The sequence below is a fragment of the Pelodiscus sinensis genome, chromosome 6 (assembly GCF_049634645.1).
Source record: "Pelodiscus sinensis isolate JC-2024 chromosome 6, ASM4963464v1, whole genome shotgun sequence".
Taxonomy (NCBI): domain Eukaryota; kingdom Metazoa; phylum Chordata; order Testudines; family Trionychidae; genus Pelodiscus; species Pelodiscus sinensis.
Genome location: NC_134716.1, coordinates 102,727,985 through 102,995,052, shown reverse-complemented (window position 1 = coordinate 102,995,052; position 267,068 = coordinate 102,727,985). Strand labels below are relative to the sequence as shown.

Below are 267,068 nucleotides of genomic sequence, written 5' to 3'. Positions count from 1 at the left end.
ACCAATTGTCTTTGAACAGACTGCAGTTTTCTAGACTTTGATATTTGCGATCTAGCTGAAAACCCCGTCTGTGGTTACTAATGCAACCATTGCTGTTACGAAGCTCTCTCACCCAGCACCCTGCAGCCCCTTCAGCAGGCACACTGAGGAGGACTGATGACGGAGTCTGCCCCCCTCTCATACCCTTACACAGGGTCAGCCATAATTTGGGCTATGATTTGTTTGAATCTTCAAGCATTGTAAGGATTTTTTTCCAAGTAATGACTAATTTTCAGTATAAAAATAAAAGTGTGTGTGTGAGGGGGGGAAGGGGAATCTAATTCTCCAAAAACTAATGACCCATTTCTGCAAGCATTGGGCCACAACCATGACTTGTGCATATTGGCAAAGTTCCATTGACTTTATCAGAGCAACATTGATTTACACTGAGGATATGGCTCCTCAGACACATCAACAACTTGTTTTACCTCCTCTTCTTGATGAATCCATTTTCTAGTAGGGCTGATGCCAGGCACCCATATTCAGGCTCAGCATCACACAGTTGTACTATTTGCTCCCAGTTAGACAAGATACACTATTAAAATAACAACACCTTTCATTCTTAAAGTGATAGGCCACTGGTTTACAGCCTCTTCCACTGCAATCTCACACTCTTTGTTTTAGCACATTGACATACATCCATATTAAGCTATGAAATACTAATTCTATTTAAAGGGAATACCCATGACCTTTTCAACCAATCCTGTTCTGATTCCCGCCTTGCTGCCATTTTGATGCTGTTTCCCTATTGTCACAATTTCTGAACTTAGAAATCAATGTATCTTGTGTGCTGCCTGATCTATTGATTAGGTGTTAATTCCCAGTTCACATGCTGTGATTTGGGATAGTTCTGCTCCCAGAAATATTGAAGTTATTATGAAGAACCCAATGTGCACAAAGGAGAGAATTACATTTAGGAAAGGTGTTCTGTCCTTGTAATATACTTATTAGCCCAATTACCAAAGTCACTAACACTCCAATCCAGAGAGGCTGCCCTTCTTACATAGCTTATTATCTTACACATCGATTAATTACCATGGTATTCTTGTGGCTAGATGTTGTTGCTGATGTTCCTAATTTAATAGGTCTAAAGCTGATAGATATTATCTTGTGGTTACATGATATCAGTTCACTCATGCTAGTTTACTACAGTATTCTATTTTGTGATTTCTTATGATCCTGGTTAGCTGCTTATGTGAAGGCATTTTAGGCCTCATGCCTTGATTAGTTTAGTTAAGGCAGCTATTGTCTTAAAGGCCTTGAGGCTTGTGGGCTCATTGAGCTACGGGCTTCACTTATACCTATGCCTTACCAAGCAAATACAAAAACTTTAGTAACAATGAATAGTCCTCAACTTAAACCCCTCCAACGCATTATCAACAATCTACAACCTATCCTGGAAAATGACCCCCACTCTCACAAGCCTTGGGGGACAGGCCAGTCCTCACCTATAGACAAACCTCCAGCCTCAAACAAATTCTTTCCAATAACCACGCAGCACACCTCCATCATACTTATCCAGGAACCCACACTTGCAATCAACCCTGATGCCAATTCTGTCCACACAGCTATATAAGCAATAGCATCACAGGACTTAACCAAGTAAACCACTACATCAAAGGATCATACAACTGCACATCCACTAATGTGATCTATGCCATCAAATGCCAGCAATGGGCATCAGCTTTGTATATTGGCCATACTGGGCAGTCTCTATGGCTGTGTCCAGACTCAGGGTTTTTTTCGAAAAAAGTAGCCTTTTTTCGAAAAAACTTCCCCTGCGTCCAGACTCAAGCCGCGTTCTTTCGAAATTAATTCAAAAGAACGCGGCTTTTCTTTCGATGGCGGTAAACCTCATTTCACGAGGAAGAACGCCTTCTTTCGAAAGTTCCTCTTTCAAAAGAAGGCGTTCTTCAATGTAAATCGGGCTTCTTCAAAAGAGAGCATCCAGACTCACTGGATGCTTTCTTTCGAAAAAGCAAGCCGCTTTTTTGAAATTTCTCCGTGCAGTCTAGACGCTCTCTTTCGAAAGAAGCCGGCAGTCTAGACATAGCCTATGAGAAAGAATAAATGGACACAAATCAGATATCCAAAAAGGCAACACACAAATGTTCTTGTTCAGGAACATTTAACTTGCTTGGGCACTCATTAATAGATCTCAAAGGCATCATAATATTTCAAACTAATTTCAAAAGCCAGCTACAGAACTTAATTTCATTTACAAATTTGAGTGCTACAATGGAAATCTAAACAAAGATGTTGGCTGGATGGCTCGACTACATTCCACATCTTAATGACATAAAAAAAACCAAACAATGGGTATTTAGAGTGGGTAGTAAGTATTCTTACCAGCTTCATTTAGCATGGGCACTCTAAGGGTATGTCTACACTACAGCGCTAATTCGAACTAACTTAGTTCGAATTAATTAATTCGAACTAAGCTAATTCGAACTAACGCATCCAGACTAAAAAACTAGTTTGAATTAGCATTTTGCTAATTTGAACTAGCATGTCCACATTAAGTGGACCCTGAACTGGGGTTAAGGATGGCCGGAAGCAGTGCCGGCAGGGCATCAGATGAGGACTTAGAGCGTGGAGCTGCTGTCTCAGGTTAGCCGAGGGCTGTGCTTAAAGGGACCTGACCCCCACCCCGGACAGACAGTTCTCAGGGGTGCCCCGCTTGCAAAGCAGTCCTGGCTTGGATTGCCCGGAGTACCCACACTGGGCACATCACAGCACTCGGCCATCAGACCGGCTGCACTTGCCGCAGGCTGCCATCTAGGGAGAGGGGGTAATCTGGGAGCTGCAGGAGAGCTTCCACCCCCAGAAGCCCACAGAGCCAGCCCAGTCCTCCCCATCGGGGGCTCGTACCCCATTCCTCCCTCACCTCCTTCCACTTACTCTTCCCTAGTCCCCCTTCCTGATGTACAAAATAAAAGACAATTGTGTTCAAAAATAGAATCTCTCTTTATTGAACAAAACTGGGGGAGACTGGGAAAAGGAGGTGGGAGAGGGGAAGAGAGAGGGTGGGAGAGGGGAGGGTAACTACAATGATGAGGGGTTTGGAACAGGTCCCATATGAAGAGAGGCTAAAGAGACTGGGACTTTTCAGCTTAGAAAAGAAGAGATGGAGGGGGGGATATGATAGAGGTCTATAAAAGCATGAGTGGGGTGGAGAGGGTGCATACAGAAAAGTTCTTCATTAGTTCCCATAATAGAAGGACTAGAGGACACCAAAGGAAAGGAATGGGTAGCAGGCTTCAAACTAGTAACAGAAAGTTCTTCTTCACAAAGCAAAGAGTCAACCTGTGGAACTCCTTGCTGCAGGAGGCTGTGAAGGCTAGAACTAGAACAGAGTTTAAAGAGAAGTGAGATCCAGTCATGGAGGTTGGGTCCATGGAATGGTATTAGCCAGGGGGTAGGAGTGGTGTCCCTGCCCAAAGTTTGTAGCAGGCTGGAGAGGGATGGCACGAGACAAATGGCTTGGTCACTGTCTTTAGTCCATCTCCTCCAGGGTCCCTAGGGTTGGCCGCTGTCGGCAGACAGGCTACTGGGATAGATGGACCTTTGGTCTGACCCAGGACGGCCATTGTAAGCTCAGGGCTCAGGGTCGGGGGTCTCAGTGGACCACCTTGATTTTCATGCACACCTGCTCCTGGGTGGCCAGGCTGGCATCTCTCCTGCCCTAGACGGCCACTTTCCTGTGCCTAGTGCAGAGGTTATGGACGAGGTCCATGATGTCCGCACTAGCCCAGGCGGGTGCCCGCCTCTTGCGGTCCCGGGCTAGCTCCCAGGAGCCGCCAGCCTGGTCCCGGGAAGAGGGGGAGGGCTGGGGGGCATCGGGTGGCTGGCTCAAGCCGTGCCAGGTGCAGGGTCTGCTAGCTGGGTGCTGGCAGGCTTGCACCTGGCACGGGCATCGTAGCCAGCCCGTGCCCCTTTAAGGGGGCTGGAGCCGGGAGGGGGGCATACGAGTTTCCCTGGTGTTGGCCAGAGTGGCCACCAGAGAAAGCTGGGGAGGGCTAGCCTCCCACTAGTTCGAATTAAGGGGCTACACACCCCTTAATTCGAACTAGTAAGTTCGAACTAGGCTTAGTCCTCGTAGAATGAGGTTTACCTAGTTCGAACTAAGCGCTCCGCTAGTTCAAATTAAGTTCAAACTAGCGGAGCGCTAGCGTAGCGCCTATCAAAGTTAATTCGAACTAACATCCGTTAGTTCGAATTAACTTTGTAGTGTAGACAAATCCTAATTAACATTCCCTCCCCTTTTTTTCTTCTTTTTCTTCCTTTTCCCCCCATCCTATCTCCTTGCTAATTATTTGAAAACTGGACCCCTTAAACTCCATTCATCTGAAGAAGTGGGTTGTGCCTACGAAAGCTCATGACACCTACATTTTTTGTTAATCTCTAAGGTGCTGCAAAACTATTTGTTGATTTTTACATTTTTCCAGTCACAGACTAACACAGCTACCCCCTGAAACTTTTTAACGACAGACATACAGGTGACCATTCATAGTCACCAGGGCTCAACAAACCGCTGATTCTACTTGCTCTGGGTGAGTAGATTTCAGCCGGTTGCTCCGTGTGCCCCATTCACCGGTGCTGCGCGCATGCGCAGTGCCGGTCTGGCGCATGTACAGAGCGGGGCTGGTGAGTAGCTCTCACCGCGGTTTGTCAAGCCCTGATAGTCACTAGTTCTCTAAATCCATTTTATTCTCTACTTACTTCTTTTTTAACATGCAGGTCACATTCTAAGCAAAGACCAAAGACTCTAAGCTGGTAGTTGATAAGACAAGCCTGCTACTTACATGCTTGAGAGTCCCACGCTGTGCACAGCTAGCCACATGAATTTTGTACATAGTAGGTGTCATTTTGTATCTGAAACATAAAAAGGTACTAGCACTATTATCAATTACAGTATATGTGCTGTGTTCACAGTGGGAGCCCAAGATTAAAAAGATACATGTTTTATAAACCAGCTTCATTTTTCATCAGTTTCTAAGGAGGAAAGAATAAGAAAGGGAGAGACAAAGAGAAATATAACAAGTCCTTGGTATACATAAGAGAGCAGTATGATTGCTCAGAGCTCCAGAGTAAAGCAGGAGAAAAGCCTGTTGAGAGTCTCTGGGTTAAGGTTAGAGGCGGGAGCAACAAGGATGATATCGTGGTCAGTATCTGCGATAGACCACCAGATCAGGTGGGTGAGATAGATGAGGCTTTCTTCAGACAATTAACAGAAGCTTCCAGATCACAGGCCCTGTTTCTTACGGGGGACTTTAATCACCCTGACCTCTGTTGGGAAACCAATACGGCAATACACAGACAATCCAAGAGGTTTTTTGAGAGTATAGGGGGCAACTTCCTGGTACAAGTGCTGAAGCAACCAATCAGGGGCCATGTGTAGCTTTACCTGCTGCTCACAAAAAGGGAGGAATTAGTAGGGGAAGTAGATGTGGGCGGCAACCTGGGAAGCAGCGATCATGAGATGGTCAGTTTCAGGATTCTGACAAAAGGAAAAAAGGAGAGCAGTAAAATACAGACCCTGGACTTCAGAAAAGCAGACTTTGTCTCCCTCAGAGAGCTGATGGGCAGAATCCCCATGGATGCTAACATGAAGGGGAAAGGAATCCAGGAGAGCTGGTAGCATTTTAAAGAAGCCTTATTGAAGGCACAGGAAGAAACCATCCTGATGTGCAGTAAGAAAAGCAAATATGGCGAGTGATCAGCTGTGCTTAACAGTGAAAAGGAAAACACAAAAGGAAACTTTCAAGAAGTGAAAACTTGGACAGATGACTAGGGGCGGGAGTATAAATATATTGCTCAAGCATGCAGGGCTGTCATCAGGAAGGCCAAAGAGCAATTGGAATTCAAGCTAGCAAGAGATGTGAAGGGTGAAAAGCAAGATTTCCACGGCATGTTAGCAATAAGAGGGTGGTCAGAAAAAGTGTGGGACCTTCACTGGAAAAAGAAGGTAACGTAGTGACAGATGACCTGGGAAAAGCTGAAGTGCTCAATGCTTTTTATGCCTGTCTTCACAGACAAGGACAGTTCTTTGGCTACTGCACTAGGCAACATAGTATAGGAAGGAGGTGAGTAGCCCTTGATGGAGAAAGAATAGGTTAAGAACCATTTAGAAAAGTTAGACATACACAAACCCATGGGGATGGATTTAATGTATCTGAGGGTACTGAGGGAGTTGGCTGATGTGATTGCAGAGCTATTGGCCATTATCTTTGAAAACTCATGGTGATTGGGGGTGGTCCCGGACAATTGGAAAAAAGCAAATGTACTGCTCATCTTTTAAAAAGGGAAGAAAGACAGTCCAGAGAACTACAGACCAGTCAGCCTCACCTTAGCCCCTAGAAAAATCATAGAGGGGCATCCTCAAAGAATCCATTTTGAAGCACTTGGAAGAATGGTAAGTGATCAGGAGTAGTCAATGTGAATTGGCATTAGTCATACTCTTATCTATTTTAGTATGTTAATTCACATGTCTATCACTACTTTTCCTAAAACCTTATTTAATAATGTTAACTTCCATAAAACGAATATTAATAAGCAAATAATGAATACAATTATACCCACCCCTAATCGCCATTTATATAATTTCTAATTGAATCAACACTTTTCTATACTACAAACTTTCTAACTTAACAGGTTACAGAGATTACAAGGAATTTAACTCCAAAGATGTGTTATACAGAGTCAAAGAGGATAAGCAAAAGACATAACAAAATAGAGAAACTCCATATTATCTGGTTTCCTAGGCTACAAGAGCAAAGAGAAAGAACATGTTTATACATCAGAAAGGAGAATACTGGTTTTGACCGGACTCTTAATCTATCTTCCCAAACTACAAAAACAAGGGAAAAAACATGTTTAAAGGGTAATGCTGTGGCTGACCCCTGAACCACTGATGTAGAGACATTTGAGATCTATTAATTTTTACATACCCCAACAACTATTGCACTAGGAGGGTGGTGAAGCACTGGAATGGGTTACCTAGGGAAGTGGCAGAATCTCCATTCCAAGAGGCTTTTAGCTTAACAAAGCCCTGACTGGGATGATTTAGTTGGGATGGGCAGGGAGTTGGACTTGATGAGCTCCTGAGGTCTCTTCCAACCCTAATCTTCTAGGATTTTATGTTTAGGTGATGGTACAGATTAATATTTAATCGATCGTTCATAAGTCTGGTTTTGCCAACACACGCTAATGATGTCCCACTCTAATTCTAATTTCTTTTTCATGAGAATTTATTTGTGTGTGTTTTAAATGCTTAGTGGGAGAATCTGAATTGTATTTGCCATCTAAATATTCTGATAAATGAAAAATGCTTTTTATCAGGAAGGTTATGGAAGCAACAATTGCTGAAGGCAAATAAGATTTTTATCACAGACCTCTGATGCTTTTAGGGTTGCCTACGCCAGAATGATTACTTCCCTGACTGTTACTGTATTTTTTCTAGAGGCCTATTATGTCTGAATACGTAAAAGCAATGGAGCAGTGCACACCACTCTCCCTCTGTCTAAGCTCCATTAACACAGGCTTTTTGATCATCTTGACCCATGTGTAATGGTCACAGTAGGGCCTTTTGCAAGATAAAGTACAATAACCTAATTTTGTCCACAGGTTTGAAGCAATCTAACCATAGAATATGAATATACATCATCCACTGTATTCAGATATTCAGAATCTGTTAAACATCTCAAATGCCCCCCAAATCACTTGAGACATGGTCAAATTAAAAACGTAAGCAAGTTTTTAACTTCATTTTTACTTGTTAACAGCTGCTGAAATTAAATACATAAGAACATAAGAATGGCCGTACTGGGTCAGACTGATGTGCATTCTTTCCTAGTCACCAAGTAAGGAAAGAGGGCCTGACAGAACAGGAAAGCATGATTTATTCATGGATGTGAGAACATGTATTTGATATGGGAATTGTGACAGTGCGAATAAAGTCATTTCTACAAGTCCAACATTTCTTATGGCCTCTTGGTCCAATTTGTAGCCCTTATCCATGGTGAGTAGTGTGACTGGGTGCCTGAGGTGGACCACACTCAGGATGCCGCACTGAAGGCAGACTGCAAGGCAGATCATCCCTCCTCCCCCAAAAAAACGATGGTTTATAATTAGACTCACCAAGACAGTATCAAAAGAGCTTCAGTAGCATCACACTGGTTAACAAAACACAGCCCCTTTTTAGGCATTCCAGCCCAAAGCTCCTATCTAGACAAACAAGTCTAATGGAGTGAGAGGTTACTGAAAACCCAATTCACCATATGTGAGGTCCTATTAATTCCAAAGGATCAGACATTTACCCCCAAGTCAATGCATATCTCAGATCTTATCCAAATATTACAGTCAGCCAATCCTCAGTAAACTAAAGATTTTATTTTTTTAAAAGAGTTACAGTTAATCATATGCAGACAAGCGATTTTCAGAATTTATGGGTCAGGCTCATAGTGGCAATGGAATAACTACCAGCTTGCAAAAGTCTCTTTGGTAAATTTCTAAAAGTTTGGAATGTCCTTGGTCCACTCTCACCCTGAGCAGCAAGGGAAAGGAGCTGAATCCCAGTAGGGGAGGGAACCAGCAGCACCTTGAACAGAGCAGTGCTGGGTAGGCAGCCTCAGGGAAGCATGAGAGATGCTCCACCCTGATATGTGCTAGTCTGTAGGCCTTGATGCAAAGGTCTCAGTGAAGTGGTCCAGTGAGGGTGAGCAATCGTGTGTGTGGGGGGGAGGGGGGGGGCAGGACATGGCTGCTTCCAGAGGGTCCCTGGGTCTGGACCCAGAGTAATGGTGGAGCCGAGATCTCTCCCATCCCTCTTGCACTTCACCTTGCTGCACTGGAACAAGGCCAGGAACTCAGGAGCCTTTGAGTTGGGGCTCCTAGCTCTGCACCAAGGAAACTAGAAGCTCTGAGAGCTCCCCAGGCTTTTCAGGTCGCTAGCTCTGAGGCAGGGAGCACTGAAGCCCTGGAGTCCCCAAATGATGAGCCTGCCTTCAAGATGCAGACCCTAGGAATGTGGAGCTTGCCAGCAGAGCAGCCTACCAAGTGAGCTAGAAAACCAGATGGTTACTGAGGGAAAACTGCTGGGAGCTTCTCAAAGCCGATACATGTTTCTCCAAAACACTTCGGCTTTGACAAATCAGCATAATTTATTAAATCCTTTTTTGCTGGAAAATTGATGCCCAGCAAACAAAGGCTAAATAAGATCCAGTTGTTGAAAGATCAAGTAGAAGAATTCAGACTAGAAACGATACACAGATTTGTAAGCAGAGAAGGTAACCATTGGAACAGCTTGTGTAGGGAGATGTGTAGTAGATATTCCATCACTTCTGATCTTTAAATCAAGATTTATTCCAAATTCATAGAATCATCGGGCTGGAAGAGACCTCAGGAGGTCCAGTCCCCTGCCCAAAGCAGGACCAACCCCAACTAAATCATCCCAGCCAGGGCTTTGTCAAGCTAGGACTTAAAAACTTCTACAGATGGAGATTCCACCACCTCTCTAGGTAACACAGTTCAGCACTTCACCACCCTCCTAGGGAAATAGTTTTTCCTAATATCCAACCTAGACCTCCTCTAGTATAACTTGAGACCATTGCTCCTTGTTCTGCCATCTGTCACCACTGAGAACAAATATATGCTCTAGCTCAATCAAAATTGTTGTAGAAGTTAACTGGGTGAAATTTTATCATCTGTGTGATGCCAGAGGTTAGATCAGCTGAACATAACAGTCCCCTGCTAGCCTTAAAACCTATGCATCTATTTATCCAACTACAAAATCAGCCTGGGAGGAAACTCAGACCATAAATCCCAGGGGTGTGTGGGTGTGGGTGTGTCTGTCTCTAGTTCTTTAAAGGACTACTTTTCTACTTCTAGGAGTCCTAACCTGAAGACTTCACTCCTGCATTTCGGTAACCGGGTTACCTTCCTTTCACACTGCATAGCTCCCATTGAAATCAGTGGGCATTTTGCATGAGTAAGGTCTGTAAATGCATCCCCTCTCACTAGTTTCAGTCCAACCTACATTGGATGACATGAAAAGTCAAACACCTAGAATCTGTAAAGTGGTTGTCATGGGCTCAAACTGCTTGTGGTGCCTCTTCCTGGCAGTCCTGGGGATTAGCTTTGGCTGGGCATTGCAGCCAGCCATTGCAGTATATAGTCTATGGTTCTCTCTGAAGACCCCTCTGGCTATAAGAATTGCAGCTTCGTCTTTGTGACTTAGCTCTATGACCACGTCCCTCCACGGTTCTGCTCTTTCTGCATAGGAAAGTATCTCTTTACAAATAGGCCTCAGCAGTCTTCCTGCTCACAGCCCTGCTGGTGCCTCTTCATCAGTGGCTGGTAGGAGGACATAGGCCCAAGCTCAGGGACCTACCCCAATAGCTTGCTGCTTTTTGAGTCTTGCCTATGCCTCCAGCTCTTCCTCTTCCTGAGGATTTCAAAGCCACACCCCCCAGTCATCTCAGGATGTAACTGTAGGCTTCTGTAACTCAGACCCCCCAGACATACCTCCCTTTGCCCAGGAAGTGACTGGTGACTCCTTCCCTCCAGCCCCTTCTGCTGCCACTTCCTTGCTTATTTAGACCTCTCCAACAGAGTCTGCTTCCAATCAATTCCCTGCTCCCAGGCTTCTCCTTCAGGTATATCCAGTGGAATTAACAGGCCTGCCTGGCCATATTAACCCCTTCCAGTCCTGTGTGGGGTGGACACACCGTCATAGTGGCCAGTATGAAATGATTTCCCAGTACTGAAGTTTGTGCACTGCACAAAGCTCAGTCATCAGCATCTCACCAGCACCTGAGTTATTTAGCAGTTCAAGCAGAAGTCATGAGCTGAAGGAGTCCAGAAATGGCTCTTGCAGGTTAGGTGGGCAAGGTGTGCATAAATTTGCACTAAGGTTTTCTCTGTTATACTTTATCCTGTGATTTCAGCTACAAGGGCTGGAAAACAGCTTGCACAGACACCATATAGACTACAAAATGTCATACGTTATATGAGAGGGTGTGAACACACAATGAGCTCTCTAGGCTGGGATTTTCAATAGAGACTAGACTGACTAAGGGATAGAAGTTGGGCATTTCACATCCTTAGGGATCATTATCCACCATATACACAATGCACATGAATGACCCCATTTACAAGAGGCAGACTTCACAAAGAGACCCTGAGAAGTCATGGAACATCAAGCCTACTCCACAATTTACAACAGATGGCTGGCTGCCAAGTAACTGGAATGCAGTTTCACAGACATTCATTTCCCAGAGCTGTGTAGACTCAGTTTGAAAACATACTTTCAATTCAAGAAATGTAACTGACCCTCTGATTACAGACTTTGTTTGTTTTAGTTAAGATTTAAGTGAACAAAACTATAGTTTTGTAACTTCCTTCCTCAATTTAATTCCATAAACAGTGTCAACAGTCAGCACTAAGTGAAATGCATTTTAAGCCCCTATTATCAAGACTACAAGCAGCACTGTGCTGGACAGGAATCTATAGAAAGGTATAAAGGCCATTCTAGCTGAACTGAAAGGTTTAAGGAATCACTCCAGTCTTGTAAATCTTAGCTTATCTGGAACTGCAGTGAGTTTAAATGCTATTGAACTTGTTTTAAAAAATGGAGATTCTTGAGCACAGCTTGCAGCTTTGGATTAGAAACTGGGTAGGCTTGAAAGGAATCAAGCTAGGACTATTGGCTAGTACAGCAACAGAATTATCATTCACCAGTAAAAAGCATCTGTCCATTATAGCTATAGCACAGGTTTATTGAACCCGCTGCACATTGAAACCGCACATCTGCACATATATTGTAGTTATGCAACCATTGGCCGCAATCCCTGTTGTCTTTGATATTCTTACATTGAAAACACCTACCTTCACTGTCCCATATGCAGTGGTGGAGATTAACAAGTCAGTATTCACAAAGCTACTACACAGTCTGAGGTTATCTATTTTAGCTCTAAGAGGAAAAAAAACACTAACCATGGCCATGATGTGGTGGCTTGTTGCCAAATGTGGATTTTGTAAAAAAAATGGCTACAACTGCATCCTCATTCTACCTTACAAGATATGAAATGATTGCGGGGGTGGAGGTGGTTGTGGGGGATATGTGTGGAGATTGCTTCCAGTAGCGGAACAAAAATAAACGTTCAATTCTTTCCTGTATCCTACTAGAGTAATATATTATTCATGTAGAACTCAGAAATGTGATGGATCTTGCCAATTTTCCAATGAATTCCTCTTGTTTTAAGCAATGAAGTTGTGATAAATGTATTCCATGTATTATCTGCATTGGCTTAATACAAATTTAGAAACAAACAAACATATTTTCTGCATTCATTACAGTCTCCTTACACTTAGTTTGGAAAATACTTTGTCTTACTTTCTTACCTTAACGATGCTCAGATAGGTGTTCTCTGTGCAATGTGAAGCTACAGTAGAGAGAAAGCTACTCTTCTGCAAATTTCTAAGTCTCAATTCATTGTCACCCCTTGTCCAGGTGTTCTTCTGTGTGTAACCCTTCTGCCAGATAGAGCCAGCAGCAACCTGGGCCAGGGTCAATATCTAGGGGTTCCTTTTAATCAATACAACATATAATTGGCTTGAGGCTCCCTGCAGTTACCTGAGAAAGTTACACACCATCTCTAGATGCCGCTGAAAGGCAATACTTCCACTCTCAGAAGTAGAGTTAGAGTGTAGGGGGGGAAAAACACTTTTCATAGAATCATAGAACTGGAAGAGGCCTCAGAAGGTCATCAAGTCCAGCCCCTGCTCTAGGCAGGACCAATTCCAACTAAATCAACCCGGCCAGGGCTTTGTCAAGCCGAGACTTAAACACCTCTAGGGATGGAGACTCTACTACTTCCCTAGGTAACCCATTCCAGTGCTTCACCACCCTCCTAGTGAAATAGTTTTTCCTAATATCCAACCTGGACCTCTCCCACCACAGCTTGAGACTATTGCTCCTTGTTCTGCCATCTGTCACTACTGAGAACAGCCTCTCTCCATCCTCTTTGGAACCTCCCTTCAGGAAGTTGAAGGCTGCTATAAAATCCCCCCTCACTCTTCGCTTCTGCAGACTAAACAGACCCAAGTCCCTCAGCCTCTCCTCATAAGTCATATGCTCCAGCCCCCTAATCATTTTGGTTGCCCTCCGCTGGACCCTCTCCAATGTGTCCACATCCTTTTTGTAGTGGGGGGCCCAGAACTGGACACAATACTCCAGATGCGGCCTCACCAAAGCCGAATAAAGGGGAATGATGACATCTCTGGATCTGCTGGCAATGCTCCTCTTAATGCAACCTAATATGCCATTAGCCTTCTTGGCTACAAGGGCACACTGTTGACTCATATCTAGCTTCTCATCCACTGTAACCCCCAGGTCCTTTTCTGCAGAACTACTACTTAACCAGTTGGTCCCCAGCTTGTAACAATGCTTGGGATTCTTCCGTCCCAAGTGCAGGACTCTACACTTGTCCTTGTTGAACCTCATCAGATTTCTTGTGGCCCAATCCCCCAATTTGTCTAAGTCATTCTGTACCCTATCTCTGCCCTTAAGCATATCTACCTCTCCTCCCAGCTTAGTGTCATCTGTAAACTTGCTGAGGGTGCAATCCATCCCCTCATCCAGATCATTAATAAAGATATTGAACAAAACTGGTCCTAGAACCGAACCTTGGGGCACTCCGCTAGAAACCGACTGCCATCCTGACATCGAGCCATTGATCACTACCCGCTGGGCCCGGCCTTCTAGCCATCTTTCTATCCATCTTACCGTCCATTTATCCAATCCACAATCCCTTAACTTGCTAGCAAGAATATTGTGGGAGACCGTATCAAAAGCCTTGCTAAAGTCAAGGTATATAACATCCACTGATTTCCCCATGTCCACCGAGCCAGTTACCTCATCATAGAAGCTAATCAGATTGGTCAGGCACGACTTGCCCTTTGTGAATCCATGCTGACTATTCCTAATCACTTTCCTCTCATCCAAGTGCCTCAATATGGATTCCTTAAGGATCCCTTCCATGATTTTTCCAGGAACCGAGGTAAGACTGACCGGCCTATAGTTCCCTGGATCATCCTTCTTCCCTTTTTTGAAGATGGGCACTACATTTGCCTTTTTCCAGTCATCCGGGATTTCTCCCAATCTCCACGACTTTTCAAAGATAATAGCCAAAGGCTCTACAATGACATTTGCCAACTCCCTCAGTACCCTCGGATGCACTAAGTCCGGACCCATGGATTTATGTATGTTTAGCTTTTCTAAATAGTTCCTAACCTGTTCTTTACCCACCACGGGCTGTCCATCTTCATCCCATCTTGTGTCACTTGGCGCAGAAGTCCAGGAGCCGACCTTGTCCGTGAATACAGAGGCAAAGAAAGCATTGAGTACTTCAGCTTTCCCCACATCATCTGTCACTAGGTTACCTCCTTTATCCATTAGGGGCCACACACCCTCTCTGATCACCTTCTTATTGTTAACATGCCTGTAGAAATCTTTCTTGTTATCCTTCACATCCTTAGCCAGTCGCAGTTCCATTTGCGCTTTCGCCTTCCTGATAACCTCCCAGCATTCTCGAGCTATACCTTTAAACTCCTCCCTGGTCATTTGTCCAAGTTTCCACTCTTTGTAAGCTTCCTTTTTGTGCTTAAGTTCACCAAGGATTTCCCCTGTAAGCCAGTCCGGTCTCCTACCATATTTGCCTCTCTTGCTACGCGTCAAGATGGTTTCTTTCTGTGCCTTCAATAAGGCTTCTTTAAAATACTGCCAGCTCTCCTGGACTCCTTTCCCCTTCATGTTAACATCCCAGGGGATTCTGCCCATCAGATCTCGGAGGGAGTCAAAATCTGCTTTTTTGAAGTCCAAGGTGTGTATTTTACTACTCTCTTTTCTTCCTTTGGTCAGGATCCTGAAATCTACCATCTCATGATCACTGCTTCCCAGGTTGTCACCCACCTCCACTTCCCCTATTAGTTCCTCCCTGTTTGTGAGCAGAAGGTCAAGCTGCGCACAACCCCTGGTTGGATCCTTCAGCACCTATGTCAAGAAGTTAACCCCAGCATTCTCCAAAAACTTCCTGGATTGCCTGTGTACTGCCGTATAGGTTTCCCAGCAGATGTCAGGGTGATTAAAGTCTCCCACGAGAACCAGGGCCTGCGATCTGGAAGCTTCACTCAGTTGTCCGAAGAAAGCCTCATCTACCTCATCCAACTGATTCGGTGGCCTGTAGCAAACACCAACCACAACATCAATGCTGTTGTTAGCTCCTTTAAACTTAACCCATAGACTCTCAACAGGTTTTTCTCCCTCTTTATACTGGAGTTCAGAGCAATCGTAGTGCTCTCTTACATATAGTGCAACTCCTCCTCCTTTTCTCCCCTGCCTGTTGTCCCTGAACAGTCTATACCCTTCCATGACTGCGCTCCAGTCATGCGAGTCATCCCACCAAGTCTCTGTTATCCTAATTAAATCATATTTCTTGGTCTGGGCCAGGGCCTCCAGTTCTTCCTGTTTGTTGCCCAGGCTTCTCGCATTAGTGTACAAACACTTCAGGTAACCAGTTGATCATCCTATCTTCTCCATTCGAAACATGGGTCCTCCTTTCTTGCCCCTTCCTCTCTGCATTTCTTCCCAGTATCCGACTTTCCCGCTCCCCTCAGGGTTTTGGTCACCGTCCTCCAACGAACCTAGTTTAAAGCCCTCCTCACTAGGTTTGCAAGCCTGCCCGCGAAGATGCTCCTTCCTCTCTTCGTTAGGTGGATCCCATCTCTTCCTAACAATCCTTGCGCCCGGAACAGAGTCCCATGGTTGAAGAAACCAAAGCCCTCTCTGCGACACCACCTGCGCAACCACGCATTTACGTCCTCAATTTTAATGGGAGTAGGGAAGTTATTCAACACTAATTAGGGAAAATGCTGCAAGCAATATTCATAATTATCAAACTGAACAGGACAGCCATCCCAGAGTGCACTGTTCTTAAACTTGAAAGGCAAATGTTCCTTTTCTATGCCCGTTCTGCTCCCTCGCCATACACCACTAACAGTAGTTATCCTTAGTCAGAAAAGCTCAGGGTTCAGAGGCACATCAGGGAAAAAGGCACCTTGTTTCCTCTGCCATCCTAACACTTGCTTTGGTTGGCTGCCCTGCCAGTTGCTGCTCTTCTGTCTTACCAACCACTCGTTCACCAATTGACTGATGAGGACTTGTGATGAAAGCACAGCATTGGAACTCAGTATGACCTGGGTAAAATCCTGACTTAATTGAAATCAGTAGCATAACCAGACTCAAAGCCAGGGTTTCACCACTGGATTCTGTTCGTAGCTCTTCCCCTGACTTCCTGAGTCTCTAGGCAAGGCACTTAACCTCTCTGTGCCTTAATGTTCTCATCAGTTAAATGGATTCAACAACCATTGCACAGATCTGAAGGAGAAGGTGAGGCTTAACTAACAAATGTTTGAAAAGCACTTCAAGATTCTGAGGCAGAAGGTGCTAGACAAGTGCACAACTAGCCGTATATGAGCCCCTAAGTATTTTAGAAACGCAAGAAAATAAACAAGATAAGTGAGCTGTTATCCCATAAAGTATGAAAAATCACAACCAGGAACATCAGCAGTAGAGCCAAACCCCTTAGTGAGAGTCCTTGAGTTAGGGGCAGCAGCCCCAATGGAGTCTGAAAGAGAACATAAGGTTCTTTAAAAAAAAATTAACTGTGTATGTGTTCACTATGAGAATCAGCCAGTCTTAGCAATAATAGGAAATCAGCAGAAAGCCTTGAGGCTATGGAGATACTCGGGACAAACTGGAAACTGACAAGCTCATGATACAAACGTATTTATTTTTAATTATGTTTATTACAATTTTAACACCACAACAAAATATTTTTGTCTATTTGACATAAGATTCCTCCCTTCCTTCCCCTGAAGTTCTAGATAGCCACTACTGGCTTAATGGTAGCTGAGGCTCTAGAGATCCCCTGCTGTAAGAGGCTAGTACTTCCTTGGATGAAAAACTGCCATGGCATGTTTAGCCTGTAGCCTTCTTGCAGAAAAGCTTATACAAATGAAGTGTGGCGTGGAATATTGCCGTGCTTCATTTGCATAATGAATTAGCAGCCGCTTTTGTGCAAGAGGTTTTTGCGCAAAAAGGAGCTGTGTAGAAGGCTCCTTTTTGTGAAAAAAGGCCGTCTTGCACAAGAGCCATTCTTCATTTTTTTCAGGAAGAACGGTTCTTGCGCAATAGGGTGGTTTTTTTTGCAAAAAGGAACTGTCTACACAGGTCCTGTTTGCGCAAAAGCGGCTGCTAATTTGCTCCTCTTCATTTGCATAAGCTTTTCTGCAAGAAGGCTACAGTGTAGCTGACCAGTGGCCACTAAAATATGCCTCTGTTCCCGAATAAGAGTACTACTGCATGACGCAACAGAGTTGCAATAAATGGTGAGAACTGGCAAAGTTAGTTAGTTTTCTGAAAGCTTCAGCTCATAAAGTCAGGTGATTATGCTAGAAACTCAGCTCTTCCTATTTTGAAAGTAGGTTTCTAGCTCTCACAAATGGAAAGAAAACTTGAGCCTGTGAAACTTAGAGGCTAAAACAAACAAACAAGCAAACTATCAAATTGCACACACAACTTTAGGAGGCAACTAAAGAGAACCCCATCTTAGTTGGCTACAAAAAAAGGTAGGGGAGCTTATTTCGGAATGACTGCAACTGGCAGTGCTGTATACTGCTCTGGCAGTGATTAAGGTCTTCAACAGTCTCTCTTTTTGACTGACCACCCAGTGCCCCCTTTCTGTCTAAGAATTCCAGTATGGAGCTCATCCAATAAGAAGAAAGGGGCATATGGTGGACAGGGACAGAGCAGGCAGTCCTCTACCATCAACAAATCCCCTCAGGATCAGGGAGAAAAGAGTCCTAAAGAGACAGCAGAGGATCAAAACAACATTACAGGAGTTAAGGGGCAGAATCCCTCTCCACATCACTTTATATAAAGCTACTAATAGTAAGAAAGACCCTCAGTCCCAAAGCACAAGGTAATTTTGAACAGATAAGACAATTGTCATCTCTCTCCCCAGGAGCCACACAAGAAACCCGCGTCTGCCTATTGGAATAATTCTCAGTCTTGGCAGCCCAACAGGGGTGCGTATGTGGAAGGTGGAGAGAGGGACAAAGGTCAAGTTAGGCAGAATAGAGTATAGAAGGCTCATTTACATGAGATCCTCAACACCCAATGAACTGGTCTGTAAACCCCAGCCACAAATCCCTGGGGCTTTCTGCTGTTTTGATTTATTTGGCTTTTGAAAGTCATCCAACCTTTCTTCAAAAGACACTGTCCTGTGTTTCATGGCCTGGAGCATAAGGCCAAGTACATTCTTGGCTGCATAAGGTCCAAATAGATTAGTTCAAACAGTTTTCCTGAGGCAGTACTTGTATGTTCATGCCGGTACATTTCATTGCCCCCAGTGCACAGAGACTGACCATCCTTTTCCTACTTGTGGATCCCACTTGGATGCAGTAAAGCTGGCTTTCAGGTTTTGGACACTCGTATGGAATCAAGCAGAAGCACCGTGACTCTGACTCTGTAAACAGACAGGTTTCAGTTTTAGCTGCAAATCCCAGCAAATACATGTGTCTATATACGTGTGTATTTTAAAAAGCTAGGCAATATTTAAAAACTAGAAAGGGACAGTGAAATTGCGGGTTGACAATGTGACCATTCCAGACAGCCTTGTGCACATAAAAGGATATTAATGGGAATAGCCACATCAGTAGTTTTAAGCAGGTATTTTCACAGCATTGGTTCATTTAAGGGCAACTGGGATCAAAAGTAAAATGTCAAAACTAGCTGATTCATTGGTTTGTCTGACCAGTTTTTTCTGCCCATGGATCTTTTGAACAAAGACACTATGTTAACTGTATGCTTCCACAATGAGGAATCCTGGGACATCTGATGAAGTGGGTTCCAGCCACAAAAGCTTATACCCAAATAAATCTGTTAGTCTTTAGGGTACCACAGGTTTTGCTGAAACAGACTAACACAGCTTGTGTGCTTCTGCTGTCTACTCATATTTCATTAATCCTCCTTTTATGTATTGTAGGCTCTCTGCTACTGGCATGTGGGTGACTGATTTCATTACTCATTTTTAACAGGAACATCTTCTAATTTCTGACATTCTATCCCAGAAATTTTCCTTCTAAGTAAATGTTTCTCCCTTTCCCTTTTATCTATTTGCATTTTATGTTTCCATATATTATTTTCAAAATTTCTGTGTCTGCAGTGACTCCCAACACTCAGCTTCAGGAGCTCTCCTTCAGTCCTAAGTCTATTTTGCATGAGTAACACTTACCAACATGAAGGTTAAGTTACAACTATTATTCAAATACTAGTGGAATGAAAGAGGTGCACTATCATGGAGGCCTAGCATATTCTTAGGGATTTCAATGAAAATATCTGTTTTAATGGCTCTGTGGCACCGACAAGCCAAACTGGTTTGAAAACATGGAGAACTAAGCTGTGTAGGAAATAGGTATAAAAGCTTTGAATATCAGAATATTTCCCTATCTCTGGAAAACATCTGGAAAACATGGAGGTTTTCTGCCTATGCACATCTATCCTATTACCCCAAATCAGATGGTCAGCCAAATCTATTCTGTATGAATTTATTATGAAGAAATGATGGGCTGTCATAGCTGAATAGGACTTTTCCATAGTTTGCTTCTATGATATTACTGAATATTCTCCTTTTGCCAACAAGCTGATCTCTCTGCTCTTTATGTGATACAAAATCTGAGGTTTTCTTCTTTGCTCCATCTTCCTCATATTTCATCCTTTTCTTCTCTCTACCCCCTCCCAGAACCCTTTCCTCTGCTCCCAGTATTCTCAGCCTTGCTTGGTGATCTTCCTCACTATACGAAGCACTTTTTTTGGCAGGCCCCACATTTCCAAGGTTCAGCTTCTCTCTGGGTAAGCTTGCACAGCCCATAGCACTGTATCCTCCTAACCTCTGTTTGCAGTGCAGATGTACCCATACAATGGATCGGACTCCAGTTTCTTTTTATAAGACTTTTTGTAAATGCAAAGTAGCTACATCACAATAATGAAATTACTCTAAATTTACATCAGTGGGATTGAGATTATGCTTTGGCCCAATAATTCTCAGTCCCCCTGATATTTCTGTTCCCTCACCCGACCCCAAACTCACCACTGCACTGTCACTTTTTGTGTTCAGATTGTAAAGGGCAGCTTCCACCCTGCCATGTGGGAAGAAGAGTTCACAGCTGATTTAAGAGCAGCTGAAGTCCTGTACCCAGAGACATGACTCTCCAGGGAAGACATATGAATGTGGTTTTACATTTGGAAAATCTAGAACTTTTGTAACAGTGAGGAAAGCCCAATTAGGCACTGTCTTGGATCCATGATTAAATGTGTTTCTTTTCCAGCCTTTTCCTCGATCTTTCAGGGTGCAAGGCTGTGCTGGACCTCAAAGGGCAGGTCTATTCTAGACCCAGAAGATCAGCTAAAGGTACATAACTCCAGCTATGTCAATATGTCATAGCTGGAGTCAACATACCTTGGTGCCATCTCCACAGCAGGGGGGGTTGACGGGAGCAAACACTCCTGCCGACTTCCCTTACTCCTGGAAAATTGAGGAGTGCCAGTGTGGACCGGAGCACTGTCAGCACCTTCAGAACCTTGAGTGAGTTCTTACCAGACTGGCTAAATCGAATGCCAGAAGATCGATCCCCTGTGCAATAATATAGATGTGGCCAAAGAGATGCAGCACATAGTTTATAGGCTAGGAATAAGGCATGCTATGGGGGCATTAACACACCTCTGTGCCCTTCTGGTCTCGGGCTACTCTGAGGAATGGAGAGATACCTGTAGTAACTTAGACAGTCATGGGGGGCTGTCTAAATTATAGCAGCTTCTCTGGGCCACCTCTGCAGAGCTTCATGCTACAGCCTCACCCTGACACACACAGTGTAGTACTTCCCCTATGCTGACGTTTGCAAGAGGGTGCTCAGAAGGCAGCCTCCCAGCTATCCCATCTCTCCCCATAGCAAATATAGGATTCTGGGGTCTCCATTCTGCCCTCACGTAATTTGACGCTTCATAAAGGGACTGGAGCACCTGGACTCTGAAAGTGAGTGGAGGAATAAATGTGGCTGCCACCCATCTCTTTCCTGGCAAGGCTGCTCTGTGTGTTGTGTCAGCCAACAAACATTTCACAAATTTACTGGAAAACCCACCACTTCTATCGCCCTGTTACTCAGTAAATAGCAGAGTTGCACAATAATGTTTGTACACTAATCCTCACAGGGATTTCACAACAAACTCTGTCTGAGTTCATTAGAGCTCTTAACAAACATGGATTTCACACAAGTTATTTTTAAATTATACCACTAAGAAGCAATTATGTGAAACAACAATACAAGCATGACTAAGAGAGACATTGCTGCCTAAACCTTTGCCACTCAGTAGTACAATGATTTAAATGTAGTCATTTTGAAAGACTATGTAATAATGCTTACATGCATAAACACAACACTAAATAGAGGTTATGCTGTCATCAGAACAAACGGGATCATATTGATGGCTTGATTTCCATGATTAAAGCTACAGGTCAAATTCCGGAGGTTATCTTGTACCCATGTTGCTGGAACAACTTTTATAGTGGGGGTGCTGAGAGCCGTTGAACCAAACTGAAGGACTGGTATATTATAAAAACCACTTCAAGCCAGGGGGTGCTGCAGCACCCCTAGATACAGCATCTTTGTTTGTACCCTGTTTGGTGTTCAATGAAAAATGAATTTAGTGAGCTTAGTTTGAGGTGCATGCATGCAAGTATGTGCACACGCACACCCTGTCCCTTCTCTCTGCCCCCATCAGCATGTATGACACTGGGCCAGAGTATGATCTTAGTTTGACATAAGTAAATCCAGAATAACTCTAGTGATTACTGGTTTCTTTCAGAGAGTGTGGCATAATCTCAGGCTATACTCTGTGGGGGGGGGGGGGGGTATGTAGATTGTAGTACCTCAAAAGCTTAGAATATGGCAAATGGAGCCAAGACAATTATTCTGGATTACACTGTAATAACAGAATGGGGCCCAATGTGTATGTACTGAAATATATCGATAAACATTACCGTCACTGTTTGTAACTGAAAATACATAGTACAGTAGTTAAAATGTTTTCATTAAGAAGAACAAGGGACAGAATTCCCTCTGACCTGCAACTTGTGCAGCCATTCACAATGCCAAATGAGTGCAAAATAAAGAGAATGGTAATGTTTTACTTCCACTCTGCATTGGTTTAAGTGACCACACAAATTGCAGAATTATGAGAGAATTATGCCTTAAATGTCTAGGTTATACAGCACCCTTCAATGTGTATCTGACCACAACCAGAAAGGAGTGAATTTGCTAACCTTTTATTGTTGAAGACCCAAGCTTATACTTAGTTTAGGAATGCAGGGAAATAAACATGGCCAAATGTAGCTGTATCTTCTGCTAGTGTTCTGATTCTTACCTCACTGATCCTTTGTGATGCTTGAATACAAGGTGCTGGGTAAATAATAAATACTTACACTTTCCAAACCATTCGACCTAGCTGTATTCAATGTTCAGAGCCTTGTAGTCTTTAATCACACAGGAACAGATCCTGTTCCTCCATCCTCTCCTTTGTTGTGGTAGCACAAAGGGGCTGGAAAACTGAGTCAGCTTGGGAGTCTCCTTGTATGGGTTGGGGGTTCCCAAATGGCATACAGATGATGTGGTCCCTGCAATTGTGGCAATTGCTGAGGAACAGACCTGAGGCTGCTCTAACTCATGTTATGCACAGAAAGTCACTGTGCCTCCCTCCTCTTCTCCCCTAGAAGTGGCTTAGATGCATCAGGATGCCTAATCTCACTCCCAGAGCAGTGAAGTACAAGAATTCAATGAAGCACAATCATACCTAAGCATTTTTCCCAGTCGTAGCATGTGTCATATCCACACAGCCCTTTCTTTGAGCTACTTGTTGAAAGCTTTGCCCTTTCAATGGCCCAGTTCAGGTTGGTGTCACCACGACAGGGGCCAGAGTGCAAGAAATGGAGCGGCTGCTCTTCAAGGCATTTTTCAGCTAAAAATTGACAGCTGGGCTTCGTAGAGGGACTTTCAGAAACAGCATCTAACACACAGACATCTTCAGAGTAGTGGCTGCCAAGAGACAAAAACCAAAAATGTTACAGGAGACTGGAGAAATCCTAGACATTCCAGCAGCACAGAATACATTGACATTACCACTGTGCTGTGAAGTCAAGACCATCATTATAAAAAACAGCTGCATGTCTATCTTAGGTCATTATACAGTCCCCTATGCCACAGTTTCTGAGCATATCGTAGTCTTTAATGCAGTTACTCCCACAGCACTTCTGCAAGGTAGGGAAGTGCTAGTCACCTCATTTTACAGATGGGAAACAGGCACTGAGACACTTGCCTAAGACCACACAAGATATCTATGGCTAAGTTGGAATTGCACCTATGTCTCCCATAGCAAGGGCTGGATTAAGACATGCCGAGGCCCTAAAATATGCCAAGTTTAAGAGGCTCCAAAAGCATATTATTTTAACAGAAAGGACAAAGAAAATAGAGATAATCAAGTTTTATATTTGCATACATAGGTTAGGATGCAACTAAAAACTAGTAACATTTTTGTATTTAAAGACCCCTCATAATCTGAGGCTCTTAGCTGTAGTTTACTGAGATTATGCGTAAATCTGGCACTGTCCATAGCCCTGCCTAGAACTCCAGCACTGGACAATCCTTCCTCTTTTAAGTGTCTCCATGCCAGTCCACCACACAGACATATATCTTGCAAATAATTAGATGATAAAAAATTCTTCAAGATAACAATTTGTTCCCATGGTGCCTCTGGGGCCTGAGCAGCTCATACTGTGTAAACAGTGTTTCTTTCTAAAAATAAATCAGACGTGTGCTTGGCTTACTGTAAGCCTGGTGCTCAATTCTATGCTTTTTGTGGTATGATATTGTTCCAAAAATTAAAGGTTAGGTCTAGAGTTCAGGGGAATCCATTTTTTTTCCATTTCATTTCTAAAGTGGCTCGTTGTCCCCACTTCCCCCAGCTTCTCCGCCCCCGAGTCAATGTCACACACAGTGGGTTAATGCAATTGCAGGATAGTTGCATGAGGGGCATTTGGTGGGGGCCAAACTAATCCCTATTGGTAGGAGGATGGTGGAAAAAGTCCTTAGAGAGGTGACTTTACTTCTGGTCATGTGTCCATCAGAGAAAACATTAAGAACATTCCCACTTCGTCATAACAGGTACAACAAAATATAATATAATATATTTAATGCACAATGGAATCCACAATGGGTTTGTTCCATATTCAAAAGAGTATTAATAACTTTGATATTCTAAGTTAAATAATTTTTTCTTACGATACTGATATTGTACAATACAGGCAGTCCCCGGGTTACGTACAAGATAGGGACTGTAGGTTTGTTCTTAAGTTGAATTTGTATGTAAGTCGGAACTGGTACATATTGTAGGGGAAACTCTAGCCAAACATTTCTCCAGAGCTCAGTTTTATTCTCCCACACCTCACTTCCCTCAGTCCTTTATTCTCAAGTGGAGGTGTCTGCTGAGAAAAGCCGCCCCGCGTCTCCCTGGTCTTCTGGGGGGGGGGGTCGCTAGCTTCGCGTCTCCCTGGTCTGCTGGGGGGAAGCAGCTAGTGTGGGGTTGCCTCACCCTGTTTGTAAGTAGGGATCCGATGTAAGTCGGATCCATGTAACCCGGGGACTGCCTGTATAGGGAAACTATTAAACGCTTACGGTGTTCAGTCCATTTTTACATTATTTAATAAAATATATATCGCTTACAGGGCAGGTGGGTGGGAGGGTACTAGACCCATTCTGGGCACCACCAAAAATTATACAAACCTGCCGCCCCTGTCTGCAGAAACATAACTGCTAGCTTATGGATTTTATAGGCTATGATAATGGCTGTATCTTGGACACAGTGTTGAGGCTGTTTTGTGTATATCTGGAACAGACAGCAAGAATGCTATGGTCATTCTCATTCTTATCTTTCCCTGCTGCTTCATCTACACCATGAACCCCTCCACCATAGAATGACTGTGGTTTTATAGTGAAGTGTATACCTTACCCACAATCTTCTACTGGAGACATGCAAATGCATTGAGAACCAACTTGTTTTTGGCCTGGGCTGCAGTTACCTCTAGCTTTTGTTTGCTCATCTGAAAGAGAAATTAGGCATTGTCAGAGCTACTCCCTGAAAGAACTGATAAAAGATGAACATAAACTAGAATTCTGCTGTCAAACCAGGAGTGGGTTTATTTTAATTTAGCCTAGCCTCCCATAACAAGGTGATGGGTATTGTTCTTCAGCTAGCAGGGACACTTAGGTCTAATTCCAATATTGTAGAACAATGAAAGTATGAATGGAAACCAGGACACAAAGGACAGACTTTTAAAACGAATAGCAAGGTCAAGTTGTAGAGTGGGTGGCAGCCAAAAGTGTATTCTTTCCTTGAGCTGAAATATTACTTAAATTGTGGTGTCATTTTTCCTGGCTGTTATCATCTATTGGCTTTTTTTTTTTAAAGTTATGGTTATTTTTGAATATATTTATTTACATTATTCTCATCATTATGGTATTTTTGCAGAACTACAGATGTTAACATGAATGATGGTTGCCAATAACTGGTACAAACTTAACTGTCTCTCACTATTGAGCTGACAAAGAAAGAAAAAGCTGGACTGAAAAAGCCTGTCTTGCACTCACACACAAAAATCCTCCAACTCAGAGTCTGATGGACTGTAAGATTCAGCAAATTTTGAAATGAATGAAAGACTGCCCTACTGATAATACCCTGTTGCCTATATCCCGGACATCCCTTCTGGAGAGGTACAAAGAAGTGCACTTCAATGGAACCCAGCTGGCATGAAAAATAGTAAAGGCAGTCTTCAAGATTGCTCTTCAGTAAAGCCCAAGGTAAAGAGCACAGTACAACAGTCTGGCGTGATGGTGTTATGAGCTCTGAGGATGGAGCTCACAACACAAGTTGATTCAATGTGAAGAAGGTTTTGAAGGCTTGCTTCACGAACTTGGTAATATATGAAATAGATTAGATAATACTAATGAAGTAGGTTAGAAAATATCAATGAAACTATCACGTGATACCAAGGACCCCAGTCTCTAATCTGCTTTTATGAGCAAGCTAATGGAAGAGGTAGCCAAAACCAGTGTCAACTGCCAGTAACCTGGACTCATCTCACTTGCAAGCCAGAGAATGCACTGCTCTGGTGGATGATTTCCTCTTTTCCACAGAAACACTTCACATATCTTTGTGACATTTGATGTGGGTGATCACCCACTGTACAGCCTCCAAAAAGTTGCAACAGTGAACCCCAAAATGGCACAAGTTCTTCCTCTCATCAAAAGCAGAGGGTCATAATGGAGAACTGTTCCTGCACTTCCTAAAACTGCATGTGTAGAGTCTGACAAGGGGGAATCAATCTATAGGAAGCTTCGGGCACAGCTGGTAAGATAACACAAGCTGAAGTTTCAGCAGCATGCAAGTGACACCCATGATCCCACCCTATGTTCTACAATAAAAATAGACTAGCCACAGTCAGGGCAGGAATTCTCACCTTTTTCACAGGTAAGTGATCTCAGTATAGGAGGTGTCCATGATACGTCACTCCCACAAGTGTACTGCTTTGCACCAGTGACAATGAAGCCAGCTGGGCAGTGCAGCTGGATGGTTTCCCCGACCTTGTATTCATTTTTAAATGGGGAGATTGTGACACTCTCAGATACTGATGGCTTGGAACACATTGACCCTATAAGAAAGAAAGAATTCAAATAAGTATGCCACATTATAACAACAACCCTGGTAATTAAAGTGGGTAAAATGAATCTATTTAATAAATTATGACATTTTCACAATAGTGAAATAATCTTTCATTTGATTTTCTAAAATTTGACTTTTTTTCCTTTATCCATTTTTGAGTTTTGAAAAATTTTGACCTGTTCTCATGGTAACATTCCATATACATTTGCCTATCAGTTACTGAAAAGGAATAATAAAATGTTTATAAAGTATACTGGTGGCAGTCAGTTAAAAGTATTCCTAATGGCTTATTAAAAGTTGTAGAATGCTGGTCAGCATGTTACAAAAACAGGGAAATAGAGATGCTTACCAAATTATTTACAATAGGCTACTGTTAAATAAATTATTAATGAAGTGACTAGTGGTATAAAGGTTGTAAATATATTCAATAAGAAATTCATTCTGAAATATACAACCTGAAGATTCAAATGCAAATGTCTTGGGTCCTTGCTGACTATCTGAATCTCTCTCATTGAGAGATTCAGAATAAGTTTTACCTGTATGTGTCAATTGGATTTTTAGTACATCAGAGCATGGACTTTTTGGCTGAGATTTCCAAAGAGGTTTCTAAAAGATTTACTTGTACCTTTCCCATTAATTTCTATGGAAGATATCTAAAGCCATTGGATTGCTTTGGAAATCTTACTCTCGGTAACTTGTGTGTCTGTTCAATGCTGAGAATGCTAGTTTGTTCAATCTGACTGTCATAAATTTACAGCTCACTTGGATAGGTCTGGAAGCGAAATGCAAATACCATTGCTGAAGACATTGCAAAACAGTCTAGAAAAGGAACTAGAAAATTTCTGTTGTCAGGTTTTCTATAGTTCCCGGCAGGATAGAATCCTATTGTTTATAGAATATATTGTAGGAATACTCCTGAATTGCAAGGGAACAAATATGATGACAAATATAGTCTTTGCCATCTCTTGCTTCTATCAATTATTAATTTCTTCTTAAGACATATATATGCAATAGAGTGGTTTTATAGCCTCCTCTAGAGTTTTGTTGTTGAGCCTAACTGTTCTTGGCTTTCTTACTTTGGCACTCAACATTCTGCTGTGCCCAGGTGTGATCTGGTAGACACCTGAGGAACTGATAGCCAATGAGATCATATCCCGTCATGCAGGCAATTTCAGCTTCTTCCCCAACGGCATAATGGTTTTTTTCATTCTACAATTAAACAAAATCCTTTGTAAGTGGAATAGTCACTGACATGAAACAGATGGCTCTGGACCTTACTACCACAATTGTCATAATTTTCTTTTCCTTCTCTGAAGAGAGAGCTATGCATCTTATATGTCTGTCCATCCAGCTACTAATATTGTCATGTATTCTCATCACTAGTATTAACACACAGATTACAAAACTAGTGTTCACAAATAATGCTGAGTGAAGTTGGACATATATCCTTCACTCATCCTTTGCTTTTGTTTTTGCTGAGATCTTTGACAGATCTGTAAGGGTCTACACGCGGCAGAGAAATGGGATTCCGATTTAAAGGCAGTATGATTACACACCAGGTTATGCAAGATAGAGTAGATTTATCTCTATGTTCATGTTCTGGCAAAAGGTCTACTCAAGACACTGTTCGACAACATAAAATATTGATTCCAGACATTTTAAAAAATGTAGTGCTGCATATGTATGATTTTGTACTACCAATTTGAGGCTCATACATGGGCATGTATAAGCATCTCAGCAACAGGACTACCTTTGTCTTTTAAATATGTCACAATTTTGTTCTATATAGTAGATTTGTTTATTCAATCTCTTCTGCTAAGCTTCAAAGATGGAGGAAATAGTAAGTTCTCACAAATTACTCCAACACGTGACTGACTGTATGTTGTTCCTTGTCCTATCGCATCCACATAGTCAAAATCCAAAAAAGTCCAAAGTGAAAATGAAATATAAATTCAGTGTTTGAGAGACAGACAAAAAGGATGTTAGGAGCAGAAAAGAAAACAACCAATGAAAATGATATGGAAAAAAACCCCAGAGGGAACCCCCGGCCCTCCAAATACAGAAGATTTGGGAGAGAGGGCAAAGGAGTAAAGTTGATAAAAAACAAAATTTAAATTTAAAAAATCCCTATTTAAAAGTGCACCCACTAACACCAGCCGAGCTTTTGTGATATTTTTCTACCCCCAACTATAGTACCTAAAAGTAGCTTCTAATCAGTTAGAAAAATGTGTTTATCAAATAAAGTGGACCCATGTTGTTCATGCTGGTGTCATACACCAATATTTGGATGCAATGAGAGGAAATAAAGTTTTGCAAAATGTGCATCAGTTTTTGTAACGCAACAAGGAGTCTGTGAGGCTTGTCAAACCTGGAGCTTCTTGCAGCTCTCCATCCCTGCACATCATGCCTTATCCTGGACCTTACAACCTTCTCACCCTGAGAAATCCGTTTTCTGGTGGGGATGGCTTGAGACAGCCAGACTCTGGTTCACCAATGAAAACGTCCACTTCCTTTCTTGCTTCATCATCATTTATACATGGAGCTCCTCTGAAAAATAGGAGTTTGTAGTTAAGGATGCAAACAAAGGAGTTGTTAAAATAGTTTGAAACATTATGGAAAGTTCTCACATGAGCCAAAGGGGTGGTGAGTGGCGGGGAAGAAGCTGACAGAAACAGGCGTACTGCTCCCTCAAACCAGAGAAGGCAAGGGGAAACAAGGCTTTCTTTTCCTCCCCCTAATGTAACTCACTGAAACAAAGGGAAAGAGTATCCTGTCCTGACAAGGGGCTCACCTAGACTACGCTAAAGTGTCGAAAGAGGATATGCAAATTCCTTTTTTGAAAAGCCACTTTTCCTCAAAAAAATGAGGTTTATCCGGCTTTTTGAAAAGGGGAGGGAGTTGCTGGAAAAAAAACAACAACCTGTGTCCAGACTACTTTCACTTTTGAGCTCTGCTTTAGAAAGTGAGATCGAAAGAAGATATGCAAATTTCTGCAGACACTTTAGTGTAGTCTAGATGAGCCCAAGGACCAGAGCAGCAGAAAGCAACACAGGGAACAGAGCAGCAGATATTGGGCTCCCTGAACTAGAAGGGAATTTTTCCCATTTTGTTTTCCTGAATTAAGAGAAACAATGCAAGGAGTACAGAAGACAGTGCAGTACCTCTAAGAAGTGACCATGAACTCACATAGACTGGTCAATGTTAGGGTTCATCATAGGTTGGTTGGGTCAAATGGAAGGCAATCGAAAGTCTATTCCCTGGTCAACCTGTTAGGCGAGGGCTTAAGGAGGCCCAAGTGTGTGGATATGAGTAGGTTTGGCAGAACTAGAATTTTTTTTTAATAAATTGGTGAATAACATCAATGTTTATTTTAAGCACTTTTTATTTTTACTGATAATTGTGAAAAACTAGGGGGAATGCTGCCTAGCTATGTAATGGCAGTCACTGAGGTTTAAAATTTAAAGCTTTATAACTGTTGAAACACAAACTGTCAGCATCACATTTCAATGTAAATATACTTCAATTAAATTCTAATAGGTTCTCAGGCAGAACTTTACTTTGTCTAAGTATACATTTTGATTGTCACTGATGGAAATTTTTATATCAGTTTGAATGTATACAGAGAAATCGACCTTTACTGACATTTATCAGTATCAGTCTAATCAATCCAAACCAAGATAGACGTAAGCACATGCTATGTTACCTTACTTAGTCATGGAGCTAAGCAACCAAGGAGAACCAGTGGGTCTGTGCACATCCAGTAGCCTTGGTAAAGGTGTTTCCATATAGTTATTAGTTATTACAATGGAGATAGTGCAACTCTCAATCCCGTCTTTGCAGCTGCCATTGGTTGCTACTATAATTGTGACTACCAGAGAGGATGCACCACTGGTGAACTCTGGTTATGAAGTTTGCTCTTCAAGAGTCAGTCTTGGATTGAGAAACTAAACCTAGGCTGGGTTTGGATTTATGATTTTACATTGAAACCTTGCAAAATGAATGTTTTGAGTTGTTTCAAAGCAGAGCCAGGAGGACCTTAGTAGTTCTGGTCAAATTTATCTTTAAGATTTGTAATTCAAAACTAAAACAAATCAGTCCAACAAAAAATAGAAGCTTGTGGAAAAAGGAGGAGATGGCAACATCCAAATTCATGTAGCTCAGAATATAGGACAGCATTTGCATGAAGATGCATGAAAAGAAATTGCTGTATTCTGTATGACTTCACAGTCATACAAAATATTTTAAAATAACTACATAATGATAATGATAATGGAATTCTCTTGGAAGAAATAACAAAACAAAATCAAATTCATATAAATTTTCAGACATTTTCTTCTAAGTGGCCCATTCATAGAAACGCAGGCAGGATATTCCTCTCCATTGTTCCTAGGGTGACAAAATAGCAAGTGTGAAAAATTGGGATGGGGGTGGAGGGTAAGAGGCATCTATATAAGAAAAAGCCCTGAATATTGGGACCATCCCTATAAAATGGAACATCTGATCACCGTAACTTTTCCCTATACTTATTAGGCACCAAACCATTTTGGAGGCATCTTCAGTTGCAACCCATTAGGAAGTAGAAATTCCAGTCTACCATCTTCTTACTTGTCCACAAACACAGAGATGTAACAGTCTTCCTCCTGCACATGTTCACCCTCGCATGGCTTTCCTCCATTTAGTGGTACAGGGTTGTTACACTCACGGGTCCTTCTTTTCTTGAAAGCACCATCACATGAGCTCCATGCAGACCAGCAACTCCAGTAACCATCTACTGCAACTATAACAGATGAAAGAAAATTCCAATCACTTGAGATATCCACTCTCCCTGCATTATTTCCCTTAGGCTATGTCTACTCTACAGTGTTATTTCTAAATATCTTATTTTAAATTAGTTAATTCAAAAAAACTTATTTTGAAATAACACGTCTACACACAAAATGCATTTTGAAATAGTGTTTTGCTATTTCGAAATAGCGCGTACACACTGAGTGGATGCTGAATTGCATTTAAGGCCGTCAGGTCAGGAGTTACTTTGTGTGGCTGCTCCCTGAGGCTATCTGAGGCCTGTGCTTAAAGGGACCCCCCCTGGGCAGCCAGTTCTCAGCTTTCCCTGCTTGCTTGCCTCCTCGTTGATGGACAGCAAAGCATTTTGTCTCTGTGTGCTCTGGTAGCCCTCACTTCGGACACCACAGCACTTTGCAACATGGAGCCAGAGCTGCCCCTGGGAACTCTGGTGCTTCTTGTGGATGCATTGCTGCAAGCCTGGCTGCACTTTCTGCAGGCTGCCATCTGGGAGGTCCATCAGGGGCTGTCAGTATCCAGGAGGCCCTGCGGGAGAGCTTCTGCCCTGAGGAGCACTAAGAGCCTCCCTGGTCTGCCCCACTAGGGGCTTGTGCCTCATTCCTCCCTCATGTCCTTCCACTTAACCCTCCCTAACCCCCCATCCTGATGTCAAATAAAATACATGTATTTTCATGAACACAAACTCTGCCAGTCTAGATGCAGCCCTACTCTCTGGCTCCTTTAGCTTCACTGAGAGAACCTGTTGATGCTGAAGATGTGATGACATCATGGATGTCTGGTAGCCTAGGGTTTGCCTTCCCAAACCACCATGCATGGCCCTGCCCACACTCCACCCACAGAACACCTATTGTAGAAGTTCTGGGGGCAGAGCATTGCTGCCCCCAGCACCTGCCCTCCCCGGTGCTCCAGGGGCCAGAGGCTGGGTAGTCTAAAGCCGCACAGCCTCCTCCTTCCCCAGGACTCTGGGGGCCAAGGAAGCTCAGGCCACAGAGACTGGGGAACATATTCGTCCCCTCCTTTCTCTTCTCCTTCCCATGTGGGGTAGGGGGCATGCGCACACAGTGCACTGCCCCGCCTCCTCCCCTCCCTGGGGAGGCGGGGCCTCAGCAGAGAGGGCAGAGCTGTAGATGAAGCTGGAGGTCTGCCTTCCCCACCCCTGCCCATGGATGACATCATTCTCTTGCCTGGCAGGGAAAAAAAACCCTTTTTTATATGTAGAGATTAAAATGTACTGCCACTGTCACCACTGCGGAGGTGGCAGAGGCCAGAGCCCAGGCTATTTCAATCACTGCTGGAGCACCGTGGCATACTCCAGGTGGCTTGCAAGTCTGGCTGGCAGGGGGAGTGTGGCATGCTCTGGGCGGTGTTGAGGGCTGGCTGCTTCCAGCCCCACCCCTTCCACCTAAGGCCTTGCTCCCTCTCCCTCCCCCCCCACTTTGCCCAGAGGCCAGAAAGTTTGTAGACCCTCCTGAGTGCCTGGCTTCCCAAGTGGATGACTAGCTGGACTGCACTGGCTGCTCACCCAGCTCCTGTGGACTCCCCATCTGGCTGGCATGTCACTGGCCGACTGACTTCCTTGCCTGATTTATTTTTATTTCAAAATTGATAATTGATATTCTAATTAGTTTAGTAATTGATAGTGTTACAGGTCATTTGTAATTGGTCTAGCAACTGGCAACTTCCTCTTATAATATGTTTAAAAATAAACAGTGTATTTTTGTTATTAGAAACAATAGAGTACATTCCAATACATTATGAAATACCAAGCCACTTACTGCACCAACACTTATTAATTAGATTACTCCTTACTAGATAAAGAATGCCAATTTATAATCAATTACCAATTTTCAAAATAAAATATGCATATAATTTAGTAATATAAAAGCTGAACTATTTCAACTATTCTGACATGGTTTGAAATGTATAACATGAAATTATAAAATGTCTCAGCTTCTGTAATATAATTTATAACATAAAAATCAAGCCAACAAAGTTCAAATTAAATTCACACTTGATTTCAATCTCATCAAAATGAAACTATTTCCACCCTATTGAAATGAAACATTTTATAAAGATCAAAACTAAATATCATTTTGATTTGTCTGAAATTAAATTGTGGAATTTTCCTCCGTGGGAAACATTAAAATTTCAATTTTTTATTCTGATGGAATTGAAATGCAGAAGTTAGAAATTTCATGGAATGGGAATTCCAAATTCCAATCAGTTTTGACTTTTAACATTAAGTTGTACAGCTATAAAGGAACATTATTGCATCATTATGGCATAATCATAAATACCTGATTTGTAATCTGGTGCACGTTTCTCACAGTTATCCCCATATGTTCCAGCCTGACATACACACAGACACTCTGTTCCAGATAACACAGGTCTGCCATTATTGGGACAGGGTGAACATTTACAAGGGTCAAACCTGTCCATATATTCAATAAGAGCTCTTCTCAGGTTGCGCCGTTTAGTCACTGCGCAAGGGAAATTCTTCACCAAATCCAGGATGGGGGCCAGCTAAGAGATAACCACACATCAAGGGGTCATGTAATAAACAATAAAGTACACATTTCTTTGTACTTAGCTGTGTTAACATTTTACTATGGGTAGTTGCAGGGCATCAACATATCCCAAACAGTTACAGATTATGTGTATAAGATACTGGGACTGTGGTGCATGGTGCAATTTCTTGCTATTTAACATGGCATGAAAACTCTATACATCTAGATCTCCCATATCTATATTTTCCTCTTTACTGAGGTGATGGCCTAATGGGCAAGTGACATAGAATTAGCAATATATATTTTAATATCACACCAGGTAAGATGGTGTAAATGAAAACAAGGAGAGCATACACAATGACAAGTGATGCAATAATAAACAACGATGAGAAATGTTATGAGACTGACATTATATTCACTGTGTAGTTACATTCCATGTTTTCTGAACTAGAAGTTGTTGTAGAGTTTGCACAAGGAGGAAGTTAGCTAGCTTCTTGCACACAACTAGTGCACTTCTTTCCTTCCTCCCCAAAACACCCAGACCCTCCCTACCGCCAAGTTCCAGGAGTCTCCTCTTTCCCAATGACTCTGAAAAGAGGCCCACTGACTTTCATTCCCTCTGACTGTTGTGGCAAGGTCCTTGCCCAGCTCCCCTGCGTTGGGACACCTTCTTGGGATACAAATCAACCAGAGACCCTTTCTGGTGCAATCACCCATGCCTTTTATTGTTTGTGTATTTCCCATCACCTTCTACTTACAGAGGTTTTGTTCACAGCAAACTTAGCCAGCCTCTCCTTCTGGCTTGGGAACACACTCCGCCATACCCTGGCTCCTGCCCTTTCACTTTCCCTCTGGCTGCCTTATATAGCCCTCTGGCTAATGAGGCCCACGGCTGCTTCCATTAGCCCTTCAGGCCTGGGCTTGCTCAACTGGCTGTAATTGGCCTTTTCAACCAGGCTGTAGTGGCAGAGCTGTGGCTTAGCCAGCAGTCTGTCACACTGTCCAATGCCCTTTAATTTGGATGCTCAGTACTAGCGAATGTTAGTTTTCCAGGTTGAGGGATACAAAAAGTGGTTCGAATAATTGTTAATAAAATTCTCTAAAATATTTTGTTTATGTGTAATAATCCCTAATCTCATTCCAGGAAAAAATGCTCCCTGAAACGATAATGGCCTTTATTTTCTCGCTAGTATTTTTCTTTCTTTTCTTACCTCAAAATCAACCACAATAGGATTGTCCTTTGTTGATTCTACCCAGTTTGTGAATATTGTATGCTCTGGGAAAGATCCCTTTTTCTCCCAGGCCAAAGCTGCAGCATATTCTGCCCTTCCACCTTTTACCAGTGAAATAGACTTTTCGGACGACTGCAAAAATGATCCTAAAATAAGATTAAAATCAAGGCTTTTCAAAATATCACTACTTTCCTATTGCATACAATGCAAATGCCAACAATTGGGTTTATTTAAGAAGAGCCAATACAATTAACTGAGGACACAGGGGCACCAAATTATAGGCCAGAGAGATTCTTCCCTCCTTCCCCCATCTGGCCAATGGCTGTGGTAGTCCAATTGTGATTTGTGTGACACTGGCAAGACTGACCAACAGATCCTTAGTAAATTTCTACTATTACTTGAAGGTATAAACACCTCAGAGCAGAGGAACTATTCAGCTGGGTCTGAGGAGTATAATAGGAGTAATGTTATGAAACTAAAAAGAAAAATGTAGTCTGGAAAGCAAGAAAAAATCCCAATGGTGAAATGTAGTTGATTGTGGAATAGTCTTATAAAAGAAGGCAATTAAAGCCTCATCTCTGGAGACATTTAGACCTAGATAGGACACAGTATAATGTGAATAGAAAATACATTGTATGGAACAATCCATCTGGCCAGGGAATGGGCTGGGATAGGAGTGTCAACTTTTCTTACTCATCTCAATAGTTTGGTTGCTTTTTGTATGGTAGTATTCACAAGGCATATTTGGCCTAGAATGATCAAATAGTTCTTTCCATTTTGTGCTGGATGCATGACTCCCTGATACTTTGGAAGAAAATAAACTGTTCTTTGAATATACCTACAGTACTTTAAAAGCATAAGATAGAGCCTCTGTTGCACCAAAGCATCGCTTGGGGCAGTAGAGAAGAGGGGAATACTGAACAGTTAGTTATATATTCCTGATTCTCTGCCTCATTCTGTGCTACCTTCAGGCTTGGAATAATTGAGAGCAGCTTGGGGGCTGCTCTATGCTCTGCCAGCTGATGAGTCCTCAAATGATCATCTTAGGCTCACCAAAGCACTTCTGACACATTGCCTTCCCACCTCCAGCATACCTTTGCACTGAAAATGTGGAGAGGTGGCCTAGGAGATGGCTACACTAGTTTTGTGGGATGGGATTCCTCAGCCAGGGTTCCAGGGTGGAACAGGAGAGAGCATCTGGGCCACAATGTATTTTTGTAGGAGACAGAAAGCTCATAATGCTGGACTTGGATAACAAGAAGTGAAAAACTGGCCCCACTGAAGTAGATGGGAGTTTTTCCACTAATGCCAACTAAGTCTGGGTTGTGCCCCAATAACTGTCAGATACTATTCCCCATGGTAAATAACAGCACATGGTGCTTGGTTCTCATCATAGTCACCTTCATGGCGTTCCGACAGTTTGTTTGTGGTACACGTTGTATGTACTTTCCTTTTCTTGAAGAAAAAGATACGCCTAACTGTTTCTGTCCGGACACATTCTGATGATTCTTCCCGAGTCAAACCTGAGAAATATTAAATAGCAACGATGAGATTAAGAACTAAATACTTAAACACAAAACAGCAGCCCTAGTTTCCACATGGCTCCCCTTTTGTCTGCTCAGGACTCTGCAGCCATCTGTTTCATGGCATACCTCACCAAGGATCCTTTACTAGTTTCCTCTCCCCCACATCATGCCCGAGGGACTCATCCCCACCAGTTACATCCTGAAAGCAATACTGGTGTTGTGGATTACGTACTTGAGCCCATTGTAGTTTCATTGGACACCACGCAATTCCCCCGTGAACCCACAGTGTTGGAGAGTCATATTTACCCATCCAAGAATATACTGATGCTGCTGGAATGTCCTGGACACACCCAACTACACTTTGTTTAATTAACGAGCAGTGCCCACACAAGTTAACGGTACTCAGGATCACAGCGTAACTGGAGAAGTTAGCTTTTGTAAAACGCACTCTCCATTTTAATCTTTGACTATCTTTCTAAGGAATTTACAGCCAACCATAACTGCTAATAATTTTAATAGATATTAGTTTTTAGGTTTAGAAGGAACCATTAGCTCATCTAGTCTGAACTCCTGTATAACACAAGCCAAAGACTGTCACTCTTTTCCCTTGCATTGAGAACAGTATGTTGGGTTTGACTAAAGCATTTATTATAGAAGACATCAAGAGAAGGAGATTCTATCACTTCTCCTGATAAAGTCTAGACCTACATAAGTGTGTGAGTTAGATATTATTTTGTTTCAGAGCATTACTGAATTGTATATGCTAAAACAAGATAACATGGGGCAATATTTTTCCTCACAGGCACACTAAGTGGAATAATAGTAACAAATATATTTTTCCAAAATAGATCATATGATTTTTCTCACCACCAAGCTGGCATACCTGAATTCTTCAGCTCTTCTGCACTGTATTGATAAAGAAGGTCATATGTGCCTCCCATTGATCCAGAAGTGTAATAATGAGTCCCAAAGTCATCAAAAATTCGGCTATATAAAGCATAGTTGTACTCCAAAGGCAGGTGGTTAAGGGCCTTTAGAAAGATATTTGAGAGCTGCAGATCTGACTCTTTCATTGTGAAGTTTGAAACTGAAATCACTTTATGGATCCTAATAAAGTTGGAATTCTGGAAAGAAAAAGAGAAAGACACACTTATTCTCTAATTCACAACAAAAGGCCAAGACTAAGACCATTTCCATTTTTATATTGTAAAAAGGGTCAACTATATTATATTTTATGATTCTTTAGTCTTGGGTAAACTAGCATAAATTAATCAAGGAATTAATCCACTGGATGCTACAAGTACTTGGCTACATTTTAGAGCAGGGGTGGCCGAACTTACTGCTGCTCCTCCTGGTTGCATACAATGATCTTCAGAAGTTTTAGAGCCGGGGCACAACTGTTAAACCTCAGGGCTTCAGCCCTGCAAGGAGGAGGGTTCTCAGAAATACAGTCCTGAGCCCCGGCAGGCATGACCCCATTGGACTGAAATCCCAAGACTCCTCTCCCCACGGGGCAGAAGCCAGAGGTAACACATGAGGGGCGATGTAGGTTACACTCACCCCCAATGCTTTTGCCATGGTTTGCTGGCCTTGCTTAGACACATGGTGCTGCCAGGCCCCCTTCCTGCACAGAAGCTGCTGTAGTCAGCAGCAAGGGGAAACGCAGTGGCAAACAACTGGGAGCTGCAGAAAGAGCCACTGTTTTTGCTGTTTCCACTTGTGGTGCCAAAGCAGCAGCTCCATCCTGCAGTCGCTCCATGAGGAGTTAACACCTGTGAGCTGCAGGAAGGGGAGAAGCGCTGGGAGTAAGGGTATGTCTACACTACAAAGTTAATTCGAACTAACTGGCGTTAGTTCGAATTAACTTTGATAGGCGCTACACATGCAAACTGCTAGTTCGAACTTAATTCAAACTAGCGGAGCACTTAATTCGAACTAGGTAAACCTCATTCTACGAGGACTAACGCCTAGTTCGAATTAAGTAGTTCGAATTAAGGGCTGTGTAGCCACTTAATTCGAACTAGTGGGAGGCTAGCCCTCCCCAGCTTGCCCTGGTGGCCACTCTGGGCACCACCAGAGAAACTCTTCTGCCCCCCTCCCGGCCCCGGAGCCCTTAAAAGGCCACGGGCTGGCTACGGTGCCCGTGCCAGGTGCAAGCCTGCCAGCACCCAGCCAGCAGACCCTGCACCTGGCATGGCACAGAGCCACCCACCCGATGTCCCCCAGCCCACCCCCTCTTCCCAGGACCAGGCTGGCGGCTCCCGGGAGCTTGCCCTGGACCGCAAGAGGCGGGCACCTTCCTGGGCTAGTGCGGACATCGTGGACCTCATCCACGACCTCTGCACTAGGCACAGGAAAGTGGCCGTCTAGGGCAGGATAGCTGCCAGCCTCGCCACCCAGGAGCAGGTTTGCATGAAAATCAAGGTGGTCCACTGAGACCCCCGACCCTGAGCCCTGAGCTTAGAATGGCCGTACTGGGTCAGACCAAAGGTCCACCTTGCCCAGTAGCCTGTCTGCTGACAGCAGCCAACCCTAGGTACCCTGGAGGGGATGGACCGAAGACAATGACCAAGCCATTTGTCTTGTGCCATCCATCTCCAGCCTTCCACAAACAGAGGCCAGAAACACCATTCCTACCCCCTGGCTAATACCACTCCATGGACCCAACCTCCATGACTGGATCTCACTTCTCTTTAAACTCTGTTCTAGTTCTAGCCTTCACAGCCTCCTGCAGCAAGGAGTTCCACAGGTTGACTCTTTGCTTTGTGAAGAAGAACTTTCTGTTATTAGTTTGAAGGCTGCTACCCATTAATTTCATTTGGTGTCCTCGAGTCCTTCTATGATGGGAACTAAAGAAGAACTTTTCTGTATGCACCTTCTCCAGACCACTCATGCTTTTAGAGACCTCTATCATATCCCCCCTCCGTCTCCTCTTTTCTAAGCTGAAAAGTCCCAGTCTCTTTAGCCTCTCTTCATATGGGACCTGTTCCAAACCCCTGATCTTTTTAGTTGCCCTTCCCTCTCCCACCCTCTCTCTTCCCCTCTCCCACCTCCTTTTCCCAGTCTCCCCGAGTTCTGTTCAATAAAGAGAGTTTCTATTTTTGAACACACGTGTCCCTTATTTTGTACATCAGGAAGGGGGGCTAGGGAGGGGTAAGTGGAAGGAGGTGAGGGAGGAATGGGGTACGAGCCCCCAATGGGGAGGACTGGGGTGGCTCTGAAGGCTGCTCGGGGTGGAAGCTCTCCTGCAGCCCCTCGATTGCTCCCCCTCCCCCGGCAAGTGCAGCCGGGCTGATGGCCGAGTGCTGTGATGTGCCGAATGTGGGCACTCAGGGCACTCCAAGCCAGGACTGCATTGCAAGCGGGGAACCCCTGAGAACTGTCTGTCCGGGGTGGGGGTCAGGTCCCTTTAAGCACAGCCCTCAGCTAGCCTGAGACAGGAGCTCCACGCTCTAAGTCCTATTCTGATGCCCTGCTGGCACTGCTTCCGGCCATCCTTAACCTCGGTTCAGAGTCCACTCTGTGTGGACGTGCTAGTTCGAATTAGCAAAATGCGAATTTGAACTAGTTTTTAAGTCTGGATGCGCTAATTCGAATTAGCTTAGTTCGAATTAACTAATTTGAACTAAGTTAGTTCGAATTAGCGCTGTAGTGTAGACGTACCCTAAGAGATTTACTTGCAGGGTGTGACTCAAGCTATTGGGTGTGGGCTGAACCTTTAAATTCAGTGCCCCTCTCGCTGAACAGGCAACAGTCATCCCCGGCAGAGACCCTTACCCCACCATCCCACACAAGGCTGAAACCCTGAGCTCTCCCCCACAGTCTGGAAGGCTCAGACAGGTAGGGACAGGGCATGGAGCGATCCACAAGCCACACTTTTAAGTATCAAAGAGCCGCAGTTTGACCACCCCTGTTCCAGAGGATGTCTCATTACATGATAAACAAATAATTAATACAAATATTTTTTGTCTATTACTTGTATGATATTAGTCTGTAGGAGCCACAACTGAGATCAGGACCCTTTCATTCATTCTGGACAAACAAGCACAGAGTAAGTGGCAGAGCCCACTCTGAGGAATGTTCAGCCAAAACAGACAAAGCAAAGAGAGTTGGGAAAAAGGAAGCAGAGTGACAGGTGCGACTGTTTGCATGTTTGGTCCAATATTTTGTTTTCTTAATTTTTTCAGGGTGTTGTTTGGAGGTAAGGGATTCGCAGTGTTGCGAAGTGATTTTCTCTTGACTCTCACAGTATTTGGTGTTTTTCAGAGAGCCACAGTTGGAATCAACACGTTGCATCAGAATCTCAGCTTTTCATTACAAATGCAAGTTTCTAGCCCAAAGGGTTGTAGGGAAAATCTTGAAACAACAAAACAAACACACCCAGAGGGATCAAAGACCAGAAGGGAAAGTAAAAGTAAAACAAAACCGTGTTTTGAAAATGTCATGATTCTGAAGCCAATCTCATGATTTCAGGATGTTTGACCCACAGTATCTGAATGCTTGGGATTTTGTTAGCTAAACAGAAAAACAAAAGGGAAGAAGAGGAAAGCAAGTGGATGAGACTTAAAAGGAGACTGAGGGATGTTGGAACAAACAACAAATCAGTAGACAGGAAAAAATGTCCAGAGCTAAAAAAACAAAACAAAACAAAACCAACAGAAAGTGCCATTGATGACATCATTAGAAGTTCCCAGCTTCAGCTGCTTCTCTCTGCTGCTGACTTTTGTCAGAGTAGTTTCTTTTGTCCCTGAGCTCACAAGGCTTGGGATGGGGGTTTTGGAGAATGGGGAAGTGTGGACCATGACGACTCCAGACTAACTCCAGTTTGGGTGTCTCCTGCCCAGACCAAGAGATGCTGGGAAAAGAAAGGTATCCCTGGCCTGTTCTCAGCTTCCCTTCTGTACTGCTGTCCAGACACAATTTTATTACCGAATTTTGCATGATTTAGCACATTAGGATTTAGGCAACAGTTTCATTTCCCTAGAATTTCTTAGGGCTTTTCTTAGACCTTTACTATGGCTTTGTACATATCTATCCATAACTGGCATAGGTACTTTTCACATGTTTCCACTGAATGTTTGAATCCTTGTTCTTATCTTCAGTTGGCTCAGAAAGCATATTTTTTCTAATTATGTCCAAATCAGCTATCTTCTGTATTGTACGTGTGTAACACATATCTTCATTTTCAATTGGTAAATGCTTTTGTGTCAAGCAATTTGTTGTAGAACAATTTCTCATAAATTTAAATGGTCAGATATTTTTGGTAGCATAAGATATTTAAACATTCTAGCAATTTGGAAATCTTAAAACCCCAATTATCTTTGGACAGATGTCCCCCTGTAAAACCGGAGATCTTCATGACAAAAACCTACTTTCTTATACCAGTAGTAAAAAATTAACTCTGAGTAAAGTGATACTAAATATTTTTGTAAATATTACAACAAATATTTGTCTTAGGCAGGGAAGACTATTTAATAAGATAGTGCTACATCCTGCTCAGTTACCTGAAAATAATTCCAATGACTTCATTTAATGTATACACAATCTACTTAATTCTTTGTGGCAAAACCACAGGCAATTACAACTGGCCAGAGTAAAACATAGCAGTTTGGATTGAGCAGGGGTTATAAAATTCATTCACGTGGATATTTTCTTTGAAGTCAAGCAGTACTGTTTCATTCCCGAGTTTTAAATAAGCACAAACTTTAAGTGAAGTCAGAACCACTGTGTTTCAACTGTTTGTCTGCAATCACGTGAATCTCATAAGTTCAACATACAGAGATTCCAGCTGGAGGGGAAGAAGTAACTGGAGGGACTGGGCAAAAATGGCCCCCAGTTGGCACCACCCCTACCTCGTTCACCCTTTTTGGACCACTAGGACCCAGGTTGTGCCTCTTTTCCCTCCCCCCCCCCCCAACCTTCCAGTGTGGGCATAGGAGAAAACTGCAGAGAGGAGCTGGCCAGAGGTTCCAGCTGGTAGGAGCAGAAGCAGCCAAAGAAGGAGTCTTCAGATATTCAGAGAACTTTCTACAGTTTTGACTGGGCTCTCTCTGTCTAGTATCTGTCTATTTGCTTCAGCCCTACAACCCATCTGCCCCCCAGCCCAGTCTATTCCCCAAGCTCCAATCCATACCTACCTCACTTATGCTATTCTCCTGTCATGTTACTCTTGTTACTTTCCTTTCCATTTAACTGCTCTGTTCTTCAGCAATCCTCCCCCATATCATGGAATAAACATGACATTTGCCACCCTCACATTGTTTACTTTGCCTGTGTGTTTTACCTCTTTCCTCACCACATGTCTGTCTTGCAACCATTTAAATCGTACTGTTTGTACTTAATAAAATTATTTTTATTTACTATCAACCTCGGTGTAATTCTTGTTACCTGGGGGAAACAATCAGTGTGTACATCCTCCTTTCATTGTTAAAGGGGTCATGCCTGAATGACTTACTTGGAGTTCTAGTCCCATTTGGGGGTTGTTTCCTGGATGCTGTACCTGAAACCTTCCTTGAGTGAGGAACTGTCTACTCTGTGCAATTTTTGACTGACCTGTTGGAACTACCATAATACACATATTACATTAAAAAAGGGTTCCATCACGAAACAAACTGGCTAGGATTGCTCAAACTGGGTTCAATTTTAAAACTTATATTTACACTTATAACTCTCATAACCCTTGTAATGGAACCAGAAAGTCATATAGATTTCTGGATGTATTGCATCATCATAGTCGCAACCCCACCCAGTTTGCAGATGATACCAAACTGGGTGGGGTTGCGACTTCTTTGGAGGATAGGGGCATAATTCAAAATGACCTTAGCAAGTTAGAGAAATGGTCAGAGGTAAACAGGATGAGGTTTAATAAAGAGAAATGCAAAGTGCTCCACTTAGGAAGGAACAATCAGTTCCATACATACAAGATGGGAAGCGACTGTCTAGGAAGGAGCATGGCAGAAAGGGATCTAGGGGTCATAGTGGACCACAAGTTGAATATGAGTCAACAGTGTGATGCTGTTGCCAAAAAAGCAAATATGATTCTAGGTTGTATCAACAGGTGTGTTGTAAGCAAAACTCGTGAAGTCATTCTGCCGCTCTACTCTGCACTAGTTAGGCCTCAGCTGGAGTACTGTGTCCAGTTCTGGGCGCCACATTTCAAGAAAAATGTGGAGAAATTGGAAAGGGTACAGAGAAGAGCGACAAGAATGATTAAAGGTCTAGAGAACATGACCTATGAAGCCAGACTTCATGAACTGGGCTTGTTTAGTTTGGAAAAAAGAAGATTAAGGGGGGACATGATAGCGGTTTTCAAATATCTAAAAGGGTGTCACAAGGAGGAAGGCGAAAATTTGTTCCTCTTGGTTTCTGAGGACAGGACAAGGAGTAATGGGCTTAAAGTGCAGCAAGGGAGGTTTAGATTGGACATTAGGAAAAAATTCCTAACTGTCAGGGTGGTCAAATATTGGAATAAATTGCCAAGGGAGGTGGTGGAATCTCCCTCTCTGGAGATATTTAAGAACAGGTTAGATAGACATCTGTCAGGGATGGTGTAGGTGGAGCTTGGTCCTGCCTTGAGGGCGGGGGGCTGGACTCGATGACCTCTTGAGGTCCCTTCCAGTCCTATTATTCTATGATTCTATGATCCTAATCATGAGTAGAAGCAGCTGTTATTATGAAATTTTTTACTATGCACGCAGTTTCCTATATTGTGTACTGTCCTGTTACATTTCAAAGAACTTTCTGGTCTACAGAGGCCATCACACACACACACACACACACACACACACACACACACACACACACACACACACACACACACACACACACACACACACACACACACACACGTGATCTCTGCTGGAGACTTCTGTTTTTTCCTGCTTCCACAATGGTCTGTTGTTTTTAATCTAAGATTACAGGCATTTTGGCTTAAAAAAGTGCCATTTTGTTTTTTATTCATGAAAAATCATACTGAAACATTCTTCTTAAACTATTCCCTCTCCACTCAATAAGATTCTTGGCAGCTGTTGAGGTATGAAAAAATAATAGTTTTTGGAAGAAGCTTATTGCTTCACTGCAGACATTAAAAACAACAATGAATATTGTTTTCGTTTTGGGTAACTTATCCTTTTGTCCATAAGTCACTTTTTATTTGATACCCTAATGTCAACATATTTGTAATTTAAGTTATTGTTCATTCTTAATTCAAGAATGGTTTTTTGAATTAAGTAATTCAAATTCAGCCATAACCAGTTAATTGCTACCCAGTTTACCAGGAGCACCTGTGAAGGCAAACAGGCTTAATCCAAAATTCATTGCAATCAGTAAAAGCCTCTGCTGATTTCAATGGACTTTAGAAGAAGCAGTTACTGACTGGTTCCTTTTCACTGGAGTTCAGGGATAAAAAAATAATAGGAATACTTCACTTTATAAGTATTTTGAACATGCAAAGAACTGTGCAGTTATTAATCAATTAATTCATGGGAAACAGTATTCATGACATTCTGTTTTTTACCTCTGAGAGCTAGATAATTTTGTCACTGCTTTCCCTCTATATAGTATATTGAATAGGACAAGGAATAAAGGTTATGTCTTTGGAGAAGGGTCAGAGAAGAGCCATGAGCATGATTAAAGGATTTGAAAAATGCCTTCTAGAAAGAAGCTCAAGGAGCTTAATCTAGTTATTTTAACAACAAGAAGGTCAAGGAGTGATTTTATTGCCATCTAAGTGCATTCGGGGGAAAGAGAAATTAAATAGTAGCAGGGTCTTTAGTTTAGACATCAAAGATATAACAAGATCCAATTGCTGGAAGTTGAAGCTAAAAAAAAATTCAAATAAAAACTAATTAAAAAAATTAGTGAAGGTAATTAACCACAATTTATCAGAGATTCTGTATCAGTGGAAATCTTTAAGTCAAGGTATGTGCTAGTTCAATAACTGTTGGATAGATAACCAGTAACTTGACAGTTCCAAGACCCTGGTATTATAAGGTGAGAGTTACCACAAGTGAAAAATACTGAGGCTTTATTCCCATATTTATAAAATCACAAATCCAGGTTGAACTTTATTTCCTCTAGACTTTCATTGAGAATTTGGGTATCCTACCTGTTAGTCTCGGCTCTGATATACTCTTTGAAGAGAGGTATCCTATGATGTTATGATATAGTACTTTCTGATACAGTTGTATCAAAGGTACAGGTTGAACCTCTCAAGTCTGGCACCCTGGGGACCTGACTGGTGCCGAACCAGAGAATTTGCCGCACCCTGGGGAAGTCACTATGTTAATAAGTAGGTTTCTTTTTTTTTGCTGAGGCAAATAAATGGAACAGAGCTCACAATACTGCTTAATAATGTAGGACTGTACTGATACACCCGATATAAACCTATGCCTAGTCAAGGTTTATTATCAGCGCTCTTCATAACAAAGTGTTAGTGTTACATGCTCTTTGTAAAAGCGACGAGGAGTCCTGTGGCACCTTATAGACTAACTGAAGTGTAGGAGCATAAGCTTTTGTGGGCAAAGACCCACTTCGTCAGATGCATGCATCTGAAGAAGTGGGTCTTTGCCCACGAAAGCTTATGCTCCTACACTTCAGTTAGTCTATAAGGTGCCACAGGACTCCTCGTCGCTTTTGCAGATTCAGACTAACACGGCTACCCCTCTGATACATGCTCTTTGTACTGGCACAAGGAAATAAGTAGATGAATCATAAATACTATGCTTATGCTTATCAGTATTACCAACACTTCCACTGCTTGCTGGGCTCTTAGAAGGCATTTAGGGGTAAATCAGAGCTAAATAACAGCATAAAACACTGAGAACCAGGACTGGCAGCTATAAACAAACTTTAGAGGACTGCAGGAAACTTGGCCAAACCCATGATAAGCAGATATCCAGCTAACTAAAATCATACCAGACCACAAATGTCTCCAGACCAGAGAGTGCTGGTTTAGAAAGGTTCAGCCTGTGTCTTATAGGTATAGATTTTTTTGAGTATAAAATGTATATCTATCTCCTAGGAGTCATTAAAAGTGCAAAGTGACAATCTATGTGTGAAAAACAATTTTTTATTCCCCTAAAATGAACTTAATTGCCTTTTCTTAAACTAAGAGGTATACTGGGGTTGGTGATAATTTTAGCACTGAGTACCCATTTTCCTCTCATAACCCATGTAATTTAGCATAGAAAAGTTTTTTGTGCAAGCTTGATAATAAAATGTAACCTTTTGAAGATTTGCTATTCCTGGAATTGAAGAGATGGAGAGTGGAAGAAATAAGCTATGAGATCTAGTTTATTATACCTTTTTATAGGAGGCTTCAATGGCTTCCTTGAAGGAGGAAGATGATGTGACTTGTACACGTGTCCTTCTTGAGAAAAAAAAAGGGATCCCAGAGAAACTTCTCCCAGAACCAGACTGTGCACTCTTTATACCAATGTCAGAGTTCAGAGGAATTATATCCTGGTAGAAATCGGATGCCACATCATCTTCTTCGTTTTCTACCTAGAGAGGCAGAAATGTAAAACAAGCTCACCTAAAAGGTTGTTCATTAGATTATTAAATAATAAAGGTCTGAACATTTCTGGGAGCAACACACTTGAATGTTTAATGACCGACAAAATGACAAGAAAAAGTCACTACACAAGCAACAGTTTCATAAGTTGATAGTTAAAGTGTGCAACAGATACATTCATAGAAAGATATTTAGACATGAAAGTAGGTCAGACAGGTGCTTATGCATGCAGTTGTTCATTTATACATCCAATATATATTTGAATGCACAAAGTTTCAAGTGCAACTCATGTGTCAGATGTTAAAAATGTGTCTGAAAATCCAAAATAATACTTCCCACTTTCACTTTGCTTTTCATGTTGATATTCAAAGGCTCTCAGAACTTCTGGGGTTGCAAGTCCCTTCATACATATGAGAGATAAGACAAGTGAATTGCCTCAAATAAAAAATGAGCCACATTTTCAGTCCAAACTCAAGCAAATACAAAATATAACATTTTAGAAAATTCGAAAAAGATCAGTTCACTTTAGTTTGAGTTTTTGTCCATTCCTCATTCTGCACACTACTCTACTCTCTGATTTGAGCTGGGAGCATGCAGGAAAGAACTGAAATACTATGAGCAAGTCTATTCTTACAGAATCTCCAGTCTCTTTCAAACTTCAAAGCACGGGAACCTTATTGGGAAATTCAGGCCCAATGACCTTTCCAGCCCAAAACAGGAGATCTATTTATCTTACACACACACACACAAACACACTCACTCATATAGCTCTGACTATACATTCGGCAAAAACCTCTAAACTTTACATACTTTGCCAATCTCTGTTGGCGAGTGAAAAAACTCACCATGTCACGAGAACAGCTTTGTAGAGACATGGAACAAAACAACTTGCTTCTCCCATAATTAAACATTTCTGCATTTTTCTACACTTGAACCTGCATGACTACTCAGCTATAAGCTATGTACATGCAAATCCAATCAAACTCTTTAAATAGCTCCTTGGGAAGCGTGGTCTTTGTGCAGTTATTACAAAAATCTGAAACATGGATCCTTACCCATAGCGTACACTTTGTAGCACATTTTTCCCTTATTCCCTCAGCTGAGCTGCCATTGACAAAAATAACAGTCTGTAATGATCTGTCTACTCAGTGATTCACCTTGGTCATAGAACTTGTACTTTTCTTGAGTCGTAACTTAGAATACATCCCTGCTTATCACACTAATTCATTTCATATATCTCATATGGATTATAATCTTTGCCAGGACTTCTCATATTAGAGCTGTTTAGTGACTTTAATCCTCAGTACCTGAAAACTGATAGTCTCAAGATTTGCAGGAACACGAAATGATTTCCTTGTGTCATTGCTTTTTACTGTTGTGCATTTTCCTCCATTGAAGGAGTTATCAAGGATTTCTCCTCGACTCTCTCTGGATAGAAGATGAAAACTAGAAAGAGAATCAGAAGTTAAAAAAACAAAATAGGGCTAGAATCTAGTGTAAAACAACATTGCTAAAGACAACGCAAGTTTCTACAAACCAAGGTCTTGTCTACACTAACACTCTTCTTTCCCAAGCTAACCTATGCAACTTTAGCTATGAAAATAGAATAGTTACCATGGTTTCTCTCCTGTGGTAAGGTCAGCAGAGGCTACTACCTTGTTAACTCCAGCTACTCTTCTCCTCTTAGTGGAGTACCAGAGTTGATGGGCGCATGCTTGGAGATCGATTTATCACGTCTCAGCAGATGAAATTAATTAATCTCCAGTAGATTGACTGCGGCAGCCTCAATTCACCACATAGTGAGAACAAGCCCTAAGACTAGTGCTTAGATGGCTCATTATTGCATTCTGCATAGGAAACAGGGATTGCTGTGGCTCTGTGACTAGGTAGATGCAACTGCCAAGTGCCATCACTGGTGCTTACTTATATTCTTATAATTTTTTGATGCTCTTAAGAAAGAGATGCCAGATATTTAGTGCAGTTGGAGTCACTAATATACCGGTGCAGCCTTCAGATAGTTACTACCTCATTTATGTAAGAGTTCATGAGATTAAAACACATTAACATATGAAAAAGGCAAGTAGAAGCAACATACCCATTGCCCATTAACTGTACACTGGGGATGCTCTCATATCTCCTGTTACACACAGTCTTTATCCGTCTACAATTCCTTTCATCTGAGGTATCCCCACAGTCATTCTCTCCATTGCACTCCAAACTTTTGGCAATGCAGCGACCTGTTCCAAAGAAATTGCAGGAAACAAAAATGTTTTTCATACAATAGCTCTGTCCATTAGAATGAGGGTAAAACAAAGAAGTTCCTAATGCTTCATTAATTAGGGGTGTGAGTAGGCAAGAAGAAAAGAATTGTAAGGAAATAACAGTAATGGATAAAACTGACTTTGTTGTTTCAGTAGAGAACAGCTTCTCTTATTCTAATGGTTGTCTGCATACAGAATTGTCCTGGTTTAACTTAAGATTTACCAACGGCCTAAGTGAACATTCTTTCTTTGGTATAAATCAGGCTTATTTTAACTGAGGAACAGGCCAAAGCTAAACCTAGGTAAGCCACCTTTAAATCTACTTACAGAACTTTGCACTAGTTCATTTAAACTAGGTCTAAAACTCCAGAGAGCCATGTACATATGCAGAGGAACCCATGCAAAAAATCTCTTCTTATTAGAGCATTGCTGCTCTTCAGATAACAGCTCTTGCCAACAATCTGGGTCACAAATTGCCCTGGCACAACAAAAACAGAAGGAAGCAACAAAAAAAGTTGTAAAGCTCCTATTTTACACACAAGTACCTTGGCAATCTGATCTCTTTAACATCTTCTTTTCAAAAATCCACAAATACATATGAGGGATTTGGAGAGTACATACAGCACACCATTTTTCAAATAAGTAACCTATAACCTTTATTATTTGATTGAGCATCTGATTTGTGGGTTATGGAGTGAATAGCACCATTACCATTTTCACACCGAAACTTATTCCTGCAGTCAATTTCCTCTATGTTGCAAAGTTTAGTTGGGAAGCACCTTCGGGAATCCACCAATTGTTCAGTACAGGCCTGTCCCTTGAACTGAGATGGGCGCAGCAGGGACCTGACACGCAACTGAAAAGAAACACAGAAAAAAATGGGCTTATTTTTGTGTTTACCTATTTTCCAGCTAGCTAGTCTTAATGAGCAGGGGCAGAACTGTACACAGCTGGTTGCTGCTGACTAGAGATGGAGTTGCAGGAATTGCATGGATATAATTCTAGAATTAGGCAGAGCTAACTCAGACCCATTAGGTAACTTTGTCTGCAGTCAAGATTATGTTTTTTTCTAGGCTTTGTTTTTTGTGATTCATAACTGAATTAATATATTATCTATGTTGAGTTCCATGCATCATCTCCCAGACCATGTCATGTCTTCCAATTGTTTGGAATTCATTTAATTTTTTTCTTTGTACAGTATTTGTTTTGTAAATCAGACCCTTCTGTCTTCACGGCCATTTATATAAAAGCTGTCAAGCATCATCCAGAAGCCTGAGAGAGATTTGTACAAGGCTGGGAGGGAGCTTGTATGAAGATGGAGAGCAGGGTGGAGTAGATTATCAGTGTCCATAATTTTGTAGCTTGAAACAGGAAACTGCACTGCATCAGTATCTATTAGGGTATGTCTACATTTGCACCCCTTTTCGAGAGAGGGATGCAAATGAAGACTTTTGAAATTGAAAATGAAGCCAGGATTTAAATATCCCACGCTTCATTTGCATAACTGCGTTATGGCGCTATTTTGAAATACAAAATGTGGTGTATATGTGATTATTTTGGGAGAACACCCTTCCTCCGAAATAACTGAGGAATCAGGGTTATTTCGGAAGAAGGGTGCTCTCCCAAAATAACCGCATCTACACCGCGTTTTGTATTTCGAAATAGCGCCATAACACGGTTATGCAAATGAAGTGCGGGATATTTAAATCCCAGCTTCATTTGCAATTTTGAATGTCTTCATTTGCATCCCTCTCTCGAAAGAGGGTGCAAGTGTAGACATACCCTATGTGATTAAAAACAAAACAGTATTTCATATATGTTTCTAAACAAAAACGGCACAAACAAGAGAGGCCGAGGGTTCTGAACCTGTAAAGTGTCAAAATGCACAGTGCCATCATGAGCTATTGCTCCCTGAAGCTCTCATGGTTTGTATGTGGGCCTGCTGCTGCATTTCCTGATTGCAGCTGTCAGTCTCCGTACCAGCTCAGTCTGGCTCTAGAGAGAAGATGGTGCAGGCTGATGGCAGAGCACCATCTCCACACACATGCCATTGTCTGAATCACATTGCAAGTAAAACATGTATGCTTTCCAACACAACCCACTCAGGCAGAGCAGTTTGCTGGCCTGAGGAGCCACAGGAAGCACGACTTAAGCAGATAAATGTCCGAAGTTCCATAGAAAATAACAATTGCCTAATGGAATCAGCCTATCTAACCTCAAATCCTCAGACAATAGCAGAGGAAGGTGTAGAATACCACAAGGGGATAATCTGCCCTGTGTGAGTGAAAACACACATGCCTTAGGGCATCCATGTGATGGGCAAGCCATTATATGTTTCTTTCTGGATTCATATTGCATTGCAGCAGCAGGGCTCTCTGGAAAATTAGTTTCCTGAACTGATCACATTGGATTCTGATAGACCATTGAAAATCTGACTCTGAAGATATAATTAGTTGCCTAAATACCTTTTCAAATCTTGCCTTTAGAAGCAGAGTTGGAATGAATGTTGAAAGAAGCAGTTTTAAGTTCCACTGCCAGAACTGTCCAGTATTTACATGCTTTTCATCCTTTTTAAAAAAACACTATTGGAGCAGATGATCCGATGCTATCCGTGTAATTACTCCTCATTTTAGAATGTTCTGACAAATATGGTGGAACATTCATAAAGCTCTATCATTTTGAAGTGTCCAAAGAGACCTGCTAACTTGGTGGCAAAATTTGCTACATCTACAGGGGATTTATTCCTAATTATGATACTGCCCCTTGAGAAGACTTGGCAGATTTGATGCCTTTTTGTATGAACATACATGTGACAGTGATTTATGGTATCTCAATATATTAGCTCTCTATTTTGAGCTGCTTCTTTTAATTGACGTCCTCTAATTCCTGCCCTGATAACATTTATTATTGATTTCCTCAGTTCCCAGTTTGCCATGTGGTTTAGTATCTGAAATGCAAATAAAACAGTCACCATTTCCTCACACTCACCCACAAAGTTTATTTTCTACCTACTTGTTTTTTAACACACGGGTCACATTCCGACCAAGAACCAAAGTCTCCAAGCTGACAGTTGATAGGACATGCCTGCTCGTTGCATGCCCGGGATTCCTGCTTTGTACACAATTGGTCACAGAAGTTTTTTGTATAATAATCATCCAATTTTATTTGCCTAAATGTAAAAAAATAAAATGATTCATTGAGTTAGAGTCCAGTTAAAAAGTAGGAATAGGCTGTAACATTTGGATCCAGGTGCAGGCATCCTCCAATTTGGGGGTGGGTGATGTTCACATCTGTGTTTGGGGGGGTTCAAATTACTATAAGCATTGTGAAATTTGACAGTTGTGAAATTTAGCTCCAGCCAATCCAAACTTCCTCAATGTTCAGGGATTTAATTGAACAGGGATGACTCAGATCCATCTCTAACAGGGGGCCATCAGGTGTGGACAGAAAACAAACAAACAATTAAAAAAACCCCCAGAGATGAGCAGCTTCTTCTGTACACAAAAGAAAGAGAAGAATCCTGTTGATAAAGCTCGACGTGGATACAAAATTGACATCCACATCTGCATTTGCAAAAATGATCTGCAGATATTGGCATCCACAGCCATGGGTGCGGATACCCACGGATATAAAGCAGATATCTGCAAATCTGCAGGATTCTAGAGATACCATTTGAATTCCTGGATGAGGATATCTGTCAACATAAAGCTGATATTCATAGATTTGAAGAGCTCTACCTGTTGAAAGATATACCAGTGTTAACAAGGAAACCTGAACCTCAGTTTACCTTCTGGTGAAGAATTTAATATTTACAAGACAAGCTTTTTTTGAGACTGCTCAATTTGACTTCTTCAGACCACATTGTGGATCATAGTCTGCTATGAAACGCATCGATATCACTATGAGTTGGTTTGGATGGGTGGCTCACTCACATACATGCTGCTTACCAGAACAATGTATCATTAGTAGAATATATTAATATTGGGTTGCTCTGTGTTCTTACTACAAGTTTTATCAGCATAAAGCATTCACTTGGAGACAATTTTTTTTCTGAGATTTTTAAATGAACGTTGTGATGAGATTTTAAACTTTTCATAGCTAGTCATTATCTAAGTAGTGTAATGACAGCCCAACTTTTCTTTTTTCCTTACTGGTTATGGGTACAACTCGTCTACTCCCCCCCCCCCCCCAAAAAAAAAAGGATTTTTGCAGTGTGTACTGAAAGTCCTTGAAAACAGGACAGTGAAGAGAGAAAATCAATATGGTAATGCATACCTACCTTTCCCTGGTCTGGGTTCCATAATTGCAAGTTTTTGAGCAGCTAGACCATGATCCCCAGGGGTAATGGTCACAGAAGCACCCCACGCTGCTCCCAATCACTGTGCCCAGAAGGATAATGTAGACTAGCATACTCTTATTTGAAGGTGCCCAGCTGCACAAACATGAATATACAGTACAAGAGCAATATAAATCAGATTATACACATTTGGTGCCCATCTCTTAGTAATAATTAGTTTTAGAATTATATTAATTTTGAAAGTACAGTAAGGCAGAGATCTCATCCAAAATACAACACAACCGAATGAGATTTCTGGAAAGCAATTATTGTTCGAGGGATCTCTTTGTTAATACTTTATGAACCAATCCTGTGTCACACAGGTGAATAGTGGTATTGCTAATAACTTAAATGGGAGTAGGTTTAGCATCCAAGACAGTAGTCACTATACCATTTCTGATTATTAAATTGTTTAAAACTTGGTCGTATATGTGACCAATAGTGACTTGATCCTGCTCTCCTTCCTCAGGGGTATTCCGAACAGATATTTACCTTGAATAAGAATAGGAGTAGGAACAATATTTGTTTCAAAATAAGCCTGAAACAAAAGAATACTATCTGCCCAATGAACCAAGATCAAATACACTTTCCCCTGGTCTACACTGGGGGGATAAGTTTGAATTAAGATACACAACTCCAGCTACATTCATTGCGTAGCTTAAGTTGAAGTCTCTTAACTTGAATTTTTGGTGCCATCCACACTGCAAGAAGTCAAAGGGAACACACTCTCCCTTTGGCTTCCCTTACTTTTTTGTAGGAGCAGGACTACTGGCATAGGTGGGAGCACTCTCAGTGAGAATTAGTATGTCTTCACTAGGCCCACTAATCTGAACCCAGGAAGATCAACTGTGGCTGCTTCAATCTTATCTGTAGTGTAGACATGGCTTTTCACTCTAATCCTTCAGTGGGATTAGTCACAAGCTTAAAATGAGCCATTGTGCTTTAGTACTTTGCTCCAAGGAGCCACTGTTTCTACAGCTCTGTCTTGATGTACCACCAAAGACATTTGATTTCCAGTTTTATTTCACTGGGCTGCCTGTCTAAGTTACAAACTCTCGCTTTCTCAGGTTCAGCCAGTTTCCCTGCTTCCAGCAGCAGAGAACACAGCTAGGGGTGAGTGCTATCCACATGTATATAATGCGTGATCAGATTACAGAATAGTCCTTAGAAAAGGGTATTTAGAACACATGCAAAGCTCTTTAGTGTGTTTCTTCAATGACAAATCCCTGGAAGGAAGATTGATTTTTGACAAATGTATTATTCATATTTAACAGAAGGAGCAACTGAACACAGAAGTTAAGTGATTTGCCCATGCGTAAGTAGAACAGCAGAGATTAGAACTTTTGGCTTTCCTGGAGCCCCTGCTTCCCAGTCCCCCGTTAAAACAACCTATAGTACCCGCCCCTTAAAAACAACTAAACGCTGTTCTTCTCATGTTACTCGGTTCTGCCTATGTGCAGATAAAAGCTCACTTGTTCTGATTTGCTAGAATAGCTATAATAAATACACAGACAATTACCAATATTATATCTATATTGTGTACACTATACTAATGAATTAATTCATTTAAAAGTAGCAGGACTTACCCTGGTGCTTCACATAGACTGAAATCAAAAGCTAATTTACCACAAGATAGCTGGCAGCAAAGTCAGTGTCACAGTTTTATGTAACCTCTGCCTGATTTGAAAGGTATTTCAAAACCTTTTCAAGAGATGCAGAGGTTCTGTTTGTTGTAGTTACATGTTAATCAAACAAAGAGCTGCTGGTGAGATTATAGCTTTCAGACAAACTGGCTGAATGTCAGCATCTGTGTGATTACTTTTTAAAATGCATCTTATGCTTTCGTGTTGTGCTAGAAATTCCTCTTTATACTATGTAGACTTTTGGGAATATGCAATTCTTTTAAAGTGGTCATTCAGAAAGACACACATGCACATGGAAACACACACTTTTCTACAGTGTAGGAGGCTGAGTAATGCTTATTTGCAAAACACTGGGCATGTATGGAAAACAATGAACTTTATATTGTAGTACTGATCCATTATGTCTATGGGAAGGTAGATGGGATCGTTTCTATTATCTGCAAAACCCAGGGAAAAACAGACATGGGATGATTTATGTAATAGCTGGTCAAACATCAAATGTAAAAAAGAAGAAAATATAGTCCTATCAGCGTGTGTGTGTGTATATGTAGCCCTTCTGCTGGATAGGCAGGCAGCAACCAGGGCTGGGTTCAATATCTAGGGGTCCATCTTACACAGAACTGGCTCGAGCCCCCACCCAATAGCCTGGGAAATTCACACATCCCTGGGCGCCTCTGAGAGGCAGTGCTTCCCCACTTGCAAGCACAGAGTCTGAGTGTAGAAAAGAAACTTTTAATGAAAGAGAGAGAGAGAGAAGTGACATGGCACTAACTTGGGAAAATACTGTGAACAGAGTTCATAACCCCCCACGAGTAACTGTCCCAGCTCAAATGAATTGAGCAATGTCCTTGGCCTCTCAGGTTCACTAGTCCAACAAGGTAAGGGTACCATTCACTTACCCAAACTATTCCCGTACCCCACTTCAAACGCCCCACTTACAGCTCTGTCCAGTCAGTGCAGACCCAGACACATCACCCTGAGGACTTCCTTCATAGAGACTGATGTGATGCCACCTGTGTGCTGTCCCTGCTGCCCGCTGGTTGTTCCTGCCAGACACTTCGCTGGCCACCTGCCGCTGCTCCTACCGGCCACACACCATTCCCACCAGCCGCTCCACTGGCTGCAATGGGTCTGGCTCCAGGCCAAACCAGTGACTTCAGCTCTTAGTGATTTCAACCCTTTAGCCACCAACTAGGCTGGCAAAAGATTCCAGCTTCCACTGGAGTCTGCTTTAGTTCTATCCTTAAAATAAGGGGGAAAGAGGCTGGTTGAGCCAGTCTTACAGCTCACACCTGGCAGGCACGAAGCAGGCTAACTCAAGCCCTTTAGCCCTTTCCCCCCAACTCCATTCACTCAACTCTGGAAGGGGGAGGCTCATTCCTCTGAGACCTCTTACAATGATGGTGTCTCTTCTGCAAGCACTGGTGTCATATTTTACAGTTCTCACATTTAGGGGCAGCATGATTTGTGACCCCCAAATTAGTTACAGTACATCACATTCCATTCCAACACTGATCTTCCATCAGCCCTGGCTGAATGGGATTTACATAACCACACCTCGGATTCCTTCCCCCTCCTGGAATGAACTGTATTTACATATCAACACTTAACAGTTAATTATCTTTCAGGGCTAAACAATTGGAGTGAGCACACCCACCCCCAGAGCAGCTCTCTCCTTCTAGCTGGCTGATAGCAAGCAGTAATTCAGACCCTTCTTACATTATATATCTATATAGATATATAGAAAGATTTCTTTAAAGCAGGGGGGGAAACCTTTTTTGGGTGAGGCCCCACTGACCGATAGAAAAACCAGCTGGTGGCCACACACAAGTGAGATTTTGTGTACTCCAGCCCTGTGGTAGAGAGACATGGAGGGGCCCTGAGCCTAGGGGACTGGGTCCAGGAAAGCCAGGGTCTGCAGCTAGTCCCTGGGCCTGAGGTTCCCCACCCCTCCTTTAAAGAGTCACCTTAAATCTCTTTGGTTGGATTCTCAGCCGCTCTAAACTGGCATAGTGTAAACTGGCTTAATTTATAGTAGGGCTATCTGAGACTCTGGCCCATCACTTTTTAATATTGAGATTTTTAAAGGCAGATTTCATAAAACTATTATATTTCACCAAAAGCAAAATAGAACCTACTATGCACACTCTTCTCTGGATTTTGGTAAAGAAGCACTGAATACTAGAGTTCGCAAGACACATCTTTCCCTTTCCCTCCTCCAGTAAAGAGGCTGTCATCACTTAAACACTGTGACAGCACAACTGGGAGTTAAAGTCTGCTCTTTACACAAAGGTATGTGATGAAACCACTGTATCTCAGAAAAATATCCTACTATTTAAGAATGGGGGAAATAACTAATACTCCTGCCCATACATGACAGAATAGCTACTACTCTTCTGTATTCCTGGACTGCAACTTCTGTCATGGGGACCTCAGTTCCTGTTTCCTGCTTATGTCAAATTAATGCCAAGGGCTGCAGATTAAGGATGTTAAATATTCAGTAATTTATTAGTCGAGTAGTCGATGGAATTTCAACTACTCAATGGCATTTCAAAGCCATGCTGCATGGAGCTGACCCCGGGCTCTATGAAGCGCTGCCCCTGTGAGCCTGGGATCAGCTGTGAGGCATTGCCCCTTTGAAACACCACCACAGCATTTCAAAGTGGCAGCACCACACAGAGTCCAGGCACAGGCTCCATGCGGCGCTGCCGCCTTGGCATACACTCTCTTCCCCCATTCCTTTGCTGCCTCTACCTGATAGATGCAGGAAGCGGGGGGGAATCGACTAGTCAACTCGACTATCCAATAAGCAAATGCTTATTGGCTAGTCGACTAGTCAACTAGTCCATAACATACTTACTGCAGATTTCCTTGGAATGCCTGATAACTCACTACAATTCAACTTCCCATTTGAGAACAACTGGTTTTGGTAGAAATTCAACTAAAGTGTGACAAGTTCTATAATAAATTGCATTTATTATAAATGCAATTGATAAACTAGGCAAATATAACTTAGATAGGGCCACGATAAGGTGGGTGCATAATTGGCTGGATAACCGTAGTCAGAGAGTTGTTGTTAACGGTGCTAAATCCTGCTGGAAAGGGATAACAAGTAGAGTTCTGCAAGGGTCTGTTTTGGGACCCGTACTGTTCAATATCTTCATCAATGACGTAGATATGGGGATAGAGAGTACGCTTATTAAGTTTGCAGATGATACCAAACTGGGTGGGGTTGCAACTTCTTTGGAGGATAGGGACATAATTCAAAATGACCTTAGCAAGTTAGAGAAATGGTCAGAGGTAAACAGGATGAAGTTTAATAAAGAGAAATGCAAAGTGCTCCACTTAGGAAGGAACAATCAGTTCCATACATACAAGATGGGAAGCGACTGTCTAGGAAGGAGCATGGCGGAAAGGGATCTAGGGGTCATAGTGGACCACAAGTTGAATATGAGTCAACAGTATGATGCTGTTGCAAAAAAAGCAAATATGATTCTAGGTTGTATCAACAGGTGTGTTGTAAGCAAAACTCGTGAAGTCATTCTGCCGCTCTACTCTGCACTAGTTAGGCCTCAGCTGGAGTACTGTGTCCAGTTCTGGGCGCCACATTTCAAGAAAGATGTGGAGAAGTTGGAAAGGGTACAGAGAAGAGCAACAAGAATGATTAAAGGTCTAGAGAACATGACCTATGAAGTCAGGCTTCATGAACTGGGCTTGTTCAGTTTGGAAAAAAGAAGATTAAGGGGGGACATGATAGCGGTTTTCAAATATCTAAAAGGGTGTCACAAGGAGGAAGGAGAAAATTTGTTCCTCTTGGTTTCTGAGGACAGGACAAGGAGTAATGGGCTTAAAGTGCAGCAGGGGAGGTTTAGATTGGACATTAGGAAAAAATTCCTAACCGTCAGGGTGGTCAAATATTGGAATAAATTGCCAAGGGAGGTGGTGGAATCTCCCTCTCTGGAGATATTTAAGAACAGGTTAGATAGACATCTGTCAGGGATGGTGTAGATGGAGCTGGGTCCTGCCTTGAGGGTGGGGGCCTGGACTCGATGACCTCTTGAGGTCCCTTCCAGTCCTATCATTCTATGATTTAGACACAAACTATGAGTTCAATCCAGCACAGAATATCAATCCTGTGTATTCTCCAGAAGGCCTCGGGATGAAAGGTCATCCCAAAGAAGCCAAAGACCAAATACACAGACTGCTGCATGACTGAGATTATTTCAACAGCTACTTTGCAGCTTGTCCTGCACTGTTTTCACTAGACTGTGGGTGGACACAAAGACTAATGAAGAAAGTATTAAAGGTGGGTAATTCTCCTTCATGACTGTATCTGAGGGAAGCGTAGACTGATGAGTTTTGTTATAGAGATTTGGTTTAAGGCAGTTTCCTGAGGGAGGGTGTGATGGCTGTTGCTCTGAGGCAGGGATTGCTGCTAGTGAACCAGGAGTAAGCTTCATTCCAGACCCTACAAACAATAGCTATACCCTTCCTTCCAGAACCTTCACACTCTAGCAGTCACTTAGGGAAGATTTACAAAGGCACTTAAAGATGCACATGGACCTACTGGGATTTTCAGCAGCATCTTTATGTGCTTCATGCCCATGGCTGTAAGTGCCTAAACTGCTTAGGCACTCAATGGGGTTTATAGCAGTTCCTATCTGCATCTTCAGGTGCCTTTATATCTTTTAAAATCTGGTCAATCCAGACTAGCTTCTTCCAAGTTTTAGGACTATGTTAGATTGAAAACAATTTGGCACAGGGTCAGTCCTTGCATCTTATGTTATCCAGCACTACAGGGATCTGGTCTATGACTAGGGTTCCACCTGGCCTAGATAGTAGGATATGTTGAATGTTTGAGGCGAGCATGTCCCATCACCACCAAGAGCACAACTTCCATGGTTCCCTTTCTCGCCAACCCAAGTGAATCTCTGGAAGTGAGCTGTTAGCCACAGTATAGTGCAATTTTATTGCTTTAATTCCTTTGTTATTTTTATATTACAGTACTGCCTAGAGGCCCTAGTTGAGACTGAGGCTCCATTGTGTTAGGTAGTATCTGAACATTGTCACAGAGAGCTCTTACCCTGAAGGACTGACTGTATGGATGGACAAGACAGGCAAAGGGTAGGAGGCACACAGGGGCACAGAGAAATACAGCTTGCCCAAGATCACCAAGAAAAGCAAGGAAGAGAAAAAATATCTCTGAACTCCTGCTTCAGTGCCCTACCAATGAGCAAATGCTGCTTCCAAGCTTCCTTCACTCTCAGCTGAGTGGCAAGACTCTCCCCTCCCCATACATTAAAGACTACAAGATCCCTGACACACATTTCCAAGAAACTGGCAAAATTAAACTCCAACTGTCACATGTATTTGAAAAGGAAAAAACACAAAAACCAGTTGGATAGTTTGCTACATTTCATTATATTTTAGTTACTTTTACAGGTTGTTTTGGTTTGTGTCTGGTCTGGAGCAATCTTGTCACAGAACTCAAGGATACAATTAGAAAACCGATGTTCTGTCACCTTCTGCCATGTCATTATTGAGCTGCATGAACTGTCATAAGAAATCAGAATAACTGCCAGTCAGCATGATTGTACAATAGCCAATCAGCTCTTACTTTGGAGAGGACTGATATCTGATCAGCTTGCATATTAATTTCACAGTGTATCCTTGACTAATTTAAGTTTCCATTTTCATACCCTATATTGGAAAACTGGACTTTTTAAAGCTTCACTCAATAATGCGTTTTGGACAAGATAGATCTTTTTTAAATGAAGGAAAAAGAAAACATTAATGCCAATCTGGCCAGTTAGAGTTTTATGTGCTCTCTGTTGGGGAGAAACTATACCATGCATTGTACTTGACAATTTAGTACATCTTTAAATCCTTATGCTCTTATGTCTTCCCAATATAAAGTGTGTTGAAACAGAAATGCGAAGACACCTTTAAGCATGAAAGGCTTTCTGATATCCTCCAATGCTGAAATGTTTTGACATATCCTATGGCAACAGGAAAAGTGAACCATAAAATATTTTATTTATTCTATCCATCACTGGATTTTCTGCTGACAAGAGCGACATTCTCCCGCTGGCACTGAGGAGGCCAACCCCATACTCTGTCATACTCCAGTCAGTTATAGTTTCATTAATTTGGACATACATGCTGCTTGCTAGGTGATATCCTCTGTACCTACAACTGGTCAGACAGACAATTCAGAGCTAATAGCAGAGGGGGAGTAGGAGAAGCATACTTTTGCATGGACTCTAAGTTACTCATTTGGAGAGGAAAATAATTCCTATTATTTTGCAGGGTTCAGATATTGTATTGTGGGACTTAAAAGCTTCAGAATATAATCAGTGTAACCCCATCCTGATGCATGGTTGCAATCCATTCCAATAGGTAGAGCCAACACAAGCGACCCTTTTCCCCTCCGAGTTATAGGTCCTGGGTTCACTAGAAGAGCACCTTGTGCCTCCATACAAGGAAACCCCTACTACTCTGCCCACTGAGAAAATATTTAACAAAATCTTATATAGAGGGGTGCCAGTTACCTATTTTATTATTTGTGCTCTATCACAATTGTCAGAGTACCAGAACAGTAACCAGAGCTCTGTTTGGGGAACTCAGAATAGGGGACAATGGAAACAAGGATTAAGATACTGAAAGACAACCCCCCCCCCCAAACTCTACCCATTCCAATAGGTAGAGCCAGTACAAACCACCCAGCTTCCTGCCAACACCAGCAAATGCAAACAGCAAGTTTATATTCAGACTCTGATGGATGATGCAGCGCTGAAATCAGCAGCCAGTTTAAAACAAAAACCAAACCAGAGTGCTCTTACAAAAGTGTCCATATGAATGGTGTCCATATAAAGGTCATGCTTGTGGCTCTCTAGTTTGGATTGAAATGCAATTATGTTGGCTCTTGTAGCCTAACATAGACTTTTTCTTCAGCCCGCTGGGTTTCTGGTCTTTAATTAGATGACACTGTTCAAAGCCCCAGAAATCCCAAAATGATGCCTTGGATGTAAGAGTGCAGAGAAGAAGGATCCTCCCTGGCTATGTAGCTCCCTTCCCTTCTACACACCAAACAAACAAAAGCAAAACTGAAGGTAAAACACAAATACTTTGTCTGAGAATTCTGGCCCATGACTGATCATAACCAATTTTACTTCCACCCTGGACTCTAGGCAATCTGAGAAATGGAGTCCAGGATCCTTTGCTGCTGTAGTTCACAGGCAAGTGCCCTAGTGGCTCAATCTGGTATTTCAGAATCAATCCCTCCAAAAGGGTTACACTGACATCTTTGATTACTCTACAGAAAGTCTAATATTCATGTACTCTCTCTTGTATTTCATTAGAGATATGCTTGTCATTAATTAACAAACCATTAAATAGCAGAGGCATCAGTTTGGGATTACTGTAGTATCAGTCCTGCAAGCTTGCTGTTGATCATTTTTGCAGTGTTTCTGCAGGGAAACTCTCCTGCGTAGCCATAAATTAACCTGCATTCAGCTTCACTTCTTGATAATGAAACAGGAATTTTCTTTGATTAGATGAAGTTGGATAAGCAGAACTTTATTAAAGCCTATGTAGTACTCTATCCATGTGGCTACATTGCTTTCAATCCATTTCTTCACACTCCCTGTTCTCCTGGTGTCTTTTCAACAGCACTCCCTGAAGGGAAGTTAGATCCTCTGCCTCCAGTTCCACCAATCATGATAAATCTTCCTTATTTTACATTTTAATAGACAAAAAAAAAAAAAAAAGACATTCAGACTCCCACCCTAAGCCGCTTCAGCCAGAGGTTGCTAGCACATAGCCAAGCTGGCATTTAGTCTTTACTATAGACTCTTCTGGTTACATAGTTTTTCAGATAGTGAGGTCACTCCTAGTAGAATCACCTGTTGAGGAGACCAATCTCTGACTTCCTGTCACCAAGTCCAGCAACCTATCTTTCTGTTCCGTATCTTCATTGTCTATGGGACTGGCCTCTGGATGATTCTGTCTCTCCCTACTGTGATCATCTTTGTATCTCCCTGAGTGTTGTGTCTATCAGTTCATAAGTAACACCTGCTCCAACAGATCATTTATTACTCTTCTGTGGCCACTTCATATGACTTGGGTACCACTGCATGGCTTGGGACTCCTTTAGTCTATTCCTGCTGACTCTCTAATAGCTGGACTTTCACAGATGTCTATGTTTCCAGTACTGGAAGTTCATTGGCTAACCCATGTCGAAGCAAAAACACGCTCCTCTCTGTTTAGGTGACTAACAACTGATTTCCTTTATTGATCAGTAAAGCAAAGTGAGCCAAATGTGGTCCCAGCAAAGTCGGGCCCAGTAAAGCTGCTAATACAATCAATCCTAGTATATTTATACCCTTAGCCAAACAGTCTGACGTCAGGGCATCCAATTACAGAAATCCTCAATTAAATTTGGAAAAAAAAAGCCTTATCAACAAGATGGCGGACAGGTACGAGGGAGTACATCTCCTGTCCCAACCAGCCCAATTAACACATACCAATAGCCCATCCTGTAGGCCTCTTCTCACGGGGTGACAGAAAGGTCACTCTGGTCTATGTGCTTGAGAGAAAAGCTGAAATGGTTTCTGATATATAAGATGGCTTCTAGCTAAACATAAAATAGCTTCTACACCCATCACACTACTGCATGGTTGTTGGTCATCTCATCTCCATTCTTCTGAAGTCTTCTCTCATTGGTAGAATTGTTGTGGTCCTTTGCCTCATCAATATGTATACTGTACTGTTTTGGTAACTGTAAGAGGGTTATCCTCTATGCCAGCAATGATAACAAGTGGTCTGAGCTACAAGAACAGCATTGTGTAACAGTGTCTTAGCATCATGGCTGATTCCCTTACCATAACTCTTTGGGTACATTAGGGAGAGGATTATTGGTCAATCTCCAGTTTCCATGCATGAAAGTGTTTTGAATTCTTCTGAGCAAACTACATAAGTGACTACGTCTGGAATTCTCTCTCTCAAAGTAGACCTTTAGTTTGCCAATCAGACAGAACATCAAGCTCCCAAAAATTTGAACAGCATTCTATCATGATCAAGTGCTGCTGTGCATTAAAAGTAAATAAGTCCATTCCCACCTTTCCTCGTGATTGGTGCACAGCTCATAGTGGTTACAGAGTATCTTTCTGCTGGTGACTCACATGATTGACAAGTATCACACCCTTCTATCATGGAGTACAATTATTAGTAAACACAAACCAGAGCTCCTGTAAGGCAGCTATCAATGTCCAGGTGTGAGACATGTATTTTTTGCATGATATTGTTCCATCCTGCACACTTTTGAAAATATTGTTCTGCTCCTACCAGTACTGGTGTTCTAGCTACACAACTAGTATCACTCTCTTGAATGCCTATAGTTGGATGTCTCCATGTTGAAACAGAGAATGAATCCATTAACATGCTGCCATATGTCCTGATACCCCTTCACCAACTCATCGATGCTGGGTTTATATGCCTTGCTCAGGGTGCCAACTAAAACGAGTATTTATCCTTGGCCAAGGGCTGGCAACCTTTCAAAGAAGAAGATACATTTTTTGATTTTGTCTTTCAACAAAATATTTTGAGAGCTGCATCATACACAAAGACCCAGGCTGGGGCAGGGGACTGGGGTGCAGGAAGAGATGTGGAGTCTGGAAGGGAGCTAGAGTGCAGGAGAGGGTTACAACCTGGGACAGGGGGTTGAGGTATGGGAAGGGGTGCGAGGTGCGGGATCTGTCCAGGAGGCACTTACCATAGGCAACTCCCAGCAAGTGGCACAGTGGGGCTCTGGCAGGTTCTGCACGCTCCTTGGAGTAGCAGGTCTCCATGTGCTGCCTGCGCCCGCAAGCATTGCCTCCACAGCTCCTATTGGCCAGGAACTGCAGGTTGCTGACCCCCTGCCCTAGATCATGTCCAATGTATATCTGGTACTGCTGGAGGCATATCAGCATGCGCTGCAATCTCTTTAGAGTACTAAGAGGAGGCTTTGCCATGGTTGTCTCTAGCTGATACAGTGTGTCATTTTCAGTTCACTCATGAAATCACATTGTAGGAGGCCTATTATCCAGCTGAAATGGCACAGCACATTTGCCTATTAACAGTGTTGCATGCATGAATGTTGGTATTGTCCCTTGCTACTTTTCAGTCTTGATAACCTTGGACTCAAGGAAAGTCATGATGTCATTGATGCTGTCTGATGTGCCATCTCCTTCTTGTACAAGACTCTGCTCAAATGGTTCAACTTGCCACATTTCTTTTAGTGCTGTGCTAGCCTTAGCCATTCCTTTTGGGGGAGTTGCAAGGTTATTGTAGGGGAGGTTGTAGTATCACTTCCCATTATTTCTGCACTGCTGCTGGCAGCAGCACTGCCTTCAGACCTTGGAAGCTGGAGAGCAGTGATTGCTCTGAAGGCAGCATCCCGCTAGCAGCAGTGCAGAGGTAAGAGTGGCAATGCCACACCATGCCACCCTTACATCTTCACTGTTGCCTGCGGAGCTAAGCTCTCAGTCAGCAGTCACCACTGCTGTCCTGTCCTCGGCTCTGAAGGCAGCATGGAAGTGAGGGTGGCAATACCACAGTTCCCTAAGATGATCCAAAAAGGAGTTTCAAGGAGGTCAGAAGGTTAGGACCCTCAATTTGAGGATCTTCCCCATGAAATCTGCATAGTATAATGGAAAAAGCACATGAGAGATTAGATTTCACAGGGGGAGGCCACTTTTTGCTGTCTATGACATGTTTTCACGGTTGTGAATTTGGTAGGGCCCTATTTATTGGCAATGCTTTCACTAGTCCTGTGTCCCTGGGCTGCATTACTTTAAATTAAAAGTAGTTAAATTCAGTGTGGGTAAACTGAGCAAAATCAAATGCCATCCTACTCTCCCTATTCTGGAACAACTAAAAAGGAAGACAATTAAAATCAGAGACAGGCAGGTTTTGAATTAAACAAACTGAAGCAGATTCATAGATTTTAAGGTCAGGAGGACCTTATTAAAAAGGCTGTAGAATTTCTCTCAATAATTCCTGTATTAAGCCCAGATTGTGTGGCTGACCTAGAGCACTTTGTTCTGGAAAGACATCCAATCTTGATGGAGGATTCACATCCTTTGTTTTCCAATAATTAATTACTCACTGTTAAAAAAAAGGGGGAGGGCCTCATTTATCCAAGTGAATTTGTCTAACGTCAGCTTCCAGGCACTGAATGGTAGAAGTGAACAAGTTCAAAACACTTTCTAAAAAAAAAAAGAAAAGAAAAAAAGTAGTATTTTCTTTTTTTCCCTCTTTATCTACAGCACGACTGAAAGGAAGCCTTTTTTAATACTCCATGAAATCCTACATCTACTTTATTTTGGAGGTTTAGTACTCTTATCATTCACATCCCAGAGAAAAGAAATATGAAGAAAATAGGATTCAAGTCTTTCTTTATCTGCAGAACACTCTCTTATTTTATCCCTTCTTCATTTCACAGATGAAATGGAGTTCAAATTAGTGCCCTTCACCTTTAGCCATGTAAAGAGCTTTCCTGAAGTCCAGAGGGGTAGAAACAGGGGGAAGTAAAGAAATGCTCATCACTACTAATGCCCACTGACTGAACCAACAAACCAGGCCACAGATTAATCAAGTGGTAAACAAAGCTCACTGACTTTCCCTGAGACAGGTAAAAACATCTAATCTGCCATGGACTGAATTTCTGAGAAATCCAATTTGTGTACAAGAAAAAAAAATTATGGCCAACCTCAAATTCAATTTACTTGTATTTGTAGGACATTTTATTAGTAGCTGTTGATGGCCCAATGTTGCTTTCATGCATCTATTGCCTATCTGATAAACACATTAGATGCTTAGCTGAAATACCACAAAATTATAATGCTGATCTAGAATTCAGGAAAGCAAAATTAGGAAATATTGATAGACACAGCATTTTTACAGTCTTGAAAATTCCACAGGCTGATGAATTTCTGCAGTTTGGAAGATCCCACATAAAACAGACAACTGCACTTTTTGTATACTCTGAAAGAACTACTGTCATTTAAATGTTTATACTTCTCAGAATCAGTGCTCAAAATTTTGCAATATCACTAGTATAGCTTTTACAAGTTTTAAAAAGACAGTTATCAGTGACCAGCAAAAGATATCAAACCAGTGACATTTTCTATAGAGATAGTTGAAATGTTTCTGTCAAAACTTTTTTTTTTAAATAGAAATCAGGTTGCATTGGTTAGAAAGAGTATTGATGATGGAGAGGAGTATTTCTTTGGTGCAATCCTGTTGCTTTATAGAAACTGTACAATATCCTATTCCCCTCCCCCCTCCCTCCGAATACAGCAGGAATCAACAGAAGTCAATTTCTTTTGTAACAGGTCCAAGCTCCCTTTCAAGCCAGCACTTTGCCCAAAGGTTCTCTCTCAGTTTTATAGTGCCAACACTTTGTGGCTATGTCTTGAGCTTTTTGTTGCTTATCTCTCAGCTCCTCTAGCATTTCTTGCTGCTTCTGCCACATACATCAACACACAGAGTTCCATTGCCCCTGCATTTCCTATATCCATTCCCATAGAAAACACTTCAGACACATGGTTCAACTCCTACTCAAGCTTTGCCATATGACAATGGTTTGGGTGGTGGCTTCTATTGGCTTTGCTATCTGATTCCATGATGGAGCTTGACCGTTGTTTATACTTATGAAAGATATCCATTCTACTCACCCACTTCAGTGAAGTTTAACCAAGTTCCTAACTAGCTGGCTGTACTCAGGGCTGGACTGAGCCATTCCGGTGCCCTGGGCAGACAGTTTAATTGCGCCCTGAGTTGGGAGAAGGAGCATGTGTGGCCCCGCTCCCATGCCAGCATGTGGGAGAGGGCGCATGCACAGCCCCGCCCCTACACGGGCGCGTGGGTGAGGGTGCGTAGAGCTGGTGGTGGCAGGATGCACATGCCTGGCCCGGCCCAGCCTGGATACCACCACTGGCGTGCAGCCTGGGCCGGGCCGAGCCTGGCTGTGCAGGGCCCCACAGCTGCAGGAGGGAAGGGCACTGCTGGCTGGTGCTGCGGGGGTTAACACAGCCCCTGCCCCAGGTGGCCGCTGCAAGGTGGCCACTGGGAGCTGCTGCAGCCCGCGATCCAGGAGCCGGAGTGCAGCGCCTGATGACAGCTATAAGGGGCGCTGCACTCCCATAAAGCATCTATTGGTGGGACCAATGCTCTTCTCTAGGTGGGGAACAATGTTTTGAGAGACAATGCCACGCTCTGAGCCAGAGATGCCAAGCAATATAGGACAGCTGGTAGTTCAGGAGTCCCAGAATGCTGTGATACATAGTTGTGAGGCATTGTGTGTAGGAGGACACTGAACAAAGGACAAATGAAGCAACTAATCATTTCACATAATGGACAACACTGCAACAGTTTTATCGCTGGGTGCAGAGGCAGCTTTGTAGTGAGAGAAACTATCATGTGCAGCTGCCTATGAGAGTTACTTGAACTAAGTAATTACAAGCTGCCATTCGCATCTTATCTCTGAGGGAGAGCTGAATTGGAGGGGTGGGGTGGAACATGCCCCCTACCAGCTGCTGTGTGTTTACACCACAGTGGATTATGCAATGGAATCAAATGCAACTTGACAAGATTTCAGATTTTTTTCCCCACCATACCTAGAAGCATTTCACAGGCAGTGAACTACTCCTGTTGTCACTGAGCCAACAAGATGCCTATTCATTCCATAATCTCTGCAAGCCTAAAGTCCACAGAAATAGTGACTTGGTTTTTCACTGACTGTCACTTCCACCAAAGAAAATCACATCCTCTACACCCAATTTTCAACCTTGTTTCATTTGTAGACCCGTAAACAATTTTTTTTGAACGGAGGCAGAGAGCCCTTTTTGCAGACTCTCAAAATCTTCAGACCACAGGTTGAAAACTACTGCTTTATATACTCCCTGCAAAGAAGTGAAACTGGGATATTAGGGACAGGACAGGAACAGTAGACATGCTCTGAGTGCTGGATGGTTGTGTGCACACACATGATGTCTTCCCAAACAGGTGGGTGAGATTCCCATTCCATTACCAGCTTTTCACATTCTGGGCTGGGCACCCCTGATAGGGAGACATGAAACACTGTAGCTACAGCATTCCCACCTAGTCTTTTTTGCCATTTGTCCTCACACATGGCTGAGGGGAGGGCTGAATCTCCCATAGGCATTTATAGAAAAAAAAAAGCTGACAACAGTGGATGTAGCTCAGGGACAGAGTATTTTGAACAATCAAGAGTGGCCTTAGAATTTTGGGGACAATTTTTCCAGCCTTCCCCCCCCTCCCAATATAACCAGCTACTGTCCACAAATGCCATAGCATGATGTACATGGCCAGCTTACATATTTTGGAGCGGGTCAGTGAGATGATTTGAAATGAGAGGAGAGTGTGATGTTCCAAGCTTTAACCAATCCTTTAAAAGACCAGATCTCCTCTCTCTCCTCTCCCAATCCTTTAAAAGACCAGATCTCCCCAGCCCCCATTTCCTGCAGCTGAAGTAGAACCACTTTGCACACTTTTGCAACTTATTAATCAATTTGCATCAATTTTGGTTTTCAAGGCTATTTTCACAAGGTAAAGGACTGAGAACATACTTTAAAAAAACAGAAGCTGAAAGTCTCTCCTTTCTAGGGCTCAAAGCCCGGCTTTGTTACCCAGGGACTCCCAAGTGCTTTCTTCAGCCTGCTCATTATGGTAGCACTGGTCTCAGCTTTCTGGAGACAAGTTACCACCTCTGTCTAAAGGAGAGAAGGAAAAGCCATTTATGCTATGAAAGGGTACGTCTAGACTACAGGCTTTTGTCGACAGAAGTTTTGTCGACAGACACTGTCGACAAAGCTTCTGTTGACAAAGAGCGTCTAGACTACATTCAGTTCTGTCGACAAAGCAAGCTGCTTTGTCGACAAAACCCTGTAGTCTAGACACAACCCTAGATGCAATAACACCTTCTGTCGACAGAACTCTGTCACCAAAAGGCGTTATGCCTCGTAAAATGAGGTTTACCAGTGGCGACAAAACTGCTGAGTTCTGTCGACGTTATGTCGACAGAACTCAGCGGTAGTGTAGATGCAGGTATAGTTTTGTCGACAAAAGTCCACTTTTGTCGACAAAACACTGTAGTCTAGACACACCCAAAGATGACTTGAAATAACTTCTAGTGGAGGACAAAGCATTCAGCATGGATTTGCACTCTAAGCTGTTGGCTGTACAAAAAGCTGTGGCTGACCCAGCTCAGGGGGTTAAGCACATCTAAAATTGGAGTAGGAAAGAACACCAATCCTGTATTGAGTCTGCAGGACAGAATCAAGCTGTTGGTCAGAAAATTAGGTAGGGATTCTAAAACTGATGGTTTGAGGGCTGGTCCAAACCTACTCTCACAAAAAGTTTAGGGGAGTTTTGACATTGCTTTCAAAGGAAACAGGACGGGGACCATGGAGAAGGTGCTTAAAGTCTGAATGGACGAGAGAACTTAGTAGCAGAGATAGTTTTCCGACTCTCTCTGCCCTCTTAGAGTAGGGAAATCACACTCTAGTTATAAATTACACTGGTGCTAGCTGCTGAAATGAATTCCCAAACAACTCTTACAAGAGTTGTTTTAGTTCAGGTGTGTGACAGAATAATCATATAACACCACAGAAGAAAGGTTCACACTTTCTGTTATAGTCACCGAGGACAAAATCCTATAAATCATCAGCTGCTCTCAGTGGTTCTCTGCTGAGCTCGTGGGAAAGAACAACAGCTGTTGTTGCTACCCTGAGCCTCATGAAAGCTACAGCAAATGCCACTCCAGTTGCAAAGGAATGGGGGGGGAGGGAGGAGAGGACTAGTGGATACGCATAAGCATGTGGAACTTTGAATTCAGGGATAACGTTTTCCTGAGGATTTCAGGATCAGGAACTTCAGTAACGTTATTGTAAGTTGAAGCACAAAATGTTTTAGGGCTGGTCTAGAGCTGAAGCGTTACCCAGACACAACTGCGCCCCTGTAGCATGTTTGGTGAAGGTGCGCAATGCTGCAGTATAGGTTGCAGAATTCAACACCAGGTGTGGGTGAAGTGTCATTCTTGACTCTCGCTGCACCAAGCTACAACTTATCTGGGCCTTAGCTCCATTAGGATATTACATTATCAGCTACTTGTGTAAAGAGCAACCTTTCTTTTTCTGTAGGTTGGACATAGCCCTAGTGCGGAAACCAGTTTAGCTCATCCCTAGTAAGCAGTGCTATGTGAACTCTCATTCATTTGTGTACAACTGGATGTGTTTGTGAAAAGCACTCAGAAAAGGCAGAAGTGGTACAAGTCACATGTCCTCTGCTTGGACACAATTCTCACCTCTGCTATCCAGAAGGAAAGACGTGCTCATGAGTTATGTTTATAATGGAAAAATGTCCTTAATTTTGTATCTCACTGAGCCCATGTGGTAAAAAGAAAGACTGATTTAGGGATCAGCTAGACAATTTCTCCAAAAAGACCACAATATCTCAGAAGGATGGCTATAAGAACCCAGGTTTGCCAGTATGTGCCAACTCTGAAATTTGACATGGAGGAATGCAAATTATATATATATATATGGCTAAAGAAAGAAAGAAAGAAAAAAGACTGACGTGAGCTTGCTGGAAAAGTTTCCTCTCAGTGTCTCTGAATGTTATTAAATGACTCAAATGTGCAGAACTTTCCTGATGGAGAGATCTCACTGTCTCTGTAGAGTCCTTTTCTAATCAGCATGATTCCATGTGGGTTAAGAGACCAGCCTACAAATCTTGTTAGTCATCATGTTTACCTACAGGGCTCAGTCCTACAACAAGTGTATTTCTTTCAAATTTATGGTTAAAAGGGATTAATTCATATCAGGTTCACTTAAGTTATCAAGATATCATGGTTGGACACTTCCTAGCTAAAAAGTATGATCCAAAAGGCTTTCACAAAGTAATGAAAACTAATTTCTAGATATGTCAACCTTCTCATTCAACCCCAGAACAGCTACTATAATCCAATTGCTTTTTGTATAGTGATTGTGTGTGTGTGTGCATGTGCGCGTGCATGAGTGCATTTAATAGTCTTCAGTCAAACCATTTCTTTAAAACATTCCATTGGGATTTCCTACTGAGCCTGAAGGAGCTACACAGCTAATTTCAATTGAATTGCAATAGAATGTGGGTGCCTAATTCTTTTAGTTTCCTTTGAAAATCCTAGCCTTTAAGAACTGCACTTGGGATTATCTAGGACAGCGGTTCTCAAACTTTTTGGGCTCTGGAGCCCTTAACATGTGTAAAAATTTATGTGGCGCCCCAGCGGTCCACTGATTGTATGTGTTGTACCTAATGATGTTTCCAGTTTGTCAACCTCACGGAGCTCCTGGAGATGTCTCATGGAGCCCTGGGGCTCTGCAGAGCACAGTTTGAGAAACACTGATCTAGGAAGAGCAAAACTGAAAGTGAGAGCTCAACCCCAAATGAGGGGAAAGTGCTTTATAAAAATGCCTCAAACTAATATTTTCCAAAGGAAAATAAATTTGGTTTTTATAACAAATGGGAGAAAATCTGTCTTAACCCTTTCAGTACTGAACACAACTTGCAACCTCTTGGCCGTGGTGGCATTCAATCGCATAGTTTTGGGCTTAGTTGTCTCCCAGTTGGCTTTTCCTAATTTTTCCCTCTTGCGGATCCAACCTCTATCATCTTATTAGCACTTACTCAAAAAAGAGCTTGGAAGACCCATTTCATAGAATCATAGGGCTGGAAGAGACCTCAGGAGGTCATTGAGTCCAGCCCCCTGACCAAAGCAAGACCAACCCCAACCAACTCATCCCAGCCAGGGCTTTGTCAAGCCGAGACTTAAAAACCTCTAGGGATGGAGATTCCACCACGTCCCTAGGTAACCCATTCCAGTACTTCACCACCCTCCTACTGGCATAGTTTTCCTAATATCCAACCTAGACCTCCCCCACGGCTCTTTGTTCTGCCATCTGTCACTACTGAGAACAGCCTCTCTCCATTTCTTGGAGCAGTGTGGGTGAATCAGCCAAGCAGCTCTCTATCTTCACACTGGTTTGAGGCTGTAGAAAGGCAGATCAGGTTATTGCAAGTTTGAAAAGCTATTCTTCTCCCAGAAATGGAACATTCTGTCACCCCCTGCTTATTGTATTTCCAGTGGTATCCCTATCGATTAAGCAAATATGCATCATTATGAGGCACTGAAGTTCAGGAAATCATTTTGGTCTAACAAATGAAAACATCACTATTGGTTTCTACTCCGGGCACCACCAGTGACTGTGGTAAGTCACATGGAGTTCATTTTCAGTCTTCAGCTGCCATATTTGCATATGAAAGATTGTGCATGTACCTAAATCTGCTCATATTGCACATGTTAATAACTGCATGCACCTTTAATAATCACATTATTGTGTAAAAGGCTTAGAATTTGTACCTACCAAAATGACTTTTGCTCTCTGTGACATGCCCAGGATACAATCCAGACTGAGAAACAGTAGGGCCACCTCTGCCCTCCAACCTGGCGCACCCTTCATACTACTTTGCTGCTGTAGTCTCCAGTCTGGTATCCTCATAAACAGTCTCCAACACACAGGGAATTCCCAGCTATGCCTTTGTGTAAGGTGCAGCCACTCAACCAGCCATACCTTTTACCAGTGTTGGTTATATTGCAGGGTGATCCCCAACCACGCCACCAATCCTAAATTTTTCTCCAGAAATATATGTTCTGTACTGGTCAGCCCTTTTCTGGACAATACTTATAACATCTGCATTTCTTTATTGAAAAGAATATTCATACTTTGTGGAGGCAAATGGAGTTCCCCAGGTGCTTTGCTTTAAAATACGCTGGGTTAGATAAAGCAAGTTTAGTAACTACAAAAAGAGAAATTTTAGTGAATAAAAGTAATGAGGAATAAAAATCAGACAGGGTTACAAGAAAAATAAAGATAGAACGTAACTACAGGTTGAACTTCTAGTCCAAAACGCTGTGGTCTAGAAACATCCATCATCTGGAATTATTTTAGTTAGCCAGATGTCCACTTTTTATGTGTGTGACCAAGTTTCCCATGGTCCCATAAAATTTGCTTACAGCCATTAGTTCTAGCTCTCAGTGTTCTGTGCTGTTATTTAGCTCTACATTTACTCCTAAATGTTCTCTAACAGCCCAGCAAGCAATGGAAGTGTTGATAAAGCTGCTACACAATATTGATCTCCCATGGTCCAGAAAATTCTCTGGTTCAGAACCAGTCATAGAATCATAGAATACTAGGATTAGAAGGGACCTCGAGAGGTCATCGTTTTCAGTCCTCTGCCCCCATGGCGGGACCAAATACTGTCTAGACCATCCCTGATAAACATTTATCTAACCTACTCTTAAATATCTCCAGAAATGGGGATTCCACATCCTCCCTTGGCAATTTATTCCAGTGTTTAACTACCCTGACAGTTAGGAACTTTTTCCTAATGTCCAACCTAAACCTTCCTTGCTGCAGTTTAAGCCCACTGCTTCTTGTTCTATCCTCAGAGGCCAAGATAAACAAGTTTTCTCCCTCCTCCTTATGACACCCTTTTAGATACCTGAAAATGGCTAACATGTCCCCCCTCAAGTCCCAAGCATTCTGGGTTAGAGATATTCAACTTGTAGTGCCTAGTTTAACAAACTATTATATTAAAAGCAAAATTTTTCTCACCATATAGTCTCATCTGTATTACAGGCCAATCTTCTTAGGTCAGGCCACCTTCTATTTATTAGCAAATGAAAATTAATGTGGATAAATGTAAAGTAATGCACATCGGGAAAAATAACCCCAATTATACGTACAGTATGATGGGGGCTAATTTGGCTATGACAAATCAGGAAAGAGATCTTGGAGTTATTGTGGACAGTTCTCTGAAAACTTCCACATAGTGTGCAGCGGCGGTCAAAAAGGCAAATAGGATGCTAGGAATTATTAGGAAAGGGATAGAAAATAAGACCCAGAATATCTTACTGCCCCTGTATAAAACTATGGTACACCCACATCTTGAATACTTTGTACAGATGTGGTCTCCTCACCTCAAAAAAAGATATTTTGGCCTTGGAATGGGTTCAGAAAAGGGCAACTAAAATGATTAGGGGTTTGGAACGGGTCCCATATGAGGAGACGTTAAAGTGACTGGGACTTTTCAGTTTAGAAAAGAGGAGACTGAGGGGGGATATGAAAGAGGTTTATAAAATCATGAGTGGTGTAAGAGTGGGCCGATAAAGAAAAGTTATTTATTAGTTCCCTAAATAGAAGGACTAGAGGACACCAAATGAAATTAATGGGTAGCAGGTTTAAAACTAATAAAAAAAGTTCTTCTTCACACAGCATGTAGTCAACCTGTGGAACTCCTTGCCAGAGGAGGCTGTGAAGGCTAGGACTATAACAGAGTTTAAAGAGAAGATTGATAATTTCATAGAGGTTAGGTCCATAAAAGGCTATTAGCCAGGGGATAAAATGGTGTCCCTGGCCTCTTTTTGTCAGAGGCTGGAGAGGGATGGCAGGAGACAAATCGCTTGATCATTGTCTTCGGTCCACCCTCTCTGGGGCACTTGGTGCTGGCCACTGTCAGCAGACAGGATACTGGGCTAGATGGACCTTTGGTCTGACCCAGTACGGCCATTCTTATGTTCCTTTGTCCCCACTTGTGTAGTGAACTGATGGGCAGAAATAAAAAAAGGAGAGGAGACAGTTCCTAGTGGTGTTTGGCCTTCATTTCTACAGCATCAATCCTCCTCTTTGAAAACATTTCCAACAGATTCAGGAGACAGCAGGGAACATCCTTTCCTAGAAACTCTGTTTTTCCTCCCCTCTTTGAGCTTCTTTTTTGTTTCCCTTCCTGCTTGATGACCGCTTATAGCTTAAATGCAAACTAAACAAAGGAATTTGTGCTCTGCTTAAGACAAACCTGTTTGTCAACCTCAGATTTGAACATGTATTGAGATCATAGACAGGGGAATCTTGTAATATCACATACAATGTCACACACATTGTATCAGAAGCTTCAGGGGGCAGCCGAGTTAGTCCGTACAGGACAAACTTAAAAAACAACAAATGGTCTGGTAGCACTTTATAGACCAACAAAATATGTAGCTGGTATCATGAGCTTTTTGCTGGCACAGCCCACTTCTTCACTCCATTCATCTGAAGAAGTGGGCTGTGCCCACGAAAGCTCATGATACCAGCTACATGTTTTGTTAGTCTATAAATTGCTACCAGACCATTTGTTGTTTTTTAAGTTTTTACATTGTATCAGGATACTATTGAACAGCAAACTGAGTTTTCAGAGGATACTTTACAAAGATTATTACAACAGTGTGCAAGCTGCGGACACAAGGATAGATTGTCACACTTGCTGCAAGCATAAAACCATTTGTGCAACATATTATCCCCTTGTGCCTAGTTCTGTGTGGCCAGATGTGGCAGCTGCATAAAGGACCTTTTTAAAATACACCTCTTTACCTCTCTGAGCCGCCATACTTACCTGAGATAAGGACAATAATGGTTACTCATAGAATTGTTGTTAGGGAAAATTAATTACCATTTGTAAAATGCTTTGAGATTTTCCAATGAATGGTATTAAAGAAGTGCAAAGCTTTATTATTATTATTATAATGAATTAAGCCTGTCAATAACAGAAAAATAAGCAAACTGAAAGCAATGCTGGCATAGTAGTAGGAATGCCAATCTCTAAAGCTAGTTAACACTGCTAAAAATCCAAGTGTTTTTATTTCAAGTACAGGCAGTCCCCGGGTTACATGGATTCGACTTACATCGGATCCCTACTTACAAACGGGGTGAGGCAACCCGCACTAGCTGCTTCCCCCCAGCAGACCAGGGAGACGCGGAGCAGCTTTTCTCAGCAGACACCTCAGCTTGAGAATAAAGGACTGAGGGAAGTGAGGTGTAGGAGAATAAAACTGAGCTCTGGAGAAATGTTTGGCTAGAGTTTCCCCTACAATATGTACCAGTTCCGACTTACATACAAATTCAACTTAAGAACAAACCTACAGTCCCTATCTTGTACGTAACCCGGGGACTGCCTGTACAGAACATACTTTGGAAAGCTTTTTTTTCCTACTTAAGCCAAACATTTACAGAATCTGTCATTATAAATCAACGTTCCTTCTAGCACTATTCTAGTGTTATTGTAGCTTTGGGTTCTGTGAGGATATGGTATCAGCTCCCTGAAAAAATAAAATGACTATAATTGGTAAATCTTTGTTAACAGAAAAACATTTTTCATCAGACATTTGGAGAGAATCCATACTGCAGACTAAGCTGAGATTAAAGGTTATTTTAAATGTGGCTTGGGGAAACATCTTTAAAAGCTCTCTGAAAACTGTATTGCTTAATACAAACTGCTAAGTCTCCCCCCCAAAAACTACTTTCTCACCCTCACCAGTAATTAAAATCCAAACCCAACCCCCAAAGAATTGAGTTGAAGAGCTGAGACTACCATTAGTCACTGGAAGCTTTGCAGAGCTTCTTTCACGCAGAGCAGAAGTTGTGCTTTAAACTTCACTGTACAAGTATTTGTGGCCTGTATTTTTAGCTCCCTAAATCTCACACCAACTCATTGATATTAGTTGCCTAATGAGTGGTTCTGGGCTCCATATGGCTGCTTTGTGTATGTCAAATCCATTTTGCTTACTAATTTGAATTATTTATATTTGCCATTCAAATATATTAAATTTCCCCCAGCAACCATTTCTTTGACCAATCAAGAGCTTATCAAGTTATTTTTTTCTGAGAGAAAAATTAAAAGATGTTTGCTTTAAGAGAAATAGAAATAACTCTTCCATAAACACCATTTATGGAAGAGTTAAATTTATCCCACAATAAAGGGCCAGAGAAGTGGCCCCAAGACTCCAAATAAGCCCCTGAAATACAGTTACCATATCTGAACTTTCTTTATAGTATATATAACACATTGATACAACACGAGTTGGTAGATACTGATACAGATACACTCCTGCTCTGGAGTATCCTCTTTTTTGAATGTTCAAATACAGTAACCCCATGTGAAAGATAGCCTCATGCCTTTTCAATACCACAGCTGAGCCTCTGAGGATAAAACAAGAAGCAATGTGCTTAAACTGCAGCAAGGGAGGTTTAGGTTGGACATTAGGAAAAAGTTCCTAACTGTCAGGATGGTTAAACACTGGAATAAATTGCCCAGGGAGATTGTGGAATCTCCATCTCTGGAGATATTTAAGAGCAGGTTAGATAGACACCTATCAGGGATGGTCTAGAGGTACTGGGTCCTGCCATGAGGCCTGGGGGCCTGGACTCAATGACCTCTTAAGGTCCCTTCCAGTTCTAGTGTTCTAGGATTCTATGAACTGGACAACCCTCAGAAAAAAGCCCTGTCAACTGGAATGGGTAGGAGCTCATCGGCCCAAAGACACACACATTCTTCTAAAGTCTGCTGAATCCCTGTGCCCTTCCCCTAAACTTCCCTCCCAAAAGGGCTGTTTTCATACAGGCTGATAGCAAGCCTTTTTCATGACTCTCTCCTGCAGATTATGTTACAGGGGCTAGAGAATGCAGCATGTTATAGAAGAGATGCATGCCGTGTTCTTGCATGGAGACATTTGTAGCCAATAATTTTAGTTTATTATCCATTTATTGTGATGTTAGGACTGAGCAGTGTTATATTACATCTATTCATTGTAGGTTAATCAGAATTAATTTGTAGAATTATAAAAGCATAGGATTTAATAGAACAAGCTGAAATGCAAGAACCTGTAGGCTGAGGCCTAAAAGACTTTAGCTTAGCTATTTTAGGCCTTAGAGACAAGAAATAATGACTTAAGCAACTGGAAGAATAACCCAATGCCCTAAGATTATGGGAAAAGAGGTATTAAGTGATAATATTGTGCAAAGTTATCCAGAAAATTAATACTGACGCACTAGGGGAGCGCATCCTGCTTGCTACACTCGCCAACCCAGAGAGCCTGATTACATCAAACTATCGCACTGCAGGAAAAAATTTTATATGTAGAGAGAGAGAGATAAAAGAAAGGTGCATCTGTCTCCAACGCATGTCTTAACCAGAGGATACAGGTTGTTCATCAGTGCTAATGAGAATAAAAGAAAACTGGGGAAGAGGCAGCTTAAGTTGACTGGTCTGTAGTTTCCTGGGTTGTTCTTATTCCCCTTTTCATAGACAGGCACTATATTTGCCCTTTTCCAGTCTTCTGGAATCTCTCCCAACTTCCATGACCTTTCAAAAATGATAGCTAAGGGCTCCGATACCTCCTCTATCAGCTTCTTGAGAATTCTAGGATCCTTTTCATCACGCCCTAGTGACTTAAAGACATCTAACACCTCTACATAATTTTTAAAATTGTCCTTTTCCTAATTTAACTTCTATACCTTGTTTCCACTAGCATTTAGGGACAAGACAAACTGTGGAGTATGCTGAAGCAGAATATCAAGAGTCACATGAGATAGCACTTTTCTGCAAATTGTTGCCCAAAGCAAATCTTTGAGAATGCCAATTGTAAACACAAAATGAAATGTCACTGTGTCTACAGGCAGACAAACTGTTTACAGTTTCAGCGGGGTAGCCAAGTTAGTCTGTAACAGGAAAAACTTAAAAAAAAAAAACAAATAGTTTAGTAGCACTTTAAAGACTAACAAAACATGTAGATGGTATCATGAGCTTTCCTGAAGCTAAAGGATCATCTGAAGAAGTGGGTTATGCCCACAAAAGCTCATGATGCCATCTACATGTTTTGATCATCTTTAAAGTGCTACCAAGCTATTTGTTTTTTAAGTTTTTAAACTTTTTACAGTTTGTGAATGTCAATGACACTATGGTGTGTTAAATATGGCTACTGTTTTCCGTTAAACTGTTTTAAATATATATAATGCTAGACTCAGACAGACTAAATTTAGCCAAGATTTAGCTTGATATAAAATTTGGACTGGTGCTATGTGCCTCTAGCTTTCACTGACATCAGGCCCCTATACAGCTAAGCTTCAATAATAAACCCTTTGCAAAATATGTCTTATAAGGAAACAGGAGCTTCAGTCAATGTAGTGCTGTAATATTAAGACCTCTAAATGAAATGAGAGCATTGGCAGAGTCTTCCTAATGATTTCACCTGACCACTGAGATGGTATGGTAAGAATGCATTTTCATGCTTACACTATAAATATAATTCCATTTTTACTGCTACAAATAGAAGTAAATTAACTGCAAAGCTGCTATCCCATAACATTCAGACAGGAAATGGGAAGCACTGACAAAGAGTAAGACATCCTGCTGTGGAAAGAGGGGGAAAGAGTGGGTTAGTAGGGAGGCAGAGAGAACATGCTGTTCTCTTGGCTGCAGCTGAGGTATTCTGTGTTGTTACTGTTATATTAAATGGTTTCTGGTTATTCCCTTGCTAAGGTAATTGGTCACAGTTAATGATTTATGTGACGCTTCCATTGACAAATCCTTGACTGATTCTGCTAAAGATTCCTATGTAACATCTGTTTGTTATCGTTATATAGCAGAGCACTTGCAAGCCCTATCCTAGTTTGACATTATAGGAGACTTGTATCCCTGCCAGCTTTCGACAATCTGACATTTCTAGAAGTGCCGTTTCTAGATTCTAATCTTAATTACATCAGTGTCAATCCAGAAGCTGGAGTCAATGGACTAACACTGGCATACAAAAGAACAGTATTACATAGAAACATATGGTTTACGTATGGTTTATAACAAGAACAACATGATAACAGTGCCACCATCCCAATCATCAATAGCTTTTATTCTTTCACTTTCTGGTTTTAACCTTGTTGGCATTGCAACACATGTCTACATTAGAAATATCTCCCTAAATTCTGAGGCCTACCACCTGTCAAAGACTAGGGTGAAAACCTGAAAAGGAGACATTGTTGAATAGTCCAGTATTTGCCTTTAATCAAATGGAGCAGTTGCTGAGAAAATGGTACCAACGCTACAGGTCTAGACCAGAGATGATGCGTAATGCAGTTTAAATTAGATCACTCACTTAAGACCTTGTCACATTTTACTGGTGTGTGAAGCCCTGGATGGCAGCGGTTCGCATACTTTTTATTTAGCTCAATGCAAACCTTTCTGTGGACCACCAGCAAACCACCCCTGGCGAAAAAAGGGGTGCAGGAGCGGATGGGGGTGCAAGGTGTGGGTGGGAGTGAGGGTACAGGAGTGGGCTGGCGGGAGATCTGGCCACGAAGCTGGGTGCAGGAGTGGGGTGTGTGTATGTGAGGGTGTTGTGGGTAGAGGTCTGGGCATTAGTGGGATGGATAGCGCTTACCTGTCTCTATGCCCCCTGCCGCTCCCTGCTCTGCACATTGGTCAGAATCCAAGCCAACGGTAGCAGCAGAGAAAGCCTCCAAATGAGCTGTTTCCTGCATACTGATGTTCCCCTGGCCAGGGGGAGGGCAAGTGGTAACACGTTTAGCCACTTTCTGCCCCCATGAGCTGAATCCAGCCTGTGACTTCCCCCCAATCCCTGCAGCAGGAAGCTGGTGCTGGTGTTTCAACCTCACTGGGGGTGGGCAGGAAGGGGCTGGAGTGCCAGAGCAGGGGGTGGAGGTGGGAGAGCCCCAAGCCCATAGTCCAACTACAAGACAGTCGTGGACTACTAGTGGTCCATGGACCACAGTTTGGTGTACCCATACAGCAGCGGTTCTCAATGTGTACCTGCATCCAATCTCCAAGCTGCAAAAATTATCTGTGGATGACCTCTGTAGGTATTCACAGATTTGCAGGGCTCTATGCTGCAGCTGGACTGAGATTCTGATCCTCCTCCAGAGCCTAATCTTGGCGATACACGTGGGTAGCGGTGGGGAGCCTGCGCAGAGTCACAAACCCTTTACCTGCCCTAGCCAGGCAGGGAGCCTGGACAGTAGGCTGCTGTGGAGACTGGAGAAGTGGGGAGGCCTCAACAGCCACTGGCCCTGGTTCCTTCCCCCCCCCAGCCTTCCACCCAGGGCAGGTGGAGGATCCGAGCCACAGTTCCTCACAGCTGCCCTGTCAAGGGCCCTACATGGATTTGGAACCCTATATCAAAGATTTGTATCTGCATCTGTGCTGCTATCCACAGAAATTGTCCGCAGATATCTGCATCTACGGCAAAGTGGATATCCATGGATTTTCAGGGCTCTACTGATGCGTGAGGGAGTTCTCAAAGGTTCAATTCCATTCCAAGAAGATGCAAAAAGCTTCAAGAGGGCGTGGTTTACTTCAGTAGACTCAAACAGAAAGGCCAGAAAGTAACCCAGATGCCACCATCTAGTATGATTCCTGCAGAACACATGCCAAGGAACCTCACCCAATAATATCTGCATTGGGACTAACTTCTCTTTGAGCTCTAGCCTTTTGTTTAAAAAGAGATCCAGTCTTGATTTAAAGACTACACTTCAATTTCTGATAAGTTGTTCCAATGGTCATTACCTAGACCTAAAAATTTATACCTGATTTCTAGTCTGAATTTGTCTAGCTGCAGCCTTAAATTGTTAGATTCATTATGTTTTTTTTTTTTTTTTTTTTTTTGCGCAACAACCATTTACTGTTAGAAATATTTTCCTCATGCAGGTATTTCTAGATGTGAAAAAACTCACCTCTCAAAGTTTTCTCTGATAAACTAAATATATTGAACTTCTTTAATCATTCACTATAAATGCCTGTACTTCAATACCATGCACATTCTTATATACTTTTCTATTACAGGCAGTCCCCGGGTTACGTACAAGATAGGGACTGTAGGTTTGTTCTTAAGTTGAATTTGTATGTAAGTCGGAACTGGCGTCCAGATTCAGCTGCTGTTGAAACTGACCAGCAGCGGCTGAATGGGACACGCCTGCGGCAGAGCAGCTGGGGTGCTGCTGAGTTGGTCCCGCAGCGCCGCTCCTCGGCGCTACTGGACCAACCCGGTAGCACCCCAGCTGCTCTGCCCCAGGTGTTCCCAAGTCAGCCGCTGTTGAAACTGACCAGAGGCTGACTACAGGAAGCCCGAGGCAGAGCTGCTCTGCCCTGGGCTTCCTGGAATCAGCCGCTGATCAGTTTCAACAGCGGCTGAATCTGGACGCCTGGGACAAAGCAGCTGGGGTGCTGCCAGGTAGGTCCCCGCAGCGCCGCACATTGGCACTACAGGGACCAACCCGGCAGCACCCCAGCTGCTCTACCCCAGGTGTCCCCAAGTCAGCCGCTGCTGAAACTGATCAGCGGCTGATTCCAGGAAGCCTGGGGCAGAGCAGCTCTGCCTCCGGCTTCCTGTAGTCAGCCGCTGATCAGTTTCAGCAGCGGCTGACTTGGGGACGCCTGGGGCAGAGCAGCTGGGGTGCTGCCGGGTTGGTACAGTAGCGCCACACCTCGGTGCTGTGGGACCAACCCGGCAGCCCCCCAGCTGCTCTACCCCAGGCGTTGGAGAGAAAAGCCTGGTCTGCTGGGCTGGGGGGCGCACTAGCTGCACACACCCCCCCCACCCCCAGCAGACCAAGAAGACGCGGAGTGGCTTTTCTCGCTGCGGACGACGCGGGTGGCGGGACTTCCGAGACACGCCGCGGTCCCGCCGCCCGTGTCCTCCACGGCAAGAAAAGCCGCTCCGCGTCTCCCTGGTCTGCTGGGGGAAGCACCCCCCACGCCGCCGGAGGCGGCAACAGTGGGGGAGGCACCCCGCACTAGTGGGCCCCCGCAGTTCGTAACTAGAGGTCCGACTTAAGTCAGACTGACGTAACCCGGGGACTGGTCTCTTCTGTCCTTTCAACATAAGAGCTTAGATCAGGGGTGAAGAACCTCAGGCCCAGGGGCTGGATCCGGCCCCCGAAGCTCAGCATTGGGAAGCCCACGCTGGCACCCCAGCCTCCCCACCTGCAGGGCTAGAGCACACAAAATTTACGAGCCTGCCCTGCCCCCAGGCTCTGGTGTGTACAGGGAATGTGGGAATGTCTTTCTCCCTCTCAGTCAGGGGCTTCTCACTTGTGTGCCTCCCACCCCCGCTAATTATGCTGTGAGTCAACAGCCCCTGACCCAAGAAAGTTTCCCTGGCCCTGACCTAGATTCACTGACTCCCCCACTCCCACAATGTGCAAAATGTAGTAATGAGTTGGTATCAGTGTAACTGAGTGTAAATAAGTCTAAGGTCTTGTCTGCATTAAGATAATTGATGTACATCAGTGAAAATTTAATTACACTGCTGAGCATTACCAACAAAGGCTGCATGCATCAACACAAACAGCAGTTCAGACCAGCAAAGCTTCATTCAGTCTCTTACCAAGTTCAGTGACATTTGGATAAGCCCATTTTATGTTGGTGCCTCCCTTCTACATGATGGGTTTGCTCTAGGGGTCAAGTCAATGTACTTGCTTCACTGGAAATTTTCTCTGTAAAAAGAGGCCTATGTAAATCAAGAAAGACTTTGGTGCTAATGCAAATTTTCACTTCCTTCAGCCACCTTCCTCACGTGCATTTCGCTAACTTCATATCACCCTTAAATCTGACTCAGTGTATTTAGGAAGTATGTACTGCTTAGGAGGAAAAACTTAGGGAATACACTCTCTCAATTATTTCTTGGTTTAATAATGCTCAGTTCAATGGACAAGCATAGTTTAATGTCAGTTTTTATTTTATTTAAGACCTTCTAGCCAATTTCTAATGTAGGGATGCTAGATATTGGTTAACTGAATAGTCGAGTAACCTCGCGAAATGTTATCAGTCGACTATTCTATAGTCCTCAGGGGCAGGGCCAGCAGTCACTGTATCAGAGGCAGCAGTGTGGGGTGCCAGTTGGGAGCTGGACTGTGAGGGGAGCCAGTTTAAAAAACAGCTCTCCTTGCGGACTGGCTGCCTGTCACCCTGCGCTGCTGCCTCTGAGAAAGAGGCAGCAGTGCAGGGCAGAAGTAGTACCTGTCAGGGGGACGGGGAGGAAGGGAAGGGAGAGGGGAGTCTTAGCTCCCGGACCTGGTGCGAGCCAAAACTGAGCTGGGCTCCCTGCCCGCCTGGCTCCCAATACACTTTAAATGCAGAGCCACAGCAGGGGTAGGTCCCAGATCCATCACAAACTAGGACTGATCCAGGTTGCTGGACAGCCTGCTAAAAATGTACTGGCAGGGAGAGGAGGGAAATGTGTATAGTCTATATCATTAACCTATAACCTTTGGCTTATCGGTTAATCAGTTAATCGACTATACTATTACATCCCTACTCTAATGTACTTTTCTGGACTCTAGTGAGAATTCTTTATAGTGAACCAGTGAACATAGCTTTTGATAGAATGTTTTTAGGTCACTGGTAAGCCTCTCTACAAAAAGTATATCCACAGAGATTTAAAAAAAATATATTTTAATGTGTTTAAGACTGAATGGGAAAAGAAACAGAATTCTCAAGTAATAAAGGCTCCTAATCTGATAACTTTCAGCTGATTTATTATTTATGAGAGCAAGAAAGAGATCAAATAATTGCCCTGTAAATCTTTTCTATCTTATATTCTGTAAAGTATTATGTATATCTACAGTGCTTTAAAGGGTCTCAGGCTTGCAAACATACACTTGAATAACTTTATGTCTTACTGAGGTGGTTTAAATGCCTGTTAATAATTAACATATTGGGTTGCAGAATCATCACAGAATTCATATATTATTTCATACAAACTTCACCACTAGGGAGCACCAGTATACAAACTATTTTAGAGATTTCCCATAACAAAAGCAACAATATATAGATATAGATCTTGCAATACCAATATATTTATCATTGTAATTTTAAAAAATGGTTCATACAGGGACTAGGTGATTCAGGTTGCAGTGGATTAAAAGAGCTTGATTTGATCTCGACAAGTTCTGTAAGATCTTTGAAATAGCTGAAGTTTTCTGTCCAGTTCCCACTGGACTGTCATCTTTATTACTGTCAACAAAGAGCCCAGAGTATTGGAAACTGACAGACACCTTCTACTCTTGATGTGGTCCTTATCATAGAAATGAACAGTACATCTGATCTGTAGCTATGGAGAATTTGCTAACTTGGCACCTTTCATGAACACTAAATTCATTTTTAATATAGTTGCTTTTATCAAAGCAAGTAGTACTAACTACCTAGTCAGTACACTACATCTCACTGACACCTTAAAGTGCAAAATATTTGATCTGTGCAACACAGGACTCTTTAAAAGCCATATAAAGAACTCAGTGCTAGCTCCTTTACTTTGTTTGTGATCATATGGTGAAAATCCTTGTTACTGATAAATATAACTAATAAACACTTCCAGAGCTGTTTGTACATAACATGCACAGAGTGATTAGCATCTCCAGTGAAAGTACATTAAGAAAATCAGCTATATCCAATCAGTTAGTTTTTTAAGACAGCTATACCCAACCCTTCCCCTTTCATCTCTATGCTGGAGGAGACTCACAGAGGAATGGTACTCCACTGACATCAGGAAAATGATAAGACTTAACTCCACAAAAACAGAAAATGAAGAGCTGTGCATGAAATTCCATCTTTGCTCCACCATTGACCAGGTATTGCATAGGGTCTCCAACAGCAGTGAAAGTAACAAAATGTCTCTGTCCTATTGCAACCCAGGTCCCTGCCAGCTCTTTAAATAGCTCACTGCAGGATCTGCGCACTTGCTTACTTTCACGTCTGGTATCCAGTCACTCCACTTTATTCAACTCTTGTTCAACTGAAACTTTTTTTTATCTGAATCGGAGTCACATCCCGCAACATGTATCACTTCCCAGTTATCTATTTTTGATGTCCCTGACGCATATAAATGAAGTGAGGTTATACATGATATTTAATTGCTGTAATGCTTATGCACAGTGGGATAAAGTTGAAGACAGTTTCAGGTACAAGTCTGAATTTCTTGGTCATAGCATTTTAAATATAACACATGTTGTATGTAGCCAACAGATATAAAATCTGAGATTTTTAAATCTCAGATTCTGCTTCCAATAACTGAGATCATAATTAAGCCATAACATTTTACTCCAATGGGACCCACATTAACTGCAATGCTTCATATTGATTATTTTCTCTGCCAAACTGGACTTGCAAACAAGACTGCTTTCAGATGGAACCCTTTGTAAAGCATCCCCCAAACATAGCCCATGCGACTTCTATGTGGTTTTACAGAATTTCACTCTACATTGTCGCAAGAATCACAGGTCCAATGATGCATACCCAAGGGGGGGAAGGACAACACCAGGTGGACTGTTTTATCAAATAAAAAATATTTATTTATAACAGTGATGAAGTTATAGTATTTATTCTGAGATTTTTAATAGACTGTGTTAATAATGAATTTACAGTATTTATTCTATGATTTCTAGTTAAAGGTGTCAGAGATATAAGGATGGGAATGGCGAGGGGAATAGTCTCTATTCTAAAAATATCCAGCTACACTAATTAAATAACAGTGATAACTACAAACTCTATGTACTATCCAAAACAACTACAACACTAAGCTTATACAACAAGAAAAAACAAATCATACATACCAACTTACACAGCACACGGAACATTTCAAAGACATCGGTTCGGTTGCGAAGGCCTTGGTTACTCCCGAGAGTCGGGGGAGGTGGCTGGTCGGTTGATCAGGCCGGCAGCGCTTTGATGTATACGGGAAGGCACACGCACGGTGGTACGTGTGTTGCGAAGACCTCCTCAAGCGAACTGTGCGATGGGTATTTATCCCCAAATCTGCACATTGCTTTCCCGCGCTTGCATATTACCATAAATAGCCCAATGGTCACCAAGTGGGGGGGGGGGGGGTCTGTGTCCCAGGGGTTGGGCTGAAACTGAGCAGGTTTCATGCGACCAGGTAAGCCCCGCATTTCTCACGCCAAGGTGATGGGTGGGAGAGTCTGAGGCTATTTTCCTCTTTTCACACCTTCCCTTTTTCTAAAGGCAATGGTATGCAGGAAGGGTGCGGTCGGTTTCTCCAGAGGAGTACTGCAGGCCACTATAGCAAGAGCGGCCTGGCCAAACTTTTTACGGGGGGGGGGGGGGGCGGGGGGCAGTTTTTTTTTTTCTAACATACATATAAATGTGTATGGATATTATTGTCCGTGGCCAGTCCCAACACATTTATTTGATCAGAGCAAATGAAATTTGTGAGGTAAACAGATACTCAATGAGCTGTCAGAAGGAGCAAGCTGCAGGCACGAGTGGAATTGATTATGTTGATCTTATATGAACAGAGTGCTGCTGGCAGGAAGGTTAGCGCTATCCATGCTTGTTATCATAATAGGCACATATGGCTACAAACAATTCCACTGTCAGCATCAGCATGACATCTTCTTGTCTCTTTTGATGGCTCACTGTATTACAACCCGAGGAATGCTAGTACACAAATACTACTATAGCAGGATGAGCAGCAGCAGAAAGGCCAGAGTGGGTGGCTAACGGTATTTAGTACTGAAGAGGGAACCACATTATAGTTCAGCCTGGCTTTCTCTGCCTGTGATGAACAACAAAAGATTTTAGTGTCTCATATGGCACATAATTAGAAGAAAACATTTCAGTTTCCACACAATAAATGAAAACCAATATATAGCACAGCATGGTGGAACCGATTCAAATAGATCAATGATGATGATGCCTCATATGATTCAGATTAGTGCCTCCCAATACTCCTATTACTGTAATAAATGTGTTCTTTGTCACCAGAAAATGCACGATGGGATACAAAACAAAAAGGTCTGGACCAGTTGTGGATTATGTTCATGTGTACAATTATATCTTTCAGCCCTGAACAGACACTAAGGGCCAGATTCAGTGTGGTAGTACTACAGCTAGACTGGGCAGAGGGGCACTCAACTGTCTCTGCAGCAGCTCTAGAATCAGGAGCGCTCTAGGATGGACCAGACAGAAAGGGGCATGATTGTGGCGAACCTGTGCCTTGGCAAAGCTAAACAGGGGGCCATTGCAAAAGAGGCTCAAGCCCTCTTGACTGTCCTACTCTATGCTGTGGTCGGGAGCACTGCACTAATCGCCAGCAGTCCCTACTTCCTAGGACACACAAGATACATTCCTTCTTCCCTTTGTTCCAGCACTGGGATGATCTTGCCTCTAAATGTCATGGTTCAATCTGATCCTGATCTCAGACTGGTGTAACTCCAGGCCCTTGAGGTCCGGAGAGGCCCAGGCCATTTCCAACTTTTGAGGCCCCCTATCCCTAATAAAAATAAAAAATAACACTGAGGCTATGTCTAGACTGCACTGGGTTACTGGAGGTATCCTGGAAAAGCAATGCCATGGTCAAGGAACACGCCCGCTTTTTCAGAAATTTTTTTCGGGAAAGCAGACACGCTCTTTCACCATCCCGCTAAACCTCATTTTATGAGGGATGTGTCAAAAGAGCAGGTTTTTTTTCCAAAATTTCCAAAATAGATGTACCAAATTTTAGAAAAGCCTCTTTCAACAGCAAAGCAGAAAAAGATATGCAAATTACATGCCACAAATTGCGTTTCTTTTTCCAACTTACCAGAGTAGACCTGATTCAGCACCAGTCACTAGTAGTGGTTTGTTTATATAATCAGCTGATCTGAGAGGACACATTCATCACGGTCTAATCTTGTGCCATCAGAACCAATATATTTTTATTAATATTTATGTAAATTTTAAACTCTTTAAATATGACAAAGTCTATATCAGTTAACAGAAAAAATATGGCCTTTTACCATATCATATCTCTTATTTCCTTAAATGTACAACTCCAAGCTGAAAGAGTAGGTCATGTTTTGGTCTGAGAGATATGCACACACAAAAAATATTGTGAAATTTATGAAATGCCAAAAAATTAACTAGTGTCTACATTTGAGATCCCCTTTGAGCTTAAGGCTTAGGTCAAATGGCCCTCTTGGCCTGCCTCCCTGTTCCCGGCCCCCTCCATTGGCCCTGGTAATGCCACTGAATTCAATGAAGTCTTCCTGATTTACACTGGCTCGAGCACAGAACCAAGCCCAGGAAGTTGAACTCTGGTTCTGTATGTGGTAACCAATTTGTTCAGGGGTTAGTTGTAGACTATCTAGCTGTTTACCTAAGGCACCCATTTGAATCCAACTGATTTAGGGTACGTCTACTCAGAAGCAGCATTTCAGAATAACTGACATTATTATATGAGCTATGTTATAACAACATAGTCCGCATCTACATTATAAGCAGTTATTTCAACAATGTCAAAATAATGTCAAGCTAGAGGACTTTTTACTCCAACTCCTGTAACCCTCATTTTATGAGAAGTAAGGGAAGTCAGAGGAAGATTGCTCCTTAGACTTTCTGCTGCAGAGACAAGGCCAAAATAAGCTATTTTGACTTATGCTACGCAATTGACATAGCTCAAGTTGCGTAACTTATTTCAGCTTTAGCCCTGTTGTATAGATGTGCCCTTAGAGTAATTGACAGTTGTGATTCTTGTCTAGGGGCTTACTAAGTATAGTCCCCAGGTCCATTTGGCAGATGACAAATGTCCACATTTAAAATTAATCACCATAGTTACAATCCTATTGGCAGCCATACCAGGGAAATTAAGGAGTGAACGTGCATGGAAACTGAACTGCATTTTAGAGTCTTACCCTTTCAGCTGGTATCTCCAGGGAAAACTGGCACTAAGGAAGTTTATTTGGTACCTCTTCTATTGACAAACATGGGAACTCAATTATTTCCACCAGGGTAGCTCTGGTGAATCCCCAGGGGTGTTTCCATTGCATAACAGAATAAAGAAAAATAAGAAGCATCTTGTTATAGTTCCATTAGCTTGTCTTGAACTGTGAATTACTTGGCAACAGCTGGGAGACAGGAAAAAAAACAATGCTAGGTGCCAAAGGAAGGTATGAATGTCATGGCCAATACAACCCCTTCAGCTTTTATTACCTTCAGTGGTATAACCTACTTGAATACTTGGCTCTTGTAATTACAGAGTTCATTAAGGGAAGACAAAACATTTAGCATGTACTTAAAATGCAGCATATCTATTGTAAAAAGTACATTAAAGTATTTTGTAACCATGACCACTTAATACCACAGGGAAACACTACCTTTACATTAAAAAGTAGTTTAGCTTTTGTTCTGTTTAGTTTTCTTCACTTAGTAAACCAAAGAGGAAGAGTAAAAAGCATGTTAAAGCTTTTTAAGACACTTAAACATGTATTTGAAGTTTTCTGAGGGTAAAGATAGTACAAACAACATTTTATTCATTCTTCCCCTTCATTTCCAGCCAGCTATTCCAACTATAGTGGTTAGACATAACAGCAAATAGGAAGAAGCGTGTAACAACAATGGTAAGCAAGTGACAATATCAGGAAGCATCAAGTGATAGTGACATCTGGAGCATCATGAGCAGCATACTTGCATGTAATTACATTAATTGTATTTAATTACACTCTGTGACCTGAACATGCTGCTTCTGAGGGATGTAACATAAGCTGGTATCACAGTTTAAAAGAGGAACTTGAAAAAGTGCATGATTAACTCTTCTTTTTTAAAATCATGGTTATGCTCTGAAATACACAAGATATCTGTGCGTGCCATGAATCATCCATAGGAGAATAAAGGGAGAAGTAGGAGATCTTCCACCACATTATCTGAAACTTTTTAATGTTTTCCTTTCCTACAAAGAGAGTTTATCTGATTGCAATCTATGTCCCCATCTCACCTGTAGCAGAAAGGTCTGTTAACCAGCTAACCTAGAGGCCTTACACTTTCAATCCATATACTCACCACAAAGGAGGAGGGCGGTCCTGAGTGTATAAGTGAGGCTGCCACCAAACAAAGTCATTTATAAACAGATTTATCAGAGTTTCCAGCCCATTTACTGAGCTACCCCACATTATATTTCCCTGCCATAAGTCACTTCCTACTAGACAGAAGCTCCTTAGTTTGGGGCATGGTCACTGGTTTAGCAGACTTGCCTCAGTCTTCTCTTCAGTTAGTCAAATTTTCATGAAGTATGCAACTCCCAAAGCACAGTGTGTATAGAGCAGGTTGCAGGGGAAGCCAAGTCCCTGCTACTAGTGCAGCTCCCACAAAGCTGTAGCAGCCAGGCTCAGCTATAAGCCTGAGCATTGCTTCCTGGTGCTACATGCAATATATTCCCCCTTCTCTTGGGCTCCTTCTTAACTGTTCCTCCACTGGGAACATATCTTTCATGTGTTCTGGGCAGCTCTACTCCCAGCTCTGCTTCTGTGTGGGGTCTGTAGAGCCCATCACACCTCCCCACTGATGGCTGTGCTTCAACTCCATTTCCAGACCTCTCTGTCCTTATGGAGTCAAGTATCAGAGGGGTAGCCATGTTAGCCTGGATCTGCAAAAGCGAAAAGGAGTCCTGTAGATGGTACAGGACTCCTTGTCGCTTGTCCTTATGGAGAGGCTCTAGGCCCTCAGAAATACTGATGTGGTTTATGCCCTGGCCTCAGGGAAGGTTCCAAGTGCAGCTGATCAGAAATCAGAGTTTTAGTGCGTCTTTTGCAGAAAGGTTTGAGTCCAACAAATTTCTATCAAATTACTGGAAACCAATGGAAACCTGCCTGTCAACAGGCTGGGGAGTCCAGGGCTTACAGGATCCATGGCCCTGGACAGCCCAGCTATACAGACTGTCCCAGAGCTGGAGACCCTATGCTATGAGGATCTGTGCAGCCCTGCCACGCCAGGGATTGCAGACCTGGGGGGCCTGACCCTAGCTCTGGCTCTGAGCTTTCTGCTATGGAGATGGGGGCCTGAACATCCCGAGAATTCTTAGTCCAGAGACCATGTGAGAATGACTGTATTGCCTAGTGGTAAGTACACCCATCTGGAAGATTTAGCTTGCAGTCCCCATTCCAATACTATTTAAGTATTTAATACAAAGTGGAACTGTTTCAACAGGCAGAACTGAGACACACCCTTTTCCTCTTCCCCCTGCATACTCCATGGCTTGGTGGTTATGTTACTCAGCTTGGAAGTAGTAGACCCAGCTAGATTCAAGTCACTGCTCCAAAGTAGGGAGTATGGGGATTTTGAACCAAGTCACTAAGGGTGTGTCTAGACTACAAAGTTTTGTCGACAGAAGTTTTGTCGACAGATACTGTCGACAAAGCTTCTGTTGACAAAGAGCATCTACACTACATCCAGTTCTGTCGACAAAGCAAGCTGCTTTGTCGACACAACAGTGTGGACGCAAAGGACAGAGTAGATGCAATAATGCCTTCTATCGACAGAACTCTGTCGACAAAAGGCGTTATTCCTCGTAGAATGAGGTTTACATACGTTGACAAAACTGCTGAGTTTTGTCAACGTTATGTCGACATAACTCAAAGGCAGTGTGGACGCAGGTATAGTCTAGACACACCCTAATAGCCTGGATAGTTTCTCTAACTACAGGGCTAATGAATGGGGGGTGGGGCACTACCAAGCACTTCACCATTGGTTTTTCGTCAGAAAGGGATAATCTGGCTTAGGACCCTAACTGCAGGAAAAGCTATGAATCCTGAGCAGAAGCAGGTGTCTCTCTTAGGCCCAGACAGACCCCTTACTTTCTTTGAGAGGCATGCTTTACTGGCTACCTTAGGCAGCTCAGAGCACTGGTACAAAACTGGATTTACCCTGGATTTGCACCTGAGATTGGAACTGATCCCTACCAGCAGCCAGAGTGCTTGCATTCAGTATACAAAGACAGTCACATGGGCATTAACTAAACAGAATCAAAACGAAGTTTGCCCTCTCCATGTCTTTTTCTATCTGGCTTGCTAAAGGCAGCAAGCGTGTCCCCTAATTAAAATAATGATATCCATTCCACTCTGACCATGGCACCAAAAACCCACCAATTGCCATTCATCAGCTAAAGATGCACAATTTCATCTCTTCCCAGTAACCCATTACATGTTAGCTGCTGTTCGGAGAAATGATGCTAAAACCAGGCATGACTCAGACTCTGTTATATCAGCAACCACATCATTATAATTGGCATTTGTGGATGGCTGCCATCTTGGCCAACACAGCAGGGATTAGACCAGGGACCCCCAGAGCCAAAAGCTACTAGAGCTTGGCTGCCTGAGACTTAAGCAGACTCCCATCCTCAGCAGATTGAGCGCAGTGAGGGACCCATAACTCAGTGACCAATGGGCCACAATTACAGAACACTTTTCACCAACAAAGTGCTTTAGAAAACAACAAATAACCATCCCAATGCCCCTGCGATTTACCAGCATAGAGCAGGGACAGCAGAATCTCACTTTGAACGTAGAGCAGGAACAAGGGTGTCCAGGGCAACAGGAGGAGGTTAAAGCATCTCTCTTGCCAGAGATAGCTGCTTCCAGTCCCAGCTTGATCACTCTGGTTCCTACCTGCTACCCAGCTGGGGCTCAGAGGCTCTTTGAGCCAAGGCCGGGGCTCAGGGTTAGATAGCGGTGTTGGAGCCTGGTTCAAAGGCAGCTCAAGGCAAGGTGCCACTCAAAGTCAGAGGCCAGTGTGTCATGAGTAGGGTGGAATCACAGATCAGCTACCACTGCAGAGACTCTAACGCCCACTACTCTACCGGTTCCATTATCTAGGCCTTATAGAAGGGAAAATTGAGGGAGAAAAATTAAGTCTCTTTCCTGCAGCCAGAGTTAGTCATTGATTAGTTCATAACCCAGGTATTTCTAGCCTCTAGGCCAGTGCTCAAATCTGCAGTCCACACTGCTGCACTGTGTCTAACACAGACCTAAACAGCACATGCAACTCTCAATCCATATTAATTGTACCATTAAGAGTGATTTGCTGGACACAAGGACCCATTTGATATGGATGAGAATTATTGAGCTATACAGCATCATCAACATGATAAATGAGAGGTAATTGCTTCCTGATTGACCCTGCAGACAAGGACGGGCTAATTAGCATTCCAAAGGCCCTCAAGAGCCCCGATCATGCTAATTAAGAATTATATATTCCCCTATTTGCTGTATCTACAGTTTTCGGGAGGTCGTCTTATGGGGCCAAAGCCTTCCCAGGTGTAACTCAGATGAAGCCAATGGAGTTATGCTGGGGGTGATCTTGGCTCAGTCTAGAGTTATTTTACACACACATATTATACACATTTATATGCTTTTGGTGTAAGAAAGCAATTTACATTACTAATGAAAAGAAAAAAAAATCATTCTCTCTGCCTCTCCCTTGCTCTGTCCCAGCAGCGCTGAGTGCTCGCTGCTCAGTCAGTCCCCACACTGACGTCGTGGAGAGCAGATAGACTCTCCAGACAGTTGTGCTGACAGCTCTGAGCTGACTCTGACTGTCATATCCTTTAATGCCGCACTGAGATGGAATAGTCTGGGCTGCCTTGTCAATCTCTGGATAATTCTTCTGTAACTCACCTATGAGTGTGACAAATATGCTATTCTTCATGGCTGTGGCAATTTTGTGCAAGAGCTAGTTATGGTAAGAAGGGGGCTCTGGGCTAATTGTGGGTACAGAAGGGTAGGTGGGCTGCTGGCTCTGGAAGAGCTGAGGCAGGAGGTTAGGGGTGCAGCTGGATAGGACTTACCTCAGTCTGCTCCCGGTCAGCAGCACTGATGGACTAATGCAGGCTCCCTGTCTGGTCTGGCCCTGCGCCACTCACAGAAGCAGCTGGCACAGCTCTGCAGGCCCCGGGCAGGTGGCTCTACACACTGCCCCTGCTTGCAGGCACCACCTCTGCAGCTCCCATTGGCTGCCGTTCCTGGCCCAGGAGCCATAGGGATATACTAGCTGCTTCTGGGAATGGTGTGGAGTCAGGATAGGCAGGGAACCTGCCTTAGCCATGCTGCACCACCGGACTTTTAATGGCCTAAAACTTCCCAGTTTGGCTCCAGTGACCTCCAGGAGACAGAGCCCAATTATTGGAGACTCCTGGCAAAACCTGGTGGCTGCGTCTAGACTGGCAAGTTTTTCCACAAAAGCAGCTGCTTTTGCGGAAAAACTTGCCAGCTGCCTACGCTGGCCGCTTGAATTTGCGCAAGAACACTGACGATCTAATGTAAGATTGTCAGTGTTCTTGCGCAAATACTATGCTGCTCCCGCGTGGGAAAAAGCCCTCTTGCGCAAATGCTTTTGCATAAGAGGGCCAGTGTAGACAGCTAAAAACTGTTTTGCGCAAAAAAGCCCCGATGGCGAAAATGGTGATTGGGGCTTTCTTGCACAAAACCGCATCTAGATTGCCACGGACGCTTTTCCGCAAAAAGTGCTTTTGTGCAAAAGCATCTGTGCCAATCTAGACGCTCTTTTCCGCAAATGCTTTTAACGGAAAAACTTTTCCGTTAAAAGCATTTGCGGAAAATCATGCCAGTCTAGATGTAGCCAGTGGGTTTAGGGTTGCCAGCTTTCTGACTCAACACAACGGGACACCTTTGCTCCATCTCTTCTCCAAGCCTCCGCCCTGCTCGCTCCATTGCTTCTCTCCTCCATCACTCACACTCTCCCACCCTCAGGCCTGGAGAAGGTCCCGTCTTGAATGGGTGTTTGGTGGAAAACCAGACACCCGGTCACCCTCCAAGTGCTGGCAACCGTGACTTGGCTGCAGGGCAGTAACACTGCTTTATAAACATTCAGGCTGGAGCTGGAGCCTGAAAACTTGCCAGCTGTCTACACTGGCCACTTGAATTTCCGCAGAACACTGACGATCTCATGTAAGATTGTCAGTGTTCTTGCGGAAATACTGTGCTGCTCCCGTTCGGGCAAAAGCCCTCTTGCGCAAATCATTTGCGCAAGAGCGCCAGTGTAAACAGCACAGTACTGTTTTGCGCAAAAAAGCCCTGATGATGAAAATGGTGTTTGGGGCTTTTTTGCGGAAAACTGCGTCTAGATTGGCCACGGACGCTTTTCCGCAAAAAGTGCTTTTGCGGAGAAGCGTCCTGCCAATCTAGACGCAATTTTTCTGAAAATGCTTTTAACGGAAAACTTTTCCGTTAAAATAATTTCCGGAAAATCATGCCAGTGTAGACGTAGCCCACACGTGTATTACTTTCCTACCTCTGAAAAGGGGATAATACTTGAGTACTTCCTTCCTTCCTTCCTTCCTTCCTTCCTTCCTTCCTTCCACTTGTTGTCTTGACTGTTTAGACCAAAACCTTTTCAAGAGCAGAACTGTCTCTTATCCTGTCTATGTACAGCATCTAGGATGTTGGAGCACTGCTCATAAGTGTGGCTTAGAGGCAGTACTCTAATGCAAATAACCTGCTCCCAGAAAACCTCTTCCTAAAATTAACTGAGATTACACAAGACAGAGCCATGAGACTGGCCAGCAGATGCTTACTGCCAGATGCTGCCTCAGGCATGATGGTGATGGGTGGCAGTACAAAACACTATGCCATTAGATGTCTACAAGCTGCTGGATCAGCTGTACATTATGCATATTAGCTGCTTTGAATAGCCTTTAATAGCCTTTACCTTGTACAGATAATCCCAGTAGGAGGTAGCAAACTGTGTAAAGGAAATTAAATTTAGTACTCTGGCAAGTAGGTTACAGGGTGCCTGTGAAAGCAAATTAAGAATCAACTACAGCAAGTCTCACAGATTTGCTTTCCCATTTTGCCCCCATTTGTTCCACCCATGAAGGTCTCCTGAAGAATGCCCCTGTCATTTAATTAAAGGGAGTTTAAGTCATTATGGCCATCTGATATTATGGTATAGATTTTGTGCTCCGCAGGTGGGAGACTACAAGTTACTTGTTAGGAATCATGCTGTATGATTAAAATACAGCACAGCAGGATTGGCTTGTCCATCACCATAAATTATCAGCTCACTCTTTTGGCTTAAAAAAAAATTAAAAGGTCAAATACAGAACCTTTTTAAGAAAAATGGTGAAGTCTTCATTTTAAAATGCTTATGGTGTTTTTGCCAGGGTTATGCCTGTCTGCTTTCTTTCTCTTCATTGAAAGCAAGACAAGTAAGAAGTGCCCCTTTAGATAATTATGACAGAAGACTTGTATGAACAGAGCAGCATGCTGAGAAGAGCTGAAATTTCCAAGATGAAAAACGGGATCTGTGACAAAATAAGGGCATCTTTTATAAGATTAGACCACTATATGAAGCATGTTTAATTGCTCTTTAGAGGGGTATTTACAAATTTAGGGGTTTAGATGTTGCTACAATTATTTACTCCTTTTTTCAGATGAAGTAGTGATTCTGCTACCTTGATCAGATTAAGGATTTTGTGTCCTGAATTTCCAAAGAAAATTCTAATTTCCTCATAGAAGAACAGAAACAACAGAGGAAAAGCAGGACCAGTTATATGAAAATAAATTAATTATCCAGAGTATATGCTATTGAATTACACCCAGCAGCAGCTACACGATAGCAGTAGGGAGTCCAGCCCTCTCCAGAGCTCTCACTAGCTGATTAGAAAATGTAGAGACCTAGATCCAGATTTCCAGGGATCTTTTGTTACAAATGAAACTGTTATAGTTGGTGCCTGGACATTTGTACAACGTACAATGACATATTTATACTGGAATATATACAGTTATCTATGGAAAGAAAGAAAAAGATGAGCCTTAACAACAATGTACTGTGGCTCTAATGTGCTGTATTCACTGGTGTCACAGATATACCATAGTAAACACTTAATGCCAGTATCAGTAACATAGACAAAAAATCAGCTTGGCATAATACTGTTTTAAGAATCTTCTGCATCACACATGGTAGGAATGCTGACAAAGTGCTGCTAAAATATTGGTTAAATGTTTAAATACTACTTCAGGCCTAATTGTACTAACTGCTTGGGAATTTATGAAAATGAACAATGATCAGTCTATTTCTAATCCTTGGTGAGAGCTATAAAACCTGGGGTTTAATTAATTTAGTTGCAGCAGAACATTGTTATCAGTATTCAGGTACCTGATTTGCATGCAGCACCATCATCCTTGTTATGCTAAGGAGGAGCTAGCACTGCAGTTTTATTAGTCTTCACTGTTCCGTACCGCGCCTAATTTACTCTGAGATTGTTTGCATCAATGATGCAGTATAAATGACAGTCTAAGTTTTAAACCATGAAAAGACTGAAGTGAGCAGCACAGTGTCAAAGAACAAGTCCTGCCACTTTAATAGTGGCAAGCAGTGGAAACAGTCCCATGAAACCTTACCTGAGTAGTTAGACAAAAGAAAATAAATAAATACATTAAAAAATATTGGGTTAAAAACCCTAGATGGATCTAGCACACCACGTATTTGGATTTTTAGGGCAGGCTTTTTATAGCTTGCTAAGCTTTACCATTTAAAGTTTTAATCTCAATTTAAAATAAGAAGCTGTTGAAAGGTAGTACAAGCCCAACTTGGTGGAATGCAGACACTGAAGTACATTCTATCACTTGCCATCTCTTGAGTTGCTGATTCATGATTTATCTTTCTGGGACAGTTTCTGATGTTTTTGATACTTGGGCTCTTCAATTAAAACAAAAAAAAGTTCCAGAGACAGGCCCATGCCAAAATTCTGCCTCTAAACCTTCCTGAGATTTGGGGTCTATAAAAGCCAAATATGGATTTTACAACATTACCCCATTTCTAGAACTTTATTTTCCTCCATGGTTTGCATGTGAGAGGGATCTAGGTTTGAAAATGAAGTGATGGCTTAGAAGAGCAGCCTGTGAACAATTTATTCTGTAATTGTCCATTGCAAGATTTCTTGGTCTACCCTCTGAATCATCTCCTTCTGACCACTGTCACAAACAGGATACTGGACTTGATGGATTATTGGTATGATCCAGTCTACCAACTCCTGCATCCCTAAGAGCTGGACCAGAGATACAAACGAACAGAAATCACTTTTATTAGCAGTCTCTTGCCAGCTGATTCCTAAGGTAGTGTTAGTGCTGGTTTCAGAAAGATCACAGGATTGGGCTTTTGGCTAAAAGAGGTAGAATGCATCTCTAATGCATTATATTGATGGGACTAGACATGCACTTGAACTACAAAATTCAAGCCCACATCCTGATTTTGAACATCCTAGAGTTTGGATTAAGTGTTTTGGTTGAACAGAGAACTATTAACAGCAATGTGAGAACCTGATACTGAGTTGGTTTAAACAGTGTAGCTCCAGTAACAGAACTAGAAGTACATTGATTTACACCAGTCAAGAATGTGGCCCTAACTACCTTGACTTTAGGCAGGTACCAGGTCTCAAGTCACTCGGAAGTTTGCTAGTCTCCAAAAGAGTTACAGCTCTCTTCCAATCTTCAGAAAAGATTTAAAAATGTAATAGGAAAAAATACAATGTAGTCCTCTGCCCTTTAAACAGTGGTATTACTGCAAACTCCACATGGGTAGCTTGCAAATGACGCTCAATGAAGAGAATGCCTTAGTGCCATTTAGATACAGCCGGTCCCCGAGTACGACTGTTCGCAGTTACGACCAAAAGTGTCGTAAATGGCGGACCCCAAATTACGAACGCGATCCGCGCTTACGAACAGCGCGGTCGCATGTAACTCAATGGGGTCCGACTTACGAACAAACCGAGTTACGACCAATTGCTTGGTCCGTAACCGGTTCATAACTCGGAGACAGGCTGTACATAGATGCAGTGTTAAAGCATCTGTGTACTATATATAACCTTTGGCAGTCCTGGAAGTCATGAAGTAGATATTGTCCATGCAGAACAGCCTACTGCACCTTCAAATGAAAAACATAGAAATGAAAAGGTCATTCCCCTAAAGATACAACTAATGTGAGTCAAAATGTCGTAGTTTAGCTGGAAAAGCAAATTTCCAGAATCAATTAGACAAAGATAACAGCAGAATGAGGTAATATCTTTTATCTTTCAACATTTGGTGAAAGAGGCAAACTTTCAAGTTTGCACAGAGATGTGAGAGCTCAAAATCTGTCTCTCTCACCAGCAGAAGTTGGGCCAGTAAAAGATATTAACTCCACTATATCTCTCTAATATCCTGGGACTAACAACTATAACAATGCTGCAAAAGATAACTTATGTAAGAGCACTTTGAAGGAGTATAAACTGACAAGAGGTTTGTTTGTTTGTTTGTTTGTTTGTGTGTTTAAAAAACCTTCCCAGTGTATGTTTTTGGTGTGGAAGGTTTTTCCTCCCTGGCAGATGTATATATGGGTCTCCAGAGTTGCACAGTCTCTAATCTTAGAAAGAGTTTCATTTTAGCATTTCCCATGCACTTTGCATATCCATATACAGGGTAGATTTAGAGGCAAGTGACTCAGGTTTCTGCATGGGGTGCTGTTGTTGGGGGGGCACCAGGTTCAGGGTGCTGTGAATAAATAAATACAGATTTATAGTTTCTAGTGTGCAAATGTATCATCTTATGTGACAGGATAAACTATGTATGCAAATTGTGCATCGAAAGCATTCAATGGGCTACAAATGCAATCAAAATAAGATTCAAAAGTTTAACAAATGGAGGGAGGCATTAAAGATGCCCCTCGCTTGGGAAACCATTTGGTCTAGGGTCATCCTATCTATAAATAGCCATATAAGGTTCTAGGCTGTGGGGACCCAGTCTTTCATTTTGCATACGGAAGGTCATTGCCTACAGGGAGTGACTGTGTGCAATAATTTGAGGTATGACAGCATGTAGAATAATAGTTTTGAGATCTTATTCCTCCTCTTCTCAACTGGTGGCTTCCTGGCCTGTGTCGAATCATAAAAATTAGACATAAACAGCTATAACAGACATAAACACTTAGCTCCCCCCCCCCCCCCGCCAATGCTGGGTGATTTTGCTATCATCATTATGTTAGTGCCAAGAAGCTCGATCCAGATGGATTTGAATTACGTGCTTTGAATTACTTAATACTACAATGGTGCAGAAAGTTACTTTTGGCAGTGCACAGGCAAGAGAATAGATAGAGAGGCAGTAGGAAGATGGAGGTTAGACAGCCCCTGAGAGAATCCCCAATTAAAAGTTATCCACAGAATTAGAGTTTTAGGCTATGTCTAGACTATGGGGAAGATTCGAAAGAGGATATGCAAATTCCACGGGAGCTTTCGAAAGTAAAAGTAGTTTAGATGCAGCTTTTTTGGCAACCCCCCCCCCCCCTTGTTGAAAAGCCACGTAAACCTCATTTTTTGAAGAAAAGCAACTTTTCAACCGGGAGAGGGAGGTTCGCTGAAAAAAGCCACGTCTAAACTACTTTCACTTTTGAAAGATTTGCTTTCGAAAGTGAGATCGGAAGAAGATATGCAAATTCCCGTGGAATTTGCATAGCCTCTTTTGAATCTTCCCCGTAGTCTAGATGAGCTTGAAGAGTCATAAACCTAGGACAAATTTTCCTTGCCCCTTTGTCCAGCAGGTATTTTTCCCTTGCCTTCCAACATGGCAGCTGCACATACCATAGTTTCAATTCAGTCATAAAGCAGAGGATACATCCTTGTCTGTGGTCATAGAACCTCATTTAAATTTTGCTTTGGCCACGTTCTTATTCTTAAATTTATCTGAAAGTGTTTATAAGTTGAATAGAAATGGATATAAATTTGAAAAGGCATTATACCTAATAATGCAAAGTCTGATGTCTACATTTCAACTTCAGTAGCACTGTATGGGCCTCTTCTATGTTTTGTACTATTTCCTTCATAAAATCTCAAAATCTGGATCTCTTTTCTTCTGTATGTATCTGGGAATAAAATATTGAAAGTAGTTTTCATGTTTTTGAAACTTTCATAATTTGGTATCTAAAGAAGAATATTTACTTGAAATTTCATACATTTCTGCCATGTAATTTTATATAAAATTATATATGTATGCTAGCCAAAAATGCCTTTTCCATTGGGATTAATAAATTCAGACTCTACAAAGCCTGTACTACAGTTCTAAACTATCACTTAAAATCTTCAAGGGGTTTTTTGCTCACAGGCTAGGGAGCACTATAGAGAAATGAGAAGCCTAGGACCTTGTCTTTACTTACTGGAGGATCACGACTCTGGAAATTGATCTTCCAGGGTTTGATTTAGCGGGTCTAGTAAAGACCCACTAAATCAAGTGCTATTGGTGCGCCTGTTGGCACTGGTATTTCTCACTGTTGTGAGGAGTAAGGGAAGTCAGTGGAAGTGTTTCTCACGTAGCTGGAGTTGAATATCTTGCATCAATTTTCTCTACCAGTGTAGACCTTTCTTAGTTTAGCAGAAAAGAGCCAACCTCGAGCCAGGTGAAGGTGTGCAGTGCTTCTTTGTCTTAGGAACAGCCTGTTTTCTTTCTCTCTCAATTCTTGTGTGTTAAGATTATAGATTTTAAGAATTAAAGTGATATAATAGTGCAGCCTATAAGAATAAGAATTCTATGTTTTTATCAAACTTCTGTGTTTGTCATGTCATGAACACAAAAGTCTTCAGCTGATGTAAACTGGTATAGCTCCATTGACAAAAATGAAGCTACACTGATTTACACCGGGGGAGATTTTGACCAATGGTTGGTTGGAATGAGTGGTTTGAACACTTATCTCTGTAGTTTTTATTTGCCTCTTTTCCACAGTTCTCCAGATGGGGAATAGACTAGCCAGAAGGCTCCTGTACATGTAACCACAGCAATGATGCAAAGGCTCTCTGGGGACCAGCATCTCCTAATCGCAATCATGCCACTTTTTAAACAGAACTGTATCTAACAACAGTTCTGTCTGTAGCCTTAGGGGCAAGTGAGGTAGCATGCTATGTTCCTGTTTGTTGTGAGGTATGAAAGGGAGAAAATTAGAGATGAAGTTGTATTAAGGGGAGGTAGTGATAGTGAGATGGGATGTAATGGCTCTGGAGGACGCTTCTTTTCTAGGACTCCACAGAAGCTTGTCCACACTATGTGCAGCTGGGACTGTGAAGTTCTAAGACATATTTTGTACTAGCATTTGAATTAGAACTGGTAAAACCAGAGCATTCACTGAGAACCTGCCTTAACACATTCTTAAAACCAGTTTAACTGTTATTTGGATGGCTGTTACTTTACTGCATCTAACTTGATGAGTTAAAGGTCTGGCTAAGCAATGCTGAAGTTCTCTCTATACTATTATAATAATTCATGGAATATTTAATTTGATACAAGATAGGCCAGGAAAGGGAGCCCTTCTCAAAAAAAAAAAAAAGGACTGGAATCTACCTTACCAGAGAGAGGACCTTGTATATCAAATGTAAGTAGTATATGATAATGAACCCAGAAACATCCCATTTTTCACATGGTGCTGGTTATGACTGGAGGACTCCCAACAATTGTGGTCTTGATGCACCTTTCAACTAATTTTTCATACAGTAGCATCTGTGCATGTGGTTTTGGATTGGTGGTTTTTTTGGGGGGGTGGCGGTGGGGTAATGTCATCACTATACCTGGAATTCCTGCCCCATTCTGGTTTGCCAAGTTAAAAATAGCTTCTTCCACAATAGCCATAAAAACTGAGACAAAGACTATATTTCTTCAAAAACAGATTATGCACGTGCCTAAACTAACTGATTTTGTGTGATTATCTAACTGACAGCCTCATAGATTTCCTCATTCTTTTACCCTTATGCATAGTGTCACAGTCACATATATAATATAAGATTATACATTCTCCCAGATGATTTTAACTGTGCTAATTGTATACTGATTTAAATAGATTGTGCGGGTAGCCAAAATCTCTGGGGAATAAAGAAGTCACAATCCCTTGCTTATTTTACAATGTGTTCAGCACCTGAACTGGCTACTTGGAAGCATGTAGTCAAGTATCAGAGGGGTAGCCGTGTTAGTCTGAATCTGCAAAAGTGGCAAGGAGTCCTGTGGCACCTTAGGGTACGTCTAGACTACAGAGTTTTGTCGACAGAAGTTTTGTCGACAGATACTGTCGACAAAGAGCGTCTACACTACATTCAGTTCTGTCAACTCTGTCGACAGAAGGCGTTATGCCTCGTAAAATGAGGTTTACCAGCGTTGACAAAACTGCTGAGTTCTGTCGACGTTATGTCGACAGAAATCAGCGGTAGTGTAGATGCAGGTATAGTTTTGTCGACAAAAGTCCACTTTTGTCGACAAAACTCTGTAGTCTAGACACACCCTTATATACTACATGGAAGCATGCAGTAATTGACTAGAATTTTGCCCTAGAGAGGCTAAACATACAGGCAGCTCTACAACAGGATTGGATTCTACACAATGATTATCTTCAATTCTAAGTCAGCACTGGGTTTTTACATTACATATTTTATAATTTATATCTTAAATGATTCACCTGTATTTTTGAACCTATTAAAATTTTGTATTTTCTTCTAGCATTTCCCCCTAGTGACTGAGAAGACATTTTCATTTTTGTTCTAGGTTTTATATATTGAATAGTGTAGCACTACAAAGGGTAGATTCTGAGCTCATTTATATTGGTGTAAATCTAGAGTAGCACCACTGAAGTTTGGATATACAGGAGTGTACAAAGAAGAGAAATTGTCAAAGTCTAGGCAATAATTTGCTTCTCCTAGATAAAAATTTCCCTTATCTTTGAGACTATTCAGGCTCATGACAGAATAATGCCCAGTCCCTCTAGATCTGAACTCAGCATTATGAGACTATTTGATCTTTATTCTGAGTCACCAGAAAAGTAAAGCCAAAGGGGCTTGACCAATGGGATAGAAGCATAATAATAATGCTCTTTTGTGTTCCAAAAGCAGCATTTTCTCCTTCCACTTCCTAGGTATTGTAGTTAAAGTACAACTGACAGGCTGTGAAATGAACAGCAATAGAACAGGGATCCAGTTTTCTTGTGTTTGACTGCAAATATTTAGTTTCTTTTTAAAGCTTTTTAGAAGGCCCAGGAAGGTGATACTGCTGGGCTATTAATATACATAATGGGAAGTGATTTGGTCAGAACAATGACTTCAATAACAAGCAGCAAGATTTCTTGGCTGCATAAACCATGTGGGAAAGAGAAAATGGAATATATTTTGCTGGTGTGCACTCATCAGAACTGTGTCCATTGTCCAATACAAGCTCCATAAGTAATTTAAAGCAGCCTTGAGTTGAATTTAAATGGTCTGTGTGACTGAACAATGCGATACTCACTGCTTGACAGAAACAGAGTCATTTTAAATTTGCACTTCTTCATGAAGCAGATAGCAGACCAGTCATTTCTCCTGTTCTCATAAACCTGCTTAGCTGCCCCTTTCTCTCCAGCCTGGCTTCCCCCGCTTCCTATACAGCCAGAGCACCTAGGCCTTGGTACCAAAGCCCAGAAGAGCAAACTAGAGGCTGAGTGGTTAGCTAGTAGTCTGGTAACTGAGATTCCACCATTGCCGGCTGCTCAACACACTCACAGCTTTCTAGCGGCAGATGGGGCAGCTGCCCTGGACCCCGATCTGCAATAGGCCCCGTACGGGGCCCAAATGGCCGCTTGCTTCCGCGCGGCTGCCTGGTTGAGCGGCGCAGAATTCAGCCGAGTGCCACAGCGGGAGGTGAAGGGGGGCGGGGAGGAGATGTACACGGCCAGGGGGTGGGAGGCGAAGGGCGTGACAGAGGCTCCATGTCCCACCCCCTGGCTATGTCCATCACCGCCCCGCTCCCCTTTACCTCGCACCATGGTGCTCGGTTGAGTTCTGCGCCGCTTAGCCGGGACGCCACGCGGGACCCAAACAGCAGTTTGGGCTCCGTGAGTGAGAGGCAGGAGCAGGAGGACTAAGGAGAAGAGAAAGATAGAGTGAGGCAGGAGGAGAAGAAAGAGAGAGTGAGGCAGGAGAGGGAGGAGAAGAGAAAGAGAGAGTGAGAGGCAGGAGTGGGTGGAGAAAAAAAGAGAGTGAGGCAGGAGGAGAAGAGAAAGAGAGAGTGAGGCAGGAGGGGGAGGAAACTTAAATACAAACTAAAATTTTTAATTATTAATGCAGAATTTTGTTTAAGAATGACTTACAATATAATTAAAATAAAAATTATCCAACTAAATTAAGTTTCTATCAAGTTTACCCAATTCACATTTAATATGAAAATAGCCTTCAATTTGATGCCTTTTTTCTATTTTTTCTCCAAAAGGGGGCCCGCAAAATTGTGCTGCCTTGGGCCCCGCAAAACTCTCATCTGCCCCGGCAGCTTTCCTCCAAACTCTGAGACTAGAAGCCTGGTACCATTGAAGTCCACAAGCATTTTTCATAGAATCATAATGACTACACTGAAGGGAAAAAAATACGCAAATTGTGAACTGCAATTTAGGTAAACTGTCACTTAAAATCTTCAGGGGGTTTCTGCTCACAGGCTAGGGAGCACTGTAGAGCATTGTAGAGAAATGTGGCCCCCAACTGATTTTACTGTAGGTCATAGGCCCCCAGTCCAAAAAAAGATTCCCTATCCTGATATATCTATTCTGTATGGCAGATAGAACCCTTCTAAGTGGTTCTCTCCTGACACAGGTGACCTCCATGATAATTCCATGTACGCTGAGAGAATGGAGAAAATAACAGATTTTCTATACGGACGGGAGAGGAAAACCTAGCTTCTTGTTATATTCCATCACTGTGGAGCCCATTTGTCCTCTTAGTTCCAGCAGTGATGCTCCATTTAATGCATTTGAGATGCGCAGAATAACTCACAAGAAACTTTGTTTGGCTGGAGATACAAGGATTTCCCTATAAGCTGCTGCAGCTTGGCTTTGACAAGAGGCTCCAGCTTCCCTTCTGGATATGCAGCCTTTTGCTGTGCTGATGTTGGTGTGGCAGACAATGCAAGATAGGGTGGACAGTGGTGCACAGTCCCAAGTTACGGGGGAGGGGCTCTAGTGGTTTCCCCTACTCCCAGAGCATATGAGGGAGAACAAGCAGGTTCATACACTCAGAGAAGCCAGCATGGGCTCTAACCCATTTCACAGAAGTGAGCTGATGAACTGTATGATGTCTTTTATCAGTTCTTTTTGGCAATTCTGTATCGCGTCTTTAGACACTGAACTTGTGAACTGGAATGATGAAAACACAGCATAAAAATACGGGTACCAGGGCTTTATTAGACATTTCACTGAATACAAAGAAACTGGGTTTTATGCTTTTTACATTAAATACACATTGTGTCATAAAAAAAATCACATTTGCTATACAGAACTATAGGCATTTTTTTTGTACACAACATTTATTAAAGTACTATGGACTAGATCCTAAAAAGAGAAGGTACAGTCCTGTGAACCTCTGGTGCACAATGCACAATTGAGCTGTCACCAATGTGACACCCACACATCTCACAAAATGGGATTAATGCATATTCCAATGCATTAGCAATCAATTCGATACTAAGGGTTCTTAAAAGAGAATTTTAATAGTGTCAGAGGCAGTACGGTACTATTGTCAGAATAATTACCTTGCACGCTTCTAAAACTACTCACCACTGAGGCAGTCAATAACCCAACACCTGCCGTGGGTTTATCTTTAAATATGTTTTTCCCCAATTATAACTACAGTTAAAACTAGTGCATTGTGTTTTATGTATGCCAGCTTCCCAGGTGGTGTAACACTAATGAAAACAGATTTATTAAGGTATAATACAGGATCTAGATATCATTGCAGCTCCAATTGACTTTAGTGGGGCTAGAATGAGTGAAAATGTTTGCCCGTATGGCTTCAACTGCAGGATTGTCCATCTCACTGCCCATATAGAATTGCTCCCACATATATGCATACTAGTTACTTTTTCATTTCAGTTTTAAATGTGGAGTTACAAAATTTAGGGCTAAATTATCTCCAGCCAAAGAGGGGTGTACCTAACAGGTCAAGCATGTGGGTATTCATGGGGCTCGGTGGTGGAGGTATGGGAAATCTGTCTGACAGGAGACATAGGGCTCTTTCTGGCTTCTCCTATCCCTGTTTCCCCTCATGGAAGTTCTTGACCCAAGCGGGAAGTTGTGCATTGAAACCAGCCACCTTTCCATATCCAGCATGGATGTGAGTTTGTTCATCTCTGTTGGTGATGTTGGGAGGGAGCTGAAGTGGAGAGTGAAGTAAGGCCTATTAGTGCACACTGAAGGGGAGAGAGAGAAGATGGACAGAAGTTAGAGAGGTTACAGAAGGTACTAAAATTAGGTATGCAGCACTTCTCTCAGTCCTTAATTTGTAGTGAAATAGGTGATACCTCTCTTTTTTTTTCTTTCATAAATGAGGCAGCAAGCCCTGAGGTGCTGAGCACTGGCACAAATTAAGAACGGCTTCTGTTTCTTGCCAACCAGCATGGTGGAGTCTCACCTGATTTCACCACAACTCCCCAAACCTATTATCTGCTGCTTAAGCAGGTCTGAATCTGAAGCCAACCGCTATATATCCATATGATAACTATGCATCATCTGATTGAGCCAGCTGGTACAAAGCTGGCTGGCTGGGCAGATTAGGAGTTGGACCTGTCTTGTGTCACATATTGGGTATTGAGGGCAGAGTCACCCTGATAGGAAGTAGAAGTGCTGCAGGCAGCAATAGAAATGGGGAACTGTGATTGTTGAGGCTACAAACTTGGTTCATTCATCATATTTTTGTGTAGAAGAGAGGTACAGACACTACCCTTCTTTCCTAGAGCATAAAGCCCTTCAGTTTTGGCCTGTTTGTCATACATCCAGTTCTTAGTGAAAGCAAGATAGCAGATAGCAGAATGCTGTCAATGGATAGGACTGGTGTGGGCACCTCCTTGTCCCTAACCTCTCTGTCTTCAATGTGGGGAATGTACCTGGACCCTCAGGACAGGTTCTGAACTGTGAGCTCACAGTCATATTCCACCAGAGGACATTCTCAGTATTATCCAGCACCCCGGTATTTCTTCACACCGCTGAAGTGCTCTGGAAAATGTTGCCCTTTGTGTCATAGTTACGCTCCTATAGGGAGCAAATGACATACTCTCCATTGCAGGTGCACAGTTCCCATTGACATAAATAGAAACTGCGAGTGTGTAGCTGAGAGAATGGTCTAGCCCATGTCACACTGGGGCTGGATACTTGTGTACAATTAATTTGATCACAAGAATCTGCTATTCCTTATATATCAATTTTTAAATGAATTCAAAATAAGTTCAAATTTAACTCCCTCTAAAAAGTAAAACAACCCAGTTCTAGACAAAGCATTCAACAACCACACAACTTGTTTTGAAATCTGAACTCAGAGCTACGGGACTTAAAATTATGTAGATGCATTAAGGCAGGTACCATGACTGCCCTTTTCCTTTAGGATAAGTTATTATTTCTAACATATTTTACACAACCCCCACACACGCATACACACACGCATACACACACGCATACACACACACACACAGACACCCAGTACCTATAAAACAGCAGCACAGTAATAAACAAATAATAATAGAGAAAATTCACTGAACTCCAAGAAACTGGTCATCAATACATTTTACATACTCTACAGCATATTTTATCCTTGTCAGTGGGTAAATGTACAATTCAGAACAATGCTGACAACTGTATATTACACAGAAGCTACCAGGGAGATATGGCAAACACATCATATAAACTATTAGCTTTTGCTTCACTGAAATGGAGTTAAGCTGTCTAAAATGGTATTATAGCTGAACTCTTGAAATCCTCATATAGTCCATTCAGATATATTCTCAGTAGACTTCTCTTTTTTGATATTTCTCAGTATTCAGAATTTTTAATTCCTTTATTACCATATACCATACACAGTGGTCAATTTCTGCTCTTGATTACGCCAATGTAAATCTGCAGTAACTTCTCTGAAGCCAATAGATTTGTTCTGACAGCAGGATTTGACTCTGCAGTCAGGAGGAACTCACACATATTGTACATACTTTTATTGAAATCAACACTATGTTAATTTTAAATGGCAGAATACATGTGTAAATTATACAAATACTGGGGTAAATTCTGCTTGCAGCTACACCAGTTGCAATATCATTATTTCATTACTGTTGATACTTCAGTAGGCTTCCATGTTCATCGGTGAAAAAAGAGCAGAACTTGGACCCTATGGGCTAATTCTGATCGCACATACTCTGGAATAACTTTTAATCAGAGCCAATGAATATACTGCTGTGAAATCAGTGTAAGTCAGATCATAATCACTACGGGACGAAGTCTCAGGAGGTGTAAACCAGGAGAGGTCCAGGAAAATGAATGGAGCTATGCTGATTTATACTAGCCGATCATCTGACCTTTGTCTTTAATCTTTTTAATGAGTGTGCTGCTCTGTTGCAATAGGTAATTTTTCAGATCTGACTGAACCTCTTGCATAAAGTAGCCATTTCATTACACCTGAAAGATTCTTATTACTTGACAGGTATACATTAGACTATAGACACAAGTGGTTACATGCGTACAAGAGGAGACAAAAGATAATATGATGGCAGTTGATAAATTAACATTACTCGCTCCAAAAGACAGTGAAGGATGCAAAATGCAACAGATGGAAAAATTATGACGCTCAGTATCTTGGTGGGGTTTTTGCTCTTATGAATAGATTACAGGCATTATTTCCCATTTAGGATTTCATGTAGCACATGTGCAGAAAAACCAAAGCAGGGCATGTCAAACAATGGAATGTACTAGGACCCAAATCTGCAGTTCCAATGCAGGCAAATTGAATGTTCAGGTCAATTTTGCTTACACAAAGTTGGCGAGCTTGGGCTCTAAGGACTTGTCCGCACATGTAATGTAGTCTTAATGCAGACTAAATGAAGATTAGAATTTAAAGCAGATTAATTCTTCCTGATTAATTCCATGAATAATTGCTCTTATTCTGGAATAAGAGTGCTGTATGGAATAAACTAATGTGGAATAAGGCACTCATTCTGAAATTTAAGCATCTGCACATGGAGTTAATTGGGAATGACTACCTGCGTATACAAGCCCTGCAATGGTCCAGTTAACTCCCTAGTGTAGACCAGGGCTATTTCAAAATAACTCTCCTTATTTTGAAATAACAAGCTGAGGGTCCACACTACCAAGCTTGTTATTTTGAAATAACGGGCTGGTTATTTCAAAATAATAACTCCTACTTTTCCTCACGGAATAATGCTTATTTCAAAATACTTCAGAGGGGTAGCAGAGTTAGTCTATAACAGGAAAAACTTAAAAAACAACAAATAGTCTAGTGGCACCTTAAAGACTAACAAAACATGTAGATGGTATCATGAGCGTTTGTAGCTACAACCCTCTTCTTATGCCCATGAAAGTTCATGATACCATCTATATATTTTTTTGTCTTTAAGGTGCTACTACACTATTTGTTGTTTTTTAAGTTTTTCCTATTTCAAAATAGTTATTTCAAAATATTAGTAGTGTGAACGCTCCACTGCTGCTATTTGAAAATAACTAGTCTCCAGAGCCATTGAAAGTAATTACTTCCCAGTGTTTCCTGGGGCTCTAAGTTGAGGTAGCATATTCACATTAAGAGAGGCTGCCTTGAACTAATTTCAAGGCTTCCCTTTAGTGTGCACACACTATTTCAAAATAGTTATTTAAGGAATTAATATTTTGAAATAAGTTATTTTGAAATAATTTCCTAGTGTAGACATGCCCCAACACTGCACTCTTCCTTTCTGGTTTTTTGTTTGTTTGTTTGTTTTGCAAGCATCCCACAAGAACAACAATGGAAACTCTCCCTGCTGGGATGGTAGGATTAAGATTTTTGTCCATCACAGATTATACCGTCAGCAAATTGAACATGTTACTCAATTCCCTCCTTGACGACAGTTAAAGCAATTTGTTTATCCACAGCCTTGCCACTAAATTCTGTTCTTCTCCATTGGGAAGGAGATTAAGAGCTGAAGAAAAATGGCATTTATCTGACAACTTTTTTTGTGAATTTAACTAACAATATAAAAGTTTCCTTCCCTCCAACGTCCTAATGGAAAAACATCATACTTTATTAACCTATCTCAGCAGAGGACTTTTTTGCTTTGCCTTTTTTTTCCAGCACCCAAATAACAAATAGGATACAACTGATGCTAAGCAAACATGTTAACAATGCCAATAAGCTCAAGATACACCATGTTATATTTATATATACTTTTTTCTTAAATACATCAAAACACTTGTTTTCAGTACATATTTATATAAACAAAACCTTTGTGGCATTTTGTGTGTGCTTGACTCAAGGTTTCCAAGAGGATATCAATCTTGTGCCTCTCATTTAGTTATAATAGAAACCCAATCACAAAATAAAGAGCAAATTAGTCTTATTTCTTTGCCCACCCTAAAGATGCTTGCAATGCCTAGATTTTAAATTTTAACATATAATATTTATGTGTAGTTAAAATATTTTGGTCACATTTAAATACCTGAAAAAATGACAGAAGACATTGAAAAAAAGTGATCTGATCCACTAAAATAGTTATGAAAATAACTTCTTAAACCATATCTCCAAAAATAAGAAAACAAGTTGTAAATTTATATCACTGGGCACCCTGTTTTAAAGGAAAGGCACTGCCTTGAGAACTGTGCAAAATGTGGCAGTTTCCGTTTGCTTGGATTCGGCAAAGCTTACTTTTGCATTTCAACTCATGTAGCTCTCATCTGTTGAATTTTGCTTCGAGAGACTCTGGGAAGTGAAAACTACATTCATCAGAACCTACTGAGCTTTGTCTGGCTTTTTGAGAAAACCATAGCTTCCTCTGTCTCCTCTGGGAAGAGACAGTATTTGTATTTTATTTATTTATTTATTTATTTGAATCTCAGGAAATGTTTTGGTCAAGTTTTGGGTTGGTAAAGAAATCAAACTGGTCTGGTTTGGCAGTTCCAGTGTAATTGCTTCTCATTGCCCTGACATAAAAATTGTTAATGAAGAAGGAGTTGTAATTTTACTTTCTACATCCTTTAACCATCAGCTAAAAACAAGGGCACAGTTCTGTGGGCGCATGTCTCTTTGTTGTGTACATAGAGCATATATATATGCCTTTACTGCACACATACATAGACATACACTGGCACTTCATCAAATATAAAATAGCAGTGAGTATACCTTTTATTTCACTACTTTGTTAATGAAAAAATATCCCTTTCTGGTGATGCTATTTTCATTTGTGTAACCTCAGAATGTTGCATTTGCAGTTTCTAGTCGTCATGCTTTATCACTTAAGGGAAATTAGTAAGGGCCAAATAAAACCAACCGTCATCTTTACTCAAGCAACTTCCATTGATATTAAGGAGACTTTGATATTAAGGAAGTAACCCTAACCCTCACCCTTTCAAATTTAAACTATTATGCCTTGATGAGTAATTTCTCCTCATTCTGCTTTGGAGTCCACATGAGTTGTAGACAATTTATTTAATATTCTGCTTCCCTCCCTTGCATGCCTGCACATCACTATATATGATTAACTCTATTAATTTCCAGTTGTGAGTTGTTGAAACCATACTATGAATCTGCTCTCATTTGTTTTATACTTCATGACCTTTTTCACCTAGTAGAGTGGTATATTTTTCATTAAGAGTAGAGAGACTGGAGGGTCTGCTGTTATTTCACATGAACAGCAGAGCTGACAGCCTCGCCGGGACCTTTGGAAAAGGAGGGGCTGATCCACTCCCCGAAAGGGCAGGGCTTCAGGAAGAAGGGGTGGAGCTGGGACAGACAGCCCTCAGCACTGCCCCCTCCCCCAAGCGCTCAGCATTGTCCAGAATATGGCACCCCTCCCCCCCCCAGCGCTGCCTGGAGCACTCTGGACAGTGCCCCTGCCTCCCCAAGTAGCCCTAGACTATACCATCAGCAAACTGAACATGTTACTCAATTCCCTCCCTGATGACGGTTAAAGCAATTTTTTATCCACAGCCTTGCCACTAAGTTCTGTTCTTCTTCTCCACTGGGAAGGAGATTAAGAGCTAAAGGCTGCCCAGAGCACACCGTGTGGTACTCCAGCAGTGGTTTAAAGGGCCCGGGGTCCTTTGTCCCCACCATTGGCAGACCTGCACAAGAATGAAAGGACCATAGATTAATGTTATTTGCTACTCACTGAACTGTTCCACCCTTTAGTAGAGCAATTTTTCACTGCTGAATTGGCACCAGCTTTATCATCAGCAGAAAACTGTTGTTCTGTGTTTATAGCTGCCTTAAAGAGAAATTGATACTGCGCCTTCACATTAAACAAGTCAATGTTTCCTCTGTATAGATTTATTCCTGCAGAAAGCATGTTTCTATAGATGAGGCCAAATCCTGATCATCCTACTTACATAAGTAATTCTGATGATTTAGGGTCTTTTCCAAACTTGATGAATGGAATGCCTCCCATTGATTTCAAGGGCCTTTGCATCAGACCCTTAAATGGGACTTCTCAAAGGAGGAATTTTAAAAAGTGTTCAGCATTGCTTTAACTCTGCTCCTATTGAAGACCATGGTAAAATTCCCACTGGCTTAGATGCGATTAGAGTTAGGCCAACTCTGCACACTTTTTGACTTCAGCAATTGCATAGCACTTTGGCAATCCTACCCCAAGCAAGCAAGGTGATCAGGATTTGACCCATATTCTGCACAAGCTACAGAATAGGATTCTGAATATTTGCTGTCTGCTAATGTTACAAGAGTGCAGGCATGACTTCATCATCATTTTATTCCCCAAAGGGCAATGAATAGATGACCACCAATGAATGCAATCAGTTATGCCATATAACAGATGAAGTGCACTGAATTAAAACATTAGGGTCACAGGGTCATATACTGTCCTCAGTCTGCAGCAAAACATTCATGCCAGTGGGAATTTCTGTGCAGATAGATGGCATTATATGTCCCTCCTGTCTTCATACAGAAAATTACTTGGCACTATTAATAATCTTAGAAGTAAGACACAGAAATTATATTTGGTGCTTTTGGAAAATATGCAAGTGGCTTTCCCTAGTTGACACCTAAAGAAATCCTGTTTTGCTCTTCCAATGAAAAACATGAGGGTTTATTAATATAGAAATGTATTATAATGAATGAAAACATTTCCCTTTGCCCACCCACTACAGCCCTAAACACCTCAGAGATTCAGTGTTATAGGAAGATCTATATGTTACAAGATATTTTTCTAATACAATTGGTTTTTCTTTTTCAATCTACTCAATGAACAACTAATAGATTCTAGTAGTATCAAGTAGTATCAGTTTCGCCTTCATCCAGGATATAGTTGAGTTTTATGACAGTGCTGATAAAGTCACCAAGTTCTACAAAATCAGCAGTGATAATATTGATACCACTTTCTCCTGGTTTCTGAGTTCGGACCCACTGCATCATTGCAGGAAGAGCTCTGAGGAGGAAAAGGAAGAAAAGTTATAAAGACAAGCACTTAGGATGGAATCTTCTAAAGCACTCACTTCACTTTGCCCACTGACGTCAGTTAGGTCACTGCTGGGCACTTTTGAAATTTCCACCCTTTCTTCCTTTAATTCCCTATGTAGAATATATATTGATTATATTTCAACTTCTTAAGAATTAATTCAAACATTTAATAGATACATGACATGCAATCCCACAGCAATTGGTTAGGCAGGAGAAATAACACAGAAAACAAGTCATTGTTCATATTAGGTTGATCCATCATAGAAAGCTTTGATAAACATTCTGCTTATATAGTGGATGTTGTCTATCGTTCTTACACTTCGTTCTCCATTGTTTCACTTCACAAAAGCAAGATTTTGTTTCTCAAAAGTTCCATCGTTCCTGGTAGTTATTTTAAATCAAGATTTAGGGCTTGTCTACTTTTCCAGAGAAATCAATGCTGACCTAATAACTGCACCTAATAATCGTGCTGCAGCGATTGATCGTCCAGTGTTCAATTTAGTAGGTCTAGTGGGGAAACGCTAAGTCGAATGTTGAGGGCATCCCTTTTGGTGCCGGTACTCTTCTTTGTCATAAGGAGTAAGGGAAGTCAACAGGAGTGTGTCTCCCAGCAACCTCCCACAGTGAGGATAGTACCCTAGCTAAGTTTAAGGTATGTCAAGTTCAGCTATGTTACTTATGTAACTGGAATTGTGTACCAAAGCTAACCTTCCCTCCATAGTGTGGACCTGCTTTTAGTTTGAGACATGGGAACTATATGCTGAATATCCTTTTCTTTACAAAACTGTATATCATATGTCCAGTAACAATCCATTTTCCATCAAGAGTTTATAGTCAATGGAAGAAAATCAGTGATGAATTACTGGTTGTTTTCTGAGACAGCTATTAGGTGAGGAACCCAGAGGAGGGATATTGGACAGCAAAACAAATCTTAGTGTGTGTCTCTCTAGCCAAGAGCTCTCTCTGCTACCTTGAGGACTATGCTATGATTTCTAAACACCTATATATGGAGATAGCTGATATGGATGACTCTTTAATCCTGCAGATAAAGGCATAACAAGATCAAATGGCTGAACGTCGAAGTTAGCAAAGTTCAGGTGAATAAATGTGCATATTTTTAATAATGAGGGTCATTGATGCAAATTGCCAAATTCGCCAATATTTGGAATCTTAAAAGACTGGAAATATTTTTAAAAATATGCTCTAGCTTAACCACACATTACTGGGCTAAAAGGAGGCATTAAGGGTATGTCTAGACTACATGGCTCAGTCGACGAAGCCATGTAGATGAGTTTACTAGATATAGCAAAATGAAGCAGCGATTTAAATAATCGCTGCTTAATTTACATCAAAATGGCCACTGCGCTGTGCCAATGATCAGCTGATCGGCACAGCGGGGCAGTCTAAACGAGCCGCGGTCGACAAGGGAAGCTTTTGTCAACCGCTCCGGTAAACCTCGTTTCACAAGGCATTCTGGAGCGGTTGACAAAGGCTTCCCTTGTTGACCACGGTGCGTCTAGACTGCCCCGCTGTGCCGATCAGCTGATCATCGGCACAGCGCAACGGCCATTTTGATGTAAATGAAGCGGTGATTATTTAAATCGCCGCTTCATTTTGCTATGTCTAGTAAACTCATCTATATGGCTCTGCCGACGGAGCCATGTAGTCTAGACATACCCTAACAGAGTGAACACTATGCCCAACACTATGCAGGAGTTCAGACTTGATGAATGCAATAGACTCTTGCCCTTATAAATCTACAAATCTGTGATTCTCTTCTGGACTGCACATGACAGTTATTTTCTCCTATGCAAAGTAAGTGTAAAATGCTGATCTGGTAGCAATACCAATCAGGTCCAGTGTTTTGAACCTAAATTAATCTATTCCCGACCAAAGGTGCTAGGCGAAATAGGAAGAAAGTAAACAGAACTGGTGAAGGATACAGATTTTACTTGTAAGTGGCTTAAAAGGTTAAGTTGGATCTTACAAAATATTATGAAGAGAAACGCATAGAATCCCCAGACCTTGATGCAGATCAGAGAAGCCCTTAAACACATGCATCTCTATGCAGCAAAGCACAGAATTTTGTTGTATTGATTCCAGGGGGACTTATGCAGGTGCTTAAAGTTAAGGATCTATTCAAGTGTTTTGCTGAATCCAGACCTAATGGAGCATGTTTGGACTGTAATTTTGTTTGTATAAACCTGCAGGATAATGCCTGATATTGTTGAACAAAGAATCATGAGAGAGAGGCTATAAAATGTGAGAGAAACCATACTGTCATTCCAAGAGCCAACATTTGAAAGGAATGGACACCAATCAGCTTTTAAGGCACTGGGCAAATCACAAACAAATTGAGGAGAGTGGCACAGATGAATCAGAGCATGAGGACACTTCTTAAGGGTGGCTCAAAGAAGTTGAAAACATTCAAATGCAGTGCCATATCAAAATGTGAATGTTTTTGCTGAATATTGGATAACTATATTGGGCACAATTCCCATGGAGGGCACTAAGTGGCCTTGCCTTGTAATTCTTGCTTACTATTTGAACTCAGAACGTCTTTTAGATTTAAAAATGATTCTAATATCTCTAAATATAATATCATCTGCCTTTGATGTTTATTTCCACTTGAGGCATAACATCTCCCCGTGGCCTCTCTCTTGGATGCTGTGAAACTGATAATAAATTTGTTATTCTGTTCCCAAACCCCAGGGTTTTCTTATAATCTAACCCAGTGGTTTTCCAACTTGTTTGATCGTGTTCCCCTTATCTGTGTCTGTAGTAGTTTACACCCCAGCCTCGCCTTGCAAATACAAATGTTGATCAATATGTTACTGTCACTAAATATCACAAATAGAAATGCAGTGATTCAAACATAGCCATCCATTGTAATAAGAACAAAAATAAAACTGTGATTGTGGTTGATACTTACAATGAAATGTGTATACTGTGACGTAGCAAATGGATTAATATACAGAGGGCAATGACACTGTATAATACTATGCAAGCGTAACAGAAATCTGTCAAAATGCATAGCACCATCTAGAGTTAAATGCACAAAGCTATCTAAGGACTTGATATATCTGGAGGAATCAGCTTTGCTAGTTATCCATTCCTGTAGGTGAAATGTGTGCAGTAAGATTTTTTTTCCCTAAAGCTTCTCCTCTCCCCCCACTCCAGTCTAAATACATTCTATGACACCGCAGTGGGGGGCTTGCACCTCTGTTTCAAAATCTTTGATCTGATCTATGAAATAAGGTACCTATCACCTCGATAGTTAGAAAAAGCATTCTTTTTCTCTTCCCAGGTTCTAACAAATCTAACCTTTATTAGACAGGTATGCTTATTGCTTTTGGTTAGTATTCTTTTTCAGGTCCACCTGAGTTGGTATACCTCAACATGAGACACTTTTGGGTGAAGTGCTGGTGGCTAGCTGATTTCATTTAATATTTCATACTGAACTTGAACACCCAATCCCCAGTCATCCTGCCAGATAAATTGATAAAGATCTTTTGTTGATGGATCTAGAGAGCTTGCAAACATATGTTATATGTAAATGAGCCTAGACATAAAATAAAATAAATAAAATAAAATAAAAAGACGTTGCTTAGCAAAGCACAAGACCTCCATATTAATGCACAGAAAAAATAAAATCAGCAAAATGCAAGGAGGCCAAATTCTGTACTGGTGTGATTCCATTGACCTGAAGGATTAGGCTTGGGGTATTTTACAAAAGTCTCTTTCATTAATGCTGAATATGATGAAAAGTTCACAGAAAGGGCAAACATTTCCCTTTTCCCATAATGCCACCTTGAAAATGGCTCTACATCAGTGGTTTCAAGAAACTGTGTGCATTGTTTCCCTTTAGTGCAAACAGTCAGACATACTAACAGCAATTATGGATCTAATCCTGGTTTAATGTTCCTCAGGGTCTCTTTGTGATGGCAATACAAAACTTGTTTACCCTTCATTGTAATTTCCAGGCTCTGCATGCCTCAAACTAGTAATTGTCCTCATTAAGGGTTTTAGTCAGGAAAATGCAGACCATGCTGTGTGTCAGCCACCCACATGTTTTTAAGCTCACAGAAACCCAGTAGATACCATGGCATTACTGTATATTCTCTTACTCTCTCTAACAAAGTGGATTTTGTGCATGAGACTCTCTCCCTCTAAACATACTACAGCCAACCATGGATCCCACCTCCCTGCAGTTGCATTTATGTAAACCAGGGGTCTCAAACTCAATTTATCTTGGGGCCAGTGCCAGTCCTCAATCTTCCTAGCGGGCCAGCAGGCATGCCCCTCTGGCAGGGCTCTAGGGGTCAGAGATCTCTGTGCAGTCCCCCCCACCGTGCATCATCTCCCTGCCCCTCCTGCTGGCCTGCACATTCCCTCCATCACTTTTCCCCCAGCCCTACCTGCTGCCCCCAGGCAATTAAAAAACCCCTGAGAGCCCCTGCTGCACCACTGGCAGTACAGCAGGGCTCAAGTGGCTTCCTGTTGCTAGCTCCATGCTACTGCTGGCATGGCCTCTGGCCCAGAGGAGATGTGTGCAGAACCATAGGTGTACGCTGTGAGACTAACTCATTTTATAAAACTGACTAGATATCAGTGATGCCAACACTCCTGAGTTGATCACAAGCCTCCTGATAGTTGGGTCTTTTCTTTTTTTTCCTGGAAAGCCCCCAACAGAATTAAGCCAAACCTGGAAACTTTACTTCCTGGTGCCAGGGCCAGATTAAGCTCTTTGTAGGCTCTAGGCATTCTCATAATTGTAGGCCCTTAAATTAGACTATATAGAAATATATACAGGAGAAATGCCCTATCACCTATACACCTAATATAACCCATTTTAATTTTTGCTCTTCAAAGTGGCTCACCGTGTGAGAAATTCATGGTACTTCATTTTGTTGTATATTACAATTATACGTAAGATTCACCTGATAATTAATCAGCTGATAAGGAGAGAGGTAAGGTGTTGTTGCCACTGCTATGACTGTAAAATCCACGGAGCAATCCTGGCTCCTTTGAATTGCTGGGCCCCAGAGCAACTGCTCCTTTTGTCCCTCCCCCATAGGTGGGCCTGACTGAGTTACAAAGCTTTGGTCACTCACAGCGCTTAACCCATCCCCCCCGAATGACAAAAGCTTTGCCACCGCATGTTCTAGTGTAAACAGCACTTATTTGGCAGCAGTGCTTCCTGTGGGCAAAGCAAATGCTGCTTTCAGGCTATGTCTACATTACACAGCTTTTAGGGACATGGCTGTGTCAACTCAGACATTTGCAAAGTCAGGCCACGTAAACACAGTTTGTCTGCACTTTTGCTGACAAAAAAACTTCCACCCCCCACAAGCAGTATTTGTTTTGTTGGAAGGAAGGCTCTCCTTCTGACAAAGCACTGTTTACACTAGTACTTGCCAGGACAAAATTTGTACTATTTGGGGTGGGGTTAAGCACTTGTGAACGAGAAAAGTGTTGTCGCTCAATTGCCACTGTAGATAAAGCCATTACGGGATGGAAGGTTTTTGTCAAAAAAAGTGCCGACAAAGGCTACGTCTATACTACATGCTTCTTGTGCATGAAGCCTTTTGCGCAAGAGTTTTTCCACAAAAAATTCTTGCGCAACAGCATGTCTGCACCTCAAAGCACATCACAAAAGCGATATGTTTTTGCGCAAGAGAGCGTCCACACTGCATGGATGCTCTTGCGCAAGAAAGCTCTGATGGCCATTCTATGAATGTGCTTTTTCCCATAGGGGTTTCTTGTGCAAGAAACCCCTCTGGAGCATCCACATTTGCCTTTTTGTGCAATAGGTGTAGCGCAAAAAGGAGTTATGCCTCGTACGAGGCATTTTATCTTTGCTGGAAAAAGCCCTCTCTTCTGCTGTTTTACTGTTGATTTACTTTGCAGCTGTTTTTGTGCAAAAACCTTGCAGTGTAGACAGAGCCAAACAATATTTATACCACCTAACTTTTAGCGAAATAGATGTGTCCACACAGCTGTATCACTAAAAATTGTCTAGTGTAGTGATAAGCATCTATCACCTTGCCTCCATTTCCCTATTTCCCGATCTATAAAATGTTGCAGTGACAATCCAGAATACTATTTGATGAGTAAATCAGAATACTTGCTTTCCTCACAGGGGTGTTGTGCATTTTAATTATTGGCAGTAAATGTTCTGAAGTGCTTAGAAGATGAAAAGCCCCCTGTGCATTTGATTGCTGCTGCAAATTAATGGCCAAGTAGTTGAAAAGCTCTGACATATGCAAATTAGTTATCTGCACATTTCTAAAAGTTTAGCAATGCATTTCTGTTTGAATAAGCCTTGAAAAGTTTGCCCTAATATCTGCAAATTAGATGTATATAAGATGTCTCCATTTTCAAATGATCTATTAAGCATAGTTTATTGGAGTCTTGCTGACTCAATGGCTGAGGGATTTGCTGTGGAATCCACACCTTGCAATAGCTGCAGAATTTCAGTTTTTATTTTTTTTTAAAGAAGCTTCAGGTCCTTATGGTCGCAAAAATAACTGAAAAACATGAACCACAGGAACAAGCTATTGCAATGTTGCTGAAGTAGTGCTGGGACTTTTTAAAAAGTGGGCATGCTGAGACCTTTTACCCCTGTCTATCTTAGGGTTGCCAGGTATCCGGAATTGACCCAGACAGTCTGGTATTTTTGCCTCCTGTCCGGTAAAAAAATTCAGAAAATACCAGACACCAAAAATGTCCAGTATTCACAGACACTTACCTTCCTTCCTTCTCCCCCCCCCCCCCCCCGCATCCCCCTCCTGTTCTGCAATGTGTTTTGTCCTTTTCATATTTGTTCATTTTTTTTAATGGTATCCTTTGGTATATATGGTTGTGACTACTTTCTTCCACTATTTGATCTGAGGAAGTGGGTCTGGCCCACGAAAGCTCATCATCTAATAAACCATCTTGTTAGTCTTTAAAGTGCTACATTGTCCTGCATTTTGCTTCAACTACCCCAGACTAACACGGCTACATTTCTATCAGTATTTTCTGATTTTTTTTCCAGGCCAGGAGGCGAAAATACCGGATACCTGGCAACCCTAGTGCCCAGTCCCCGGCCTCCCCAACACCCCAACACCTCCAGCCCCCTACCCCATGCTTACCTGGTTCCGCAGGGAAGCCAAGTTCTGGCTTGAATAAGAACACAAAGTGGCCACCGGCAAAAATCCTAAAGACCAAGGGGAAGCAATGCTTTCCCTGGGTCTTAGTGCTCAACCGCTCCCCTGTTCCTATCCCTATTCTAACTCTGACCTCACTCTGAAAGGGGCCATACTGTTTTAATGCTGTTTCATTATTTAATTTTTTTTTTTTTTGCTTAATAAGTCTCGGAGTTTGCTCAACAACTTTGGTCTCTCCCCCCCCCCCCCTTTTATTTTCCCCTCAACAGAATTTTTTCCGCTGTGTTTTTTTCTTTTTGGGGGAGGAAAGGCTGTTCGGTATTTTTGGTTCAACTATCTGGCAACCCTAGTCTACTTCCACCCCCATATGAGGCTACGAGCAAAGTCCCAGTACTTGGGGCTGGCAGTAGGGTCCCTGAGGATGGGGCCAGTCAAGAACTCTTGGCACTCAAACCAGCAACAGAATCTTGGCACATGGGGCAGCAGCAGAGCTCCCAGTGCAAGGGGCCAGCAGCTGGATCCCCGGGCACGGTGCCTGCAGCAGAGGGCCCCAGCATGCGGGGCTCAATCCAGGACCACCGTACATGAGTCCAGCAGCAGAGTCCCTGGTGCACAGGGTGGCAGCTAGAATCCCGGAAATTAGGCTGGAAGTCTGAGGGTGCTGGAGCACCCTCTGCACCTCTAGTTCCCATGCCTATGGTTGGCTGCCTTAGTCTACATACAACCAGCTGAAATAATAGCTCAGAGAGGCTGCTGCATGACCAAATGAGTGAACAGGAAAGAGAAATACCTTCCTTCAGTACCACAAAGCACATGCACAAGGCCTTACTCTGATACAACCCATTTATACATTGGTGTAACTCACTGGTTTCAGTGAAAACAGGCCTAAGTTATAGCACCATGAGATCAAAATCAGTTCCTGTTGCAGGGTGCCATGTGGTTTGGCAAACAAAAGATAAAATACAATTCAGCTTCCACCCAGTGCAAGTCTGTGTTTGTGTTTTGAGAGCCAGAAAAAAGACTGCCTATAGGACGGAAGAGCTCTAAGCTGAAAGGCTATAGTACTGTGTTGAACACCAAGCTGTGATAGTGGTGGTTACTTTGGGTGGTCTGTTGCCTTGTTTTGAATTCAGATTATGAACATTATCCTTGGAGAAAAACCCTTGCTCAATGATCCACTGTATGATTTCTGCTGAGTCATTCCACCAGCCCAAATGTCTTGTAAACACATGCTGCTGCATGTCTTTGGTCACTCACATCTCTCCAATAAACCATTTCTTTAAGTCCAAGGCATCCTGAGAGCTGACAAACAGTGCTCCAATTTTCCTCTTGCTTTCACCAAAGGAAATCTGGAATAGCCGGTTTGAAGGCGACGGAGTTAGACTGATAAGAAAGCTGAAGAGAATCGAGCCCAATCAAATCATGCATGGGAAATTTCAACGCCAAAGAATATTGTGTAACTTAAAAAAACCCCACAGACTGGACTAGCATCCTATCAAATCCTATTTTAAAAAAAACCCTCACGTTAATTCAGTTAAGGGAGCAAAACTGAAAGCCTCTCCTGCTACCTTTGAGAACTAAAATATGGCAAAGCTAATTGCATTACAATTCAATAAAAAGAAAATTTGCTTTTGGCCTGTTTTAGCTCTCAGTAAATTTTTATGTCTGAGTCATAAAACCCTGACGATGTGACAGAACGTTAATGATGGCAGTGCTCTATCATGGAGCCTCCTGTGGTGAAACATCCATTTCTCTCAGTGGAGCTTTTAAGAGAGAAGAGGGGAAAAAATGGTACTGTAAATGCAAAACAAAAGAGCTGTTCATGCTATTAATGAGAGTTTCATTGCTAAAGGGCAGACAGTTTTCTGGCAGATTATATAGAACCACTCCAATGATTAATCCAGTCAGGGAGAAGTGGTTTCATATACAGATTGCAAAACAGTCTATCAGTGCGTGCCTCAGTTACCAACATTAGGTCACTCTGCACCTTAAAGCTATTCCATTTGCTTTGGACAAAAATGACAAGAATTTTCAGTGTCTTTCTTCCCTCTCCAATTTCCCTTTCCCACAGGAAATGCTCATTTGCAAGGAAATAATCCATCCTTTACACCAGTGCTTTCCAACCTTTTTAAACACAAAATCACTTTTTCAATTTAAGTGCAATGTAAGATCTACCTCAAACTCAAATACCTTTCCCCCGGTTCCTTCCCACCCCTTTTCTGAGGCCCCGCCCCTGCTCCACCCCTACCCCTTCACCCTGTTCACTCCATCCTCTCAATCTACTGGTTGGTGACCACTGCTTTACAACATTGCCTAGTGATAAGAGCACAGGAGCTGCTGTTTAGAACTCCTTAGTTCAAATAATTGAACTGCCTTGTGAATTGTACACCAGTTTGTAAAACTATCCACTAGTATTAGGTGCCCAAATTGACACACACTAAGTCTAAGAGTAGCAAGCACATGCAATTCATTTAACTTCATTGGGAGTTGGGGGTGCTCTGCACTTCTCTAACCCATAAATCTCAAATCAGGCACCTAAAAATGGACACATTCAGAACTAGCAGAAGAGCTAGGCCTTTAGCTCTCTGGATGGGATTTTCAAGAATGCTCAGTGTTAGCCTAACATTGGCATCAATGGAAGTCACATAGGATAGAGAGGACAGAACAGTGACCCTTGGAACTCCAGAAGGGTTCCTGGGGCCATAACCCTCTAGGATTGTACTGGTGTCTCCAGGAATTAAAGATGACTCTTTATGTAAAGTTTATGTCATGTGATGAAACCGTCAAGAATACATCCAAGCTAAACTGGTAACCTTGACACAGAAGGGGCTCTATGCTGGCTAGTAGGACTGATATTGTACCTTGTAAAAAGATACACCACCAGCCAGGGCCGGCTCGAGCCATTCCTGCGCCCCGGGCAGCAGGCATGCAATGCAACGCATGCGTGGCTCCACCCCAGGAGCACGACGCATGCGCGGTCCCGCCCTGTCCCGGTGCGCTGCACACCTTACAGCTGCAATTGGGCATGTGACACCCGACTGCAGCTCTAAGGGGCGCCATACAGCCCCTGGCACGCAGCACCTGATGGCAGCTCTAAGGGGTGCCGTGTGGCTGGGTGCATGGTGCCCCGGGCAGCTGCCTGGCTAGCGCCCCCCCCCCCCCCTCCCCTTAATCCGGCCATGCCACCAGCAATGCTCTGCAGTTCTGCAGGAAATATTCTCTCAGTGCTCCAATTTGGGCAATACCCCTCCAGACTCACCCACCCCTTTTGCAGATTGGGGCTTAAAACTCTGTCTGAACCCTTCATGTTTATACTAGGGATGAATCTGGCCTGCAGGCTGCCTCACTGGCACCCTCAGTCACAGAGCAGCCGCATGCTGCTTTAAGAAGCTGGCTGCTTTCTGTGGCGCTCTGCTCTGGAGGCTTTAGGAGCTATTCCAGGAACAAGGAAAGTGTGCAAAGCCTACCCCTGCTCTAGAATGCCACCCGCCATTTTGAGCAGCCTGGGCTGCAGCAGGCAAGGAGCCTTCCTGGGGTGCTTTTGGGTGGGAGGCACCTAAGTAAGCACCTCCTGGCCAGAGCCTGCTTCTGGCACCTCATTCTGCTCATGTACCCCAACCCCTTTCCCCAGGTCACCACCTCCTCCTACCCCAGATGAACACCCAACGCATCTGCACCCTCCCCTTCCCAGGTCACAACTCCCACCCAAACCCAGTGTAACTGCCATCAGAAGGATTTGAACCTAGGACCTCTGGAGCTTAGTGTAGGAGCCACTACAGCTTAAGCTATGCCTAGTAAGCCAACTGGCTCCCATCTTAGGCTGTAGAGCTCCCTTATTCTTATCTCTCGCTGTAAGTGATCTAAGTGCCACTAAATGGGACAGTGAACCCCTGCACCTTCTCTTACGCCCCTCCTCTAAGTTAGAATCTTCTCCTGAATCTATGCCTACCCTGGATCCTGCACCCCAATACCCTGCCCCAGATCACAACCCCCTCCTTCCCTCTCAGACTGTACACTCCCTCCTGCACCCCAGTCCGCTATCCTGAGCTCTCTTCTGCACCCAATCTCTGTTTCAGACCTCCCACCCCCACTACAGAGAAGTGCAGCCATTGACCACTTTCCAAAATCTTGGAGTGGCCCCTTATAAAAAATGATAGCCTACTCCTGTGTTTATACAGTGCTTTGAAGTGCTACCTAAAAGATCAATTATCATTGCTATGTCCATTAGATTTGTTGCTTCTTCTCTTCTGCTGATCTCAGTGAGAAGGGCTAAAAGTGGAAGATCAGTTTAATAAAATAAATAACTATAATTGCAGTCTGTCTAATGTGTGCTATGTTGTTTATTTGCTAATGTAATTTCCCTGACCAGTACTACTTTGATATGTTTGGAAATTCCTCTATAAACCTTTTGGAGCTGCAATTATATATATCCTCAGTACCATTACTGGGGTGACAGCCAGGAAAATGTATTCATGCAAAGAGTTAATTTCAGTTCCCCAGCATCTTAGATTCCATAGTTTTTCCTTTGTCATTTGGTAGTACCTTGCAAGTCTGCTTGGGACTCTATAAGAACCGAATGTCCTGTACAGAGGTTGAGAGGATTACAAGGTGATCCGAAACTTTTTAATGGACTGTGCCAATCCTTCTGGGCACCAAGGTACATGGTATTTTTAGAACACTGTCTGAAATGAATTTAGTACATTATTCATTCAGTCTCACAGGAGACTGGTGGGAGTCAGTTTTTCAGGATCTTGAATGAAAGTGTTACACTGTTCATGAGTTGGCAGGATGCAGGCACTGGCTATCCTAGCATCCAATAGTCTGTGCATTTATTCCACTGAAATGCTTATCTATAATTCAGTGGACTCCAATTGCTGTATAAAGTTTGGAAACACATTTAATTACACTGTGCAGACTAAAATTTAGGGGCCAGATGAATATTTTAATATGATTGATCACAGCACTAGAGTCTCTCCAGAACCAATGGGGTCAGTTTTATTTGTACTTGAGACTAGTTTTTGTTTTTTAAATGAACAGTGTGAATTTGAAAGTCAGATTTTTCTACCTCCACCTGAAAAGGCAGGGAATGGTAACATTTTAGTGGCATTTACTAAACCAATATCCCTATTCTTGCAAAAAGTGCAATGAGATATTTAATAGCAACAAATGTTGACCCTCCAGGCTAATGGTTTGTTCTCAGTATCTTGTTTGGATTCTTGACACTGGTTTTGTGGAATGTTGAGCTTTTAGAGCAAAAGGCAGGCAAGCTGTGTATCTGAGGGTGTTAGCAATTTGCACAGCTGGGAAAGGTTTCAAGGAGCCTAGGGCTATGATTATAGAAACACTCATTAAAGCAACAACACTAGCCACCACAAAGAAACTCTATTTTTGGTGAAGGACCAAGCATTAATCATTAGGCCACAGAGCTTATGTCAGGTGTTCTGTGTTCCAACCCTGGCTTTTCCAATTACTCTGTGTCATTTTGGAGAAGTTGCTTAACTGCTCTGTGTCTTAATTTTCAAATGAGGAGAGCACATCCCTTCCAACAGTGTAACAAGGCTTAATTTTTATTAAGCTGTTTGCAATTATTTCATAATTAGCCATTCAGATAATAATGCTGTGTGAGACAGCTTGGCTACCTCCCATCTCAGCCATTTCTCTTTAAGCATTACCTACAGATGTATCATTGCACACCTTTACTCAGGTAGTGGTACCTGATAGTGATGTGCCTGAGCTGGTGATATGCTATGGATCCCATTCCTACCAAGCTGATGAAGGAATGTTAATTTTTTTATTACTAGCAGTAACTCACAGACTAGTAAAGTTATTTTTGGAATCAGGACTCATTATATCATATTTTACATGGATTTCCCCACTCTTTGCTGAGGAAATCTCTATCAACAGTAAAAGAAATTATGTATTTAACTATGTTTTAGTCAGTCTTACATCTTCTCATTTTACTACTTGAAAAATTTATTAAGTTCAAGTAAAAACTCAGGCTTTGAATTTTCTGCAATATGGGAAGTGCTTTGTTGAGGGAGGGGATAGTTAACTTATTAAATGCACATAATTCATGTTCTTTTTACTGGACCTTTCACAAGCCTGCATTCAACACCATCAATCATAGTACTCTTGTCTCATCACGGTGTGAGTTGCCAGGCAGGGCTCTGGCTCCACAGTTTGCATCCTCTTTAATTTGCAGACTGCTGATTGTGGGTTGGTTTACCTTCACGCAACTTTTCTTGGCTGTGTTCTGACTCAGATACTTGTATTGGGATTACAGAGGGTCTCTATCTGCTGAATTCAGACCCAGATTTAAAAATTTAGATTCTGGGTTTTGGTTTGGGCCCATTGATAATAAGTTCCTTTCTTTTGCTACAGGTTTATGGTACTATTTGCACAAGGTTTGAAAACAGATTTGTCTAATTTTTCCATCAACCCATTAAGAAGTAATTACCAGCTCTACTGTTAAGCAGCTTCTGTCAGAGATCCTATAAAGCTCCCTCCTGCTGGTTGCCCACAAACCACTGTGAGGGGAAGCAGTCTCTGCATCCCTGGGTGTTTTAAGCTTTCCAGGGTTGCAGCAGGCTGTAGCACCATTTCCCCTCTTGACCTCTCTGACACGTTTCCTGGGCACTGATCCCAAACCTGAGAAATGGAGCTGCTCAGTCCATCTGTCTGTTTTGTCTCCTGGATTAGTGGTGATCCCCAACATACTGCAGTTTCGTAAACGCACCCTGCTCCTAGACTACTATCAAGGAGCGAGCCTTCTGGTTTCCCATTTAAATCTCTCAGGAGGACAGTGGCAGTTGGAAAGCATTCAACACAAATAGCAGCACTTTTCATAGCTTTTGACACCTCTGCACTTTTATATTTAAGAGAAAACACAAGAGAGTTAGGTTATATAGGATGCACCAGCGATATCAATCATAATGCCCCTCACTAGCTCACCATTTCCTTGGAGACTATCTGTGTCAGGAAAGCACAAGGCGCGCTGAAAAGCAGTTGGAGGCATTTTTACAATGTTTAGCTCCCTTTGTCAGTCACATCTTGCTCAGCATCAGCAACCGACCACAGAATTCCACCAGCTGACTTCCTGGTAAAGGCAACTTCTCCCCTGCTAAGCGTTCTTGGGTGGGGGCCAGTCTATTCTTCTGAACTCTTCCATTTTTCATAGTCCACAATGGAATTTTCCCATTGTAGCACCACCCAACCTTGCCTCAGAGTACATCAATCATAGTGCTTCTCTTTGGTGCATCAGGTGCTTGTGGATCACCGTGGGCGTTTCACAAACATAAATGTGGGGTGGTCTGGAAAGGGTGCATGATGCACACATCTTCAGGAACAGTGGCCTGTTCAGAAAGCTTGCTTTCCAGACCGGGGGGGAGGGGGGTAATGGCCACAGTGGTCCTAGGTGACCCGGCTTACCCTTTACAGCCCTGGCTCATGAGATCTTACATGGGCATGTGGACAGCAGTAAGAAGTGGTTCAATGACAGGCTAAGCTGATGCCACATGTTTATTGAATGTGCCTTTGCCAGACTGAAATGAGATGAGAATGAGAACCTTTTGGAGGATCATATCCCCAGCATGCTGCTGCTTACATAATTTGCGTAAGAGTAAGGGTGAAGTGTGTGGCTGTGGGTAGAACAATGAGAGACAGTACCTGGATACACAGTTTGAACAGCCAGACACTCTTGCTGTCAGAGGAGGCCACAGGGTGGCCATCAATATCAGGGAGACTCTGATAAAGAGGGGTGCTGACATTTCTATGTGTTAGGGTTGTTTCTCTGCATCCTCCCACTGGTCATCATGAGCAAGGCATTCCCATGAAACCTAAGGGATATTTCTGGCTTCTACTGGGGCCAGAGCAATTGGTGTGGGTTGCATCTCACAAAATAAACTCATGGAAACCTGCATCAGATTTGTCTGTACTGATGTCTTTCAATCAAGATGTTTTGTGCTAAGGGATGATAAGGGTTATTGGAAAAGCTCACTACGGTGTTAATGTCCAAATGTTAGTGTCACAGCTGCTTTCACAGGGAGTGGAATATGTTGGGGGAAAAAAAACATTACTTGTTTATGAAAATGAGTGTGTGGGCATAGAGGGAGGGTTGCTGGATAAAGAATTTTGTATGTGTGGCCATGGAGGCTAATATGTGGGCATGGAAAGTGAACCTTTTGCTTTATATAGAGTTCCCGGAGTTCCTTTATCTTGGCTCTGCATTATAGGGTCTCTCTCTGTTAAGGCTATTCCCCACTCTGGCACTTCAAATGCAGAAGGTGGGGGCCCGCCAGACCGCTTCAAAACCTTGCCTCTGCAGGCACTGGTTACAAAAACTTTTCCTCAGAATTCTAAAACACAGATTTGGGGGAATATGCTGCCACCACCAAGTGCTTTTTGATCCCTAAAAAACAGGGGTGAACACTTGAAACCACCCCAGGGATACCCCAATCACTTTTTCCCCAAAAAAGCTTGAAAAAGAAAAGAGAAAAACAAGCTGCAGTCTCTGCTAGCTGACTCCTCAGTGAGAGGCATGCAGATACACATAGATAGACCGTCCAGGACACAAGAATCAAATTATCACATAAAAGAATTGATTTTTATTACAAAACAAAATCATACATGGTTGCTAGATGTTACAGAGCAACCAATGAAAACAAATTAAAAAAACCAGAGAAAACTCTTGGCACAAAGCTTAGATGATAGTAAATGGGGAGGAGAGGCATAGATTCACACAGAGCAGTTCAAACCTAACCATAAGATAAAGAAAAATTACCCTGAATGCGACTGGACTCACATTTCCCTGGTACTCACTTCTAATTTTCAATTTGTTCAATCAGCTCCCATGCCCTGAATTCCATAGGAGGGGAGGAGGGCATGGTAGTCCTGCCTGGGTTTAAATCTTTCTGTGTCTATTAATTCCTGGTTTAACTCTCCCACACAAAGAAAGCAGGCAGGGAACCTCTATCCAATTCAAATTTCAACCCTCTATCTCTATTGGCTCTCCTGGTTTGCTGGCCACCTGAGTTGACCCTTTAGTCACCAGGTGCACTCCCCCTATTCATGACACTCAGTCATACCCCTTCTCACACAGGGCTTGAGAAATGTGACCATATGTGTCCCAGTTCCTGTGGGTCACTCATTGCTGTGATTACACCGATTCTTCACTCCACACACTGATAAGATCCAAAAGCTCTGCAGTATTCCAAGCAGGAGAGTGTTCTGTGTGATACTCACCCCTGGTTCCCTGAAAAGATGCCATGAGGACCACTATACAATGAGCCAGACTTTTTAAAGTTCCTGAGGTTTGCAGGTGGGAGGGGTGCATCTGTTTACATGTCTGCAGAGCAGCAGAGTTCAAAGCGCTGCCCAGAGTGGCTAACCAGGCTTTCTGGGAAACATGCTGGAGATCAATGAACTCGACAAACAACCTACTGTAGTACACCCTACAAGACTGTTGACAATAAAGGGAGGTGGAAGAGTCTTGTGCGGTGGTGGAAGTCTCATGTGGAAGTGCAAGTTTTTTGTCATCAAAACGGGGTGTTGCAACTTTTTTTGTGTCACAGTGTGGACACTCTCCGTGTTTTGTCACCAAAAAGGGTTTTTTGGTGATAACACTTACAAGTGTAGACAAGGCAACAGACCAGTGGTCACCAACCAGTAGATTGGGATCTACCAGTAGCTTAGAGCCTCTGACAGGTAATCCTGACTGGTTTGGCCAGGAAGATATCAAGAACTGGCACTTCAGTTGCCCCTCCACCCCCTGTCATGACACTTCTGCCCTCTGCCTTGGAGCTGCCCCTTGGGAGCCTTCTGCTTGCTGTCCAGGGCGTGGGAGGGAAAAAAGGAGGGGTGCTGATGTCAGGGTGTCCCTCCTCCCCCCACTCCTAACCCTATCTCCACACAGAGAGAAAGGGATGGAGGGAGCTTGGCAATGCAAATCTCTGTTACTCACATATTGTGTGTGTCTGTCATTCCCGCAAACACACACTGACCTTCATCTCCCGACCCAACACATATGTGGGGGGTTGTTGTTACTTCTGTTACTGCCTGCAAAGTGGGTTATTTTTGTTTTTTGAATGGTCTGTGCATTGCATAATTTTTATTTCTCTCTCATGCTTAAATGTAATTCTTTGAGTAGTGAGTTCTCAAATGCCTCACCTGTCACGGCTGGAGTAATTATCCCTGTGGTAACTGCTGCTCCTGAACCGTGGCTGGCATGTCCCTGCAGCCCCTGAGAAAGGCAGAGCAGGAGGTCTCCATATGCTGTCCTTGCCTAGAGACACCACTCCTGCAGCTCCCATTGATTAATAACAGGGAACCAGTAGAAGCTGTGGGCTCAGTGCCTGTAGATGAGGGGCAGCATGTGGTGCCATGGAGTCATTGGTGTACATGAAAGATACTTTCAGGAGTGGTGCAGGGCTAGAACAAGAGTAAACCTGCCTTAACCCCACTGCTCCATCACCCGGAAGCCGTCTCAGTTAAACAGTGCCCCGCTAGAGCCTGCTTCGTAAACCCCTGTCCCAGCCCTGAACCTCCTCCTGCCCCAGACATGAGTCCCCCTGTACACAAACTCCAGGATGCAAGCTCTGGAAAGAACCCCCCTCTGGACCGCAACCCCCAACCCTGGGCTAAGCCTGGAGCCCCGGCTACACTCTGAACCCTTTGGCCCAAGACCAGAGCCTGCACCCCAACCCTCTACCCCAGCATGGTGAAAGTGAGTGAGGATGGGGGGAGGAAGAGGGATAGAGTGAGCAGGGTGAGATCTTGGAGAAGGGGTAGAGCAGGGGCAGGGCGTCAAAAAGAGGCAGGAAGGAAGTGGGGTATCTGGGTTTGAGGTAGATCTTACATTGCACTTACATTGAAAAGGTGATCTTGTGGTTAAAAAGGTTGAAGATCACTGCAATAGACTAAGTCTAAAAGGCTTAAGAGAAAAAAAAGAAAAAAAGATTCACTAACCATTATTTTTTAAAAAAACTCATGATTTTTAGGGCCTAAATTATGATTTTGAATAGCTGAGGTTGGCAACAACACTATCGTGAATTATTTGTTTTTTCCCTCCCCCAATATAGAAAAAAAATACATGGATGTTACAAATAAGAGGAAAATACAAAAAAGGTACTTTTGGGTGACAGGTAGGGCTCAGCATGCTCCTTACCCTTTAAAACAATAAACAAACACAACTACGGATGAACACATGGTTGTTTGATGAAGGCAATATAAATAAAACTCATAGAGGTGCTAGCAAACAGAAGGGGCCCAAGGCTGTTTGTGTGGGATCTGAGGACAGGAGCAGTGGAGCCTGCCCCACTAGAGTCTTCTACAATGCAAGAGAGCAGTGGGCTATGGGGTATTGAATGGTAGACCTTCTCAGTCTCCCCTGGTGAAAGTATTTTATTGTGTATAAATAATTAAAGCAGAAGGAGGGACTTGAACCTGTGTGAGTGTCCTAACCACTGGGCAAGAGAATCACTCTCTGTCCCTCCCACGATAACTAACTGTGGTGGGAGGATGGGTCCGAGAGATCACCAGGAAAGGAGTTATTCATCTACACTAATTCCATCCACAGTTTTGGAACACAAACAAGCTAGCAGTGAACTGCTGAATGCATTCCCCATTAGTACTAATTTTTCTTTTTTATTGTTATGTTCCATCATCAGTAAAGCGCAGCAATTAATGGGGAGGCAGATTTTATTTGGGACACTTCTTACAGTCTGGAATATCATTCAGCTGCACTGGCGGCTGTGTATAGTTTCCCCTAAAATAGATGGTACAATAATGCTAAGTGACTTAATTAAATAGATAAAATATTGTTGTGTCAATCTCATACAGTGTATAGACTTCAACATAAATGAATGTCATGAGCTACTTGCAGATCAGTTGAAAATGATTTAGTCTCACCCATTCTTGATTATTTTGCTATGGAAAATAGAGCAAAACAATCTTTCATCCCCTCCAAATAAAACTGCTTAAAGTGGTTTTAATTCCACAAAATGGAGCTAGTCGAGTTCGTATTTGCAATGTTACAAGGTGGGAGACAAAAAAAAGAAAGGAGACAAGGTAAGTCAAAACATTCACTACTTAACACCCTTGGTTATTAGTATTTGCTTTTACCCATGTGATGGATAGGAGGAGTGCTAGCCAACATTTGGGGGCTTAAATTCAGGTAGTTTGGGGAGGGGGGGCAGGGAGCCAAGAGAGCCAGTGAGAGAAAGTATTGAGATTTTAATTGGAAGATACACCTGCCTGCTGTTTTGTGTGTGTGAGTTTTAAGCCGGGATTTGGGGGAATAAGATGAATTATACCAGGCAGAACTATCATGTCTACAAAGAATACTGGGCATAGAAATGGACTGGACCTTGAAGCACGGATCATAAGTTGTTAGGGAAACGTCAATTCAGTTGCAATCAGGTTATTTTCTTTGTTTTGTTGTGTGGTTAAACTCCTCTGTGCTGAGTCCATGTGCTCTTCTCCCCCCTGTACATTGTTAAGCTGAATCCCAGAGATCAATTTAAAATGCAGAGAAATTGTTTTTTGCCTCATTTGCTTTAATACACCTACCAATCACGCATGCTTTACTGAGTAAATCTTTTTGTTTTGTAACAAAATCACCTGTTTTAAAGCAATTGTCTGATTCTTGGATCTTGGCAGGTAATAGGAGGTCTTGGTATGCATGCCTAAGCCTGAGAGGTCAGCTATTAGAGACTGCTGTTTTGTTTTCTCTTTTTATTCCAAGCTCTCTTGTTGTAAAAGAGTTTAGGGATACCCCTCTGGAAAAAGTCCAAGTGCTTTTTTCCAGGGTTCAAGAAAAAAAGGATTTTTTTTCACTTGGTGGTGGCAGGTACCTCCCATGCCCAGGGAATCTATGACCTTGGGGAGCTTTTAAGCAGAAGCCTATAGAGGAAAGTTTTTTCTTGTGGGTCCCCACCTTCTGCATCTATTTTCAAGGTCTCTTCTCATACCATATTGTATCCCTTAATCATTTTTGTTGTGCTTTTTTGCACCTTTTCCAATTCCAATATATCTTTTTTTTTTCACATTGATCAAACAGAACTGCCTGCCCACCACTGCACAACAGGTTAGAATGATCTCCCCAGATCTTTTCTAATCCTAATCTTCTAGGATTCCATGATTTTGACTCAAGCAATAAGTTACACACCATAGCTAGTAGTTCTGCAGTTTCGTATCTGAGTTCTTTCAGAACTCTTGGGTGAATACCATCTGGTCCCAATGACTTATTACTGTATAATTTAGCAATTTGTTCCCAAACCTCTTCTGTTGACATTTAGATTTGTTTCGTCTTCCTTTTGTCTTTTTGCTTGTGGGGTGAGGAGTGAAGTATGAATTGCCAGTGGAGCATTAATATCTCAAGGATTCTGGAAGTGCTTCTTTCTCTTCTTGGTTTTGCAAATCATATGCAATTGCCTTAGTATGCCCTTTTGCCCTCATTGCAGAGCCACTTTTACCTCAGATTAAAGGTTTACTGATCTTTTCCCATCTCACTGGCTTCCAGACTTGATTGTTTAACCACCTTACTGATTAAAAGGGGAGGGTGTTTGGGGGGCTGCTCCAGTACCACCCACCACTGTCTGTGGCAGGTAGGGAGCTGCTCCAATCCCCACCAGTTAACCTTAAATTAACCAGTAAGCTTGACCTGTTAAGGGTGAGGCTTACCAGTTAACCAGTTAAACATTCACATCCCTAAATTACTTGATCTTACTCCCCCCACAACTCAACACTGGAAGCATGTCAGGTGGGAAAATACTTTGAATAGGGAACAGTTTTTGCAGGCTGAAAAGGGGTTCCAAATTAGGGATGTAAATGACTAGTTTAGACCCTACTTGCTTCCCTCTTCCCTTTGCTGCCTCTGTATCAGGGGGAGCCAGCACTGGGAGGGGGGGAGGAGGGAGCCATCTTAAAAGCTACCAGCACCATCTTTGCAGTGTGGGAGCGCAAGGGAGGCAGAGGCGCAGTGGTCCAGGACCCGCTGGCAACAGGGACTGCTCAGTCCCAGCTTGCACTGGATCCTGGACCTACTCCTGCTGCAGCTCTGCAGTTTAAACATAGTAGGAGCCAGGCTGCCTGCGCCCGTAGCTCCTACTACATTTAAACTGAAGAGCTGCAGCAGGGTCCCTTATTGACTAACTGAGACATCAATACAAATTGTTATCAATGACATAATTAGTCAATTACCCACTTCTTAACATCCTTATTCCAAACTGTGTATGGAGACTATGTAAACTACTTGTACTATCTTCAAACCCTAGTCTTCTATGGTTCTAAGAGACTCAAGTCATCTAGTTCAAACCCCTGCTGTAAGCAGGGCCACCCCTACTACTAAATCATTTTAACCAGGGTTTTGTCAAACCTTCCCCAGGTTTTTAAAGCCTAGGACAGAGACTTCACCATCTCCCTAGGCAACCCATTCCAGTGCATCACCACCCTCCTCGTGAAATAGTTTTTCTTTATATCCAATCTAGACGTCCCCCTCAAATTTTACCTAGTAAACAGAACTCAGATTGTGAATTGGATTATTTCTTAGGCAACCAACTTTGATCTGTATGCTATTCATTATAATCACTATCTATCTTTCTGTGGCTAATAATCTGGTTTTTTTTCTAAAATACTGTGGCGTTTAAAGCACAAAGGGACATCCACTCAGGAGTAGGGTTTGATACGCGTCTTTTCCATGCTGAGGGAGCAGCAGAGTGAGTAAACTAATAAATGTACACTGGTCAGGCTTCTGCCCACAGCAGGACGGTACAGTGCTGAGGTGCTGGGGAGAATTGGCTAGAACCTCTGTATTTTTGGTTCATGAGTGGCTAACAAAAGTGTTCATGTTGAGTGCAGGACCAGGAGGGGTCTGCAATTTGTCACAGCATCACAATGTGAGAGAGAAAAGGTTGGTTAAGGCAGAGAGTTCAGAGATACCCCAGTTCAAGGTTGCACTTTGGAGAACCCATCACAGTCTTCCAAGTCCCAGCTTTTGGAGATTGAGGGACAAGCACAATATGGGATTACATTCTTGATAGATTTTGTCTAATAACCATTCATGGATCCATCCTCCATGAACGTATTTGATTTTGGACTGACTTCCACTTTTGGCCTTCACAATATCCCCTGGCCATCTGTTCCAAAGGTTGACTGTGTGTAGCAGTACTTTCTTTTGTTTATTATAAATCAGCTGCCTATTAAAAATACTTTAAGCCCCACTCCCCAAATAACAGAATGGGAGTGAACAAGAATGAGATAATACACATGAGAAAAACCAAAATTAAAACTGAAGCCTGATTAGAGCAAAACAGAGGGGGTGTCTGGGAGATGCCACAGCAAATCTGTTCTCTCAATGTGCTGGAAGTGATGGCAAGCGCTGTCAACGCATAAATACTCATTAGGACATAGTTCAGGGAGAAGGGCTCAGCCATAGCCATTGCCTGAGACATTCAGGACTTAAAAAGACAGCCAGGCCACTTAATAAAAAAATAATAATAAAAAAAAATCAAGCTTTTCCTGTTTAAGTAAAGCAATGGAAGAAAGGTGGGGCGGACATAATATGATTACAGCTGCTCAGTCCTGTGAACTGGCATGCTGCGCTCTGCCCTTGCTGCATACAGCCGAGAAGCCCTGCTGAGAGCTTTATTAAGAGGGAATTACAATAATGGAGCTTGGTGATCAGAAGGGCATGTGCTGCTTTTCAAGGTCATTGCAGGAGAAGGAAAATTGCTGCCTGCAGTAGAAAACACAGATCCACATTACAGCCAACATGCAGTTCTCATTGGATAGAGCATGGAAAAAATAATGTAGAAGGTACATCAATTGCCTTGCTACTTCCAGCAGCGTTCGCTCAGCCTATGGGGACGCAGTGAAGAGAATCTTATCCTGGCAGCCCCCACTCAACAGCTGGACATAATGTCTTTCAGATCCAATGCAGTCCGAGATCAATATCATGCAAGCATCTTGCTCACGTAGAGAGAGGTCATGAAGCAAGAGATGTACAATTAAGTATCATATGAGTCTATTAATTTCTAATCACATCCATGGTTAGAAATGACCTCACCAAGAATTTTAGTGTATACATTGACCATGGGCAATAAAATAGAATTTTTAAGGTTGCCACATTTCAAATTCTTCAGTGACAGCCTATAATCATCCACTGCCACCAACAGGTTTATGTTTTCTGTGACCTTTAGTGCAGGGAGTGCCGAACATGCAGGCTGCAAATGGCTCACATGGTATGTTTATTATGCCTGCATGACTGTGAGGCTGCTCAGGGATACCCTCCTTTGCCATCTCCACCACACCAGGACACGCATCCCTCCCAGACCACAGTGCCCATTCCTGTGGATCCTGCACTCTGGTGATGACCACTCCTAGATTCCACCCCTTTGGTAAACCAGCTACCCCCCAATCCCACCATTTGCTTTTGTGATGCGCCGTGGTCCACACTCTAGCCCAGGGGTGGGCAAAATTTTTTGACCAGGGGCCACTTCAGAAATTTTTTAAGTGGCCCCGGGCCACCCTGAAAGGAGCCAGGACACTTCTGTGCTTCCCCACCCACAGACTCTGATTGGTCTGGGGGAGTGTGCAAAGTCTTTGCCTGCCCCCGCCCACCGAGAGAACTGCTAGCTGTTCAGAGGAGCTTGTGGTTTCCTGTAGGTACCTGTACCCCTGATGGTGAGAGGAGACTTTGCGTGCTCCCCCTGCTGCTCCCAGGTCAATCAGGGCCTGGGGATGGGGAGAACATTAAGTCTCTCACTCCATGCCTCTGCCCTTCAAGGGCATGCCACGCTTAGAATCAACCGCCAACCGAGCAGAAACTTTAAATTCTGAGCCCCTTGCAGGGTAGGAGGAGATTTCACGCGGCCTGGAGGCAGGGAGAGCATGCGAAGTTTTCTCCTGTCCTGGAAGGAGTGTGCAGTGCTTAGAAGTGCTGCACCCTTTGCAGGGCGGAAGGAGATTTCATGCTCCCCACCTCTGTCCCCAGGCCAATCAGGACTTGGGGGCGGGGAGAGCATGCAAAGTCTCCTCCTGGTCTGCCAATGTGCTTCCACCAGCACTGCTTTGTCTGCGGTACCTCTTTCCCTTCATAGCAGGGCTGGGCAGAATACGTCCTGGGGGCCAGATCAGACCCGCCAAGCCACTAGATCTGGCCTGCGGACCACCCTGCCCGGACCCGCATGCACATGCAGTGGCCATGATTTAAAACACCCCCAGCCCAATCCTCAGCTCCTATTGGCCAGAAACAACCAGCCAATAACAACTGACTTCAGCCAATCTCTCAGCTCCTATTGGCTGGAAACAGCCAGCCAATCGGAGCTTGGAGATTGTCCTGAGCACCATGTGGAGGGAGCAGCCTTCATTTTCAAGTGAGCTGAGGCTGCAACAGGCAGGGAGCCCTGCCTGCCTTGGGGGTGCTGCAGCCTGCTGGCCAGGAAACACTTAGGTAAACTCCTTTCAGCCAGTGTCTGCCTGTGGCACCCCAACCACTCCTGCACCCCAGCTGCCTCCCCCAGATCACCATCCAAACCCTCTGTACCCCCTGTTCTAGGTGACAACTCCCTCCCAGACCCTACACCCCCTCCTACACTCCTTCCCCAAGCCAGAATCCTCTCCTGCACCCACACTCTCTCCTTGACCTTACAGCTCAATCCCCTGATCCAAGTCACAATGCCCTCCTCCACTCAGACACCCTCTCAGACCCCACAGCATCTCCTGAACCCTGGTCCCTTATCCCGTGCACCCTTCTGCATCCAATCTCCCATCCAGACCCTGCACCCCCTCCACAGAAAAGTGTGGCCCTTGACCACTTATCAAAACTTGGAGAAGTAGCCCCCCCACCAATAATTATTGCCCACCCCTGCTCTATAGTCCTCCCTCCAAAGCTGGAGAATGACTGAACTCCCGTTGTCCTGCAGCCTGTTTTATATAGCCCAGCCGAGCCCCAGTTGGCTACCTTCGGCCTTCTCCCAAATGGATCCTAAAATGGCCCTCTCCAGGGTTGTTTTTACCCCTTTTCCAGTGTGGTGCAATCGCCCTGCCACATACATATAAAACAGAATAGTATTACACTTTCCGGAGACTAAACTTAACTGATAGCTTAACACCCTGTCTAGGTCAAAGCTAGCTCAAGTAACAGCAGCAGTGAAGCTGGGACTGCATAGGCAGTGGCTGCCTGAATATGTACAGAGTATTTGGTACAAATGGGTGGGTAGAACTAGTTTTTGCAGCTAGCCTTGCATTATTACAGAAACTAGGTTTAGCCAGTTCCAGTATGTCTAGACATGTTGCAATCACACCTCCCAATTGCAGTGTAGAACGGGTGGGAAAAATGCACTAAGAAGTAAAGTGACTTGCGTAAGGTCACACAGCAATCAGTAAAACAGCATGAAATCTAAATGCTATCTATCTAGTGCCTGATCTACTCAACATAAGCATGAATGCTAAACAGCAGTCCTAATGTACGCTTTAGAACTAGCTCTGAAACACAAATGGAATCAGGGTTTAATGCTTTATGGCATGCATTACATCAGTAAGGTTTCCAGAGTATAACACTCGTGTGATGTGGGTCTATAAACAAATGTTTTTGTTGGGATGGTGCTTTCAGATCACCATAGCTCTCAACTGCTCCTGACCAATCAGTCTGCTTCATACCTTATTGCCATTTTATGATACAATATATTCTAGATGACAGTTGCTTGGTTACTAAAACTCTTATGTCAATAGCTACAATATTAAAATCCTGCCAAAGGTCAAGTCTCACTGAATGTGTCTTAAAATATACTATATATAAAAAATTATTTTTCTGATATAAACATTGAAAGATATTTCACTTTAATCACTTGGGCATTTGTTACAACCACAGAGTAATACAGTATCATATGTGATATACTACCATTATTATTGTGGAAGCATATCCATTATACTCTCCTAATACATGCAGTTTATATCTTGGTCATAAAATTCGTTCCTAGCAGATAATGGAATAGCAAAGCTTTTGCCTAAGTAAATTTGTTGAGAAAAATTCAATAAAATCAGGTTAGCTATTTCTGAGTGGGAAGGCAATCACTGTAAGCTTTATATTCACATAAAGAACAAGACTTAATGAATTCAGCTGCCCAATACCCCAGTGAGGTAAGTATTATTGGCTCTGACCTAGCGAAGAAAATAATGCACAAATGGCACATTGATGGCATTCTGCTGGCTGTTGTGTATTCAAGACTCATATAAAATGACGCAACATTAAGCTCTCCTGCAATTTTCCAGTTCATTTGTTAACAAATACCAGATTGTCTTTCTTCTATTAGATAAAAGTGGTCTGCCAATGTCCTCGTGTTACTTCCGGTGTATCATTGTGTACCTGCCTAACTCCACATATCTTCTGCATAATTAACAGCTTACTCAGGATATGTGCATAGGCTCCCACATCCTTTCAAATAGTCTTTCACAGCAAGACTGGTTCCAGGTTTGGATATGGCCCCAAACTTCAGAAGACTTAAACCAGCTTGGAGCGTACATGTAATGGCCTTAGAACCTACTTCATACAATCCTTAGCTGTCTTCTGGTCAGACTGCCTAGCAGCTATTTAGCTCCCTTCCTCTCCCAGCTTCAGAGTTGGCTTCAGCACTTCAAGTGAGACAATGCTTATCAGTCTTTTTTCATAGCCTTCTCTATTGTCCTAGCCCCCCTTGTAGATCAGCATTTCTCTGTCTCCTTCACCCCCTCCATTCTCCTTTATGCCTGTTCAGAATCAATTATTGTGGCATATGCTTAACTAACAATGATGAAGCTCAAAGATTTGTGTGAAAGAGGGTGTCTTTTTCTCCCCCTCTGATGTTAGCTGCATCCTACCATTCAGTGGTTTATTTACTAGGCTGAATGTGACACCTGCTCTGTTCTTTGGAGAAGGAAAAGTAGAAAGCAACACTCAAGCAAGTTACTAGGGTTGCCAGGTGTCTGGTTTTGAACTGGACAGTCCGGTATTTGAGCTTTCTATCCAGGAAACAAATTGAGAAAATACTGGCCATATAAATGTCTGATATTTTCTAATTAAGTAAGTTTTATTATTATCATGTGTATCAGTATGTGGTGGCGTACTGCCTGGCTGGTAGACACACTCAAACTGCGTGAGCATTTCTACCAGCCAGGCAGTATGCAACTACGCAGTAGAGAGGAGGGGGGCAGGAGCGGGGGTGGAGGCGGGATGGAATCCCCGGGGCCAGACTTGTCCATGTGCTCCACAAGAATCATGCATGAGACAGGCAGCATCCCAGAATCTGTGCGCGCCCAGGCCAGCCCAGCGCTCTGCCAGCCGGTTCCCACACAGCCAGCCCCACTCCTCCCGACCCCCTCCCACCCAGCCCTGCTTCCTGCCAGCTGGTCCCCTTCTCCCCCGGTAAGCCTAGCTCCCCTCTCCCAGCTAGCCCCTGTCCCTGCCAGCCGGTTCCCCACCCCCCGGACAGTCTCGCTACTCCCAACCCCCTCCAGGCCAGTCCTGCTTCCTACCAGCTGGTTCACCCCCCCCCCACAATCTCTCCCAGCCAGCCCCACTCCCCCTGACCTTCTCCCGGCCAGACCCACTCCCCTCCTGGCCGGTCCCCACCCCATTCTGAGATCACGTGTGTCCAGTATTTTTTGAAACCCATCTGGTAACCCTACAAGTTACATTCCCCTGTACAGTCAAAAAGGGTGAGAAGAAACTCCAGTCTTCCTGTATGAACTATGCATAAGCAGACCCGCTGATGGGGAGAGGCAAAGGAGTTGCTCTGGGGCCCGGCAATTCAAAAAGGCCTGGGGCTCCTAGCTGCCAGTACTGTGGGAGTGTTAAAGGCTGGAGCTCAGGGCCCTTTAAATCGCCTCTGGAGCACTATGCTGCATAATCCAGGTGGCTTTGAGGGCTGGCTGGGGGGCACCCCTTCCGCCCCAGGTCCTGCCCCTTCTGGGAGCACGGAGCCAGGCTCCCTCCACCTTGCCCAGGGGCCTGACAAGTCTGTTGTCCTCCTATCCCGTGTGCATAAGGGCCTGGTTTCTACAAACTTGGCCTGGGGAGGAGATATAAACAATGGAAAATCTTGGCTCCTGCTCCTGTGGCATGGAAGAGAGAGAGAGAAGAACCCTTGGTCCCACTGTAGAGGAGACAAAAATCTGTGGATATATGGCTATGCTTTGTTGAATAAAAAAGGGAAGAGACACTTACCAGCATGCCTTTCTCAATCCCCAAAAAGCACTGGCCTAAGTGGGTGCTGTGAGTCTCCCAGCTCCATTGGGAAGGAGAGAGCATGGGTAAAAGGGTTATAGGAATGGCTGATTTGGCTGATGATGCAAAAGAAAGACACTTGTGATTGGTGGATGAACAGGGAAGACAAATTCGGTAACACTGGAGGGTGCAGGGAGGGGAGAGAAATAGCTTTATGTCACCAAGAGAATTCTTTGCTTGCTATTCTCTGGCCAGTTTTCATCCATTTTGTACCACTCAAGGAGCAGGGAGGACATGTAGAAAAGCAGAGAATCCAGACTACTGAATGTTTATCAACTGATTCTAGTAAGTCTAGAAGTGAACAGGCCCATTGGTCAAAAAAATGGCAATGACAGTTTTATGTATCTAATTAATTACATGGATGGATCAGAGTCACTCCCTGTGAGCCCATACTAATGCAGCATTCTGAGACCGGGAAGTCATCAGAAGATCCCCTGTTACTACAGTGGTGGGGCATCACAAATTCTTTTTAAAGGTCAATAGTCCTAAATCCTCTAACATCAGCATGCTTAGTCAGATTAACTGACATTTGGTGTGCCTCACAGTACAGCATGGGTGGGCTCCTCATCAATATTTTTTGATGAGGAGCCAATCCAAGAATTTGGTAAGTGGGCAAAAGTCACACTCTTCTATTACATTAATGGAGAAGGTGTGGGTTCTGCAATAGAGGGTAGGTGCAGAAGGGAGCTTGGGGTAAGGGATTGGGGTTAGGAAAAAGTGTGGGATCTGGGAAGGTGTTTGGATGAAGGAGAGTGTTGTGACCTGGGTCAGAGGACTGAGGTGTGGGAGGGGGATGCAGGGTTCAGAAAGGGGTAGGAGTGCAAAAGAGGATTTTGACATGGAGGAGGGGTGCAGGGTTGTGACCTGGGGCAGAGGATTGAGGTACAGGGTCGGAGAGGGGGTATGGGTTTAGGAGAGGACTCTGACTTGAAGGAGGAGTATAGAAGGGGGTGCAGGGTCTAGGAAGGGATCCGGGTACAAAAGCAGGAGTGCAGAGGGTTTAGGTTATGTAGGATAAAGGTGCAGAAAGGAGGGAAGAGAGTCGGGGGAGGGAGGGACTAGAGTGCCAAAGGCAGGCTCTGGCCAGGAGGTGCTTATCTGGACAGCTTCTGGCCAGCAGCCCAGCAAGTTCCTTAGCCAGGGTCCCTGTCTTCCATGCCCCCATATGTGCTCAGAGCAGCTGCAGGGGCCGAGTGTGCTGCTCTGAACACTGCTAGCTCAGGGGAGGAAAAGGGGGTATTCACATGTGGCTTGTCCTGCAAACAGGCAGCTCCTATTGGCCCCTCCCCCATTCTCTGGGGCTCACAAGGGTCACAGAAGCACAAGGCCCCACAACTGGCTCTTCTGAGCTCTGAGCAGGGGTGGGGCCGGTAGGAAGCCTGTCTCAGGTACCTGGGGGCCAGATGTGGCCCATGGACCATATTTTGCCTGACTCTTCAGTAGGATTAGTAAGACAAATTTGGGGGGTTAGGTGTACTTACACTATGTGGTGGAGGCAGTAGTGGGGCCTGCTTGGTAAAGTGTATTTATTATAGGACAATGTCTGTGGATTACTTTGAGGTGTGGGGGAAAGCTGTGATTCTGCTATGAGATCTGTTTTCTACCCTCGTGTGTTAGCAAAGGGAAGACCTGCATGTGTACCTTCAGAATCCAGTATGCCTCATTTCAAGTGCAGAACTCTTGAGTTATATTTAAGGTGACACAGAGGGATACTGCAAAGGGTATATGCAGTAGCTAGCTGAGATACGAGAGCTGTCTAAGCATTTATTATCTGTATGCATGCCAGTAAAAATCAGCGTGGTCACTGTCAGGTGCAGCTGTATTGAATGGTAGAGGAGACAGTTTGCTCTGCCTGGCGGAGGTGTGTTTGTGAGATCTGTGGATTACTTTAAGGTGTGTGATAGATCTGTTACCATCTATACATGTGAGGAGAGACATGAGGTGCATGTGTGCTATCCATGCTGAAGCGTGCAGGGCTGTGCTGGTAGCAGGGCCTAGGGCTTTTATTGCAAAGGACAGAATTGGCAGTCACCGAGGTGAAATCTGAGAGGATTCTAATGCTTTAATAGGGGTTAAGTGAAAGTGTAGGTTAGATGGTATCCTGGAAGCAAGTGTAAGGGACTTGCAAAAGGCTTTGAAGTTGTTCTTAAAGTGTACATATGTGATATTCTTTTTGGTCCAGCTAAGTGTGTGAGTGTAGGTCTGGATCTGAAGCTCCTGAATCTTATAAGGCCAATCAGAAGCCAATCCTGGTTTGTAAGGATACAGGGAGAGCATCGGCCACGTGTCCACCCCACCTTGTGACTCCTGCCTGAGCCACCAGGGGAGGGCTTGGATAATGCCCCCTCTGTTCCAGGCATTGCCTCTGCCCTGCCTCTGCTCCACCCCCACCCACCTCTTCCCCCAAATCCCCTTACTCCAAGTGAAGCGGCCCAGATCTTGCAGTAAGAGTCGGGCCCCCACCCCACACTGACAGCAGCAGGGGAAGTGGAGCAAAGCAGCTCTGCTCCCCTAGCTGGCAAGGGGGAGAGGCAGGACTGCCTCCTGCACAAGCAATGCAGCCAGTAGCTGGGGGGAAAAGAGTCTCATTGCTCTGCTTCCTTTCCCCCCATCAGTGAGTACAGAGGGGCCAATCATTCTGCAAGCTCCCGTGCCTCCCCCCCCTCCCCCCAGTGCCCTGGGCTGTTTAACTCATGCGCTGGGCCCTTCTTCCCTGCTACACCCCCAGGCCACCCAGATGTTCTGTCCCCTCCCCCTCACAACATCTGGGGAGCATGTGGCATTGCCTGGGCAACCTGAAGTATGCATTTCCTGGTTTTCAGACGTTTGAATTTTGCTCAACTAAGTATTCTGCAAAGGAATGACCTACCACCAAGCCACCTGAACTCTTCATTAACATTGGGTTTTTGTCATTAAATTAAAGGGCTATGTATGCTAGTACTGGATTTCTTTCATCCTGGAGGATTCCATTATCAACTAAATATGAAAAGATTTTTCTGTTAATCTTGGTGTTCATCTTGTGATTTACAATTGAAAAAGAGTAGGATTAAGCAGGCAATGACTTGTCTCTTTCACAAGATGTACAAAGCAGCTAGGCAAGCCCAGACTAGTATACAAATAAATGCAGTTGTCCTTGGGGGTCAGTATTTGTCAACATTGATTAGCTGTGGAATTATCAATTTCTAAGTAATACTGCAGACAGCAAAGAAAGCACAACTGCTTTCACGAGCCATTTGCAGTTTCACTGAATCAGCCATGTGTATTGAGTTATTGACCTCATTGTTGAAAAAGCATATGCTAGGGCCAGGATAAACCTGAATGAATAAAAAGTTATTTTTCATAATGAAAAATATTTACCCCCTCCCTATTTCCAGGGATAGCTAGTGCTTAGATATTACTGTGATGGTGTCATATAAGAACCTAGAGACAAGAGCATACGACCCAACAAAAGTGTTGCAAAACAAGTGTTTCTGTATCCAGTGTGCTTGTAACTCACATACATACTATACCACAAAAGGAAGGGGGCAATACTATAATATTAACTGTTGAGCTCTAAAACAATTTCCCCTGGGCATGTGTTCTGATGCCTAACAAAACTTACCCAATATAAGGCTTTTTAAAAGTCATTGGGTTTTTTTGTATTTTGCTGCATTTGTGTGTACTGTTCTAGGTTCATGGGGTACGACAACAAAACCCTGAAGAGAAAAAGATGTATTGAAATCCACTTATACTCAGAAGCTATGGTGATTAACAGAAATAACCAGAACTACAATAAAATGAACATGGGGACATATCTCAGAAAATGCTGTGCAACTGCCACAGTTGATGTTTATTTTCCACTAGTGCAGGGGTAGCCAACCCGCAACTTTCAAGCTGCATGCGGCTCTTTGCTTAAAGAAATGCGGCTCTTGCTAGTTCTGAGCTGCATGCCTGGACTGCTCATGGCCAGCCACTCTGTGCACACGCCCCAGCACCGGGAGGGAGAAGTGCGTGGCGGCGGCAGCTCCGGGATCTAGGCATTGGGTGGGGGAGAGGGGCTGGGAGTTCCTGGCTCTGGGGGGAGAGGTTAGAGCGGGGAGCTGAGGGTAGCTAGCTCTGGGGGAGGACAGGGGATTGGGTTGGGATGGGGGTGGGGGTGGGAGTGGGGGGAGGGGAGGGGTGCCTGGCTCTGGGGAAGAGGAGAGGCATTGGGTTAGAGCAGCAGTGGGGGGGGGGAGGGCGGGGAGGAGTGAGAGGAGGAAGAGGGCGAGCACCTTAAACTCAAAGTCTTTATGGATGCAGAACAAGGTAGCCAACACATCATACTCAAATTCCAGGGCAAAAAACAAATTAGCATATAACTGGTTTATACTGAGTTTCTTTAAAGAAAATTCAAAAGCTATTGTTTGCCAGGCTGAAGCAATTATTCTGAGATACGAGTTTCACCCTTATTGTTTTTGAACCTCTTATATTTGCAGTCTAGGACAGACCTGTATTTTTAGAACGATAAAACAGCCAGAATCTTCATAAGTAAAAAAAATGAGGAAACCATACCAGAGAGATCGACAAACTGGAGTGAAACAGATACTTCAAATTGTGCTAATTTACTTCTCAGTTCAGGTAAATTAAAAAAAAAAAAAACAACTCACAGGACACTGCAGTAGTGTTAAATTTAAAATACATGGGGGATGCTTTTTTTTAAGTGTGATAATATTACTGTATTTTTAAGGGTTTTTCTTTCTTTTCTTTTTTTTTTAAATTTGATGGTTGTTCCTTGTCAAGTTTTCTGAAGATCTATGGACTGGCCATGAATTTTTTAAGTGACTAGACACGTTTTTATTCGTTTTTGTCCGAAATGTCCTGTAATGTTATTTTTATCACTACATCTTGAGTATTTTAGCTAGCTAGCTATATAAAAATAAATATATAACATGTGGCTCTTCACACTCTATCCACAGCTATTTTGACTCTTCATCTCTAATTGGTTGGCTACTCTTACACTAGTGTCTAGTTGTGGTAATTGAAGATGGGACTCAGCTGTGCTGGATATGTCCCCTCTGTCTCCGTGTGTCTCTCTCTCTCTCTAAGAACACCAGTCCCTGCCTAGAGGATTTTACAGTCTAAATCAAGGGTGGGCAACAATTTTTGATGGGGGGGGGGGGGAGAGAGGAGGGAAGCACTCCAAGAATTTGGTAACCGGCCAAGGGTTGTACTCTTGCATGATATTAATGAGGAATTGCAGGGTCTGGGATTGAGGCTGGGTACGGAAGGAAGCTTGGGGTAGAGGACTGGAGTGCAGGATGGGGTGTGGGATCTAGGAGGGAGTTTAGGTGAAGGAGAGGGTTGTGACTTGGGACTGGGGTGAAGGAGAGGATTCTGATCCAGGGCAGGTGTGGAGGAAGGGGATGCAGGGATCTGAGTTGTGACCTGGGGCAGGGGACTTGGATGCAAGGTCTGGGAGGGGATTATGTCCTGGAACACAGGTATAGGAGAGGATGCAGGGTCTGGAAAGTGATATTCATGCAGAAGTGGGGGTGCAGAGGGCTTTGGGTTATATGGAGTAGAGAAACAGGAGGGGGAAAAGAATATTTGGTTATGTGAGGTAGTGGTGCAGGAAGAGAGGCAGAAGATTATGGGGAGGGAGGGGTTGGGGTGCTAGAAGCAGGCACTAGCCAGGAGATGCTTCCATGCCCCCACAAAAGCTCAGAGCAGCTGTAGGGGTCATGTATACTGCTCTGAACACTGCAAGCCCAGAAGAAGAAAGAGGGGTATTTCACATGCTGTCTGTCCTGCAAACAGGGAACTACTATTGGCTGTAGACTGGTAAATGGGAGCGGCAAGATTGTGCTGGGAGCATGGACAGGGTGAGAAACCTCTTCCCTCTCCCCCTGGGCTCACAGCATTGACAGAGGCACATGGCCCTGCAGCTGACTTTTCTGAGTGCCAAACAGGCAGGGTGCCTGGCTGAGGCACCCACAGGCTTCCCGGCCCTGGTCTAAATAGTATGGACAGTCAGAGGGAGAAGGGAAAATTAAGGATCTGAGTTTTCTTTACTTCTAGAAAATATATTCATGTGCCTGGGGAATGGAACTACTGCTTTGGCTTCATAAAAAATGGCCAAAGACCACCAACCTTAGTCAACAAAAATAAGGGAAAAGAAGCAGTGCATGAGTAGAAGCCTCAAGCTTGAAGCAGGCAAGTTGCTATATAGGACAATGTAATCAATAAATCAGGTAAAAATGGTAACCCCCCCTCCCAAAAATTAGAAGGAAAAAAAGCCTCCTGCTTCAATATTTGGGTTGCAAACACCAAGTGTCTTCACCGCCAACAGCAACGAAAGCTGTATTAGGGTGAGAAATAACTTTGAAGTATAGCAGTGCCATATATTGAGTTGTCACCACCAGTTTTTGCAGCACATAGGATTTCTGTTTGAATGATGTTTTTCTTCACTCGGTGTACAGTCAACCTGTGGAACTCCTTGCTAGAGGATGTGGTGAAGGCTACGACTTTAACAGGGTTCAAAAAAAGAGGTTAGGTCCATAAATGGCTATTAGCCAGGATGGGTAGGAATGGTGTCCCTAGCTTCTGTTTGTCTGGAAATGGGTGACAGGGAAGGGATCAGGTGAGGATTACCTGTTGTGATCCTTCCCTCTGGGGCATCTGGCATTGGCCACTGTCAGCAGCCAGGATACTGGGCTAGATGGACCAATATGTCCGTTCTTATGTTTTCCCTCCTAGGTCTGACCCTGCTTAGCTTGTGACAGCAGCTGAAGATGATCCCTCTTCAGGCAGCCTCTCTTCACCTAGTTATTCTCTCCCCCCCCCCCCCTTTCTTAGGCTTTGCTTGAGTCAAAGTTTTCACATGTTTTTGTTTTTACCTTGGTTGCTAAGGCACAATGGGACACTTTAATGTGTGAGGCAAGGATGAGTCAGATATCTGCTGAGAGGTGCGTTATCCTTGGAGATTAATTTGGAAATAAAATATTACTTTGCAGATATGGATGGATGTGTGTCTTATTTTCTGTTCTCCAATCCAGAAACCTCAAAAGTACCTCAACATTCCTGCATTCTCTAAAGATGCTATACTATTCAACCCTACATTCTTCAACTTCAGAGATATCAAGAGTAAGAACAGCTTCAATGTCATTTATCAGGCACAGATAAAATTGGCAATTCCACTGAAAGTCAGAAAACAAAACAGATTCATGTAAAGTACAGCTTTATGCATATCAAAAAAGTCTGTATCACAACTGTCTTTCAGATGTGCTAAAGGCAGCTGTTTGACTGTCAAGGTAATTCAATAAGCAAAAGGAAAGTAATTCATTTTGTGTGTACTGTTTGCTAATCAAAGAATATTTCTTGGCATATAAACGCTGCATGACAGAATGTTAAGCCTGAAAACATATTGTTAGTCTTCAAAGTTTTTATCATCTCCAAGAAACATAATATATAGTCATGTGAACAATTCTTCTCATTAAAATCCTTGAAGGCCAATTCTGCTATATAGAATTCCAAGCTGCACTGAGTTTGTGGTCATACGAGGAAGCTGATAATATTATAAACTAGCCAATTGGCCTGTCATAAGACAGGCTTTTCAGGTCTCCTCCATGTCAGTCTTCTCTCCTGAGCCTCCGGTCTCTCTCTCTCTCCTCCTCCTCCTACTGCCTCTCCCCATCTCTCTCTGTTCTCCTACACCTCCCGCCTCTCTCTTTCTCTTCTCCTCTCCCTCCTGCCTCTCACTCGGGGGACCGCAGAGCCCAAATGGCCTTTTGGGCTCAGCGTTCCTCGTGCTGCATGAGGAGTGTAGAGCCCAAACAGTCACTTGCGCCACTTGCTCCCACGTGGCGGCCTGGCTGAGCGGTGCAGAAGTCAGCCAAGCGCCATGGCAGGAGGCGAAAGAGGGCGAGGTGGGGATGTTCACGGCCGGGGGCGAGGGCTGGAGCCACTGTGACACCGCACATCACCGCCCCGCCACCTTCCCCTCCCGCTGTGGCACTCGGCTGACTTAAGCGCCGCTCAGCTGGGCCGTCACGGGGGAGCAAGCAGCCGTTTGGGCATCACACTCACCATGCAACATGGGCCACCCAGAGGGAACAGCCAGCATTTCAGGCAACGGCACCCCCCAGAGGGAACAGCCAGCATTTCGGCGTTACAGAGTCACAGACATTGGACTACTATATAAATAACTAGCCAATTAGCCTGTCATAGGATGGGATTTTCAGGTCTTCTCTCCTGAGCTCTCTTGCTCTGTCTCTCTCTCTCTCTCTCTCTCTCTCTCTCTCCCCCTACTGCCTCCCCCCGCAGCTCTCCTCCCCCTCCTGCCTCTCACTCTCCCTATCTCTCCACCCCCTCCTCCTGCCTCTCTCTCCCCCCTCGGTCTCTCCTCGCCCCTCTTCCCCTTCCCTCTCGCCATGGCGCTTGGCTGAGTGCTGACTGCTCAGCTGGGCTGCCGCCAGGGAAGGGGGCAGGGCAGTGATGTACACAGCTGGGTCCGGGGCAGCCCCTTGCGCTGCTGGCTCTCCCGGTGGCCCGGCTGAGGGGCACAGCACTCAGCTGAGTGAAGGGGGGCGGGGACATCACTGTCTACATCACTGCCCTCCCCACGGCAGCTCGGCTGAGGGGCGCACCACTCAGTGCCACGGTGGGAGGAGGAAAAGGGGGCAGTGATGTACACAGCCCCGCCCCCTGGCTGTGTACATCACCACCCCACCCCACCCCCTGTCCCACCGGGCCCACCTGAGCGGCACTCAGCTGGGCCCCAGCGGGGGAGCAAGCGGCAGCAAGCGGCCCTTTGGGGTCTGGCTGCGGCCAGTGGCTGCACCCCCCACCAAGTCTGCTTCCCACCCCGCTCCTCCCGTCCAGCCCTATGGCCCCCGATCCTCCCCCAGCTCTGCTTCCCACCCCCTCTTCCTGCTGGCCAGCCCCACACCTCCCCAGACACCCCCCCACCAGCACTGCCTCCCTCCCCCCTTCCTCTGGGCCCCCCCATCCTCCCCTACAGCCGCCAATTCCTCCCCCAGCTCTGCTTTCCACCCCCCTTCCAGCCAGCCCTGCCCCCTTCCCCTCCCTGCATGGTGCGCTGCGGCACTCCCAGCTGAGTGGCGCTCCCGCCGGGCCCGGCAGGGGAGCAAGCGGCTCTTTGGGGTCTGCGCTCCCCAGGCTGGCCGAACTGCCACGGAGGGTGGGGAAGGGGGCGGGGCACTGACGTACACGGCCAGGGTGCATGGCCTTGTACGTCAGCGTTACAGACGCACAGACACTGAACTACTATATATATGATGTCTTTTCAAATTACTGTCCCACAGACTCACATGGAATGTCAATAGCAAAGCATTTTAGCAAATAGTGTATCTGCTATTGAATTGTGTTTTAGAAAGATAAAACCCCTTTTATCTTGGTTGCCATTGTGACACCTTGACCCCATATTGGTTATGGAAATGTGTTTAATATAAATATGCATAACAAATATTATTCATGCAAAATGGGGCATGTGACATATCCTTGAAAAGCTTATAATCCCTTGAATATGTATGTATATGCTCTTTGTGTGCGCGTATCGTTCTTGGATATGAAGTTATTCACAGTGCAGATGCCAAGGCAGAGGGACACCAGACTCACCCACTTAGTAAGCCTCTGCTGAACCGACACCAGGCCTAGAGGCTTGATGACTATTGTAGGAGTGGGGATATTTTTGGGTGGGGGTTATGAACCAGAAAACTAGGAGCTGGATTTAATTGTCAGTCACTTATTGTTTTTTTCAAGCTTAATATTTTTTCCCTATTCTATTTTGCAGTTAAATAATGGCTCCCTTTTCTCTTGTGTTCCCCTGTGGGAGACAGAGACTGAGGTGGCCTGCGTGCACAACGGCACTCCCCAGTTGGCAACCTCTGCCCTGATTGTTCACTTCCTGCAGTGGGAGCTCAGAGAACAAAATGGTTCTTGATGGGATGAATAGCAACGGGTGTAGCTGGGGAGATAAATGGTTCTACTAGGGAATAGTGGGAAGGGATTTGTGCGCTATGTATCATTTAATGCATGCCCCCTATCATTGTTTTGCAGATCTCATGTATGAGGGAGATGCTGTGAGGCATCAGCTAAGGCCCAGTAAATAAGTACATCTGTCCACGTGCCCTGGGTTGGCTGTCTTCTATCCTTTGATGTTTGTTCTTTGCAGGTGAATCTTTTAAGGACCAAACAATGTTTACAAAATTTTAAATAAAGCCCCAATAACAACCACGTTTCATTTTCCATCTTTGGAAGATGGGGGTGGGGTTGGAGAGAGACAAGTGGGCTACTCTACAGGTGGAACAGAGCCAAGCAGAGACCACATATGTTTGTCTCAGTTTGTTGCGGACTTATCCTGAATGAGGGATGTGCACCACTAATACTAGCTCAGTAATCAATGGCTCTCCTTGGGCCTACAAGCAAACAGTAGATAAGTGACTGGCAGAATGGTCTGAGCTACTAAAGTAGTCACTGAAGGGTGGGCCGAAGCACCGTGGATTACATTGATAGCATAAATTGCAGCATTTCTTGCTGCTAAACCAGTATTTGTAATCTGCACTGGTACTGCAATAGTGCATTCATGTGGTGGTGGATAACACTACGCTTAGCCTTGGCCAGAACAAGCACAAGCTCAGTGTGGTAAAAATAATCATATTCAGCTGCAAACTTTTTTGTTTGTGCTACATGATGTGTTAGAAGTAGTCTTAGGGATGGATTTTCAATTAGGGACAGTAGGCACGAGCCTAGGGGCATTCTAGGAACAACTAAAGGTTAAAATAGTGATAGAAATGTAGCCGTGTTACTCTGGTGTAGCTGAAACAAAATACAGGACTATGTAGCACTTTAAAGACTAACAAGATGGTTTATTAGATGATGAGCTTAGGAAGTGGGTCTGGCCCACGAAAGCTCATCATCTAATAAACCATCTTGTTAGTCTTTAAAGTGCTACATAGTCCTGTATTTTGTTAAAGGTTAAAAGTTTGTTAAAGTAGTGGGGGGTCGGAAGGGGAGAAGGGCACTGATGATCTTGTACTTAGGTGTAAGGTGTAATCCGACCCTGAATATACTGAGTATTGCATTACTTTGGGCAATGCGAAAATGCTCCAGCATCAACAAGGAGATGCTTCACTGTTTAGCTACTGGTCAGGCATATTACAGTTTCTAGAGTATCCAGTAAAGAGAGAGTACATGTGTGCGTGTGTTATTTTTACTATATCAATTAACAAGCACTGTATAGCACAGAGCACACACAGTAGTAATATCCACACCACACTATCATCTGAATTATGTAGCCACTCAGACAAGGGCAAAGCTTTTTAGTTAATTAGAATGTACCTTACTGATGTGTTGCATACATTCATCCCATGCAGAATGGATTACATGCTTACCAACTACTAAAATCCGAATGCAGAGATGTTGAGAAGAGTTCTATACTTAGTAGTATTGTTTTGCTGCCTTGGATTGCTCATCTATCTATTTTTGAACAAATCACAGTCACATGGGCTGCAGCTTTGGAATATTTGATCTTCATTTTCAAAGTAGTTATCACAGTGAGTTCAGTGCTATTAACTATGTAGATCTCACATATGCTCCCATCGGCTCTATCCTGCTGCACAGTATTTTTGGTTTAACTAATGAAATTCCATCATTCTTGGCAGGCACTATGTCATGGTTCTGAAACATTTGGAAAGTTTGTCTCTCTTACAATTGTTACCAAGGGGACTGGGAGAATAAATATTTCAGACCAGTTTTAGATCCATAGTTGTGTCTCATGGGAAAGTCTCAATTACAGTTTTGAAAGCCATGGTCACCACACATTCCTGCCCAACAATTTTCAGACATTTCAAATATGTTAATTAGTGATAGGTTCAAATTCCAGGCAGAAATAAGAATCGGAGTACTTGGAGATTCAGATTACAAATTTACACCAATCTTTCAGTTCTGCACTCCATTTATGCCTTATTTTCTTCCAAACAGCTACAGAATGGGCTTTTTTTTTTTGAGCAGGAGGAAACAAAAACAAATTCTTGCAGGGTTTGCCTCCCACTCTGGCATTACAATTTTAAGAAGCCTTATTCCAGTAATGAGTGAGAGACGTATGGTTTGTCCCTTGTGCTACTGAAGGTTCAAAAGCAAAAGCTTGTGACAAAGTAAAGGTAAGAAATAGGGGTCCTTTCTAGACACACAACAAAGGTACGTCTACACTATGATAAAAGACCTACTGCACAGCTGCAGCTGGCCTGGGTCAGCAGGGTTGATGTGGCTCAGGTTATGGAGGCTATACAACTACAATGTAGTAGTACGGGCTCTGAGATCCAACCGGCAGAGGGGGTCTTGGAGCCTAGTGCTCCAGCTAAGCTTGGATGTACAAACTGACATTTTTAGCTCCCACAAGACCAAGCCCTTGTCAACTAACCCAGGCTATGGAACTCTGGGCAGCAGGATTTCTACTGCAGCACAGACATATCCGCAGAGACATTCCCTTCCCCAAAGAGCTTATAGACATTACACAGCAAGATCTGTGGGTCAAGTTGCACATGCATTTACGTTCTGAAGTCATTTTCAATTACTTATATCATTTTTGTGCTCATGATTTTTGCTGAAGTTTAACCTGGTTTTTCCTTAGTCTGAATTTCTTTTGGAAAGCTGTCATACAAGCAACTCAGCCCCTTTCAACAATGAGACAGTGTCTGGGGGCATGCGTCACAATTATGTGGGGAAAATAGTTCATTCTTAGCCATTCGTTATATGGCAGGAGGCAGTATTCCTTACTGAGACTCTCAACTTATGTGCATCTCTGCAAAGTGTACAAAATATTATTTATGTGCTGTGCTGATTCCCATTCCAATACAAATTTAATATCAATGAATCATAAATCTTTAAAAAGAACACGTCATGTTCCTTATTATAGCTTTTTGGTTTGCAATTTTCTTGAGGCTTAGCGTATGTCTGCATTGCCACTGGATGTGGGACTGCAGCACGTATGAATCCAAGCTAGCCTTCAAGAGCCACGAAGTCACAATAGCACGGATTTCAGGATGGGCTACGGAAGTACCCAGGGTCCTGGGCGGGTACATAGTCAAGTGGTAAGCCCTTCCTGAAGTCTGTGCTGCCACAGCTTCATCACTCTTGGTACATGAGCTAGAGAGATTGCAGTTAGCGCCAGCATGTCGATACATGATGCAATCATACTTTGATTCCAGAGTAAACATGCCATAATAGTAGTGTGGTGACCACCTGAGATTTGGCAGGCACATAGTCTCACAAAGGTGACTTTATGGCAGAAGTTCTCAATCTTTCTTTCTGAGGCCCCTAACGTGATAAAAATTGCACAGCCCACCTGTGCCACAAACAACTGATTTTCTGCATATTAAAGCCAGGGCCAGCATTACGGGGTAACAAGAAGGGCAACTGCCTGGGCCCCATGCCATAGGGCACCCCCAAAAGCTAAGTTGCCCAGGCTTCAGCTTCAGCCACAGGCAGTGGGACTCCGAGCCCTGGGCTTCAACTTTCTGCTCTGACCCCCCCTGGGTCTAACACTGTCCTGTTGGGAGGACCCCCTGAAATCTGCTTGTGCCCTCCAAGGGGTTCTGGACCCCTGGTTGAGAATCACTGCTTTTAGGTGGTTTGGTATAAGTGGGTTGTGGTTTGTACAAGTTAGGAACATTTAAATAGTGAGATTTCTTAAATGTGAACTGATTGTTATAATGTAACAGCTAATAATCATCATCTAGTAACAACTTGCCAACTTGCTATTCATTTGGTACATGCACTAGATCTGCAGAGAATTTTGCCTCTTTCTATATGAGGAATGCTTGAGCATTTGGGAAGGAACCAGTCTACAAAAGAACCCTGCCACATTTGATATGATGTCTGAAATTCAACAAAGAAGGATGCTTGGACTCTGTCCTATGTCTGTCTAGGGTGCGTGAAGGTATATAAAGAAGAAAATGTTGCATTTTCTGGTTTTAAGAGACAGCAATTGATACTTGTTTCTCCAGTATGTGCAATCCGTGCCTGGAGCCAGTAATTGATCCCAGACAGGGTTTAGTTATGGCATAGACCTGCCCATATCTAAAAAGCACAACTTTTGAATAAATGTTTGCAATGTTAAATAGTAATAAAAAAGGGCATGTGGGAAATAGAATCCAGAAAGAATCTGGACTTTATGCTTAATGCAAATGCTTTCAAGGTACAAGCACTCGTCTTTCACTATTGTTTCCTTTCAATACTTTAAGATCACCTTTGAGCTTTGACTCTAACCCATCATAGCAAAGAGAAAAGAAATGCACCTGCTAAGTCTTCCACAATCAGAGCGATAGAAGCAGAGTTAATGACACATAGAACACAATCAGTTTGAGCACACAGTGCCTTCCAGACACTTACCTTTCTGTGATTGTTTCTCTGAGTCCACTAGCAACACCCTTAACCACAGTACTAGCTTTGGGGGTCAGCACCACTTGAGATATAAAAAAGGAGCCTTTCTTTCTTCTCTCAATGATTGATGCCTGAAGAAACTGAATCAGTTTTTCTGGGTCTGTTGTATTTGCCCAAGGAGCTGGCATCATCTGCCCTGGCCAAAGAAATGGTACCTCAAGAGCCACTGGACTGTGATAAAATACCAACACTTGGTAATCCTTCTCCCACAGGTACTGGAGACTTACTTCTTGGGCAAATATAGCAGGGCACATTTTATTCCCAAAGATGCCTTTGAGCATTTGGACCAGGTTCTCATGATGATATTTCTGCATCCCATAGAAATGATTGAAGTCCAAGAAGACCACTTCTTTGTGGTGGTCAGTCAGAAATGCATTGATCTCTTCAAGGCCCTCATTGACTTTGGCACTGAATAAACCATGAGCAAAGTAAAGTTCATTATCAGGGTCTCTGGGTTTAGTGGAAATTCTGAGATCAAAATATCGTATACCTGAACCCAGCTGGCTAGTAAAGTTCATCGTCTGTGTTGCCAACCACTTTCTCATCAACTTTTTAGCCACAGTCCCAAATACAGAGACAAAATTCTGGACAGTTTCTGGTTGTTCAGGTCCAACTGGAGATGCTTCATCAATGTAGAAGCTAAAGGAGTCATGAGATCCTAAAAATATAACAAAGGAAAATCAATGTTACATTCACACACTTGAAGTTATAAATACTCCTCTCTTTCAGGATAATCTATTTTTTGATCAGCACAAAGATGCTCTCAAATTGACCTTTTCTTACCATCTGTCCCATCCCCAATGTATTATTTTCATGGAATCAATATTCGCTCTTTTGGCACTCTTAAGGGAACTAAATAAAATGAGTATTACTTTCACGAGTACCTCTTGGTTATGCCCTTAGTGCTACTGAAGTCAATGGCCCTGAATCTCAGTCAGGGGTAACTGTACAAGTATGTACTACCTGTGTAAATGAGAAGAGTATTAGGCCCAATACATCTGTTCACATGATGAATGATGATAATGAGCTAAAGTACATATCTTTGAAATTTTACAAAAAACTAACGGTTTTCAAAAGCACCCACATGGCCTAAATCCCACTGACTTTCAATCAGAATCCTAAACTAAGGATGTTTAGTTGCGGTTAACTTACTAGTCGAGTAGTCAATGGAATTTCCATTGACTACTCAACTAGTTGATATGCACTTCCACATTCCTCCTTTGAAACGTACAAGAGCCAATGGGGGCTCTTGTGCATTTCAAAGCAGAAGTGGACTCATGGAGCGTGGTGTCAGCGGGGGACTCAGAGTTCCCTGCTGACCCCGGGCTCCATGTTGTGCTGTGAATTTGAAATGCCACGTGGAGCCTGGGGTCAGCTGGGGACTACGCAGATGATCCCAGGCTCTGTGTGGCATTTCAGCAGAACCTGGGATCATCTGGGGACTCCCCAGCTGACCACAGGTTCTGTGCAGCATTTCCCCAGAACCTGGATTCAGCTGGGGACTCTCCAGCTGATGCTGGGTCCCACAAAAATGCCACGGGGAGCCCAGGATCAGGACCCTGGGCTCCATGCGGCACTGCTGCTTTGAAACACCACTTCGGCATTTCAAAGGGGCAGTGCCACTCAGCTGAGCTGGGATCAGCTGTGCGGCATTGCCCTTCGAAGTCCCACCTTTTCCCCCATCTTTGCTGCCTATGATAGAGGCAGAAAGGGGGCAGGGGGAAATCAACAGGTCAACTGACTATCGATAAGCATTTGCTTATCAAATAGTCAACTAGTCTTTAACATCCTTATCCTAAACCAGTTACTTTTGAAAAGGATATCCCAAATTTTGCACTCATGGGAGAAACAGTGTAAGAATGATAGTTTAACATGTATAACTAAGGCAGATGTAACACCAACAGACCCCAGCTGTCTATGGTAGAAGTGAATCTGGAACCCTTGAAGCTTTGTTCATGAGCCTCCCTAGAAGGTTTTTTCCATTCTTAAAAACACTGTAATGCAGTCTAAAGAGGAAGATGACAGTCACTTCCTGGTCATTACTGTTACAAAATTGTAACACTTGTGAGGTATCATTGGAAAAGGTGTAATCTGTTAAATATTATCTTGTTATAATGTGTACATCGAAACTGTGTGTGAAGTTTTGAACTTTTGCTTTGAGTTTAACTCAAACATGTTGTGGGTCTCAAACACCCCCAGGCTAGCTCTTCAGAAATAACAAAGGAGGTGTAAACAAGGACGTCTGCATGTCTTCCCTTATGACACCTCAGACAGCACGTAAGCAAAGGTGCAAGCTAGAATCTGCAGTCCAGCTGAAGGACAGATGGCAGAGCACATATGCCATTAAACTGCTTGACCTGAAACACAGCCAGGATTTTTCTGGCAAAAAGAGTGAAGATATAAATGGAGAAGAAATGCCCCCAGCCACCTTTTTCCTACCCCATCTCTGGACTACTAATTCTGACAAGAAGATTGAACAAAAGGATTAAGGTTCCCAAAAAGCTATTTGAACAACTCAGAGAGACTAGAAAACTTGCAGATTTAACATCCCTACTAACATATTGGACTATATGCTCTGATCTACCTGTAATATGTTATACCTGCCTTAACCTTTTCATAACACTCATTTATTTTCCTAGTTAATAAATCTTTAGTTAGTTTACTAAATGATTGAGGCCAACATATGCCAAAATCCTTCCACCAAAAACAACATTGCAGCCAAAGAACCTAATATGTGGTGATTTTTAGCTTTAATAACCTTTCATCACAGAAGTCCGGTTTGTATGAATGGAGATCTGGGCCACTGGAGTTCTAAAGGGACTGCTTGCTTCTCCATATTAAGCTGTATAGTGATCCAGGAGCACACATTTGTTGCTGGTTTAGATAATCTGATTATAGAATAAACACCAGTGTGAAGTAGCAGGGTAGTGAGGTACAGGAAAGGGTGCATGCTCCTGACCCCCCACAAACCCTATTTTGACAGGTTTGCCAGGTGTCTGGTTTTTGACTGGAACATCCATTGAAAAGGAACCCTGGCAGCTCTGGTGAGCATTGCTGACTGGCCCATTAAAGTCTGGTTGGCAGGGCTGGCAAGCTTCCCACCTGGCTTTGCATGGTTTCTGGAAGCGGCAACATGTCTCTTTGGGTGCTAGGGGAAGAAATGGCCAGGGAGGCTCCATGCATGCTGCTTCCACTCTGAGCAACAACACTGCAACCTACATGGGCAGAACCACCTGGCTGCCCCTATGCTTAAGAGCTAAGGGACATGTTGGTAAGTGTAGCCCAGAGCCCACTCCCCGCACTCCTTTCCCCACCTCAACCCTTTGCCTCAGCCCACAGCCTGCCTGGGATGGGTTTATAGGCTCCAGCACAGCAGCTAGCTCTATGGGTGAAATTCATCAGAACACAAAGGGCCTGAACCCCGAAGTTTGTGCATATCCCTTTGAAGTCAATGGGACATTTGTGCCCAGAATGGGCTGCAGCACTGGAGCCATCAAGTTTCAGGCTGTACGGTACCACAAGATCATCTAACCAGTAGTCTGACCTCCTTATATCACAGACTACTAACCCACCCAGCAACTGCACGCTGGATCCTATGTAACCCACTCACCTAGTGTGGTTCATTGTCTCATGCAGTGGTACCTAGACTACAGCAACAGATAAGAACAAGAGACCTCTACAGGATGGGTTAAGAGCCAGATGGCTTTATAGCTCAAGCTGTAGAGGCTCCTATACTAAGCTCCGGAGATGCCAGGTTCAAATCCACCTGGTGGTTATAACTAGGTTTGTGGGAGGCAACTGAAATAAGACCAAAATATTACAGCAGACAGACTTCAGTTATGTGCCACAGAATCAGAGAGACTAAGGTGTACCAGTGCCTGAAATCCCCACAATGGCAGGGGAAAATTAAAGTCAAACCCAGAAAATCCTGGTAAGTGACCTGCAGCCACACACTGGGTATGAAATTTAACCTCCCTTAACATCATGGCCAGTCAAAGAAAATTCTTTCCTGACCCAACACACGGTGATTAGTTAAATTCTGGGCATGTGAGCAAGAATCAGCCAGCAAAATGTGAGAGAAAACATTCAGTGCCACATCAGAATTCTGGACCTCTCTGTCCAATGCCCCATCGACTGCTGTGGCCATATTTCTGACGAAAGAAATTAAAACGGAAAACAATCTCCCCCCCAGAAGATATTGGGAAGGGAGAGGGGAAAGGGTCCCTTTCCTCACCCCTATAGGTGGTGACATGAAACCCCCTCTGGAGTTTTTGGGAACATAAAACTAGGCTCTAAGTAATTCAAATGCCTAGCATAAACAGTAGGATTTTCACCAATGCTTAAGTCCCAATGACTTTGAAAGCTGTGGCAAACCAACAGATCAAGGTGAAAGTACTCCCCAGTTTGCTAATTTTGATAACATATTAGCTAAAGCACGATGAACCTTGTACATTGCAATGACAGATGAAAAGTTTTCTTCTTTACAAGAAAGAAAAAAGTTGTTATTGCCCATCTCAAGCTTTCGTTGATTTAATTTTTTGATGCCAAAGAATTCCTTCATCCAATATTAAAACCACCCTCCTAGTATCTCCCTAAAAGTCCCATTTCCCCCTTATTGTCTTAACTGCCTTCTTGAACTGCATTTTATTTTAAATCAACTGAGAGCTGTGATTAAGCTTGCTTCCAATAAGTGTTGTTCTGATATATTCCTTGCACAGCCTGGTTAGATCAGAGAGATATATGTGGTTACACAGAGCTATCCTAATAGACTAGATCTGCATACAGCATTTTAATGCTAAATCTGTTACTAGCAGATTAGAGGAGTGACTTATGTTTCAACGTATTACAGGAAAAATAAATGGATACATGAAAAGTTCTGTAAGGATTTGTATGGTAGCAGTTGACTGTAGTACTAAGCCCCAATTTTATGGGAAAATAGACTAACTAGACCATTAGTCTGTTCCTGCTAGTTGCCTCTGGTAGCCTGATCTTCCAAAAGAAGGCATACAACTCCTAATACACACCTAGTCAATATAAAAAGTAATTATTTAAATGACTAGAGCCAAGAGGAACAGCACAAAAAGTCTTCTCAGAGGATTACGTTTACCGATATACACTATTTAACTTTTGTAAAGCAAGCCATAGACAATATACAGGAGGAGGGGAAAATTCATTTCATGGCTGGCAAACTTGTGAATATTTTCTGTCAGAAAAGTAATGTTTGTATTCTTATGCACAGGCCAGAATCCACAACAGGAGAGAAGAGTGCCATTAGTTTAGAGACACTGGGCCATGTTGTGCAGACTGGATGAGAAGAAGTCATTAAAAGGTATCAAAAGGCTCTGTGGCCTTGGACTAGTCATCTATTCTTCAACTGCACTCTCAGAGCCAGAAACCCCCAGGCTTGCTGTAGGTTCTCTGGGACCCTCCAGCTTCCTTTCAAGAGCTTTTGGGTTGTATTATATCCATGTCGTGAGAGTAGTAGCTGCAAGAGCCCTGAAGCTAACTTCCTGCACATGGAAGGCTGCAGCTCTGCACCCTTACCATTTGTATCACAGCAGAGATCTCAGTTGATATTAGCCACATCATAAAGGTAGCAGCAAGAGAAAATCTGCTCCAAAGACCTTACAGTTTAAACAGACAAGATGGACAACAGTGCGTGGGAGGCATAAAGAAGCAAAATGACTTGCCAAGAGTGTTACAGCAGGAGACCCAGGAACGGAAACAACATTTTCTCATTGCTAGCCCATTGTCATATCCACTATTGAATGATATTGCAAGGGCCAGTTTTCCTGCAACATTTATTCTGCCACAGGCTGCCTCCAAGAAGGGCTGGGTGATGGAGTGGCTGCAGCTCAGTGCAGTGTTCGCTGGTAGGTTTTTTAATATGCAAAGGAGAAGATCTGAGTCTTATTCCTTAACTTTCACTCAGAACAGACTCTCTTGTATTGACTCACCCTAGTTCCATTTCAATCTTTTCTCCTACACCCAGGTGTACACACAGAGCTCCTCGCTCCTCCCTGCTTTGCCAACTGGGCTTTTTTCACCACAATCACTCCACTTTCCCACAATCAGCCTCATCAGGGACTGGCTTCCGTTCCTACATTTATAGCTATTAATCAGCCACTTCAATTTTATGTACTCAGCCATGGTAACATGCTTTCATACTACTTATTTCAAAATAAGTAGCCAGAAAAACTTGAAAAATAAAATAATTACTCATTGGATACCCACTCTCACAGGATGACTCCACAGTAAAAAAAAAAAAAAAAAAAAAAAAGTTTAGGTGTGTTTCTGTTGATGGTCTCAGTTTTAGAAGTAATTGCAAATGATGCTTAAGGTGGCTGTAGCATGCAGAGTCAAAAAATAAAGTGACCAGTTTCAATCACTGAGACTTTAAACTTTGTACTCTCAGGTAGTCAAGCATTATTTAGATATTCAAGAGTGAAGAGTACAGTAACATCTAGCTTGCAGGCAAAACGTTTTTGGTATTTTCATTACGGAAATGGCCTTAGTTTTCTATAGTGAAGTCTTCTAATGGGACAACTGGGAATATGAGGCCTAGTTATCAAGATATTTCTAGACTCTCTAGAGGGCTATGCCCCCCAATTTAAAAAATAATTGGACTCAATGGTGGGGAAAGGACCACAAGGGAGAATGTATTGCAGTTTAGTTGTCTCTTTCATTCCCTAGAGAGTTTACTGGACTACTGCCAACCTACTATTCCTGCCTCACATTATTATCCCTTCATTCATAAAAAGGCCAAACATGATTGGACTTTGGTACTTTTACTCTCCCCTCAGCACCCCTCAGGGAATGCCTAGATCCTCTTGCTTAATGGGGGAGGGGAGGGGACGAGGGATGTTTCTGGTGATTGCCACATAGATTAGTTTGTTCAGAAATGCAATATTTTTTCACAGCATTCCTCATGTCCTCAAGATTCACTAGTCATAGCAAGATACAAGTAGGACACACAACTCTGATGCATTTTCTGACACCATAACAACCCCCAGATCTTTTTCAGAGTCACTGCTTCCCAGAATAGGGTCTCCCCCTGTATGAGCCTCCTCCCACCCCAAATTCAGGGAGACTCACCTTGGCTTTTGTCTCACCCTTTCCATTCAAGGCCCTGTCCCTTCCTTGCTGGAGCCTTCAGCTCCCCACCATAGCCAGAGTAGTCCTGCCTCAGCCAGCTGAAGTCCCAACTGTCCCATCCCCTGCCCTGGAACATTATGTGTCCTGAGCACTGCCCCTGGCAACACCAAGTACAGGGCAGCTTGCAGGCCAACACTAGTCCTATCTCCCCTCTGCTTCAAGGGAAGCAGCCAAGCAAGGGTGTCAAGAAGAGCATGACCAGAAGGAGTGGGGGGGAGGGGGCGGCGGTAGGGGGAAGAGCAGGATACAGGAGAGGGCCTTGGGGCAGATGATGGGCAGCAGCATGCCTGGCTATTTGAGGAGGCTTAACCAGGCCTGCAATATTGACCACCTATCCTGTAAATTTGGCCCACATTATTTATTTATTTACAGATGTTAATGTTTAAAACATCTTAGACAAGTTAGATGCCCTCAAGTCACCAGAACTTCATGATATGCATCCTAAAATATTCAAGGTGCTGACTAAGGAGATACCTGAGACATTAGTGATTATCTTCAAAAAATCATGAAAGATGGAAGAGATTCCTGAGAATTCCAAAGGGCAATAAAGTGCCAATCTATAAAAAAAGACTAAGAACTACCTCAGGGATTGCAGACCACTAAACTTCAGTAATCATGAAGTTAATGGAGCAAATAATCAATCAATTTGCAAACACCTAGAAGATAACAGGATGGTAATAAGAGTCAGCAAGGATTTCTCAAAATCAAATCATGTTAAACCAATCTAAAGCTTTTTTTGACAGGGTAACATGCATTGTGGAGAATGGGGAGTGGTAGATATGATACACCTGAACTTTTGTAAGGCTTGATCTGTCTTGCATGACCATCTCATAGGCAATTTAGGAAAATACAGACAAGGTGGAGCGACTGTCGGTGCATACATAAATGGTCAGAAAACCAATCCCAGAGATAAGTTATCAGTGGCCTACAGTCAATTTGGAATTGCGTGGGAGCCCATAGGGATCAATTCTGGGTCCAGTTCTGTTCAATATCTTCTTTGATGATTTAGATAAATGGCAGAGAACCCTGATAAAGCATAAACCCAAAGTACTCCAATTAGGAAGGAACAATGAGTTGCACACCTAAAAAATTGAAAGTGACTGCCCAGGAAGTAGTACTATAAAGAAATGGATTGGAAAGTTATAGTGGATCACAAGCTAAATTATGAGTCAACAAAAAAGAGAACATCATTCTAGTACATATCAGCAGGAGTGTGTTTAAGCAAGACATGCAACGTAATTTTTCTGCTCTACTCCTAATAATAAGGCCTCAATTGGGGCATCATATCTAATTATGGGTGTCACATTTCAGGAAAGTGGTGGACACATTAAAGAAAGGCTGGAAAGAACAACAAAGATGATTAAAAGTCTAGAAAACCTGACCTATGAGGAAAGATTGAAAAAAAAAACAAACCTGGATTTGTGTAGTCCGGAGAAGAGTTGATGGGACCAGTAGGAAATGCTAACAGTTTTCAAGTATAAAAATAGACTGTTCCAAGGAGGATGGTTAAAACATTGCTCTCATTAAGCTCTGAGGATGGGACATTAGAAAAATCTTCCTAGCTGTATGGAAGCACTGGAACAAACTGCCTAGAGAGGCTGTGGAATCTCCATCACAGAAGGTTTTTGAGAACAGGTTAGACAAACACCTGTCAAGAATGGTCTTGAGTGCAAAAGACTGGACTAGATGACCCATTGAGGTCTCTTCCAGTTCTACCCCTCTATGATTCCATGTACATGTTTACATTATCCATATTAAAAGGTGTATTTGTTTGCTTTCACCCAGTTTCCAAAGCTATCCAGCTTGCTCTGAATCAGTGGCCTGTCTTCTTGGTTATTTATCACTCCCCTAATTTCTGTATCATCTTCAAACTTTCAGTGATGTTTTCTTTTAGGTCACAGATAAAGATGTTAAACAGTAAAGGACCAAGAAGTGATCCCTCTGGGACACACTTGAAAAAATACCTGCTTAATGATTCCCACTTCACAATTACAGTTTGAGACTGAGAAGTTAGCTAGTTTCTAAGCTGTTCAATGTGTGCCATGTTAATTTCATATTGTTCTATTTTTAAACCAAAATATCATGTGGGACCAAGTCAGATGCCTCACAAAAGTCAGAATCAATTTTGTTTCACAGGATCTTTTTTCCATAAACCTATGTTTTTTCCATAAACCCATTACCCTCCTTTAATCAATCAAGTCCCATATTAGCCATTCTATTATCTTGCTTGGGATCAATGTCAGACAGTCTGGACTATAATTTACTCTGATCATTCTATTACCCTTTTAAAATACTGGCATAACATGAACTTTCTTCCAGTGTACAGGAACTTCCACAGTATTCCAAGACTTACTGAATAATCAACATGAATGGTCCAGAAAGCTCAACAGTGACATCTTTTAAAGCTCTGGGATGCAAGTTGTCTGGACCTGCTGATTTTAAAATGTCTAACCTTAAAAAGTAACAGAAATGTAGCCGTGTTAGTCTGGTGTAACTGAAGCAAGATACAGGACTATGTAGCACTTTAAAGACTAACAAGATGGTTTATTAGATGATGAGCTTTCGTGGGCCAGACCCACTTCCTCAGATCAAATAGTGGATGAAAATAGTCACAACCATATATATCAAAGGATACAATTTAAAAAAAATGAACACATATGATTTGTCCTTTTCATATGTGCTCATTTTTTAAAATCGTATCCTTTGGTATATATGGTTGTGACTATTTTCATCCACTATTTGATCTGAGGAAGTGGGTCTGGCCCACGAAAGCTCATCATCTAATAAACCATCTTGTTAGTCTTTAAAGTGCTACATAGTCCTGTATTTTGCTTAACCTTAAAAAGGCTCTGTTGAACAGTTTCCTGAGATACTAGTGGGATGAAAAGTGTGTTGTTATCAACTATGACTATTTCAGCTGTAATTCCCAAGTACAGAATAGTTATGGACAGGCCCGCTAACATGGGTGACAAAAGGGGCAACTGCCCTGGGGCCAAGCAATTGCAGCAGTGGTGGCCAGAGCACCTGGCCCTTTAAAATCGCCTCTGGAGTACTGCACCAGAGAGCTGGGCTGCACCTCACTCCAGACAGTGCTATGGGCTAGGAGAACACGTAGGAGAACCATCTTCCAGGGGTGTAGAGATGCCCTCTCACAGTGCCCAGGGGCCCATGGAGGCTGACGGCTCAACTGTTTATGAAATGCTGCTATCTTTTCTGCATCATTACTATTTATATCATCATTTGCATTTGTAGTAGATCAATAACACTTTTAGAATTATTTTTATCTTAATATACTTACAAAAATCTCCTTATTATCCTTTATTATAAAGGCTATAGATTTCTCTTTCTGGCCCTTTCGTCTGTTATCACTTTTCTTCAATTCCTTGCTTCTGATTTATTTCTCTTATGGTACATTTTCCCTTTTCTATTTATTTAAAATTATTTATCGGTATCTTCACTCCCCCTCTAAACCACATTATTTTTAAACAATATAGCTGCTTTCCTTGATTGTGGGTATCTAAAGTGCTTTTAAACAATACCCTATTATCATTCATATTTTTCTGATTAAATTCTTTCTCCTGGTTTTGACTTGGCTCATAATTATTTTCACCTTTGTGAAATTGATTCCTTTAATATATGTACTTTGTTCTATTTGCACATTATAAATGTGACCTAGTCATGATCACTTGTACCAAAGCTACTATTAATTTTTAGTTCTGTGATAAGTTCTCCTCTTTATCAGTTACAGCCCTCTCCCTCCTATGAGCTTCCCTTGAGCTGCACTATTGCCAAGAATTTCCCTACCCATGCCTGCTGCAGCCTTACTTCCAAACTGCCTTGGAGGGAAGGGTTAATAAAATGACTATTTGAAATAAGTGGGTGCATGCGCATAAGCGAGAAATTGTGTGGGGAGTGTCTTTAGGTCTATCCCATTTCCTACTGCAGAAGCAAAGCGCAGTTGGCTTGTTTCCTTGAACCCTAAATCAGCTTGTATCACAGTTTACATTTCAAGGTTACCTTTGCATGGAAGAGAACTAGAGACTTCTTTCTAATCAAGTAAATAAAAGAAAGCAAGCTAAGATTCTCCTTTAACATTGATGTTTGCTCTCCAAATAGGGTGCAGGTGCCACAGCTATGGATTTTATGAGGCTAACCAGTAACACAATTTTTTTTTTTAAATGAAAGAGGTAATGTAAACACATGCAGTCCTCACAGCCAGCTTTCCCCTCTCCTTTGATCATTTCCTTAGTCATTGGTCTCTTGTAATTATTTGTGTAGGAGGATGTGTGCAATGTTTTCTATGAAATTTCACAAAGTTAAAAAGGCATCGCTGAGTGCAGATACCTTCCCACCTCTTCCCAGTCAACCCACCCCCAGACAGATTTCAGTATAGAACTTGTTCAGATAAATTAAAGCATGGTGTGAGATTATTTCAAAGACAAGTCCTTTTCACTTGCTTCACCATAGAATAGTTCATTTAACCAAATATGGGCTCCAAATGAAGACCCCTATTCTACATTCTTTACTCAGGCAAATGTCTTATTAATTTGAGTTAACTGACCAAGGGCAGCAGTATTAGGCCTTAACTCAGAATCAGTGTGGAACTGACTAGTCATTATGGTTAATCAGCTCATTAGAGATTGCATGCTGTGCAAATACATTAACAAAGCAGGTGCTTCTTATGAGGGAACAAGATAAACTCCTATAGGAATTAAGCTTCTAATGCCTATTTATGCCACTGAAAACTGCCCCACACTTGTCTTTTACAAGTAGATTTTCCATGAAAAATTTTAGAGAACTTTTCAATTTCTTGATTAGATGAAAGATTTCATTTCATTTCAGTTTTCATTTCAGATTTCATTTCAGTTTCAAAACCACAATACATTTTAGGGGGTTTCTTCCCTCCCTCCTCCTCCCTCCCACACTTTGAAGTGGACCAAAGGAGGTGAGAGGAAGGGAAATCTATTGCTTTATTTTTTTTAAGTGTTTCCTACTTTCCATTTCCTTTTTACACACACACACACACACACACACACACACACAGCCTCCCTCCCTCCCTCCCGTGGAATAATTCTTGATGCTTTAATGAAGACTCCCAAGTATATACATAAATAATAATAAACACTATTTAAAATGAGCATGTAGCTAACATTTATTATAGATAAATTTGAGCAAAACCATTGTCATAAGAGTCCTGCTGGGAAACATTTTTTACCTTCAGTCAGGAAGTAAACAGCAAGAACTGAGCCTGCACAATTACAGCCATCCAGGACTTGTTGGTACAGGCAGTCCCCGGGTTACGTACAAGATAGGGACTGTAGGTTTGTTCTTAAGTTGAATCTGTATGTAAGTCGGAACTGGCGTCCAGATTCAGCCACTGCTGAAACTGACCGCCAGTTCTGACTTACATACAGAATCAACTTAAGAACCCCAGGCATCCCCAAGTCAGCTGCTGCTGAAACTGATCAGCAGCTGATTCCAGGAAGCCCGGGGAGACGGTCTCCAGCAGACCAGCTTACGAACGGGGCTTTCTCGCCCCGGAGCTCGCAGGTAGCAATCCGCCACCTCGACCTCCGGGGCGAGAAAGCCCCGTTTGTAAGTGCGGATCCGACATAAGTCGGATCCGCGTAAGTCGGGGACTGCCTGTATAAATTTTCAGATGGAAGCTGCATGAGCAGACAGCAGGGAAGGTAAAGAGCAAGTAGTAGGACAAAGTGGCTGCTTAGGGATTAATGGAGTCAGTGGGGGGGAGGGGGAGGAAGAGGTGCTGAAGAGGGGACTAAGGAGTTAGCAATGCCTCCCTGCTTTGGAGAGTAGAGTAGCTACAGCATGGCAGGTTAGTGACTTGAGTTTCAGCAAACAGTGAAACTACAGGCATTTAATAACACCGAAGTGGTAGATATTAAAGCACTTCACACATCAGCTAAAAGAGTAAACTGACAAATAGAAAACTATTTCCTGCAGTGCAAACTGTCTCCTGTGACATGGAGACAGAGAAATGAGGCACATAATAGAGGAGGTGGATTGTGATCCCCTTTAGGGAAAGAGGAGCAATATCTTTCTAAGGGAAGGGAAGGGGTGAGAGGAACAAAAGTGATAGGATTTTTTCATCTTTCCTATTCAAGTGTAAAAGTCCATCTCCCTCAGAGGAAGTTCTTGCATCCAAGGCTCACTTTCCCCCTTTTCAACAGGTCTAAGAGTGTAGCTATGGTTCTGGAGAGCTTCACCCAAGGACAGAAGTAGGTACTCTTCTGCAAATAGGTCACCCCGTGGGTGGAATCCCACAGCCTATGTGTTCTGCCACAGCTCCTTGGGAGGGTTCTGTGCTTGCTCATGGTGAGGTGGAACAAGGTCTCCAGTTCATTCCACAGGTGTTTCCAAATGCTGTGATGACCAGCCTGCTCTCATCTGCCTCTCAGTAAATATATTTCCACACAAGTGGTCTCCTGTAGCCTCAGTGAAGTGCCCCCACCCAGGTTATGACCAGGGCACCTCTCTCTTCACTGTTGCTTGAACAATTAAGAGCTACCTACTACACTATTGCCAATCTCAACAAAACATCCTAGTGACATCCACAGATAACATAAGAATGGCCATACTGGGTCAGACTAAAGGTCTATCAAGCCCAATACCCTGTCTGCCGACAATGGCCAATACTAAATGCCCCAGAGGGAGGGAACGCAACAGGTAATCCTCACCTGATCCCTCCCGTCACCCATTTCCAGACAAACAGAGACTACGGACACCATTGCTACCCATCTTGGCTAATAGCCATTGATGGACCTAACCTCTTTTTTGAATCCTGTTAAAGTCCCAGATAAACTGACTTTGTTTCATAGAAGCATGAATACAAAGAGCAAGTTGCAAACAACCCAATCCATGTTCAATGCATCAAATATTTTTTTCCTAGGACTCATACAGCTATGGATCTAAAGAAACCAGAGCACAAAAGAAACCACCAACTCACTCATCCTACCAGAACATGGCTGCACTGAACAAGGAACACAGTCAAATTTATGATGGAAAAGTCTAAAAAAATAATTAAGAATTCATGGAAACAGATAGTTGGTTATCTACCAGTACAATCCTATGTCAAAAGGGATTAACACGCGATTCTGATGCATGAGCAAGAGAATTTTGAGGAGTAGGAGAAGTTGTTTTAGTGAGACCATCACTGTATACTGTCCAGTTCTACTATTCACACATCAAACTGAATATTAAAAATTGGGAAAGGTTCAGAAAAGAGTTACAAGAATGACTGGAGATATGGATGAAATTTAAGAAGATTATTCAAGACAAAAGTTAAGAGGTGACCTGATCATGATCTATAAAGTGTGTTTGCGCACATGTGTATATAATTGCAAGAATCAGATAGCAGATTGCTCTTTAACCAAGTAGACAAAAGTTATGAGATCAAAGGGCTGTAAACTGAAGTCAGAGAAATTCAGATTAGAAACCATATCCACAGTTCTGATCCAAAGTAGATAATCACTGCAACAATTTAATATCAGCTATCTTTAGTCCAGGGGCGAGCAACATATGGTCTGTAGACCACATCTGGCTGATCAGGGCTTTTCATTTGGCTGGTGGGATTACCAGTCTAGTGGCACAGAGGGACTAATGCAGACTCCCTACCTGTCATGGCTCTGTGCCATTACCGGAAGTATGACCCTATGGCTCTCGGGTGGGAGAACAGAGGAATCACAGCCAATAGAAGTTGCGGGGGCAGTGTCTATTGATGGCAGCAGCACTCAGAGCTACTTTCCTCCTCCCCACTCTCCAGCTGCTTCCAAATATGCTACATTTGATTTTCCTACCCAGATGTGGCCCTCAGGGCAAAAAAATTCCCACCCCGGTCTACTATCAACCAGAAATTATGGGCTTGATGCAGGGAATTACTTGGGTGAAAACTTCATCACTTGTGCAGGAGGTCAGATAGGAGACCATAATGATCCCTTCTGGTCTAAAATATCTGATTTTTATCACAGCATACAAAGATTTAACTGTACATTTGATGTAAAAATTAAAGGGCATCACATTTTAATACTTCTTTCAGTACATTACCGTTTACCCAGCTCTGAATGTTGGGATCCATGTACAACTCTCCTTGGAAATTAAATATACAGGGCCAGATCCTCAGCTGGCACAAATCAGCATAGCTTCAGTAATGAGGATCTTTCCAAACCTCTGCAAGCCTTGTGGCATGCATCCTTTTTTAGAAGAGCAAACAAATGGGAGTCTGTTATTTTTGCTTTCTCAGTTAATGCTCAATACTACTTGTTTAGATGTGTCAGGGAAAAAAGAAATCTTTATCAGATCTGACAGTCTAGTTAAGTACTAGCTTCATACAACCAAGTACCATATTAGCTATTTTCTCTTCTCTTAGTTTAAGGAATATCATGCAAAATGTGAATATTTCTGTGGTAGGGAAAAATAGCAAGGGGAATATCCATTGCTAAGCAGACAATGAATGTGCCAGCAGCCATTTAGGGAATGTTTTACTATAGCACCAGTGCGTCCAGGCCAAGTAGGTCATTAGTATCCAAGTTGTACCTCTTGGGGCAATCAGCAGCACTTGAGTTTTGAGCATATACTTTCAAGAGTAGCATTAAGCTACGATGACTCAAGGTGGCTTTGCTCAACTGAGCATGAAAAATGACATCTCCCTAATGTAGCGCCCCCTCTCCACCTGGTTACCTTCTTTTAGAGCCAATCTCCTTTCAGGTTCGGATGGATAGGTCTGGGTTCTTCTGGATCCCGCCACCTACTCAATTTTATTCTTTCTGATTGATGTACTTGGCGGTGCCTCCACCCCCCTCACTCCTTCCTAGCAGGGTTGCCAGGGCAGCTTGGGAGGAAAATTCTAGCCCAGGATAATCCCCACGTATTCGCCAGATAGTTGGAGACTCCCAGAAAATAACACAAACACATACACTATAATAAACACAATTATATTAAACAGGAGACAATTATAACAGAACAGGGTAAAACATTATTTTTAGGGTCACCGGTGCCCTGCAACTGTGAAGTTAGTGTCCCGTTGGTACGCGTACTTTGTTGGGGCCCTTGATGACTGTTGACCACACAATCCTTCTCTGCAGAGGTTTAGCAGTGGGGCTGACTAGGTCCAGTACAGCCCAAAGGACTCACAAATGGGAGAAGGCAGCAAATCCCTCCACAGTTTAATAGGCTGCAGGTAATAAAATCCCCAAACAAATTCCCTGACTTACTAACTAAAAATTGGTGCACTCACACACTCCATGAATGAGCCTCAGGTTGAGAGATGACTCAGTCTCAGCAAAGGGCTGCTCTCTTCTCACAGGGGTCCTCTTCAAGCAGGAACCAGGCTGCTTCGGTCCCAGAATTTCCCCTCACCGTGAAGGGGTGCAGGGCTCAAGATGCAGACCACACAACTGCACCAAAATTCAAAACTATAGCCTCCCAGCCCAGCATTCAGACCCACACAGCAGGCAGCAGCCCTGAACTTGCTGCTAGAGCCCAGCTGACCATGCAGTGACTCTCTCACCCAGGGAGCTGGAGAGCCAACTCCGCCTGGCTGGGGAAGCCTCCCAGCAAACTCCACAACTGGGAATCAACAGTGGAGACATAAACCTAGCTGAGGGATCCTGCCTTCAGGTCCCTAGAGGCTAGTTCTCAGGGGGAACCCTGCATGCAGGCCTGGGGCTTACTAGCTCCCACACACTCAGTCCTCCCCTTTTCCTGGCTGGCTCCAGACTCCCTTCAACAATGGTCTCTCCTTCCCCCTGGGAGGGGCATCTCACTCCCTGTGGGTTGCCGGGCAGACTCTGGCCCTGGTAGGGAGGGGGAGCCAAGGCAAACTCAGAGTGCCTCTCCCTGAGCTGCCAGCAGACAAAGCCCCGGGAATCCAAGCAATCTCCTTGGGGGTTACACTAATGCTAGTGGCTTCCTGTCATAATTCTTATTCCTATGCCAACGCTACCCATTGACGAGACAGTCTCGAAGGACAGGATGTCATGTGAGAAGCTTTAAAAAGAAAATTCTTTATTGATCTGTTACTATCCTTCCTTTTTTGCAAACACATATAAACACTTTATTTATTATATTATCCAGAATAATTTACTCTTAAAAAAATCATATCAAAACACATTCACTTAGCTCTCAGCTGATATTTGTTTGATTTCCTTTCATGAATAACAATATTTAATAAAGTCTGTACTATTGCTCTTAAAATTAATTGCTTCTGATTATATGACTTTCTCACAAAACTTCCTTTCTTGCCAATTATTGGATCTTTTGTTGTAAAGGGACATTTTACACCCATGGATTATGCATCCCATTTTTCCATCATTACAGCCAGTACAGTCCTTTCCAAATTCAGGCTGTCTTGGATGGATGTATATTTTTTGCTTCACAGTGGATTTTATTTAATTAAGCTTCTTTCCTCTTGTACCACAGTGACATATTCCATTAAATCTGTAAATGACCCTAAAATATATAAGGGTATGTCTACACTACCCCACTAGTTCGAACTAGCAGGGGTAATGTAGTCATCCGCACTTGCAAATGAAGCCCGGGATTTGAATTTCCCGGGCTTCATTTGCATGAAGCCGGCCGGCGCCATTTTTAAATGCCGGCTAGTTCGGACTCCGTGCCACGTGGCTACACGTGGCACGGATTAGCTAGTTCGGATTAGGCTTCTAATCCGAACTAGCTGTATGCCTCATGGAACGAGGTGTACAGCTAGTTGGATTAGGAAGCCTAATCCGAACTAGCTAGTCCGTGCCACGTGTAGCCACGCTGGCATTTAAAAATGGCGCCGGCCGGCTTCATGCAAATGAAGCCCGGGAAATTCAAATCCCAGGCTTCATTTGCAAGTGCGGATGACTACATTACCCCTGCTAGTTCGAACTAGCGGGGTAGTGTAGACATACCCTAACTCACATTGCTCCCTTCTACAACACAGTCCCGATGTTATGCTGTGGAACAGAACACAGTAGTCACTTTTAAGAGCTGGATATTTGATTGCCACAATAAATTTCAACTAATATATTTCACATTCTGACTAAAGGGATTATAGAAAATACTTTTATAAACTGACCTCTACCTGTTTTTCTGAAGCACAATGCAGTTTCAAATGGATAAACAAAATTATATTTCTATGAAGCTAGATCAAATGTATAGAACCACATGTTCTCTGACTGAGTAGAGTTACAGCTGCTTAGTATATTGTGCTTGGTGTTTTGATAGGCTTAAGTTAAATCTGAAAGGTTATATGAAAAAATGAGGTTTTATAAAAGGACATTAAAAGTGGATTTTCCATGACACTTCATATATCTCCACATTGCAATTGAGGCAGGTGATTGTAGCATGCATAGACCAATGTTACTTCTATTTTTTTCCATCCATGCATGGAATAAATTTTGTTCTGTATACTGAGGCATGTACAGAAACACATGGTGCCAGCATGTTAAAACATGATGTGGAAGCTCTGCTAATCAGCTGGGTGACATTTGACTTTTTCTGGGGTGGCTTCCCAAATGCTCACTTTACCGGGAACACTATGTGCAGACATTCAAGATAGCTTTACCATCTACATGTTTTGTTAGTCTTTAAGGTGCTGCTAGACTATTTGTTTTTTTTCCAAGTTTTTCCGGCTTTAACCTAGTTTGCTTCTGTACAACTAGCAGTAAAGCCCGAACAGCATGGCTTTCTAAAGGTGTAAGGCCACCAGGAATTCAGCAATTACTTGGATACTTCACTGGTATTAGTGTTAATCTAGCTAGCTCATGTACTAACTTAGGGTACGTCTACACTACAGCGCTAATTCGAACTAACGCGTCTAGAACTAAAAACTAGTTCGAATTAGTGTTTTGCTAATTCGAACTAGCGCGTCCACACTGATTGGACGCAGGGGGGCATTTAAGGGCAGCTGAAACCGGTTCTGGCAGGGCATCAGGTCAGTAGTTGCTTTGTGTGGCTGCTGTCTGAGGCTATCTCTGAGGCTCGAGCTTAAAGGGACCCCCCCTGGATAGCTGGTTCTCAGCTTTTCTTGCTTGCTTGCCAACCTCGCTGAGGGACAGCAAAGCGTTGGTCTCTGTGCCCGTCTGTGTCGGTGCTTCCCTTCGGGGGGGCCGCCGCAGGTGGCAACATGGAGCCACAGCTCGCCCTGCACCTTCTGGTGCACTTTCTGGACTTGCTGCTGCAAGCCTGCCAGCAATGGCTCGAGGCTGCCTGGCACCACCTGGTGAACGTCAGCCCCCTGCCTCTCCGCCTGGCCGCCCTGGGGGCCGTGGAGGAGCCGCGGCGGCGCCCCGGCACCGGCGTGCCCTGCCGCGTCTGGCGTCTGGACACCAGCAGCCACTGGTGGGACCGCATCATCCTGGAGCGCTGGGACGACCGACACTGGACCCAGAACTTCAGGATGAGGAGGGACACCTTCCTGGAGCTCTGCGAGTGGCTCGCCCCTGCCCTGCACAGAAGGGACACTCGCATGAGGCCCGCCATCCCCCTCCAGAAGTGGGTGGCCATCGCCCTATGGAAGCTCTCCATGCCGGACAGCTACTGATCCGTCGGGAACCAGTTCGGCGTGGGGAGATCCACCGTCGGAGCGGTGCTCATGCAGGTATGGCGCTCGTCGGCCACCGAGCCGAGGGGGAGGGGGACTGCGAGGAGGGGATGGGCCGCCCCAGGGACAAAGGGGGGGCGGGAGGAGGCGAAAGCGCCCCGCACCGGAGGGATCGGTATGTCCCAGCCGTACTACACGCCGCCAGGGGGGTTGCTACCGGGAGTGGGGCGCGGGGCACTGCCAGGGCACGAATGCTCCCAGCCACCCGGGCGCCCCACTGATTGGCGCTTTGCTGTGTCTCTCTCCGCAGGTGGTCAAGGCCATCAACCCGGGTGCTGCTCCGCAGGGTGGTCCGCCTCTCCGACCCGGATGCCATCATCCAGGGATTCGGCGCCCTCGGCTTCCCCAACTGCGGGGGGGCCATCGACGGGACGCACATCCCCATCCGTGCCTCGGAACACCAGGCGTCCCGGTACGTCAACCACAAGGGGTACTTCTCCGTGATCCTGCAGGCCGTGTGTGACCACCGGGGCCAGTTCACGGACATTAATGTGGGCTGGTCTGGCAAAGCACACGACGCCCGGGTGTACCGCAACTCCTCCGTGTGCCAGCGGCTGCAGGCCGGGACCTTCTTCCCCGACCGCCACATCAGGATCGGGGACGTGGACATGCCCGTGTGCCTGGTGGGGGATGCCGCCTACCCACTGCAGCCCTGGCTCATGAAGCCCTACACGGGGCACCTCAATCCCTCCTGCCAGGCCTTCAATGCCAGGCTGACCAGGGCCCGCATCATGGTGGAGGGGGCCTTCGGGCGACTGAAAGACCGCTTTCGATGCCTTCTCACCCGTCTGGACCTGGCAGAGCACAACATCCCTCCCGTGGTGGCAGCATGTTGTGTGCTTCACAATTTGTGTGAGCGAAAGGGGGAGGCTTTCCTGCCAGCCTGGATGGCTGAGGCTGACCGCATGGCTGGACACTACGGTCAGCCCCGCACCGCCGCCATCCGGGAAGCCCAGCGGGGGGCCGTCTGGATCCGGGAAGCCCTGGGGGAGAGCTTCCTGGTGGAGGAGGAGGAGGACTGACCTCTCCCTGCATGCCCCACTGGGGCCTTCTTCCACCCTACCCCCCTTCCCCTTTCCCCTCCCTACCTACTGTAAAATAAAGACACCTGTTTTTGAAACAAAAACGTCTGTTTATTTAACCTAAGTGGGGTGGGGGGAGAGAGGAGGGCGGGTGGAAGAAGGGAGGGGGAAACCTGGGACGAGGGAGCTGGAAGGGGAGGGAAGGGAGGAAGGGAAAGGAAAGCTCAGGGGTGGGAGTCCGGCTGCCTCTCCCGTCTCGCCACACTGCGGGTCTGGGGGCGTCGGTGGGAAATGGTTGTGGAGGGAGGGGCAGGAGGGACAGGGGGTGTGGAGGAAGCAGGAGCGGGAGCAGGAGGGGGAGGAAATGGGAAGCGGTCGAGCAGGCTCTGGAGGTGGCCTCGCAGGGCACGGCCCTGCTCCTCAGGGCCTCCAGACTCCTCCGGCACAGCCTCAGGTCCTCCTGGACCCAGTGGTCCTGGGTGCGGAGCTGGTGGTCCATGAACCGGAGGTGCCGCCTTTGGTACTCCTCCTCGTTCCTGGCTCTCCTGCTTGCCCGGGCACGGGCAGCTGCTGCAGGCCGTGTGATGCACCCTGCAGGCCCAGGTGCTGCAGTTGTGGTGCAACAAGACCAGCGGTCAATTACCCCAGGGGCCCAGGTGTGTGAAACCCAGCTCCCCTCTGCAAGGCCAGGGCCCCTGCAGGATCCCCAGCTGCTGCTCCTTGGTGGGCAAGGCCCAGGCGCACGGTCCCGGGGCTCCCTCTCACCCCAGCCCCCCGTACACATAAGGGGAACACGATGGTACTCACAGGTGGACGCCTCCCCGGTCTCAGACAACACAGGCGAGCGGCTCTGTGGGGTGCCTCGGGGGTCCCGGGTCCCAGGCAGGCTGGCGGCAGGCTCCTGGCTCTCAGAGCCCTCCTCCTCCTCCTCCGTCTCCAGGAGCGGGCCCTCTGCCCCGGGGTCAATCATGTCCCGGGGGGCAGGGATGGCATGAGCCCCCAGGAGGCGGTCCAGGGCATGGAAGTGGGGGCAGGCCTCCGGGTCAGCCCCTGGCTGGCAGGCCCGGGAGTAGGACTGCCGCAAGTCCTTAATTTTGCACCGGACCTGCTCCCGGCTGCGCTGGTGGCCCCTGGCGGCCAGGCTCGTAGCCATGCGGCCGTAGACGGCCGCGTTCCTGTGGCTAGTGCGGAGATTGTGGACATTGGAGGCTTCCCCCCAAACCTCGATGAGGTCCACGATCTCCGCACTTGACCAAGCGGGCGCCCGCCTTTTGCGCCCCCGGGCAGGCTCCTGGGAGCCGCCAGGCTGGTCCTGGGGAGCAGTGGAGGGCTGGGTGTCGTCGGGTGGCTGGCTCATGTTGTGGCAGGTGCAGGGTCTGCTGGCACGGGTGCTTGCGGCCTTGCAACTGGCACAAACTGTGTAGCCAGCCCGTGGCCCTTTAAGGGCTCCGGAGCCAGGAGGGGGGCAATAGAGTTTCCCTGGTGTTGGCCAGAGTGGCCACCAGGGAAACCTGGGAAGCCTTAGCCTCCCACTAGTTCGAATTAAGGGTCTACACAGCCCTTAATTCGAACTAGCTAGTTCGAACTAGGCTTAATCCTCGTAAAATGAGGTTTACCTAGTTCGAACTAAGCGCTCCGTTAGTTCGAATTAAGTTCAAACTAACGGAGCGCTAGTGTAGCGCCTAGGAAAGTTAGTTCGAACTAACGGACGTTAGTTCGAACTAACTTTGTAGTGTAGACATACCCTTAGGTATGTCTGCATATGTTGACATCACACATTCCAACTGCAGTGGAGATACACCCCTTGTGTCTCTGCACTAGGAAAGCCACTGCAGTCGGAAATTTGTCTCCAAGAGATTTTTAAAGGCAAGATTTTTGGGTTCTTTCTACAAGCTCCCAATTTCTCTGCAAGGAAGCCTTTGATGCAGAAAATAAGGATTCTTGCAGGCAGCACCTTAATGAGTATACGGCGTCTGACTGCTGATGTATCAGTGCCCGAGGACAAGTTGGACTAGGGATGCTATTGACAAAGTTCTCTGTTACCATACAGAGATGTAGGCTAGATTTCTGTGTGCATTTTCTCAGTCATTGAGCCACAAGGGACAAATCAAAGTAGTTCTCTTAATTTCTGTGGAAGAAATGAGGAGACCAAGTAGGGAACATACTATAGATAGGACCCTACCAAAATCACTGTCCCATTTGGTAAATTTCACAAATATAGCATTTAAAAAAAATCTTACATTTCATTATTTCAGATATTTAAGTCTGAAATATGATGGTGTTATAACCATAGGGAGTCCTGATACAAAAGGCGGTGTGGGAGGTTTCAAGGCTACTCTAGGGGAGAAGCAATACTACCACACTTACTTCTGCACTGTTACTGCTGTGAAGGTTTCTACAGCCAGGGGCAGTTCCTGGAGGTGGATCTCACCTGGCCCTGGGAGCAGTCCATGCAAGAAGGAAGTCCCATCCCTGCAGAGCACAGCCAGGACTAGTAGCTGGAGCCTCATGCAAGACAGGCATCCCTGGCTGAAACATCCCCCACCTCCACCTCCACTTGTGGCCATGGTGCCTTTCCCCCAACCACAGCAGCCACCCATAAAGTGAGCCTTACCCTCTCCTCCTTCCCCCATAAAAAGTGATGATCTGCCATACCATTACACCAGCACTTCTGTGCTGTGTTGGTGCTGCCTTCAGAGCTGGGTGCCTAGCCAGCAGCTACCATTCAACACTCTCCAACCACCTAGCTCTGAAGGCAGCACAGAAGTAAGGTGGCAATACCTCAACCCCCCTACAATAGACAGATTTCAGGGTGGAGAACTGATTTCTCAGTCTGCAACGTGTTCTTCGTAGCCATGAATTTGGTGGGGTGCTGTCTATAGAACAAGTCCTCCAGGGAGTGTAGTGAGGCCACACTTCCTGTACACTTTTGAGGCAGAATTTGGTTCACTATAGCACACTCCCTGCTGGGGCAAAAATAAAAAAGCTCAGAACAGGGCAGTTGTAGGCTGCAGCTACAAAGAATAGTAACCTCACTGTTGTACAGGCAGTCCCCGAGACATAAGTCGGATCCCTACATACAAACGGGGCTTTTCTCGCCGCGGAGGACACGGGTGGCGGGACCGCCCAGATGCACCGCGGTCCCGCCGCCCGTGTCCTCCACGGCGAGAAAAGCCGTTCCGCGTCTCCCTGGTCTGCTGGGGGAGCCACCCCAACAGACCAGGGAGATGCGGAGCAAAGCCGCGGAGGACGCGGGTGGCGGGACAGCCGAGACGTGCCGCAGTCCTGCTGCCCGCGTCCTCCGCGGCTTTGCCCCGCGTCTCCCTGGTCTACTGGGGGAACGGGGGGGTACACTAGCAGACCAGGCTTTTCTCGCCGACGCCTGGGGTAGATCAGCTGGGCCGCTGCCGGGTTGGTCCTGCAGTGCCGCTCCTCGGCGCTACTGGACCAACCCACCAGCACCCCAGCTGCTCTGCCCCGGGCTTCCTGGAATCAGCCGCTGATCAGTTTCAGCAGCGGCTGACTTGGGAACACCTAGGGTAGAGCAGCTGGAGTGCTGCCGGGTTGGTCCTCGCAGCGCCGAGGTGCGGTGCTGCGGGGACCTACCCGGCAGTGCCCCAGCTGCTCTGTCCCAGGCGTCCAGATTCAGCCGCTGTTGAAACTGATCAGCGGCTGATTCCAGGAAGCCGGGGGCAGAGCAGCTCTGCCTCGGGCTTCTTGTAGTCAGCCGCTGGTCAGTTTCAACAGCGGCTGAATCTGGACGTCAGTTCCAACTTACATACAAATTCAACTTAAGAACAAACCTACAGTCCCTATCTTGTACGTAACCCGGGGACTGCCTGTACATAGTTTCTGTTTACAATAAAGGGTTTACCTTGAGAGCGCTCTGCTCATGAGTAACATACAAGAAGTTTGGACCTTGACCTTCCCTTTTGTGGAGCTGGACCATGAACAAATCCTTCCTATAGATCTCTTTCTACCATGATGCCAATCAAAACTAGCTGACAAGGCAAAGTTGATAGGAAACTGAAGTTAATTCATCTGGGGAGAAAAAGCAATTAAAATATTACAAAACTCTTGTGTCAAGGACCACATCTTTGTTTAAGATGCCAGGCACATTTTAGGTATCATCAGAAACAAAACAGCTTCTCTAACAGTCAGACAGTATATTAGAAATATCTTTTGTGGTGATTTCTCATAAAAAGTCTTTCATACAGGGTCCTCTCAAAGAAGGTCTCTGCAACATTTGGCCTCCATGCAAATGAGTGGAAATGGATTAAATCAGACTCTAATATGTACACAGAAAATAATTATGCTTCCTCTACACCTGGAAAGTGCTTTAAGAAGAGAGTAAAGAATTAAACCTAAGATACTCCAGGCCTGATTCTCCACTGCTTTTCACTTTGTGCAGTCATTTATGTCTTTGCCAAGTGGGTGAGAGAAGCTAACAGTCATGTGAGGATTGTGATTTCTGAATGTTTTAAAATTAGTTTAGCAAGTAGCTACACTAGGTGCAATGCAGCAGAGAACCAAGTCCTCTGTACTGTATTTACTCTTAGCTGCTGTAAATAAGCTTAAAAGCAGTTTTCATTTATCAGAATTACTGCCATCAAGCTGAGACGGCTGGAAAGAATGCCTCTGACATTCTGCGGTCTAGTGACAGAGATCAGAGCATTTAGTGCTGCTGCGTCTTACAGCAAGCACCAAGTGTGGTTTGCAAAGCTGCCTAGTGTAAGTACTGCAGATCAAGAATCCTTTCCAAGAGGTCTCCATTTAGCTTCCCAATGCGAGGGTAAACAGGCTCATCAGTGTTTGATTTTTAATCTGTGCCTGTATATTAAGGCTAATAATCCCACTCAATTATTTGACAAGTCATGTTTCAAGCCTGGCATGGCATCATTGGGCGCTAGATTAGGAAATCTCTGTATATCAGAGGATGACATCCTCTGATATTCTTTACTTGGCACTGTAAATCAGATGTAAAGATGTCACAAGATGGTACCATGTCCTCCTGCTATATTAGATTTCCTTGGCAACATCTCCTGGACAACATTTCAATGTTCAAATTCTTGTGTAATCTGTTAGTCACTATACAATGTCCTTCCTAACAGTATGTACAGAGGGTAGAAATATAAAACAAGGACCATATATGTTATCAGAGAAAAAAATTAAGATAGGATGGCCAATGGGCAACCTGCTGGCTAAATCTGGACCATCAGATGCATTTAAATAGATCATTTTTTTAAAAAATGTACCCATCTTCATTATTTTTCTAGAGTCTGAACCTTGGGTATACCTTGACCAAGAAATTTGAACCTTGACAAAAAAAGTGACTCCCCTTTGTGTTAAGACTACATCACACAATAGGATCTTTGCCACATAATACCCATCTGCAACCTGCTGTTACCAGGACTAGAAGACAATGGGCAAAAGTAAGTGTTTGTGCCATGCATTTGTGAAGGACACAATACATACAATATGAAAGGAAAACCTTGACTGCAAACAAAATGAACAAAAACATGTGATGACTATTCAATGGAAACAAGTGATAGGTGACTTGTGCTACTTCTGAATTTTCCATTATTGAGGTGTGGGTAATTGTGTCATGGGGAGTTTCACAGTAAGGGAAGAAATCAGTGGAAATGCAGAGAGGCTGAGTAGTTGCAAGTGTCCATTTTATTGCATAGCACAGAACTAACTAGAACAAGCCCAAACTAGGTGGGCTGTCCCCTGTGACCTAACTCAGTTACTATAACAATAAGATCTATATCTACAACCCAATACACAACAGTAGTGATGAAAGTAGATTGAAACAGAAGGGGAGACATGGGAAACTCTGCTGCTTTGCTCTCACACCAAAGGAATATCCAGTCCAGTCCAATCAGATGCTTCAGAGGAAAGTGCAGAAACAGCAGGCAGATGAGGGATAATTTACCTCCATATTAGGTTTCATCCAGATCTTGGATAGCTAGAGCTTGGTTTAAGCCCTGAAGCATGAGGTATAATATCCCTTCCAAAAATGTCATTATCATTAATTATAACTCTGGCCATTCCTGATAGCCATATACACATCCAATTACTTTTGAGCCTGAGGCCCTAGGATTTGAGAAAAAGAATGGGGAAAAAATGAACCAAAACTACAAGAGACCTCATGAGAGGTTTTATTCTCAACCAATATTCTGGGAACAGAAAAGTAGCTATGATGCTATTTCAGTTAGCAGATTAAAATACAAACCGCCTTGTAAAAGTTAAAATGTTCAGAAAGAAAGTGATGGAGAACTAATAGCTAGGGCTTAAAATAGTCTAGCAGTGAGTTGCATCACTTGGTACACATCCTCTATGTTCCTAGGAATACAAGGTGAATAATCATAATTCCATTTGAAAAAAACAGAAGTGAGACAAGAAAATTGTCACAAAATGTAAAGGGATTGACTTCATTTGAATAATGCTAATCTACACTAGCTGAGGATCTGGTCAATAATGTTTAATAAGTAGTCAAGTTGCTTGGGGAGAAAATACAGGCAGCATTTTAAATTAACTGTATGGGCACTCAGCTGGAAGTTTGCTCAGGTTTCTGAAAACATGCAGTTCACATTGGGAATGTTCATGGCTTAATACAAGCATTAGCTCTGCTGCTTCCTGCTAAAATTTCATCAATATGTCATTTGTATAGTCAGAAATATACATGCACAGGGGTGCTGGAACAATTTGTACAATAGAGGGTGCTATAAGTCATTGGAACCAAACTGTAAACCTATAGATGATGGAAACCACTTCAAGTTGGGGGTGCGACACCTTAGTTCCAGCATCTACATACATGTAATTTGATGCCCAACCTTATCCTCTCACCTCCTTAATTTCTGTGCCCACTGTTAAGTTTGACACAACATATAAACTGGTAAACACATTTTTACACACTCTTCAAAGGATTGAACCACTTACAGTCAAGACTGATCTAAATTGTAACCCACAGGTTCTCTCTGGTCACACATCACTCTCCAGCATGAGTATGTTGTGGCTGTAATATGATGCTGTCTGGACTTTGAAACTTTGACAATACTGGTGTATGCAATATTCATGCAACTGGCAACTTAGGAAAAACTGATCTTTGGTAGGATACTGTGGACACCAATACAAAATCTTTTATTCCTGCAAGTGTTCATTGTTAATCAAGCTGTTACCATTTCCTTCTGTGTTAATAAGCATAGATCACCATTGAATCTCAGCAGGATTATCATAGCCAACTTTAGCTTGGGATCTTCTTTCCTCTCTTGCTCTCCAAGGTAAGCTCAGGTATTTTAGGTCAAATCACTGGCAGGCATATGCCTATATCTCAGGCTGTCCATTTACTATCCTATAGCCATAGTAAAGACTCTGGTTACTTTCTGTTCTGTTGTTCATACTTTCTGTTCTGTTGTATTTAATAAAAAGAATTAACATCATATTATGCTGTAAGTCGCAGCCTGCCATTTACTTTGTTCTAACCCTTGCAGTCCATCAATCTGCCTTGCAAACTGGTGGATGAACTTTAGCCTCTGCAGCCACACTCCAGATATTCTATGAAACAGCTGTAGCTGTTTCATAGTTCTGTTCTGAGCTAGTCCATGGTGAAAAGTTAAATCAGTGGTGTGAAAAAAAAAATCACTCCACACACAAGAGATGTAGTAAAGCCAACCTAACCCTCCATATAGACAGCACTAGGTTGACAGAAGAATTGTTCCATTGATTTAGCGTTTGCCTCTTGGGAGTGAACTACCCACACTAAGAGGAGAACCCCTCCAGGGGCTGTAGTGTCTGTGCTGTAGCACCACATCCGTGCCTCTGTAGCATTTTAAGTATAGACATAGCATCATGTACCAGACTGGAGAATCTCTGTCAGTCAATTTTTTTCCTGTTTGCCTTCATTCTAGCTGGTGTATTGTAAGTCATACAGTTGCTAAATTTTGAGTAACTTAGATTTTTTGAAAAATATAACCTTTGATGGTGTGCCCATTAACTTTTGTGCCATAGAAGCCAATCACATTATTTGTAAACTTCTAAAATCCAAAACAGATGGATATAAATTTGTATTGTTAAGTTTAGCTTTCTGTGAAAATAGTTTTCACTGATAGAATAACTCAAACATTCTATTATGTTCAGTGTATTCAGAGGAATTACTTAATTAACAGGCCATAGCAAATTCCTGAAATTGCACTCTTAAAAATTGGGGTATATTAAACCTGCTCAGAGAAGGTCTAACTACCATGCTGCTGAAAACAGCCATTAGAGCTGTTCACATTAGGGCTCCCACCATAGCTAACACCCATGCAGCTGAACTAGAATTAGAAACAGTGGGACTTTTTATAAAAGTTACTTGGCATAGACAAGATTGGAACTAAGCTCTTGGTCTTGCCTTTGCATGAAGGGTCTAGTTCTGAAAACCGTTCCTCATGCAACTAGCATATTATTGTGAGAATAGTCTCACTGGCTTCAAGAATGAGAGCATCATGCATAGCTATTGTGCTCATTGTATTGGCCTACCTTTGTTCTTAACACTGGTCGGAGTTGCCAGGAATAAACCTGAATGAAATAAGAGACTCTAAAATGGTAAATGTAGTATAAGCATAGCGGCAGTCAAATCACACAGAAATCCCATCATGTATTAGGGTGACTGAGACACTCTTAGATTTTTTCTAGTTTCACAAAATTGAGTTTGACAAAAGCTTTGGAGAGATCCCTCTGACCACAAAAAGCCTGGTTAGTGAAAAGGAGCTTGCTGAACAAACTATGGGGAAATCAATGGAATAGTTAGTGTGAGTAAGGATTTGCAGGATCAATTTTATCTGCAGCAACTGCTTCCTCAACACCCTCAAAAAGCTGTTTGGATTAAGCATCACAGCTGTGAACATTTACACAACAGTAAGATAACTGATGCCAGTTTCTGGGAATGCCAGTGGTTGAATCCATGTTGAGTTAGGGGTTGTTTTGAAATAAGTTTCTCTGCTAACTAATGAGGATGCTTCAAAGAGTTAAATTACAGCGTCAGCTTTTAATCTCATATTGGTTTAAATCCAGAATACCTCCATAGGCTTAGCATACACCAGATTTATTAGCGTAAATTGGATCAGAAATCACTCCCACAGTTAAGAGAAATTTTCGGAAAGTTTATTAAGTGGTATGCAAATGAACATTTGGTTTAAGGTCAAATTTTCAAAAAGCATCTGGGGGCCAGATCCACAGCAGTACACTGGTATTGCTCCATTCGCCACTGCAATGCCTCACCCCTGACTGTTCTGCTGCTTAGTCTAGCCCTCAGCCCTGGGTTAGGTTCCTAGACTTCTCCAACAATACACAGGGAGAGCTAGGCACCTAAGAGAGGGCTTCTCGGAGGCCTACATGCTGAATGGGGAGTTGCCTAAATGCCAGGAGTGAAATGCAAAGGAAGGAGGAGGGGCTTCAGGGCAGGGAGCTTAGGCATACACCAAAATGACTGACCTGGTGCCAGAGATGGACACCTCCCCTCCAATGAGGACCCTCAGTTTTGAAGCCCCTAGAGTTAGGGGCCTAAGCCAGGTCACCCACTGAGGTAGCACATGCCCAGACACTCTATAACCATGGTGTCCAACACACTAGTCACTAGCCACCTGTGTAGCCACTATAGTTTCACAAAATTGTGACTATAGTGGCTACTGCTTCTGAACTGATTGGACACCACAGCTCTATAATATCCTACTGGCCAGGGAATCCAACTGGGATGAGAGATGTTAATCTTTACTCTGACTGGTCTGGAAAGTTGAATCCAAATTTCACAGGCTAGGTAAGACCCATCCACATGCTCTCCCTCATTCCCTCCCCCCAAAAAAAATCCTCATTTGCTCAGGTTGGCTGCCTCCCCTCCCCACCCATCTTGTGTGCAGGTATTGGTTTGCCCACCCTCATGCTCCTCCCCCACATTCTGCCCTCATGATGCAGAGCCAAATAGATATCTGGCATAGGGCATGCTCAGAGCACACCCCACAATCTGGCCCAGCTGATGAGAAAAGGCATTCCACACCTAGTTGGAGAATCCCTGGAGTTCAGCTTGAGCTAGGGCTCCGAGCAATTTGTTAGCTGAGGGATAGCATCAGAACTTATGTGGCTTTGCAAATGGCGACCAGCAGAGAGTTAGGCTGCAGCTGATCATAAGTTTTGATAATGTTGGTGGTGCCCTACAGATGGACATTGCGCTTTTATATACCTGTTCAGCATTTCAGTACTATCTGTACTGTGGATCTGAACCTAAGTGACTTAGGAGGATTCAAATGTGACTTAGGCACTTAAAAGCCTAAATCTCATGAACTTCAATAATACAGTTTCCCAAAAGCCAGATTTTCAAAGATATGTAGGAGCCTGAGGATATAAATGGGCTCCTAAAAATGCAAATAGGTACACAATAGGATTTTCTAAATCACCAAAGCAGCTTAGGTGCCTAACTTCCACTGAAATGATCATTTTGTTTAAAAAATGATAAATATTTGTGCCTTAATGTTTTCTCCTTTAAAGTGGCATTCAGTGAAAATAGATGTCAATGGATACTGCATTCTTCCTGCTTATAAAGTGCAGACAGGAAGAGAGCACTGTCAGAATACAAAAAGTAGGTCATAAATAATATGATTTTACACTATATGGAGACTATCTGTTGCATTAACAACCTTTGCACCATACGTACAAATGCACACTGGTAAAGATGGAAATCCAATTCATACAAAGTGCATCACAAATTTTCTAAACAGTGATTATAAAATATTAATTACACCTAATTAAAGTATTTCAGTAATTCACTGTTTAAAATGAATGTTTCCCATCTGAGATGCAGAATTAGTGTCTTCCTGTACATTTTATTTTTTCATGAGTATGCTGAGAATCTTCACGATATTCTTTATGGCAAAACATATGCTCCTGTTTATATTTCAGTGCTCGTTATTAACAAAACGGATTACAGGTTAACTGATTCTAAAGGCATGAACTGCTTACCACAGATCTATTTTCATCTTGTCTTCAAACATCCCCACTGTCAGAAAGGCTGCATATTCTAGTCACATTAACACAGCACAACCAGCTAGAGCAAACTCTTACAGGCCCCTGGCAGTGTATGTGACAATGTATCATTCCAGGGAGAACTGACAATTACACAGCAATGTTAATGGATATGAAATCACTGAATCACATTCAATTTAATGGAAATAGTCATAAAAATACACTACAATGTGAAAATTGAGCTTGTTAATTACAGCCGTGCAGCTCTTCTGCTATGTACTGTAATAGGTCTTTGGAGCCTGGGATGAGAGTTGCCTCATCCTCCCAAATTTCCCATGTTCCCCCAAAAGCAGTTCACTTTGTTGCAGCATCAACCTACCCATGGTTCAGAGAACTTTAGCAGAGATTCTGGGCTATGCTGCAGAATCTCAGAAGGATCCTAGTAAAGGCAGGAGCCAGCATCACAGGAACAAGCATCGGAAAACCACTGACACACAGGATTGCTCTTATGTCTGAGGTGGCAAAACGACAGCTGAAGAGGGCAGCAAAATGGCCATTTTTGTGCATAATAATCAACACATATAGATTTTATGTTTTAAAAATCTACAGAGCCTCTGGAGAGAGTGTGCCATGAATTTCAGCACCACTATTAGCCAGCTCTTACACAGTACTTCATGTGCTGATCTCAAAGCACTTTACCAAAGGAAAAACTGAGGCATAGAGAGGTGACATGATCTGCCCTAAGTCACCCAGCATTACCCACTGGCCAAGCTGTCTCCCAGACTAGAACTACTGTAGTCAGTGCCCAGAAAAGTAAGACTCTCAGCTAAAACCTCAGATTTTAGCAAAGCTCAGAAGTGAAAAGGAATTATGAGGCTTGCACCCGTTTCTAAATTTTGTGTCAGGAAAGCTTCCATATCTTGAGATGTTTGTATGAATGTTAGAACTTCAACTTTGGGAAATATCCCTAATCAAGCTAAAAAATATTAAGTAGAAGTCAACTGGTTTCATGGGTGATGCCGTAACCGTGACAAAACTCAGAACATGTTCATTGAAAGACTTTTTCAAGTGCTTCTGAGTCCAAATGAGAACATCTCACGGTTGATTGCTGGTTTTGGAGTGAAATCATGCAAAAGACATTGATTTTCATTGTTTTGTCACAAAACCAGGTGTAACTCAATGGATGAGACTGAGTAGTTTCTCTTTAATATTTTGCAGTCACCTGAACCCAGACCAAAAGCAAAACCCTGGAGGTGCATGAAACCCCATGAAGAGCGACCACTGAATTTTGTAAGCTCTGAGTTTGAACACATGATGACAATACAGTGCTGCCCTTGGTGTATTTCAAGTACTACCATTTGAGTCATCCAAAAAAACCTCCCAATAAAACAAAAAACAAAAATCCAGCCCCTTCACAAAGTGAAGATGCAAGATGGTTCTTCTCTTTTCTGAACTAGTTCAATTTATCTCAAATCAGAGGAACAGTTGCCTTATTAAAACATGCACTGAAACAGTCTCTCTCAAAAGGATCTCTCAGAGGCACTCTGATATATTAATATACTGCAATAATCTTACTGAATGTCTGCATGTAGAAAAATGAAGGAGACATCTGTGTCGATCATTTTTACTACTCTACTATCTCTTGCACATACACGTGGTAGTAAATGATGCACTCCAAGAACAATCAGATTGAGTGAGATATTGATTCCACTGAATTTAGGCCAATTTAATGAGCACATTCATAGTAATAAGTAATAGGTAAAATTCTGGGATTTAAGAATTTATGCTCCCACTTTCATCAGGAGGACAACAGGGTAAGAAGGCCTTAAAAAGGCAAATCTCCTGCTTTATAAGTATTCTGGAAGCCCTTCCACAGCAACTCCAGGAATTTTCAGTATCTGACCTGCCAATTGGTTGGCCATAACTTAAGCACACAGGATATATCTTCTGCCCTAGCCCCTAGCAAACGCAAACGTACTGATGAATAGGGAAGTAGAGCTATCCTTCCTACCTCTACCCATTCTGCTCAGGTTGCTGTAGCCCAGTGCAGTAGACTCTGCAGTTCCTTACGCACACTCATGAGAGCAAGAGGAAATAAGAGGATCCATGCAGAAGGGGGGAAATGAACTTCACTTGTTCCTGCCCCTTCTGAAGTTCATTCCCCCCTCCCGCTGGCATGTTGCTATGGCAGAGTCCTCTGACAAGTTGAGGGGGTATATATTGTGTGGTGCCCTGGAGGCCGGCCTGTCCTTGTGCAGCAAAACAGCACTGGTTATACTGCCAAGGGAGCCTATAGAGATGGCAAGAGTAGGATTTGCCTCTTCAGTCCAGGCAAAGCCATAACACCTACACTCAACATAGAACAGCTTTGCCAATATGGGAACTTTTATTTCCTATCAAATCATCACACTGTCAAAACATAAGTTCCTCTCATTCATTAGATCATTCCAATCAACTGCTCATATAAGCAAAGGCTGTTCTGTATCTTTCTTTCCTACTCTCTATTATGGCAGTCTAATGCCCATTAAAGGCGGCTCCCCTCTTGAAAGGGAACAACTGCAGAGTACCATTCTAGAAGGAGAACATTACATTGAGGCGTCTAGATTCTAATGTCCTCCACTTTCTGTGCATCATAACTTTCTGTGCATCTGAACGAATAATGTTCAGAATAATTACTACAATAAGGATGCTAAATTGTTAACTTGTACAGTACTCTATGGCGTATGTAGTTTTGATTGACATTTTGGCTGGAAAACGAATTTTACTTAGCAATCTTTGTTTGCTGAACTGAAGTACTAATAAAGGCAGTTTGATAAAGTGATTTCTCTCTGTTTGAAAATGAGCCAAAGGAAACAAATGTTCTTATGACTTTGCTTCTGCAACTACAAAATGATATTTAGATAGATAAAATTTCATGGTTCTCAGTGTGGGTGGATTTCAATCCTTAGCCCTAAAAGCTAAGTATAATGATTAGGAAGTCTTTATAGAACGTACACTGTGTAATATCCCTCAGTTAGAAACACATGCTGCCTTCATGATCTGCAATATACAGGATGCTCCATCTCCTTATGCTGATACACACTTCTATCACCACTACTGAGGTGTATAAAAGCTGCAGATATTAATGAATATATCCAAATGACACCCCTATGGTGAAGGAAAGTATTCTCTACATTTCCCAGATAGGACACTGAGGTGAGAGGCTAAATGAGTTGCCCAAGGTTAGAGATGAAAATGTGATGATGAGCCAGGAATAGAACCAAAATTTCAGAGTCTTAGTCTTATATTTTGGCAACAAGTGATGGTTGCTAGTTACTTTATCCAAAATTTTCATAGGTGATCACTATTTCTGTATTCCTAGTCTTGGGGGGATGTTCCACTTTTGAGTCACCTGGAGCATGAATTTCAGAAGAGCTGAACAGTCAACTGGAAATGAAGTAAAAAAGGTGCTGAGGATGCTCAGTAGCTCTGGGAATAAGGTTATATAGTCTAGAAGATGGAACATATGGCTGGGAGTTAGAAAGTTGCACGTCCTAATTGCAGCCCTTAGAAGAATTTGCAGTGCAGCCTTAACCATTTTGCCTTTCTTTTCAGTTTCCGTATCCATAGACTGGAAATAAATATCACAAATTTACCTACCTCTCAAGATTGACACAAGTAACGTCTCTCTTGGTGCTACATTAACGCCCCACCTCACCCCCACAACAACAAAACAATACAATCTGAAAATTCAGGCCCAGGAAATCTCTAATTAGACTCTCAAAATTAGTGGAGACTTTTTTGAAAATATTGTTCTAAATTTCTGTGCGCCTAAAAATAACATTATCGGGTTGTTGTTTTTGTATCACAAATGATAGATGCATTTATTAAGGTTTGTTATTTGTTTTTCTGTGATAGTGCCAAGAAGACCCAATGCTAAGCACTGTACAGACGTGTAATTAAAAGCCCACACTTATGTGACAGAGTTCCCATGGTGCAATCTGAACTGTGCAACCACTGAGCCATCTCTCTTACCTCCCTCTCACACTGTGCTACAGTTAGCAAGCTACAAATTGCTGGCAGGTATTGAATATATAAAGATACCCACAGGCAGGGACATACCCGACTCCAGCTACTCATGAACTAGCAACTAAGAAGTTCAACTGATCAAGACTTTAAAAATTATACCTCACAAGACATCCTTTTATAAAACATATCCAAATTATAGGACAGCGGTGACTATGGTGGTTTCAGGGTACTGCTTTGAAGTGCAGAGTGCCACAGTTTCATTCTAAGATCTTGCAATTCAAATACTTTCATGTGTCTTTCATTTTGTAACAAACAGATGAGGGAACCCCAAGAGAACAGTAAGACAACAACGAAGTGTGCAACAGACAAACAGTTCTCATCAGCTGCTTAACCACTGTCCCATAGTGTAGTGCTACTTCATGGCATAAACCAGTTTGAAGAAAGAGAATGTTATCATTGATGATTTGAAGGTGCTCCTCTCACACAAAGAAAGAGTAGCAATAAAGAAGGGGTGATAGTACTCATGGGAAAATTTGAATATACAATAAAGACAGCCATCATTGATAGTGATGTGAAAACTTTCCAGCAAAGTGGTGAATAGCTCTTGAATCTGTGGTAAAAGCACTTTAAAGTTAGGAGAGGGTCTCCTCCGGCATAAGGGAACTCACAAGATGATGAAAGATTAACAGATAATGTGATGGTCAACTGATATGTCAAGTGCATCTTCAAGGGGTCTGGGAGAGTCAGTCAGAGAAGAAATGTTGGCTCTGATCCTTATTTTGTAGTGGGGGCCCATTATAACTGAAACTCAGAAAGATGCAAAAATGGACAAAAAGTGTTATAGCAGTATAGAAGTTCAAGGACAAATAAATGCAGATCAAAGTGCACTTAGAAACTGCTTCAGTATTGTACAGGGTGAGTCTCATGAAAGTCTGAAGACAGAGGGTCAAATTGGAAGAAGGAATTCAGAGGAAGCAGTGTGCCTCCTAAGAGGCTAGAAGAAAGATGAATGGATTATTTCTGGAACATGGACAGCAAATGACAAGCTGAAAGTCTAGAAGGGAAAAAAAGGAATAGTGTAAGACACCAACTAAAAGGCAGATGAAAGATACCACAAAAAAAGACAAAGAAATAAAGAGATGTAGGCAAGATAGAAATGGATTCAGAAGGCAGCTGGTACAAAAGCAGGTGCACAGAAGGATGACGTCAAGCAGCTATATAAAATAATGAAAGATCTCTCTCAACTACACCATGGACAGATGTTGAAAACACATGAAGGACAAGCCAGACGATGGAAAGAACATTTCTACACCATATTAAACTGTCCAGAAGTGATCATCATGTACAGGTCTGAGAGAAATGCCAGTGCTAATTTAGAAATAGAAGAGGATCCAACAACACCTGACATTAAAGAGTTATCAAAGGCCTCAAATATGGGAAAGCTCCTGGGGTTGACAGCTACAAGGCAGGATGGGGAAAGGCAAAATTCTGACTGAGCAGTTAAACAATAAAGAAAGTTCAATGCCATAAGACTGGAAAAACTATCATTAGGGCATTGCCAAAAGAGTGAGCTTAGTGCATGAACTGGGGAGGTATTGTATAGCTACCAATCCTGAGCAAAGTATTGGCTATTATAATGCTGACTCCTTAAATCTAGGACATTCTGTGTAGAACTGGTTGAAAATTTTCCAATGGACACTTCTTCAGAAAAATGCTGACTCAGTAGAACTGAAAAGTTCTGTGGGAATGTGTCAATTCTGTCAAAAATTTCAATAGCTTCCAGGGAACAAGCCAACCTGGGCTTCCTCAGTAGCTGTCTCAAAGAAATGTAGGACTGGAAGGGACCTTGATAGGTCATCTAGTCCAGTCCCCTGCACTGAGGCAGGCATAAATATGATTATCTAAACCATCCTTCACAGGTGTTTTAAAAACTTATTCTTAAAAACCTCCAATGACAGATTCCACAACCTCCCTGCGCAACTTGTTCCAGTGCTCACCTACCCTGACAATTAAATTTTTCCTAATGTCTAACCTAAATCTCCCTGGCTACAATTTAAGCCCATTATTTCTTGTCCTGTCCTCCGTGCATAATGAGAACAATTTAGCACCCTTCTCTTTATAAAGGTTACCTGACTCCCCAGTCAGCCAGCCCCCTTGAAAAACTGGATACATGGGAAAGAGGCAGCATCTAAGAGAACCCCTCCCTCAACTCTGCAGGGATCAAGCAAGGCCCTGGAGGCAGATGCCCATGAGATCACACAGCCATGAACAAGCCGAAATGTTCTGTTTCCATTCTCCTGAAACAAAGTTTTTCAGAAATTTTCCTTCTACAACAAATTTCCAATTTTTGAATTTTCATTCCGATTTGGGATAAGTCTTTAAGATGATTAATTCACCATCAGAAATTATGCCCAAGACTGATGGGAAAAATACACTTTTTCTTTGAAACATTTTCCATTTCCGTACAAACACTACTATAAGCTGAATTCCTAAATACAGGCAGTCCCCGGGTTACGTACAAGATAGGGACTGTAGGTTTGTTCTTAAGTTGAATCTGTATGTAAGTCGGAACTGGCGTCCAGATTCAGCCGCTGCTGAAAGTGATCAGTTTCAACAGCGGCTGAATCTGGACGCCAGTTCCGACTTACATACAGATTCAACTTAAGAACCCCAGGCATCCCCAAGTCAGCTGCTGCTGAAACTGATCAGCGGCTGATTCCAGGAAGCCCGGGGCAGGGGCTTCCTGTAGTCAGCCACTGGTCAGTTTCAGCAGCGGCTGACTTGGGGACGCCTGGGACAGAGCAGCTGGGGTGCTGCTGGGTTGGTCCAGTAGCGCCGCCGCTCCTCGGCGCTACTGGACCAACCCAGCAGCACCCAAGCTGCTCTGCCCCAGGCGTCCTGATTCAGCCGCTGCTGAATCTGACCAGCAGTGGCTGAATCAGGACGCCTGGGGCAGAACAGCTGGGGTGCTGCCCGGTTGGTCCCGTAGCGTCCAGAGCGGCGCTACGGGACCAACTTGCAGCGCCCCAGCTGCTGTACCACAGGTGTCCGGAGCAAAGCCACGGAGCACGGGGGGAGCGGGACAGCCCAGACGTGCCGTGGCTGTCCTGCTGCCCTCGGGCTCCGTGGCTTTGCTCTGCTTTGCCCCCCCCCCCCCGTCTCCCTGGTCTGCAGACCAGGGGGAGGGGGGGAGCAAAGCAGAGCCAAGCCGCGGAGCGCGCTGCCAGCTGACAGCCCAGACGCGTCTGGGCTGTCAGCTGACCGCGCGCTCCGCGGCTTGGCTCTGCTTTGCCCTCCCCCGTCCTCCTGGTCTGCAGACCAGGGAGACGGGGGGGGGGGGGGGGCAAAGCAGAGCCAAGCCTCGGAGCGCGTGGGCAGCGGACAGCCCTGTCCGCTGCCCACGTGTTCCGCCGCTTTGCTTCCTCTCCCTGGTCTGCTGGAGACCAGGGAGAGGAACGGCCCCGTTCGTAACTGCCTGTTCGTAACTCGGGGACTGCCTGTACACTGCAGTGGTGGTGGGGGGTGGGAGGGAGAGGCAGAGGATCAATTCTAACATCCCTTGGTTTCTGTAGCATTGTCTCAGTGAATCCAAGCAGTTATCAGCACTTCAAAATGCAAACATTTAATGTGCGGGATCAATCTCCAAGATAGAGTGAAATACCTTTTTGTTAAGGGGATTTGACAGTCTGAAGAGTGAGCATTACAAAAGATGTTTAACTCCATCTCAGATTCACCTCTTCCTTTAACCACTTAAAAAAAACCACTTCTTTATATATAGCTGTGGAACTGACTGTACTTAAAAAGGTGATTAAAGCTGAATTATTTAAACTTGTGCAAACCTCTATGGATACTTTAATTTAAAAACTTTAATTTATATTGGTATAGCTTCAACATTCAATAAAAGCTGAATGGGTATAAGCCAGGTTTAAATAATTAGAAAAGCATCCACACAAAGTTCTATGTTCAGTTAAACTGTTTTACTAAAAGGAAGTGAGTTTGTAAAAAAGTGTCTCTACTTTCCATGAAAACCTGCAAACCTGTACGTGCCCTCTTTCCCCAGAGTCCTGAAATGGAGAAGGTCAAATATAGCTGTGACAAGGGGTGGTATTTAGCCATATTCTGTAATGATGGCTGGATGAGCTGGGGCAGCCTTCAGTGCTTGTTGCTATGATATACAATTCCAGGTTAATATGCACTGTAATGCACCTAAAATTTGTGTTAGTGATAAGACAGCAAGTTTCTTAAGGATATACTAACAAGCTGCTGAAAAAGAACTCACCACTGTTAAATATATAAGTAGTAAATTTAGTCAATCACACCAATACTGATCACTATCTTCAATGAAAACATAGCTACTGGATTTTGAAAATCAAATGAGCCAAATGTTCTTTGAGGTTTTTCGGCTACTTGTAGGGAAGATTAAGATTCACATTTCTTATTACAGGATTGCCACATTTTTCTGCATAAAACCCCCAAATGCAAGGATCAACGAAAAGAAGGACAGCAGATTTATTTTGTAAGACAGAGGGAAATGCAGATCTAAAAATACAGGAACATTTTAAATCAAGCAACACTTGTGAAACAGAACTCTGACAGGGACATATTGTTAACTGCAGTGATTATAGAAAAAAAATGTGATGTTCCAAAATGGGAAACGCTACTATTTAATTACTTCAGTGACTTGTCTTCAGGCAAAAGCATTTACTAAGTAAATAAAATATTTCAGTCTAGAGCTATGATTTCTTATGGCTTTTGCTTCGGTCAGGTTGACAAATAAAGCTAGCACAAACCTCAAAACCTGGGAGGCAAACAGTTATCTCATTAATACACACACATTAACCTGCAGCCATCAACCCTGCTGCATGCTGTGGTGTGAATAAATTAAACGAGAATTCAGAAGCGGTCTGGCTGCTGTGTCTGACATGCAATAGAATGGTACAAATTTCACAAAACATTTTAACCTGTGTACTAGAGTCAGAGAAAAGACAGAAGGGAAGAAAAAGCAACAAAGTTGATTTCTTTCATTGGGCATTGGTATAGCTGTAACAGAAAACACCTGAAACATCATATTAATATGACATTGAACATACAAAGCTGAGCTGACCTCTGGTACAATAACCAATAATAAAACAGATATTTCAGTGATTTTTCATGATCAGTGTCTTTTTTCTGATCGACTGTAGCAGCAACTAACAATGCCCACTCCAGAGGAAATGTGATTTGGACAAGGACTGTGTTAAATCTGATCCTGTAACAGCTCAGTCAGTCGGCAGAATTAGATCACACTCTGTGCAGGCCACTTGGATTTCCCCATTATCTTAAATTCTTTGGCTCTGATTCCTACCTTCACCAAGCTCCTTTATTCCCTCCTGACAATAAGGAGGCTTTAAAGTGGATGTAAATTATATTTTTGCTGACTTAAATCTAAGTTATCTTCCAATAAGTATAACACCCATCATTAGCGTACAGCAGATACATTACCAGAGTAGCGTAAAGTACTTAGTTTAAATGACAATCAGGTTTGGGGTCCAGTTCTGTCATCTGATACACAGGCATAACTCTTAGGCTTGGTCTACACTGGCAAAGTTAGTCGAACTTAATGGCACTTGGTTGAATTTCTAAACAATGAGTCCATACCACCAAGCCCATTCTGTCCACTTTAAGGGCTGTTCAAGTCAATTTTGGTACTTAGCTTTTCATGAGGAGTAATGCTAAATTCAATCTTGCATGGTCAACTTTGCGTCAGTGCAGACATAGCACTGCTCCTGCGGCAAGGGAAAGTTGCATTCTCCTGGCAAACAGGAGGTGCCAAATACACGGACACTGCATGAGATCCTGCCCTCCCCTGCTGCCACTCCTAAGCTCTCTCCTCCTCGTAGCCCTCACCAGTCCCTTATTATGCCTGCCATCACACTGAGACCAGCTGTTCCCCTAAGAATTCTGTGGTATACCCGCTGCATAATGGCCACTTAAAAGCATAACTGTGGTCTTGTACATAACACATCCCTATTGTCTCTAGACAGACCATCCTTGTATATGAAGAGAATAGGTTTTATATTCTACAATGTATCTCCTGTAAAATCTGCTGTTTACTTTTTGTTACAGCAGGAGCAGCAGTGAGCATGCTGCACATTCACCTGGCTCCACCAGTTGTTGGGCTGGCACAAATCTGCAGGTGAAAGCAGACTAGGGATGCCATGTTCAAGGAGCAAATGCAATTCACCCACTTGGACAGGAAGCACTTCAGTAAGTCGGGGAATAGGATGCTGCTAGAGAGGAGAGTGAAGCGTAAGGTCAGGAGAGCATGCAGGGAGCTGGAAGACCTTAGCAGATATGATGAATCACATGGTGGCCTTCCAGGATAGCTACAGGCACAGTCACCCTCTCCAGCCCTTCAAAACCACAGTCCCTCCTCACCAAGTTCCATAACCTCCTCTCCCAGGGGCCTTAGAACATGGGGCGGGGGTCAAGGGCAGCCTCATATTCAACCCACAGAGATGTGCTCTAGAGCAAAAGACTGTCCTCACAATTGAGATCACCAAACTCCTGCCAAGAAGTCCTTTTCTATCCCAAAATACAGGACTATGTAGCACTTTACAGACTAACATGATGAGCCAGACCCACTTCCTCAGATCAAATAGTGGAAGAAAACAGTCACAACCATATATACCAAAGCATACAATTAAAACATGAACACATATGAAAAGGACAAATCATATTTCAGAACAGAAGGGGGATGCGGAGGGGGGGGGGAAGGAAGGTAAATGTCTGTGAGTTAATGATATTAGAAGTGGGGAAAGGTAGATGTCTGTGAGCTAATGGTATTAAAGGTGATAATTGGGGAAGCTATCTTTGTAATGGGTAAGGTAGTTGGTGTCTTTGTTCAGCCCCCCGCGGAGAGTGTCGAATTTTAGCATGAATGACAGTTCAGAGGATTCCCTTTCAAGTGCAGATTTGAAAGTCTTCTGGAGTAGGATGCATGTAATTAGGTCGTTGAGACAGTGTCCTTTCTGGTTGAAATGGCAAGAAACTGTTTTTTCTTTGTGATCCTGTCTAATATCTGTTTTGTGGGCATTGATCCTTTGGTGAAGTGTCTGAGCCGTTTGTCCAATGTACATAGCAGACGGACACTTTCGGCACATGATAGCATAAATTATATTTCTGGATGCGCAGGAATATGTATTCTTGATCTTATAACTCACTTAGTTAGGCCCAATAATGGTATCAGCAGAATGAATATGTGGACAAAGCTGGCAACGGGGTTTGTTGTAAGGGAAAGTACCAGGGTTGGTATTAGTGTGGTATGTCCTGTGGTTGTTGTTAAGAATCATCTTGAGGTTAGGTGGTTGTCTATAGGAGGCTATGGGTCTGTCTCCCAGAGCTTCTTGGAGTTTAGTATCCTGTTCCAGTATAGGCTGTAATTTATTGATAATGTGTTGGACAGGTTTAAGTTGGGGGCTGTAGGTGATGACAAGTGGTGTTCTATTGTTGGTTTTCTTGGGTCTGTCTTGTAGTAGATGGTTTCTAGGTATTCGTTTGGCTCTTTCAATTTGCTTTTTTATTTCTCCAGGTGGGTAGTTGAGGTTTATAAATGCTTGGTAGAGATCCTGAAGTTTCTGGTCTCTGTCAGTGGGATTAGAGCAGATGCGGTTGTATCGAGGGGCTTGGCTATAGATGATGGATTGTATGGTGTGTGCTGGATGGGAGCTGAAAGCATGTAGGTAACTGTATGAGTCAGTGAGTTTTCTGTAGAGGGTGGTGTCTAATTTTCCATTGTTGATTTGTACTGTGGTGTCCAGGAAATGGATCTCTCGTGTGGAATGGTCCAGGCTGAGGTTAATGGTGGGGTGTAGGTTTCAACAACCTTCTGTTCTGAAATGTGATTTGTCCTTTTCATATGTGTTCATTTTTTAATTGTAACCTTTGGTATATATGGTTGTGACTATTTTCTTCCACTATTTGATCTGAGGAAGTGGGTCTGGCCCACGAAAGCTCATCATCTAATAAACGATCTTGTTAGTCCTGTTTTTTGTTTCAACTACACCAGACTAACACGGCTACATTTGTATCACTTTTCTATCCCTGCTGTGTTCCCTAAATAAAAAGACATCATTTATGAACAATATGTATTTATTGGCTGTAGGCTTACAACAGCCAAACAATGCTGGGGCACTCACTAAGAGCAACATGTATGACTCAAATCTGGCCATTCATAAAGCTGTCTTTCAAAGTGTCTGATTTGTAGTACCTCTCGTTATACTCTCCTTATTGCGCTGGTGTCTGGTTGCTCATAATCACTGGCTAATGCTATACCTCAACCCCCCACGCTGCCATGTATCTTTCCTCTTTATTCTCACAAATATTATGGACCACACAGCAGGCTACCACTACAATGGGACTGTTGTTCTTGCTGAGATCTAACCTGAGTATGTAGTCAGTCTGTGAAACCTTCCCTTTAAACTCTCAAAAGCACATTCTACCACCATTCTACACTCGTTCAGCATGTAGTTGAACTGTTTCTTGCTGCAATCTAGGCTTCCTAGCCAGAGGTGCAAAGGCTAGGCTAGGTCACCACGTATCATTACAACTTCAACTTCTATAAACCAGGACCTCTCTGGTCCCACAACATCCATGATCCGGCAGGACCATGGATGTTCCAGGACCAGGAAATCCCCCATGGAGCAGTGGTGCCTAGGAGCCCTGCAGATTGGCAGAGTTGCAGGATGATGGCAATGAGCTTCCAGCAGGGCCAGGAGCCTGGATCTCCACAGCTGAGAAGCCAGGCATGCCCCAGCAGGGCTGCCCAGTGGGGCTGGCAGCCCAGCACGCTGCAGTGAAGCTGCTCAGCATGTCCCAGCTAAGCTGCCAGACTGGTGTGCTGCAGCAGAGCTACCTAGAAGAGCCAGGAGTGTCACGCAGCAGCGGAGCTGTTCAGCTAGGCTACTCAACATGGCCCAGGTGGGCTGCTCAGTGGGTCACTGTGAGCTAGAATGGCCAGCATGGCAGGCAAGGGGAGACTGGGATCAGCAGGGCAGTGGAGTCTGCAGCTGGTATAGCACGGGGGGGGGGGGGGGGGGGGGGAAGGGAGTAGCAGCAGGAGGGGGGCACATATGACCTCCCCTGCTCCAGCAAAATCCCTATTCAGGACCAGTCAGGGCCCGAGGGTGCCGAACCAGGGAGGTCCAACCTGTATGGACATTTTAATGCCTATGATGGTAATTCTCTTGCAGCTTTCTGAAGAGGCAGGATAGCCTAAAGATGTGGGTGTCATGCATAGTATTCCCTCTAACATTTTCTATTCTTGAGCAAGTTGAATTTTCTTATGTGCAACACCAATATTAAGGTAGCGTATGGATGTGCACCACCAATACAAATAAAAACTATACACAATACACACACACAAAGCCTTTTTTAAATCAATATAGCATGCTGGCCCCTGCCAAAATAAGATTCCATGGTCTTATATTTATTTCCATGTGAAGGCACATTCAGTCACATGCTGTCAGAAGTTTTCTCGGATAAAAGCAAACTGAATTCTAATTAGCAAGTTTAAATTGATGGAAAATTAAAAATTAACCTCTTATTCATCAATATTTTAAAACCATATTAGGCTCCATTCAGTAGAGAATGCCCTAAGCAGATATGCAAGGCTGTCTTACAGAACTATTAAAAGGAAACCAAGATGGATAAGAAGCATCAACTTTAATGTGAAGAGAGTACTATAGCATACTGCTTAACTCAGGCCCATTGTATAATTTGGTTCCAAAATTAGAGGCCTTCTATCTGCACCTGCATTCCACAACTTGAGAACTTCATTTGCCTACATGCCAGGAGAAGCGTTCCCAGGCAAGTGAGAGCCATTCCTATCTGCACAATGAAAGCTTTATTTCAAAAGCATTTAAGAGATTTCCAAAGCAGAATCAAAGGGAAATTGACAAAATACTCATGCTATGGACAGTTGTGGAACTATCAAGTCCATATATATTGCGCATCTTTTCCCAATAGAACTGCGTAGTCTAGACACAGCCTCAGTGTGCAGCATAAGGTGTATACAAGAACACATGCTTGGGCCAAATGGACATTGCTAATAAAATAATTGAAGTGGAGCAGCCACAAGGACACTACTCAAAGAATATCAGGAGTCTTTTATATTACTACACTAGGAGACTTGCCCAGTGTTGCAGGGGTCCAGGCTAGGGTGGAGGGCAGGGCAATACTGGGAGCAGTGGGAGTGGGGCACAGGCCTCCCATCAGCACTCCTTGGGCCCAAGCCAGGGGGCCACACAAGCCTCTGCTGCTTCTGTCTGGGATGAGGGGACCACACAGAACTCCCACCAGTGTTCCCTGGGCCCAGTTGGGGGAGGGGCATACAGGCCTTCCACCAGCACTGTCCAAGCCAGGGGAAGGTGGGGGAGCCACACAGACCTCCCTCTGGCACTCCATGGGCCCAGGCTGGGAGCCGAGGGAATCATACTGCCTTCTGCCAGCACTACCCAGCTCGAGGGTAGAGAGGGCCACACAGGTCTCCCGTTGGCACTCCTCATGCCTGGACCACTGGTGGGGCATGCAGGCTACTAGCCAGCATTCTCTGGGCCAGGAAAAGGGAGAGATTTGTGCAGGCCTCCCACTGGTGCTCTCCAGGGCCAGGCTGAGGGAGGTGGAGCATAGATGCTTCCCACTTGCACTCCCCTGGCCCAGCCAGGGGCGGGGGCTGCACAGCAGCCAGCAGCTGCTCACTGGGACAGGCTGGGATATTGAGTGCTCCTGGCCGGTTGCTTCTGGCCGGACTCTTTGCTGCCTCCCTGTGGTCATTCCACAATATAACTGTTCCTCCTGACAGACCCCTCCTTTCCATTTTATGAGAAACTATCAAATTCCAGGCACATCCCATTGTCCTCGCACAGCCAAACCCTTACCTCACTTTCAGTTAAGATAAAAGGAAGCTACATACCAAGTTTAGTAGCCCTAGCTCTTATCATTAAGGAGGAATTCTTGAACAAATGGGCTCATGGATGGACGGATGCACATTTCTAAAATAAAGAAAGTATATTTCCTCTGAGAAAATGGTTGAGAGATAATGTGGAAATATTTCCTTGTGCTTTTTACATGTGCCTGGATCTCAGAGGTTTTAAATTTACAACAGGATTCTTAAATTGCTATGGTAAAATATTCCTTTTTTATTGAATAGCAAAGTCATCACCAACATAAAAATTCAAATAGATTTCACTTGCACACACACATTTTTTAAAAAAGGTCCCAAATGAAGCTATTTATCAGAGCAAAACACATCACTGTCTAATGGCCTACACAGCACTTGATGGCACAATGGAGAATGAAATCTGTGTAGGTAGAATAAGGGAATAGATAATAGAGAAGAGGGAGAAAAGAGAGGCAATGATAACTAGTTTTGAACAGAATTATTCATTCTGGGTAAACGCTACAGAAGCGCCTCATAACCAAATATATTTCTAGCAGTTAAACCTTCCTTTCACATTGTCTGTCTCTTCTGACACTTGACTTGTCATACAGAAAATATATTCATTATAATCAGAATTACGGAATCACATTCATAGCTTATGCAAATTGTAAATAAATTTACTCCAGCTTCATCCATCACAACCTTTAAGTATAACAGCTACCTGCAAGGGCAAAGCCAAGGGAAAGAATATTTAAGAGCCACCATTCTCAACAGTGAGACCCAACAAATGATAATAATAGGTCTATTGAACTAAGCCATCAGCAGAGCAAGAGTGTAGTGTCTTTCCCTATTATCATCAGCAAGCAAACTCCATCCATCATCCTTCAGTGGTGATCCATTGACCTGATAGGAAGGATCTGCCTTGACCTCAAAGGAAACCGTGGTTGGTGAGGAAAGCCCCTGTTGCTCCTACTGCTAATGCTAGTCCAAAAACCATCTCAGAATATGGCCAGCTTTTTGCTGAAGGCATCATTCATCCTGTCCTCCTAAGGAATTCATTCTCTCATTGTGAGTGTATGTGTGTGTGGGAGGGGGAAATGGAAGGGAGGCGGAAGTACAGTGATAATTCCTATTAGTGTATATGTGGGTTTCATCCATTAACTTCCTGTACATAATTATTATAAGTATCAATAGTGTACATTGCTATGTTGTTTGGATAGCCTCAAATGGAGGATTCCAGAGTAATATTCCCAAAGTAACACTACATTGCACGGTTACTTTTTCAAGCAGTTGCTAAAAATAATTGAACTATCAAAAATCAGAGGCAGTTTACTCCAGCTAACACACACTGCAGAACATGCTGAGTTTGCTTGGGAATTGCAGGTATAGCTATAACACAGTACAAGACACAGGTTCTCTTTCATCCCTCTGTTGTTTGAGAATTCACAGCAGGAGGATGTACGAGTTTGACCTGCCTGCCACAAGGAGACCTTTCTGAACAAGATATTTGAAAGAATATATTTCTTTTTTAAATCCAAGCTGCTGGTAGACAGAACATTTCGGGGGCCAGCAAAAGGACCCACAGAAGTGTTCTTTCCATAAAACACTACCCATACGTGTGCTCAGAGTGGAGAAGATATAAGGTTCTATTTTCAGGTGTATAACACATTTTTGGGAATTGAAAAGAGAAATGTTCGCTTTTCAGTTGATATTTTTCCATGCTTTTTCTTGGCTCCAAAAAGGAGAAAGCTCCTGCTAAAATGAATCAGAGCTAAGCATATGGAAATAAGCACAGACGGATTCAACAATTTCAAGTTAACCAGTGATAAACTCTAAACAGAAAAAAGTCAGATCACATTTTGTTAGGGACTGTACATAGGACAGAAGTAATTGAGGCAGGCCACTGTGGAGCAAAAGCTTCTTTCCAAAACACAGCCCTTGTAGCTGCGCAGGACTTTGGGAGACTCTCGGGGCAAGGGTGGAAAAACACTCTGCATGAGGTCTTAAAACAGTAGATCCATCCTGCAGCTTTTACAGCAACCTAAAACTGTTATCAGAGTGGTGAGGGAGGGAAGGGAGAGGCAGATAAGTGAAGTCATCTAGTAGCAATTCATTCCTTTCAGTTTCCCGCCCCAGCTTTCCTCTAAAGAGTGACTGGGCATGGCTATGCTGGGAGACCCCTCTGACCTAGGCTTTGGCCATAAAAGGAGACAGGTTTCTGACCTGAGTTAAATAAGAGGCAATTATTGCACATTGGCTCCTGAGGGGATGTCTTGCACACTGGAAACCAAGTTCTTCCCAGATAAACCCTTAAATGGGAAGTGTGAAGTCCTCAGTTCAGCAGATGACTTAAACGTACTTAACTTTGAAGTCAATGGATGTTAAGCACATGTGTAATTGTTCTGCTGAATCAAAATCTCTAAGTCAATGGAAATTACATTTGCTCACCAGAGAACAAACCCTGGCTCAAATTCCTGCTAGAGATGTAAAGGGTTAACCAGGAGACCATCCACTCTACGAATGCCCATCAAAATAGCACAGAATTATATAGAAATAGAACATCCACACTCATGGGAGTGTGAATCATGTTTAAGGCCCCTGAGAAGCACTTTGGGTGGGGCATCAGGATAGCCTCAGGCAGCAGCTACAGAAATGACTGCTATCTGAGGCTCTTGCTTAAAGGGGCTCCCCTCTACAGCTGTGTCTCGGACTCTTCACCTTTTCCTATCTCCTGGAGGGACAGCAAACTCTTCTCACCACATGCTCTGGTTGCCTTTGCGGTCACCACAGTACTTCTGCCATGGAGCTGGACCTACTGCAAAGCACTCGCCGGCTCTTAGACCTCATGCTGCACCTCCTGGAGCAGTTATTGCAAGCTGCCCACATGGCACTGCAGGACCAGGATCAGCAGGCTCACTCAGTGGCACCTCCTCACTCCACTCCATGTGCTTCTCATGCAGCAAAGCCCTTTCCAGCCTCCCCTGCATATTGTGCACTGCTGCTTCATGGAGGTGTGAGATGACCAGCACTGGCTCCAAAACTTCCGTATGCAGAAGGACACCTTTCTGGAGTTGTGCGAGTGGCTCACCCCTGCCCTTAGGCAATAGGATACTCGCATATGACCTGCTTTCCCCCTCCAGAAGCATGTTGCCATCACTATTTGAAAGCTCACCACACCAGACAGCTACTGCTACATTGGGAACCAGTTGGACATGGAGATATCAACTGTCGGGATGTGCTCATGCAGGTTTGGCTCTTATGATTGTCCCAGGAGGGTGGTGAAGCACTGGAATGGGGTTTCCTGGAGGTTTTTCAGTCCTGCCTTCACAAAGCCCTGCTGGGATAGGGTACTTGGGGTTGCTCCTGCTGTAGGAAGGGGTTTGGGCTCTGGCAACCCTGTGATTGTCTGATTGTATCTTTCTACAGATACTGAGGGCCATCAACGCCATCCTACTGTGCAGGATTAGTATCCAGGGTGATACGGACTCCATCATTGCTGGCTTTGCCACCATGGGATTCCTCAACTGCGGGGTGGGGAAGAACTGATAGCACCCTCATCCTCTTCTGGTCCCCAACCACCGTGCCTCTGATGACATCAACAGGAAAGGGTCCTTTTCAACGGTGCTGCAGGCCCACATGGACCACCGAGGTTGCTTCAACAACATTGATGTTGGGTGGTCAGGGAAGGCACACAATGCTCACATTCCACAACTCCAGCCTCTTCCAGAGGATGCATGCGAGCACATTTTTCCTGACCGCACCATCAGGGTTGGGGATGTGGACATGCCCATGTGCATCGTGGGCAACATAGCCTACCCCTTGTTCCCCTGGCTAATGAAGCCCTACATGGAACACCAGGCTCAGACAGTACCACATTATCGTGGATGGCGCCTTTGGCCATTTGAAGGGGAGATTGCAGTATCTCCTCATCCACCTGGACCTCAGCAAACGGAATGTCCCCCAGGTGGCAGCAGCCTGCTGTGTCCCACACAACCTGTGCAAGAATGAGGAGCTATTCATGCCAGGCTGGGCGACAGAGGCTGAGCAGCTGGCCAGGACCTTGGAGCAGCTGTGCACTGCTGCCATCTAGCAGGCCCATCAAGGGGCTGTGCGCATCTGGGAGGCCCTGAGGGAAGAGTTTCGGCCAAGGCCAGCTGTGAGACTCTCCCCCACGGGCCTCCCCACAAGAAGTCTCTGTATGGCTCGTCTGTGCCTTTCCTCCCCCACCCCTTACTTCCCCTGCCCTCCTTTCTCGTCTTCCCTTCCTCTCCCATGCAGATACAATAAACAAGACTTTTGGTTTGGAACAATAAACTCTGAAATTTTTATTTGGGGTAGATATAACTGGGGAAAGAACCTAGGAGGGGGCAGGAGAGGGTGGAAGCAGAGGGGGAAGGGCTCAGGGCTGGGACTGGTGCTTGCCTCTGGTGGTCCCGCCGCCTCATGTGGGGGCCCTCAGTGGCCACAGGGAGGCTATGTCTAGACTACATCCTTCTTTCGAAAGAGGGATGTAAGTTAGACATATTGAAATTGCAAATGAAGCCGGGATTTGAATTTCCCACCCTTCATTTGCATAATTGCATCACAGTGTTCTTTTGAAAAACGCTATTTTGAAAGTGAAACCATGGTCTAGACACGGTTCTTTTGAAAAGAAAAGCATTTTTTTTAAAGGATCCTGTAAACCTAATTTTTGGAGGAGTACAGGATCTTTCGAAAAAGGCTTTTCTTTTTGAAAGAACTGTGTTTAGACCACGGTTTCACTCTTTAAATAGTGTTTTTTTAAAGAACGCCGTGATGCAATTATGCAAATGAAGGGTGGGAAATTCAAATCCTGGCTTCATTAGCAATTTCTATGTCTAATTTAAATCCCTCTTTTGAAAGAAGGATGTAGTCTAGACGTACCTGGAGGGACTAGAGGGAAAGCTGGAGGGGCAGGAGTGGGTCTGGAGGGGACTTCGGAAGGAGTGGATGCAAGAGGGTGGTTGCTGGATCTCTCAATCATGGTGACCATCTGGTCAACGACAGTGTATGGTGCACACATGCTCCAGGTCTGCTGGGACAGCTCCTGCTATATGGTGTGGTGCAGCTCCTAGTCTACTATTTCAAAATAAACACATAATGTAGACGTGCCCAATAAGAGCTGAGTTGCTTAACTGCTGCCCAGTACTTTTAAAAATTCCACCAATGAACATTTACATGCTCATATGAAGACAGACTCTCATGGCTCTGAAACGTGAACAAGAACCAGCAGATCCCAACATGGGGATTGCCATTTTACAGGAAAACCCTTGCACTACAATGCTTGTCCATTTGAAGGGAAACACCTGACAAGAATAAAGTGCAGATTATATCATTCGCATTTTCTTCCTGGGCATGTGTGACGTAGTGGGGGTACTTGCTGGGATGTGGTGACCTCTGCTGTCTGGAGCAAGACCCAGCAGGGAAAACCTCACTAGGCCAAGGTAATGCCAAACTTGTTGAACCAGTGGCCAGACACCCCCCATGGAGAGGAACAAAGGAAGGTGAATGCTGCCCTGGCTAGGGGGCAGGGCTGGAAGGGAGTGAGTTGGTTGCTGGCTGTCTGTGAGGATGGAGGAGACAGCCTAGGGAGAGGAGCTGGAGTTTAGGGGCCCAGTCTCCCCCCAACTCAAGGGGGCCTGAGGCATCCTAGCCCAGCCCTGTGACCAGACTACATCTGTGCTATGCTGTATCCTGGAGAGGCAATAAACTTCCTCTATTCCACCGGCTGGTGCAGTCTGTTTGTGCCATTTCGGGGTGCAGGAGACGGGGAACCCCCAACGCGCCGTCACAGCATGTATTGCCATTACTGCATATACTAAACAAGGAATTAAAAACACACACACACACACACACACACACACACACACACACACTTTATCATGTGCTTAATATTTTTAAGTAACAGAAAGGTTCAAGGCTTTAATGAAGGCATGTATTTACTTACTTACATTTGCATTACAAGAAAATGCAATTGCTTATATTTTCAGTGTATGTAACACTCCAAAAACTTCAAGTGGTATAAATTCAACATTTGGAACAAAATATTCATCCTCATTAATATTTTAAAGTGCTTAAGTCAACTCTGAATGTTTTGCCTGATGTTTTAAAGTGATAAAGCCATAACCGCATTGGTTAGTTTTTCCATTTGATGTACTTTCAGTGTTGTAGATTTCAGCATGAGGGAGGATGTTGTACCTGCGTGGGTCACACTACAGTTTAGGGAAACAGATTTGCTATCTGGACACCCTAATCTCTAATACACAACCATTGTTCTTACAGCAAGTTTGAAAAATCAGGGCATATATGAGGGGTTATAGACATCTATATAAGACAAAGCCCAAATATCAAGACTGTCCTACGAAAAATTGGGACACCTGGTCACCCAAACTCAGTTTGCTGTATAAGGCCTTCTACTGCAGCATTTTTTCTAATAAGCAATCCTTACTGTGAATATTCCTACGTGGGCCCCTTGGAGCAGTTTGCATCAGCTCACATATTACTTATGGAAGCAAAGGGTGGGGTAAGACCACACCTATTGGATGCAATGACATAATTGGTTCCAGTTAAGGACATTTTCTTTTCTCAAATTTTTAATTTAATACTTTTCTGTTTCAAGTCATTTGAGCTAGGATTGTGGACTTAACCTTGTCTGATCCTGTCTTTGCTCTTATTTAAAAAACAAACAAACAAAAAAAGTCCAGGGTTAGAAACCGAGCCATGTAGCATACTTGGAGCACGCGTCATGGTACCAGAAGGGTTAGTCCTAGACTTCAGTTCTCTTTGCCAGCATATACATCTTAACACAAGCTTCTGTTAAATGCATTCTTTAGTGTTACAACACAATTAAAAATATATTTATACAAAGCAAATAGGTATCCCTCATCGGCTCTCCTGTGTCCCTACCTCCCAGCCACATCCCATCCTCCAAGAAAAGCAAGAGAGACTAACTCCAAGGCTATAAAATAATTGTATTTAATCTTTAAAGGGTTGTAGATGAAGTTTCAGTAAATACACAGTCAAAAGACAGCAAGAGTACATGAAAAGAAACAGGTTACAAGTTAGAGGAAATGGTCCATTGGATGAAGATAAAGGAAAAATGAATAAAAGCAGGAGGAAAAGAAGAAAAGCAGGTTATAAGAAAACAAGTACGCAGAGATTAATATAAAAGGTTGGTTTATTAAGAACTTTAAAAAAATCTCCTCTTGATAAGTCTGGCAGTCACCAGGGATACCCAGAAACTTTTCACTTCTCAGTTAAGGCCACTACTTTCACAAATGGGCACCTAGATGTATCCTAAGTTGATTCTTGCACACACAAATAAGTGGTCTCAGGTCCAGGAAATGTTAGAGAAGAATTTTTCCACTTTACTGGGAGCATCTACGAAGAGATCAATTAGCTCAGAAGCTAGTTTACATTTTTATTGAAGGGAGCAGTAAAAAACAGCTTCAGGATGCCTATAGCCATCTCCTCTTTTCTATCCCTGTTGCCAGCTCCCTCTTTTTTACATTTACAAGAAATTACATGATACTAGTTTGAATTCTGATGGACTTATCTGGAAGCCTACAAAGTGGCAGATGGCTGCCATACTATTCAGGTCTCAAGTACAGTGAGAGACAGATGCTGTTCTCCTTTGATGGACCACTGAATGTGAGCTAAGAGATTATACAGTCTGTTCCATAAAGCACGTGCTGCTACTAAAGGCAGTAGATGGTAGACTTCATTTTTATAGATGATCACACATTTTGAGCGCACACATTTTCTGGTGAAATAGTGGAGGGAGTTATTCTCTTAAAGGGACCTTAAAGGAATAAGTGACCCAGCTTATTTACACGGCCCAGAAGAGAGCTAGCCAGTACAGGACATAGGCTTATGCTCTGTGAGGTCTTGGTGACTGCTTGTTTGGGCACACACAGATTGAAGGATGCATCTAGCATTTACGTGTGTGTGTGTGTGTGTGTGTGTGTGTGTGTGTGTGTGTGTGTGTGTGTGTGTGTGTGTACTATAACAGCTTTCCTCCATTCACTGAGCACTTGTTTGTGTTTGTAAATCTTGTTGCATAGTTTAAGAATCAACTTAACCACAGAGTTGCTGCAAGTTATGTGCCACTTGGCAGCACCTTTTCTTTTTTCAAACTTTGTTGGGATCTTTTCTATTACTTCTTAGATTTCCAGTCTTTGTTCCCCCTTTTTTTCTGCTAAGAAGCTTCTCCAGGACCATTTCAACTACTGATTTAGTACAGCTCTTTAAAACATTCTTTGCCTTGCTTATTTTTTGCTTATTCAGTCTCAATTACTTGTCTGCATGTTTGACACCACCATCATCTTCAATTCATGTCCAACTCACATTTCTCTTCATATATTCTTTGCATTGTTCACTTATTCAGTTGTTCTTCTCTTTGCTTTCTGTTTGATCTTTCAGTCAGCCTCTTGTACTCAGCTCTTAGAGCTATGCCCTCCTTTTTATTCTCTTTCAGCTTCCTATGCTTGTTCTCAATGGCAACATTTCAGCCATTATTCACTGTGGTTTCTTCATGCTGGCTTTGTAGCCCAACACCTGGTGTACTAGTCTCCATCTGGAAAGAGGCCTTCTTCAGGCTAGGTGACAGGGCAAAGACCTAGATTTATTAAGGGTGGGGTGACAAACAAATAGATACGAGCTCAAGCCTGGCCGTGAGCTGAGCAGCACTTAATAAGGTCCCGTCCAAACCCTGGGTCAGGACAGGACAACAGACCAGCACTATAAAGAGGTCTGGGGCTTGGTCCTGGTTGCAGGGTGAGCAATAGCTTATAGAGCCACACCTGGGGCCAGAGCAGGACAACAACCCGTTTATAAATAGCAGTCCACACAGGTAAGGGTGCCAGGCACTCAGCAGGTGCAGCCAAAGAGTTTATACGGGCCAGCCCTCGGTCAGGGCGGGGCAACACATGAATAGGTACAAATAGTTAAACAGTTTAATGCTCAGGCATGTGTGCAGGCTGAGGTGGGGGTCGGGTCTCCTCGCAGGCAGAGAGCCAACAAGCAGGTAGGGGCAACTCCCTCTAAGGGGGAACTTGCCACCCCAGGGGAGGAGTGGCAGGGGGATGCAGGCCCACCTGTTTCATTGCATCCCAGCCCCAGGGCCCTAAGAGTGGTGGTATGGGCTGCCAATGGGTCAGCAGGGATCCTGGCTGTGACACACCAACCAGGTCACTAGGTCAGCAGGTATCCTGGCCACAACACACTACCTACTTGACCTTCCGTGGGGTCTGCCAAGGACAATGGTGCTGGCAACGTGTCCATTGGCCCAGGGTTAGGATCAGTCAGTGGTCCAGCTGGTGCCAGCCACTCTTCTGGGTCTGGCTGTAGCCCTGGCCATCCAGGCCAGTCTTTGGGGCATGTCAACGATCATGGCAGTCTTGATCAGTCTTGGGGGCCTGGCAGGGACCCTGATGGCCCAATATAGTTTTCCCTTCTTGAGTGGGGCAGCCAGGCCTTCCACCTGGAGAGCTCGGGTGCAATGTCTGTCCAGACTGCCTGGCCTGGCTGTTGGGCTCCATCTGAACTTGGAGCTCCTCCTTTTATACTTCCTGCACCACCTTTCTGCTTACTCTGGGTGGAAACGGATTGCTCTGGCACCGCCCACCAGGGGTTCTTAGAGAGTTTTTCCCTTTCTGGGTCAGCAGGAGGCCAACCTGACCTCACTACACTTGGTCAGCCACAATATTCCATGTCTCATCACTGTTCATTTCCTCTTCCACTAGAGACCTATGATGGTCTTTCTGCACTACCACTTTGTATTCTCACCAGGTAGCTAGCTCTCTCAATTTGCCCACATCACAGATCTTAGTGCTTGACATTTTCTTAGTTGCTCTAAGCCTCAATCTCATGGATGCTAGCACCAGCTGATGATGTGATCCCATACTGGCTGCTAATGATCTACATGAGAAAAAACTTGATTTGCATCTGAGATTCACAAGCAAAGTCTCTAAGGCAAGCAAAGAACATATCAGGTGATAACCGTGTCTGCTCCCCCTGAATCTATTTTCATTGAAACAGTATGTTTGTTATTGCCAGGTCGCAGCTACTAAAATTTCAGCCTGTCTCCTCTTTCATGCTCTTCATATAGTCAAAATCATAGTTAAATGTGAAAAGAGTCTGGCTTCTCTTTGGCTATATGAACAATGCAACTCTGTTCTGCTGTTTACCATATTCTCTTCCTAGTAAGTAATGTATTGACACATCATATTAGAATTTTCCTTTGCCTTCCCATCCCATTTTACCTACATTGATTTTTCCCTACATCTTTTCAACTCATGACATCACTGCAAGTGCTGCAGCATGGTGGGTTCTTACATTCCATATTCCAATACGTTTTATACTTCACATTCAGCATGTCATTCTCTATGTATTTTCTAATTGCATACTTTTTCTCCCCTTACCTTAGTTCATGAGTAGAGAATATTGACACAGTTGTCTTGGCAATGACAGAGCTGGCACACTCTTGGTATGTCTTTCCTTCCTTAATTTGTTTTTTAGGGTCCAATATTCACCCAGTATTTGACCAGGGTTCCTTGGCTTTATGGCTGACCAGTTTATCATAGTCCATCTGCAGAACTGATCAAAGATACCCACATGCTTACTCTAGCATTGCTCCTTTGAAAACAGTAAAGCAAGTTTCAAAGAATAACATTGGAGAGCATGAAGTTAGAAAGCTTCATATATTCACATATTCCAATGCATATTAAACTGCTGCCTTTTTAATCTCTAATTTATTTAAAAAATATCAAAACAAAGAAATGTGAACACAGCCAGTTGGTAAAACAAACCAAAAAGTGAAAGTGTCAGAGGTACTCTAGGTTCAGAATGCTGCTAAAATTGCTGGAAACTGTTTCCCTTCATAAAAAAACAGAAGTGTTGCTGAATCTGATTAAAGAATACAAGCAATATTTATGAAGATGATGTTCCAGTAAGATAAAACACACACACAGCATGCTGTGGAGGATGCAGGGAACTAAAATATAAATGCCACTTCAGCCACATATATAATCAAAGTGGAAATAAAGTATAAGCTTGTAACAGCAAGGCTCATTAACCATTAGATCATTTTTTATGGGAAATGCTGGATTCTCTATCACTTGAAGTCTTTAAATCAAGATTAGACATCTTTGTCAAAGATATGGTTTAGCACAACCAGATGTCAGAGGTCTGATGCAGGAATTACTAGTGAAATTATTCTATGGCATTTGTTATAGAAGAATGCAGACTAGATAATATTGTTTAATTTCTTGCCTTAATCTCTATGAACAGAGGCTGATCCAAATGCCACTGAAAAGAGACCCATTGACTTAATTGGGCTTTGAATGAAGCCCATACTAACATCATAAAGGGCAACATTTCATTCTGTTTACATCCTTGGCAAGCCACCATATTTCATAAGTCTCCATGTTCAAATCTTGAAGTAGCTTTTTACTTAGGTTGGATGAGATTCCTCCAGGAAGGATTGTGTCTTCTTGGTTTGTCAATTTTTGGATTGTCCTACAAATTGTAGAATTTTGATAAAAGGGCAACTTTTTGGAGGACTGGGAAGAACAGATTGACTCCACTATAATACTTTTTCAACCTTTTAAAAACAAAGTTATTTTTTAAATTTCAAAATGACTAGATTTTAGGTAGGCCTCTTTTGCTGAACACTTGGAATGCGTTAAATCATAGTCTGATGTAAGTCAGGTTTAAAAAAAAAAAATCAGAAAGTATGGCTTCTGGTAGGACATCACCATCCACTAACTCAGCGCATGCCAAAAGAATGGCAGTCTTTAATTCCTTCCAGAAAATGTCATTATCATCATCAGCAGCAGGCGTAGTGGTGAACCTCTTGGAGAAACTGCTGAAGTTCCTCCCAAGTCACTACATCTTCAGGGGATTTGACACTGGATTTCTTTCATGCTGAATTTGAGTGCTTGTTCTATGTTGAGGCAATCTGGAAATTCATGACCGATCTAAAAAGACAATGGTCTGTCCAACAGTCATCGATTCCATGTACGGCCCTTGTGATGTGGACAACCTTTCCAATTTTGAGCTCCAACAATAACAGTCAAGAAGTTGCCAATTCCTGGAGCAAGTACCCAAGTGCTTCCTTCAGGAAATTGCTCCGACACATTTTCACAGACCGCGACCTACAGCAGGACACCAACATCCAGGTCTCTAAGACAATTGCTATTTCTACACCCTTTTACGGTTGTAAAACCTCGGTGACCTATCAACAGCACCTTAAGAGTCTGTGGAGGCAGTGCTCATAAGCACAGGAAGGGAACAAGCCCAGTATGCCAGGGGCTCTGCTGCCAGCCCGATGCACCAGGGTTCCAGCTTCTGTCCTCATGTGCCTGAAGTTCTCCTGCTGCCCTGCACATTGGGAGATTTGATGCTGGACTCACATGCCTGGGTCCTGGCTGCCAGACTCATGCACCCAGGGCTTTGCTGCAGGACCCACTCTGGGTGGGAGGGGGAAAGACAGGGTTAAGGGGACTGGGACTGAATCAGAACTCTGACCCTAGCCAGACACTTTATTATTTTTGCATTGCACTAGAGCGCACCAACTTACTTTCACCTTTGTAACTAGGCATATAATATTTCTATAGCCATTTTGCCATTATAATATTGATCAGCAAGTTATTAGTTTAAATGATACTTCAAAGCATACCTTGTACAAAGATTATTACATTAGCGTCTAGGGTGTGAACACAGGGTATAGTCTGTCACTGGTAGCATTTGTCAGAGTGGGTTAAAGACACACCTGACAACACATGGCATCCCTGAAAAACTGACCAAGCTAATATAAAACATTTACATGAAGAGTCAATGAGCACAGTGAGAATGGACAAAAAAAAGTGATGGACTGATTCAGAACAAGCTGTACCAGTGACACCAGAAGCAAGAAATTGTAGCACAGAAATGAAATGGGAAGAGTCAGGACACATGGCAGAACAATGCATAATCTTAGATTCGCAGACAATATTGAATTCATGGCATTGACCGAGAACAACTGACAAGATAAAATGACGAAAACAGAAAGTTTGGATTGAAGATCAACATGGAGGCAACAAAAAGTATGGCAATTGTGAAACTAGAGGCAAATATCAAACAAACATAAAACTAGAGCAAGTGGGAAAATCTATGTATATTGGAGGACTGGTATAAAAGAATTGGAATGTAAGGATAATATTTTAAAAATAAAGGGAGAGAGAAAGACTAGTCACTACTAGGTAAAAGCATTTAGATAAAACCAAGAATAAGGATGTGAAGAAAACTGATGAAGAAGAGTTTGACTGCAGAAATGAATTTGCTGTGGAGAATACCAAGAGATTCCAGAGTGTAGAAAATAAGGCAATGACTAAGGCAAGAAATAATGCAGTTACAGAAGATTCAAGCAAAATAATTGTGATGGTTTGGACACAAGTGAAGAGTGACCACAGAAAGGATACCATTGGTAGCAACACAGAGTCAGAGGAAGACTGAAAATGTATTGGCAAAGAGTGACATAGAAGAAAAATGTTTAAAGAAGAAACATGTTTAAAGAGGAATGAAGCTGAGAAACTGGTACAAGAGAGAAAGTGGTAAAAAAAACACTTCATTTGGGCCAATTGTCACTGCTGACCTGACAGAAAGGGACCAAGAGAAAAATTTAGTATACACCTTCCTGAACTAAGTCACAAACCTGCAAAAATGTCACAAGATAAACAATGAGCCATCAATGACAGAGTGGTTGAAATATAGGAAAGCAGCAGAGAATGCAGCTTTGCCATCTCTCCTAAAATAAGAAGGAAGCCTACCTGTCTTCACCTGGTTTTGGTAAATATTTCCTCAACACAACTCCCCACTCATTCTGACTGGTGCAATGGGAGCTCCTTGTTTCTATTGATTTTAACCCCAGCTGACACAAAGAGCACCATAATAATCTCCACTATGGAAGTATGGCAGCTACAAAAATAATAAGGACCATATGTTCCACCATGGGCACAAAATTACCCATCCTTTTCCTTTTTTGTTTGAGTAGCCCATTTTCTAGTGTGACATTATAAAGTAATGCACTCTTCTTATGCAGAAAGATGATTATAGTTGTGGTGTGCAGAATAAGAATAATCCATTTTAGACAAACTGCCATTGCCATGTGTATAAGTGTCAAATTTCCAATGAAAAGCTTACTGTGTTTTAACTATAGGGTGTGAAATATATTAGGGTTTGTATGTCTGTGTAGGCAGTATGTATAGATTAGCAACTATACTGGTGATGGTTGGAGTTTTTTTCCTTTGCAGATACACACAAAGTTAGATCAAACAAAATACTCATACTTAAGGCTGCAACGTTGTACTACTTTCTTTCTGAATTTTAAGAATGATAATACACAAGAGCCCCAAAGCAGAGAGAAACAAAGCAGGCTGCTCCTTAAAACAGAGAAGCACAACTCAATCTGCCTTACTGGTATGGGACTGGCTTCAGATTCACTGCTGCTGTGCCCAGCTTGATCACTTCCCCAACAGAGACCTGAGGCTTACAAGTAGACCTGGGAAAAACTCTAAAATGTAAAGTGACAACCTAAAATTTCAGAACAGTTTTAAGTATATGATAATGGCTGTTTTAACTTACAAATTAGAGCCCAGATTCAGCAAAACATTTAAGGGTTGAAGTGCTTTGCTCAATTAAGGTATTAATCACTAGGGGGCCAGACTGCAAACTGTCAACTCCTAGGGTGGGTAGTTATTTGCCACATGAGACATCCCACCACTGGGATTACTCATGTCAGTAACTGCTCCCCAATGGCAATCCTATGTTCAGAATCTGGTCCTTAATGAGCAAGGGCAGCTGCATAATTATTGGCCTTTATTCAATTAAGGCTCTACTCAACACTGAATAGTCACAGCTTTGGGCCGTGTAGAAAAATTCCAAGGTCACAGATCTTGGCTCTCAACCAGACTGAGTTACTCAGGAAAAAAAAACCCCATCAAAATGAGTAGTCCTGTATCACCTTAGAGACGAAGGAATATAATCATGAGCTTTCATGGGCAGGTTTTATATATATATATATATATATATATATATATATACGTTTGTGAGTCTCTAAGGTGCTACAGGGATACTTGTGGAGTTAGACTAACACGGCTATACCTATGAAACTTTTCAGCACAAACTTGATCTGGGAGGAGAATTACTTTCTGACAAAAATGTTTGATGCCTCAGACAGCAGGTCAATGCTGGACAAGTCATATCAAAACATTGTCTCCCACTCCTACCCAGGTTTTTTTACTGAGTTAGCAAGGCAAAAATCTTCCTGCCTTATGCTTTATCAGCATGAGTTTTTGAAAGGCAACAGTTACTGCAGTTCATTATCAATCTGCATTGTCTATCCTCTACTCATGTAGATTTCTCTTTCTTAGGTCAGAGAAGCACAGAGTGGTCAGTCTCTAATTGTTATTCTCTATATGTAAAAGATTTTTTTTTTTTTTTGCCAGCAGGTGTCCACCGTCTGACTGAAGGCAATATGACACTTACCAATATTCTTCATTTTTTAAAACCTTGTCTAAGAACATTCCAAGAAAAAAAGTTTTCCTATTAATAAACCATCATTATCTTCCTGTCAGTCACATTTACATAGTCTCCTTCCTGGAGGCAGACTGATGCTCAGTGGATTCTGACATTGTCACAGATAATTAGACTCCAGATGCAGGATGGCTAAGCTGATCTATATGATCTAGAGAAGAGAAAGTCAGCTGGAAAAAAACTGAAAAATCATTGGAAGACTGACTAGGGTGAGGTTGAAGTCAGGGAACAACTTCTACAAAGTTAGATAAGTTTAATTTGGCTTCAGATAAGCATCCAAATAGAATATTTTGAATACAGTTACTATGAATGAGGTACATTAAAGAATATCTAGTTGGATTTCTCAGAGTCATATAGGAGAATTGAAAAAAAAAATCTATTAGTTCATCTAATACATATGCCAACCAATGCTTTAAGCCCTTATTTTATGTATACCAGTATCTTGTCTGATCCAGTTTTAAAGGAAGTAAGCAATGGTACTTCCATTCCTTTTCCTGTTTAACTGTCGTTACTGAATAGAATACTAATAGAAAGTATGGTTGGGAGAATGGGAAACTCTTAGAAGTTCTTTTTAATGTCATCTCAGCTATGGAAGGAAATTCCTCCCCATTATGCATATTGTAATGGTTTTATACCCACATTAATGGAGAAGAAGAGGGATTGTCTGAGCCATGTACTAGAAAAAGCATAATGGAAAACCAACTAAAACGCATTGTGATTAGTTATTCCTTCGGTGGTTTAAGAATGCTGCATATTGGAGAAAATATGACATTTTTATTCATCTAAAAACAATAGGAAGGAAAAGGCATGCACCTCATTTGTCTTAGGAAAAATGTTTTATTTTCCAATTTATTAAACTCCCCTATTGACACTTCCAGGGCCATGGCCAGCTATAAAAAAAAAAACAAAACACCCCACACACATAATATAATCTTCAAATGACAGTACCAAACACCAGCCGTGGCAAACTGTATAGGCCTGTGGTGCCCAGGCTCCTCCAATGTTGGGGTCAGGTCTCTCTGCTGACCCTGCCTGCTGGCCCCTGCATGCCTCTTCCACCCTCACCTGACCTGTGCCCTGGATAGCAGAAGGCTGCCCTGGGCCCCTGGCACTCACTCACCACTGCTAGCGCTGCAGCCTGTTTGTAAGGGCATGAGGTTGGCGGCAAGCTGACTGCTGAGTCTTCAGAGGGAGGACGAAAGGAAGGAGTTGCATGGCTGTCCCCCAGACTCCTGGCAGGCAGGCAGCTCTCAGTTCAACCTAGTACTGGCTGTACCTAAAGTAGAACAGCATGTTAGCTATCCTCCAACTCAGGTTGACTAAGAGTGAAGGGAAGCAGTAGAACAAGACAAGAAATAAGCTCTCAACTCTTACTTCTCTTCCTCTTAACAACTGTACCTCATCTTAACCCTTTGTTAACTGTACATTGTATATAGCAATACTGCAGAACTTGAAAACGCTATAGTATCATGAGCTTTTGTGGATAAAACTCACTTCCTCAGATGAGCTGGACTGGAAATAACAGAAACCAGGATACATAAAACAGCAAAAGACATACCTGTCAATTGTAGGACTTACGTCACAGCGGTTAATTAAGTGGGCTGGACGAGTCCCATTCATAGCCTTTGATGTGAAAATGCAGATGTTAAAAAGCAGGTAAGGGTTTCCAGGACACCTGGTCAAAAAGGGATCCTGGTGGCTCTGGTCTGCACTGCTGATAGGCCATTAGATGTTTGGTTCGGAATGGGACTACAGCAGAGCTAAGGCAGGCTCCCTACCTGCCCTGGCTCCATGCAGGTCCCGGAAGCAGCCAGAATTTCCTTCTGCAGACTGCTCCTGCCTCAAGCACTGGCTCTGCAACTTCCCTGGCTGTGCATCTGCTTAGGAGTCACAGGGACAGGATGGCCACTTCTGGGAGCCGCTCGAGGTAAGTGCTGGCCACAGCCCACACCTTCATCCCCTCCCATGCCCCAACCCCCTGGCCAAGCCCCCTCCTACACCCAAATTATCTCCAAGAACCTGCACCCTCTCCCACACACTGAACCTCTCATTTCCAGCCCTCATCACTAGCCCCAGAGCCTGCACTGCCAGCTGGAGCCCTTGCCCTCCCTGCACTCCAACTGCCTACCCCACCATGGAGCCCACACTCCAACCTCCTCATTTCTGGGCCCAGCCAGAGCCCTTACACCCTTTTGCACCCCAACTCTGTCCAGCATGGTGAAAATGAACAAATGACAAAGGTGGGTGACAGAAAGCGGTGAAAGGAGAGGGGCAATGGAGGAGGAGTGGGGTGTGATGGGGCCTTTGAAAGGGGCAGAGCAAGGGTGCTTAGCTTCCTGCATGCAGAAGTCTGGCAATCCTACTGCTAGGCCATTGCATATGCTGCAGAAGCTGCACTACTAAGCAGACTGGAAATGACACCTTCACAACTGACGAGCCTTGCCAATCCTCCCATTTGTTCAGTAACTCGCTCCAATGGCACTACAGAGGGAATTAGGCCCACATGCACATCAAGCAGTAACTAGCCTTTCCTTCCCATTATAATGTACCTCACTGATGCCAGATTTGCAGCCCAGCAATTTAGTATCCATTTTCACCAGTGAACAAACCCAGTGTTTGATTAAGACTGCTCCATCAGCAGTTGGTTCATTGATACTGAACTATCTCCTTTAGCTGAAGAACTTCCCCCCCCCCCCAAAATGTGAAACTGAACACGTTGTAGCCCTTGGCCAACCATGTGACTTCATAGGTATCTTTTTGTACTTCCAATACAGAATCAGAGTATTTTCTGCCACTTTTAACTAAGAGAGATTATATCGAATTATGGATTAGAGAGCCTTTTGTGAGACTGCTAGAACACCAGTTGCATGCTAAAACTATAATAAAAACAAAAAAATATGATCTACTAAATATTGATTGCAGATAAAAGTGCGTGTAGCCAGACACGAACCCCATCTTGTTCCCCCGCCCCTCCCCAGAGAGCAAGAGAAAGGCAGTCAGCCTTTGATGCCCTGGGAACGCAGGTGTGCTGCCTGTCCCTGACTCTACCATAAACAGAAACCAGACAGTAAATGGGCTAGCTGACGACCTGGGGCCTCCCGTCGCCCTGATGGCTAGAACCAGTAATTGACACGCCTGCACTGTCCCAGGAGAGGAATCTTCGCCCATCACATACCAGAGGTGCCCATTGTCTGCATTTTCCCAGGTGTGAATTATGCTTTGCACCCTTCATGGGAAACTTGGCATTCAAAGCCATTTTTCCTAATTGGCCACTTGAGACCAGGAAGAAGCCTACGTGACCCAAGGGGTATGAAGAGGGGTTTAGTAGCCCACCCCATTTGAGCTCCAATCATCTATACCTGCTGGCAGGTATTGATTGTCTCCCGAGGTCTGTGGGACACCCAACTTCGTCCTACTTCTTCCCAAGGGATTGAGAGAAAGACACTGGCCACGCCAAGTTTGGAATGCAGGGGTGAGAATATATACTTGCTATGTGTCTATTTGCATGCATTTAATAAGAGCTCAGAGAAGGGTTTCATGGTACCTGTAAGTGATTTATTAGTGTAATTTCTGTCCTGTCCTTTGTGTGACTGTGTTATCTGTAACACAGTAGTAGCATTTAACAACTAAGTTTACCCTGTAACAATAAAATAGTAACTGTTTAAGCTTTAACCTGACTCCTTCAGTTGCTGTAACAGAACCAAGCACAATTTTAAAAGAACTTCAGCCGGTCATAAGGGACAGATATAGGGAGAGCTTGGGCGTTTTGGATCGTGTCGCTTCCAGGGGACAGATCCGTTGGGGCACCTCTCAGCCTCCCCAGGCTGCCCTCTGTGAAGGGATTTCTGTATCCTAGCAGCTAAAATCTGAGGTGTTATAAGCTCTCCCTGTAAACTTATTCGGGCCCCCGTCAACCTCCTCCAGGTTGCTCGCTGCAAGGGACCCCAGTCTCAGCAGTTGAAGTCTCGGGTGTATAGCACACACACACACACACACACACACACACACACACACACACACACACACACACACACTCTGCCCTGACCGTCGGTTGGCAAAATTGGGGCAACCATCAACCTCCTCCAGGTTGCCCCCTGCAAGGGACCCCGGTCTCAGCAGTTGAAGTCTCAGGTGTATAACTGACCATCGGGTGACAGTGCGCCAGCAATTTAAAACCAGAAAGTACATTAAGTAATGCTACACCCTGTTTTTTAGAGTAGGTCTACATTGCAAAACTATTTTGAAATAACTACCACTATTCTGAAATAACTGTCTGTTGTGTAGACATAGTCTAAGTTATTTCGAAATACCATCAAAATACAGTCAAGCTGGAGGACTTCTTGCTCTGATTCCTGTAACCCTCATTGTACGAGGGATAAGGGAAGTCAGAGGAAGAGTGCTCTATTTCGAAATAAGTGCTATATAGACACTCCCTAGTTCAAAATAAGATACATAATTGATGTAGCTCAATTTACATAGCTTATTTTGAGTGAAACTCTGCTGTGTAGACACACCCTTACAAAATATATTACAGAAATTATGTAACAGAGTATATCAGTTGCCTCCATACCTCTCCTTTTTACAGTCACAAGTAATTTTTGTAATCTAATAAATCTCTTAGCCTCCCTAGCAACAACAGTATGTCATATCTTTCAGCTCATCTGCAGCATCCTGTCTGAGTATGATGCACACAGGGGAGTCAAGTCTGGAACCTGTGCAGTGGAATTTATTTATTCTTTTCAACTTTCTGAAAAGATTTTAATCTGATAGTTGACACACTGGCTGAATGAGTAAACCAGGCATATTTTAAATTAAATGAGGAAAAAAGATCAAGGAATCTTTTATCACAAATGGAGATATTAAACCAGGGGACCAGGCAACTGGCTAGATTAGATTTGAATTGGCTTTAGGTTAGATTACCAGAAAATCATCATGTGATTTAAAGCAGAAATTTAGAGACAGAATTTGTATTTTTTTAAATATTTTTAAAATTAGTTTTATATTGCTGTCATGCAGCTCTTAATGGATTTATCATTCTGCTCCACTGTAAGAGGAGGGGCATTTAAGCAATTTAGGAAATGTGGGCCTGATTTTATGACATGCTGAGCACCTTCAATTCCCACAAGTGCTGAGAGCACTGAGTGCCTATCAGATATTAGACCTTTCATTTGTTGAACAATGATCTATTAGGGGAGAAATATCCTTAGCTTTTCTTCAAGTCCTAGAAGACAATTATCTGACATGTTCTCTACATCAGGGAAAGGGATTATTATCTCTATTATAAATACAAAATTTAAAGTTAACTTAGATATCTTTCCATGTAACTAAATGAAACCAAAATAATGGTTTCCTTTTTTCCACTCGACCCACTTTTCTTATAAACTAGCTATACCCAATTGTGAAATTGCAATTTTGCTATAAAAATCCTGAACATGACATCAGGTGATTTTGGCTCTGAAAAGATTTGCAGCACCATCCCCAAAAAAGTCTGGCACCAGCACACATTCATTTGTGCAGGGAAATATATGTACAAGCTGTTCCTCACCAAAATCCCTAGATAAATTACCAATGATTCCAATTACTGACTTGATACTTGAGGAGGGGTGAAAAAAAGTGTTACATTGCATTTGTTTTCACGGTCATGACAGTATTTCTATATAATAGATTGCTGAGTTCTTTGACACTATGGACATATTCCAGCTAAACGACCGGCCCAAACCAAAATCTCTAATCATAAATCATCTGAAAATCCTGCTTCCAAACATGCCCTAAATACTGGGAAAGTTTAGATTTAAATCCAATCTCTCTTTCAAAATATATTCTTGTGCAGAGACCCATGGACTTCAATGGGGTTCCAGACTGGAATGGACTGTATAGGAGAATCTGTTTGTAGGAGAGGACTCTAAAATTATTATAACTCTTTTGAGCACAGAATGAGCTAGGCTAGAGTTTATTTTCACTTGACCAGATGGCCTATTAAACCTAAGCAGTATATAATCAAAAGTGTCTTAAAGGCAGAAACCAAATTATATTAATTAAAAGCAGGAAGAACCCCCTCCCCAGCCATTACAGCATTCAATATAATGAATAATACTGTTAATAGAAAACATTCTGCAAATCGCCAGTTTTAATTCCCACAACCTTAACATGTTTGCTTTGTAAAAGCAGGATTATTATTACTAATTATATGGCACACTCCTTTTGGTGTTCTTAAATTATGCATGTGTTTGTATGTGTAGCAATACAAATATTTTGAATGAAAGATGTGATGTAACTTTGTAAAGTTCTAATACGCAATTACAATTACAGAGTTACATAGTAGCAGAGGAAAAGAGGAGTCTGGATGCACAAGAAAAGGAGTAAAGATGTTTCCAGCCATGATTTAAAAGGAGATGGGAAGTCAATGAGGTAGCAAGACAGAAATAATACCTGCCAACATTAGTGAGATTTTATGGAAGGTCAGAGAAGAAGCCAATTCTATTGGAACTAAGCCAGCAAGCAGGTAGGGGACCTAGTCAGAGATGCATTAAACAGGCAGCTCTTGTTTCAAAGTAGGAAGGCAGTTCTGAATCAGAGCTGATAGTATATGGGGAGCTAATGAAGGAGGCTGAGGTGGTTTTTGCTTTTTTAGGAGGTCAGAGGAGGCCAGCATTATCATTCAGAGCATGCTGGAGTCGGGAGAGATGAGATTCAGGGAGACCACTGAAAAGGGAGATTAATAGCAACAGTAAAATAAATCGTGGCTCAGGATTTCAAAGGTGGAAATTGAGGCAATGGCAGAAGTAAAGGTGTTGACAGACTGTTTTACAAACAGGGCAGATGTGAGAAGAGTGCAAGAACAGAGGAGAGACGAAACAAGGTTAGTTAGTAGAAGCAAAAGAATGGGAGAGGGAAGGTCAAGGAAGCAGCTAGAAGAGTTATTTTTAAAGATGATCGTGCATTTATTGTCTTAAACAAGAAAGCACTTCCCCAGTACAAGAAAAAATTGAAACAGAGCCATCCCATGGACTAGAAAGGAAGGAATTATGGTAATATATCAGAAACGTATGCAGAGTTTGATCACCTTGGTGCAAGAATGCAGTGAATATTAAAGGCATGAATAGCATCCCTAGCCTCTGTTTGTCAGAGGCTGGAAATGGATGACAGGGGAGGGATCACTTGATTACCTGTTTTGTTTATTCCTTCTGGCTTTGGCCACTGTTGAAAGACAGAATACTGGGCTACATGGACCTTTGGTCTGACCCAGCTTGGCCATTCTTATGTTCTGAAAAGAGCAAACTAAACTCCTGTAAAAATTAAGTTTCTAATAATTTATTAATTATTTTGTCTGCAACACCACTTTGAGAAACCTGTTAACTAGCCATACGGGTTTGTTGACTTACCGGCGCCGCAGCCACAGAGCCTCACAGCTCCTATAGGCTTTAGTTTGCTGCTTGCAGCCAAGGGGAGTGGCCCGGCCCATGTCGCTTCCCACGCAGCCAGTTAACAGGTTTCTCAAAGTGGTTTCGCAGATCACTTTGACAAATGCTGTAATATAGGCATAGGTGACTCATGGTAGCACTTGAGAGATGCACCACCTCCCTGTGCCTCCACCGACAGTAATAGCTAAATGGGGCATCTCCTCATGCCCGCTTCCCTGTTCCTAGGTGGCCCTCCCTCCAGTCACTCATGTGAGTAAGTTTCTATACTATACTCATCTGACTGCTTTCTAGTATTCCATTAAACAACATGTCTAGGTTGTGCCCATGAAAGCTCATGATACCATCTACATGTTTTGTTAGCCTTTAAGGCGTAAGACTATTTTTTTTTTAAGTATTTCATGTCTACCTTATTCACATTTCTTCTCTCATCCTCTCTCTAGAGGTAGCAATGTGTAGTGAAGTATGTTGGTTTGGTTTTATTTGTTTATCGTAACAAATTACCTTAGAGGAAGCAATGCCAAAGAAATGCACTTTGCACTTGAAATGGAAAATGGTGAAAGTTTGTGATGGTGATTAGTCGTTAGTGGTATTTAGTCCAGTGTCTGAGACCACTGTCAGAAGGTTCTTCTCCTGCACAACAAGCTTTACTCATATTGTTGAGAATTCCACTGTGCCAAAGGAGTGAAGTTGTGGACCACAATCTTTTGTCGCAGAGCTTTAGACAGTCTTTTGGGTATATTGGGCCTAGGCAATGGAAAGCTTTCAAGATAAGGAGCAATACCTGGGAGGGGAAGCTCAGTGCTTTCTGCCCAGCAGGGTCACCAGGAGAAGGGCTGAAGCCCTGACTTGGTGAGACCTGGATCTCCAAACTTCTGAAGATTGTCATACACAGTCTGGCAGGTCAGTAAGTTTGGCCACCTTGCTATATAAAATACACAAAATGCAAGTATAATATTTATATTCAATTTGATTATTTTATAATTAAAGGTGAAATAAGCAAATAATTTGTCAATAACAGTGTGCTGTGACACTTTTTTTGTGTGTGATTTTGTAAGCAAGAAGTTTTTAAGCTGGGGTACATCAGACAAGTCAGACACCTACAAGGGGTATGAAAAGGCTGAGAGCCACTAAACCAGATGACCTCTCAAGGTCCCATTCTTAGGATTCTGTAAATTCTGATGACACGTTATTCAATCAATCATAACATATTTTAGAGGGTTTTTCTAAGGACTGTTTCTTCTCTCTCTCCACACTTGTGTAGCCACGACTGTACACGACTTGCAAAAACGAGGAGTCTATGGCACCTTAAAGACTAACAAATCTACTTGGGCTTAAGCTTTCATGGTTAAAAACTTCTTTGTCAGATTCTTGGAGTAGCAGCAAATGCAACAAGGAGCCTTTGCTTTTGCTTTATTTTCTCTCAGCTCTTTCCTCCTGAGTCCTGCACTCCAAATCTCATAGTTGCTGCAGATGTCTTCTGGATCTCCATAAGTAATGAGCAAACACTTATTTTCTGAATAAAACCTAAGTCTCAGTCAGAAAGCATATAGTACTGATCTCATGTAAAATTTCATTGAGCTCTCAGAAAAAACATGGCTACTAAACAAGGTACATAATGTTTGTACTAGGGATGTTTAAAAAGAAGGGAGGATGTTTTCAGCCGTTACATGTTTACATACAGGGGGGAGCAGGTGGCTCCATGGGAGCTGGTACATGTGGGGAGCTGACTTTTAAACTGGCTTCTCCTAAGCTGCCTGCCCAGGCCCGCGATGACTCTATCAGGCAGCTCCCATGAGCACCGGCTCCCCCACTGCCACCTCTGATACAGAGGCAGCAGCACAAGTGGAAGCATGGTGGCCCTTGGAACATAACCGAGGTTAACTGATGAGCTAAGGCCCTAATTTGTACACAGAAATTTAAAGAGTGGGTCACAACACACAAAGAATGAAATTTCTCACACACATACAATTAAATAAAAAATGTTTAACACTACTCTAAGATACATTTTAAAATAGGCTAATCATATCACAACATTATAGACAAAGACTTTAAGGACAGAAGGAACCATTGTAATTATCTATCTGACCTCCACCATAACACAGGACATGAGACTTCCCTGAATTAATTGCTACTTCAAGTTCAATTGCTGTGCTTGAACTAGAGCATATCTTTGAGAAATATATCCAATTATAATGTACAAATTTTCAATGATGGAGAATCTACTACAACCTCTGTTAAGTTCTTCCAGTGGTTAATTACCCCTACTATTAGTAATTTACCCCTTATTTCTAATTTTAGTTTGTCTGGATTTAGCTTTTAGCACTGTATCTTGTTATACCTTTGTCTGCTACATTGAAGAGTCCTTAATTATAAAATTTCAGTTCCTTGTGTAGGTATTTATAGACTAATCAAGATGCCTTTTAATTCTCTTTCTCCAGGTAGGTTGGCTTTCTGGAGTTTCTCATGACAACAAGTATTTTCCAGACTTTTACTTATTCTCCTGATTTTTCCTCTGAACTCATTCCAATTTGTCAAAATCCTTGAAGTGCGGACACTTGAACTATCAACTTTCCCTCTTTACCACTTGTTTTATATATGCACATTATAGTAGAGCTAGTTTCACTTCCCCTCTCAGTCAAGCTGGTCTTTTCAAGGCAGAAGCATGTGTGTCTCTCCCTCTCTCATACAAAAATAGTTCCTAAATATATATTCTTGGCCTCATGTAGACATCAACACAAGTTACAAGCAATTATTAACACAAGTTAAGCAGCACAATTCTACTTTTACCCTCCCCCACTTCATTAATTAATGTTAAAGATATACTACCTACCTTCTTCTAAAATTAACTCTAATCTCTCAAAAATATCTCTGGCCACAGAGACAACCTTATCAGCCGTTTCTCCTTACCCAAACTGATGGCGATCCAGATCTGTCTTCCCTAGTAATTGCAACAGTAACAGTATGGCATAGAAAAGAGATGCATCTTCCCACACAGTTTAGAGCTTTTCAGGTGAAACCAACTACTTGGAAAGCAAACGGTCTCATGTGCTCCTGGTGAGAAACCACAAATGCATATTCAGCACTATCCACACAGATGGAAAATGACATGGATGAGGATAGCAAGATCTGCACCTGTTAGGAAATGGTGCAATCTCCAGGTGTGATAGGAGATAAAAATAGAACAGTCCCAGCTTCCTGTGAGTCCCTATCATTCCAGAGCAGCTGAAGACTTCACACTGTGTACTTGAGTTACTAACATCTGGAACAGCTCTGTCAGGAGGGAGGCTATGGATGTCACTATATAAACCTTAACCATGTCACAAATACAGGTTAAAATATTGTTCATGCCAGGTCTTAGTCCAGACTAATTTTGGTGGAAAAGTTGCACAAGCTGAGGGCTAGGGTAGAAGAGAAAACATCCCATTATATTTTTTGTGTAGCTCAGAGGTTCTGAATATTAGAAATAGCTGAAGAGAAATTAATTCATTTCCCAGGTAGCTTTGACCACCCACCTGTTTATTAATCTATGCCTCTGAAATATATATGCAGACAATACCTCAAGTCACATTAAAACTAGCTACATGTTCACTGATGGTATGCATATATGATCAGTGGGTGATTTCTTAAGGGCATGCTTTCTATTGTTGAGAGCTTACTTTGTTACATATTATTTGTACCCAGGACCCACATAATAAGCTTTGAGCACATTGATATTGTTGACTAATATCAACAATATTCTACTGCTATTGTTTTGTAGTCACAAAAACTCAAACCACCACCACCTACATTACTTATCTAAAAGTACTTTTACTGTGGCATTATCAACCTCAGAGAAAGTGAGCTAAATTACACTTTCAAAACCCCAGGTACAAAGCCCATTTTCCTTTACCTTGTCTACCAAACAAGACAAATCTCAGAGGGGTAGTCATGTTAATCTGTAACTTTAAAAACAATGAGTAGCCCTGTGGTACCTTCAAGACTAAGTGTGTGTGTGTGTGTGTGTGTGAGCGCACACACTTTGTCATGCCCATGAAAGTGTGTGCAAAACCCACTTTGTTGGACACGATGAGCTACAGCAAAGAAAAAAAAAAAGGGAGGGGACTTTCGGAATAAGAAGGGAGAGGGAAAGAAAAAAAAGTATCTGTCAATTGTTGTCCCTGGTGCTAGTGAGGCTAATTGGGAGGGCTGGAAGTGTCCCATGCTTAGCTTTTGATGTCATTGGGGTGTTAAATGTAATGAAAGTTGATTTTATATGTCATCCAGTTCAAGTATTTGTTCAGGCCAAGGAAAACTGTTAAATTTGCATACAAAGGCCAATTCCATACTCTCCCTGTAATTGGCTTTTGAAATTCCTTTGTAGAAGGATGGCTACTTTTAAATCCATTAATGAGTGCTTGGCAGGTTAAAATGTTCCCCTACAAGTTTCCCTGTGTGACCATTTCTAATATCTGATTGATGTCCATTGATCCTTTGTTGTAGAGACTGTCCAGTGTGGACAATATACCCGGCAGAAGGGCATTGCTGGCACAGATCACATTAGAGGATGTGCAGTTGTATGAGCCTCTGATATTGTCACTTATGTGGTTAGGTCCTGTGATGATGTCGCTAGTACAGATGTGTGGACACAGTTGGCAATCAGGTTTATTGTAGGGGTAGGTTCCTGGGTGAGTGTGTCTAAGGTGTGAGGCTGTAGGGATCTGGCAGTCACTTCCTGGGAGCTGCAGTAAGTGCTGCTGGGACTCCACATTTCCCACTTTCCAGCCTCCTACTCTGACTCTCCTTCTGCACCCCAAACTCCTCATTTCCATCCCAGAGCCTGTGCCTTCACTCTCTCCTGCACTCCACCTACCTGCCCCAGCCTAGTGAAAGTGAATGAGAGTGGGACAGAATGAGGAACAGGAAGGGGGGATGGTGAAAATGAGAAGTGGGGCATTAGAAAAGGGGCAAGAGTGTTGAGTTTTGTATGTTTAAAAAGTTGGCAATCCCACTACCAACAGGGAGGTTAAATGGGCATCTGTTGCTTTCTAGTAGTTTGAGATTATTACAAGTTGCAAATTCCCTCTCCTGGGGATGATGCTAGTCGAAAATTATAATTAGATATTTTATCACAGAGTCTTTCAGAACAAAACAGATACAGACTTAAGAGCAGCATGCTGGAGAAAATACCAAGTTATAAAATGAGCATCTTAATATTTCTGGGATCATCCCAAAATTGAAAGGTTTGTGGTTGATAGAAAGTTGACCCAACAGTGATTTCAGGGATATATCCCCCAGTTTATCTTTAATATGGTGTTAAAGTAGTATCCTAATTTTAGGAAACCAAACAGATACCCAGTTAGAATTACTGAGACTGCATCCAGTTAATATATTTAAACAAAGTAGTGGCAAAATCTAATACCAGCTCTAGGAATGTGATTGACAAGAATCTAAGTAGTGAAAAATTGAATGAATCACTCCATGGATTAGATTAAGTAGTGACAGACTAAATGTGATAACCTTGTAAAAGATAACTAATAAACAATTATTGTAAGTGATACTTAGCTGCCTGAGATTTGATTGAATGCATCTGTAAAATAGATGATTGAAGGAAAACAATAACTTTAAAGCAGTTATATACATGCCTCTGCAATTACCACATTACTTGTACAAGATGCTTGGAATTAGAGACAATAAAAATTGTACTGATATTTGCTAATAAATCAACAGGTTTCCTATCATACTGGAACATCTTTAGAATTGGTTAAGTGTTTAACATTATGTTCACTGTCCTAATAGATTTAAAGCAATATTTTGCTTCTTGTGACAATAAAAGAGAATAAATATTCACACTCTGAATTAAACTTTACGCTGCTCTGCTGTTTAAAATCAGTACTTCTCTGGCACAAAAGAAGTTCAAGTCTGATTGGAAAGAATAAAACAACCTCTATCAAAAAATGGAAACATGAGGGAAATAAATATGACTTGCAAGAGATATTGCCCATTAATGGTTACATTTTGATTTCCTGAGAGTTAAGAATTCAGAAGTTTAAAAAACAGGAAAATTTGGAGGTTCTTTCATTTGTACATTTTCTTATTTAGTGGATGTATGCTTGTTCAACTATTTAATAGCCTAACGTTACATACACTTAAATCTAAGTGTTAAAATGTGAGCCTACTGGGAAGAATTTGCCAGATGGCAACCTGAGTGCCTGGAAGTTAATTTCTTCTTTAAGAAGAAAATAAAGCCTATAGAGCCATGTTGGTCCCAGATATTAGGGAGACAAAAAGAGAGAATATCTTTGATTGTAGCAACTTCTCTTAGTGAGAGAAAGTTCGTCTCTCACCAACAGATGTTGCACCAATAAAAGATATTACTTCTCCCACATTGACTTTTGGAGCCTGTCACTTATGGAAATAAATTAATGGAAATAAATATTGGATACACTAGCAGCAGCAGACAGTAGGATTACAATTGTGATAATACCTCAGGGCAAGTCTACACTAGGAAATATTTAAATAACTTATTTCAAAATAATAACTCCCAAAATAACTATTTTGAAATAGTGTCTCCACACTACAGGGAAGCCTTGAAATTAGTCCAAGGCAGGCTCCCTTAACGTGGATGCACTATTTCAACTTAGAGCCCCAGGAAGCACTAGGGAGTAAATACTCTGAATGACTCTGGGGAGTAGTTATTTCAAAATAGCACCAATGGAGCGTCCAAACTACTGCTATTTTAAAATAAGTGTTATTCCTCATGGAAAGCAGGAGTTATTTCAAAATAACCAGCCCCTTATTTCGAAATAATGGGCTTGGTAGTGTGGATGCTCCACTTTTGCAATAACTCCCTAGTGTAGACCAGGACTCAGCCTGCTAAGTTCTTTCCAAACACTAAGGAAGACACGTAAGTACACTTTTGGATCTGTGTCTACACACCTAAACCCCAGACATAGATGCCTAAATCCAATTTAGATAGTGTTGCCAATTTTGGTTGGATGTACTCCTGGAGGTTTCATCACGTGACATTTTTTAATTAAATATGAATTTATAATACTTGAAAAACAACAAAAAATAGTCTAGTAGCACTTTAAAGAGTAACAAAACATGTAGATAGTATCATGAGCTTTCGTGGGCATAACCCACTTCTCCAGGGAAAACCCACTTCTCTGGTCATCTGAAGAAGTGAGTTGTGCCCACGAAAGCTCATGATACCATCTATATGTTGTTAGTCTTTAAAGTGCTACTACACTATTTGTTGTTTTAAAGCTTTTCCTGTTACAGACTAAGTCGGCTACTCCTCTGAAGCTATAATACTTGGACACTTCAGGAGAAGACTGGAGAGTTGGCAACCCTTGTTTTAGGGAGTGGGATATGGGTTCTGAGAGTGGGATGCAGGATCTAGGCTGGAGCATGTGATTGATGTGTAGGAGGAAAGCTGGGGGTTAGCACTTACCCAGGCCATGTTGCTCTTGGAGATACATCCCTCTGGCAGTGGCTTCTCCTAGTCAGGGGAGCCAGAGAGTCTCCATATACCACTGCCTGCAAGCTTCCCCCTCCCCGCTTGGCAGCTACCATTGTCTGTGAAATGCAGCCAATGGGAGCTGCAGGGACAGTTTTAGGCTCTTTCAGGAGTAGCCAGAGTGAAAGCATCTGCTTTTGCTCCACTGCCACACTGGACTGTTAGTGCCCAAAATCTCCCAGCTTGTCTGAAATCGCCTCCAGGAGACAAGATGTGATTCTGGGTGACTCCTGGCAAAAGTGGGAGGGTTAGCAATCGAGATGTAAAATCCTGATTAAGTGGGCCCCCTATGCTGGAAGGCTGACAGCAGAAGCCAGCAAGCACACATGTAGGAGCTAGCTTCTGCTCCTGGCCCTCCCTCTATGTGAGGATCCTGGCTGCCGCTGCCCTCCCCCCCCCCCCCCCCCACACACACACGTACGTACACGTCAACAGCAGGAACCAGCAGCTACATGCAGGGAAGCTGACTTCTCCTCGGGGCGGGGGGCATCTCCCAAATCCCACGGGGCTAGAGCAGCCCTCCATGAGCATGGGCAGGGGGCTGTTCCCAAGTACTGATTAACCAGTACCCAGTCAGGGTTCACATCCCTAGTTTACAACCATAGCTCACAAGTCCCCCACCCTGCAACAGTAGTGTCTTCAGCTGGGCCTGCAGGCTGCCACAATCCCATCAACACTCAGGGGCTAGCACTCTGTTACAGGGGGGTGGGCTTAGGGCATAGCCCTTTCATCAATATCTCCCATTGGCTTATTTAAGTGGCTCCCTGTTTACCATGGTGACTTTTGTGGATCACATATTTTAATGCTTAGGTACCTCTCTTTCCCCATTCACTGGGCAGGAAGCCTATTTCAGGCTGTGTGGGCCCCACCGTTGTCCCAGTGATTTCCAAGAGCCTAAAAGTTAGGCATTGCCACACTGAGCATCATAGTGCTTGTGTCTCATGGATCAGGGTCATAGTCTTGTCCCAGGCTTCCAAAAATGTACTATTTGGAGGGAAAACGTAGCTTTCGCTAATACCAGCATTTCCGAATTAGAGATTTGGATAACCAGATGTTCTTTGAGATTTTTAATGGTTTATAGGAGCAAAGGTCCAGACCCCACAGGGTTTTGATCTTGTGCCAATGAAATTTATGGGAGTTTTGCATTAATTTTAATGAGAGCTACATCAAGTACATAGTTCTCAAATGAACAAGACCTTTTAAAATCAATAGGAATTTTGTTCAATTAAAGACCATAGAATTTGCTCCATAGTTAATAATAATATTGGTACTGGCTGGCACTGTTAGTATACTCAGAAAAGCAGCCATAGTTCAAACGTACATAGAGACTGGAACACTTTCAGATTCCTAGAAATAGTTGTTCCTAAAGAGTATTGAGGTATGTTGGCAAGGCAGTGGGAGGAAATTTCCATTGTTACTGACTGTGCTATATCAGATAACTGGACAAAGCTACACTAGGAAAATTAGCATCTATTTTACTGCAATGTTTCAGGCACAATTGCTGAACAATGACATAAAATTTCTTACCATGGACACCCCCATTAAAACCTTAAAGCTCTTTGTGATGTCAGTCAAGCAGCCAGTATCCTTCATGAGCACCAAATGTCATTTAATATGTTGGAGTAGAATCAAATTCATTTATTTCTAATCTGCTCAAAACAGACATAAAATCTCTTTAAAACACAAAAAGCCAAAACCATATTGTTAGCAGGGAAACTTGATCCAAAAATGTCCCTATACAAGCTAAGGAATGTGTCATTATCTGCAACACTGTGATAATAACTTTTAATTTGCAAACAAGCAAAATGTTAACAAAAAACAATAAGCAACCTTTTGGAACAGGAACACAATCTGACCTAGTGATCGGTCCTTTGTAGATTCCTACTTCTGGATATTATCATAATCTTATATGGGACATACTCAACTAATACCAAAAATGCTGCAGAAGATAAGCCATTAGGCACTTTGTATTATGAAGACCCAAGCAAACATTCAGCAAAAATAGAGGCACGGACTGTAAAGAAGAAGAAACTACTATGATGTTTAAAAACAAAAGCGCCAGACAGAGGGGCACTAGCAAACAAAAGCTACAATTATATTGGCTTAAAGTATCTTTAGTGATAAATGTGACATAGCACAAGCACCAGCAGCTGGTGTTTATGACATAAGGTAAGAAATGTTGACATTTATCAAAAGTGTTTACTGGGACACCTAAGAGCCATAATAATGTACATTAGACAGTTAGAGCACCTGGTACAGTACAAAAGGACATATCAGATAATTTTCCCCAAACCAGGCTTCCTGGCAGTCCCAGAGCCACAAGGATGAAATAGGTTTACTAACCTGATTAGCATTTCAGACTGCGACACCAATTTGTGCATCATTTTAGTATATTGTTAAATAGAATCTTTTGATGGAAAAAAAAAAAGAAGGAGGTGGAAAACAATTGCTTTAGAAATCATGGAAAAATCAGGCAGTGCAAGCTATCATTCTTTCCCTTATTCAGTTCAGGGACTAGACTGACATTTTACATAAGACGTTTTCGAAATGCTACAGAAAATGAAGTCACATACTGAAACTCAGTATTTACTGTCTGTTTCTTTCTCACACACAACACCACCATGACTCAGTGTCAAAATTAGGAATTTCAAAAATGAATTGCCCACGGAAATGAATTGCTCTCCCCTGAAATTCAATGTACAGTTAATTCTCTTACGGTCCTTTGACATTCCTATAATACAAGATTATCATTATTTAAGTGATACAAAAGTAAGCTACTAATGTAAAGTAAACTGTACCATTGCCCCTTTTATTCTGGTAAAAGAAAGACAAGCAAATCCTATTTCTGAAGGAAGTGATTTTGTGTGTGTGTGTAAGAGAGAATCAAATGCAATGAGTTTGTAATTCATTTTACCTGCAAAGGTACTGCACACTTTGCATGAATAACAGGACTAGCTCCATATATACACAAAAATGCATTTGTTTGAAATCAGCCATATACAGTAGTAAATAAATACTATGCAGCCACTGTTCTTGTCTGTACAAAATGATTGAATAAAGGTATCATCATTTAAGAGAAAGAGGTATGGTACCATTGACTACACTGGTTTACATCTTTAGCAATTAACTACCATTTAAGTACTATATAAAGAGAAGTGCAATTTTCAGAGTGCTTAACATTTTCATTATTTCCTCTCTTTAGCTGCGATTAAAAGTCAGTGAATTTATGCAAATTCATTTAGAGTGTAATTGCGGCATCATAATGACTCATTTAAAGAGGACTACCCCCTAGTCTACACTACATGGTTAGGTTGATCTAGTTGTGGATGTGTCTTCACTTGAATTTGGCTCCTGTTGGAGTAAATGCCTCCCTACACAAGTGGCAAGTCAATAAGAACAACGAGAAGTCCACTTCGTCTTTGTCCACGAAAGCTTATGCTCCAATAAATCTGTCTATAAGGTGCAACAGGGCTTCTTGTTGTTCTTGCAGATTCAGACTAACACGGCTACCCCTCTGATACTAGTCACAGTCAGTGTAATTTGTCAATGCAGATCAGTAAACACTACGTTGTTTATGTTGACTATTCCTAGCTCCCAAGAGCCATCCCACAACACCCACATTGACAATACAATTGATAAAAGCACTCCTGTAGAGAATGTGTGCTACCAACACAAGAAACCAAGTAAGCATGCACACAAGCAATGTAACAGCCATGGTGGCTGTAAACCAACATAAGTTAGTTGATATAATTCTGTAGTGTACTCACAGCCTAACAGAAGATGACACTTAGAACTAGTCAGTTCAACATATCAATATATATTTTGGGATATATTTTTAATGGCAATTCATTTTTAAAGTTTGTCCTTTGGGGAAATCAGCTGGGATGGGGTAGGGGAGGGTGATGAACAGTTCTTTCATGATCTACTAAACAGAAGCAGAAATTGTAATCAAGCTGACAAGATCATTTTGAACATGTGTTGTTTAGCAAACAAACTGCATGTCATATAAAGAAAGAGGGATGTTACACTGAAATATCTGACAAAGACAGGCTACATCTAGGTATGTGAGATCACTTCAATAAAAGAAATGCATACCACTCTAGTACCTATCAGTGGCTTAATCTCATTCAATTTTCAAGCATCCAAGTCAATGCATACTCATGTAACCACCAGGCACTCATTTCTGGAGTTATCCCCAAAGAGTCCATTTCTTTAGAGATGCTTATAAGCATGAGCAGCACAGTGCTAAGGGGCACACCCCTGCAGACTATCATCTTCCACTGCAGTGAATTTAATTTGTCAGATATTCCACATGTGCAGCCCTTTAAGAAGACAGTAGCCGCAGGCATTCAAAGGCTGTGGTTGAGCCATTGGTCAGGTACTTGAGGAAGAGAAGAGGGAAGAGAAAGATTATTGGGGGGAGTATTAACTGAAACTGATACAACTGGCAAATAAACATGTCACAGCCCAGTAAGCTGTTAACACTCTTATAGGGCAATTAATATATTAGCATTTAATAGCTGCAAGTTAGCATTTGTTGAATACAAAGGGTTTGGGATCATGGTTCCCCCCCAAAACACTCCGCCACACAAATCCATCTCAACCATGTTATTACTGAGACCACATTAGCATCTTCAAAGCTCTGTCTGAGTTTTTACCTTTGGCCTGTCTGGCTGCAAACCCCTCTCCTCTCCTCCCACTCCCCCTGAGAGTTCAGAAGCAGGCAAATGTGACATATTTGTTCCTATAACTGACTGCCCATGACATCTCAGCAGCTCTTTTGGATTTTAAACAGCCACATTCCATACGCTATGAAGTCCTTATGGACTCTCCCAACATGGGTAGCCTGCATTTGACATTGTCTTGACACTGGAGAGCTGTAATAACGATTCTGCTTTAACAATCCCAAATAAATTCTTTCAGTTTCCAAAGCTGAAGAGGCTTTGCTAATTAATCTGTTGGAAAGGGGGGAGGAGGGGACGCATGAAGGATCTCCAGCCTAGCACTCCAGCTTGGGCAGGTCATTTGAGAAGTGAAGACAAAGTGATTTCGCCTCTGCCCTGGGCTGTATGAGCTTCCAACCCACAGCGAGTCCCACAGAAGAGTGTAGTAAGCAGGCAGCGTCTTTCCTTCTCTCACTCAAAGCCACCTGAAGACGAGCTCTGTCTCCCCCCTCGGCTAACCCGAGCTGGTCCAATAGAAGACCCACCCTGTCTCTCTAACATCCCGGGACCAACAAGCGGCCACAACGCTGCATCAGGAACCTTGACAGGCACTTCATGCAAGCACTGAACACTGGCGCGCCCTTCAATTTGGCTCGCTCCCTGCCATCTGAAACCCCCCCCTTCTGCATGGCACGGACTAGGATTGCCTGGCACATCTGCACTTCCCCCCCCCCCATGGCAAGCAGTACTCTAGGGGGAAGAAGCTTTGCTCTGGCTGCTCCCAACTCGCCTCGCCTGGCAGCGGCTTTTGTCTCTTCAAGTGAGACTCGAGGAGAATATTAATGAGCCTGGGAGGGTCTGGCGAAAAGCTCGCCAGACCCGTCCAATTCAATGTCAGGGAGGAGGTGAATGGCCGAGGTGGCGGGAGAGCGCGGAGCCCAGCTGCAGAACGCTGGGCAGAGGGAGGAACATGATGGAGAAGGGGACGGGGGGGGGGGGGAGAAACAGACCTGGCTCTGCCCCCCAAGACATCTCAGCAAAGCAGTCACCTTGCAAGCGACGCTGCGCTAGATTCCCCCGCCGAGGCAAGGAGGGGCAGCACACGAGCTCGCCCCATTCCTCAGCGGATGAGGCTTTAATTTGCAAAAGCTCATTCATATCCCAATACAATACAAAACACCGGGGGGGGAGAGAGCACCCCGCTCGGCTGCCGCCTCCTACCTGGGATCGCTAGGTTGGTGAGAGGGAGGCGGTGGATGCTTTCTGGCAAAGTTGCCATCCAGTCTGCGAATTTCGGCTCACTCTTCCCTTGCGACGAAGCCATGCTGCTGCCTTGGTCGCCCGTGCCCTCCGCGCTCTTCTGCCTGGCAGCTTCACTGCCTGTAATCCAATGTTTGCCGCCCCAGCCCGGCTGGAGTTTACACGCTGCTCGGCGCCACACCCACAGGATGGCGCAGACACATGCTAATTTTCATAATTATTCCAAACACTCCGCGCAGCCACCGGGCTCGCGGCAGCTTTTCGCTCTCACCCACCGCTCCGGCTTGAATGCCTGCCCTGCCCGGAGTCGCCGGGCCTGGCTTTTTAGCTGGCTCCCACACGCCTCCGTCCCGCCTTTGTTAGCCACGCTTCGGGCTGGGGTTTTGCTCATTCGTTTGTAATCAATGGCTCCTAATAACCCCCCACCCAGGGAGAAAGTATTTTGCTTGTGTGCCTCCCACCCCAGCCCCAATAGGGGTCTATGCTTCTGGGGCTGACCCGCTCGGAAACATGATTTTCATTTCACTCCTCACGCAAAAATGCTGACGTGGTCCTCTTGTTCTTCTATCTGTGGGGTACACCGCGCCGTTGCCTCTTCTGAGGGTCACACTCTGGAGTAAAGGGTGACCTAAGTGTCTGCTTTTCCTGGGGGGAAGTCAGGGTGTGTACTCATGAATTAATTCAAATACCCCTTTCAGTGTATGGGTGTGTACAGCAGTTTAGGTGGGGGATGGGGTAAGAAGGGCACCTTCTGCTACAGGGGGACATGGACACGAGTGGGGAGAAAAAACACTCCCCTGACTTCCCCCTGCCCTTTCTGCTACAGCCATGTGAGATGAGGAAAAAAGGGGGTCTCCTCAAAGGGAGGTCACCCCAGGAGCCAGTGGCATGACAGCAGTAGTTGCAATAGGATGGGATGGCTGGAGAGCAGTGCTGAAGATGAGCAGGCATGAAGCCTTAAGAAACTCCATTTAGTACACATAGCAGGTCTCCTCAGCAACATAGCCTATGCAGAAGCACACAAACAAACATGCAGGGGGCTGGGAAAGACCTTGTAAGACCAGCTAAGCTCAATGAAGAAGACTGAAGGAACCATGTATCCCTGGAACCATGTATCCCTGACAGCAGTGTTCCCTCAAAGATTTTCCATCTGTGAGCAGATTGAGTTTTGTCTTCTGCACTAATAGTGAGGTCATGTGCACTTGTTCGGATGTGTACCACCATTGCACCCACCAGTTGCTAATAAATATATTCACATTATATTAAATGTTATGGAAGAAAGAATACTAAAACAGCCCTTTCCCAGTCACAAAGAATAAAAAGAGCTGTTAAACCAGCACTTTCACCTACGCATCTTTATTATTATGGCTGACTCCAAGTGCCAATGTACTGTATTTAGCCCACAATCTGCTTACTGATCACCTCTGTCACCACACACAACACAGAAGGCCTTACAGTCATTCTGAAAGAAATGGGAGCTTCCTAACAAATGAGCCTGTAAATAATGAATTGTGATGGTTGCAGCAGGTACAAGACCAATCCCATTTAGATTGTTTAACTATAAAAAAATTAGTTAAAATCAGATAGCAGAAACATGGAAGGAAAAGATGGAACTAAATGTTGCTAAAATACAGAAGTTATCAAAGCCCAGACCAAAAGAAATCTCAGCTGAAAAAAAACCCCAACCTTGGTTAAAGCTTAAATGTAAAAATGAATAGTAGTTTAGAAATGTAAGCAACTTAAATGAGTAATTTGTTCATAACTTCAATTTACATACACGCTCCTCCCCCAAAAAAAAGCTCTTTGAAAGTCTAAAATCATTTTTAAAAGAAAAAAGTTCAAAATGTTGGCTAATAAACGGTAAGCCAAGAAAGTTTAAAATATTTAGTCTCTCATAATAAACAAAGCAAGGGACCTCAAATTTACAAAAAAAAAAAAACTTAAAAAATTATATATCTAAAATAAATCAGCTTTTTAAAAATGGCACTAAAATTCATTCAAATATTTTATTCAAGCTTGCAAAACTGACAGCTACTCTTTACCTGGCAGCAAGCATCTACTGACAGCCTTAACTTTGTCAGTTGACTCTTTAAGTGTCCTGATGCTTTCACAAAGTTTAACTTTTTTTCCCTTAAGTGATTAATATTAAAAATAAAATAAGTGAAAATAAAAAGAAACCCAAAATAAACACCTTAATCCTTTTGTCAATAATAAAGCAACTAAAACAATACAAATTATCATTAAAATAAAATTTTACAATAATTATAGGTATTCCTGTAAAATACAAAAAATAATACTTCTAACTTAAAATCTTTTAAAAGCTCAAAAAGGCCACTAGCTGGATGGTTTAAAAACAAAAACCAACCTAGCGGGTGCACACGCCCGCTCCCGCCCCCCATGAATAGAAAATAATAAAGTCTAACTATTAAACTCCTATTCAAAATAAGGATGTGAATGGTTAACATCACACTTACTGGGTGATGCTTACTACTGAAGGTCAACCAGCGGGCTGCTCCAGCTCTGTGGGGCCTGGCACATCACAGGCAGAGATGCTCGAGCTTGGAAGGATCAACTTCTACCACAGCCAGCGCCGCTGATCACCCTCCTCTATATAAGATATTTGAAGACTTATCAGGTCTCACTTCAACTCTTCTTTTCTCAAGACTAAACATGCCCCAGTTTCAAATCTTTCCTCCCAGACCTGGTTTTCTAAATTTTTTGTCTTTTTTGTTGCTCTCTTCTGGTTTCTCTCCAAGTTCCATCCACATCTTTTTTAAAGTGTGGCACCCAGACCTGCACACAGTAGTCCAGGTGAGGGTGGCCTCAACAGTGCCAAGTAGAGACTGGCAGTTACTTCCTGTGTTTTACATACAATACTCCTATTAGCACTCCGCAGAATGATATGAGCTTTGTTTGCAGTTACATCACATGGTGACTCATTCAATTTGTGATCCACCATTATCATCAAATTATTTTCTCTAGTACACTTAGATAGCTATTCCCCTTATTGAAATTGTGTGGTGTTTTGTTGTGGTAGGGCTGTCCTCTGTTCCTTACACTGGCTTTATGTACTGTAAAGAGTCAACTTCAAGGTCTTGGTCTTTATTTTTCAAGTGCTCTTTGATCTAGACTCAGCAAATCTAATATTTCACATAAAGCCAGCAGTGGGCAATAAGTGGCCTGTGGGTCAGACATGGTTCTCCAGGTTAGCCCCAGCAGGCCACCAGATGCTTTATTTACCTTTGTGCCTGCAGGTATAGTGAGGTACAGGCTGCCACTTCCTGCAGCTCCCATTGGCCAGGAATGGTGATCCACGGCCAACGGGAGGTGCAAGCGGCTGTACCTGTGGACACTCAGGTAAATGAAGTGTCTAGTGGCCCAATAGATGCTGATCGTGGTGAACCACAGCTGGCCCACAGACCAGTTATGATCCACCCCTACATAAATATTTGGGATGGAGACTGGGATCAATGACTCCACTTCTCAGGTGCATTGGAACTTTCTAGTTTCTGGGCTAAAGGTTAAGCTAAGTTGTGCAGGGGACAAAGCATTCCCAGGGTATGTCTACACTACAGCGCTAGTTCGAACTAACTTAGTTCGAATTAGTTAATTCGAACTAAGCTAGTTCGAACTAACGCATCTAGAACTAAAAACTAGTTCGAACTAGCGTTTTGCTAGTTCGAACTAGTAAGTCCACATTGAGTGGACTCTGAACAGGGCTTAAGGATGGCCGGAAGCAGTGCCGGCAGGGCATAAAAGGAGGACTTAGAGCATGGAGATGCTGTCTCAGGCTAGCCGAGGGCTGCGCTTAAAGGGTCCCGACCCCCACCCCGGACACACAGTTCTAAGGGGTGCCCCGCTTGCAAAGAAGTTCTGGCTTGGAGTGCCCTGAGTGCCCACACTGGGCACATCACACCACTCGGCCATCAGCCCGGCTGCACTTGCCGCAGGCTGCCATCTGGGGAGAGGGAGTAATTGGGGGGGCTGCAGGAGAGCTTCCACCCCCAGAAGCCCGCAGAGCCAGCCCAGTCCTCCCCATCGGGGGCTCGTACCCCATTCCTCCCTCACCTCCTTCCACTTACCCCCCTTCTTATTGATGTACAAAATAAAGATAACGTTTCTTCCAACATTGACTCTGTCTTTATTGAACAAAACTGGGGGAGACTGGGAAAAGGAGGTGGGAGAGGGGAAGAGAAAGGCTGGGAGAGGGGAGGGCAACTAACATGATCAGGGGTTGGGAACAGGTCCCAGATGAAGAAAGGCTACAGAGACTGGGACTGTTCAGCTTAGAAAAGAGGAGATGGAGGGGGGACAGGATAGAGGTCTCTAAAAGCAGGGGTTGGGTGGAGAGGGTGCATTCAGAAAAGTTCTTCCTGAGTTCCCCTAAAGAAGGACTAGAGGACACCAAAGGAAAGGAATGGGTATCAGGCTTGAAACTAGTAAGAGAAAGTTGTTGTTCTTCCCAAAGCAAATAGTTAACCTGTGGAACTCCTTGCTGCAGGAGGCTGTGAAGGCTACAACTTAGAACAGAGTTGAAAGGGAAGTGAGATCAAGTCATGGAGGTTGGGTCCATGGAGTCCTATTAGCCAGAGGGTAGGAGTGGTGTCCCTGCCCAAAGTTTGTGGAAGGCTGGAGAGGGATGGCACGAGACAAATGGCTTGGTCACTGTCTTCGGTCCATCCCCTCCAGGGTCCCTAGGGTTGGCCGCTGTCAGCAGACAGGCTACTGGGCTAGATGGACCTTTGGTGTGACCCAGGACGGCCATTGTAAGCTCAGGGCTCAGGCTCGGGGGTCTCAGTGGACCCCCTTGATTTTCATGCACACCTGCTCCTGGGTGGCCAGGCTGGCAGCTCTCCTGCCCTAGACGGCCACTTTCCTGTGCCTAGTGCGGAGATCGTGGACGAGGTCCACGATGTCCGCACTAGCCCAGGAAGGTGCCCGCCTCTTGCAGTCCAGGGCAAGCTCCCGGGAGCCGCCAGCCTGGTCCCGGCAAGAGGGGGTGGGCTGGGGGACATCGGGTGGGTGGCTCTGTGCCGTGCCAGGTGCAGGGTCTGCTAGCTGGGTGCTGGCAGGCTTGCACCTGGCACGGGCACCGTAGCCAGCCCGTGCCCCTTTAAGGGGTCCGGGGCCGGGAGGGGGGCATAGAGTTTCCCTGGTGTTGGCCAGAGTGGCCACCAGGGAAACCTGGGGAGGGCTAGCCTCCCACTAGTTCGAACTAAAGGGCTACACAGCCCTTAGTTCGAACTAGCTAGTTCGAACTAGGCGTTAGTCCTCGTAAAATGAGGTTTACCTAGTTCGAACTAAGCGCTCCGCTAGTTCGAATTAAGTTCGAACTAGCGGAGCGCTAGTGTAGCGCCTAGGAAAGTTAGTTCGAACTAACGGACGTTAGTTCGAACTAACTTTCTAGTGTAGACATACCCCCAGGGGTCAGCCTGACATTTTTTAGCAAATTCCCACACAAAATGATAGGGAACCAACCCAACAAACCTCACCATCTTCCACACTAACTGGAATGTGCACTTGTCAAACTTGCCTTCTCTGGCTAAGACATTCTGTTATGGGTTCTTGGACTGTGGCTTCCCTGAGGCAAACACAAAGCAGGAAGAATATAAAAAACAACAGCAAGCCATAGCTTTACCTAAACAAAACACTACAGCACACACTCAATTCTCTGCATTGGGAGTGGATGAGAGAGAGAACGAACCATACATGACTGATGATAGTCACATTACTTAATGCATTACTGGAGGCCACAGAGATATTGCAGTGATAGTTTAAGAACCTATATGGACTAGTCTAGCAGTAAAGTGACCTAACTGAAGACTTCAGGGTATCTGGTCTCCTGAGACACAAATGGAACATATTTTTCCTGGTCATTTGCAACAACCTCCTGACGAGGAGCAGGAACATAGTAAGGAATTGATAAACAGTACTGGCAAGAAATTGAACTTTCTGTCCTTGCTTCTATGAAATGTCCTGGATCAGAGTTACTAATTCCCTGTCATAAGAGAAGTTTTAGTGTTTGCTGAGTCCAGCAGTTACTGTGACATCTTATTTTTTTTAAATGACATGAAAATAAAACAAACTCAGCTAAAAGTAACTGAGTCTAGTCTGTTAATGGTTTCTGTCTTAAATCCTGTCAATGGCTTTCTGATCCCACTCATTCTTTCTACAGTACACATTTCAGTGCTCAGGTGAATCAGCAACATGGACCTCATTTTTTCTGTTCTTAGGCTACGTCTACATTGGCATGATTTTGCGCAAATACTTTTAACACAAGAGTTTTTGTGTTAGAGTATTTGTGCAAGAGAGCGTCTATATTGGTCCGGGACTCATCGTAAGAACGATGCGCTTTTGCGCAAAAGCACGTCTACATTGACGGGATGCTTTTGCACAAAAGCAGAAGCCTGGAACCATTTTGAAGAGGGCAAAAGGGTACCAGCCCTTTCCGGGGGCGGGGGCAGGGGCAGGGGCAGCAAAACTCAGGTGGCCCTAGGGCCAGCTCGAGTTCTCTCCCCCCCCCCCCCACTAGCCCTCACACACGTAGCCCAAGGACATGTGTGGCTGCAGTGGGGACTTCCCTCAGGGAGCCAGCCAAGGCACCGGGAGCAGGTGAGGGGCTCACACAGGGCTGTGACGCTGCGGTTTTCCCAGGAGCAGCTGGCTGTGCCTCACAGCTAGGCATGGAACAGTGTGCCATTCTGTGTGCTGCACCCTTGCGGCGGTGTGAGCTCTGGCCTGAGCCCCTGGCTCGTTCCAGCCAGCATCCACCCTTCCCCCCTGGTCCCGCTGGATGTGTGTGAGCAGCACAGTCCCAGGCATGCCCTGGAGCTGCCTGCCGCAGCCACATGCCGCTCGGTCTCCTGGCTGCACGTGGTTGCACGTGCTGCATACTGCTAATGCTACACAGTGTGCAGCTCACGCGGCCTGAGTGATGCTCTCTCCCTCTCCCCCCTCCGGGCGACTGGCTCCCCCCTGCCCTTGTGAATGCAAAGTGCAACACTCACCAGTGGACCCTTCCCCGGCCTCTGAGGATGCATGGGAAACGTCAGGGCTGCCGGAGAGGGCCTCCGCCTGGAGGGCCCCTCTGCTCCCCTGGTCTGCCTCGTCCTCTGACCCACTGGGCAGCTGTGCTTCCTCCTTCACCTCACTGGGCCTGGTGATGTGGGGGTGCCTGCAAGTGTCCACCGGCACTGAGGGTCCATGGAGTGGTGGTGCCTGGCCCAGGATGGCATGGAGCCATTGGTAGTGGGGGCAGGTGTCGGCTCCTACCTCCTGGCCCTCATGGCCCGGACATAGCCCAGGTGCAGCTCTTTGACCTTAGCCCAGACTTGTTCCAGGGTCTGGGCTGGATGACCCTGGTCAGAGAGCGCCTGGGCCATGTGGCAGAATATGTCCGTGTTGCACCGACGGGACCGTGGGTCATGGAGGGCCTCTTCCTCAGCCCAGAGGTCCAGGAGGGCCTCGAGCTCCCCTGTGGACCAGGAAGGGGCGGGGCGCTTTGTGTCTCTTGGTGCCTCCTGCGCTGGGGGTGCGGGTTGTTCCCCCCCTGGAGCAGCCATCCTCGGTGGACTGGTGGCTGTTTCAGGGAACAGAGCTGCATGGCAGTGCTCTGGGCAGAGGTGGCAAAGCTGCTTCTGCCTCGTGGCCTCTGCAGGCTGCGTCTGCCTTCAAGGGGGCTTGGGTTAGCAAGAAGTCTGGAGCTGCCTGCAGGTACAGAGAATCCAAGCAGCCACAAGGGCTTTTTTCCGTTTACACTGCTTTTGCGCAAAATGTCTTGGCTGCCTGTCTACACTGGCCTCTTGTGCAAGAACAGTTGCTCAAGACGGCTTCTTCCTGAGTGGGAGCATCAGAGAATTTGCGCAAGAAGCACTGATTTCATACATTAGAATGTCAGTATTCTTGCACAAGAACTCACGGCCAGTGTAGAACTCACGGCTGCTTTTGCACAAAATCTTGCCAATGCAGACACAGCCCTAGTGTTTTTCTTAGTGACTGGGGGTATGTCTACACTACCCCGCTAGTTCGAACTAGCGGGGTAATGTATGCATACCGCACTTGCTAATGAAACGAGGTGTACCGGTAGTTCGGAATAGGCACCCTAGTCCGAACTACCTAGTTCGAGCCCCGTGTAGCCGCGCTGCACGGGGTTCGAAGCAGCGGGGATTTAAAAATGGCGGCTCCCCGATTATGCTAATGAAGCCCGGGAAATTCAAATCCCGGGCTTCATTAGAAAGTGCGGTATGCATACATTACCCCGCTAGTTCGAACTAGCGGGGTAGTGTAGACATACCCTGGGGGTGCATGTGTTAGTTCTGCTAGCACAAGAGTAAAGGCAGTAGGCGTCTATGTCCTTGTATTTGTTTCAAAGTCTTTTACACTTTTGGGCATACTGTCAGGGATAGTTTTGACAAGTGGTTTTGGCATGCATGGTATATCTATTTTCTTGGTAAACTGCCAGGCACTTTTGTTTGGATTCTAACTTTCTCACCTACTTGCAATGAAAGTAATTGTTGAGCATTTTTATCATAGTATTTCTTCTGGTTCCAAATTCATTTTGTTGCTGATTCTGAGTTAAGTGCCTTCCCTTCAGGAAGATTAATAAAATTAGGCAGAATGACAAATGTCTGAATAGTTACATTGAACTGGTAAAGGACTGTGAAGCATGTTGCCTTTTTTTTAATACAGTTCTAACTATTCAACTCTTGAATGGATTACCACTTTTTTTTATCAAGTTCTTGATAGTTTTGACACTCTGCAAGCTCATTCAACTGTAATAATAACAGTAAAGACTTGATGTGGTGTGCTTGAACAGGTAGGTGAAAGGAAATTATAGAAATGAGCCACTTGGACCATTATAGGCTATCAACTTCTCAGGAATCTGATGTTGAGTAAGCTGTAATTTAGGATGTGGTATTGCATTGTTATTCAGTGTAGTGTACAAAAACTCAGTTTAAAAAAAGTCTGAGAAGTACTTACCCATTTAAGTCAACTTCACAATGCAGATAAGACAGACTTCTCCCTAGCCCAAAGAGCAGTGGAACCATTTATTGCCATACGAAGCAGTTAAAAAAAATTAAATAGAATTAAATGTATGCTTTTGATGTAACATCTACAATACATTTTTAACGGAAGCAGAGCTCAAGGAGGGATTTGAATAAAGGCAAAGTATGGAGAAGATGTTCTATCACAGGCAAGACATGCAATCTTCAACGAGCAATATAGAAAAGAAAGCATAGAGAGATTTGTGGGATGTGTGAGCAAATGTACAGAGGCGTAGCGGGGGTGTTATGTGCCCAGGGGTGAAGGCAAAATTCACACCGCCTCCGCCATGTGGCGGGGCCCCGAACCTAGCGCACGGCTGAGCCTGACCTGGGCGGGGTGGAGGGAGCTTGTACTTCTCTAGTTTGGGGCCAGGCCCCACATGCACTAACCCTCTGGCAGAGGTGGAGGAGGGCAGGCTCGGGGCAGAGAGGTGGGGAGGAGGCGTCTCCAGCCGGAGACAGTGGGCAGGGGAGGAGTAGGCAAGCAGAGGGATGACAGGGGAATTGAAGGGGGACAAAACTGGTGCCCCTCTAGCATGGCACCTGGAGGCAACTCCCCTCCCCCCCCCCCCCCCCCCCACACACGTCCTCCTCACTACCCCACTGTGAATAATCCACCTCTTAGGATATTTATTGTTTAATGAATTTCTTATTTTACTAACTACAGACACATATAAATTATATAGTTTTTGTGGTTTACATTCTGTTAAATACTTTTTTCTCTTTAATTTGTTCATATCCTGTTCTCATTAGGTTCATGTCTTTTACATAAAAAAATGTCAAATTTTTAAAATATATGTTTTATAAAATACAAGAGAAATAAATGTTATACAACCTAAATATGAATTTCATCACTATATTTCAATCAAACATTTAAAACCACTGTTATAGCAAATGAGTAACTCATTGCTTTAATGAATAAAATGTAAAAAAGATTTTGAGCATATCTAATTTGTTGTAAACAATCTGTAATACTTCCTAACTGCCTAGTTACTTACCTAATTAAACTAACTGTTTTTCATACTATTGCAGAGTGATAAACTACACAAGAGTTATAAATGTAAGAGATTAACTTACCTGTTAAAATAACACTCAGAAAAACTTTTAAATAAAACTAACACACAACATGAGAATCACCCTCACTTTCCTGAAGGCACTTGAAGCAATAAGTAGTCTAAGACTGAGGATACACTGCAAGATACTCTGTCTGCCACAAGGACTTTTTCCTTCAGGCTGCCATGAGATTCTATCCTTACATAAGAGAGAGCAGTCTCTCTGAGTTGCTCTTCCAAATTTCACACAAGCCTTTCAACTGAAGCCATCGATATCAAGATTCAAGGCCAGCCTTGCCTTGAGCAGACTGCCTTGCCAGGTGTTCACAGTCACAACATCCAAACATGTTTAAGACTTAGTTGAGAAAGCCATGTTAATCCAAGTCTCTGCTATGACTGGGAGATGTGGGGGACCTATAGAAAACACCAGCATTTTCTTTGGAAAATTCACATAAAAACGTGGAGGGATTTTTACCACAATAAGGCCAAGTCCTTTAGAATTGAGGCTCTGATTATCCAGCACCAGTTGAGGTAGAGCGGGCACTGTGTGCACATCTGAAATATTTTTACCAAAACTCCTGTCTGCCCAACTTGCCAAAGGAGAAAGGAAACAAAGAGGCCAAAAGGAATGGTATATAGCAGTGTTTCTCAACCTTTTTTTATGTTTCAGAGGGGTAGCTGAGTTAGTCTGTAACAGGAAAAACTTAAAAAACAACAAATAGTCTAGTAGCACTTTAAGGACTAACAAAACATGTAGATGGTATCATGAGCTTTCATGGGCAGAAGTGGTTTTTGCTCACGAAAGCTCATGATACCATCTACATGTTTTGTTAGTCTTTCAAGTGCTACTAGACTATTGTTTTTAAGTGTTGCCTTTTTTATAAAGTACCCTTTTTAAAATAATAATTATAAGTACCCCCAATGCACCCACCCCTTCCCAAGAGCCAGGCACCAGAGGTATGGGATGGGTAAGGTAAACCTGCCTTTAAAGTGACCGCTCCTGCTGTCTGGTCTGGCTGTCTTGGCTCACAGTGTGTACAGCAGGGGTGGCCAAACCGTTCCGGTCAAAGAGCCAAGATCCAGCTGGATCCAGTGCGAAAAGCTGGGGCAAAAAGTTATATAGGAGAAAAAAGGGATTGGCCCTTCAGGAAGGCTTTTTGAGGCTTTTTGGCTTCAGCGGGCTCCCATCAGTGGCCGCCATATTGGATCCGCCATTTGGATCCGGACAGCTCCCCTGCCCCAGTGAGCATAGGGGAGCTGGGAGGTGTGGGCTGTGTTCAGGGGCGCGGAGGCAGTTTCATGAGCCTCGAGTGGCTTTGCAAGCTGCACTGACGGGAGAAAGCGCCCCAGGTTGGCCACGCCTCATGTACAGGGAGGCAGCATGTGGCCCAGCTCCCGACTTGCTGTCCCATGTGTCATGTAGGCCTGTGAGACGTGCGTTCTGGTCCCACCCCAGCCTGGAGCTCCCCCTAACATGGCACCTGGGGACAGCTGCCTCCCCCCACACGCTATGCCTCTGCAAATGCGTTGAGGTTGCTGTGCTTTTCTCCAGGATTTGCAGGTGTTTTACTCCATTTATGTTAGTGTGCAAATCCATTCCTTCCAAAGTAACTGGCCTTCTTATACCCCAGAAATGAATGCAAAAGTCCATATTACCCATGCTAGGAAGCAAAACAACAAACTGCACATGTGCATCTACACTACTCCTTAGCTTACAATAAGCTACACAATTTGTGCTTTGCAAATTTGTCTACATAGTGCCAAATTTCAAAATAACTTGCTATTCTGAAATGCCCCTTAACCCTCATGGAACGAGGGTTACTGGGACTTCAGAATAAGCAGAATAATCTATTTTGAAATAACAGGCTTCTTCAGTAGGGCTACGTCTACACTGGCCCCTTTTCCGAAAGGGGTATGTTAATTTCAGAGGTCGTAATAGGGAAATCCGCGGGGGATTTAAATATCCCCCACGGCATTTAAATAAAAATGTCCGCCGCTTTTTTCCGGGTTTTAGAAAAGCCGGAAAAGAGCGTCTACACTTGCCCCGATCCTCCGGAAAAAGCGCCCTTTTCCGGAGGATCTTATTCCTACTTCAAAGGAAGTAGGAATAAGATCCTCCAGAAAAGGGCGCTTTTTCCGGAGGATCGGGGCCAGTGTAGATGCTCTTTTCCGGCTTTTCTAAAAAAGCGGTGGACATTTTTATTTAAATGCCGCGGGGGATATTTAAATCCCCCGCGGATTTCCCTATTACGACCTCTGAAATTAACATGCCCCTTCCGGAAAAGGGGCCAATGTAGACGAGCCCTAGATGTGGAATAGCTATTTCGGGATACTGGAAGTATCCTAAAATAGCGCCTTAGTATAGAGGTATCCTAAAGCTAAAGTCAAGGAATTATATTGCATCATCTTAGGTGACATAAAATAATATAAAATACCATAGTACACATTTTCAAAAAGTGCTATAAGTTCGGTAATCAATGAACAGACAAAAAATCCATGACAGAGAGAAGGGTGAATGGTAAATATTTTATTAACACACGTTTGGTCACATTACAGTTACAAATGAATTGTGCTGATCAACCCAAAAAGTAGTGATAAATCTATATACCACTCCATTATGTATTCTGTAAATGACATTTTATTAGGGAAAATGAATGTTTATGAAGAGCTTAGGTAAGCTAACCATACAATTGGTACTATTTCTTGTGTCTTTCCACTTGTAAAACTCAGAAGTTCTTGAGTATAATTGTATAGCACTCAGGGCAAGAATAAAAAATTAAAACTCCTTAGATAGTTTTTTTCTATATCTAAAAATGGCAGGATTTGTTTGACATTTTGGACTTTCAAGGGCCGAAAGTCAATGTTTTTTGTCTCATTGGAGAAGCATAAATCCTCTACTTATCAGTGGTATAAATTTCTGGCTAATGCTTTCACAAGCAATTAGTGACCTGAGTGCCTCAATTTTCAGACCATCAGTACTCAGCACCTTCTGAATATCAGGGCTCTTTAAAGTGTCTCAAATTAGTCATCCTTTAAAATCTTTGCCTCTGTTTCTAGCACACTGCAACTCTTAAATCTGTCAGTTTCAGGACTGAATGTTTCCTGAGCTGCACCATGGATCAATACCTTGGAAGGAAAGGGGAAGGAGAGAAATTCCAATTACGACAGCCATCATTTGATGGGAAGTTAATTGTGTGTATGTTGTGAATTAGAGACTGTACAAATGGGCCAGGCACCATGGTACACCATGTAGTGGAGGGAAACCCTGTGATATTGCATCTGTTTAACTAAACAGCTTTTCAAAATAAATCACACTTTCAGTTAGATCAAAAGTCTACTTGCAAACAAACCTTGAGTCCCAAAGGAAGAGAGCCATATAAAAATAGTGAGGGTGGTGTGAAAAGTGTAAGTTAAAGGGAGTATCTAGAAATACAGTCCCTGATTAGTAAATGCCAACTGTGTTATGCTCAGAGATACCAAGGAATGAACAAACATTAAGATTGAATTACCCTTTCACTACTAATAGTATTCTCTCCTAGACAGGGCTGTAAGCCTGCTAAGTATTTAGTGAGAGGCTACATCTACACTGCAAGCTTCTTTAGAAAGAAGTGGCATGGGGGGCTCAGAGTGGCATGGTGGGCAGCTGGATGTGCCACCTCGGGTGTGGAGACCTAGTCGGACTTGGGGTTGGGTGGGTCCAGGGACCACAGAGTGGTGGGCAGGAGGAGGGCTGGAGCAGGGTCAGGAATGGCAGGAGGAGCCAGGGGAGGGGCCATATGCATCACGTGGGGAGGGGGCATGGGCATTGCTTGGGGAAGGAGCAGAGGCATCACTTAAGGAGGGAGCAGAGGCATCACTTGGGGGGCAGGTGGAAGGGGAATGCGCATAGCAGGGGGAGCAGGAGGGCAGTAGTCAGGAGCTGGAACAGCAGGCACACATGGTATCGCACCGCTGCATGAGCTGGTCCCATGTGCAGTTTCGCCACTCTGAATCCTCCCCGATCTTCTGCGCCAGGGTCTTCTTGGTGGGTCCTGGGATCGCTGGGGCTGCTCCCTGCGAGGGCCAGGGGAGTCTCGGTGGGCTTGTGGCTGTACCATGAGAGAGCAAGCTTGTGGCACAGAGACCCACATGGTCAAGGTACTGTTCCAAGGCCGGCTTCCTGCCACAAGGCTTGTCCAAGGTGCCTGCAGGTTTAAGAGGGGTGAGGAGACAGGAACTATAGAGTTGTAATTAGGTTGGACAGAGTGTTCACCAGGGCACCTGTGTTATTTCCTGGAAGCCTCTTCTTTCAAAAGAAAACCCTCCTCCCCGTCCACGTATGCCTTTTTCTGAAAGAGCTCTTTCGGAAAAGGCGTTCTTCCTCATAGAAAGAAGAGTACCACTGTTAGAAAAAACCATCAATAGTAAAAATATCAATGTAGTACTTTTTAGCAGTAATACCTTCATTTAATAAAAATATTTCCTTTAGTTTTATTTCTAGTAAAAGTAGACAAAACTTCAATGTTAAACTTTGTCATTTAACTATGAGAGATTGTCTTTTCTCATGTCCTTGGGTTTAGGAAATGGCTTCTATTTTAGTCATGTGAAAAACAGAAGTAACAAGATCCTTTGCTTTAACCACCTTAGAATACGGTTCTGGTCTGGAAAGTGACTCTGGAAAATGGGCTTGTGGGGCATTGGCTCTCTAATAATTGTGCTAGATTAAATGTGCTCAATTTACAAATAAAAAATTATCTAAAAGCTAGTTCTACAAACTGAAAACTATGTTGTGATTTCCAGTAATTAGAAAAAAGTGAAACTGTTTGCTTTTTTCTACTTTTCATTGAAATTTCACTGTTTGAAATTTTCTGAGGAATTCTGAGAACCAGATTGTTTTCTTTCCTTCTCACACCTCATTTCTATTAATAAAGGACTTGCAGAACAAACTATGTTCTTTACACCTGGGTACTCACTGTCTTCAAATTATTCCCTCCATGAGACTCAGGTAATACCAGTGCCTATAACTAATTTGAACCTAATTATCAATTATGTTGTTGTTATATACAAGTCACTTTATCTCAGCTTCACTGCTCTGCACATCAGACAGGAGTAAAATGCTATTTTTATCCCCAAAGTGAGCAAATAACTTTGAATGTAGTCACAGGAAGCAAATCTGCTGAGTAAGAAGGTGCCATTTTGACAGGCACAATAAGGATGTGTAGGAGGGGCCACACTTTTTTTTCAGATCTGTTTATAGCTTTAGCTTGCATTCATTAAGAATACAACATTAACGAACATCGCTTCTGGCCAAATAATATGCAGCATTTCTGATGGAACAAAAGAAAACAAGAACCCCAAAACAATAAAATAAAACCAAAGCAATTAGTCTTTTCTTCCTTCTATAAAGAAGATTTGTTCACAGCTTGCATTTTCAGACAAAAAGAAGTGAATGTGCATCTTGCATTGTGATCTAAATGCCTACATTTTTCAGCCAAGTTGTTAAATTATACACCACACTGCTGTGAAAAGGTGTTCACCTAGTTTCCTGCTGAATTTGAAAAGATGCAATGCTTGTCCTATGTAATGCTGTTGTAAAGAGACAAGGTGGGTGAGGTAATATCTATTTATTGAGCCAATTTCTGTGGGTGAAAATGACAAGCTTTTGAGGTTATACAGAACTCTTCTCCAAGTCCTCAAGAACACCTGTGTGTGAGCTCAAAGGCTTGTCTTTCTCATCGACAGAAGTTGGTCCAATAAAAATACATCACCTCACCGACCTTGTCTCTAATACTTGTCCTCTACATGTGACCAGGGGAGCCAATAGATATGCCAAGCCCCTGGATAAGGTCGGGGGAGGGCAACTCTGCATTTCTTGAAGGGGTAGGTTTGGGGCAGCCAGCCCTCAGCACTTCCCACAGCTTGCCATGTCCTCCTCCAGCCAGTCCTTAGAGCCACCCAGAACACACTACATGGTGCCCCAGCAGCAAGTTAAAGGGTCAGTAGCAGCAGCCAAAAATTACCCTGGGTCCTTTTCAATCACTGAGCTCCAGGTTAGTTGTCCCCTTTGCCCCCTGTAATGGCAAGCCTGCGTGGGACAGAGCAAGGGATGGGTTTTTTTAAGGTTATATCTACCTTATAATTATTGCAACGCCTATTATAAGCAGCTGCACTCACACAGCCCTAGCACCCTGTTAAGAGAGCATTTGATTGCAGAGATTCTCGCTAGAGCACCCCTGTAGGCCATTGTTCATAATTCAGTACTTTGGCTAAGAAACTTCTAGGTCAGACCCCTTGCAGGGTAAGAAAAAGTTCAAAGATGCCGCAACAAATCAGGCCTATCTTCATTCCCCTTTCTCAGCTACCCTGGAGTGTTTGCCCTAAATCCAGTATTGAACCCTGCCCCCTCAGACAGACTCTTGCTCAGACTAGGGATGTTAAATATCGGTTAATTGAATAGTTGATTAACCTAATGAATTCTTATCAATTAGTCAACTAGTTTCTAGTGCCCAGGGGTGGGGCTGGCAGCCAGTGCGCTCCATTACGACTCCCAAGAAGCCCCTTTCCATCCCACACTGCTGTGTCTCTATCAGGGGCGGCGGCATGTCTCTATCAAAGGCTTGTCTTTCTCATTGACAGAAGTTGGTCCAATAAAAATACATCACCTCACCCACCTTGTCCCTAATACTTGTCCTCTAAATGTGACCAGGGGAGCCAATAGATATGCCAAGCCCGTGGATAATGGAACTGCTCCGCATGGGGAGCCAGTTTAAAAACCGGCTTCTCTCACAGACCGGCTGCCTGCCACCCTGCACTGCTATCTCTAATACAGAGGGAGCAACATGGGATGGCAGCAGCCATTATTCTGGGGGAGGAGGAGGTGGGTCCTGAGCTCCTGGACCCGGCACAAGCTGGAACTAAGCCAGTCTGCCTGCCCGCCTGGCTCCTAATACACATTAAATGCACAGCTGCAGTGGTGGTAGGTCCCAGACTCAGTGCAAGCCGGGACTGAGCTGGGCTGCTAGCCAGCCAGACAAAAAATTTACTGGCAAAGGGCGCAAGGTGGGGAGGGGGGATGCATGTAGTCTATAGCATTAACCTATATGCTTTTGCTTATCGGTTAATCAACCCCTAGCTCAGACCTCTTCAGTAGGAGAGCTCTAGAATTCCTCACCTTAGCTGGCATTCTTTCAGCCTTTTATGGAGCCCTGACCAGGTGTCTATTAAGTTAACACTTGATCCTTTTAGTTCTAACCCCCACCCTCAGCTCCTGGCTGCCAAGAGGCTAATTTGCTTTTTACTACAGATGTTAAAATGCGGTTAATTGACTGGTTGACTAGTTGATAGGTTTTTCTGCATTCCTCCTTTGAAATGTACAAGAGCCCCAGAGGGGCTCTTGTACATTTCAAAGGAGGAATGTAGAACTCCATGTAGAGCCTGGGGCCAGCAGGAAGTCCTGTGGACTCTGGGCTGCACCCGGGTGCCTGCTTTGAAATCCACCAGAGTCCTCAGCGGGGACTCTTGTGAATTTCAAAACCATGAAGCCCGCGGTCCATGCAACCCTGCATGTCACTAGGAGCCCAGGGTCGGCTGAGGACTCCCCAGCTGACCCGGGCTCCGCATGGCACTTCCCCAGAACCCACTAGTCGACTAGTCAAAAGACTATTCAAAAGCAAATGCTTATTGCATAATCGAGTAGTCTCTAACATCCCTTCTTTTTACCCCTTTCTAGCCCATGATGAGGTCTCACTCCATAGCACAGATAAACTATGTATCAGAACAGTTAAATATAAAATTATTGACTCTCATTTACTTTGTGACCCTTTACATTTTTAGTACCTAAGATGGATAGAATGTTGTAACAGTGCAAAGAGGCTTTACATGGGAAGTAAATTGTAGTAAAGGGACTTCTAGAGTAAATGAGAACCAAGTCCTAAAATATGTAATAGAAGACACAGACTATCCTCTGCCAAAATAAAATAATTAAAAATGGATTGGAAGATAGATTTTATAATGGAGTATCTGGATCCAGAATCTTGACATGTAAGTTCAAAAAGTATGATAATAACACAATACTGTAGTGGAAATCAAATATCCTATAGCTATTCTCTGTTGAGCATCATCATGAATTATTGTTCTTTTTCTGAATTCTGTCATTATTCTGAATTATATGGTATTTTGGGAAAGTACTCAGAGCAAGAAAAGGACAAATGTATGAAAAAATTTAAAATTAAAAAAAGGAGCTTCAATTACTACCTAAATGTAATTGCTTGAGTTGATGACTAGGAGTGTGGCACTGTTTTTGAATGATTATATTTTTCTTGGTTTTCCATGGGGAAAAAATAAGTCAGTAATGGAGATTCTGTTGCAAATAATGTAACTGAATTATTGACTGCAAAGACATCTAACCACTCAGAGCCATAGCCTCCAATAAATTCTTTATATGGTCACATTAAACTAAAGTATCGAAGTGGGGTGCGGGGTTAGCAAAGGAGAGAAATTCTGGAAATTTGCCATGTGACCCATCAACCTGAAATTTAGTGTAATATCAACAAATGCATTATCTCATACATAAAAGCATCTGTGGCTAAAAAAAGCTCGATGTATGGCTTGGTTACAGAACTTGTCTAAAACCTTGGTTTCAAGCATGTGGATTTCAGAAAGTTCTCAAAAAATAAGAATGTCAGCAACAACAAAAAAGAGATCCAAGACCAGAAAAGCTGGTCTTGGGCAGTTCTGACAGATTCTATAGCTAGATCCTTTCAAATCCATAGATATCCATGACTCATTTTTGAAGATGCGAATGCAAATGTGGATACACATCTTGTATCCATGAAGGGCTCTATCCATAGGCATCACCTAAGTAGCCATCCTAGAGCTGTCTCCTCCCATAGAAAATGTCTACCTTTTGTCCTGACCCCCCCCCCCAAAATCCCCTATAGCTGTGCTTACGATGTAGAGATTTGCAAAAACACACAAAAGAAAACAAATATATATCCCTTTTCAAGGATAACATATATTTTCCATAAATTTTCTTTTTGTTAAATTTCCTTTTTGCCCTTTTTGGTTAATGAAAAATATACCTAAGATTCAAAAAACCTTTCACAAAACACCAGTCATGATCGTAAGAAGTATGGTCCAGTGAAGGACTCTAAATTTTCTCGAAGCTATTCCCATCAGCTGGGATCCTACCTTTGTGGATTTTCTCTAGCAGCAGACAAGTGGAAAAGTTAACAAGTTTAAAAGTGCTAAAAATGTGAGAAGAACAAAGGTCATGACAAAATGATTCTTACTTGACAATATTTAGTTATCACCGTGTGGTTAGAAAAAGAAGTCAATGCCACCTGTAGATAAATCAAGGAGTGGAGTAGGGCTGAGATGCAGAAGGTTATTATACATGGATAACACAGAGAGCACAAATGAATGATGAGCAATCAATCTATAAAGATAATCAGTTTAAGATATGGCTCGGTCGTTTTGTATAACTACCAAATGTTAGACAATACTGGGAAAATATTCTTACTGCAGAAGCTTCTTAATGTTACAGAGATTATTTTTGAATAAACCAATTTAGTTAAAGTTGGAAAATTATTCAGACATTCCGTACAATTATAAAAAATGCAACTCTGATATGACAGCTGGTGGGTTTTGTTTTTTTTTACTATCAAGACATTCTACATAATTCTTTGTAATTAATCTCAGATATGACTGAATGTCACAGATGCAGTACTGTGATTATTTATGCAGTTTGATTGTTTTAGTGTAGAATCATATATCAAATAGTTAATCATATATCAAATATGTGCCATAGGTCTGAGTCGGTTGGTAGGATGAGCTAGACATGGCCTATCATGTATAATGATAATAAGGCTTTTCTTAGGACTTGAGTCCAATATCCTATGAATATTTAATTAAACTCCCTTCAAATTTAGGGTTGTTTACACGTCATTACCCATTGATAAGAGAAAACCAGTATGGTGTGTTATTAATTTTTTATTTAAGAGCACTAATAACTATAAAGTTAAAACACTTCTTATGCTTCCCTAAATTATTAAACAATATGATAATTAATATTGATATTACAATATAAATTGAATTTGTCCAAATAAGGAGTTAATAATAATACAACTTAAAATTGAGTAATTATAAAGAGACCAATTTAAGCCTAACAAATGGTAAAGTTATTGCATGAGCACAACCAGTAATCAAATCACAAAATTAACCTAAAACAAATAATTAAACTACTTATTGATCTTATTCCTATTGGGTTTATTTAGCAACTTATACTTTTTTGGGGTTAAGGTTTACATCTTTAAGTATCCCTCATGACCCTTCAAGATCTATGATAAAATTTATTTTGAACCTATACTAGTCAATACCCAACAGTAGTTTACACTATGGTGTGTTCTATTAAGGAGACAAAAAGATTAAAGTTATTTAGAAAAGTCATCTGATCTTTAACATGCTTGTGTTGTTGAGCATCAAAGTCATTCAATAACTAGTTTGGAGAACCAAAAGTCTTCAGGCTCAGGTATTGTCATGATAGTGGGATCACTAGAGTCATCTCACTGGGCTGTGAAATCTTTGGCTCTATTGTTCTTGGTAGAGGAGAGAGTAACACTTCTTCCTCACTGACCTGGTTTTGTATGGGTGAAACTCAGGCCTCCCATGTAATCTTCTGAATGAATCAGGAGATCACAAGTTTCTCATCCCAATTGCTTTGTCTAGTCCTGATTAGATGATGTGTCTTCAGCAGTACAAATAGACCAGTATGCTCCAGTATGCCATACTGGCAATACAGATGTTAACTTTCAAGTAATTGACTAATAAACTATTCAATTAGTTGATAGGGTACCTCTGCCTTTGAAGGCGAAAGCACTGTGTGAAGCCCGGAGTCAGCTGGGGCCTGCTAACCCCGGGTTCCATACAGCGCTGCCGCTTTGAAACACCATGGGGAGCCCCACATCAGGCTCCTTGTGGCATTTCAAAGTGGCAGCGCCGCGTGGAGTCTGCAGTCAGTGGGAGTATCCCCAGCTGATCCCAGGCTCTACACGGCGCTGCCTCTTTGAAATGCCACATGCAGCCCAGGGACACCCCAGCTAGCCCTGGGCTGCACGCAGCATTTCAAAGCGACAGCGCCACATGGAGCCCAGGCTCCATGCAGTGCTGCCGTTTTGAAGTACTCCCTCCACATCCCCCCCTTGCTGCCTCTTTCTGATAGCGGCAGCAAGGGCGGGGAAGTGACTAGTCAACTAGCCTGTCGACTATCTGATAAGCATTTGCTGATCAGATAGTCGACTAGTTGTTCACATCCCTAACTGGCAAACTATTTATAGCCAGTACAGCGTACTGGAAAGGCCCAACTGGAGGAGAGGGCTGGGAGTCCTATTCCTTTCCGCAGTTGGAGAGAGGAGCAGAACTCCTGCAGCTGTACCACCCTCAGCTCTGTCCACCTCCTGATGCTGTTCTACGAGGAAAGATGGAGACTCAGCTCTGTGCCTGGAAAGGGGCTTTTGCTCCTTTCCCCATGCACAGAGGTCTCTCCCAGTGGAGAAAGGAACAGAACTCTCACCCGCTACCCTTCCACAAAGCTTCATCTCTGTCCTTGCTTCTGCTTCTTTCCCTGCTGCAGTTCCTAGGAGAACCCTGCTCCAAAGTCTCCCTTACAGCTGGGGAATAACAGAGCCCAACCTCCAGGTAACATGGGATGGACCATGGGGAGGGAACAGGGAGATAGTGAGGCCTTGAGTTGGAGCAAGGTGGTAAGGAATCACATGGAGGGTCGTGCTCCTCTCACCCCTGTCCTGCACCCATAATAAATGGATTTTATTTGTACCACAATATATTTTCACTCTTGATTTACTTTTGGGGTTCTCTAGAGTATCCCTTCTTAGTTATGTCCACCACTCTGTGTTTGTCCCAAAACAGCAACATGGAAAAAATAATACAAGATGATAATATAACCCACACATCTTATGGCTGTGATGTATTGTCCCATCTAATACCACTAAGACAACTTAGAGAGAATAATGAGTCTGCTCTAGAGCCTTAGCAGCTAGTCACCTGGCTGTTAGCTCATGTGGTAGGTAGAGGCTCATGCACCAAGCTCAAGGGGTATTTCAGTATGTTCTCAACCCCTTCTCTTTAGGTAACAAGTGTGACTCTTCAATGGCTTCTTGACTATTGAACTTGTTGACTTCCTGATAACTTACAACCCATTACTCTTTGAATTACAAAAATACAAAAAGTACAAAAGTAGTTCCTTCCTATTCACACATATCATGCTTTACTCCTTCAAGATGAAGAAGGACTCATACATAAAATCAGAATGGGCAGAACTGTCACCACGTCTGGGAGACTGGGTGAAAGGTACCTCACTCTGACCATGATTTGACTATACAACCAGAGTATTAAGCCTTGGACTTTTACCCCATTAATCTACACTTGAACTGCCAAATTTTCCAATCCCTTCTTGTGGGGTCTGGATTCTGCTATGCGGACCTGACTACATTGGCATCCACAAATGGTAAATCCCATCAGAAATGGTCCATTTGCCTGCTTGGGTAGCAGTTGCCAAACAGTGGCAAGGCTTTAGTTGTTTGTACTTTCACGTGCAACATGGGAAACCATCTACCTGCCCCATCTCTCTGTGGGGGCAAACTCCTGCTGTCAGTCTTGGCTCAATTGGCCATCCTCACTTTGGATTGGGTAGCCAGGTTTCTGTAGTTCTTCCTGTCCTTACCCTTCCTTCAGTTGTCTGAGTTGAACTAAGTGGTTCCTTCTTCATGTTTCTCAAGAAAAGCCTTGTGATCAGCATGTAATTCTTGGTCAGGATCACTGCTTCTGACAGCATTCCTGGTTGATATCATACCACCTGCTCCCATGCTCCAGCCAGCAGGATTTGGAGGAATTATTTCAACACTATCTTCTCTGCCACCTCGACTTTTATCCTTTCCTTAGTCTGGAGTCACTGCCTACAGTATTCCTTCAGGACCCAGGCCACAACCATAGCTCAATATGTTAAAAAGCATAAAATACTTGTATTTGTATGTCTGGTCTACTATATAATTTTGGCAAAAATAAACATGGAGAAAAATGTAAAATCTTTTTTGCAACAAAGCTACACATAATAAAGGCATTACTTTAGTGCAACACTAAGACTTTGCTTCACTCACTTACAAATATCTGTATTTGCAATGCATAGATTTTTTTCTTTTAAAACATTTATGGAAAGAACCTTCCAGATAACATAACTTTTAAAATAATACAGATATACCTTGTTTAATTTGATAAAATACTCCAGTCCAGCTTCCAGAGGGTTAGTGTCACAGTTCATCTGTTAGAAAAATAAGTCTCTTTCCCTGGAACCTCTGGCAGATCTTCTTGGAAATGCCAAAAGCACCCAACATGGCCACCTTGAATAGGAAATAGTCCAGCATCGCTGTTACATCAAGGCTTGTTGTGTCACCAGCCGCTGCAGCTACTGGGTCTGTTGTTGATTCTCTGTGAACCATTCTAAGAACCTGTCAAGATCCATCTCAGTGACTGTCTTGATTGTTTTTTTTTAAACATAAAGTTTCCTTTAGGCCCAAGTGCTTGCTACTCACATTTCCACCAATTTTTGTAACAAGTCAGTCGGACCAGCTGGCCTAGTGATCAGGCAGTGGCTCCACAGTTCTTTTCAAGCTGATCATTCTAGAGGGAGTTATAGTTGTATGATACTCAACAGGCCTCAGTCCTTCCAGAAACAATGAGACATCCTGAGGCACCTTACAGACTAACAGATTTATTGGAGCATAAGCTTTCATGGGAAAAGACCCACTTCATCAGAGGCATCCTTCCAGAGTGTCTTTTGTGAGGTTCTGTCATGGCAGAGGAGCAGGAAAGCAAAGTATGAGGACCTGAGCCAACTGAATTCACTGACTCTGGACCCAGGGTCTTACAGGAGTAACACTTTATCCAGGCCGCTTATTAGTCCAGCCCAAGTTAAACTCCTTGTTTGATTGCTTCCTACCAGGCTGTGGTTTCTCTGTTTTGTGCTTGGTAACAGACTCAGGAATATCCACTTAGTCTGCCAGTCTTAGTCCCATTCTTTGCAGTTTCTCAGGAGTTTTGAGCACCCAAGAGATGCG

At 43.3% G+C, this 267,068-nt stretch overlaps 2 protein-coding genes across 3 annotated transcripts; both read right to left on the bottom strand.

Moving 5' to 3' along the window:
- Positions 1–16,869: 16,869 nt before the first annotated feature.
- C6 (complement C6) lies at positions 16,870–56,707 on the bottom strand. Of its 2 annotated transcripts, none has more exons than XM_075932506.1 (18): positions 56,687–56,707; positions 54,048–54,200; positions 52,781–52,937; positions 50,480–50,624; positions 49,603–49,744; positions 48,815–48,953; positions 47,297–47,497; positions 37,878–38,118; positions 36,869–36,991; positions 35,448–35,614; positions 34,027–34,252; positions 31,532–31,703; positions 29,362–29,473; positions 28,003–28,135; positions 26,724–26,915; positions 25,217–25,307; positions 23,006–23,247; positions 16,870–18,626 (listed from the first exon to the last, which is right to left on the bottom strand). In XM_075932506.1, exons 2-18 carry the CDS (start codon positions 54,176–54,178, stop codon positions 18,445–18,447), a joined length of 2,796 nt encoding a protein of 931 aa, XP_075788621.1. In that variant the 5' UTR covers positions 54,179–54,200; positions 56,687–56,707; the 3' UTR covers positions 16,870–18,444. The 2 variants fall into 2 exon arrangements, with proteins under 2 accessions (XP_075788621.1, XP_006139555.2); XM_006139493.4 differs by lacking the exon at positions 56,687–56,707 and adding an exon at positions 55,691–55,846.
- Positions 56,708–108,636: 51,929 nt separating this feature from the next.
- PLCXD3 (phosphatidylinositol specific phospholipase C X domain containing 3) lies at positions 108,637–243,211 on the bottom strand. Its single transcript, XM_006139494.4, has 3 exons — positions 242,826–243,211; positions 159,675–160,383; positions 108,637–116,865 (listed from the first exon to the last, which is right to left on the bottom strand). Exons 1-3 carry the CDS (start codon positions 242,926–242,928, stop codon positions 116,709–116,711), a joined length of 969 nt encoding a protein of 322 aa, XP_006139556.2. The 5' UTR covers positions 242,929–243,211; the 3' UTR covers positions 108,637–116,708.
- Between the last annotated feature and the right edge of the window lie 23,857 nt (positions 243,212–267,068).

Coding starts and splice junctions, on each gene's coding strand:
- C6 (XM_075932506.1), bottom strand. CDS start 54,178: ATGCTAGTCTACATTATCCTTCTGGGCACAGTGATTGGGAGCAGCGTG. Junction 38,119..47,296: donor TTGAAGCCTCCTATAAAAAG/GTATAATAAACT, acceptor TTTTCTTTCCAG/AATTCCAACTTTATTAGGAT. Junction 18,627..23,005: donor CGACTGGGAAAAATGCTTAG/GTATGATTGTGC, acceptor GTCTGTTTACAG/AGTCAGAGTCACGGTGCTTC.
- PLCXD3 (XM_006139494.4), bottom strand. CDS start 242,928: ATGGCTTCGTCGCAAGGGAAGAGTGAGCCGAAATTCGCAGACTGGATG. Junction 160,384..242,825: donor CACCAACCTAGCGATCCCAG/GTAGGAGGCGGC, acceptor TTATATTTTTAG/GATCTCATGACTCCTTTAGC. Junction 116,866..159,674: donor AGAGAAACAATCACAGAAAG/GTAAGTGTCTGG, acceptor TTTCCTCCTCAG/AGCTCTTCCTGCAATGATGC.